This window comes from Anas acuta, chromosome 3 (assembly GCF_963932015.1).
Source record: "Anas acuta chromosome 3, bAnaAcu1.1, whole genome shotgun sequence".
Classification (NCBI taxonomy): domain Eukaryota; kingdom Metazoa; phylum Chordata; class Aves; order Anseriformes; family Anatidae; genus Anas; species Anas acuta.
The window spans coordinates 11,776,576-12,064,933 of record NC_088981.1 but is presented as its reverse complement, the minus strand read 5'-3'; the positions used below and the strand labels follow the sequence as shown (position 1 = coordinate 12,064,933).

Below are 288,358 nucleotides of genomic sequence, written 5' to 3'. Positions count from 1 at the left end.
CAGGATAAGGCCCCATAAAAAGACAAAAAGTAAGAACTCTTTGTTGACAAGGGAAGGAGGTTAATCTCTCATCCTTACAGACTGCACATCAAAGGGCTCTAAAGCTGCATGGGCTGTCTGTACACAGAGTCCGATACACATCTGTATTGGCAGGCATGTTTAGAAAAAAATGTTTTCATCAGCACTTTTTTCTCTAGGTGGCCTATTACGATATTCTAATCATAGTTTAAGATAAAATATTTACATAAAACACATCTCCAAGACTAAAGACTGGGATTCAGAAAGGCTAGGCTCTTTTCTACAAGGTAGCAAGTCCTCAGTTCAAAGAGATTAGACTTTAAATCAGGAAAAAAAACAACAACTAATTACATTAAAGGATTTTCTATTCTTTTAATTTCTCTACAACTAAGATATGGCAAACCATTATCTGAGTAGGATTTACTTTCATACCTTCAATTTGCCACAGTAAAACACGTTCATACGCATTTTATTAGCTCTGATGTAAAGGCAAAACTGTTAAAACGCCCCGGAGGAGGAATCCCCTAAGAACTTCCTCCCAAGGTGATAGTTACGGCCCCCATGCAGCAGGTTTTCAACACAGTCATCTTCGGGAGCTACAAATCCCAACAGGTTCTTTGGAAGAAAATTCCCGTTTGTCTGAAGCCTCTACAGAAACCTCTTTTGAGCTCAGTTGAGTTTTGCCACCCGTGGTAAAGGTGTCTTTCTAGTCATCAACCTCAGTTTGCCCTCGAACAGAGAGCACAGCTTGTAAGTCATGTGCAGGATGACTGCAGACGCACGTAAAAGCATTTTTCTTTCCTCTGGCATCTACAACCAGAAAAATCATCATGGAAGTGACAGCGTTCTGGGTTTGCAGTCGGTCTTAGCAACTTGTGCCAATAACTTACGGACTTCACAGCTTTGCTTTGCCCAGAACCACGTGAAGTTTTTCCTGTTTCCCCATACAGCCATGATTTTACACAAGCAGCTGCCTTATTTAGCCATATGAAGCATACTGAAAAAAAGAGGTAGGGGGCGAGACCTTGTTCTGCCTACGAAGAAGTTTCTCTGCCATTATTTTTCCTCCTTCTCACATACTCATTCTCTGAGTAAAGACACATTTCAACCATTTCAACTCTTCTCATTACTGATAACTAAATCTTTTTTTTTTCCTTTATAAAAAACAACACTATATTTTACCTTTTGTTTGACCTGTGTTGGCAGTTTCAATTTTAACTTTATGGTGTTTAAAATAAAGGCAGAGTAGGTTCGAACAAGTATTCCTAACAAAGCAGGCTTTCTTCAAAGTTTAAAAATCAACGGGTGGGAAACCACTGCCTTGGAAGTGCTTTAATAAAAGCAGACTCCAGCCCACCTCTTTCCTTAGCAATGCACCGATTCCCCATGTCGCACTAGGCTGAAATACAAGCTGCTTTGGCACGCCAGCAATGACACCGTCGTTTCATTCTGAATATGGCAACCAATGTGTTGCATAAACTGGCCGTAAAAGGGAAGCAAAATGCAGTACAAAGAAAAAAAGCTCAGCAAAACACTGAGAACACTTGTGTAGTTGAGAACTTAGGGTAACAAACTCTACCACTCCTGTTACGTGTACATTAGTAGTGGCACCCTATATAAAATATTGCTTAGGAATGTGCAATGCCTACCTACACAGCTTTAAGTTTCTGTAAATCTCAATGATATAATGTGAAATGGCAAATTAAAGAAAGAATTAGGACCAAATAAAATTGCGTTATCAAATAGTCCTATCCAAAAGTGAACAACTACATGGCCCGTTCTAATTAGGCCATGGTTAACAGCAGCTGAAAGTTAGCAGACTAAGGGAAATGAGACGATGACTTCTTTCCTTGGTAACATCTCTCTCTTCACTCTACAAACTTGGAGACTGGTACCTGCAGACCTCTCGTCTCTACTGGCTGTTATTCCAGCTCTGTGAGAAATAAAAGGCATTTTGTGAATTCTGTGCAACTTAGCTCGAGTCTAGAAACCAATGCGTAAGAGCAGCTGAAAGACTGGCTGGACTTGCACGGACTGCACTACAGGTGAGGATGGGAGCAGAGAAGATGGGTTTTATTCAGGTTCGTTACTTTTAAAGCAGGTTCATACAACCTGCTTTAAAAGTAACGTAAAGCAAAGCTCCACCCTCCCTTGCCACCAAATTTTCAACCATCTTCAATAACCATTTCTAAGATCCAAACTCATTTAAAGAACCCAAGTCTATTGTAGTCTATCATGCCGTATTTCAGAAATACTTGTACAGAGATCACAATGTATTAAAATGTTTTTCTTTCTGATAGTCTGTACAGCTAAACATGTACTTAAAAGCTCTAATTTACTACATGCATTTTGTAAAAAATGTGTTTTTTAGTGAGAAAAAGACAGTCTCATTAAGTACAATAACCTCATGTATGCAAATGCCACAGGCAAATTTGTCAGAAAGAAAATGCCTTGAAATGTAAGAAGTGACTAAAATGTCATTAAAACAATGGATTTTAAGAAATGGAAATGAGGAATGCAAAATTGTTCAATAACTAAGGAAAGCATCAGTGCAAAGAAAGTCTTAATGCATGCAGCCACAATAGGTTTTATTTGCTTGTTTCTCTGCTGGCAGAATTGTAATAATGTTGATGATGTTCAATATTATACATTTTTCTTCTGCGTATCATCTCTGGAAAACACAAGAAACTGCAGAGGATGAAACCAAGCTCCACTGCAAGCAACAGAAGTGTACCTTCCATTTAATGAAAACGATATTTCACTCCGAGCCGAAGCGATTTGTCCCGAGCGGCACACATTAGTGGCAGAGCTGCTGATTGTCCCTCGACTCCTCTGCTCCTTACTCACTCGGCTGCATCACTTAACTGCCCGTGTCCATACAGAGCACGTCGTGTGCGACACTACAGACTCGCCCTGCTATAATGTCAGCCATCCGTCCTCCTCTGAATTTCATGCTGTGCTCTATGTAATTAAGAAATGACCGTAGTGTTCAGATTTCAGGTGGGGAGGGAATCAATATGCTCTTCAAAGCATGCTGGACATCCTCTGGCCTATGTTCAGCTCTAATTGAGCATCTTTTCACAGATTTCCAATTTAAGCCTTCAGTTTTCTTCCAAGCATCCGTTTAACCCAACAGAGCATGGCCAAAGCTTCTGGGCAGCTCAGCAGGAAAAGAACTCGGTCATCCCACGTATCTGGTGGGAAAACACAGTGAAATCACACAAATACTGCTCCCCTGCCTTTTACCACCCACATCCACACCCAGTTGTCACTGCCCATTTTGCTAAGGCTTGGTCAATTTGCTTTTTATTGGGTACACATTACAGCCCAAATTCTGCTTGTGTTCATCTCCTGATAAGCAGCTCCATTCACTGTAAGGAATTACCAGTGATAGAAAGCAAGCCAAATTTGCTCCAGTTTCCTTAACTGGTTAGATTGAAACTAAGTTCCTGTATTCAAACATCCTTACTGATACAGTTCATCTAGAGAGCACCTTTTTTTTCTGTCAGCAACAGAAGCCTCCACTCCCTGCAGCATCTACATTATCAAATTTCTGATGTTCAGGAACTGCAAAGAGTGTCCACATTTCACCTTGTAGAGAAGGCAAATCACTGAATTAATAAAAAGATCTTAAGTACAGAACGCAAGAAACCATGCCTGTTCTTGACTGATTAAGCCCAGCAAAAACAACTAGGAAAAACTGCCAAGGAGATGACAAAACCTGGGCTATCTTCTTCTTGATTTCATTGGCACCGTGGCGATAGGAGCAAGTTCTCGTCTTCTCTAAAGACAGCCCAAGCTACACGCCAGTGCCTCGGAGAGCCAGACTTATTAAAGCCCACGCTGTCACCAGCCCCTGTAGCCACCACAAAATTAATATGCAAACTTCGGCTGAAAAGATTGTCACAGCTACTCCACCAGAGTTTGCATACAAGGAAAACAAGTGTTACAGAACAGGAAAATTACATTAACTGTGTTCTCAAATTGCCGCTCTGAGCGTTGCATACTAATGCATTAATACTTGTTTTTAAAACAAGCATCTGCTGTGGGAAGGAAGACTGGAAGAAAGCAGGAGAGCAGATGCCACCCAAAGCAACGCAACTGTCCAGGAGAGGGAAGAGTGCAGACCACCAGCGTCTGTGCACCCACTGCGAGGCAGGAAGCACATTCAAGAAGGGCCTCGCTGGGCCAAGCTCAAAGGGAAGACCTTTCACTTATGCTAAGTGACTGGAAAGAAAGGTTGGAAGACAAAGAGAATTGTTTCGGAGCCAGAACTGTGAGCAAGTATTTAAAATATAGATCAAAACCAACTCTTAACTTCGTAGCAGCCAACAGGTTTTGCCTATACGTGGAAAAAAGAAATTTCGCTTCTTCCCTTCTGGGAAGCTGATGGGATACCCGCAATCAGGCAGCAGCTGATACCGAAGCTGGGGCTGGAGGAATTCATGGGTGTTTTGAGGGCCTCCTGGTCTCTCTTCTCCATCCCACATCACCTGCTTGGCCTACTGCAGGCCTAGGCCCAAAATGAAAGCAGCAAACCAGCACAGAGGGTGCACAACGTTAAGCTGACACAAAGCTGCTGAGCTAACTGATGGCAAATATGACCTCACTAAAAGGTTTGATGGGAAATTGAAAAGGTAAATAATAATATTTCAAGGACTAGGCTTTTCACAAACACTGCACCAAGCTTCGGGAAGAGCATATGACGACAAGGCGGGGACTGAACAGAGCAGCAAAGTTACGTGTGTCTGTAACAAATAACGAAGTTATTCAGGAGGAGAATAGGTACATACAAAACAAAAAACAGCTTCTTTATTTTAATTATGTCCTGAATGCTCTCAAGTTCTCTGAGTAAAACGGTGCATTCGGCACTTCAGCATCACCACGCTTCACTCCTCCTAACATTTCCCTTAACTGCATTATTAGTTTTTGTGCCAAGACACATCCCAGCACTGCGTTGATACTTGACACCACCTCAATCAAGAAACAAAGTTCAGTTGGCAATATAAGGAGGGGAAAGCTATCTTATTTTCACACGAGAAGATTCTGTTTTATGCTGTAATTCTTTTAGAAACCTCATTTTTAAGTAGAGTGAAATTACAGAAGCAATAAAATAATTTACGCAGAACAGTGAGAAATTCCTGCACGCTGCCTTCCTGTCCTTAGGACAGCACTATAATTCAGCTGTGGTCCAAGAAAAAATGACCCGAGTCCATTCTATTATAACACTAAGTCTTAATAGATTTTTTTTTAAGTAATTTGACTAAGCGAAACAAGGGACTGAAAGACCCCAAGCGTGGCTAATTTGAATGATTCACATATACTTCTGCATATTATTTGAAGTACTAACATTTTACCTAAAAATAGGTTAAATTATGTTCCAGAATTCTGGGTCAAAACTGAAATTTGCTCATTTTCCCCTCTTGTAAGAACACAATGTAGCTCCTTCAATTTGACTCCAGAGTGGTAATTACTATGTACCAGACCCAAAAGCCTTGAGTCACTTCAAGGAGCAGGAGTGAGAATTCACCTGAAGCCTCAGAAAGAACTGCTCCAGCATGCCAAATTCCTTTACTGATATAGCACAAAAGAGCTTTTTTTAACTGACAAGGCGCCAGGTCAGTAAACTGCTAACGCAAATAGGGCTATTGTTGTGTAATGCCATTGGAGAGATGGGGGTAACTGAATGGGGAAGAGGAATGGAAGTTATAACTCCGCGCCAGTACTCCAGAGAATTTGCAGTAACACAAGTTATTTTTACATTATATGGAATCAACTGTTTTTCTTAGGGACAATTTCGTACAGAAATCCAGCAACAGAAAAGCCAGATCCATAATTACACCCTCAAAGAGAATGAATGCTTTGTAGCACAGAGACAGATGGCTTCATTTCATATTCTGCACTCCCCCTTTTTTAAAGTTCTGTTGTGATCTTATTGTATGGGTTTTTTAACTTGTTTGTTTGCATCTGTCGTCATATTTCGTGAGCTATGTGGCTGCTGAATAGAAAAAATGTGTAATTTTTGAGATGGAAGCAGATTTTGCCCATTTATCATAATAATTCTCTCAATTGGGAGATGGCAATTTTCTCATTAAGAAAAACTCACAGTATAACATGATTTTATTGCTCTGCAGTCAACAAAAGCAAAATGGAGCATTTTTTAAAATGAAATAATGCTTCTTGGATCACTAAAGGTCACTGCTACACGGGTAAACTACCTCTGAAATGTGATAGGTGGCCTTTAGCATCTGAATAAATATGTCCATGGTCACAGCTAATTGGAATAACCTGGTCTCAGCCCAATAAAACAACCTTTTACCACTAAGAGCTACAAGACCTACACTGAACATCAGATTAATATCTCCCATAATGGTCTTGTCATGTGTTTTACCTTTATTTGCTTTAAAATAAAATCACAAACACTGTTTTGTGCAAGCACTCCATTTATGCCATCGGTCTCCCTGTGCCCATGGGCCATTAAAGACTCCTATTAGATAAAAAGAATTAAATAAAAACACAAATTAAATACCAGGAGGAATTTTGCTATCAGTTTTGAGACAGAACAGTTTCTTTTAGAGAAGCCAGGACAGTTTTGTCTCTGCAAAGCACTCCCCGTTGCCTCTCTCCTGCCCTTGCACTGTCTATCGATACACGGCAAAACCCTGGTCATGCTTTGGGGATTTTGGGGGATGTAAAAAAGTATCAGGGTGGGGAGGAGCCACGGGCACGCATCCCTCCCTCCTCAGCACGGGCAGCTGGAGAGCCCGACAGCCTGGCATGGTTTGAGAGCAGTGATGCTACTCAGGTGTATGCAGAGTAACAAAAAACATCGTTGAGTGTCATGCAATGCAAGTATTTCCTTAGCAACTTGTAAGCAGCTTGTTTATGGCAAAGAAACCAAAAAACTTTGGATTTTAGAGCAAGTCCCACAGCACGGAGGTGCTCAGTTTATGCAGAGTACACTAACATCCAGGTTCTGTAATCTGCCTTTCAGCTAGCACAAGAAAAAGCAACTGAAAAGTTGATAAATTGTGTGCCTCTCTCTCCACCTATGTGTCCATAAAAAAATCTGTGCGTAGTGTAAAATTTCCAGCAATGCTGAAGTCCTACTTGAACAATTTTGTTTTTAATCTCTTTCCACCTTAGCCTCTCAAATTGAACAGAGGACATGTCAACTATCAGGCTTAATTTCTGTTCTCATTAGCCTCTACATTATGCAGATGTTAGGTCAGGAAGAACTGTATCAAATAACCAAAAATTAGTAATAATTAACCAATAGCAGTGCAGATTGCCCGAAGAGACCCATTCCTTCCAAGTGGTAAATTATTTTTTAATTATCCCATTGAGATGGAGACTTCTAATTGCAAATACTCAAAGCAAGCAAAAAGCATACACTGGGGAAACCCCAGATTATTAGTAACTGTGCAACCTTCTACATAGGCTTTGCAAGGAATAATAGATCCTTTTCAATTAAAAAAAAAAATAAAAAATCTCCTGGAACACTTTTTCATTGATGCAGATAAGCCTGAAATTGAAGTGCACAAGGAAGATAATGGAATTGACAATTCAATTTTTAATGTCCAAATAAACATTTTTTTCTTGAAGTCAACAAAATAAATTGAAACCAGAGCTATTTAGGAGGTGCAGATATAAGAAAATGAAATGGATTTTAAGCTGCAGACATCTTTTATTAGCTTAACAGTAGATGACATCAATATATACCTATTTATTTTGCATTCAAGAGGCACTTCATTTGCTCCAATACAATTTTACAGATCCAGAACCACTCCTGAGCTCCTTACGCCTCCTTCCCATTACAGGGAGAAATGGAGAAAATATTATTTAGGACCTGGGAACTTCCAGCCTCTTCCATCAGGTTAACAGCTCCTCACATACAAACGAAAGGAACTAAAAAAGCCCAAGTTATCACTAGATCTCCACAGCACCACAGCAATCAGCATTTTGAAAATAACATATTTGCTACAGCTACTGAGCACGGCAGCTTTAAATACAAACCTAAGAATGTTTTCCAGCAGTCAGCAAAGCCCAGTTTCGCTGTGTACTGCCGTCCCCTAACCTTGCCCAGCCCAAAGGACAAAACAATGGTGAAAAGCAGCTCCAACAAATACATTTTTTTTCTGGTTCAACCACAGAATCTGCACTCGACATCCTCCTCCCATGCCCTAGCAAGTCCTTAAAGCTGGTCTTGCAGGGGAGGATAGGATTTGGCCACCCTCTGCCTCCGAAACAAACCCCATTGCCTCTTTGGGGGGCATTCCTGCTACTGCCCCTTATATTGAACAAGAGCACAAGTGCATTGCTTAAGGCATTGCAGCTAATAGATGATCACTGATTCTCCCTAGGAATAATGTTCTCAGGTGGCCAAATATGAAATAACATTATACCTTTAGCATGTGAATTTCTGAGGCCAAAACACCCCGCAACAACAAGCATTTAAGGAAAATGTCGACTATAAAAACCTAATGGCTAATCTGTCACTTCAGCGTTTCATAATAAGCGTTATCAACCTCTCTCAGGATCTCAACAAGTGAGGTTAGCACTAATGTGGTTCAGCCACATACATTTCTATTAATACGGCTCATGCACACATTTTCTACCTAATCAGCCATCTGTCACCGACTGTACACTTTTCTCAAAGTTTGAAGGGTAAAGGAGAATATTATGCACTAGTTAAAGTTATAAAAAATAAAATAATAATTTCATTTCAGGACTGCATTTTTTTTCCAAACCCTGCGCTGCTGAAAGTTGGAAGCAGTACATAAGTGCATAAGGTGCACAGATTTCAGCTCTGTGGGTGCAAAATACAGTTTATAGGCCAAGTGAAAACTGTAGTCAGCATCCAGTGAAACGAGCTGCTGACCTTGCAAACAACCATACTGCAGAAGAGAAAAGTCAGGCACGTCTCCTGAGACACAGCCTTCAAGTGAGGTAGGGCATACAATAAATATATGAAGATTAACAGCCTTTGGGCTCCTGAAAATTTGGGACGACAACAGTTTCTTAAAGAGTGTTAGTAAGGCACAGAAAGCTTCTTGAATATTCAGCCTACTTTGTTATCACCTTCATTCACAGCATTTCAATTTCATGTACCAACCCAAGCTGAAATAGGTGAGAGTAAACCCTGCACCTCAAAGGTGAATTGGGATCTTTTGCTAAACCTGTAGACAACATTATCAAAGCTCACCTATTTTTGAGGTCCCAAATAGGCATGGAACTACAGCTGTTGCATCCATTCAAGCGACTCTTTAACCCCGAAGTTATTAAAAAAAAAAAAGCTAAAAATTATTTTAAATGTTCATGAATGAATTACCCTCCAAAAAAGAGCAATTATCCTTAGCAATATTTTCCTCGAAAGACTTGAATATGCAGATTCTTAACCATTTTCTCAGTGCTACCCTTATTTTTCAAGCCTTTATCCAGAAGAGAGAGGACGCCAGTGCAAGGAAGCCACTCTACTTTGACATTTCTCCCAGGCTCAGAGTGCTGCACTTGGGATGCTTAGATGCTGGCTGCCTTACCCCACTGTCGCTGGAGTGCTTATTTTCTCATTATGCCATTAGAGGAGAAAAAGCTATCAAGAGGCATAAGCCATGTCTATGATCCGACCTAAAACCACACAGACTGAAACATCTGTAATTAATTGGCTACTCAGTGTATTGTCCAACACATGAGCAGAAGACGACATGTTAATTGGAGAGGTCCTTTCAACTCCAATTTGTCCAGCTCCCGTGGTTAGAAAAGACTCCTGAGATCAGAGTAATTTTGTTTAATTGTCATTATTGTTATTCCAGTTCAAAAGTAGCCTCTAGAAGGCCTATGAAGGGAAAAGAAAATTTGATTTATTCACATCAGATTTTTCCCCTTTTATATAAGCTCTAATGCGTCTCATAATTAGGCACCGCTATTTAAGGGAAAATTAATGAAATAAGAACAGGCCTCTAGGTTTAAGAGTCTTTAAAGTATGTGTCAGTGGCTCAAAGTTTTTGGTCATATTAACATATTTAATTCAGAAAAGTGTGGCAGAAACTAGCTGGAAACACAAACGACCTCTCATTCTCCTTGAATATATCTGGTATCTTCAACATATCAATATACCCAATTACAAAATATGAACGTGATTTTTCTCCCCTTTCCCAAACATGAATTAGAAAGAAAAAAGCCAATGCCTACAGATCTGGGAGGGGGGAGGTTGTGTGTAGTGTTTTTTTCTTTTTCTTTCTTCTCTCTTTTAAAGGAGATAAATCATGTTATCTGTTGCCCTTTAGAATTTATCATTTTCTTTAAAACACAAACCTTTCTCTCCAAGTGCACAGGAGATAAAAATATGCATTTAAAGGGCCAAAGTCAGTGAACCCACTTCAAAACAGGAAAGGCTGTATTTATAGTTACAAGGAATACAATGTATTTACCAAGTTAAAAAAAAAAAAAAAAAAAGTTACTCTTTCCAGATTTTCAAAAAGTAAACAGAAATCTAATCAAAGACAATTATTCATCCTAGCATGTTAAGATTCAAGTATTCATTAATTTGTCTCTTGAGAGAGTTTAAATTTTTTGTTCATTTAATAAATCCTTTATACTTGCACTACAGTTATTCCTTGAATACAAAAATTATGTTATTAAGCATTTCTCACACTGCTTTGGAGAAGAAGACATATTATGGTATTGTTGCTCCACTAAATGTAACAAAATACATATTCTTTTTGAATAGGGACACTGTTGATCCGTAATTGCAAAGATGGCTAAGAGGCTGCCATTTCACCAAGAAATTTGCTAAACACACAATTATTTTAACAAGAATAGAATACTCTAATGCAAATATATGCAGCAGCCTCCGCTTGATAGAGAAGGGATTAAGTCCCTCAGAGAAGTCTTGTAATTTACTATTAGATTTGTGCCATTTGCATCATCACTGTGAAAACAGATGCCTTCCCCATTTGGAATTGCACTTTGACGTATTTATTTTCAAAAAGTAATAATGTTTTTCACCAATTAGTTTTCCCACTTTCTAGTGCTGCCCTACTTTTTACATTTCTGCTGCAATTTACCACTGAAGTAGAAAGTTAAGTCAAAGAGAAGAAATAGATTTCATCCTTCCTTCCTGTCTCAATGTATTAATTCTCCTTAATTTTCAGACCTTTTAAAATGGCTGCACTCCCTAATCAACTGATGTGAAGTGCAGCGAAAGCAAGCTGCCTTTCAAAAGTTGAAGAGCCAAGAGAAAAAAGATCTATCATAACAAAAACAAAGCGAAACCCAGCCATGAACACAATTTTAGGTGTCCACTACCATTTTTTCATTTCTCAGCTGATCAGAAAAAAATGGTGTAAAGCAAGATTTATGCTTCCTGTACGCTACAGTATCTTATCAATGGCATTCAAAGAGGTGGCCGTGGGATATTGAAGGCCTTCACATGCGTATCAGTCATTAAGATGGACAGCAAGCAGGAGGATGGAGCGCACAGTCAGTTTTCAGGGGCAAGACTGCTAGGGAAATGCCACATTCTTGAGCTGGGACCTGCCGTCTTCATCACTCACACACGACCTGGAGAGGGGGTAAAACAGGGATGTAACATGCTTCACTGATAGTTTCAAGGACTAGAAATCTTCCACCTGCAAAGAAGCAACTGTGAACAGAAAATCAAAGGTCTTATAGGTGGAACTGGCACAAAACAGACAGCAAGGGGACACTTTTTCCCATCTTTTCCAATGCAACAGTTGGGTAAAACCCAATGAAACTAGCAAGAAGCAAGTTCAGAAGAAACCAGTGTCTGCAGTTAAGCTGTAGTACAGTTTAAACAGGCACAAAAAGTGGCTGGATAAATTCACAGCAGAAAAAAAATGACAAATGCTAACAACAGAAAGACCACCTATGTTCAAGAAATCTGAGCCACAAGTCAAAGGAGGCTGAAAAAATACTCCACGGAAAATTTATTACTACATGCTTGCAGTGCAGCATCCTGCCGCAGTTAATCATACCCGGACCAGGGTAACCCCCCTCATGTCCTTATTAAAAACACAGACAACACTAAATTGAGCAAACACTGTGTCTCGAGGTAAGGGCTTGCCACCACAAAGTCAATCAGCAATTGAAATCAAGGCTGGCAGAATGAATCCACCCTCCAGGACACAACGGTCAAGGAAGGATGTGTGTTTGAACCTCTTAATTTCTTTTACACCTTCCCATATCATTTGACTTCTGTCTGAACAGTCAATTACTCTGGTTTATAGTGTAATAAAACCTGCCTTCCCCCCACCCCAATTTCTTTCGCTGGAGAGCTCTGCCCACCAGGACTACACCACTTCCCGAACTGATACGCCCATAACTTATTCAGTCAAAGACCAAACATTAATAGGGAATTTTAGATGCATCTGAACTTCCTTTAACAGGTTTTCAAGATGATGAAAATTAATATTAGTTACACCATTTCTGCTGAGTGCAACCAAGCATATCTCTCAGTATCGCTGTCTCCAAAAAGCTGAAAGATTCATTTCCATGAATGAAAAATTATGATAAGATGTTGCAAGGAAAATGAAAGAGGAAAAGGGAAAGAAACAACTTGAAAACTTAAATACATAAATCTACTCTAGCTCTGTGGGTAATTTCTATCCTATCTTGAAAGAAAAGAATGGCATTTTCCCTAACTTTTTTTAGTGTAGAAACCTGAAACTTACAGAACCTAGGAAAACAAAAATTGAAAATGCAGCTTTATTTAGTCCTTGGACAGAGCACACTGCTTTAAATCGTGGAAAGAAGGAAGTCCTAGAAAACATCTTCTGACCATCATTACATTTGCAGACCAATAAATAAGAGGTAGCATGTTTCTTCTTCTTAAGTCCTTGTTTTACTTTTATGCAAATCATCCAGATGCTACCTTCATACCCATTTGTAAAACGAGTCTTTATGGAAAAGCAGTTTTTATTTTGCAATTTTGAGATGGCTTGGAAAAAGCTTCACCTGACAAAGGGAGGGACTGAACAAGGTTTATCTTTTTGGTCATCAGTGACACCTTCATCAGGAGTCCTAAAGCTGTGCTTGTTTCCCCCCAGTGCACATGCTGCCAGAGAGGCTGGAGTCTGCTCCTGCTCTTCTTCACGTCTCTTCAGAAAAAAATCAGAGGAAGGAGCTTGCATGGAAAAGCAATCTAACATCACTCTTCTGTAAGATTATAGAGAAGTGGAGCAGAGCAGCAGGGAACCAGAGCAAGACAGCATTTGGAACTGGAAAATGGAAAGCACGATACATATGAGAGGATGCAAGCGTGCTCAAGTCTGATGAACACAGAGAGTGAAAGGAGCACAGATAATGGTAAGAGCAAAGACATATTTGGGGAAAGTCTTAGGATAGCTGAAGCATAAATTGCCAGATTGTAAAGAAACAAAGAATGAAAGGTCTGGTTAAAATAAATTGGCAAAAAAATTGAAGAAATGACAGACAAAGAAAGGCTGGGAAGGGGGAATAACTACACAGCAAGACCACAGAACTTAGAGACAAATGCCTTATTTATTACGACAGAAGAAGAGTTTATATATATATATATTGGATACAAAGATTTAAAAGTATGCTTGTTAATCAGCTCAGCTCAAACATTACTGCCAGAATTAGAACACGAAAGCAATGTCCTTGGACCAGAGACACAGCCCCAGAGCTCTGTTAGGGCACGGAGCCTTGCCCCAAACCGACAAGAGATGCTGCCCTGGCAAGCTACCTGACAACCCCAGGGCTCTTCACACCACCCAGCGTGTGACTAAAGCAAATTTAACAAAACAAGAAAAAATTTGAACAATAGTCTTTACAAGGAAGGGAGGGCAGAAAAAAGCAAGATTCTCAGGGAAAAAAGAAGGGGGGTGGGGGGGTGGGGGGAAGCAGCTAATTGTAAGAGTTGTTGTGAAACTCCAAAAGCAAGTTCTGTTTCAGACTGAAAGAAGATTGATGGTTTCAAGCCCCAGCCTGCACCGCGCTGTGCATCAGGCAGACGTGTGCGTGGGCTGCCTGCCTCCAGCACGCACCGCAGGAGGACGGCGATGACGGCGTCCTGCCCGCGTCCTGGCATCGGAGGGACGTAGGGCTTGCGTGCCCAGGGTCGGGGGGAAAACAGGACAAAATAAAAAACGATGGAGAGTCTAATGTTAAACCTAACCCCTTCCGTGAGCTTGAGGTTTGTTGTTTCTTCTGTTTGGTTCAGTTCTCCTTTTTTGTTGTTTCTTTTTAAAGATCTGTAGTGCCACAGAAGATTTACTTGAGTATAAATCACGAAAAACTGAGTGGCTTAGCCTGACTCCTACATTATGTTTTTGTCATCCAGAAGTGCTACAGGGAAGTCTCTTGAGAATTTTCATTAAAACTATTTCTTAATTCTTTACAAATCTCTAGAATACAGCTCTGCGAGGACATTTATTCTCTTAGGTGAAAAGGTTTAGTCTGGCTGCTGCTTATCTCCCAGCAAACACAGACTGCAAACGTTGCCAAAGTCCTGTGGATCGACTAGATTACATAGAAGGCTATAATTTAAAAACCATACAGCTAAAAGCACACAGGCATGCAGCCGCATTAAGAGGAGGGTCTGGGAAGGCTTGGGCTCTTTGGTCTGGAAAGGAGCAGGCCAAGGTGAGATGCAACCCAGGTTTGCAAAGAAGCACAAGCAGCAGAGAAACTGGATGCACAGCATGGTGTTAGAGTGCATTTAAAAGCTAGGACAAGAATAGTTCTGAACAGGTGAACTAATTCTTCGCCCTGGGAGCTTGTTGCCACATGGGTAGCAGCGGCAAACTGCAAGGTGGACCTGCAGAGGCCTGCTGCTGCTGGAGGAACCGTGGTGCACTTTCTCTCAGCCTCCTGAAAGGAGAACCAAGGAATCCAAGTTAAAGGCTTCTCCCACAACACTGGGGGAAAAGAAAAAGGCATCAGGGGTGTGGTTTGCACCTCTCCCTAGCACATCCAGAGCTCGTCATCAGCCGACGCTCAGGCGGGGAGGCCTGTGGCAGCCATACAGCCCACCATATGTCCCAAGAAACACCGACTTGGGGGAGAAACCGACCCAGCTTCACCACAGCATGCCACTGCTACTACGGTCAAGCCTCCTGGGTAAAGGGGTCCACACCAGTCATTTGGGAACACCAGGATTTAAGCTTAAATTCCTGTGCAGTGACAGAATTAGGTGACTCTGATTTGATGCAGAAATAAGATTTCCACCAGCGCTCCAGCTCTATAACATTGGTATTTCCTAGACATCGCATGGTAAACAAAGAAGCCGGGTTAACAGATGGGAGGGAATAAAATTGATGATCTTAGATCCAATTCCGCTAAATTGACAAGCCCATTTCTACAAACTAGATATTATATATATGATACAGAAAACAAATTAAGTATTTTAGTCCCTGGGCTACTTAACAGACAGAACTACCCAGAGAAATTAGACATACTGTTATCTTTGAATGCCTCAGGGAGCAAAAAAAAAATGCAAATTCATAAGCTTATTCATAACCTATTTTATAGCATTACAGTTACAAGACCTCAGATTTTTACAGTCTCAATCAGTACTACTCAGAAGTAATATATCAGCTTCAGAAGTCTGGTAAAGGAGTCAACTCATAAAGCAAGAGTTCCCATAACATATGAACATGTTGCAGCTGTTTTACATTCAGGGTTTTCCGTAATATTGTCAATTTTCCTCTGCTTTATGCCTTTCGCTTTTTTCCCCTCAGAAGAATAAAACTATCTCTAAAGCAAAAGAAAATAAATCATTCCTTAACTACCTCGAGAAATAAGTTGGCATTACTATGAAAGTCAAGCAAGCTTGAAGGATACAAGGTCTTGAGATATACAAATTGACATTGCTATGAAAAAAAAAAAAAAACACAACACATTCTCCTCAGAAATATCTGAGAATATTCATTGAAATTGTATGATATCAGAGAAAACAATCTGCTATACTAAGCACCAGAAAATTTGCTAAATGAATACAGAAAACATCTGACAAACTTTGTCCCGAGAAAGGGAAATAAGAAATTTTTATGCATGAATAGGACTGAGAACTGAGGCCACTGCCAATGCCATATCCCATATTCCTTATTTCAATTACAGAACATTGGAGACAAATGAGAAATTTTGATGAATGACAAAATGTATGAGTGGAAGAGCCTGGAAACCACAAGGATAGATCATGAGCTTCACAACATTAAGCTTTTTAAACATCATCTTCCTGCAAATACAAATCAAGAATTTATTAAATTTGTAATAACATTTTGTTTATTTTCATCCATGATGACTTTGTCAAGAAATCATTTGAACAAATATCAAACAATGCTGATGTTTGTTCTTTAATGTAGAACTAAGAACTATTGGTAATGTGAAATCCATTTTTTGTTGTTCTTGTTTTGTATAGTTTGGTGCTGTTTTTTTGTTTGTTTGGATGGTTTTGCATCTGCAAGAAGTCTGCATCACAGAAGACTTTGGAAGCCCCATCCTCTAAATTTATTCCAAGGTAAGAAGTGGCAGATAATGATCAATGCTACAGTTGTTCTTCATAATGCTCTTGAAAATGGCTGTATCAGGTGCACCCAGTGCATCACACAACACACTTGTGTAGACAAGGCAATCAATATGTGTCCAAGTTGACACAAGCCTTTGCATTCAGAAGTTCAGCTGCAACCAGGATCAAAAGGAGTAGAAAAAGAGAATTCAAATAGCACAGCAATCCATGACACTAAAATCAAGTTGGTAAATTTAATGCCTGAGGGAGCTATAATACTTTGCAGAACAGTAGCAAATGGTAACAGTTCTGATTGATAGAGAAATACTAGATCAGGCAAGCTGTTGCCAGTGTAACCTTTGGTATTAGGAAAAAGGAACGGTGAAATAATTCAGTTGTTTAAACACAGGTGTCTTGTGCCACTTGAGACACGTGGCCCGTCCTAACTCCCAGCTACTGCAAGCAGAAGGACATCGGTCTCCAGTAATTCCCTGCTACAGTCTCCCTGTCCCTCACAAACACCTTTGCCCACCCCATGGCATCTAAAATAGTACTTCAGTCAGGTGTCTAAGATCACAAGCATAGTTCCCCAGTGTCCAACAGCCCCAAGAACCACCCAGGCCATCAGTTCTTAATATTATAGTCTCTGGAGGAGATGCCAACAGGGTGCAACCCACCACAACAGTTCCTGGGATCTAGGGGAACAAGGCTCACTACAGCCACACGGTTATAGTTTGGAAGGTGTGCCACAACTGCAGCTCTTGGGGAAACATACACCAAGATACATCCCCAAGACCTCCAGGCACTCCCCTGGCAGTCAGTGAGGCAGCTGGAGACATGAAGCCCAGGTCATTTTAAGGGCAGAAGATATTCTGTTTGCAATTTCAAACTGTTTTTCCAGGGAAAGGGGCACTTGTGATCATGCTACCCTGTAGTAACTTTCAAACTTGTTAAGCAACTTCAGAGAGACAGAGATTAAAGGTATTTAGTTGTGTGTTTGGCAACAAATCAGTGAGTCGGCAAGGATTACAAAAATCTAGGTTAACATCTTGCCTGAAAAAACCACCACAGCTTTACAAAGCACCACACACTCACAGTGAGCCAGGGTACACAAGGCAGCCAGGAAAAAGAAAAAAAAAAAAAGTGGAAAAAAAAAAAAACAGGAAAAGGAGGAAGTTGTGGAGAAGAAGAGTGTAAAGGTGGTACTTGGGACCACAGGAAGGGAAAAACGCACTCTTGCATCTGGGTTCAAGAATGTACTTATCTTAATGCACATCTGTTTGGACACTTGAGAGAAAAATTGCTGGACATCATACACTTAAGAATTGGAAAACTGTTTTCATTCTTCCAACAATGCCTGGACTAAATCAGCCAAGACATAATTGTACTGAGTTTATGAAATAAAGGCATTAGGTTTATTCCTCTTAGTTGGTGCACACTGAAGGTGTCACAACTTGAGACTATTGATGGGACAGACAAAATCAGAATTCCAATCAAATTGCAGTGAATGTTAAAATAGTGCACGTTTCTAGGATGGTTTTAACATCAGGAGTTTAAACATCACTTTTGCAAGATAACTGATTTTCCTTCAACTTCTGAGCAGTCCCTACAGGCAGTGCTTCCTGCGTAAGAAGTCAAGAACAGCGCCATATGATAGGGTTACACATGGTTGCTGTGTGTTACTTGCAGGTAAGGAACGTGCTTCAGAGAATTTGTTAACTGAGACCAGTGACAGACACCACAGTAAAAAATACACTATTGTACACATTTTTTCGACAACGCTTGTTGCATAAGAAATATCAAGATGCTTCGCTTAATTGAGATTGCCAGCATGCATGTTCTCAGAGGGGAAGAGCTGCAAAGAGCTGCTGGTAATTTTGGTACCCTACAGATATAACAGGCAACAGCTTTGACTAGTCAACTGATTGTTATTTACTCAATTAATAAACCCTGAAACAGACTTCCACTGTGTGGAAGTCTACGAAAATTTTAACTTTTTGGAACAGAGGTAATTATTTACTTCAAAAAATACTACCATGTTTGTAAGAAGTGCTGATACACTTCTATCATAATTGCTAATTTGATGTGCAACAGAAGTTACATGTGATTAAAAAAAAAAAAAAGGTTACTGCTCTTCCAATGATGCAAGCTCTTGCACTAATTGGGTTTCCACAAGAAAATACCAATTACAGATTTTACAGTACCTTAAATATGGCTACTGACATCATGTAAACAATTCTCTGCAAGTCTGCTATTCTACTTTGTGCACTTTGTGCAAAAATGAATTCCAGTGAGTTACTACTTTCAACACTTTGTAGATTTTTAACTTTTTATGGCAAAAGTTACTAAAACATTGATTGATATAAACACCCATCATGCTACTTCTAGGTATTAAAACCACTGGTTTAACTTTCAAAAAGACACACATGCGTATGAATAATTAATTCTAAAATAAGCACTCCAAAAGCTGTCACTGGGGTGTCTGTCTTAGCTCACCTTTCCCCAGGAGCTTCATTCTGTTCTACTCATCTGTTTTCTGCTGCTATTTCATGCTAAATTCAGTATTTAAACATTATACTGCAAGCGTTACACTACCTTTTGCACAATGCATAAAATTGTTTTTTCTAAATCAATTTCTTTCAGAAAATAACATTCTATCATGTATTTTTCAATACAATACAGTAAGGTAATAATTTTATTATTGTCAAAGTATTTCCTATTGACTGACAATTTACATGAAATTTTATGCTGTTAAACTGCATCGAAGGCTGTTTTGGAAGTGTGAAGTTACAAACTGATACCATGCATCCCGACTTGCTTGCTCCAGACTTGACATTTCTTATCTTGTTTCGAAATACAGCATCCTACATTTTAATGTACTTTTGAAGAAGCTTGTTGCTTTTAATGCTCACAACATTTTGGAAGTAAGCTGAATGGAGCCATCATGGCACCATTACCAAGGGAAGCCAAACTCACTAGTCCAGCCACCAACATAGTCTGCTTTTAAGGCTCTGTTTTTATAGACCATTACAATTCTGCCTTTTTTCTTTTTTTTTTTTTTTTCTTTTTTTTTTTTTCCACATTCCCTATATGTGGAAAGGTACTTCAGGGCTTTGCTATTGCCTACCCTATGTAGGATTAATCTATCAAACTTTATGAACACCTGATTGAGTCTTCAGGGATTCTGATACAATCCCATTTCAGCTTCAGTAACCTCCCCGACCGCCCCCATAAAGACACCTAGTGCATTCAACCTGTCTCATACCTGTCTGCAAAAACAATACAAAACTTTGAGTTATGGCAACGTGCTTCTTAACAGAAAATGGCAAGTCAAACGTACCTGTAAAAGCATTTGTTATCATCACATAAAAACCGTGCCTCAAATGGTTTGGCCAAGGGATTTTAAATACTGCATAGTCACATCCCCTTCAAAGACAAACAAATGCTAATATTGTACCCATTTAAGCACAGGCATCAAATGGATTCCCTACAGGTTCCCAACATGTTCTTGAAAGAATTTGAAGGCTAGCAGGATATTTCACAGGGATCAGCATCACTCCGCCACGTGAAACATCCCTGCCTGAAAATGTCCTCACCAAGAGCTACCTTTGTGTGTTATTTCCACCAGTACTTCTTTGTTGCCATGAATCATCCTTTCTCTCCCTTACTATTTCTGCTCAATAGGATTTGTTGGAACTTCTCTTTGGCATCAAGATCTTTGGCTTCAAACAGTACCAGCTGCTTTTATGCTAAAACAATGACTACTTTTATATTTCTATTAATATACAAACTGAACATTTTCACAACAAATAACATGTAGTCACCAATGCCTCATGTTTCTCCCCCACCTTGTTCTTTCCTTAAAGGAAAAACACCCACTAATATTCCTTAATCAAAGTTTAAGCATTGGGTATCTGGGATGTTCCTCTCCTTTCCACTTTGCCCAGTCCCTGCTGGGGCCATTTATCTAATACCCACAAACCAACAGACTATAAATCACAACAAGCAAACAGGGTTTTCTAACACAAACTCTATTTGAAGAAGGTCCAGCAAAGAGGATTATTACTCTGATCCCATGGCTGGAGCTGTGCCACTGGGGGCATCAGAAAGAGTTCTCAGAAAAATGTGTTTTTATAGCCAAAAATACACAATACTTTGTCAAAAGTTAAAACCACAACAGTAACCCCTGAGAAGCTCCAGAAGCTCCTGATGATGGCTTCTGCTCATGTTCAGCAACAGGAAAGCTGTCTGCTCTGAAAACTGTTTACTAACTTTTCTGCTTACTTGGCAGCACCAGATCCATAACAAGAGAACTTGGTTTCATAACAGCACTGGGAAAGAAGATATCCAAACAAACCTGAATTCAATCTGTGAAAATTACCATGACCAAATAAAAAGCCACTGAGAGCAACAGAAGACAAAACAGGAGGTTAGAACAAATTCTAATTTCACATCTGTTACCAAACCCCATATAAATTACCAGCAGACACAGATGCATCTAATGGCAAAGTTTTTCCTCAGCAACACTGAAGCCCTAATTCCTGGTGCCTTGCAAATTCTTTTGCTTTGCAACACCGTGTTTGGTAGCTGTTGAAAGAGAGTAAGTTCGGGAGAAGGAGCAGGAGAAAAATGAGTCAAATTGGTTTTGAATATTTTGAATAAATGCCTACTCACGCATGAATTTGTTTAAAGCTTCTCCAAGCCTTCTCTGTCAGATTTTACTACCAGACTGAAAAGTTGGCCATGAGAAGGTACTGGCAGAAACCATCAGGACTAAGACCCCTGCGATACAGAGGAAAACATTTAACACCTGGAGCGAAGGCAAGCAGAGGCAAGGAAGACCATCTGCCTGCCATCCCACAGACGGTCCCTAAACTTGGATGTTTCACCACCACATCCCCATGCCAGAGCCCTGAACAAGTGGAAGAGCACTGCCAGCCAGCATTCAATAATACTGTTCCAGAAAAGAAGCTAAGGGGGCAGGAGGAAAGTACTCCCTCCAACCTGCTTCTGGTTTCTTTTGATCATCATTCGCAGTTCCAGGGTTTGGGCTTTTTTCCGTTCTTTAAACAAATGTTGTTTACACTGACTGCAATTCAACGAGCACATGGTAGGAGAAAAAAAAAATACAAACCACACTAGGAATCTCATGCTATTTTGCAACACTTTGGGAAAATATAAGTTACATGGAGCAGTCTTTTTTCTTATTCATGTTTGCAAAGTTAATTTTTTTCTACCTGGTAGTTGGCAGCCCTGATTCAATGATAACATAATCAAGAATCACAGGTGGATTTTAGCTGTTAAAAACAGCAATTAAGTCAAGGCTGCCAAATACCAGCAAACCTACATCTGGGTAAACCACTACAAACACGGTAAGAGAACAGAATCTGGTGCCAGTATTCACATTCGAGCAATAGATTATATGAACATACGTTCCAAATTGTGGTGAAAACACTTATTTTCTGACCTGTGTCAAGAAGTTGCGGCATACGAGAAGTTGTGGCAGATTAAGACCTCTCTGCCACATAGTACATTTTTTCACAGTGAAACGTGGAGTTGTCCACAAGCATTTTCAACAGGGTGCTACTGCATGAAGGTGAAGCTGGTGGGCAGTTAAGAAAGAAGCACAAACCAGCCCTGGACAAATACAAATGGTGCCCTAAATGGCAACCTTCCATTAGAGAAGAGTGGTTATAAAAGATCATAACATTGTCTGAAAATAGAAATACAAGCAAGAACACCAGAATTCGAAAAGACTGAAGCCAAATGATGGAAGTAAATGTAGAGAAGGAAAATAAGGTCGTATTCTCTCAGTATTTTAATCTTTAGAAAAATATATTTCCTTTATATCTATGACCAAAAAAAAAAAAAAGTTTTTTTTCTTGTATAAAACCAGAGAAACTAAAACATTAGTTATACTGGTGTAAATGCTTTCCTGTTCTGAACATTTCCTTACCCAGATTTTGGGCTATAAAAGCAGAGATACAGAATTTTATTGTTGTCTTTTCAAAAGTCACTGCAATCCAGTCATTCATGCTCTAATACATAAGAGGCACATGTTACTGCTCTACTGCTCTTTCCTATTAAAAAAAAAAAAAACCATGGAAAAAATGTCTCTTGCATTATTTCATTTGCATGGTAACGCTAAGCATGAAGCATTTTAATGGATGGAAAAACTTTGTACACCACCACTCACAGCACTAATATACATGAATTAAGCTAACTCAATGGTGGAAAAAAAAATTTTAAAGACCCACGAGAACTAGTAAGAGTTGAGGGTTTCAAAGTGAGACCACTGTCTGTTTTAAAGAGTGGCTCAAATATCAGCTCTCTTCATTTCACGTGAAATCATTAGAGGGGAGTGAAGTTAAAATGTCAGAACCTATTTCTGGCCAGGAGAAAAAAGAAAGGAATGTATCTTAAAAGCAACTGTGGGAAATTCAAATTAGTGAAAGTTCAAAATAAAAGTTTTCAGTCATGCGCAGTGCGTTTAACCCAGTACTTTAAAATGCAGTGTATCTGTTACTGTGACATTACACTACAGAAAGAAAATTCATTTAAACGCAAATCTTGCAAAAGTAAAGACGGCCACTTCTTAAAGGAAGTGTAGAGCCTAACACTTATTAACAAATACAAACCACATCAAACAACAGAAGCACTCATCTATCATCAACACTGAGCATCCTCAGCTGTTGCTTTACAGCTTCCAAAAAAAATTTAGCAATGAGAATGGCTGTAGCAATGCAAGTATGACAAGTTACAGTGCAGACTTGCCCACAGGTAGTACAAGCTAAATTACAGGAGCTGCTACAAGCTGAAAAGGCAATGGTAGGAAAAAATAAATAAATAAATAAAAATAAAGGTAAGGCACTAGGCACTTTACGTGAAACTTTAAACTTAAAACCACCACTGACGCCATACACTAATGTCACTCCAAAAAAAAAAAAAAAAAAAAGGGCATTTTTAAGTAACACAGAAGAAAAAATGATTAAAGTGGGCTTTGATGGTATTCACAGGCCTTATGAATTATATTATTTATACTTGGTATACTGCTACAGGAAAAAGATGACAAAGCAAAAAAAAAAACAGTTTACAACTGGGTTTAAGGAGGGCAGAAGAGAAGGTAAAAGGTACAGTGGGAGATGAATGGCAAATTCTGAAAAAAAACTACCAATGTAGGTCAGAAGAGATTAAGTGTACTTATCTTTTGAAGTATTACATAATGATTGAACCCATAATGGGTTTCTAAGTAAGGCTGCATGTCACTAATTTCACATTAATTCAAATTCAGGCTTTTAGCAAAAAACATACTAGGCTATTTGTTAGTACACACTATTCACTCATGTTTCAAAATGTGAGACTAACATTTATTTTTTTCTGTCATGCATGTACAGTTTACAATTCCACGGTAAATAGCCAAAAGTGTTTTCACTTAGCCACAAACCCAACCTCTCCTACAGCCATAGATTCAAGATGACACCTCACTGTGTTGACGAGGGGTTTCAACACTTCTGCAAGACGAGCAGGATGTCATTCACTTCCCAGGGTTACAATATTTATTCCATATGCTCAGAAAGAATAAAATTCAGAGCTGCATAGTCAATAGGCTTTGTACACTATAAACTAAACAGCATACATACACCAGAAGGGTCACATACAATTATCAGATTCATGCTGTGTATGCATTTCATCTATCAAGGCAGAAATACAGATTAGACTGCAATTATAGAAAAGCATACAGCATAAAATATTGGTGTTGCAAATGCTGGAATTCTCTTGACAGCAAACAAGTGCTAATTTTGACCTGCAACTTGACAAAACCACCAAAACCAAGCAGCTGCTGGACTGTTACAGTGCCAGGAAAACAGATGCATTCAATGCTTTTTTGTAACATTATGGCAAAAGCAGCATCACTTTGAATGACAGGAAACACCAGGTACCTATTCGCTAAGTATCCATCATTTATATTCTGCCAACTCTTCAAGACAGTGGGAGGAAAAAAAAAACAACTGCTGGTAAAATTAAGCCTTCTTCAGCTGATTAAAAAGGCAAGTATAATGGCCAACTTGCCCTTCGGCTTAACAGTTCTATCTCATTTCAGGAGCAGTATAGTTGGTACAAAAACTTACACCTAAAACATTTTCACTCAAAGCATGAAAAAGGAAACAATTTTTGCTGCTTTGTTTTATATTTCCAAGTGATATTAATCAGTCAGCATTCAAAAAGAACCCAGAGTTGGTCAAATTATGATTCTACATCCACTTATTTGGTGGCCTTTCTATCTGTAAGATATATTCTATGATGCATTTTAAATAACCTTTGCTGCTCTGCAAACTCTTTAATTTACAAGGAAGTAAAGAAAGCTGTTATTTCACTGCTGGGGGAGGGTTTGGGCCTTTTTTTTTTTTTTTTTTTTTTTTGAAAGATAAGAAGATCATTAAGCTAAATTTAAGAAGAAAACAAAAAAAAAGGCTTCTTAGAATCACGTGGAGGAGGTGAGGCAGCAGCAGCACCATGCAGGGCTGTGCTGCACAATGTGCACATCACCAGGACGGAGAGTCACGTGTTTGTCTCGAATGAGACAGCACAAGACACGTCAGCTAATGAAGACTTCCAGATTAAAACAAAACCCACAGAAGTCTCATGACCCCACTGACTCATGTCTTCCAAAATCCTGCTGTGTCATGCAGCTTTCCTGGCCACCAACAGTCACATCTCTGAGCACTCCCGGGCTCCCTCCCTGTCTGCTCAATCACGTCCGTGTGGCTTATCTGGAGACAGCCACTGGTACCCTCTGGACATCTGCAGAGTGTGCTGGGGAAGCAGCTCATTGAGGTGTCCCACTTCAAAGGCTGCCCACGTTCCTGAACAAGAACTCAGTTATCTCCATCTAAACAGGCTGTCTCATCCACTAAAACCAACGAGGTGGAAAGAAAAGTCTGAAACAGACAGTTGCAAACTTCCATTAAAGGTGATGAAGAAGTCAAATAAACCATGCTTAATAATAAAGAGAAAGGTCTAAATTAGCTATTTTGCTTAGGTTAAACACTTTCCATCTCTGTCTACTGAGAGTGGAGAAAAGTCGCTAGCTCCAAAGGAGAAGCTACCTCAGCTGAGAGACACCCATTGTGTGAAAGCTCAAATTGCCTGTGGGAGATGCTGCCTTGCTCCGCTACCTGCAGAATAAGCAGAGGGCCAAACTGAGGGGAATTTCCTCTGTAAAATTAGTCCACAGAAGAAATACATTACAACAGAAAGACTGTAGTTTGCCTTCCACTCATTAAAATAAAAGAGGAATTGAAAATGTGAGACTGGGAAGCGTTTCTTCCCTGCATGCACGCAGACAGCTGAAATTCAGCAACTACTTCTATTTTACGTCAACAAGGTTCTTCCTGGGAAGCAGAAGTGCTAGGTTAAGCGTAAACCAAGTGGAAAGAAAGTTGCACGCTCTCCTAATGCTACTTAGAACCAAAATGCCTTCAGATGACTTGCTGAACTATAACATTGTGCAATTACACGAGTATATTAAATCAGGGAACTACAAGCCCAGAGCATCTCGTAGAGGAAAAATCCATTCTGTTATTACTTGGTTAGTTATGGGATGGTGTAATTACCTTAGCTCATTAAACCTAAGACTATGAGTCCTGTGCATCCTGTTTAAACATCGTTGGTAATACTGCATATAATTTTCTTTCAAAACTGAAGTCATAAAAACAGGCTTTTACATCTTAGGCTGGAGTAACCCCATCCTGAAAAGAACAGGTCAACTTCATCAACCTCTTTTCTCCTCTACGCCTCTTCACCAATATTTACCCTTTACCTGCCCCTTTGCTTCTCCTTTCTCCCTTAGACACTTTGCCTCATCATACCCCCTTCACTTTTTTCCTTTTTTTAAACCCCATCCACTCCTTACACCAAGAGAAAAAGTAGCCAAAAATTACTCTTTGCTGTCATCATTCCATTCTCCCTCTACTTCAAAATTTCTCTGTGAAGATGCCTTCTCTCGGCAATTTAAAACCTGTTTTTGATAAAGGAGCTGCCTGCTACCTGCAGCTCCCTAGGGAATGTGTTTCGAAGCACTTTCTCCAACACCTGATCCTCCCACTTTTTATTTTTAAATAAAACCTTCTGCAGACAGCAGGGAAAATGCTTCGAGTTACAGGTCATGTATGTAGGGGAGAGAGACTGGGTTTACAACTACTACCAAGATACTCAGGGTGGAAGAAGCCTTCCCTTCCTGTTGAATATACATTAATTACTAGTCATAAATATTTTTTTCCAGGATTCCTAAGCAGAGAAAGTCCTGGTTACCACAGGACAACAGTCTCAGATTTCATGAGCAGGATTTCTACCAGTGATTTAAGGCGTCCCTGAAAGAACTGGGAAGTAACTAGTATGACTTCTAAAAAAAAAAAGAATTCAGAAAAGCTGTTAAGAGTTGCAAATGGGAATTGTTAGTTTATTAAAAATAAATAGCATCTTAGACATTAACAGTCTGTGTGTCCTATCATGCATAAAATTTCAATCCTGTTTTATTTGTGTCACAGTTATATGAATTGTTTACAATATTCACTGATTACAGTTATATTAGAAAACAATAAAACAAGGAGTATGAAAAACAAGTCCATTATTTAAACCTAATGTTTAATTTTGCTTTGCATCAATATTCAGCAATATCAATCGGGAGCAAATAGGTTTTTGGCATGCTATTTAAGTAGTAAGAACATAAAGAAACTTGATCAACAACAGGAAAGGCAACAGAAACTGAAGAATGAGGTGAATGCGTCAGAGTTATAAAGCATTTTTAAAGCATCATTAGATTTAGAAATGTATCAAAAATTACCTCCTCCCGAAAAATCTATAAAATTACACAATTGAAATTACAGAGCATAAGATTGCCTTGGGGGCTTGAGGGGGGGGATGGAACCTGAAACTTCTCTCTACAGTTCAGAAAAGGGACCCTTACAGAAGTGCACAGCTGTGTTCAAGTGAAAGAGATAGGAACTTCAACTTCTTGTATCAGCAACATCTGGCTTAAGGCAGGTACAAAGAGATTTACTTCCCAAGTGATCCATTAAAATCTCCAGATACGTTTAAGGCTTACGCTGTGGAATTACGGTAATGGGACTGTCCTGGGACGTCAGGACCCCAGATCACAAACATCTTTTGTTAAGAACGGCTGACAAGACTTGAATTTCTACTAAATACCAGCTTTCTACAAAAATATAGATAACTTACCTAAAATGTATGGACAAAAAAAAAAAAAAAAGTGTTTTTTTTTTTTTAATTGTATTAGCACATTCAATAGCATAAAATGCTTTGTTTGCCCCATTAGCACAGGGCTCAAGAGAGCATTTGCTACTGCTTTTTATGCTTGGACACAGCCATTTCCAAGTCCTGCTGGTTTTTGCTCTCTTCCAGGCTAACTAAATGACCAGCTCACACTGCCTCTAACACCAGAACCTTACAAGCACGCTAAGGTAAAAGCTTTCAGCAAAAGAAAACTCAGTAGTCACAGTTCTTGTTATCACTTGCATCCTATTAGAGTGCTGAAGATCAACTCTTCTATTTTATAGGCTGAGTCATGCTGTAATGCAGGAGCAAGTTTAGCTTTATTTAGGAACAGCTGACCAATCTGAAGGTCAACCACTGTTTGTGTCACTTTATTACAAGCTCTGTACTTTTGTCCACAAAAACGCTGCCAGTGTACAGTGGTGTTTACCCCTTGCCTAGAGACAATTGTGGGTTTGCTTTAAAAATCAGCGCATTACCACAGTACATAAAGTTTTTACATTTTTTATTCTTTTATATCTGTGTATATTTGTAAAAATGTGTGTGACCTGCCCAAACCTCAGAAGTGCCTGTGTTGATGTGAAAGGTAACGACTAAAAGAACATTTCTTTACTTCCACACAAACTTGCCATAAACGCTCCCCAGATGTTGCCTTCCTCATGAGCCTCTAAAGAGCTCTTCATTAAGAACTAAACATCTGGAAAAAGTTAAATCAGAGACAAGTAGTTAAGATGCTACATTAATTAAATTATCAGTTGATTACAAACCTCTCCCATAAATCGCTTCAGTGCTGCCCTGTCTGAAGGCACATTTCATTGAAGAAGCTGTTGACTTGCACGAAGCCCGGTCTGTTTTTTGCAAGGGATACTATTCCTGGTGACAACGTACAGAAGTTGAATTCATACATGTAGTTTTGCTTTATGGAGACGTGGCTAATAAACATCTCACTTGTTGAATCAAGGGAAAGCTCGATTGGATAGCAGGTTAATCAATGAATGAACGAACTACGAGTCTTGCATATGAACATCCTTCCTTGTAACAGCAGCAGTTCATCACAAATTTAATTCCATTAGGTAGTTCTGACTCCATTCCTGATCAGCGCTCCAAAATTCGAGGTGTGTGTGTTGAGTAACTTGCTTCGCAAGACAGGAGATGCAAATGCCCGAGCTGCCCTGGCTGCCCTGTGGCAGAGGCTGCAGGAGGTCGGGCCAGGCCTCAGCCCAGAGCTGGTGCAGGCGCCGCGCTGCATTTCCCTTCGCATTACTGAGCTCAGCTGTAAGACTGTTTTGCTCGGGAGAACACTCAAAGCCTTTCCTATTATGCAGCTGACATTTTTGCTCTCTCAAATTATTCCAATTTCCCAACGATAGCGGCTTCTTACAGGCACGCTCTTCAGCAGTGAGCAGACTTGCACCCTGGCTTCGTCACCGCGCCTTCATCCTCCTCCTCCTCCTCTCATCTGGGGATGCCTCTCCAGTCTGTCACCCAGACGGCTGCATATTTTAGGAACACAGCTACCACAAAGACTTCAAAACACTTGAATTTGAGATGCAGATAATTCAGAAGAACTCATCTACTTGTATGAAAACCTTAAAAGGCAAAGGCACAAGTAAAACCTGATAGAGGGAAGTTTAACCCAGCCAAGGCAGCAGACAGCTTCACCCTGTGGCTTAATACCAATGGAGACTGCAGGGTCTCAGCCAACAGCCTGCCAAAACACACCTGAAAGCCATGGGTTTTCTGCTGCCAGCTAACCAAATATTACTTGACATAAGTTTTCCAGGAGAATTAAGAAGAAACCGTCATCTTAGTCAAGCTAAAATGTTTGAGCAACCTCACTACATAACGCACTACAAGAAAAATTAATGTCAAAAAAGACCAGGGTCTATCACCATTCCCATCCGTCTTTTTTACACTACTATCTCAAACCAAAATTTAATTGTAAAAGGAATACTTCCTTTCAATTTGAGTTCCAGTGCAATGCTGGCTGTATATCAGTATCATTTCATAATTTCTACACTGAGAAAGAGACCAAAATAAAGAAAACTAGTTCTACAAACAATAAAGAAAACCTAGTCTGTGTACAGCTGTCAAGCAAGCTCAACAAAATGCTGCTGTAGTAAGATATTTATGTTTGAAACACCAACAGATACTTTCTTAATATGTTAAAAATAATAATAATAAAATTTGAATTTCTTCCCTAACACTAAGAGGGAAATTTTTAGGGTTGCTCAAGACAGGCACGTAGGAGCTTTGGGCTGTCAACACATCATAAAATCATTTCAACTAACAACACAGGGATTACTTGTTTTTTTCTGTTATTATTATTATTTACCAGCAATTTTAAACACTTTTAGAGAAGTGAAAACAAATACAATAAGGAAAAAGCAAGTGCTCTGTTTTACTGTAAGTGATAAAGCTTTTCAGTAGACTCACAAAGAAAAATAAGGATACCCATGTGGTGAAAAGCACAGAGAACACCAAACGAAGCATAACTCAGCATAACTCAGATCCCCAGATCCCATGTCTGCATTCAGAGCATGTACAATGCTTCAAGAGACTGGGACAAAACGTTACACGGAATTAAAAGCAATTAAGAAGAGACTGATACAAGGATAAGGTTCAAGGAGCAGTCATTATATCACAAATAAGTTTTAAAAGTTCTCCAATAAAATAATGGAGTTGGATGAATAAAAATGCATGCCATTTGTTTCCTTGCCTGTCAACTTCATTAGCAATTCAAACAAAATTATTTGTGCATATTCAAGTTTCTTACTTGCATTTCTGGCATAACTCATTACACGATTGGATTTGTTGGTAATTTTTTTCATTTTGAAGGAAAAACAATTTACTCAAAATATCTGGCAATGACATTCTACTGAGTAGAGGAGCATTACTGCGGTAAGCCAAGTAAAAATAGGAGTTTCCATGAGAGAGGTAACAGGAAATATTTGTGTAGCTTTTTACAGTGTCGTAACAAAAGCACTACCTGGTGCCACCCTTCTGTTAACACACGCTTTAGGCAGTATCTTGACATCCTGCTGAACTTCCTCATTTCAGTTCTACAAGAATTATCCTGCCTTTCTACAGATTCTGAAAAGGAAATCTTTGTAACACATTTGCTTTTTAATTGTTCAGACTTTTATAAGCTGTTGATTTCTGAATGTAAAAACCTAAGATTTGACCAAGAGAAGGCCAAGTATGTAACTCAAAGGGAAGCACCGGGCAGCTCTACCACAAAGAAAATTTACAAGAACTGTGGCAGATGCCTCTGCTACCACATTTCTCCTTGCTGCTGTTTCACTAACTTCTCCGTACCTACAGCCGACTTCTGCCTCCAGACCCCCGGCTGCCAGACATGCTTCCAGGGAATCCCCACCCATGGTGGCAGCCAGCAACACCGAGGAGTTGTTCCAAGGAGTTCTGCTGAAGATACCACCAAATAGAAGTTATAAAGGGCCTTTAAGAAAACCCAGGGAAGTACTATTTATGTATTTGTTTCAGTATGAAGTGATTGCAAGGAGGAAAGAAAGATGAGAAGCTTAACGCACACACGCACGCAAATGAACTGATGTGTGGACTGAAACTCCCCTGCCCTTCACTCTTCCTTTTTTTCCCCCATGCCCTGAAGAATAAGAACAGCAGGAACGGGGACACCCAAAGGAGCCTGCGAGGCCAGAAATCACGGGGAGCTGGGGTGGCAGGGGGGGCTGAACAAACACATTTTCTTACAAAATAAATAAGCATGCTACAGAGGCAAGTAAAGAGTAGATTAACAATACTCCACCAAAACATTTTTATTTAAAAAATCCAATTAGCCATGTATTAGCTCACGTGTCCTTGTTACCACAACAATATTTATAAAAGCTCTTAAAGTCTCTAATACCATTTAAGCATTTATTCTATAGTTTAAACTGAAGAATTAGCAAGAGCACAGGTTCCTCTGACTTGTGTACAGCACAATTCTGCTCCTGTGTTCGTGGCTGGGGAAGCAGGGAACAGTGACAATACTGTGCGTGCTGTCACAGCAATCAGCTCTTCCACTGCTGCAGGAAGCAGACCCTTGGTTTGACCAATCTTGGAAGAAAAACAAGTATAAAAGACATCTTTGAGCTGATAATACTGTTGTGCCAAGTCCCAAATCCAAAGAAATAATACATTTCCACGCATGCAACCGTGTGCAACTCCAGCAGGAAAAACATAGTCCATGTGAATGGAGGGAGTGAGGAAGAGATCAAACCTAAAGCCCACCAAGCCAATGGTTTTTATTATTTTTAGTATAGCGTCTTAACATTATTTCAGCTCTTGCAATCATTAAAACAATGCTGATAGGAATTCTGGTACAGTCTGCCATGTCAGTACATTAGCTGTTAAGGTTATGTATTTAAAGAGTTATTGGTTTAATTCAAACGCTTGCTTGCCATCTGCTACTTACTTGTTTTATGCATTTTAATTATTCTGGAGACTTTCAAGATCTCTACTTTTTAATAACCTTCTGTCACATTCTCAGTTATCAAAACACTCACAAAACAACTTAGATTTTGGGCAAACGTTACGTAAGCCACAGAGAGGGAGGATAATGCATCAGGTAACCGTACGGCTTCAGTATGAAGGCAGTACTGGCTATAGCCAGGAAAGCATTGCTCAGATGGTTAAAAACATTCCCTGTCTCCTCCCTTCCCATATTTTATTTTTCTTCCTTTTTTTTTTTTTCATCAGCAGTAAAGATATTACCATACTTCTGCCCTTATGTTCAGTTTTTTTCAGAAGCACCCAAGACTAGCTTCTCCTGACTTGTGCTTTCATAATCTGTTCTTAAACTGACAAAAGTTTATATAATGAAAAGATGAAATCCAAAGTAAAGTTACATAATTATAAAGATATAGACAGAACAGCTGAAGGGCGTAATATTAATAGCCAAAACCAGAGACCTCATCTGAGCTCTCCAGCAGTAATTGTTCAGGTTGAAAAAAAATATATTCCAACTTTTAGGAGGAACCACCAAAAACAACATAGATTACTTTGTGGTGCCACAAAAACTGCTTTAGTTTTTGGCAATACTGAAACGTCTTATGTGCTATGATAAAGTAACATCCATACGCAATATAACAGCAAATTTTGCACACTGAGGCAAAGGATGCACTTGCAAGGCCATCCTGTTCCACAGACAGCCCTTTCGGAAGGGCAGCTTTGGCAAACAGCAGTTCAGGCAAGATGCAGGCATTTGTGCAACCTAACTGAAGACAAATGGCAAGCCTGCACCATTCCCAATACTTTGCAACACTGTGTTTGTGTAGTTTATAAAGTGATCATTCATCATTTCCTATATACATAATAAAGACAATGATTATTGAATTATGGAGGAAAGCCACAAGCAAAAAGGTGGACAACAGTTGAGTCGTTATAAGAAGTATAGATTGCACATTCATATAGAGCATGACTGTGCAGGATAAACTTTTTTAAAAGCACTTTGTCTCTAGCTTCATCCATAATGCATCCAAAGACCTTTTTCAAAAAAAAAAAAAGAAAAAGAAAGCAAGGGTTACCTCTTAGCCAGCTGCATCTGCCTTAACCCCTAAAATATTTGAGAAAAAAAAGGACACGGAGGTACTCACTGTAAATTCATACCCTAAAGCAAAATTAGATGCTCTCTCCCACCAACCCCACAGCAACTGGAGGGAACCAGACTTCCCAGACTGAATTTGGGATTCTTGGATCCCTGCAGTTTTACAACCAAATGGTGCACTTAAAATAAGCATACCAAATGCAAAGGTCTCCATACATGGAAAAAAAAAAAAAAAAAAAAAAAAAAAAGATCCAAAAGTTTTACCAGAAGTAACTACAAGTGATTTCAAGCCTTTTCTTGACATCTAAGCCATGATGCACTCCCAGCAGAGCGAGGAGGCAGCTGATAATCAGAGAGCACCGAGATTTAAAACCAGGTTTGCTCCCATGCAGTACCCAATAGCATTTAAACTATCAATGCAACCAGCCTTTTTGGTGCCCACAAACTCCCCAAAGCAACACCACCACTCCCTCCCCTTCCCAGAGGGAGGCTGTGACCCCGCTCCACAAGCACCAGAAGGTGGAAGCTCTGCTTGGGCACTGCAAGGCAGCTTCTGCAAGCGTGCGCTGAGCCGTCCTGCTCCTGGGAGCAGCCTCCTCCTGCAGGGAAAAGCCGCCCTGGAGAGGAAAATCCAGATGGTTAAGGAAAGCAGTGTTTTTTTTCCACGGTTGTGACTGGCAATATTGTAAAAAACATGTCAAATACCACAGTATCCCCACATACTATGAGAGGAAGGAGGGAGGTGAAGGGAGGAATCCTGTTAGCTCCCGTAACCGTATCAGCCACTGATGGAACAAAGTATTTTGAAGCTATTAAACAACCTTTCCTGTAAGCAGAGTTGTAAGATGTATTTCAAAGACATTCCTGAGGCTGCTCAGAGGAGACCTGTACGACATCTTTTGCAGGTCCCCAGATGTAACTTCGCCAGTGTGCTGGAATAACAGCACGGCTTCAGAAAACCCGAACTGCCTCTCACCGCAGTACCTGGGGGTATGCGCTGCACAACGCACCCGAGCAGCAACTCGCTGCTTGCTCCTGTAAAGCAGTTTCACTGCAGGGAGAGGTCGCCAGCAGCAGCACCAGACGACTTCTGGTGCCGAAGGGGTGCAGGAGGCACCACGGGGATGTCACCACCCTCAGCATCTCGGGACAACCGGGGACAAAGCAGGGAAGCTTGTGATGCGCAACGAGGGCGTCTGCCCCCGGCTTTCATCACAAGTCAATGGGATCTCGGCCCTTGATTCTCATTACGGCTTTTGAAAATCTCCCCTTTGTCCTCCAGCTGCAGGCCACAGATGAAAGCAAAAACACATGTTCGAGGCTGGTGTAGAAAGCGTGAGTTGTGCTCCTGCCCTGGCTTTTGGCTCCAGTGTCCGTGCCACTCGTCAGCCTGCGGGCAGTGGTTGAACTGGGATGAGACTGGTGGCTGCAGTCGGTCGCTGCCTCAACAGCTGCACCCACAAAGCTTCGAGGGTCTTCTACCCACAGGCTGCCCATCATATGTTCAAGTTGTGAAACGAAACGTGAAAAGCATATTTGCTATTTACCAGTAATAAATAAAACTAAAAGCTACCTCAAAACTCTGCACTTTTTGGAGGTGAAATGCTCAGTACTTCCACTGAGGCACCCAACAACAAAAGCAAGCACCATGTACGCACCTATCATTTTGCCCAAAAAAAACTTCTGCCATGGGAGCACCAGAAGTTCAAGGATTTCACTCATTAATTGAAAGACCCCAGTTACTGTTCTGGCACCCTTTGAAGGCCTGCCTCCTTTATCCTCATTACCTAATCCTCAAATTCCAACAAAACAAAACAAAAACACATTGCAAAAAACAGCATGCAGTTTCTGCTTCAGAAGGCTATTGTTTCCTACCTGGCACTGGTAATCATCAAAAAACCTCAGCAAACCCCCAAACAAACAGGAAAGCTATTACAAGGTTTAGTGCCTTGGTAAACAGACATTCATATTCATTTTAATTGTTGCATGATAAACAATAAAGCCCTTCTGTTTTGGAAAGGAAGATTTAGTAGATTTTCCACCAAATTTCCGCTTTAAAAACAGGATTAAGTAACTGGTGGGCAGCAGAAACCAATCCCCAGAAGCATACTGAAAAACAAGTCATCCAGGACAGCGAAACAAGCTAATCCATGACTTCTTTGATTTGTTTGCTTGTTCAGGGGCTTGTGGGTTTTAGCGATTAACATAAGGTTTCTAGATATTGTTAGCAACTCGGAATGGGAAGCGCAGTTGGTCAGGGCATGGATTTTTAATCTGAATTTGCAAGAAATCTGGCAATCGGCTGCGAGCTTCACAACAAAATGCTCTAGTCTTAGCTGTGCTGTGTATGCTGAGACAACACTTTCTCCTGAGTACCTGGTACTTGATTAAAACGCTGTGTTAAAAAGGTACATCCACCTCCACGCTGTCTCCATTTTAGTGGTTGTTGCTTATTTATGCTCCCAAGCAAACCCCCAGCAGACAGCACAGTGAGGTCACTTACCAACTTGGATATTCCTGTGTCTAGGAACACAGCACCAGCCTCAGGTCACTGTTCTGTTTGGCTGAAACTACTGGGGTCCACGTATACAGCATACACACCATGCCATGACACCCCTGATAACTACATGGTGCTGAAATAATTGAACTGTCAGTCATCGCAAGGCAACTTGTGAACAGGAAAGGAAAAAATATTTAGAGAAGGTGGGATTAGCTTGTGACATTTATTCCTACAAGGAGAAGATGGCTCTAGACATCAGTGCTATTAGAAATACTGCAGCAGCATCTCCTCCGTGTTTTATGCAAATTTAAACTCATGCCTGGTGACAGAGGCAGAGAGGGGAAACGAACCTGTCCTGAGAAGCATGAGCAGTTTGCTTTTTAAGAGCGAGAGACACCTACTCCGAATTACTATTAAGAGGAAAAAATGCTGTACGGCGTAAGGCTAATAATGGTCTGTCTAGCCCAGTATTTCGCTCCCTGATGGGAGGGGACTATGCTCAGGGAGAACACATCAGTTGGGCAAGCGCCTTCCCTGTATCCCCCCGCATCCCTAACTGCTCCGTTAAGGATGTTAGTGTGTATCTATGTCCAGCCCTTTTACTACCCATTTATGGCCCGGTGACTGTGAATCTGTCTAATCACTTTTACAGCAAGAAGATTTAGGGGTTGGGAAGTTTAACATCCAGGTTAGCCCTGTTCTTCGGAGGGATGAAGGCAGGCAGCTCCCCTCGTGCTCCACGGGGAGTGAGACCACCAAAACAGAGCGGTTTGGTGGGAAGGTGGTCTGGGAATGGTGCAGCAATCATAGCAAACAGCTCTAAAAAGAATTAGGAGTTGGCATTTAAAGGCTGCTGGTCGATGCTGGAGGTGGAGGACAAGTCCCCCATCACCACGGGGCAGCACGTTATGGTCAAACTGTGCAGTTCTGCAAAGGCGAGGGAAGCTCTGAGCAAACACGAAGAAGGTGCCACAACTGAGCAGCAGGCAAATCTCTGAGCTGGGCAGCACATAAAAACAAATTTGTTACAAGCCCAATTAGACTGGACTTTAAGTGTTGCCTTTTCATTTTTTTAATTGTTGTTAAATACCTTTAAGACTCTTTTACTGAAGGATGAAGTAGAGCAATTGCGCTTCCTTGCTCCTCTCAAGTATAATTTTTCCCTTTTAAAAGATGGTTTAGTTCCTTTTTAACGTTGCACATTGGCCATTCTGGAGCAATCTCCGCGGACATGTTATAAACTGACGTTCTGGTCAGACTGGTTGCCTTCCGCATGGTTTGAGGCAACAAATTGCTAAACCCTGATTTAGCGAGCACCTGCTGTAACTAAGTTATCCGAGTCCCACAGGCTTTGTTAAGCTTGCTTTAGATGATTGCCATTGCAGTCCTGTCAAATAAGTGTCTTCTGCACAGTCACTGCTGAAAGCTTACAGCAAATAGTTACAGATGTGCTAGCTCTTCAACCACTACAATTCACAGGAAAGCCATGTTATTGCTTCACAATTATGCTCAAGCATTATTACTGAAATTATACATCGACGCTGCAAAGCCAAAGCAAGTCTTACACAACTTGTTTGATCTCTTATGTTTGGCATTTGCAATATATGAAAAATACCTTGGCAACACAGTTAATAGCTGTAAAAGCACCTCTCTGCAACCTGCAATATCCACCTAAGCTGTTTTACTTCCTAAGACGAAGAAGCAGAGCCAATTTAACTCAATACCTTCAACAAAATATCAGGATTGAGACATTCAAAGGCAGAGAAAGTTGACTGACATCCAACCCCAACTCACGCTTTCAGGCTCATCTCCCAAACGCTCTTCAGGATATTCATGCAAAGCAGGTATCACATAGTAAAAAATATGTGCAGCATACTTCAAAGTTGCTCAGGGCAGAAAAAACAAGGAGTAAAAAACCCCAAATGAATTTGCAAGGGCAAGTTATTAATTACCTGAATTGGAATTCAGCCAGTCAGGCCTGACATCTAAATTTTATGGTAAGTCTACAAAAGAGCTAGGTGAAACTTTAGATGTACAAGTTTACTGAAAAGTGGTATTTAAAAGTGAAATACATCCAGCATTTCAGCAAGGAGCTCTGCTTGATGTCAGCCTCTTTACTCCACATCTTCTCAGTTCTTTTTCCTCCCTATAACCAAACGTAGATAGTAAGACTTTAAATGAGGTTAAAAAAATTATGATCCAATTTTTTTTTTTTTTAGGGGAAGGGAAACAGATTGATAAGTAATACAAACAAATTTATTTTTAGATGGTTCCTCAGGAAAAAAAATCATTTATACACAGTTTTGCCCAGCTAGTGGCAAAACAACTAGTGCCTAAATTTTGCATTCAATTGATAAGAAAAGCTTTGAAGAATGACTGTTCAGCTATGTTTTTAAAAGCTTCTGTGTTTGAGTGTGTGCACACATGCACGTGAGCAGAGCAGTTTCCAAAAGTTCATGCTGTTTTCCATCACGCAGCAAGCCAGAAGCAGGAAGGTAAATGCAGCTATTTGGACACAGGAAAAGACATTTTCAAACCTCCCACCCTCAAGTTACAAAATGCAAGACTCCAAGAATTCAGTTGTTAACATTCCAGTATTAAACCCTAAGTATGTGCACCCGCTACACCCACCTCTGCATCAACACACGTAACAGAGAAGAAATTCCAACTCCTCTCCTTTTAACCACCTTGACTTTTTAAGCAACTTAATTCCCTATGCAGTTCCTAGTAAAAACCCTGCTGCTGACAGTAAGTATAGGCTCTCCATTCTTGAAAATGCTGTAAGCATGCTTTGAATGATTACATTCCAACATTTATATGAGGGAGGAAGATACTTAGTGTGGTTTGGAAGAAGAAGAAGAAAAGAAATTGAAAGTTTTGGGGTGGTTACACTGCTTAAAGGTAGCAAGCTCACAGCTGTCTTCAGGATCGATAGCTCATTCCACAGACTTTCAGAGATTAACCATTTTTTGGCATATGACATTTTAAAAATTGTTTTAGAGACTTAATATTCTATCAGACTTCACTCTCTAGGAAACTGTACTTGATCTCAACCTTGTAAAATGGATTTAAGCACAAGAATCACCCGAATCAGCTTTTCTGAAACCAAGTCTTAAAATAGCCTCCTGGTAAAGTTTCTTCATAAGAATTCCTCTCCACAAATAAAATAGAGTAACAAAGAGAAGGCAGGCATAGACAAAAAGACTAATGGGCAGAGCCAGGGAAGCGTTCAAAGGTGAGTCAGTTAGCTCCATATGATGACCAGGCTTTGCTAATTAACACACTAAGGTAGACATGCGCGGAGGTAAATGCACATTCTTGTTTTAGAAGGTTCTTGGGCTTCTTTTGAGTATGAAGTCAGCTGAAAACATGTAGCTGGTAGCGTTACTGATTGAGAAAAAAAAGACTCATTCACTTCAAGTAGCAGAGAAGCAACCTTTGACCACTGTAAGACCTGACAACTTTAATTAGTTTTAGCTTAAAACGGAACAAAATTTGGCTTTGGCATCTTTCCAAATAATTTTATCCCAGACTGCTCTCTGTTGCTAGTGGGGCATTGCAGTATAATTACTTTAATCTCTTCATAGGCATGTTCCATTTGCTAGCTTTCCAACAAAATTTACAACTTTAACATAAAGCTCAAAAAAAAGTTTCTCATGTTAGTGAAGCAAAAATTAATAAGCAGCATTTATCCCCTTTCCAACCTGAAAAGAGAATTTTTACTTTGCAAAGCTTTGGATGCTAAAGCTAGGATCATCACGTCCAGTTACAGACATGGGATAAAACAGCTCTATGCATCGCACCAACAAAGCAAAGCTGCTGGACCTGCTTGCAGGGGTGTTTTCTTCTTCGTTTTTTCCTTCCCCCCTACTTGTAGCTTGCACCGTTCTAGCCAAGAAAGTGACCATCTGGCAGAAATTCCAGACATATTAGCAGCCATAACTACTTCCAGATTAAACAGCGCTATCGTGTCGCTGTAAAACACGAACCCCACTTAGGGATTCTGCCTGCCTGACGTGGCCACTTTACTCATGTGCTCAACCGAGACAGAAAGGGGCTGGACAACCTGCTGTTGCCTAAGGTCAGAATTATCAGGGGGGCAGGAAAGGAGACACTTCAAAGTAATTATTTTTTTTTTCCTCCTAGCTGTACTAATCTAAGCCCCTACTCCCCAGAGTTTTTTGTTAAATTGCACAAGATCACCTGCCCACTTTGGAGAATGAGCTGTGGGATTAAGAGCAGAGCATGCAGCAGAGCATGCAGCTGCAAGTAACAACCAAGAGGCTGCCCTGGCCACAGCCTGATCCGCAGAAACCGCTGGTAATCCACTGTGTGCACAGGGGTCAGGGTGACTTCACACTTCTTTGGAGTGCCTTCCAGCACAGCATTAAACAACACACCCAAGCTCATTACCCCTTTCACTCCTTGCACAACGCGCGGGTACAGGAATATGTAGAGTTTTTTTCATCTGGATTTTGGTGTCAGAAGTTATTGCTTTGACCTGTAAACAAATACATATTGTCAATCTCACACTTAAAATAGAAGGTGCTTGGATCCATAATGGTCCTTCTTCCCTGTATGAAACCCCCCTGCTTTACGCCTGTCCCTAAGGAAACCACTGCCTGCGTGGCTGAGCCTTTATTCTTACAGCAGAAACTCACAGCACACTCGCCGAGGAGAACTGTCAGCTGCAAACTTCATCCATGAGAAGACATTATGGATTTCCCACTGTAGTTCAGACTGCAATTCTCATCAGACGATGAACTTAATTAAAATAAGACAGGACAGCAGAAGTAAAAAAAAAATCTTTTAATTACATTTTTTTTTACAGTTTTGGATTTGCCCTCAAGCTAGACATTCAAACCGCCTCAGCCTTTTCCAAAAATATTAAAAGAATTTAACCATAAGAGGTTTTCCTGACCAAGCAGAAAAGCATTAAATATCCAGAAAAATTACTACTTGCAATTTGTGCCTCTCTACCGAAGAACAACATGCAGGAACACTGAAAACAAACGCCGTATATTTTGAGAAGTTGAGCTAAGGCTTTTGGATCGAGCAAATTAAAACATCTGCAAGCACTGTGTTCACCACCTCTCTCCCACACACAGGCCCACATCTTCCTCCACGCACCCATCAGCACAAAGCTGGGAAGCCCAGCCCCGTGTTACTGCAGAGAGGCTCCACGAAATGCTGGTGATGCCAACTCAGCGTGGCAGCCCCGCGTTGGCTCCTTGCTTGGCCAAAGGAAGGCAGCCCCGCTGCAAAGCTTCGTGACATGATGCTCTCTCTCCTGGGGCACCCAGGTAGCGGGCTGACAAGCCGCCGGGTCATTATTCCTCGCAGGAGCAAGGCGCAGCACAAAGAAAATAGCAGGGGAACTCGCTCGAGTTGCCCAGGCGACAGCGAAGCAACGGGATGAAAAATGCAGGGTCGCCCAGCAGCAGCAGGGAGAGAGCCCGTGCCACACAGAGCCGGGCTCGCAGCACACTCTAGCGACCCAAAAATCTCCGCAGTAAATTCAGGGCTGTGCTCAAAGGGACTCGAGAGCAGAGGTTTGAACTCTGCGCCCATTTATAAATGTCTGATGCTTGTTAGGCGGCAAAAGAGCAGCCAAATGTCGGTCTGGGATCACCAACCTTTTGCTCCCAGTGTAATACAAAGGCGGTGATTTTTATACACTGAGCCATTTCTCGGGATCAGATATAAACACCGATAGTTAATCAATTATGAGTTACTGCTCTGTACTCTGTTTCCCTGGCTAACCATTGGCGTGCATCAGTCAGCTGCTCCGAGCCTGCCTGCAGAACCCCGGCCATGCTCACTGCACCAGGGCTTGAGCAGTGCTGCACCAGAAACCCTCATACAGACACCGTGCTCAGATCCTGGCACATGGGGGCATCTTCTCTCATTCCTGGGCTGCGAGTGTAGCCCAGATTATGTAACACAGCCAAACATCAGGGGGTTGGTTTGTTGGTTTTTTTTTGATACGCAGGTGGTTCAGTTGCACAAAGTGGGAATAAGTTACTGCTTAATCACTTCTTCACAATACCAAAAATAACCAAGAATCACATGCTGTTCCCCCCCCTCTTTTGCTGCATGCAAGCATTTTACAGTTGCCTTGCACATGCCATGAACAAAAACGTATTTATACACAGTTTCAAGCTGCACTGCTTTACTGCGGTTGGAAGGCTGAAAGAGTTCCCCAAGTAGCTGACTTCAGTCTTTATGTTTGTCCAGGACAATCTTGGGTTGGCAGTTTCCAAAGGAGCAGTTCACACATACAGACTGGTCCCTCTCATTCAAAGAAGTGTTAATTGCTTTTATTGCCCAGAAGCTCCCAAATTGCTAAATGATTACAGCCCTGACCCACACCACCCTGGTCAAACCACCACTTCCCATTCCCACTTGCATCCTTGGCACATCCAGGTGTTCTCATGAATTCAAAGCATACCTTTCTTAGAGCCCTTACCAAAAGAGCCTGACAATCAGTAGGCATTGTCTTAATCACTAACATTTGAGGCAGTGGAGTTTCAAGAAGAATTTGGGTTCATTCAGACCCAAACCACTAGCACTTTCTTCCGCCCATGGCCACCTGCATCTAAGTCCAGTTTCCTTACCCCAGTGTCTCCCCCTCTCCCCCTCTTCCTCCATGCTGTGTCCATATTTCTCCTTTTCTTGCTTCCATTTTTCCAATTGTGTTTTATTTCAAGAAGCTTCTACCAGCATTCTACCGTGTCTGGATGTTCTTCTCGCTCTTAGCAGGGGCATGAATTCTTGGGAAATCCAAAGCCATGCACACACACAGGCGAACATCACACTGTTCCTGATTTTCTTCCCTTAATGACTCTGCAGAACAGTTGCCATTACAGTAAGACACATGGAAGTGCATTTGGTACTCCTGGCAGTACTGCTTCAGTCAGGAATATATGTTCTGGAGAGTCTAAGTTTCAGATTGTTAAGAACATCATGACTACAGCAAGTACTTACAATGGATCATTGTACTTACTAATGAACAAAGCCTGTTGAAACACCAAACTACATGATTATTGCTTAATTTCTCGATGTGGATACACCTCATTGCCTCTCTGTACAGACTACACTTTGAAGCTGAAATAATGAACTACAGTGATTAGAGAGCAGCTCTTAAAAAGAACAAAAATTAGTGCCTTTTTATTAAATACTGGGAGAAAACTCCGATGAGAAAGAGTCTTTTTTGGCCCCCAGGAGTTGTATATGTTCTTAAATTCTATATGAACAATTCTACTAAAGCCAAAGTGAATATGCCTACACTAAAATTTAAAATTTAAGAACTCATGTAGCTTTCTTCAGGCTTAAGGCTTAAACTCAAATCCATTCAATCAATACAGCTACCTTATTTAAAACCCGTGTTTTCATAATGCTTGCAAACTATCTGATATGATGCAGGTATATTACATACAGTGCAGATATTAAACTTCAGAAGATTAATGCATTAGTACCAAAAAGAGTTAGTCATGCATTCTGAGAAGCAAACATTTTGGACAAAGGGGAAGGAAACTGCATCAGATGTACCAGATTTGGACTTCTGACTCTTAAGATAAAATAGTTTAGATATTTAGAGATTGAAATCCTACAGCCATTAACGTATCAGCTTCTCACAGCAAGGTTTCCAAAGGAGAAACTGAGCCTTATTTCTGTTTTATATGCATATTTTCTTTCTAATCTAATTCATAGATTCATTATAGGCACTCAAGGAGTACATTGCAAGTGAACAGAATTCACGATCGTAACTCAAAACTCTCCAGTCTTACTAATTATACCAGATTTATCTTTGGCATTTGTACAACACCAAATAACCTGCTGACAGTGCAGAATATTTACTTTGCTATTCTTGGAAAAAACACCTAAACTGCAGCTAAATAAAATAAACAAAAAAGAATGAGTGCAAATATACTTTAGCTGCCGTGGTACAGACATGAGAATGAAATCCTACACTAAAAAAAAAGTACACAAACATCAAGTAAAAGACCCCATGTCTGTAAAATGCAATAACTCCAAGCAAAAAAACATAAGCCAATTCATAAGCTGATTTCTCTACAACCAGCCAGAAGTTGTGCTTTTTACAGTTAAATCATCCTCTATTTCATCGGAGTAACGCCAAACTGATAACACTATTCAGGCAAGGACTGAAGAGAGATTAGTCCCAAGCTAGAACAGAAACATATTAACCAAGTTATCTGTTCAGTAAAACTATGCACAATAACTTGAACAAAAATCACACATTCTAAGCAGCATTTCCAGCAGTAGGAAACTAGCATTTGGCTGGGGAATTTCAAAAATAAAACCTTGATCCAGTCAGAAACCATGCTGGGCAAGAGAGAGTCTTGGTCTGCATAGATCCAAGGTGTTTGTCCCCTTTTCCTTTTGGCCTCAGCCCCCCAAGCCATCAAGCTCAGGGTCTTGAGGCCTTGTCCTTCCCCACTTCTGCAGCCCTGAGGTCAAGCTCAGGGCTCCCTGGATCCTTTCCTGCTGAAGGGGGATGCTTTCCCAGCCATGCACCAAGCTCATGCCTGCCTCGATTCCTCCTCCACTTAAAATAAAATAAAATAAAATGAAAATTACTTGAGGAGTAAGAAGTCCACTGAAGGTTTATCATCTTCCTACAAAGAAGAGAAACCTCATAAATGCTCCAAGCCAGGGACAGGGAATGATATGCTTCAGTTTTGGATTCAATCAAAGCAGAAGAGTTAACTTTTCACTCCATGTCCTGCCTGAAAGAGGCACATGTCCTAGCTTAGCTCCATCATGCCCGCAATAGCAAATTGACTTAATTGTCAGCAGGAGATTATGAAATATGAAGTGACTCCAGCAGTGCTCAGGGGAGTTCCCCAAGGCACAGTGTCTATAGCAAAGACAGAGGAGACATCCATTTCACTCTCACCCCCAGGCAAAGCAGATCAGCCTTTGATTTCTAAAAAGGCCAACACGAACAAAACTCAGCTTTCCTGAATGATTAGCACTGGTCTGAATAATAATAGTAATAATAAAATCTTTTAAATAAATGACTGCTGGTGCCCAGTGCTGCTGAGACCAAGGTTGAAGGTTGTGATTAGAGATGCTCATCTGCAATTATGAGGCTACATCTGGTAACAGATCACAGTGGCCTTTCTACGAGGGAGAAAAGCAGCAACATAGAACACACTCACTGTCACCTACCCTTCTCCCAGGACAGCTCCAAGTGCCATCAGCACAAGCTGCTCCACTAGGTGCTAGTGTTAGGGGGTGAGAGGGGAGAGGAAGGTGGCAGCAATAGTGCTGAGCTACACTTTCTGGCTCAAAACCTGTTTTGAGTCAGGTGATGCCAGCATGAAGAAAGAACAAAAAGCCAGATCTAACTAAAGCCCACGAGCACTTACAAGGAAGTAGGAACCTTAAAACTTGTGCTGTGTTTTTGACAGCAACATACAGACAAACGCTTCCATCTAAACACATCCCTTGTTCTGTCAGTGAATTCACTTGAATTCAGGAAACAGTTTTTACTTTAATTGAACCTATTGCTAGTGTTGGGACTAGTCTAACCTTGGGCTTTCAGCCTCTGAAGCAGTGAACTACTGACCTAAAGCTTTGGGCTCTAAGCCCTGCCACAACACCAAGTCTGGGCCATGGGAGCAGTTTCAGTTTCGCCAGAAAGGAGGTGCAAGGTGCAGAAGTTAGCAGTTATGGCCCAACAGTCCCACAGCTGATCATTCAGCTCTCTGAAAGGCTGGGTTGTGTCATCTAATAGCCAACAGCTATGGGGAGCTGGGCCAGGGCCAGAGGTGCTGGTAGCCAACACTCTGCTGGTGATACAAGGCCAAGGCCACTGGGCCTCCAGCCTTTGAGCTGCATCTATCCAAGGAGTGAAAGCAAAAATTAACTTCTCTACCCGTCCCAGGCCAGCCCACCTCCAGTGGGGATTCAGTTGCTTTATTTTGAAGTTAACAACCAACTTAAATTGAAAATTTTTCCATAACTCCAGAAATAAGTTGTGCATAAACTCTAGGTTTCTTCTACCCCTCCATTTTTAACGTGGTTTGGAGAGCTCTGTGGGTAAAATCCACTGTTTTTCACTGACAAGGCTATTCAGGAAGTCCCTATTAAAATTTTTTAGGTTCAGGAAGAACAGTATCAGTTCTTGGATTTGCAGAAGTTCAGAATTAGTCAAGTAGTGTCTTGGACCTTACTGCTTAACATAATCACTACAAACCAAGAAGATGAAAAGCCAACCAGTTTCTTTAAAACAGGCTATACCCCACAATTTTATTTTATTTTTTTTTAAGAAACGTAAAGGAAATAGGTTGCCAGTTATTACTACCTAACATGTTAAGTCATTGGAAAGACTTATTTTCCTCTATAACCTGATTTGATACAGTTGAAAGCAATAGCATATCTTTCTTAAATAAAAGCTATTTCACATGACACAAGAGTATAGCTCTCTTGAAGAAGCAATATGGTTCACACTTCAAATTTAAAAGCATTTCTCACGCTTTTAAAAGGAGATTTGGAATGCAAAAGATTCTAAATACAAATCCAATGCAGCTGACAACCATCTTTTTGAGGCAGCCTACAACTAGATACACCAGATATCAACTATTTCCATTTATTACTATATGGGATCCAACTTTAAAGCATAAAAGAAATCATGGAGGCATACTTAAGCAATTCATATTGTACACCAGATTAAAATTACTGCAGCGTAGGCACAGAAGTGACAGAAGAGAAAAAAAAAAAAGCAGTTAATCCTAAGAAGTTTTCTGAATCCATATTTTTCACAAACTTCAACTTCTCAAACACAATAGGCAGTAAGAGCCCTGGGCGTTGAGGCATCACCGCTGAAACCACCACAGAATAAGGGCCATTACAATGCAGTTCCTACAAGAGCCAAGTAATTTCTTCTTTATGAGACTGCCTGCCCTGCAGGACAGCTCAGAGAGCAGCCGGTACATAAAGGGGAAGGAGCGAAGCTCCAGCCACCAGGCCAGCACCGAGGGGACAATACCCAAAGGAGGAAAGAAGAGCACTATGTAGGTCCCCTCTCTCAGCCATTTGAGCACGTTGTACAAGTGACAATCTGGTCAGGAGATATTAAAACCATGTTCAAACATTCTTGTCACCTCAAAGCACAAACTTTACAGGAATCGGGGATGTACAGCAGCTGTGGTGGCTCACCACAGCACTGCTCAGAAGAAAGCAAAGGGCTTTACAGCATCTTCAATACTGCTATTAAAATAATCCCCGCAAACAACCTAACAACACAGCATATTTCACAACTCTCAACAACAGTGCACAGATGGACAGGTGCCTGAGCCCCTATTACTTGCACATGATGCAAACACTCACCAGCATACTGGAGCTAACAAGCAAATACCGCTTTTGCAAACCTCCACCACACTTTGATATATATATGTATACATTTGCCGGCAGGTACTAACTGCAGTGATTGTGACAATCAGGTCACACAAAGGGGTTTGGACTGGATTTGAAAGCCAAGCTGTACTCTTAACATCAATCTTGAACTGAGAGTACATTGAATTCTAAAAGAAACCAACTTCTGCATTTGCAACATCATGCAGAAGTCTCCTTTTGACAGAAAAAAGTCAATTTCTAACAGCCATAGGTCAAAACAAAGACTAACCCACAGAGTTAATATTGAGTCCATAATTATTTATGTAACAAGTAACTGAAGCTACGTTCAGTTCAATTTTTAGCGAGCAGCTATTCTGTTTTCCAGATACGGTAGAAAATAAACCTGAAGTTCAGTTGCTCTGATCAATGTATGCTTCCCACTATTCAATTTTTTTTTTTAAGTGCTTATATTTAATGGGATTAAGTTTTACATGGAAATACTAATTCCCATGCTAACAATACTGTATTACTTCGCTCAACGTGATCTCCGTCGGTGTAAGATCTGTACAAATCCAGAACTTAGTCCATCCCAATGAGTTTATAATTACGATATAAAAGGTAAGAAAGCGCAAACAGATGCATGTGGACAGAGAAGTATGAGGGGCCAATATTATCACAGCATGCATAATCTCAGCCCACCAGCTGACCACCTGCTATCAAGATTTTGTAGGTATTGCAGAGAGCAGACTCTTTAAAGAAGCCTTTTTGTCTCTGTTCTACCAGTTTTCAGTTGCTGGAAGGTTTTTTTTTTTTTTAATGCAAACTCTTGGAAAAAAAAAAATCACTATGCTGCATGCATATCTTAGCTCAGAGCACACTGCTACAACTATTGGCTTTAAAAAAATCCTTTGGATAATCCCCCACAAGCCCTGATTAAAAGTGGATTTAATATTATGAAACAAAGCATAATTATTCAAGATCTCAACTAGTTTCTTACACTTCCATCACACCACTAAGGAAGACATAGCTCCACTATCAGATACAGGACAGAACAGGTTGAAAGCAAGATCCTTCCTGAACAAATTCTTCTGTGAAATAAGAGATGCTTCAGGTTCTTCCAAAACACAGCTGTCTCACGTTCTCTTTCCAACACACGTAACAAAATGGAGCAGACACTGGCTAAGTGCAAGCCACATTGCTAGCCCATCCAACAAGCAGCCTAAGAATGCATGTATTTTGCTTCCTCTGCTTAAGTCATTACTGATTTTATGTCCAGGAAAATGAAGGTGTACAGGCAAGAAGTGGTTTCACAATCACAGTAGAGCTATTGCCACCTGCTGTCAGAAAGCAGTCATGGCACTCCTTGCACATCCCAGTTGCAAGACAGCCTTGAAAAAATCCAGCTTCACAGGTGCTTTGCTTTCTGTAGAAGGGACATACAGGAAATGTTCAGGGAAACCATGTCATGAAGGATCAATAATCACAGTGGTCTGGCATTTAGTAAAACCTATGTTACAGTCCTGGAACACAGGAAAAGTTCTACAAACAGGAGCAAGGATTATAATCACCACTCCCTCAAAGCATGGATGATAAAATAAAGCAGTGTCAGGAGACAGAGACCCTCCAAGACAAGATGATACAATGACAGGCCTGGCATTTTACACCATCACTTAAATAATGATCACAGCTAGAAATGTGGATCTCCAGCAGAGCCCTCACAGCTCTGTCCTACTCACAATACATACAGTCCCTGGTTTTAGTGATCAAAGTCTGCCCAGTGGCCAGGTACAAACCTGAGAAGTAAGGAGATGAGCTGAAATGAAGCCACACAGACAGCAATTTTCTGTGCTTAAAATTCAGTGAGTTGTTTCTAAACCTCACAAGTCACAAATGATGCTAGTCATGTCTTCTGCCACTCAATCTTTCTCTATTCCAGAACATGCCAAAAAAGTTACTTGATATATTTTGTGTTCATAAAGCACCTAGGAAGCTGGATTAGTTTTTGTTTGTTTGTTTTAATGCACAAAAACAGCAGCATGATTTATATAGACAATTCTTGTCCCAGGAAACCTAGAAGTACTAGACTGTAAGTGGGCTCAACAATGGATGCACAAAAAAATAAGGATATCAGGCTAGTCTCAGCAAACAAATAACATCTGAAAGCATCTACATTTGTTGAGACTACATCGTTAATTAAATAAATACATGCACCATAGGCCATCAGGTTAGATCAGGCTCCTACAAAGTCTCTTACCTTGCCCATTTCCTATTAGATTATCAGAAAACTATGAGGCTATTCTGAACCCAGTCAGAGGAGATGCTTGGCCACCTGGCTTTGTGCCAGGGTTTTAGATATTCTGTACCCTCACCTTATTCCACCCTAATTTCTAGGGCAGCATGGGGAGACTAACAACATGCAAAGTCAAATAGCATTGCTTTGAACCTCAACTTGCTTTGACAGAGCCCATGCTTCAGTCCACAATCTGTTAGTCGAAGGAGCCGCCTTATAATTAAGTGCCTTGTTTCAATGTGTTTCAATGGAAAATGTGTTTTCTTCTCTGCCTTTTTTTTTTTTTTTTTTTTTTTTTTTTAAAGTAACACTGGCATCCCACTGCTTGTTAAGATGCTGTCTGCAGCATCTGGCCATATGGCAGGCTGAGGGGCAAAGCTTTCCTCACAGGCTGCAGGCTTAGGCTTCAGATCTTCCTTACATCGCCTGACACCCTCAGCTCACAGGCACGAAGCATTCGGGAAGAATTATGCTCAGGCCCACATCTGAGCAATGGGTGCACCCACAAGGCTTCTCTGCTACATAAGCAATACCGTAACATTAAAGCTGGGATACTTTCAAAATATACTGTGGCTGTATTTGCTTCAGTGCCTATCTGAGTCTGTCTCCTCCATCTTAAGCCTTTGTCACATCCTTAGAGCAAAAGTTGTTTGACCAAGACAACAGCTAAAGTAATCCACCTGAATTAAATCACACCTCTAGATGTGCTTTTCTTTGGTTTCATTCTCTTGATCAACATCACTAAACACAAACTTTTAGTTTTCATCCAAATGAGCGTTACAGCAAAGAGAAGGACTACGCTAAAATCAGATGAGACAAAATAAAGCAGCCAAAAATTTTAAGCATGTCTACTACTTGCCAGACATATTTAACATATTTGCCACAGAAAGCGCTAATAAGCTTACTCACAGATGCCATGATGAAGAATGACCGGTTCCCCCAACAATTAATGTTGACTTTTTTGATAAATAAGTGGGAAATACATGTATAAATGAATCTGGGGTTATATATATATAAATATAATTGCACCAACTGTAAATTAACTTGAGCAACCTTTGATTAACACCTTGGCTTGCTCACGCTAAAGATAAAAACCAAATTAACAACAGTTTGTAGGCATTAATGGTACTGTTCCCAGAGGAAATTACAGCAGCACAAGTTCTATAGGCAGATGCCAGATGACTGATTTCAATACAAGTTTTCAGTTCCCCTACCTGCACACCCCAGGTGAAACTTTTCAAATGTGCTTAGAAAACATGCTACTAGACATCAGACTCAATGGGAAGCTCTCAGTGCAGGTAACCATTTCTGCATTTAGCTCAGATGAAAATTCAGTGCTGATAAACGCACACACCCCATGCAAAATCCTACAGCGAGCTTAAAGGTGGGTGGGGAAATCAGTGTACGTGCGATGCTAGTTCAGGGCCAGCTACCAACTCTAACCCCCTCATAATTTTCAGACAGGCCACTGCTGAAGTAATTTCTAACTTCAGAAGCTACAAGATGAACATTTTGTGTGATAAATTAAGTTGCCAAATGAAATGGATTAGCAATCAGCGAAATTGCCTGGTGTCAGATCTGTTCCAGATTAGAATTCATCCTTTTTCCCCACCTGTTCATTAAGCACCAAGTTCAAGGCAACTGCAGTGACTGATTGCACATTAACAAGCTGTTTATGTGGAAAGGCATAGTTCAGCCACTGTCTACACTTACACATTCGTTTGAGCATAACTCACTGGTAATGTATTCAGTTCACTGTTTCGATGCATAGTCCTACCTTGACACGTAATTTTGGACATGAGAAAAATGGGATGCCTCAAAATTAAACAGACTATGTATTTCTAGGTCAAAGGTGGGGGGGAAAGAGTCCAGAAGAAAATCCAGTTATGAAAATTAAGAAAAATACTACCTTTAAACACTTAAATGCGGTTTTGAAAGAAAAGCTTGAGGGAGGAAAGGCATATATGTATTTCAATAACAAGAATGAGACTTAAAATGAAACAAGAAATTTCCAGTTCTGTATGCTTCAAGTACTAGGACAGGGACACACAGCAAGACAAATGATGTAAACTAAAATTTAGGAGCATTTGAGACGATTGCAGTACTCAAGTATTGTTCACTAAAGGGAGCATCCTAGATGCTGTAACCGTAGGAACTGGCTAGTTGCTCATTTACAGATAACACTATAGACTTATTAACAGTAGGCATCAACTAGAATAGAATGATGATGTTCCTTTTTTCCTGTAGATCAAAGATTTCTCTTCTTAGGTATTTGTACAAAAGCATAGTACAAAGAATAGCTTTCAAAGCTAAGAAGTAGCGTTTCTTCCAGCATTCTGCAAGTCATCCATCCAGTCAAATAAAAGTAAAAAATCATCCGTTCCCCCCACCCCACAGAATTGTTGCCTCTTGATCTCGCTTTCAGTAAATACTAACTCACAAGCACACCAGTACATGTCACCTTATCTTAGAACTTGGCCGGTAAGATTCAACAGGTAGCAAGTGAATTAATACTTGGTCAGCAGCGATCAACTGCAATTTAAGTTATCTGACTACTTGGACACATACAATCACACCCACTTTCAAAACACAACCCCTGTATCTACTTCAAATTAAAAAGCTGCCACATGATATGTTATAAAGAGCAAAGCACCCTCCTCCCTCCCCCTGTATTAATTAATGGTAATTCATCATATACTCCATGTGTGTAGGAGCAGTAGGCAAGCAGACAGAAGGAAGCGATTTGTTCGGAGCCACAACTCAGGCCGTGCACCACCTATTATGGACTAAATTTTAATATCCAGCAGAAAGATTTGCTCCCTAAATCCACATTGTACTTTAGAGGTAGAAGCTCAAAAATGTTACAGTAGATTGAAGGTAGGGGTTGTTATTGCTCATTTATGGTGTCAATATTCCAACATTATCTGAAACTTTTTCCAGTATTATCTGGAACTTTTTTCCCCCCTCACACCACCCATTTGGTCCACAGAAATGCCTTCCATCAGAAACTGCCTTCAGAAAAAATAAAATGGGTTTAAAGAGGGAAGGGGCAGCGGGACCAAATAGCCCCTTTTCCCTTCCCCAAACACATGTATGCCCAGCTTGGAGTGGGAGTGTAATAACCAGCACACACAAAAAAGACTAGAAGACAAATGTTTATACAAATCTCAATAGAAGCCTTAAGAAAAGGAGGATAGGAAATTAACATAACTGGACACCCCAGGCAAAACATGAAGTTAAACTACTATCTGTCTGCATTACAATTGCTACCAAGAAAATTTTAAGGAATCATTCTCAAAGATGAGCACATTAATGGGGGTACATAACTGACACTGATTTTAGCAAAATGACACATCAGCTCCCATCATTTTCAGCTACCATCTCTGTCACTCTGCAGAAGCCAGAAAACAGATCCTCACCCTGGTGAGGAATGAATCGTTTCCAAATTGGGAACGTAGGGTTTAAGGACACTACAAAAGCAAGAAAAGTGAAGTATTTCCATTTCAAAGCTACTCCGCAACCAATTCCAACCTGCGATTCAAGGGAGGCCCATGAATAAAGACAACGTAAATATAAATCAAGAAAAGCATGCTAATATTTACTTACTGTAGAACAATAAGGAAGTCAGCAAAAGTACTCAAGGAAATGTCATTTTGAAATAATCAGGAAAAACATTAAGATTAAAACTTCAGAGGTCTTCCCAAAAGTGAGGAGAGGATTGTGTTACCACGCGGATGCTACTGCATAGTAGTGTAGAAAGTTTTTAATGCATCAGTTAACTAGAAGACTAATAGCAACTTGTATTTGCCAATAAAGTCTTTACTTTAAAATTTTTGAACCCCAACAAGTAACTGATGATTCTACATGTACTCCCATAACCCACTAGCATGTCTCCACGTGTGGAGTTGTGTACAGAGAAAATACAAAGCAACCCAAGAAACTAGGTATACCAACTTCCATGCTGCATAAGCAAACGTTTCTATGCTTTTTACAAAAGGCACGAGCCATCTCCATATAGCTTTTTATCATGGTAGGCAAAATACATCCCCAAGGCTGCATTGGCTACAGTTGATCTCCATACTTTATTCCATTACAGAGAATGCAGTAAGTTTCCTTCCAATAAATAATACCAAAAATTGGTTCTTACAAAAGAACCAGTACTCCAATTAACATGAAGAAATTAATTGCATATGCTTTTTTGTCACAAGATGCTGCAACACATTTCTTCACTTCAATCACGTACACAGGGCCACAGTCACTAAACTCGAAGTTTTAAAACGTTTAGCACTCTGTAGGTCATAACCAAAAATTCAAAAGACACAATCACCCTACAAGAAGTATTTTAACCACAGAAAACAGTAAGCCACTTCTCCTATCACCTTATTGTTAACAGTTTCACATCATCTACTCTACAAACAGCTTGATTTGAAACAAAAAGAAAAAAAAAAAGAATAATGTACTGCAGTAGTTTAGTATCGAAGTTCAGTTTTCTGCCACTATCAAGTGTGAAGTCCCAGCTATACAAGCTAAATCAAACAAAAGGATGATTTTTTTTCCCCTGGTGACCATGATATTCAAGTTTCAGAATAATCCTTTGCATAGCGAAGGTACAGACACAAAAGGATGAACAGACATAATAGAGAAACTCAGGAAAAAGTTTCCAACAGGTTTCCAAAGCACACAGCAATTTTATGCAGCTTTCCAGAGCTCACGCTCGCAACATAGATATCCCCGCAAGAAAGGATCTTCAAGCCGTACCAACATAAACCATTTGTCACCTACCTGCATTGACAATGGCATCGACCTCAAGCAACGTGATGTCGCCTCTGTACAGGGAGACCTTCTCGCTCAGACTTTTCTTCCCCTGCTGTTCTTCCTTCGCATTTTCACCTACGGGACAAGAAAGTAACAAAACCAGGTTACAAAAGCAGCTCTAAAATGACTACTTGTAAGTTGTGAGCAGGTCCCAGCATTTCCACTCACAGGACCGTGACATTTTGTAGTTTGGCCTCGTGAGGGCACCAGCAGCCCGCAGACTCCAGCAGCATCTCCCTGCAGCCTGCTTGTTTGCGGGTACAAAGCTACTGAAATACCTTCTGGTTAAAAAACAGCATGCACATACACATTTTTTTAGAGCTACTTCCATCAAATACTTTTCCTGGGTAGCTGCAAGGGTAGAAAATTACCGAAAAAAAAAAGAATTAGTTAAGATAATCCTCCCACTGCAGCAATAATATATCCAACCCAGAATTAATTTATCAGACCCAGAATTATTCAGGAGCTGGGTAACAGCACTGAGCAAGCAGCCTGCCAACAGCCCCACCACTGAGAACTAGTCCTGACACAGCAGGGAGAAGAAAAACCTAAACAAAAATGCCAGTGAATTTCAAATCCGAGCTTGGCCACTGTCAACTGCTTTACGGGAAGGGGGTGGAAGACTCCACATAAATCAGCTTTCAAATGGATTCCTTACTGAACGGTGTCGTATTAAGTCCCATATGCTGGTAAACTCATGATTTTGCATCACCAATTCACTTCCCTAGCATCATATTATCTGTAAAATTGTTCAGGTACCTCAAATACTTCCACACGCACTTATCAGCCAGTAAGCGTCTGCATTGCAAGACACCTAAGTCATTAGAAAAGAAGTAGGGAAAGAAGGAAAGATTGTGTTTGGTTTTGTTGTTTGTTTGTTTGTTTTAATTTAGTTCTTTACAGGTCTCAAGAAGCTCAAACTCATATATTGACCAGAAACAGAACTGAGCCTCTGAAGTGACAATGTAAGAAGAGAATAGCTTTCAATCCTCAAAGTAAGTATTTTCCTTTAAGCAAAACAAACTCAAGGGAAGATTTAGCAGGAGAGTAGAAGCAACGTAAACAAATCTGGCTCCAAATATTTCTGATCAACCTTCACTTTAATCAATTTCCATAAGTTAGAGTACATCTGCTCCAATCCGTCAGCATTATAAGCAACCACAAATAGAAATAAGTTGCATTTATTTTAGATATTGCTTCAACTTCAGCCCAAACAACTGCTCTCAGAAATCACCATTTATCTCAGCCTCTCCAAAATAATTAGTCTTACTCAATTCTGGCTTAGATCAGCTATCACATGCATAGTGTAAAGTCCATGTCACCTCCAGCAAAAAGATACATTGCCACTATGCCTTATATTTAGCATAAAGGTTGTTTTGTACTGAAGTGTGTATATTCATGAATTTTATTCCTATATTTGGCTCCTAAAGCTATTATTATTCCATTGCTACCCAGATCAGCCTCAGCATCTTAGATAGGACAAAAAGTAATCTCTACACAAGAGGTACCGCGTTTTTTATCCTATTAAAAATATTTTATTATCCTGAACTAACAAACATTACAGGGTTCCTCAGTTTTTCCACATAAGGTAAGCATTGCAGCTTGCTGTTGAGTCATATTAAAATAAAAATCAACCTCTGACTGATTTACACAGTGATTTATTATCTGCTTTCCTGTTAGCAAGGAAAGGATGTTCTGTTAGCAAGCAGGCCAGTTTTCCCCACCTTTCTCCAGTGAACGTCCTACTGGATCACTGCCAAATGTAACACACCCCAGCCATAATTTTCTCCCCTCCACCTTGTGCTGAAGTCCCATACCACAGGCTAAAATCACCAACACATTGAATTCTCCAAGTCAAACCATTTAAATTTAATTATCAAGTACATTTTGGATGTTAGGGTATTTATACCAATACCCTACACTAAAAACACAGAAAAATCACCTAGAAGAGCCTTGAAGAGAACAGGTAGCACAGAATATAGAAATAAATTCTCATTATTGCTAACCTCTGGGTGAGAGGCAGTGCAGAGATAGCCCTTACTTTAGGCAATCCACCAGCAAAGTCATCCAGCTCTGTCTGTAGGATGCCACACAACACCATCACTGCCTCCTGACCTGTCCTCTGCATACATCACAAATTCACCTGCAGTTCTCCCTGTTCATGAGTGCTGAACACATTTCAGCAAAACCACTTGCAAGAGTCCTTCCCCACAAAAAAAAAAGTTAGTAAATTCACTGCGTCATAAGCCAAAAAAAAAAAAAAACAAAAAAAAACTCAAAAACTAATGCTCCTAGATGATCTCCTACATCCTCTTCAGCAAGTCCCTTGTATGCCCCACAAGAACCACCCCCATCACTGCTGTTTTTAATACAACTCGGCAGTAAAAGCACATGCTGCCTGTACATCTTGGGCAAATTACCCTCATTTCTTCCCCCTCAAAAAAAAAAAAAAAAAAAAAAAAAAAAAAAAAAAAGCTGATTTAAGAGAGGATTTTGGCTTCAGCTATTTCATCCTGGTTGTTACAGAGAAGTGCTTAAGATTGATGGAAGCTTTGGAGAGCCAAGTCTCACCCACAGTCGAGAACACTCAAGTCTACTTATAAGCCCCTGATTAAGAAGTAACCCTGATGTAACACAAATAGTTGTAGGAGAGAACTGTTTTTCTTTTGCTGTCTGTTAGATCTCTGGGACTGGCATGCAGCATTTCCTAACAAAGTCCAACTGCTATCTTATTGGGGATATTTTCTTCTCCTGCTCAGTTCTGGCTTTGTCTCCGATCTCTTCCTCAACCACACACATTTTTATCTCCTCAAATTAAAAAAAAAAAAAAAAAAAAAAACTACACTCATTTACTGCAAAGTTTCCTTCCAAGGTAACGCTGTAATCTCAGATCTGTGACTAAGAATGATGCACTGTCGTCAAATATGCCTGAGCAACTCATATGCTGCAGGTATTGCACTGTAATTCATGGTACTGTAGCCCAGCAAGGACAAGCCAGCAAGCCCAGAGCACTGCATATTTCACAAAGGCCACACAGCACGCGTACATACTAATGCATTAATAAAAATCCTAGCAGTGACAGATTTACCTTGCACTTGTGGCATAATGGGAGTATTTCTTGCTCTATTAATGAAACAGCTGTACGTACATCCTCCTCAAGAAATAAATCCTCCAAAATGGTTGCTATGTAACACCAGTCCTCAATACGAGATACAGAAGAGGAATTTGCATTATCCCCACCTTGTGCTGATGCTCAAGATACCCAACTAGAAGACACAGCAGACAACAGCTGTGCCCACAACCCGAGAAACATCCCTGGGAAGTCTTTGGAGAGAAGAACACCTGCCTGTAAAGCAAATCAGAACTTCAAGTCTGACTCAACACTGCTTGTCCAGAATGCATCTTGAAGGGGCAGAACAGTTGAAAGGCCAGGACAACTCAGATTCATGTCCTGTGAAACAAATGAGCTACATCAAGTCTATTACAAAGTCCATCTCAGTTCTAGGTGGAGGTACCACTGATTCCAAGATCAGAAAATTTTGTGTTACTCTGAACATGAGAAGCTTTCAGGATGAAAAAAAGGAAACAGACTAAGACTGCATTTTCTGACCTCTACAGAAATCTCAGCATAGCCACAGAAAAATTTAAGAGGCACTACTAAAAGGTTTTCAAGACCACCCAGCTGAGCACTACAGGCTGTCTAGGAAGGATCTCTCTGCTGGAAGAACTGCTCCTGTCTCACCACAGCTGTCATTGCTCACAAGCAAGAACTGAACGTATACCAACCAAACAGCTTCACTAGAAGCCTGGATGCCTTCAGATCGCCAGTTTAAATCAAACCGTGGTTATTAAAACAGCTGCTAAAAAATAAAAACTCTTTAGCATGAGATACATCTTCTGCTTTATTTGGGCTTATGCGTGCCTGGTAAGACGGTATCTAGGGCTTTCCTTCCCTCCACATGGAGGCTCTGCAACCCACTTCTTATCCCATGTCAATCTTGCACTCAAAATTAAAAGAAGGTTTAACTGGGAGGTGCTCCTTAAATAGAAAACAAAACACACACACTGTGGTGAGCTGTAACAAAGCAGCAATAAACAGCATTAGTTTGGCCTTCTTGAGTTACCCCACTCCCACAATTCTGATACCTATTTTTTTCCTTAATCTCAGAACTTGTGCGAATAGCTATGCATGTTGTGTGGACAGATAGCAGTCATGACTACGATTGAACTCAAACTACAGTTGAAGTGCAATATTTCAAGCATTCCATGAAGATTATGTGATTGGGTCAGAAGCAAATAAAAAAAATAAAAGGAGATGAATTTTTCACAGAGCAGACAGCAGCAGTGGAGAAAGTTTCATCCAAAAGGAATCCCAGGGAGAGGAAAGCAAAAAGACAAGCTCATTCTCATTTAGGCCAAGTGCACTGAAAGTGACATCTTTGAAAATTATTGATGTCAGATTTATACTAAGCCTGGAAAAAGTTTACCTACAACCTGTGAAGTAGCACTGCATCCATCTGTAAGGAGAAGAATCAAACAGACACAATCCACAAATGTGTCTACTGTCAGAGCACTGGGAGAGCCAAAGTCAGAGAATATCCTGAGTTGGAAGGGACCCACAAGGACCATCAAGCTCCTGGCTCTGCACAGAATCACCCCAAACGCACGAGAGTGTTGTCCAAATGCTTCTTGAACACCAGTAGGTTCAGTGCTTTGACCACTACCCTCAGGAGCCTGTTCCAATCCTAACTTAAACAGGCAAGTATGGGTGATCTTGCCGTATATGATGAGATAGGAGAGCCTCCTTCCAACAGCAACGAGTTCTAAGAAAAAACACTGAAATTATTTATCCCACTCATTTTTTGTGAATGCCAGAAATAAACTTACATCAGAAGAAAGAAGAACTGAATAAACCCATAAAAAGAAACTTCATTCCGGAGTTTCACCCTATTAATTAGGGTGATACTACTTCTGGCATAGAAGACCTCCAAGGTGCAAACGACACGTGGCTAAGGAAAATGCAAGGAAATAGCACCAGACATTTGTCCCCTCGTTAGACACTTCCCAAGGTTTCTGGCATTGGTTGTTGAAACACGACACTGAACCAACCACACACATCTCTCATCTGACCGTTTGCTTACAACACAGCACTGATGTTTCTTCCTTTCCTCAAGAAAATTAAGTTAGCTTTTACAATGAGTCAGTCAATTCAGCTCGATCAAAAACTATCCTCACCTTGGTTTTGTGTTTAGCTGATGGAAAGCAAAGGGACATGTAACGCAATAGTGCACTGACTGATTTGTAACCCAATGAAATCCTATTAAAAAAGATGACATTTGTTTGAAGTCATACCCAAGTAAGGCTAACTTTTTGTCCAGTAATGCACATGCACTGCTGTATCAAGCTCTTATCTTGGCAGCTTTGCTTTCTATGTAACAGGATGGAAGAGGAAAGGAGGGAGAAGCCTTTATTACACCACTGCATGAACCCACACAACACCCACATCCACAAAACCACATGCAATTTGGCTTTCATGTCAGCAAAAGCATTGCTGAACTGAAAGTACACAGTAGGACCAGAAGAAGTCCATATCCTGCAGAGCAGAAAAGAGCTTACCAAGGAAGCTGGAGAAAGCAAACTGAGTGCTTACTGTTTTTCATAATACAACTAGGAAGGATTCAAATAAATCCAAAAGATTTAAAAGGCAAAGAAGGCAAAAAAAAACCCACAACACAAAAACAAACAAACACACACATCCCTTCCACCATATGCAATACTCTTCTACAAATTTAATAGTGAAGAGTTACAGAAAGCCCAACAGCAGCTGGACAAATCTGTATCATCAGATCCATCTGAAGACATCAAGCACAAGGATGCCGCTGTTAGATTAAGATACCCATTGCTACAGGCTGACGGAAGCTAAAACAGTATCCCTGAAAAGCATTTCCATCTGCTTTCTCAGCTTCTGCAGTCTCCTGTTGGCATCCTTAGCTGGCCAGCAGGCGCTGGGCTAATGCAAACCTTTGATACGATCCAGTAGTGGCACGCTTACATTTTTAATCCAAGGTGGACAAGGAAAAAGAGGGTCCCGACCAATACGATAAACAATGTTCATCTCATCTGATATCACAGAGTGGTTTTGTTTGCAAGGATGTTTCCAAGCACGCCAAGTAGTGTGTATTAAATAACCATGAGCTATTTGCTCTTACTTCTTTTAAACAAATTCCTCAAGTTGCAGCTCAACCACCTGTGCACAGCAATACTCTGCATAGTATTTCTACCTGTTATATCTCAGTGGTGCCAACTTTGATTTCAAAAAGCATTAGCTGTGAACAGACTGCACTAGCTTATCCTGAAGAGCTTTGTCAAGAAAAGCTTGCCAAGCAAAGCCCACCTGTTGTATCCCCATGCAAACATCTGGTGCCCTGTCCTCTCTCCACCCACCACCGATATTTTCCTTCTTCCATGCTCTTTCATTAAGAAATTGGTTTCCCTTTTTAGCTTCCTCACTGAGGTCACATCCTTTAGACCTTCAACTACACTCATGATGTCTCTGAGCTCTTTCTATCCACATCTGTCTCCAAACATGAAGTACACCGGCTCAGGCCCTAATGCCAGACAGAGCAAGTAGGCAGTCCTACCTCTCTGCTTTACGTGCAGCTCCCTCCAGCTTGCACTAAAAGACAAGGACAATCCCAGCACCCAGGTGCACCTTACACATCTGCAGAAAAAGCCATATCAGGTTTAGCAAAGAAGAACCATGCTTTGAACCAAAGCGAGCAGTGCTTCAGAGCTTGGAAGAAAAAGGACTTTATGAACAGCTCACTAGAGGGAGCCCCCATCAAAGGCACGAGCACGCTGGGATGACAACGTAGAAGCACACCACAGACCTAACACCTCTGTGAAACCAACCCAAACCAAGTCCCTGCTAAAATACCCAGTGTCCAAGAAACTTCCATCAAGAGTTTGTCCAGATTTCAGAAGGCACGTTAACCCCTCTGATCAGAAAACCACATTTTTCCCCCACTACATTATCTCCTTCAGTACAGAAACTGATACTTCAAAGTTTGCTTTTTTTTTTTTTTGCCCCCTTGTATTCTTCACCTGGTCTTTTGTCTTCTCAAGTACTCCCTCCCCACCCTTGTCTCAAAGACGTAATCAAGATTTAAATTCAAATTCCAAAGGATATCACAGGTAACCCGTGCTGACTAACACCTGATCTGCAATTTAGCAGAACAGGATTTTGACTTCTCATATGCTTTAAAGCGTCTTAATTTTTGAAACCATCTCAGACATCCAATTACAGGAATCCCTGCAGCAATACCAAAGAGCTTGCAACCAAAGGGAGGAGAAAAACCTGCAGCTGGAAGAGCTTCTGTTAAAAACACATTGTAATTTTTCAGCTCTGATAATGAAAGAGTACACACACAGTAGTAAAAAATAGTTATTAAAGACCCATAGTGTAAAGCAATACCTTTGGCAAAGAAAGCTCGTGGCATTCCTTGAGCAAAAGCAGATAGGAGAAGAAATCAAAGAAGGAACAAACGAAAAGGATTTACTGCGGCTAGACTCAAAAGCCTGCAGTGTTAAAATTAAATTTTGTTTAACAAATCCTATTTCTCAGTGTTTCCCTCTAGTTCATAAAAATATGAGCAACAAACTAAACTGCAAGCAACAAAGCTGAAAATGGGTGAGTTTCATCATTTATAGACAGCTATAGAATTCACTGCTGTAGGAAATAAATTATTTCCAATAAAACAAGAAAAATCTCTGCTATCTCATCCTTGCCACAACAGCTACTTATGGGAACACGTGTCCCCACAATGCTTTCTCCCACAGCAATCTGTAACAAGGCCAGCGAGCAGTGCTGGGTAAAGGCCCCAAGCAAGGGATGCAAGACCCAACATCGACCCCAGGCAAAGGCCAATACCTCCCCTCCTAGGAGAACCCAACAGAAGGCAGGATCAGGACACTGCTCTACTTTTCTTCGCATGGGCTGCTGAAGAAACAAAGGAGTAGAGCAAGTTGTAGCATCTAACCACCAGAAACAGTGCAGCAATCATCCTACTAAATATTCAGCATGTTGTCCTCACTGCTTCCAACCCCTCCTCCCCATGCTTTGTTTTACAAATGTCTTGTACAGATTAAAAATGACAAACTATCAGCAATTACTAACCCCACAGCTTTCCATTCCATTTGTTTCTGCATACGCTTACAGAGCTTTAGGAAAGCCAGATTGTAAGATCTGTTACATTACGTGCCTGCCTTCACTCCTACTAACAGTGGATGATTGTGCAGGACAGGCAATTGCTTATTTAAATCAAGATAAGCATTATTTCCACGTGTTTCATCATCACAGGAAAGCATTCACAGATGCAGTACTTGAGTTTTGTAGCACAGACTCGCTCTGCCACTTCTTGGACTTGAACACAAACAGAACCTGGGCACAGGGAGGGAACAGCTGCCATAGACAAATTGGTTTCTACCTAGCCAAAAACACAGCACTACATGCAAGTTAAAGGCACTCAGTGATGAACACCAACACCTTCTCTGATGGTACTCTGCCAATACGCTGTTTCAGCTAATTACAGAGTGGCATAATTGGATTAGCCAGGGATTGTAGTCAAGTATGAAGCCAGTGGGGCACACAGACACCACAAAACACAGAATGGATGAGGTTGGATGGGACCTCTAGAGATGTCCAGCCCAGCACATCCCGCTAAAAGCAGGGCCACCCACAGCAGGCTGCCCAGCAGCCTGGCCAGTTGGATTCGGAGCATCTCCGAGGATGGTGGTGGAGTCTCCATGAGTCTCCAATCTGTGCAACCTGCTGAAGGGTTCAAACATTCATAGGAAGCAAGTACTTTCTTATTTTCAAAGGATTTTCTCTTTCAAGTAGTGCCCATGGCTTCCTGTCCTGTCACGGCGCACTGCTGAGAAGGCCGGAGCTGCCTCCTGTCCCTTTTACACCCTCTTGTCATGTTTAGAAACACAAGATCCCACCCGGGACTTCTTTTCTATAAAGGAGAGACTGGGAGAGCTGGGATCTAGGCTGGAGAAGATATGCCCCAGACCTTACCCAGGAGTTACCCAGAAGTAACTCCTCTGATTCACGTTAATACACATTTATCAGCAGCCCACAAACAGGTTGATAATTAAGAGTCTCTACTTTTCAGCCATATTATGGAACTGGAAGACACTGAAGGCTATGTCACAGGTTAGAGACAGAGAGGGTTATACCATGAGAATTGACAAAGAAATCAATGTTCCTAACAATCCATGCAATAATGCTCATGCACAGTGCGTTTATTCTGGTGTTACAAAGGTCTTGTGTAGTCCTTGCAGCATTACATTCCTACATTTCCTCAGTCTACCCCCCCCCCCAAAAAAAAAAAAAAAAAAAATGGCAGAGGCAAAATTAGCCCACTGTCTGTGAGAAGACGAAGGTGAAAGCACAGAAAGGCTGGACCTTTTCATGAAGTTCCTGGGAAACTATGGAAGACTTCATATGCAATGCAGAAATACCGAAGAATGAAGTTTGGGAAAGCAGTGGTAACAGGGAGAACAAGAAAGGGAATACATACTCAGCCTGCATTTGTGATACGATCTGGTCTGCAGGGACGCACAGCTGTCAATTCATAAATCAAAGTCTCCTCACCTCACTGCCATGCACAGTGGCAGAGCAAAGACGCAACGTAAGGAGGCTGAGGCCCTAGGGTATTTCTGTGTTTACTTGGAGAGTCAGCATCCAGCTGCTATGCTTGCTTCTGTACCTTGAGGTTTCACTATTTCGGGGCCATAGGCATGGCTGCTGCTTTAGCCGAACCCCAGAAGGAGCTGTGCTTTACATATTTAAAGAAACTCACTCAGTAACTATCTTCTGTTGTCTTTTTTTCTTCTTCTTAATGTGAGGCTTCAGAGGGATTTGAGGCTTTGTGACAATGTATTGGACTAACAACACTGTTGGACAGAATATTTATTAAGTTCTTGCCCAAGCCTGATTACGAGTACCTGGATCTGAGGGATACCAAAACCTTAGATATACAGATCTTCAGTCCAACTCTCACTGCTGTTCTGTAGTAAGTACATTAAACAGTCACCTGAGGCCACACAGAGACACGAACTACACCATGACACTTCCAACCCAATCCCTACTTGATTGTCTTTACTGCAGAGAACTTGTAATTAACAACGACAATTCAGAGAGACAAAAAAACATGTACTTTTTCTGACTACTATTTATGGCATCAGAGAAATATGTTCATTCTTTTTTTAATAAAGCTGAAAGACTATGGGTGATGCTACTTCACTAGACTCCTTCGAAGACAAACCAGATCACCTTAACTGCAAGATCCATGTCTTGATAATACCTCAGAACTCATAACACTATTACTGGTATGCCCAAATCAGTCCAGTACTTCCCGAGATCACCTTCACCCCAAACTTACACTACCACAGTATTACTCCAGCCAATTTTAGAAACTGGCTGGAAAAAAGCAGTATGCGACCAGGTGTTACGTTTTCAGCAGCATTTGTTTTATTCACCTAGAAGTATAAACATTTTAGTAGGCGTACACAACACATGCGGCATCAAGCAGAATTAAAGTAAGCTTAAAGTGTGCAAATTCATTAGCTTTTTAAGCAGCCAATTTTTACTCTACATCCTCTGTCATATAAATTTCCTACACCATTGCTAAGCAACCATTTCTCTAGTTCAGCATTACACCTTCTGTAGTACTTACTGTGGAGCTTGGAAATAAGAAGTTACTACCAGCAAACTACGTAACTCCTGCAAACATTTCACGCCATCGGCATTCAGGAACATCTCTGCATGAGATATACTGACAACGCTGCTTAGAGATGGGAGAGGGACTTCAGTTTTCTAGTGCCAGGGGTACAGATAGGTATGTTTTTATGCAAATACAAAAAAATGTCTTTTGCATGAAGACCTTAGACTTGGGTCAGGCTTACCTTGCAGCATTTTCCCACCTGAGGGGAAAGACAAAAAAAAAAAAAAAAAAAAAAAAAGCAATTCACGATCCTAAGAAACAATATAACTTCAATCCAAACAGCAAGGTACGAAGTAAACCTTGTAAGTATTTCAAGAGGACTCTTCCCATACGCACTAGTACAGAGAACCATAGTTGCTTACTATAAGGTCCTCAGAAATAGGATGCAATACCAACTCAGTAACAGTTAGGAGCAATGTTTAGTACCATCTTATTCTGCAAATCCACATAAAATACAATTTTTTTTTTTTTTTTGGGGGGGGGGGGGGGGAGGAACACCTTAAAGCACTAGAATACTGTAGCATAAGTCCTTGCAGGCATAATTCAGTGACAACCGCCTTATTTTATCTGGATTTAGTTACCTGTAATGCACTTAAACTTAAAACTCTGTTGGCAAAAAAGTGGAAAAGAGATTGCCTCTGCTTCTTCAAACATAACTGATCCATACCCTCAGTGGCAGTTACCACGAAGTCTGGGGTTTTCTTTCAGTTAATTTAGATTAACTGTTCCAACAGAAGTACAGCAATACAACACATACTATGTTCATCCAAGAACTGAACCCTGCAGTGTCTTTTTCTAAGCAGTTCCTTTTTCAAAAAGAGTGACACTAAGCACGCAGAAATCAATCCAACCCAGGCTGAACTTGAACTAAATGCTTTTCAGGTGCTGCACAAATATGACAGGCAACTTTGAACACCTTTACAGAGTAACCATCAGTATAAAGGAGAGCATCCAAACGGCCCACATTCACATAAAAAAAGCCTATGTGAGAAAAGCCAGGGGCAGGTAAGTGTTTTGAAGTAAAACAAATGTGCCAACAGCTCTACTCTTTCTTCAGATCCGCATTATGGATGGACTCAGTCTTTTGGAGAGGTTCCTCTTGGTAAACTATACAACAGTCTTTACCAACTCAGTGCTTGATCATTAACTCCTCAAGATGCTACTCCTGCAAGGATATGTGTAGAGAACTACTTCAACTTGCAGAAATAAATGTGTTGGCTACATCAACATGATGCTGAGAGGTTTAATTTTGGAAGATGTGAGTTCTACAGCATCCTGTCCACAAGAACAACTGGAAACTTGGGTGAAGGCCCTTGGTCACACAAACTCCTATGTGCCCATTTAACACAAAACAGCTGCAAACCTTTGCTGTGCACAAACATGATGCTCAACTCCCTCCATTTATATAAGAAATATCTTAGTGAAATGGAGCCACAATTATAATTTCAATTGTTTTAAAACCGTGCAAAATAAAAGCTTAAATATAAACTGGATTGTTCAAGCCTACTCTCCAGCACAGGAAAACATTTCCTGCACCTTGTAGCAAACATCTGTATGCAGCCCTTTCCGCAGGGTAGATGAATTCTGTGCCAGCTGGATTTTCTGGTGGCACATCAGCTAGACGCCACCTCACAGAGAAAGCCTCGTACCACCTCACGTAGGAAGTACTACAACAACTTACTCAAAGGTTACTTGTCTGTTATAGACATTTCTCTGTGGTGAGCGAGTTGGCTCTACTGAACCGAGCAGTTCGGCTCTAGTGAACCAGAAAAGGGAAATCAAGCTTATCTGGTTTCCAGTGATTAGCTTTTTAACACACATGTAATCATGTGTCTAATTGTGCATGAAGCAAACGCAGCTATGCATGAAAGTTGGCTACTACCACTCAGAGAGCTCAATGAGCTTAAACTATCGGTGACACCACTACCTTATCAAGGGAGTGTAGCCACCACAAAGATATCCATGTGCTTTTAGATTTGCTGTGAGCCTCCCACGTCTGGAAAGCAGCAGCTGGCAGGCCTAGCCTGCGTGATCACTAATTGTTGTTAGCCCCAGGCAGCAAGTCCTACTTGAGGCAGTAGTTCAGCATCTTCACAGATGTCTGTCACAACTAAGCTGCAGTGAAGCAAGGCAAGCAACGCCAGCTCTCTTCTTCAGTAAAAAGAAGGTCCCAGTTTTCTGCAGGTGGACACCAGCCTGTATTTGAAAGTGAAGGTTATCTGGAAGTCATGTAACCAGTCAACACAGCACCAGGTCCACACTACTCAGCACTGACAAGGGTACAATTTAACAGCTTGATCTTGGCCTCAAGCTAATCAGAGACGCATGGTTTTTAGTCAGGCTGGCACATCAGCTCACATCTGTCTGCAAAAGACTGTGAGCACACATGCTACCATCTATCATAAGTCATAGATTAAGGTTTTAGCCAAACTACCCTACTGAGCAAAACTAGATGACTTACTGAAACTGTCTTCATAGAACAAGAAATTAATTTGGAGATCTGATCTTGCTAAAGGGAGCTCATCCATTACACAAAAACTGAAAGGAAAAATAAGTCCATCAGGGAAGAAAAACAAATACATAAACAGAAATTTCTGGAAATGGATACACATGACCGATTACTTTTCCGTCCACATACATCAAACAGCTACCTCATTCAAGAAGTTTCTATCCTTCTTTCCCCTTCAAGTCTTAAATTTGAGATAAGTCAGCCACAGAAAAACTCCAGGCTGGAACTAGGAAAACACCACTTACAGCCATTTCCAAGGAACACCACAAATCACGTTACACACAGCATCACTGCTGATAAAGCCACCCTTCCCTGCAATCCGAGCAGACCTACCTGCTGACAATGCATGGCATCATCTGGGCTTTGGCTCCAGCTAGTACTTCCTTAGGGACTTCTGTACTCAACTTCAGTACCCAGTGAAATTCAGGAGCTACAAAAAAGGACTGGTTCTCCTACCGCATGGGACAAAGGCTCGCAAATTATTAATCTAGTCAAGATACAGGTTAGGAGCACTTAAACATTAGGTATATCTTTACCAGGTGAAAAACACTTTTAACCTGACTGCACGCACCTCCGCTACTAGGACTCTTAAAAGCACAGTAATAGCTTGTGGAGCTTCAGTAAGGATTCTAATTTATTGCTGATAGCAGCATCCTTTCCTATAGTTAACTGTGGTTGGCCACATCAAAATGCAAGGGGTTCTCAGATGCATAAAAGGGCCATAAATGATAACTTCATCAAGGACATGTTCAGCTTAATGCTATGTGGATGTTAACTTGCTAAAAAAAAAAATAAATAAATCACAGAACAAGAGCTTACAAAGAAGTCATCATCTTAATCAAGGACAAGTGACTTATCTTGTTATAGAGAATTAACCACACTGAATTATGTGTTCTTTATTTATACAGACGTATATGTATATATATACTGAGCTGAATTCTTGCTTTTTAATAACCATCTCACTGAAAGCAAGATTTTTCTTTGAGGAGAACTGTAAAACAAATGTTATTTCTCTGGCAAGAAGTCCATCCTGTAAAGGTTATATACATGCTGCTCACCAAGAAGTTACACAGTCAATCAAATACACATTGGTTCTTTTTGTTCATCAGCTTACCTCCCCCCCAAACACACTACTTGAATTATCTAATAACGCCAGGGTTATCACCACATGAGTAGGAATACTTGCTAATAAAAGCAAACCAACTCCAAAAGGTAACTGTTTCTCAGCCTACTCTCAAATAAACTTGCTCCCAGAGATATTTTCCCATCTCCGTGCATTGCAAAGCCGTTTTTGGAAAAGAACACCTGAGGTGTACGCTTAGAAGAGCTAATCCAATATACAAAACATTAAAATAAAAACAAAGAAACAAAACAAGCAAATACAGCACTGAGCTTAAGTGAAGCTGAAATTCACATTTAAGACCACAACAGATGAACCTGAACTGTGACATGCAAGGTATTCCCATTTTATACACTAGCACAGCTGAAAAGTTCTTGTGCTACTAATTTAACCAAACAGAGCCAGCAGCAAAAGCACAATTTTCATTGACTGACAGACAGCAAGCATCACGCAGAGCTAAATGTCTCAATTTTCTTTCATCCTTGTCACTCAGGTAGAAATCTGTTTTAAAGACAGTTGTTCAAGTCACTAAAAGGAAGAAGATAATGCAAGCTGATGGACTTGCTTTGTTGGTAGTATGTGATCTTGGAAGCGTGGTTTTGCAGAGCTATTACAGACTGAGAGAACCCCATCATTAGCAAGTAACTTCTGAAAGTTTTAATGTTCTTGTAGAACGTAATTACTTCTTCTGTACGACCCACTAGAGGTAACAGCAGTTTAACAAGACCCTGTTTCTTACTTGTATGTTTCTGGCTGATTTTCACCTGTACCTGGGTAGCAGCTTACTTTCTGAAGTGGCTGTGTGTTGTGTTTTGCTTTTTTCTTTAAAAAGAAAAAAAAAAAGAGAGAGACGGGTAAAAGAACAATCACCACCTTGATTCATGGTTCCTGCAGGAGAGACACTCACATCACTAACAGGAGAAGCTCTGAAGCAGCCAGTATTATTGGTGGTTAGTTAACAATCTCAAGAAATGCTGGTCAATAAAGCTCAATATTATCATAAACTTTCTTTTTAGCATTAAGCACTGAGTGGCTTATACAGCTGATTTGTCTCTATACTTTTGTGTCAACCCAGTGACTATTCAGGTATCTACAGATTTCTAGTACAAAGATACTGGTATTAAACCCAAGCATTACTATTATACATAAAACCTTTGGCATTAAAGTAGATTATTTGAACACATTCAACCATATCATTTTCTAAAAGTAAGAGACTAAGAAAATTCAAAGGCAGCTAGAACATCTACGTATTTCAAAACTTGCTAAAACAAAAGAGACTGCAGACCCTTCATACCATTTAAATAAAAACAACTTAAGTCCCACAAGTTGCTGTATCCTTCCTTTTAAAGGAATCGAAAGTAGTTCTTACCACTAGCGAACACCTTTAAACCATCACCTGAATTTGCTGTTTTCTTTGTACCAACAAAACCTGAGAACTACGATAGCCCACAGCAGGATTATAAAATGTTGGAGTTAAATTTGAATTCTGTTGTTAGAATTACTACATTAATATAAAGCATTTATCTATTAGTGATAAACAAACGTCAACAGCAACACAACTCCCCAAACACTGATTTTTAGAAAAGCTTTCAAAAAGCTTTCAAAGAAAAGTTCTTTGAAAGAAGAAGCCTTTTCCCTAGTTTCCCTGCTGAAACCTAAAGACATCTTCATGAATAACTCTGTATTCAAGAAAAAGATAGTACTTTTAGCTCAAAAAAAAAATAATAATCACTAGTTATTCTTCTACATCGTTTCTTTATTCACCAAGCATAACAACACACAAATTACCATTTCTGTACAGGATAAGTGTCTAGTATAAGGTTGTATATATATAAAACAGCATTGAAACAGAAGTATAAAAAATCCAGTACTTCAGAAAAAAAGTCCATTATTTGTAAGTTGTCAGGAAGGACTTGTTCTTCAAAGTATGTAACCAAACAGATGAGAAGTGCCTGCCTTCAAGTACAGCCAAAGGATGAGGTATGGGAGAAAGGATGGGTTTCAGTGCTGACATACTACCTCTCCCTGTATGACAGGGTCGTTCTTAGTCCCTGCAGTGGACAGTTCCTCATATTCTCAGTGGTTAAAACAAAAGTTTTACTCCTGAGGAAGTTTTGACATAAAGAGATTAAGACATAAAGACATAAAGAGATTCTTTCCCTTACTACTATCTCCTCTGAGACTAAAAAGGACCGCTCCTAAATAACAGCAGCGCAAGGAGAATGGACAGTATTATGGTACTTGATCTCTGAGGTCCGCTTTCACAGTCTGGCAAGTTGTTTCTCAAACCCCAGGGATGCTGACACCATAGACCTCCCAGAAAAACACATGCCTGTGTCAGTTTGCTTCCCTCCGTTCACAGCAGTGGGCACCAAGCTCACGTGCTTCCATTCCACATCACTCCTTGCCCCACTCACAGCGAAAAGCATCAGAAGTATCGGCCAAATTCCATGCGAAAACACAAACCAATTTCAGCTCTTAAGGCACGTCAAGACCCACATCCATGTAAGATGACTTATAAAACTGCAGGATTTTGTTTCAGTTGCAAAGGAGTAAAACTGAGGCTGAACTATACACAGCTCCTTTCAACTTCATCATTCTCACACATTTGCTGCTGTAAAAAAAATAAATCACTAAAGACAAAGGAATTGTCAGTTGCCGTTGAGATTTCCCTTATTTCATTCCCCAGAATCCTTTGTTGTTACACATCCCACACTTGTTAAGATTTCCAGCCTTTTTATAACTCACTTTAAGATCAACTTGTTCAAAGCTTTACAGGTATGGTTTGCAATTTGGTTCCGAATACCACTTCACACCAGAGAGCGAAGGAGGAGCAGGGGAAGAAACTTCCCTCTACAACTAAGGTATATTCTCCAAACTTCCTGTTAAAGACCAGACAGAGGTATGAGAACGGTCAGAGGCTGGTTCCTTCCCAACAGGAAGCTTTTCAATCCTTTCAGCTTCAGCAGTTCCAAAGGCTTTAATAATGTCCTGTTAAACTTCCATAGCAGAGCGGGTGCCAAACTAATCTCATAACACCTTCCAGCAAGCCATTCACGTTTAAAAATTGGTACCATAAAGTCTTTGTATTGTTCACAAGATGGTTTTCCTAAGTCAGTACAAACATTTGTGTAGTACTGAATGCCTTTTGTTTCCAGCCTGGTGCATCTGTGGGCATTATGCCTGGCCCAGAGGCTCTCCCCTTCTCCTACAGCTTCTTACTCCAGCTGAAGATTGATCACACCTGCTTCCATTTATTTGTTCTTGGTTCCTTTCTTGACTTGTCCTCATCACTCTTCCTGAACAGCTACTCCACACTTTACTAATCAATCTGTCATTTATTCACAGTATACAGTGTTTGAAGTAAATGGTAGAAAGCTTTTTCCACATTCCTCATCAGTTGCTGTCTTGGCTTGTCAAGCGTACAGCTTTTTTTTTTCCTCCTTCAGACCTCTCTAGTTTGTCACTGCAAGAAGAAGTAGCCTTTCATTTGAAGAAAATAGCAGGATTTGAGCAGGGAATTCTCAAGTCATCACAGACTTCAGCACACCTGGAGCTTCATCCCTTCGTATACTCTTGATGCCTTCAGAGTGGAGTCAACATTTAAGGGAAACAAAAGTTTGAAACAGATGCGGTAACAGTTACACTAACACAGATTTCTTTTAATTGCACTGATCAGTTGAAATGTGAAATCATTTCCGTACGCTAACCTTCTACAAGGTCACTATTCCACATGGCTTATTTACAATAAATCTATCTAAGAAAATAGTAAACTAAGGATATTTTCTCCTGAATGTGCAGTCTAACAAAAGCCTTGAATAGCAGAGAAGAAAGTGTTTCTGAACAACTTCTGCCTTCCAGCATTTTTGCAGAGCACTGGGTACTAGCAGGGATTGCAAGAACATCTACAACGGAATAAATTCACTACTGCCATGATCCAATACCCACATATTAGACACTGACATTTTGCTTATGTGAGGTGTAACAGCAATCGCAACATAAATCCACACCTTGTCAGGTTCAGCAGGACATGTAGCAGGAGATTTGTGAATTTCAGCAGCTCATACTGAGTTTGAGAGTTGTCAGAATAAAAGCATAGCTCAGGCTAAGAAGGATAAAGAATTTCCCAGTTAAACTACATGACAGACTGCATATTCTCATATGTCAAAGACCTCCTAAACAAACTTTGGAGAAGTCAGGTAATCTTTTGATTATTATGCAGCCCTTGTTTTCTAGATGGACTAGCTTCTTTACAAGATATCAAAGACCTACTGTAATGGGAGAAAGAGGTCTGTGAGTACTGTTGTAATAAAGCTATGTCAGAGTTTAAAAGCTCAGCAACTTCTGATATATATTTTCACTTCAAAAGTCATTAAGGAGGCTTTTAGGAAGAGATGAAAGCATTATCTGCTTATGACATTGGTATCTGCAACTCTGTTAGCCCCTCGAGACTGTAAAGGAAGTACTACAATCTTACACTGAATATTATCATAAAGACTATGGTCAGCCATGGTCACAAGATCACCCTACACTCTTGTTCATACTAGTAAGTATTAGCCCCTAATGGTAACAAAAGGGCCAGAAACCTACTCCTGTATCTGCAGCAGTAAGAAAACTGCAATCGTGAGCACTTCACATTGCATACTTAGATTGCAAGAATCAAAATTAAGCCAAGTCAAGACACAGAAATAAAACAAAGGAAATCACACCAAAGAATTCCCTCCTATTCACACACACATGAATGAAGGAGAACTAGAAAAAGAATGAGGCACTGTAACAGAATTAAATTCTCATCCACCTAAACCTCAATTACTTGATCTATGTTATTAAATCAGACTCACATTTCTGGACAGCGTTCACTGCAAGTATTTGGACAACTCTACTGGCCATCCTGATAATGCTGCACACACTAAGAGAAGAGGGGTTCATGCATGCCAGGCTGGCGCACCTCAGCCCAAGCAAACATGTAGGATCATCAGGAACAAATGCTGTTTTCAGCTACCTACGAGAACACCACCATTTTGCCCAGATTCCCCACTCCATGATGCCTGCTAAATTTTAAAGACAAAAGAGCATTACGCATGGCTGATCACTGGAATATCTAGAAAATATCTTATCTAGAAACTAAGAACTGAGGCAGAGAATAACTAATTCGTATACTTAAGGCTATCAGTGTTGTTATGACTGTCTGCATGTACTTGCAAAATTAGTGGATGCCAGCAAGGCTTTAAGGTATTTTGGTGTTTTCCACCCCCCACCTCTCTCAATGAAGCACTCCTGCCCCCACATAGGGCTGCCACTTTTAGCAATAACAGGGTTTCTAAGTCCTGGCTCTCTTAACAGTAACTTCAGGCTAAGCAAGCAGAACAGTCTCTATTTAAAAAGACTCCCCCATTTTACTTACCATCACTTTCATTCTTACTTTTCATTTCTTCCATCCATGTTGGAATATCTTTCAATGCAACATACTCCCTCGAGTACTCTTTGCGTCTTTCCTCCAAGGTCATCTTCAGCAAACGCTCTGTTTAGGGGAAAGGGGAAAAAAAAAAAAAGTTTTGCAAGCTTTCATATATTCTTGTACATTGGCCAAGTAGTGACCAATTCCATGTCCTTGAAGCAATTAAATACAGTTTGAAAGAAACAAGCATGGGTGATTTGATGAGTTACAAATAATAGGAGCTGAACATAGTGCATTTAAACAACCGCCTGCACCTATTTCTGGATATCCCAGTTCAGCAAAAAAATGCCGCTTCACTGCTCTCTCAACTGTCCAGATTTCCTTCCCTCATCACTACAGCACCTCGTCTTCCAGTCACTTAAACTCAAGATCAGAGATCCAACAGCAGCTTCATTAAGTAGGGAATTGTTATTTTATAGAATTTCCAGGCATTATAATGCATTTATTAGGTTCTGTATTCATAAAACAGATGTAATTTAGAAAAACATCTTGAACATCAAAACTGATGCATTTATCTCCTGAAACAAGTTTATGTATGCCAGCAAAGAATGAAAGGAAGAATAGTACAAAATTAACAGAGTGCCAACATATTACAAAAAGAAGTCAGCAAAAGTCAAATCTTATGTCACTTTCTTGATGGTTGGAGTGATAAAAAGTAAGAGGCATTTTTGTTTGGTTGTTTTGTTCTGCGAACAATGCAACTTCCAGCATGCAAAATCTACTATCATTTGCTTAAAACACATCCAGTAGCATTTCATCCCGATTTGGGCCAAAATCAGCAGCTACAGAAAATACTAAGCTAACAGTTTGTTACCCAAGAAAAAGTACTACAAGTCTGTAAATGTGACTGCCAAACTGGTGGAACACAAGCCCGAGCACTAGGGAAGCCCACTGCCTTCCGCTGGCTGCCCAGGTAACTAAAGAGCAGCCCAGGACCAGCACGATTCAAGGACCATTTCAAGTGCTGTAAAGCAGAAGCTGGGTTTAAATTCAAGAGCTCAGGCTAAGGCTTATAGTTTTGTACTTGAACATCAGTATAACATGCTTGATTACCCCATGGAAGTACACATGGATTTTTTTTGTTTAGTTTTGTTTTTTAATCTGAGAAACAGTCACCATGTCTTTTTTTTTTTTTTTTTTTTAAAAAAAAGGCATTTAGCAAAAAGTACAACTGCTTGGGCTGTACAATTTTGACAGCTAGTGCCAACTTCACTTGTCTTCAGACTTGCCTATAAATGCAGTAGGTTCTGAGGTGAGGAAAAAACACCCCACTGGCCCTGACCCAGCACCAGATTCTCGTAGCTGCATTCTCTTCTCCTTCCCTACCCCATCAAGCAGGATGACTTCACTCAGAAGTGAAATACGCTTTTAATGCTCAGTGTTAGTTTTGTACAAAATGTGTCCTTGCATAAGGAATGAAAAGAACAGACCATGTCAAGGCTTCCATGAACTAATCAAGTTTCTGGGTGCATTTTACCAGTGGCACTGAACTACTATTACCATACTAATAGATTTTCTTGACACATTAATCAGGAATAAATACTCTTTGATGATCAAAAAGAGTTTAAGAGCTATGTGGGCAAGGAAGATCCATATTTTTTGCCTTTGGCATAAAGGACTAGATGGACCTAAAAAGAGATGCTAATATTCGGATCAAGTTGAAGGAACAGTAAATGAGTTCAACAAACTGCTTCTTAGGTCAAACCTTTCAAGAAAATAGCTTATTTTGCAAAAACCCTATTATAATGTAAGTTTCCTAATGATGCAGAGTATAGTCAGTACAGCCTAAAATACCAAAGGTAAGTTTTGAGCACAGACTCTTATCAAAAGATATATATTTTTTGATGTTTTTTGTCAACTGAAGAAGAAATTGTACTGTCAAAAACACCACTTCTCTCCCCTTATTAAGGCTGTGTATCTTAATTGGATAGTTACAAATATGAAAGTAAAATGTGATTAGAATCTTCATTATACATTATGGATACACACTTAACTCTAGTGCTTCATCTTCAAACATACAAGATACTTAATGTGCCTGTTAAAAGTACTACAGAAGACAAACATGAACACGAGACAAAGAGAGAGCACATTTGGGTGCATCAGGCTGGAGGGACCAACTAACACTGAAAGTTTGACTGCCTTTTGCTGAAGAAGTTTGAGGCAGCTCCCCACCTTCCAAAACACAATTCTAGAAGAAGGGTGTATGAAGCTTTGCCCTTCCAAGTCACTAGTGAGACTTTAAAGTGAGTTTAAATTGCACACAGACCTCCCAGAAGATGCTTCCAACATCTTTAGCTGCAAAGACTGTTTTCTGCATGTCACCTGTTGAAGTGCTTTGGAAGCTCATGGGCAGACCAGTCGCATACCATAAAGACTCCAAAATCAATGACAGTCCTGCTCCTACTGTTTCGCTGGACCACAGGAAAGATCTACCCTGTGAGAAATTGAACTAATCCTCAATTACTAAGAAGTAATTAAGGAAAGCAAGTGGGTTTGAACTTAGTATTTAGCAGTTTGCACTTTTTGAGAATAGGAACTTCTTTAAAACATAAAAGGTTCAAAATGATCACACCCAAAGCTTCAAGGGAAGAGCAGAATCAGCACGAGCAGTCAGCTTTGTGGGGAGCTGGAAGTATGCAGGAACAGCAGAGGCAGGCCTGGCATAAAATTTCTTTTCAAGGACAACCTGCATAGGAAGGAAAGTAGTTGTGCTTCTGTAGTTTTGCTCTCTAGTAAAGAGAATGCTCAGTAAGAATAATCACCCAGGGCTACAAGCTAAAGACCAGCATCAGCAGTAACGTGCCAGAGTTTCACACACACGCCTGAAAAACCCTGGGCCAACACCACAAACGTAATGCTGGGAAGCAGCTACTGGAGCAGAAGACTGGCAAATGCTGTTAATTCTCACTATGCACAGTGACACCAAGTTCTGGCTAGCTAGCGCTCAGAAACATGCTTCGCTGGCCAGAATAACTTCAGCAGCAGTCACGAGCTTCAGCTTGCGTTCACCAGTGTCACCCTGCTCAACAGATGGTGGTTATCGTGGCTCTGATGAGACCATCATCCTCACAGCACATCAAGATGAAGGCGTGCCTGCACCTCACCTGTTCCAACCCCTGTACTGCACCCTCCTCACCTAGGGTTTAGAGTCCACGTGCTGCAAACTTGCACAAACAACAAAGCTGGAAGCAACAGGGGAACAGTGGGAACTCCCACCAGGGCTGGCCAGGTGCCTTCCCCCAGCTGCCCCCTGCATAAAAGCATTTCCTTGGAAGGCAACAACAGGCAGCAGGAAGGGCTTCCACAGGTGAAGTTGCTTACAGCTGATGGCACACAAGCGACACCCGAGAAGATTTAACTCCATCTTCTCTGCTCTGGAAGAGAGAAACTTTCAAATCTGGCAGAAATTTGTTGTCTCACCTCGACTACAGGCACATTGCAAGCCAGCTCTGAAAGAAACACGGACACACGATGTAACTCCCTGCCTCAGGGGCGAGTTTGATGGAAGCAGCTAACCTACAGAGCGATCAGCCTGTTTGTGGCTCTCAGGTTTTCTCCTTCCATATGCCTACTGGATTTCTCCACAAAGAGGACGAAAGCTGTCCTTTGAACCGGTCGTCTGCCTTCCTGCCTTGAAATACACACGCAATCGTAGGGAACATAGGAGAAAAGAGAGAACTTGTAACAACCCCACTGGTGTGTTTCAGTTTTCCCTCCTCTCCCCCTTGTAGGTTTCTGGGTTATTTGTAAACACCCCCGGCAAGGTTTGTTTTCCTGAAGCCTCTTCCGATAGCCGATGTAAATATTTACACTCCTGCTGCGTGAATTTCTCCCGAAAGGGTCCCGCTGCTCTCCGGGTGACCACCACGGGGACACCAAGGTCAGCGGGAGGCGCCTGCCCCATGCTTGCAGGAGCCGGGCTGAGGGAGCCCGGGGGGAGAGGCAGGGGGGCAGGCTCCTTTTTTTTAGGGGGGGGGGGGCCCATTTCGCAGCGGCGTGCCAGAACCCGCAGGCTCCGCACCTCAAAGTAGCCCGGCGGAGCATCGCGTTGGGGCCAAAAATCCCGAAAAAATTTAAAAAATAAAAAATAAAAAACACACCATTTTCTCCCCCCTCCCCACACGAAGAGCACGGGTTAAAGCGGGACGGGCACCTTTGGAGCCCGGCCGGCTCCGGGTCCGGCTCCTGCCCTGCCAAAACCCCGGGGGGGGGGGGGGGTCCCGCAGAGCCCGGGGGGCGGCAGGGACCGGGGCAGGGACTCGGGGGGCGCCCCCCGGCCATGGGGGGAGGCGGAGGGGGGCGGCGGGGCCCGGCCCGTGGCGGCGGCAGTACCTTTCTCCTCCCGCCAGAGCTTTTTCCGCTTGTTGCCGGGGTACATGGCGCTGTGGCTGGCGGCGGCTTTGAGCTGCAGGTTCCCCAGGCTCACGGGGGGGGGTGGAGGGGACGCCGAGCTGCCCGCTGCTGCTGCCGCCCGCCGCCGCCACCACCACCACCACCAGCGCCGTGCAAACGTCGCTCCCCGGCTCCACAGGGTGCCTGGCGGCTGGGGCACGCCTCGCTCCAGCACGACACCCCCGCAGCGCCCGCCCCCCTTCCCACCGCCCGTTGGCTCCGCCAGCCGCCGCTCAGCAGCCCCCTCCTCCGCCCGCCGCCGCCGCCGCCGACACCGGACCGGGCACGGCGGGCGAGCCGGCCGGGAGGAGCCTGAAGCGGCGGTGCTCGCGTGGGGATGGGGACGGGGACGGGGATGGACGGGGACCAGGCGCCGCAGCCCGGGCCCTCTGTGTGTGCGGGGGGTGCTTGGTGCGACATTCACGGGCGAGGCGCCCCCGGTGCCCCCGGGGAGGGCGCTCGGGGCCCGGCGGCGCGGTGCCGGCCGGCCCGGGGCGGAGCAGCGCCCCCTCTGCTTCCGGGTTGCCGCCGGGGCCCGGAGCTCCGCCGGGTTGCTACGCGACGGCGTCCGGGCTGCGGCCTGCGGGGCCCCCGGGAGCCCAACCCGGCCCGGCCCGGCGGGGAGGAATGCATACGGGGGCTCGGAGGAGTCAGAGCCGGGAGAAAAAACACCCGCTGGGACGTGGGGAGATCAGTGCTGCGCGTGGTCCCGGCGCGCTGCGCTGTCCTTTCCAAAATTCCCCTGCACCGCCACTGACCCGCGCCTCGCACGGGTTCAGGTCCTCTCAGAAACTGCACAACCCTCGCCTCAGTCTGTGTGCTCTTTCACTTTCTGACCTCGCCTAGCTGGTACCTGCCAGGCTTGCTGATAGCGTTTAGGTTAATTTATTTATTTATTTATTTTCCATGTCTGCATAAACACAGAAACTTCTGCAGCCTGAATAAGTAAACATAGGGGAATAAGCAAACATAATAAGGAAACAAATGAGGCCTGCCAGCAGCCCTACAGATCCTGCTAGCCCACGCTACACCACACGTGGATGTACCGGCCCTAACTCACGCAGGCGAGAGGATGCAGCCCTGGGACAAAACAGGCACTGGCAGGTGCTTCAGAGCTTCACAGAAGGACGCGCACAAACTCATCAGTCTGCACCTCGTTTGAGCTAAATCGTATAGAAAGACTCACTCTGTCAGGAGCAGGCTTGTCTTTGGTGATAATGTTCTTGTAGTTGGCCTGTAACAAAGAAAGGTGAGGCACAACACAGCATTACTAAGGCTTTGTCCGTTTTCAGAAATACATTGAAAAAACACAAACTTTTCCAGGCATTATTCCTCATCACTTCACCAGCATGTGTTTTTTCTTAGTCAATAAACTACATATAAAATGCTCAATAAGCACAATTTAAAAAAAAAATAAAATATCAAGAAATCTGATACAAAACAACAAGAAATGATACTGTGAATTTGGAATCATCGTGTACAAGATACACAACATTGCCATTCTTAAAAGTGAAAGAGGCAACATCAGATAAAGCACGTCTATTGAGAAACTACCTAGAGATACCACACTCAGGGAACCATTGACATGTATAATTGACATGTATAGCTACCAAGTCTCAGTTTTCATGGTTAAGGCAAAATACCAGAAAAGACTGAATTATCCAGTAAAAAGTATGCTCTCAGTTTAACTGAAGGAATTTTTGAAGATTGGTAGAGGAAAAGATTGTTGTCTTTTCTCGGCGTTTTGAGATATTTTCTATCAGGTCATGTCAGGAAGGAGCTAATCCATCTTTGGTGAAATACTCCCTCTTTACAGAGAGTCTGTAACGATGTGCTGTAAAACAAACAGAAAACTGCAAAAATGCCCCCTCTCGCTGTGCGCTTTGGCTTGGAACTTAGAAGAAGTACAATTTAATTTAAATACTTTACATAAAATTAAATATTGCTTTTAGAGGTGATATATCTGAAGTATTTTTAAAAAAGGACCGAGCTTTTAAACTTTACATTTTCTTTTAAACTTTCCTTTTTAAAGCAGCATAAAGCAAAAATCTGTAAGAAGACATGATTCTAGCTTCATCAGTTACAGGAATACCTGCTATTTTATTAAGTTCTCCTTTCTGATGAACCAACAGCATCTGCAGTGTTGATGTTAATCTTAAGTCACTGTGCAGCTCCTCACAGCAGAATCCTTTGTCTTATCACACTTACTGGTGCGAGGGAACACTCAAAGTATGCCTTTTAACCAGTTCAAATCAGAATAAGCCTCCTCTTCACAAAGCATATTTCAATATTCAGATTAGATCAGCTCCTAAGGGTACATTACTATATCTTTACGTGATTTCTTCATTTTGGCCAGGTGATATGCTCTCGTAGCCCAAGCACAGTTTTCTCGACTTGATAATGAAAATGAGAGAAAAGCCAACAGATAAAGAGGCATAAAAGAGATCTTAGTTTAAATCATGTGTGTGTATATGGTGTACAGTAGATATTTGAACCCATATCCTAGATCACTGCCATATTTACCAAGCTACTGAATATTCTAAAGTCCTGTGGGATCTGTTCCACATTTTATAAATCAACGTTTATTGGACCAGAAGGGGAGAGAGAGAAAACTCGCTTCTCATCCAGGGCATTTGCATGCATTCTTCAGTTGCATTTGTAAAAGCAGCTAAAAAAGCCATCATTTTGGAAAATATATAAAGAAAATATATATCTTTATAAAAAAAAAAAAAAAAAAAAACAAAGCCTGATATTTGAGCCAGCACCAAAATAGAAGACCAGATGGTGGTGGGTATGCTCTGCTCCTGTACTTGGCCTAAGTCTTGTTCAGGCTTGAGAGCCATGGTAGGCCTCAATGTGATAGCTCCTTGAACCGGACAGCCCGTTAACAATGAGCAGGCAGCACTCGTTACCATGAAATCTCTCATGGGAAGTAATGAATCAAATCAGAGTCCAGAAAACAATCTGATAAGGAATCTGAGCTTGACTACAAGTCAATCACTTTATCTAATAAAGGTGGCGCCTCATCGCTTTCTTCTCTGTAATCAAAGGAAAATTCATCTCAACACCGTTCCTCTGTTATCTACAGATTGTGGCAAAGCCTGACGCTGCCTCGCTCCCCTTGACACCTGTGGTTTATGCAGGACAGGCACCGGACAGTCAGGCCTCCCCTCAGCTCAAACCTGGTCCCTGTGGTGAGACTCATTGATGAGGACGCATTGAAGTACAAAAGAGGGGGACTGTGCAACCTGATTCCCAAACAAACTGGCAAAACACCTGAGTCCTGGAAAATTACTCACCAAAACACAATGACCTTGCAATCCTATAAATAGTGATTCCAAGTAAGAACTCTTTGAGTGGCTTTGCCCTTGATCACCCCTCTGTGCTGGGATGTCTCTCAGGGTACCCCTGCGAGGAAGCACATCTCACAGCTGACACCTTCAGGAACAAGTTCATCCATGGACAAACTCCAATAAGGTAAGTAATTCACTCTAAAGGGGGATTTGGGAAGCACACGACTGGATATAGAAACCCCCCAGGAACCTGCAGCAAGCCTTGGGTGAACCTTGCCATTCACAAATCTTTAACTAAATTGCTGTTTTTATTGTAGCAAGTTCTTTAGATCTCTGCCTTAAATGACTAATACTTACATACAGATTAAGTATGGTTAAAATCATATAATCTTTTTATTTGCTATAAAGTCATATAATAAAAATCTTAATTGCTGCTACATTAGAGTTGTGTAAGATATAACTCCATGACACAGATAAAAGATGGGAGTAAAACTTCAACTTAAAAATAGAAGTGTTTAGATTTTCCAATTCTGGTAAGAAAAAACTTATTTTACTTTTTGTGTTTGTTTCTTCTCAATTGCTGTTGGTACAATTGGTTCCACCGGAGCAGGAAGAAATTCTGTCACTGACTTCAGCGTGAGCATGATTTGGTGTTCAGTTCTTATAGTGGTGATTCTGGATTCCAAAGATCACTGATCCTCCAGGTCAAGTGAAATTTTAAGTCATTTACCAGCTATCTTAGGTTAGGTCTTCCCTGCTGTTCCTGAATAGGAACAAAACGTTCAGCTTTGTAGATATGAAACATGAATAGCTCTTCCACAGCTGCCTGCAAGCATGCAATTCCCACAGCCAGAGCTAGAATAATATATGGGAAATGGGCTATTAGAAATGCAGTTTTGGGAGCACACCTAATTTCTTTATAAAGAAGGATGTTTTTCCTTGGTTGAGTACATGTAACGTTTGCCATGGGTGAATTTTAAAGGAAAAAAGGCACAAATATATCAGACTTTCTGTCTGACAAGTTTGTGGCTCTCAGTCAGCAGAGGGAAGAAAATATCCACATGACAAGAATAATAATCCTGCTCCCTGGATGCTGGCAGCAGTCTAACACACTGCAATGAAATCTAAGGAAAGCAGGGAACAAAACATAGGCTATGTCTTTTTCTTTCTGTAACAGGCTAGCTGGCACAGAAGCATAACATTAAATATATATAAATACATTTTATTTTCTTGCTCATAACATTGTTGATCAGAGTTTTAGCCTGAAGTATTAAGTTTGCCTGTTGTTACCACACAAGAAACATCTCCTAACAGGTAGCATCCTAGAAGTGGAGTGATGCTTAGACACAATGCTAATCTGTGTAACACACAATACAGTAATTAACTTCTGCCTCTAGGCAGACACTTAACTGTCTATGTAAGTGGATGAAATTGTGCAAGGACAACACTAGATTTGCAGCAACTATGTAGAGTGAGCATGAACAGAATTCACAGGAGATGCTGAAGGAGAGAAACTGAGGAAAATTCTACACAAAAACCAACAGCACAATGGCCAGGAACGTGAGAGCAGAACTGCTGGGGCTGAAGGATGGAAGTCAAGGATGGTGATCTTTCAGAGAAGCAGTCAGCGGTGGCAAATGTGGCAGGAAAATTTCACTAAAAAGCAGCATTTTAGTACTTAGATGAAAACCACTCAGGCTAAAAAACCTGATCTATTTTTTTTTGGAGAAGACTGTAGCGAGGTGTATACGCTGCCAGCTAAAGCAATACTTAGAAGGCCTAGACATGTTCTGTTGAAATAACGAGCATAAAAATGCATCTTTAGTATTAGACTAATGATTTGTGTGTTTTCGAGCATCCATGGCCCAGTGAACATTCTCTGTCATCCTATGCAGGAAGATGGGAAAAGCCCAGAAAAAGTGTTTAAAATATGTGTAGGCTGCACAGAATACAGGTTTCTACTGTGACCGTAAAATGAATGTTTGTTTAACACAAGGATAAAATAATGACGGGTTAGAGAGTTTCTGTTAGAGATATAATAGGAAATGTAAATTAGTAAGAAAATGAATAATACACTGTATAAGTAAATAAATGGATGAAAGAAAAGCTAGAACCGCACTGGAAACTGTTGGGTCATTCAGCACCTGTCTATAGCATTGTGATCGCTATCAACCACCCCAACCAACATAAAGGAAGCACCTCCACAGATCCCTCAGTGAGCCTGTAAGCGGGGTAAAAGTGAGCAGAGTTAGGTCTCTGGAGGAGGTGGGTTGTAGCTGCTGGAGGAGTAGTGGCTCCACGGAGGGTCAGTAGTGGCATCTGTGCCAATGGCACACTTGAAGAGGGGAAGGAGACGGCTAGTTTGAGCTGCAGATCTTAAAGGGGGAATGAAAATCATCACTTGAGAGGACAGGAATGGAAGTCCATCATTCCTGATCTTGGTCATCTGAAAAAAATATTTGAGAAAATCTATGCAGAAGAGAGGAGGACACTTCAACATGGCAAACTGATGCATCACAGCCCAGTCCTACATCAAGTCAGACGTGAGTGAATATCCACAAAGACAACATGATGCTGGGCCAGGGCCTATGTTTGTAGACTTTGCACTGAGGGCAACAAAACCGAGCAGTCTGGAGCTGCCCCATTAAACAGTTTAAAATATGCCTGTGAACTACTCAGTACTTGTAAAGTCAGTATGCTAATTTCAAAGGTTGTGTAACATGAGTTACGAAGAATAGATCTGAACTTCCTTATTCTTCAAAAAGCATGTTCATGCCTGTTTATAAATATAAGAAACCTCTTACATTTGCAGAAAATGCAAATGATATTTTAATAATAGGTGGTAATGATTGCACTGCCATGTTTTCCTCTTACTTTTCAGATTTTATACTTCTTTCTTTTGTAAAATCTAAACAACTGAATAATACAGAAATTGCAAACAGAAACGAGTCAAAGTACTTTTTTTTTCAGTGTAACTGAAACATGTTTCTATCTTGTTTAACACAAAATATTTGGGTTTCTCTTCTCACTCTTTCTTTTTAAACCTAGACACTGCCTTGGTTATGAATTCAAAGTTGAATGCTGGGGCGTGAAACAAAAAATTAAAGTGAATTCAGTAGTCCTCTACTTCATCAGTATTTACACTATTTAACTTTGAGTACAATGAAAAAGGTAAAGATGAAATAATGTTTTCTCAGAAAATCTTTCTGAATTTTCGTAATGTAAATGCTATTTTAATTAACTGATGACATTATTTTAAATGTGAATTTAAATTGAGATGATTTCCTCTGGTTCTATCCCACTGAAAAAAAAAAAAAAAGAGATCACAACTTTTCTGTTAGGAAAATTTCCTTCCTGATGTATGTACATTTTGAAATGTGTAATTTGAGTTGCTAGTAAACAAAAGTAATTTATTATTGCAATAACATAATAGAGCAATATAATATATAAAGTGGGTGTTTGACTGATTTATATTTAATAAAAACTATCTCGATAGTCATTATTTTCACTTATCAGAGCTTGTTTGTGTAGTAAGCTGTGTTAGCACAGTCTTGTTGATTTTGATTAAATCCTGTGCCAACACACGCTTCCACAGCAGGAAATTCTAATGCGAATTTACAGCCCGTGTACGTTAACCACCGAGTCTTTCCTCCTGTCCATTCGTATCACATAGTGAAACTGCTCTGAGTTCCTCTCGCGTGGCTTCCACAATATCATTGATAAAATGTCACCTTTCACTAGCACGTTCACTTTCAAATTCACTAGCATGCATTTGAAACAGAAAACGCACATCATTTCTCTTTTATCTGAGAGTCGCATCCCCCCTTATGAGCTTCCAAGCTACGAGCATACCTGGGTGAAGTTTCTGTTAATAAAATTATGCCCAGCGACAGGTAGAGAGAGAGTTAACTGATGATAAGCATTAGATAAATTGTTACCTGCAATTTCCCTGGTTTGTTGCCTTGGGCAAACAAGCTGAGGACGAGGCAAGCAACTACAGGCTCCCTTTGTCCAGCATCATGATTGGAGAGAAAAATGAAAGACAATATACTCATGGGTTTCTTACACCTTTTTGATTTTAATCTATTTTGCCAGGGAAATACATCTTGGTGTATCAACTACTGTGATAACTAAACTCTTCAAACAAAGAGGAAAAAAATGCTTCTGTACTGTTGATGTGCTTGTTTATATGATTTACTATAGGTACTATTTAACAAGTACTCAAAATTCATAGTAGTTCAGTTTAATATCTTTTATCCAGTGAAGGATATTTAGACCTGTATCTAGAAATGGCCATTCTTGATAGCAAAGGAAACATTAGACACTTAAAACAATTAGAGATAATCATTGAAATAATCTAATACAAACACATTAAGTGAATCTTCTGACCAGGAAGACTTATTTTCTAATATTGAGATATACAGTTATCTTTATTAGATTTATTAGAACATCACAAACACTTTTTGAAGAGAAATTTGTAGATCCTTTGAAGTCAAACCCATTTTAAGTCAACTATTTTGGTAAACTTTGTTCCAACACAGTAGTGCCCTAGCACAGTTCAGTCTTGTAATGTAAATGAGAGTGGAGCATGTTCCCAAAAATGACAGAAGACCCCAAACTTAATTACAGTTCAGAAAGATGAGGTGTGATTATATATGCCAGGCAAGAATGATCCATGTTTTAATTAGTCCAGTCATTGCTGTGTTGTAACTGAATTCTGCACTATAATAAAGATAACTGTTCCCCTAATTCACATCCTATGATCAAAACTCGCATATGCAAGGACAAAGGAGATGGAGCTTTTCAGAGGTTCCAAAGAAACTGAGAGACCTGATTATTTTTATGCACAGCAAAAGAGACCCCCAAAAAAATGGACAGGAATGTTCACCTTGTGCTCCTCTCTGGGATCAGCATTATAAGAAACATTAAAAAATACAAGGGAAAGAGAAACAGCTGTTGATCTGCACTGAAACCACCTCCTGCTCCTGGAAATGTTCCTGTTTCAGGAGGAAAAGAGGGAGAAAAGAGAAGTGTCCCACCGTGGAACCGACCAAATGGAGCAGGTAGCAGAATGCCAGACTGACACCTGGTCCCAGGCGGTCTGCAGAGGTTCAGATGTTTGCAGTTCTGATGGGGGAGCTCACACAAGCCTGTTCAGGCCTCTGCCAGTGGCCGCTGGAAACCGAACTACTGTTAAGTCTTAATTCTGTATCAGGACAAACTAAGATGCATCCCAGAAAGTATGCAATGAAGAGGAAAACTTTTAGGCAGGAAATCACTTCTCAGTATGCCACTCGAAAATGTGGAATTCCTGCTCAGCCTACAGTGCCCTCAGTAAAAAGTGGAAATTGAAAACACAAATAGATTGAAACAGTCAAAGTGACCTCAATACAGAAGAAGAAAATGCAGAGCTTAACCATGTGCTCAAACTTAAAGTACATAAAAGTAATTCTATTAACTTCAATAGGCTCTACTGACGTAACACATGTCTGCTGGGGACTTGACCTCTGCTGGCTATGTACAACCTTTGTGCAGTCAAGAGAGTCACATCATCTAGTGGCTTTGAAAGGACAGAAAATAATTAAATGCAATCAGATCTGGCAGAGGTATTATTCTGCAGTAGCAGTAGTTGGTAGTTGAAATGTTTCCTAATTATAAAATTCCTTACGTGAATATTGCTTCTTCTCTTTCTAGAGAAAACAACATCCTGGCAGTAGAAAGGTTTATGTAAGGTAACTATATGAAGGGGTAAAAAGATACTTTTTTTTTTTTTTTTTGCACTGATTCTTCCACTATTACGCACATGTCTACGTCTAGGCTTGATCTGTGTTTCAAGACTGCAAGGGGCAATAGGTAAGCGAGTAACCCCAGCAGGCTATGCCAAACCTCCAGTACCCAGCTGAGCAACTGGGACTAGTTGGGCTGGGGATTAATTGGTTGCTAAAAACAATAAAAGATGGGAACACTTTTAAAAGACATCTAACATGCTGGGTGTATAAAATTAGGCTGAAATGACATCATTAAAGAAAGCTTTCAAGTGTCAAAAATGAAAGAAGGTTTTATATTCTCCACTGAGGAATTCTAGATCTCACCAGAGGGGACATCCACTTTTATTATTCTGCTATTTTATCTGTTTTGTCTTTTACAAGAGCTTTGTAGCCAGACAGGAAAAAATAAAAAAATAAAAAATAAAAAAAAAGAGATAGAGCTGAGAGTTGAAAGAATGAGCACAGACAGGAGATAAAAGATGTAAGAATTGGAAAGACAAGTCAAAATTTTAAGATTATGTACAGTGCAAAGCTAATAAGAAATAGTTTTTGTTAAAAAAAAAAAAATAGGCTACCTTGAATGTAAATGGTATACATTTTACTCCTTTTAACAGACATCCTGCATCATCAAACTCAGTAAATTACATCACTAGAGCGTTTAATTCATCTGTAACAAGAAAAAATAATTATTTTTTCAACCGCTTGCTTTTCCACCTCCCTTGTTTGTTTTTCCTTCAAACAACGCCATCTAGCCACGGACATCCTCACCATTTCTGTTTGATTCTGTTGTTTTACTCTCACCAGTTCTATGCACCTTTTGTAGACTGGAGGGAAATCTCTTGTCAAGGCACACATCAGTTACAAAAGTACATCTGCTAATTAATAGGAGCGAGATAGCGCTTGTGATACACACAGAGTTACAGCTGGTAGGAAATTAAGGGAGCTGAGAGTCCCCATGGCTGGAGGCCCGTGGGGGGTCTCTAGTCCAAGTTCCTGCCCGAAGCAGGATGGCACTGGGTACACGCTGGGGTGCCGAGGGCTTTGCCAAGCTGTGTGCTCAAAACCTCTGGGGACGGGGATCCTAGAGCCTTTCTGAGCAACATGTCCCACCCTCTGCTGCATTTGCTGAAGTGTGTCAACACCCATCTTGCACTTTCACCTCTCCAGTTTAAAAAAAAAACAAACACATAACTTCTTGCTGATTGCAGGGTTTTCAGAACAATAATGGTATGGGTGTCTGTGTGTCTTTCAACTTTGTGGAAACAGTGGCACAGTTATTTTCCAGGTTATTTTTCTTTCTAATTTCATTTTACTCTTTTGGGTTCTCTTGCATTATCTTTGCTTCACCTAACTTTTCTTGTTGTTTATTGCTCATCTCTCCATTAGTTGTTCTCTGTATTTTTACCCCCTCTAAATACAACACATACTCTTCTTCCCTTTTTTACGATACTTCCAATTGCGTGAAAGCATATCTACCTTTTCCTTATATTTTTCTTTATCTTAATTCAATACAACCCATATCCGCTTTGCTACTCTCCTCTCAACTAAATTGTTCTAAATTATTTATTTGGTGTGAGAAGAGAACAATAGTGTAAATAACTGCTTTATCTAAGACCTGGATATCATAGCAGTTTGTGTGTACTTTTTTGGTTTAATTATGTTATATCACTTTGCAAAAAATTAGTTCATAATTTGGGAGTACAGATTTTATAGGAGATTCACAATGTTACTCAGCCTGAATGCTGCTAATTAATTGTCCTCCACGTCACTTGTATTTTATTGCTTTACTGTATAGCATGTTACTGTATCATCGATGTTATAGTATATGATGCAACAAGTGGGACATATATATATATATATATTCATTAGGAAACAAATTTCTGAATATTTTTGTTTATTTTTGCTAACTTATCTCTCACATTTTCATAATGGGCAATACAATTTACATTTGCAGATATATTCCATGCAAAAATGTTTTTACACATCTTCAGAGAACACAGTAAACACTGATAGCTACAAATCAAAGGAGTTTAATGTAATACCTGTGCATGATTTAACCCAGAGGTGACTTTCATTTCTGTAGTACTCATCACCTATAACTTTATTGTTTTACCTTGTTGCAATATTTTTGTCACTGGTGTATTAATGACTTGTGCTTTATGTGCCAAAATCAGTGTCAGTGTACATCCTTAGAGTAATCTATACTCCATGAGGATTTCCTGTGGGAAACTATTTTCGTTTTTGTTCTCTCCAGCAAGTTGGCCAATAACCATATTATGAGCTCCAGCCTGCTCTTATTGAACTTAACAGGAAAACTTTTTTTTTTTTAATATTTTGGCTGAGGGAGAGTTATTTATTGCATATACAGAATTTCATTTACTACAGCAAATCCAAGGCTTAGCTACTAACACTATGGGAGAAAGCAGAGAGTAAAAAATGCATCCCTCCTGCTCCGAGCTGGGTAGGGCCGTAATGACAGCCCCTGCTCATTCTCCTCTGAGGATCTCCATAATCTGGCAGCATTAGCACCGTGGCTCTACAGCACTGTCTCTCTCCTGGGCCATTTTCTAGCTCTGCGTTGATGCAGATGGCATTTGCGTTGGGTGTCCTGTTCCATGGGTCACCTACACGAGCTCAATAAAGGTCCTAATATCCTCTGCCATAAATCCCTCAGTGCTCACGTAGCACAGTTAGTCCTAACAGATAACCAAGTCTCCCCAACACCCATTCTGGTGCAAATGCAGACTTTCTACCTGCTCACGCGTAGCTGTCTAGAGGATAAATGGCTGGCTAACCAGAGAACACTACTTAATTTATGGTTATTCATGTAGGTGGTCACGGCTTCACTCTACATTCTCCCTTTTGTTATAGGTTGGAAAATGAATATAATCTTTTTCTCCTACAGTGATCCTTTCCTGGAAGTCCTTTTAAGAAGAGGTCTGTACTGTGCTCATTTGAATTTAATCTCATATTTTAATAAGTATCCCACAGGTTTATTAAGGTGTTAGAATTATCTTTAAAGAAAAAGAATGACATTATTAATAAGAAAATTAAGAAAATCTATCTTCCAAATATATTGTTTGGATAGAAACAAAACAGTTTTATAACAAAATGTACCCTGACTGATAACTTGTTTATTTTAAGCAGAAAGCATTTTTTTGGAAACCACAGAGAAAATAATGTTTCAAACCAAGGAAATGCATTTCAAAGTATAATTTATCAGGATGGAGGTTTAGTACTACCACCTCGGTCACAAACTGTGTCACATAGTTGTTTTCAGTGTGGATATTATCCCTCTGGTAATGAATTTGAAAAGAGTTGTCTTGAATACCTTTTTGTTTGTTTGTTTGTTTTTAATGCTAATATCCAGACTGCATCCACCCAGCTCTGTAAAGGTAGGGATGGGCAGCACTCCTCTACATTCACTCTGTTGAAGGAAGCTTTGGAGCTGGGCATTAAGCATCTACCTGGGAAGTAGTTTTCAGGAGGCTCAAGGCAGGCTGTGGTGATATCCAATAATACCCAAAGCAATGCTATGGAGGCCAGCAGGAGCTGAGAACATGGTTTAATTGTCCACTGGTGTGGTGTTAACGAGGCCAGCTGAACCTTGCTGGCAGGAGCAGCCACAAGAAACGAGGGTCAGCCACTGTGTGGATGCTGGGTTTCCCAGATGCAGGCGTCCTTCAGCATACAGTGTGGTTGGTATTTGATGGTACGAGCCACACGCAGAGCTTGCCAGGGCTAGAAGATTATGAAGCCATGGCCGTAATTATAGCCATTCTCTGGGACACGCTTTAAGGACTCATGCTTCTTGCTGGGCTTTGCCTTGAAGGAGTTCTGTGCCATCCAGACACAAGGTACTGGGGAAAATAGCTGTCAGTGGTCCATGGAGAGATCACATGGTAGCCCAACTCACAAATACAGTACCAGAATACTGAGAGGGGGCTGAAACACATCTCCGGAGGGTGGCTTCCACCATCAGTGGGATACGCTGCTTGGCATTTGGCCCCAGGACCCCGTGGCCACTGCCCCACAGAAACCACGCTCCTTCCCACAGCTGCACAGCTGGCTACACGTGGACTGTCACTGGTAGTTAGCTGAGCCATGAACATCTCTCATCTTCTGTCCATCTGCCTGAGAGTTAGCCACCAGTACACAGCTAGCCCATGCAATATGCTTGCACACAGAGCATCTGAAGTGGGTAGAAAAAATGAGAGCTAATTTTCAAATCCCAAAATGGCAAAAGAGTTTCTCATGGTAAGTGTTCCCTCATGATGGTTGATAACTGCAATTTTAAATAAAATTATTAAAAATCTGAGATAACAATATCATTATTATTGTGGTGAAATATATCATTATTGGGAAAAGCTTAAACAGCAAGAGCAGCTGTTATTTATAATAGCATATAATGTCAGTGTCTATTATCTTGCTGCTGATAGGGTAAGAAAATGAAATGTACTCCCAAAACTGATAAACCTGTCCAGATTCTTAAACTAGTAATCTAATGGAAGTAGAAATGCACCAAATACAGCTAGAGTTGTCCCAGAACGTGGGAATGCAACCACATTTTGAAAAGTGGTCATTCATTTTACATCTGTTCATTTTTAGTAACCAAATCAATATTCCATAGATGTGACTTGTGAAGATATCACTTACTAAATGTATTCAATTTGAAGTGTTAAATTGTAGCTGTGGTGTACGTAAAGAGTGCTTATCACATATCTGCTTCCAGGTATGAATTATTAAGCAGTGAATTTTGGAAATACCTCATTTTATGCCTAAATCAAGTTGCATTTCAATGCTTTTATTTGAAATAAGAAGCTGTACCAAAGAAGGGTCTTATCTGTGAATGGTATTATCACAGACTGCTCTCCGTAAGCTTTTTATTGATAATCTTTCTGCTAGAGATTTGCATGTATTTTAGGCTGAAGTTCTTTTGCTGCTGCAGAGAGTGTGGAGAAATAAATGTGTTTATCAGTACAACATCATTTGAAATCAGTGTGTATTTATTAAACAATTTAGTTCTTTGGACATTGCTCAAATTGCATTTAAAAACAATGTTAACTTTTCTGAGAGGTAAATAACGTGATAAACAAATACTTCATTCACCATGAAAGACTTCTGTAGATCATGAAATGGTAACAGCCTTTTGTGTATGAAATATGTATTCTAACATTGTCATTACAGGCTGCTTCACTAAAGGTAGCAGAACAGTTTTCATGGTGACTTTTGCTTTTGATGCTCATCTTATTTACTGATCATTTCCCGTATTTAAATTCACCCTAAAAAGTAAATAACAATATTAAAACAAAAATATTGTTTAATTGTAATAGATTTAAGAACATGTCAGAAACACCTTGAACATACCTTCTCAGACCTTGATAATGAACTGTGCCTTCTGACAATCTAATTGGAAAATGTATTCTCGGTGAGTTTTTTGTACAAGGAAAGCCAGCTATTTAGACCACAAAAAAAAAAAAAAAAAAAAAAAAAAAAAAAAAAAAAAAAAAAAAGTAAATTAGTAGTTCATGCCTTCCACCCATCTTTCTGCAAAACTTCAGTCTCTTCATGTTGCTCTAGTTGTACAAAATGGGGTAGAAATAGCCTCAGGGAAAAATTCAGGAGTAATGAGGTTACTTCAAGTAGAGCTGACAGAACAACTCTTTATCAGTCCCCCAACACTAAGCCATATCTAGATACAGCAGGTAAAATCCACATTAAACAAAAGATCAGCTACAATTTTACTTGTAGATAAATTGTATGTTCTACTTCCATTTTTCTGATTAAATGCACAACTTAAGATAGCATGAGAAGGTATGCACCGTAGCATTTGAGAATTAAAGATGCTAGATTAATGCTGGACTAAGAAATGCATGACTGTATCTGCCCTAGTAGAGTTTTGTAGCAAGTTTTAATAATTGTACCCTTTCTATAAAAACAATATCTGCCTAAATATAACATAGTTTATGTATGAAATATGGAATAACAGGATGTATTTCAGTTCACCCTGGCCAATTGATAGTGATATACATGCTAGATATATAATGGGACAAGGATAATTAATTGTAATATTGCCAAAAGGACACAATGCTTTTTCTGATAAATTCTTTACATCCTTCAAAAGGGTCACAGTCAGTATTTCAGCTTTAGGCTAGGTTATTGCCTAGAGCAAATGTGATTTTAATAAAGTTACACAAGCTATGGAAAAGGTGATCTAGAATGGTTACATGTTTAAAACGTGAAAAACGTTCCAGGAAAAAAAGCTACCGCACTTGAACTTCATGCAAATAAAGTCTTAACTGAATGTAAATGATGTACGTTCTTAAGTAAGAGTGCCAAGCTGAAAACAACGACTCATATTAATATTATAATACTAAGATAAGATAGTTTGATCTTAGTTTGATAGAAGTAATTTAAAAACTAGATTGGTATGGCCAGTAGAATACAAATCATGATAGAAGGAAATGAAACCCAGAAAATAGAAAAACTAGCAATAGTCATTTAGGGAAAAAATGAGTTTAAATCCAGAAAAAAAAAAAAAAAAAAAAAAAAAAAAAAAAAAGTTCTGCTTTTGAAACACCAATGAATCTTATTTTTATAACATTTTTGTACTAATTCTCCACTATTCTTCCAATTACAGACACAATGAGGCTGATGTAAAAGGGATTTTGCTAGTACAACTGACTTTACTTGATAAACAGTAACAGCAAATCTTGCTCAAATTTTCATTTACAGATATAATGCTGCCAGCAAACTGTTACATAGGTTTCATCCAGCCTCAAACCAGATCTGTCTCTACCTTTCTTTCCATGTTTAATCGGCCATCACCTGCTATATGCAGTTTCACATCACGCTATTCAAATGAAATACTGCAGTGATTCAGCAGTGATATTTTCCTGATTTTAAAGTTCGCATTAACTTGACAGTACAGTTTCTTTTTCTGGTATGATAGCCTAATATAAGTAAACTGAATAAAACTGTCAAAACTGCTCTGATCTTAGAGCCTGGTCGCATTTTCCTAGTATATTCCTGCATCTGAGCAGGAGCAGAGAGAAGTCTGAAGAGCTTTTTAGTCCCAAAGGGCAGCTGCTGCACATAAAAGTGCCAGCTGCTTTTCATGATGGTTCAATGCCACCCACGGTCATAAATGCTCTTTCAAAAGTGATGTCAAATTCCAATTGAAAAAGTAATGCTTTGAAAAGTAAAACTAAGATGGGATAAGGAAGTACCTGAATTCAAGAAGATGCGCTCCAAATTCTGATGAAGTGATAATGAGAAATGAAATTAGATTTCTTAGAAGAATTACAAGATTGTCCCTTTATGAAGGCTTCTATAAAGCAACCACTTGCAGAAGAAAAAGTAGATCAAGAATAGCTCCAAATGAGAATCAACAATGAGGAGCATTAACAAGATGTCCAGCAATAGCCATGGACAGTTTTAATTAATTTATTTGAATAATGAAAAAACAGCAAGTTTTTTTTCACAAATCGCAGATATATTTCATTAGTCCACTCAAACATGAGGAAGAAAAGCAGTATAGGGAAAAACAATATTTGAGTTCCTTGGCTTAAAAAAAAATAAAAAATGTTTCTGCAGGATAAAAGCTGAAGCGAGGTTTCTTCTTATAGGTCAAATCCCAACAACAATAAAACAAGGCATATAGCCACCTTCACTAGATCTGTATATATATCCCCAGGCCATCAGCAGAGGCTATACTGACATAGAGTGAATGAAGCCTGACATGACCTTTCAGCTGTGGGGGAGTTAGGTCAGGCCAATATGAAATGCAAACAGACAGACATTTAGAAAAATGTTTAAGTGATTGTGATGCCCATGGCACTTGCACTAAGTGAAACAAAAGTTTGAGAGAATTTGAGAATTTCAGTGGATGTTTTTGTGTTTTAATCAAGAATGTAAGACTCTTAAAGGTGTATAATGAAAAATGTCACCAAAGTGTTTGGATAAGATGGAACTACCATCCCTAAGAAAAACATCTTTCACACCATGCCTATCATACTTGTAGAGACTGATACAGTTTGGCAACAACAGACTAGACTTCAGGTAATGCATCCTAAAAAATGCCTACCTAAGAAATTGTAATTTACAGCCATGTGGTGGCTCAAAGTTCATATCTCTTCAGCGTTAGGTCAGAGACTCCAGACAGCACTGAAAAGCAAATATTGTTTTTAAGGAGAAGAAAACTGTGTGTACCAAAAGTAAGGTTACTGCTAGTATGCTATTTTGATGCTGTGTTCAGCAAAATTAATAATTGCCAAAGAAATGATGGACACTAGTCCAAAACAAACTCTTGCTCTGAAGTGAGGGCATTTTACATTAAACGTTTAGCTGAGCAGGCAACAGCAAAATGCTGTAGATTGCAAACATTAACCAGGAACACCTGGGCTGCAAGTCTGATTTGCTGTGGGTGAGCAGGGTTATGAACCTCCATAGTGGCACAGCTACCACGAAATGGAGACAGACTGCTCCAGACACCAGTCTCACCTGGGGCCTGGAATTTAGGTAGAGAGATAGTAACATTTCAAGACACATTACTAAGCAGTAAACCCCAACTAACCCCTCTCCTCAACGAAAGCCTCCCCTGCTACAAATTTGTTTGCATTAAATTTGGCGGATGTTATATTTGGAAAGAATCTACCAGATTTACTGACTTGTTGAGACACACTCTTTGGTTCCAGGTCTGTAAATTATAGAAATGTTAGAAATGTGTTGACTTGGTCAAAATATTTGTGGTGCATAAACGTAAGCAAATGCATTAGTCTGGAAAAAGAGCAGGATCTTGGAATGAGAACAATTCCAGAGGGAAAAATTAAAAAAAAAAAAAAATGCACAGATGCAAAATTACTGGTAGTAACAAATGGAAGACCTAAGTGTTTCCTGTTGGATGGTTCCTTTGTTTGCTTTTTGTTTTCTGAGGAATCTAACATACTAAATATCATCAAATATGAGATTTCATAGGTGACACTGGAGATCTCATTCCTGTTCTAACTGAATTCCTGTGCTAATAAAGCAGAATCTTTAAATACTTACTGAAATGTCTTCTGCCAAACAGTGAAAATGGGTCATTACTCGTGTTTATTAAAAGTCAATACAGGTATACATCTTCTTGATGATCACTCTATTTGCTGTTACCAATTATAACCTGTATTCTTTCAATCTAGAAAACCCAGATTCCTTCAGCTCATACCGTATGTGAACGTATTCATGCCATCTCAACAGTAGATAAGCGCAAACGTTTTATTTATGGGATGTCAGTCTTAACAAGTGCTGCAAATATGGCTCAGTATCTCGTACAGCACCATAACAAAGACTCTAATCTACACACTATATAACAAGAATAAAAGTAGAGAAGCAGGTGACATCTTATTTCAGTTATTATTGCTACTGGGAATGATGAACGATATATAGAAATATACATAAATGTATGTATGCATCAAAAATAAAAATGGTTTTGAACAAAATGTCACATAATTTCTTTTCCTCTTTACATCCAGGACACACTGAATGAAAGTCAAAGATTAAGACTGTAAGATATAACTCCTCTGCAAGTTGACAGCCTTAGCTGTAAGTACTTGTTTTCTCTCCATGCCATTTGTCTTCTGTAAAGCATGCTGGCAGTGTAAGACAATGGAATAGCAAAGATTTTTTGAAACAGATGTCTATGTTAATGATTGTGCTCTAAATTTTCTGAAGTTTCACATTCTTCTATGTTTACATGTTATATCGTGTCCTCTCCAGCTGTCCCTTTGTAGTTAATTCAATATTAATAAACAGCTTACTGGTACCAAAAAGAAGACTGTCACCATGGTAATCATAGTAAAAGGTCATTTCTATCTTGTTTCACACATATGGTATAAAAATTTTCATCATGCATGTACCAAAAACCTACAAGTTGCAAGTAAGGCACATACATAGATGGGAGCACCTCTTTGCCTGCAGATCAAGGGTGGAGGACCACATTGCACGCTCTCTTCTTCCTTATGGTTGCTGTAAAAGAGGATGATGAATCTGTCAGTAAATCAAAGTGTTACTCTTGACTTCCAAGTATTCACATTTTTGTCAAAAACTGTGATCTGCTTTCCCAGTTCAGCATGTTAACCCCATACAGGGTTAATTTTGAATTCATACTTCAAGGTACTTCCATATGGTAAAATGTTTGAGCATTTGCTTAGATTTTTAATTGAGTGGTGTTTTTTTTTTTTTGACTGCAGGCCCAATTCATCATAGTTTACTTAATTTGCATTTGGAAGTAGATTATGTATTTTACAGACAAGTTTTCAAAAACTACTTTACAACTGTAGACTGTGTCATGGTAAAAGCTGTGACTCAGTAGGGGAAAAGTGTGCAGTCAGCACATTGAAATGAAGAAATGGTCATGTATAGAGGAAAAACATGAGTTCTTGAACTCAGGTCACTATTCGATGTATTTTAACTGAAATACACAGACTTTAAACCTATACTGTGGTCAATAGTAATTTACAGTGCTGTACTATGTGTCAGATGGATTTGTGAGGCAAAGGAAATTTCTAAAGTAGTGCTTTTAGAGCACTGAACCATCTATGCCAAATCCTTTTTACAGCCAACTCAGTAATCAATTAAATATTTCTAATTATCACCAAAAATGTTATTAATTACAAGCTAGTCGTAATAAGAAGCTACATTTTTCATAGAAGCTCCAGGTGGGTGATGATATACTTTCTGAGGAGATGAAATGACAACGCATTCTTCTAAAGGCAAATTATTAAGCAAAGAGGGCCAGTTTGAACATTACGAAAAGTTAATTCAGTTTTCATATGTGACATTCCATTTTGAAGTGCTTCATCAGTTATACCAGCTCCAGAAGAGTTTGGTTTTCTTCATTGGAAAAAAATATAACAGATTTCTTTCTTACATTTCAGTTAACTGAGGTCCAAAGTAACACTTGTGCTGGGCTGGGAGTTGCATTTTTACTTCTTTTAACCTCCTTGTTCTTCAAGTAATAAGTAACATCTGTAAAACTCAATCTTGAAACCTCTACTAGAGCCAGACTGACTTGTGACAAGGCTTTGGAATTAGCTAAATCTATATAAAATCATCTGTTGCATTTAAATTGAGGCCCATCTGGAGCCGAATCTGTTGAGGGATGTGAAGTGTAAGACGACAGGCTTCCACAGCTATATCAGCAGTAAGAAGTCTAGGGAAAATATGGGTCTGCTGCTGAAAGGACATGGGACCTGGCGACAAAGAATAGAGAAAAGACCAAGGTGCTCAATGCCTTCTTCACCTCTATCTTTCCTGGTACAACTTTGCTTTGGGAAGCTCAGGAATAGCTGATGGAGGGCAGTAAAGAAATTCATACCAGACTCTTCGTAGTGGTATTCAGAGATAGGACAAGAGCCATATTAAAATACAGTCGAACTTGGCTGAGCATAAAAAAATGCTTATTTATGTGAGGGTGGTTGCACACTGGAGCAGGTTGCCCAGAGAGGTTGTGGAGGCTCCATTTTTGGAGATATTCAAAACCTGATGGGATGCAGTCCTGGGCAGCCTGCTCTGTGTGACCGTGCCTGAGCAATGTCATTGAACTGGGCAAATTCCAGAGGTCCAACCCAACTTCATCCATTCCATAATTCAACAATAACATTAACCAAAGAAAACCAATTACCTCTCTTACAAAGACAAAAGCCAGAATAATCTCTTATATAAATTAAAGTAAAGGGGCAGTCCCATGCCAGTGATGATAAAGGCATGCCTAACAAAAGCAGGTACCTCTACCATGATAATCATGGAGCCAAACAGAACACTGGCCATCATTCTACAGAATGGACAGTGTCTTTCATATGTAGTATTGTTTGCCCAAAGTATTAAAAGCATTTTTATAAACTTTTTTTGGATGAAACTTGTTAAATACATAATTTTTCTCCATTCTGGAAAAACGATGACTAAGAAGGGATATGACAAAGACCTACAAAATCATAAGTGGTGGAGGGAGACTGGATAGAGGTCAAGTATTCATTGCCTTTTCCAAAGCAAAAATTATGGGGGATCAAATTAAGTTATTATGTGCTGGTTGAAAACAGCAGGAGAATTTTCTTCATGTGAAGAGCAGATTTGAGGAAGTCCTTCCCAAAAGGTGCAGGGAGTGCTGAAAGTTTACAGCAGCACACAGAGAAACTAGACAACTTCAAAGAAAATAAAACCACTGAGGGTTATTAAATGCTCAGGTCAAGAAGTGTCTGAGCTTCCCAGCAGCTGGAGGCTAAAAAGTATCCTATAAGCTTACTCTAGTTTTAGTCTTTCAGAAACATTCTCATTTGGCCACTGTTCCTTTGAGGCTCCTGTTAAGGAGAAGCAGAAGCCTGCTTGTGCTAAGACTGGAATGTCCCTCCTACAAAAGGCAAGAGGAAAGGAAATGGTAGGAAACGTTTACAAGAGATATGAAGCAGAAAAGGTGGAGGAAAAAAATCAAAAAGTGAGAAAAAAAGTAAAAACCCAACACACACAAAAAAAGTTGAGTTTGTGGACACAATGGAATTGTAAGGGACTACACAATGTCAGGTGTGAACTGTATGACCATTGTCAAATGCCATGAATATATCACATTTACTGTAAAACAGTTTGTACTAAGGAGTTTTAAATTGGAAGGAAGAATTTTTTTTTTTTTTTTTTTTGGTGAGGATGTTGAGACACCAAAACAGGTTGCCCAAAGATGTTGTAGATGGCTTATCACTGGAAGTGTTCAAGGCCAGGTAGGACAGCCTTTGAGCAACCTGATCTGGTGTCCCTGCTCACGGGAAGGGGGTTAAACCAGATGATTTTTAAAGGTCCCTTCTGCCCCAAACCATTCTATGGTTTCTTTTTGTTTTTTATGTGTTTTTTTTTTTTTTTTTTTTTTTTTTTTAGTCTATTCTATTATTGCAATAAGATGTTACTCTGTACAATTATATTAACATGACTGCACCAACGGTAAGTAATGCTATAATTTGTATCATACCAATGCATTACTGGGACAAATCAAGCAGTTCTGTAGAAACTGTAAGGCATTATGTAAGAGATGTAATATATTGAAATAAAGCTTTTAATATCAATGACAGTCAATTGGATGTAAAATAGCATTTTTTTATATAAAGACTGAAGCTTAGCTACAAACGATAACCAGATCCACCTGATAAAATGCAGCAATGAGCTTTAATAGAGTTTTTTAAGTACTAATCTTTGATATAAAGATGTGCTTAAATTAGTTGTGGGTTTTAACGTAAAAGAAAGACAGAAAGAAAAATATAAGATAATAATGTTTATCCTTAAAAGCACACACAAAATTAGCTGAAAATCCCACGTAGACTTTAAAGATGAAGGAAGGTAGATTGAGAAGGAAGGAGGCTCTTCATAACAAGGCAGCAGTTTGTGCTTCTCTAGCAGTTGTTCACAGCAGAAACATCTACTAAACAATTCAGGAACTAACCTGAAGTAGCACGCCCTCATTCCTCTTTATTATGGAATAAATAAACAAGTTTCCTGTGCTCAGTAAGAAAACAAGGCACTTGGCATTGAAAGACTTTAGTAGCTAAACCACCTTCCTGCAAAGAGCTGCTGCCTGATGCACAGCACTCTACCGAGACAGTACCCCTTGCTGTAGCACGCTACAAGAAGGAGAATACACCTGTACTTTCTTTTTTTGCAGTACTATTGCCTATGTCACCTTTGTTAAGTAATAACAATGCTGAACAAATTTCATTTGAGTTAGTGACAAACATTTGAAACCAGCAATTTCAGGGCATGTATTTTTCCTTTCTAAGTACTTCTCTATTTATTCCCCAGAAATTCCCAAGCACAAAGGTGCAAAGCGGCTGTGTAGCACACACGCAGATGCACACACACGCATATATGCTTTGTGCCTCTTCTTTTTGTTTATTAAAGGGAAACTCCATGGAGCTGCAAGGCCTCCAAAATCACTTTCTACTCAGAAAGCAGGCCTCAGTTCTTTCCAACCAGAAGAACTGCTAGTAATCACTTTTAAGTATAGCAGGGGGAAATTTCATTTTTCTCCCCTCTTTAGCTTAATCCTCTTGCATAACTTCCTTTATACCACAGATCTTATCTATGTAGGTGCTTTGTTCTTACCGCATGCTATCCTCCCTTTGCACAGGTGCAAGGATTGGTCTGGATGGAGGAACTGATCTCAGTTATCAGTAACCTGACAGTCTTTTACTGTCCCTCCATCTGGTGGCTTCCTTCAGGAAGTCTTCAGGTTTCTGCAGCTTTCAGCATAAATCTAACGCTGGCTTTAATAAATGCAAAGGGCTTCAGGTGCCCAGTCTCTCACCAGAGGCTTTAGGTAAGCCTGAAAGAGATATTTTATCTTTTTAAGTTAGCTTCAAGTTCCTTTTTTTTTCTTTTTTTTTTTCCTTTAATGTTATTAACACTAACCTGACGTTAACATTAATACTACTAAGTAATAGTCACATTAAATTCAAACTACTGCTCTGAGAGCATGGGAGGAAAAACAAAACTTGAAAGATCTCTGTAAACAAAGTTATTTTCTAGTTAGCTTGCAGACAGTGGAAAGAATAGCTATTGGTGTTCCGATGGGTGCCCCTACACCCTCTACGACTACTCCTAGAGGCCTTGAGAAACATTCAAATTAAATAAGTAAATTTGAATCCAACAATTCTGAATTAGGGCGTACCAGTGCCAACAAAACAACAGTCATGGGAAATTTGAAGGCAATAAAAAAATTGTAGCTCCTGATTTACTCTTCAGTTGTGGTGGCTTTCTGCATGCAAAGTCATTGCAGCTGTGCTGCTACATGACAATGTGGTGAAAAAGGATTTCATAAAAGCCAAGCTAGAAGTACTATTTTAAATTTTCTTTTTAAGTGTATAAAGCTTTAATTAGCACTGCTCAGCTGGAAAGCTTATAAATATTTGAACAGCAGTAAGATGTAGTTTACTTTTACTTATAACTTAACATAAATTGGGGTCTCGTAATTATCAAAACAGCAGTATCCTCTCTGAGATCGTGTTAAGAGGATCATGTTTCCTGATCAGTGTTGGGAATAACTAATTTTAATGAGAGCCATTGAACCTTTATAATGCACCTCCTTTTTATTCTTTAAAAGGATTGCTAATGTTCAGAGCTCTGTTCGTAATGGAATAGGCTGTTCCATATCACTTTTTGTGACGAGTAATAGAATTCTGTTTTATTCGGTTGATCCAAAGGTAATTGGCAATGTTTAACTAAATATTAAATATGATTCCCCAAGAAGGTTTTAAATCTGAATTTTGAGTAACTGTGTAATGTGAGAGTTGTTTTGAACAGTTTATTTCAGATGTTGGTACACTACCAGTGAAAACTATATTTAACTGTCAAAGCTACACCTTTGTCTATAAACGTTAGCAGGATCCACATGTTTTCCTGTAGGAAAAAGAATAGCTATAATTAAAAAAAAAAAAAAAAAAAAAGAAAAAAAAAGTTATCACAGTGGTTTCTTTCCAATTTGCTCAAGTTTCTTACATGCCAGATATCACTAAGAAGAATTTTGGTCTGAGTAAAACTCCTTTGTGACTACGTATGCACTAACCACATGGGTGATAGGGATTCCTTTAAAAATAGCCTGCTATTCCCAGTAGCTGTTTTCTCTCGACTCATACAAGTTTCATTTCCCATTACAGCTCTCTATCATTTAGCATACCTTTACCTCCAGAGCCTGCCAACATTATCACCGTTAACTCCTCCCCACTGGGGATCTCATTATGAAAAGAAATCAGGTGCCCAAATTCTATTAGTTTCATTCATAATTAATAGTGGATGAGATCCTCAGCCTTGTATGCCTGTTAACAGCCTCCTGGATGTTTCCCACTGACAATTTTGTACAGGATAATATTTAGTTCAGCAGAACAGAAAGTATTTTAATTATACTATCTCTGATTTCAAGTACAGGAGGATCTCCAGCTGCCAGAGCTTTACTTGTATAAGCATTCTTCTTTGGTGCAAGATAAAGTAAAAATAAACTAAATTTAACAGAATTCCCATCACTCAAGAGGATATTTTATTTGACCCTTCTCTGTTCTCATTAGGTCTCAGTATTCCTCTTCACAAGGTTTCTGCATTTTGGCTGCATGAATTTCCTTCTGAAGAACACTTTTTTATTTGCTTGAGATCCCATGGCAACCATGGCAACAACAGGATGAGCAGACAGGGTTTCCAGTTCAAACTAGATACCAAACACAGTCTCAGATTTGTTACACATCTGGAGAGTATACATTTGAAACAAATGCTTTACGTGGAGATGCTGCGCCCTACACAGGACAACTTCCAACTTCTATTGAGGTGAAACATCTGTTTTTCAAAATATTTCTCACAAGAATATTTATGAAATTCCAGAAGGATCCAGTAGGAGTTCACTGAGATTTCACATCATTAGACGAAAGCAGTCAATATTACAATAAGTTCATTATAGACATGAGCATAATTGAAATATTACAGATACCTCCCCCCCCACCTTCTATAACATCCTCACATACTCAACATCACAGTGAAATTGAAGTTCAGTAATTATAAATCCACTCCAAATGCTCAGCTAGAACAGAATTTTTCTATTTCTAAGAAAGGATCATTGTTGAAATAAAAACGAGTAGATGGGAACTGTAAGTAACTTGATAACACTAGAAGCCCTTCAAAACAGCAGGTAAATGTCCTGCTACAAGTTGTTCACATATCTTGAATAAATTGACAGGATCCTGAATGAAAGTAATACTGTAGCACAAAGAGAAACCATTTACTTGTTTTGGCAGCTAGTGTTTTGCTTCTGACTACAGTAGCTCCGTAAGTTTTAGCTAAGCTTGCTACACGTGGTGTGTTTCTCCTTGTTTGTTCGAAATACACGTTCTCCTGTTGGGAAACCAGAAAGCAAAGGCATACATGATATGCTGCAACTTGTTGCCATCCTCCTAGGTTTAGGATGCAGGGTCTTCCAGAGGAATCATCTGTGCTGTGGTTGTATAGAGTGCAAGCACTCTCGTTAGGATTCAAACATATTCCTCAAGGCTACAACTGGGTGAAGAGTCCTGGGAGCAGTGTCCTGAGTGTTCAGTACAAGTCCCAGTCTCTTAATGCTTATTTTGCTGTAACTGCTGGCACTGCCACATACTCCCCTTCATATTGCATCCACATTCTACATGAATTGTACTTCAGTCACAAATTTCTGTATCGTGCAGAATTACTGATTTAATGCCAGCATGTTGGAAGCACACGTTTCACATCAGTAGCTCCTATCTAGGCCTCCATTCCAAAACCACCACTTCCTAGATGGTGCAAGACAGAATTTAATGTACGATACAGAGACCAAAACTGTGGACAGAACCCTTCCTTGGAGCAGGCATGGCTCGTCTAATTTGCTGAAGAGCTGTCACTCTTGAATTTGGCTCCTACTGCTTAAATGTGACTCTAGATGTGATCATCACTCTAGATGTGATTCCCTTTGGAATCTTATTCAGGATGGATCAAATTAAATTTTTTCCAGTTTGTTTAATTTCTGTCACTGTCACCATGGCAATAAGCTCTGCAGGAATTAACAGAATCACTTGAAATATATTCAATAGATAGTCACCCCATATCCATTTTCATGTGTGACGTCCTTCAGATGATAGCTCAGAATACTGTTAATGCTGAGGTCCAACAGACTTCTGTAAATACTTAAACTGCATTGATCCATCTACTAACAGCATCGGAAGGCATTTGCTACCATTTGAAGTATATTATTTCACTTCTTTTGGACCAGTTCCAAAGTTTAGCACTGCATATGGACAAGTCCCATAGCTTCCTATTTATTTATTTAAGAGGAGAATTAAATCGGAAAAGTAGTGCATTATCCGCGGTTATTAGCAATGCACTTCTGCTGAAAAGGTTTTAAGGATTTATTCAGCACTATCGGTAGTAATTTCATAGACTGCTTCTCCATTATATGTTCTTTGCATTATTGTACAGTGGTTTTTTTTTTTCCTTTTTTTTTTTTTTTTTATTCTGTAATACTATTGTGCTGTTTGCATTCTCTTCAGTAGGTGACTGTATGTGATGAATTTTAAGTATAAAATTATTCAAGGGATGTATACATACCTTGCTGTATTTGGCATGAAAAATAAGGAACAGAGTTTGCAAACAAGAAAATAAATAAGCTAGATATATCAGAAACAATACAGGGCGAAAAACATTATTTAATCACAGGCAGTAAGACATCATTATCTTGGAGTTGAGGTTGCTAAGCAACATAACTGGTACAAAAGCTACATAGCAAACACGTTTCTGTTAATGAATCATAAGTTTGGTAGTGTCCAAAGTAATGTAGATTAAACTGATAACATTATATTTCATGTGCTCCCTTATCTGTACAAACCAGAAAAGTCATAGTAAAAATGTTATCTCATTGCCCATTTTTCATTATTTTTTAATTTTGTTCAACCATTTATCACTGTACAATAAAATGGTATTGAAAATATAGTTCTGAAGACAATACATAATGGATAGTAGTATAAATTTCAAGTGAGAACATAATTTTCAAAACACATTTTCACTTTGTACACATACTGTGGAAAAATGCCTTACCTGAAGACCTCATGTGCTCTCCTTACTTCATAAAAATGCCTTGGCTGTGGAATTTAAAGCCCTACTAGGGATTTTGGTCTCTAGGACTAAATCCTACTTTTCATTCCAAGTTTATCAATTTGCCCTAGAGACATAAAAATCACTCCAGAAACCATTATCAAAAAGACAAAACAAGTAGATTATAACTCTCCTTCAAACATTTTGTAGATACACTGAATTTTACAGAACATCCCAGTACTTACAAACTGTATTCCAGGTATTTACTAAATAAGTACCCTGATGTGAAGGGAGGCTAAACACACCAACATGGTGACTACAGAAGTTTGTCATGTAGCTGTTATTTACAGTAAAATATATCAGGATGTGTGAATCACAGAAAAGAAGTGGGAAACAAAATAAACTACACACAATTTTCATTTTTTCCAGGAGAGGCAAAAACTAAAATCTTCATTCTCATTAAAACAGAATCTTATGATTTCAGAAACTATTTCTACAGCTTTCCTCAGCTTTGTGTGTATCCTTGCACTTAAAGTTTGTACAAAGCTGATGCTGGCGGAACGTATCAGTCTTGGGCCTTACCACTACCATCACCAGCTCTCTGAAACCCCCCCAGCAGCCACATCCTCACCACAATTTCTTTTAATTTCTTTTATTTATTTATTTATTTATTGGCCTTGCAAAGCTTTATAAAAGCTCAGTAACGGTGTTTTATCAGTGCTTTTCTTGAGCTTGGCCTGCTGGTCTGAGGGCAATAGCTTTGGGCCTACCATCTTTTGAAAATAATTCAATGCGCCACATACAATCACATGGACCCGTGAGCCCGATTTGTTAAAGGAACTAAACATATGGTTCAGTACATGCGTGTTACATGTCCTTGGCTTCATTGCTGAAGTGAAACCCTACAGAAGATAACCCCATAAATTTAAAGTTGAGATAAAATTGAATCTAAATAAAAACCACAGAAGCAATTTTACCACTCAGAGTTCATGCTGAACTAGATGGCTAAGCAGCTGGGCCAGAAATAGGCCTGCTGCCTCTTAGAGAGGCATCTCAGTTATACATGCTATGTATAGGTTTAATCCTCATCCAGGGTTTAATCAAAGATGATAAAATTTATTAGTGAATGACCTTGTATTTTATGGTGTGAATCAAGACTAGCCTTACCTGATAAAAGATGTAGTAGAATATAATGCCAAACTGTATGTTTCTTGAGTTCACTTTCAGACAAAAACTGAATTTATACATTTTCTTGATGTATATGAAATCAGCTTTAGATTATTATTTATCTTTATTTCATTTTTTAAGGAAGGAGATCTGTAAGTGCCAGATGATCATCTTTTAGTTGGATTTATTGAGTGGGTCAGAACAGAAGTTTGCACACAGTCAGTATGCAGCCTTGTTTATTTGAAATAAAGCTGCAGCCTAACAAAAGAAAGAAAAAAAATCTGTTAAAAGTTTTGTTTAACAAGATTCACAGTATCTACAGCAATTAGTTTCTAATAATAACAAATCATTTGATTTTCTCCCCCTTCCCTCCATCTTCCACTACATTTTTTCTCATGTAATTATGCGTGCTTGATGGGCTGCAGTTGGATGCAACCTTTTGTTGTACCATGTGCCCTTCCTTCTTCTGTTTCTTACCTGCAGATTGTATTCAAGGTTATTCTCAGTGGTTGGGGTCTTTCAGTCTTAACTAAAAGAGGTTACCATTACTTTTAAGCTGCAAATGGTGTAACTCTGAAGATTCTTGGATTTGTTGATTTTGTTGAAGAATTGTTGATTTTGTGTTTTTCCTTTGGATCATTGTTGGCTTGTACATATCCCAAGGGCATTCCAATACTCGTTCTAAATTCTTGAGTATTTTTCCTCAGCTGGTCCACTGACCAAAAGCATTGCAGCAAGACAGGAAAAAAAAAATACATTAAATATCCAGTTAAAGATTTCTGCTGACTTCAGTAAACATTAGATCATCAATCCATCAAACAGGGTTGATTAACGCGTTCCAGTGAGAACAGATTTCATTAGCAAAGCTTACAGAAAGAAAACATTCATTCCTGTTTCTCTAAGCTACCTATTAATGGTTGGAGCACAAAGTTTCAGCACCTTGGCAGTGATCTTTTCTGTTGGTTACCAGCACATGACCTTGACCAAAGGAAAGTCAATGTTTTTGGTTATTATACTAATTTCTTATATAGGAACCCCAGCAGAGGTCAAGTAACTAACTGTCCAGCGAGCATGTGGTGTCTTTACAAACCATAAAACTGAATATAATTCTTTTGCATCTTAGCTGAACGTCTAAGCAAACAGATTAGATTTCTCCTTGCAGGAACAAATTTCTTTGATGGATATAAGCTCTCTGGCTTCTTTAACCTATCCAGCATGCAAATTTGAATAACTTGTTATGCCAGGTTGTGTTCTTAGGCAGCTTGCACTTCCAGATTTCTTTGGCTTAAGTTTACCTTTAATCAGATGACAATGATTTAAATGCCCAAATTTCTTCTTCTTTTACTCCTGAGCTCAGAAGGAAAGACTATCAATCTCCTGTGGCATTACTCACATAAATCTAGGAAGTTATGTTAATTTGGACTAAGAACTTTCCAAACCCATGTGTAGATATCATTTGAGTTAATAGCTATACTTTCTTCTACTGATTTTTTTTTTCCTTTTTCAGTAACATTTATCAAAACTACTTACAACCAACCTCATTGTTCCACCTTATTTAAGAGCTATTTAATATAATGGCTCTCTTGCTTTCCTCTCTATATTATCAGGGAAGAGAAGGAAGCCCATGGAAAAAAGAAAAAAAAAAAAAAAAAAAAAAGGAGAGGAAAAAAAAATAGAACCATCATTTTGATAGCTCTGCAATAATGAATAGTTATTGCAGCCACTAAACTACTTAGGTAAATGACCCATCTAGCGATTACCCGTCAGCTTCATCTCTGGAGCTGATTGAACCTGTGATCCCTGTGTGGTCTCCTCAAGGGCATCTTTTTAATTTTCAGGCATAAGCAGTTATCTTCCTCTGATCAGAACCTGTTCCTTTTCTTCCTGAGCAGGGTATTGTCCTGAAGCCTCCCTGTAATTCCTGGTGGTTGTTTTCCACTGTTCTGAGTGCAGTTCAACACCCTCAAAGCTCCCTTCCCTCAGAGGGGATGACAAAAGTAGCTGATCGCTGCCTTGCTTTTGAAATAACCAGTTCAGGACAAAAGCGCTAGGGAAAAAAGAGATAAGTAACAGTAAATCGTTTGCATACATGCTAATCAAATCAAGGTTTGCACCACCTTTGCCTACACTTAGATTGAGCAAGAATTCCTTTTTCTAAGTGAGGGCTTACTTTCCACACATTTTGCCCTTCTTTTTGCCTTCTTAAAATGGAAGAAAGGAGTATTCAAGGCTGGACTGAGTCCACTGAGTACTTTGGCAGGATCTCTGCTCTTCCCCAGGAAGTCTGTATTTCAAAGGAGTGGGATACAAAGCCTGGCACAGTTCGGTACCTACCCTGTGACTGAGGAGCTGATGCACGCTGCCTTGGATGACATCAGTTGGCGAGAAGAAAAAGCACCTGTTAGTCCACTGCCATTCGCCTCCTTTCCTTGTCCCTGTGAGCCAGACCTGCTCATTCCACTCTCTGTGCATCAGACTCTTTTTGCCAATAAAATGGTTTCACTCACCCAAATTTCATGTGATGTAGTCCACAGATGGACACCTGGGGTGTCCACCTCTCTTAGGTCCATTCTGCCAGAGTTCTGTCAATGATTGTCTTTTCCCATTTCACTATGGAAATCGTTGCACAGATTAGGGATTTGCATTAGCTCATAACTCTATTTTCTACAACAAATCTTGTAGCCAGGAACTAGAAAGCTTGTATAACAATATTTCCCTGTCCTTCAGCTGCTCCACACTCCTGTAACATCTCACATGGCAATGCTTCTTTTGAAACTTCTGCCTGGCAGCCTGCTCCAGTCTCCCACAGAGAACCTGAAAAATACCATTCTTTTCCTGCAATTCTTTTGAGACATTTACTGTTGTATTACAGTAGGCAAGATTATAAAGAAACAAAATGCCATGACCAAGGATTTCTGTACTAGGTAACAATTTAAGCTGCAGTTATATAGTAGGAAATTGTTATGATAGCAGTTTATTGCAGCTTTGCAAGAAACTGTGTGCCAGGTTGCAGTCATTTTTTAGAAATGGTCACTCTTAACCATGAAGCTTCCCTTGCCTTGGACAAATCTATCAAGCGATTCAGCATGTTTTTCCTTTATACTGAACTAGCATTTCATAGCTTTAACTGTAGAAGACTGTAATTTGCTTTTCCTTCCTCATTTTCATACTGTAGCATCTTCTTTCAAAATGTATATTTGTGGTGTTTATTTTTTTTGTGTGTGTGTGTGTTTTTTTGTTTGTTTGTTTGTTTTGTTTGTTTGTTTGTTTTTCCTCTGAACCTTCCCACCTGTGCAGGATGGTTGGCTGCAAATTGTACATGAATTATGCACTTATCTTTCCCCTTCATCCCTTTTAAAGGCACTGAAGAATTGTTGTTTTCCTTAATAATACTTATATATTTATATTTATGCAAATATATATATTTAATAAAAACAAATCAAGTCAAAATAAAATCTCTCTGAGAATACTGTACATGTGGTACAGTACGTTTCCCTCAGGTGCACGGAAAGAGCTTTGCTCTAATAGCTGTGGGAGCTGCTGTAGATTTTTATCTTTCTAATCTCATAATCATCATTAATGTTTTTAAATTCCAGATGGTAGCAACAAAAAACCTGGAATAGGGAGCAAAAAAAGACATACCAGTTTCCATTAGAAGTTTGATTTGTGGGTTCCCAGCCTTTATAATTATGTGCTTATGTGCATTTCTAAGCCATTGCCACCAGTTTTCTGGACTGTACCCAATTCTTGGTAGTCTGCACTGGAAAAAATGCCAATGTTTTTGAGATCTCAAAAGCATTTTTATTCTAGATTAGATCCAACATCTTTGCGCCCCCCCCCCCCCACACTGCAAAAAGAGATGAAGAGATGACTTGCACTGAGCTTGGACTTCACCACCCAATTAATTCTCTTCCCATTCTTCACCAGAATCCCAAAATTGTGCCTAAGAAATCCTTGCCAAGTGAAATAGGTATGCTTTTTCCTGAAATATGTTTCTGGTTTGATCATATTCTAAATAATAATAAGAAGAAGAATTGCAAAGTTTACCACCAGCTGTAGTTTGATACATTTTTTGTCATTGTAGAATTACATCCCAAATTTCAGCAGTCCACTAGTGCTTTAAGGCAAGAAGTGAATCTGACTCTAGAAACTGGCAGCTTTAACGTCTTCACATGATTATACTTACACCCTGTTTAGTCTTGTAAAGCATGAGAGAACTACATTTAAGATTTCACAGAAATTAAGCTCAGCCAGCAGAGCCGTAGCTCATGAGACCTGTACTGCTTCACTGACATAAGCAAAATCTGCTCAGCCAGTTGAGTTCTGAGTCCTGCAAATACTTCTTTTATTTACAACTAACTGTAACCTACATCAACTGCAAGAGTAGGTGTTAGGTTTTATCGTACAATTTGAAAACATACTATTGTGATTTATTTAAGAGAGCTGACTAAGCTTCTTGTGGGACATAGTGACGAGCTCCATTCTGCAAGCAGCAGGTGGGTAGAGGTAGGAGCAACGTTAACCCCGATAGTGAGCTGTTAACTAGCAGCTTTCCTGATTCACAGGATTATACTGTACTTAGGGTACAACATGGCCACATGGCTTTATAAAGTCACACGTTCTTAATTTTAACTTTCTGTTTTTGTTTCCAAAGTATTGTGAGTTTCATAAGAAACTGCGTATGTTATATAGCTGGAACAAGGTTTTACCATTTGAAGTTAAAATTAGCAATTTGAAGTTTCTCCTACTATTAATGTGTGTTTTCTCAGAAGATGATTTTGTCATTAATGCAAAAGCAGTAGAATGTCAAGTTTACATGAGTAATTTTTAAAATGAAAATACCGTATTTTGCCAACTCGCAGTCCTGAAATAGTCACATTAGTGTAGCAACAATAAGTGCAGAGCTTAGAGAAACACACTAAATTTCACTAAGTTTTGGTAAATACAATTTATTTCTCACCTCTTGTTGGCCTTGTATCTGCACATGAAGGGCAAACGTGATAAATTCCAGTGTAAGCCCTTGCATTGACTTTTATTCCAACTTTTAATTCTTATGTTTTGCCTTGCAGAGGGCAAACTGGAGTCTCTGCTTCTCTCATTCTCCAATCCAGCTCCTGTCAAGCCATTAGCGAAACAACTGATATGATGATTTGTTAGAGGCTTTTTGACTGCTTCTCACATTTCACCAATACGCTTCTCTAGGCAAGACCATGAGGCAAGTCAGTTGTTCTGAATCATGCTAAAACAATAGTAGTAGAGCCAAGGCATTTCTTAACTATAAAACCTATCTACCTACCCTCTGCCATCCCCCCAAAACAATCCACCTTGTGCTGACTTGTTCAGGAATTTTGCTGTTTGACTTTATTAAGGAGTGATCTTACACTTAGATACTGTTCTTGCTTTTTTGAGCAGTCCAATAATTACTAAAAGGAGAAAAGAAGAGCATTGGAAATTGTGTATTTTTTTCCCAGTTAGCTAAACAAGTTTATACACAGTTTCATTAATTATGTTTAACATAAGCTGGATGGTTTGAGATCTTTGTTTTACCATATACTGCTATTTCATCTCAACTTTAGGTCTTACAGTTCACAAGCAACTGCTGTTAGGTTAAAAAAGATCAAAGATCTTTAAAAAATGTTAAAATTGAACCTCTAACCACAAAACAATGTCTTGGACAACAGAAAGGAGGAAGGTTTGGGGACAATTTCAAATATTTGCTAAATTGCTTTACTCAGAGGAGTAAGGCAAAAAAGGAACATCACGAAAGGAAACAGTGGTTTGGGTATTTATGTGGATGTGTTTTAGCCCCCCGCTCTAACAGTTTTTCCTAAATGTTGCTGAAGATAGTCACTGTCATAAACAAAGTGCCTTTGATGCTTAATATACAACTCATTAGGGCCTGTGGTGTGGTTACAGGAAAAAAAATAGAAATCAAGGGTTCACTGTTGTCCACACTTACCTGCTTTGGCTTACATTGTGGATTATTTTTGGTGTATACTAACTAGACTAGTTTCTGCTGAAACCATTAATGTGCGTTTAGTTCACAGAGTAAGATAATAATTCGTTAGATGTAAATTCCTCTCCCCTCCAAAATGCATATCTAATGAGTACTCCAGTGAGTCTGCAACATCACCTGCTTGTTTTTGTGATCCTCATCCACTGATTCACCCATTTTGCTAAGACAGGCACAGCCTACAGAACTAAGGAGCTCACAGAAGATCAGACTTAATTTTAAGACTTTTCAGAGTGTGATTTAGGTCTTCTACTTCTTTTCATTGTGCCCTGAAAAACATAACACCAATCCAGATCCTAAGAGCTGCTAATAGCATCATAGTTATAAAACAGAACTATGACATAGAAGCCTCAAATCTGGAATCAAAGTAGGCTCTAGATCTCCAGATAAAAGGGGACTGAGGCCACCAGAGAGAGTGAAAGGTGGTTAAACCACAACAGGGAGAAAGTTCCTTCTCACTTCAGCACTGTAGGAAAAGCAATTAAATCAGAAAGTGAGTCTCTTCTCTTTCTGTCCCTACTGTCAAAACAGAAGATGGAACAACTTCTGACTTACTAGGTCAGCATAGTCTTCAAGGCTTTGCAAAATAATGAAGATGAGAGTACTTTCTTAAGCCTAAGGCTTGCCCCCTCAAAAAGATAAATATAAGTCACACACACACAAATGTATGTATCGATTACATTTGATATTTCACTGAGCACTTCTGGAGACACTGTCATCAACTGAGGCAGAACAGGGAATATATTGTGTTAATAATTAGTGTTAAAAAACACTAATGGATATTTTCACATAAAGTCATGCATCTTCCATATATGCCAATTCACTTCAAGACGCATTTCAAGTTACAGGTTTGTATGATTCTAGTAGAGTTAACCTGACCTTGTTCTTTAGAGAAAAGTCTTTTGAGGTGAAATATGTGACTGTTCTCATATGACCTCAAGTCAGCCACTTTCCACCTCCCACATAAACTATGGCCATGTCCCTGTTACAAATTACTCTGCTGAGTGGGAATGCTCATGCATTAACCACTTTCCACAGGAATTTACAAACTCAAAACCTAATCAGGGAAACACATTTTGGGTGTTTCAACAATTTTAAACAAAGTTAAAACATATGACATATCAAGCTTGTTTCAGCTTGGGGTGGTAGAAGATATTTTTCTTATTTTTTTTTTCTTTCCTTTTTTTTTTTTTTTTTTTAAGAAAGTGTTTACAATTTCATAAAGACAGCTAAAAGAGGATATGCTAATTCTATGGCATTTGGGAAATGGTATGTATTATTTTAAGGCTAATTTGATAAATTGTTGTAATTAAGGTCTTCATAATGGCTAGCTCTAATGCAGTTGCTCAGGTAAACAAGAGTAGTATGATGCCTGCCCTTTGTTCTTTTAAAGAAAAAGCTGTAGCTTGACTCAGACACTGGTAACAGAATGGGCTGATTGCTCCTGCATCACACCATGTAGGTTGGAAAATGTTCAAAAGAGTAAAGGGCAGAGTTTAGCAGAACAGAGACAGCATGCATGCATAATGGAAATTATTTGTTTTCTTATGTATGCAGTAGTATACAAGCCTTCTTCTCACCTCTATGTACCAAGGGAAACAGAATTTGGCTCTTAGAAATAATGTAATTAGTGACTCAGTTTGAAAGCAGATAAATTAGAGTTAATGATAAAAAGAAAGAAATATCTCTAGGATACAGACTAACAACATTCACTTAGTTTATGCTTAAATAATACCTGAAGTAAACTTGGAGAAATGCTGTGTATTTGCCTACTTAACTCCAAAGACAAAGAACCAAGATACACTACACATTTTGGTTGCTCTGTGAAGACCACTGAGCTTACATGCCAGCTCTGGATCAGACGTTTTGCTGCCCTGTACTACCTTAAAGTCAGTAAAGGGAGAAAGGTGCCTTCAAAAGCGTGCAGGTCTTAGGTGGGGATCAAACCCTTAGTGCAGATGATTCCCCTTTTATTTCTATAGAGAATTTTAATTCTTGAACTTAATTTTGTGATTGATATTAAATGGGTTTGTGGTGGTTCCGCTCGAGTGGGCAGCCGACCTCCACCACAACCACTCTCTCACTCCCCCTCCTCATAGAGGTACGGGGAGAAAATACGATGAAAAGGGCTCAAAGGTTGAGATAAGGACAAGGAGATCACACAATAATTATTGTAACGGGCAAAACAGACTCGGCATAAGGAGATAGTAAGATTTATTGCCTATTACTAACAAACTAGAGAAGTGAGAAACAAAGGAAAGAAACCAAAAGCACCTCCCCCCCCCCCCCCTTCACCCTCTTCCACCTCCTCTCCCTGAGCGGCGCAGGGGAACGGGGGAATGGGGGTTACGGTCAGTCTATAGCGCTTCTTCTTTGCCGCTCCTTCTCGGTCACTCTCGTCCCCTGTGCTGTGGGGTCCCACCCACGGGACATAGTCCTTGATGAACTGATCCGGCGTGGGCTTCCCACAGGCAGCAGCTCTTCTGAACTGCTCCAGATATGGGTCCGTACCACGGGGTCCATCCCTCAGGAGCAAACTGCTCCAACCTGGGTCCCCCACGGGCAGCAGCTCCTGCCAGGTCACCTGCTCCTGCATGGCACCTGCAAGGCTGTTCCTCACTCCCTTCACTCTCCCAGCTGCTGTGTGGTGCAGCGTTTTTTCCCTTGTCTTAAATATGCTCTCACAGAGGCGCAAAACAACATCGCTTATTTGCTCGGCTCTGGTCAGCAGTGGGGCCCTTCCCAAACATGGGGCAGCTTCTAGATCCTTCTCACAGAAACCACCCCTATGGCCCCTGCTACCAAAACCTTGCCACGTAAACCCACTACAGGGTTGAATTTAAACTTGGGACTCTGAAAGTTCATATGAGGAAAGGTTTGGGTCCACAATGCTCATCTTGACCAAATTCTAGAACATGAAAGAGAATTCTCATTAGTCATCCATAGTGTAAACAGAAATTTTTATTTAGTCACTACATAAAACTAAAAGATTATGAAACTAACACATAATCCCTCATTAGATTCACACTTTTTTTCACTATTGTTTGAGCAGTAGAGAATATTGCTCAATATTTTGAGCACAATATAGATTGCTGGTGTCCAGACAACCCATATCCAACAGAAACTTTTGAAGGAAGTCATTATTATCCAGGTACTGAATGGATGAACTAGGTAGAAAAAGAATTCTCTCTAAATGGAATTCAAGTGGGAAAGAACAGAACGCTTCATCTGTGATATTTATGACTTTACTATCACATCTATAAGGAGAAGATACACTTTTCATATTGACTAGATATTTCTGGAAGAACACGTTGCTGTCAGAGTAGCGCTCCTGCCTTTAAGAATTTAAGAATGACAGCTGAAAAGGTGTCATATTTCTTATGTTTTTAATATAATATTACAATATTGTATTTGATTTGTACTTAATTACAGGAGGAAAGCAATAATCTATTTATTGAAATAAAAGTTAAATATAGAAGAAAGGGGTAATATAAAGTATAATAAAATTCTGCAGCTGCTTATATTTAGGGAAATAATAAATTCTAGCCAAGAAGTTGAAGAATTGAAAGAGGAAGCAAATTCTCATTGCATGCCTGAAGATTGAAGGGCTATTCACCAGGGTACTAATAATCTTCAGAGCCAATAGCTCAAGATCTCATTAAACCATAGAATAGATTATGCATATTAAAACACTAAGGTCAGGCTGATTGCTCAGATGTGCTGCAGACATGTAAAATCGCACTTAGTTCTACTGCTAGCTATTTGTCCAACTTTACCAAAGTGTTTTTGAACTGCAAAACCGGTCTAAGAAATTCTGTACTATGTATTTTATTTCCCAAATTGGTGAAATCGATTCACATTTGGTTTGATACTACAAACTGCAGTTATTCTGTCTTCAAAGGATTAGTTATTGCTTCAGTTCAGAAAATATGATGCACTATAAAGCCTTAAGCCTATTAAGAACAACAGAGAGATAGTAGGGTTTCACATCCTTTGGTTGTACAACCGTGATTCTCATTTACATAATCATCACACATGAATATGCTCTACAAAAAAGTCATCAACTGTGTTCAATCCGTATAACTAGTTACTAAAGCTGTAAAAGAAATGTTGTCTTTAGCTAAATTAATCTACTCCAGAAAAATAAAAATGTCATCTTGTTCACTCATGAAAAATGTGAAAGAAATTAAGTACCGAAATTGATATAAACAGGTGAAAATATGTTCTTTGTTAAATATATAGTACTTAGTTTAATTAAATACTACATCAAGAATAAACAGTTCTAGAGACATTCACTTGATTCTTCATCCAGAAGTGTTAAAATACAATTCGATCACCATCCAGTCCTGGTAAGTTTCTTTTTGTTTTTTGACAGTGAAAGCTTACTGTCTCATATAGCAATCCATACCAAACTCAACACCTAGAAGCTCAAGATTTTAGGGTTAAGATAAGGTCCAATTTTTAAAAAAAGGTACAAATAATTAACCATTGCCAATAAGGTCTGTGGTAGGTTCACTGGCACTCAAGCTCTACAGATCAGGATTAAATGTCTTATGGATCCTTTACTGAAGTCATTCAGGCTCGCTCAGTGTTACGAAAGGTGCCCCTGTGAGGTGACAGCACTCTAAGCACAGAACTCTTTACCAGTCAACAGGAGAAGCTCCAAGATATTTTCAAGCCTTCAAAAACAAACGGTTTGCATCTTATGAAGCTGCCAACATGAAGCAAATAAATATCCTTAAGTACTTCCTCACCTGTATCTTTAAATCAGCTTGTAATATTAACTTTGATTGCTGGACTTACCTTTTCCATCTAGATAGCAAAACGTTTACTTTCAGAACAGAAACATGTTCTCATATGACCAATAAAAACAGTCAGCTTTGCTGTTGATGACATTCCTGTGGCTGTCCTTACCTTTTAACCATTTATATGACATTTCTTCATTTTTATTCCCTTATTGGCAAAGCAAGCAATTACTGGGCTGGGCTTGGGAAGGGGGAAGAGTGTAGGAAAGAAAAGAAAACCTTGCAGACCAGCAGCATGGAAAAAGAACCATGCAGGAAGACTAGGAAGGACAGACTTGCTAGGTCTCACAGCAGCTGCCATTGCAGCACCTGACTTCTCATCTGCAATGGCTGCAGCCCTGCTCTGTCTCAGCTGGGTAAAAGCAGCCACAGGAGCTGCTTTTCATCTCCTCTGGCAAAATAAATTCATTCTTCCCCTCACTTCTTGGGCATTAAAACTCAGGCTTGTTCATAGTGCTGAAAAATACTGGACTGACTCTGAATTTCTCTTACAGTGTAGGCAGCCTACACCACTCTCCAAGCTGACTCTTGTTTCACTTTCAGTCTCTCATCTTCTCCACCAAACCAGTTCCAGAGAACCTCTCTCCAAAACTTTGATTTCAGTGCCTTGCACAGCAAAGTTATTCCTGTTGCTCCACTAGTTCTAATGGCTTTGAATATACAGCATACTTCTCCCTTTCCTGCTCTGAAACTTGACTTATCAAAGTGACCAGAAAGATGCTGACAGACTCCAGATCTCATCTTCATTGTGTCCTTTATGTTCTCAGTGGCTTTGCTTATCAGTCTTTATAATGTCAAAGAAAGGACAAGTAGTAACTCCTCCCTCTACAACTTCATCTCATTGCATAAGCTGATAAAAGACACGTCTCATTTTCCTGCAGCCTTGAGGGAAGCTCTGTGCCTGTTGTCGCTCTCACCTAGGTGACATCATATATTCTCAGTATTTCCAAAAGTCATTTGTGTCCTTAAGTGATCTAAATCTCTTCTTACTGCTGGCTGTACTCCCAGATCCCAATCTTAGCAGTAGAATTGAAGGTGTGCCTCGTCACCTCTAGCTAGCTATCAAAAATATTTTTTTTCAACTTTGTTAGATCTTTTTCTCTTCCATCAAACTTTCTCTTTTGTTCCATTATCAGGATACTCGAGCCTATTTCTCCTCTCGCTACGCTACTGCTGAGGGGATGCCTCTTTTCCTTTCACATTGTTCTCTAAATCCTTTTTCCTCTTTCTCTGATCCTGAAACCATAGTGGATACTTTTGACATTACCCTTTTTCCTGCTTGTCACTCTGCTTTCTTTGGTTTGTTAGCAATACTGCTGCTAAATACCCCTCTCAGCACTTGGTTTTGTCATTCCTTTATCTTCCATATCAGATCCAGGCTTTTCATTTTCAGCTTCAGAACTCGACACCCCTTACCTGTACTTACATCTGAGGCTTCAGTTTAGCTGGTGGTGTTGTCTGAGTTCTCCACTCCAAATGCCCTGTTTCTGAGTCCTTTTCAGAGCATCATTACTTTGACACTTTTATTTTGTTCTTCTGCTTGGAAAAACCTCTACATATTTCAGGTTAAAAAAAAAAAATCTATTATTTCTTCACTCATACACTGTTTCTTTTCTGCCAAGTTCTAAGTAGTTATGCATGTGCAATGCCATAAAAGCAAAACTTTCGCTAGCATAGCTCCAAACATTATTAGTTCAATAGTATTTTATTTTTGCTAACAAGAAGTAAAAATGCTACCTCAAGTCATGTCCCAAAACAAAGGCTTTGCACTCCAAAGTCCCTCTACTTGCAGGCTGAACACACGACTAAGAAATCTGCTGCTCAGAACTGACACTTTCCCTCAATCTGGGGAGAAAAACAGAAACTTAAGCCACTTTGTGTGCCTTGCACTTCAATGCCTGATCAACAACAAGGGGCAGACAGAAACTGTAAGACTGTCTAATTCTTTGTACCTCCTCCCCATCCTTTGATGCACACTGATCAGGAGCTTGCTGCCTTAAACTGGGCCTTCCAGCCGTGTAACTCTCTGGGACTGTTCTGAAGAGTGATACTTAAACAGAGGCCATAAATGCCAGCTTCACTGTCTGTAGCTATACACTTTAGTCCCTTTGAGTAGCTCATGGCAATAATCACCAGCTTTAAAACCCAGCAGCAAAGTAATTCAGCAATGACAAATGCAGATGGCAATAACTCAGTAATCTGGAGGCCACTGCTCCAGAGCTGCTCCACTCACAGACTCGTGTGACCCACTGTCAGATTTTACATGTGACTGTTTATCTAATTTCTGCACAAGGAATCAAAAAGCTGAGCCCAAGCCAGGCTACAAGACTTATTTTCCTGTCATATCACATTCCAATTTTGTACGCGTGCATCTTTAACTCTTTTTTTTTTTTTTCTTGTCAATATCCATTCATTTTTAATTTAAAAACAAACAAAAACAGTTTACATGCTACCAATTATGAAACTTCTGTTTTGTTCTTAGGTCTGACTGTTATAGAAAATACTGAAGAAAAAAACATCCACAGACTTTTATTTTTCAGTGAATTTGCTTTAGTCATAGTGGGGCACTTCTTGCCCTTGCTTTCTGAGAGTGCTCAGACAATTGAGTTTTCCTGACATAAATGCCTATAGAGAGAAAATGAATGTCAAGGTCTTAAACCAAAGCATTTGTGGCAACCTGACTTATCATTCAATCCAGAAATGATGTGCACTCTGGTTTGTTTCTTTCCATTTACTAAATGACATTGTGATTTATGATTGAGTACCTCTAAGCAACACAGTTTGAAAATTAAAAACGACCAGAGAGTTGACTACACTATGTAAAGGTAGGGCGTCAAGAGGTGAAATGGAAAAATACACATATGACAATTGGAAGTATTCAGATTAAAGAAAAACCATTGCTTTTTACTGATTTTTTAAAATTCATATCTGCTAATACATTTAAAGTCTTTGTTGGTATGTTTGAATATGAACTTCAATAAACAAGTTGTGAGACATTTTTCTTTCCTTAGTTTCATTCTAGTTCTTGGTAAAAGAGGCAGGTCTTGAAGGTTATCACACACATTCCTCTTCCATGGCTGTACGTTTTCAAGTTACATTTTACCTTTCATTACAGACTTCATTCTCCTATGGTCAATTCATACTGCAAAGTTGAGTAAAACTTACAAGCAAAGGGATTTTCATACTTTTATAGCAAAATTACGCCTTTTTGTGTTTTGAGAAAAAGGTTAAATATAAGCAGTCAGCAACATCCAGTTAGCTGTATTCCTCAGAGCTGGACAAACTGCCAGGTCATGTAATGCAAGTGATAATAACTGAAACTACAGACATATCACATTGTATTTCCTGCAAAATACATTATCAAAAAGAAAAGAGATGTTTTACTAAAATACAAACCTTATGTGGTCAATTAAATATTGTTTTCAATGTCCTTATTACTGCTCTATTCTCTTCTCGGGTGTACCTTTTAGTAAAAATATTGTCAGTTAATTGCATTGTCAAAAATAGCATTGTATTGAAGAATAATGTTATTTATGAAGTATGGTCAGAAAGTCTGTTCCATAAGAACACTGCTGAAAATAGGATTAATAGAAAAACACAATGAAATCAGTTTTTATGTAGGACTGGGCTAGCTCTTTAGAGTAATGCCTGCTTGCAAAGGAGAGGGAAATCAGAAGCCCATCATGAAAACATACCTTGAAATACTTGGTTCTATTCTGCAAGCCTTATGTGTTTGCTTATGTTGTATTAAGTATGTATTCTCATGGTCCATAATTGTTACTACTTTAGTTACAGCAAGTAACTGCAACTTTGCTATGCCCATCTCAGTTATTTTTACTGTATGAGAGTATGGTCACAAAGAACTTCCCATTATCTTTGGATCACATCAGCTAGGAATCCTGTAAAGCCCCATGCTGGGACACATCCAGCAGAGTGCACAACTACTGGCACACACGTACAGCAGCAGCTGCCTGAATCTTGGTTTGAGAATCCCTGTATCAGCAGTGGGACTCCAGCACTCCCTTCCTCTATCAGTAGGGTATTAACATGCTTTTTTTTTTTTTTTTTTTTTTTTTTTAAGTCTTTGATCTCTGTGCATATGCTACATTTAGAAAAAAATGATGCAAGTTATGAGGCTGCACATATAGAGTTGGCCTTACACTAGTTACATCCTGACATGTATTTGAAGTTGAATCCACAGTCATAATACTCTCCAGTAGAAAGAAAAAAAAGCCACCCTAATGCTAACCCAGACAAATAATGATTGTTTTTCTTGAAGGAATGGTGAACATCCCTCTCAGGTCTACTGCCATCCCTGTTTGAGCCAATACTTTAAGAACTCCTCGTACTGAACAGATTTGATTGGCATTTTACAGTAAGGCATTTTGTCAAGAAGGCATCCAATGGGAGCAAGCTACTCTACAGAATCTAACACAGCTTACCACGTTTCTGCTAGTATGTTCAAAGTCCACAGAACAAGAAATTGCCCATTAAATTTATAGACCAATTTTATGCTAACTGTACTCATTACAGTCTGTGAGGAAACTAGGTAATTGGGTTGTTATACTTCTATCTTTAGAAATAAATTAGAATTACTGCTTATTTAGAATAATTTAAAATGTCTGACTGTGCCTGTTCTAAGCATCCATTAACAAATGCTGGCTTTTATTTGACTTCCCACTGCATTAAACAGGCCATTTCTGTATACAAGACAAAGCAGCTAATCAACTGAAGGTTGAAAATAAATATGCAGGAAGCAGGCACACAAACCGAAGTGTTAAAATACATTTGTCTTATGCCAAGATTCATTTGTAAATTCATCTCAAGTGCTATACTAAGTCACACTGATGTGTTTTCAAGATGGTTAACTGCTAGAACACAAACAATATTTAAAGTACAGTTAAATGGAGGGAGTTATTTAGCAATACTCACAAACAGAAACTCAAAAGATAGGCCTACAAAAACATTGCTATGCTGCAGCCTTCAGTACTGTGACATCTAACTCTTAGATCCTTTTATAGCCAGGGGACTCTGACTTACATGTAAAATGATGCACAGTCTCTATGTGGCTGTTCGGAGACTCAGGAAAGCTAATATAATGAAGCCAAGCTGCCCAGTAGTCAATACTGGAGTAATTTTGTCTGTGTCAAGTTATACTAACTCACTGCAGGGAGCTGCAGGAAAACACTTCCTCACACTTACGAGCCCTTTGGGTTCATGAACCTGAATCCTTTCCCGAAGTGGAACAACTAAGTTTACTCCAAACACATTTATAGGGCCAATAAATAATCATACCATTACCTTTTAATTCAGTACCTCTGAGATCTCTAAACACAGAGTTACAGAAGCTGCAAATTAAAGCCTACCCTCTCAATAAGGGATAATTTAACTCCCAGCTACCAAAAAGTAGCAGCCACCAGGCTGTAACAGTCCTGAATAGATACCCAATCTATACAGTTTTTAAATTTCCACTTTGCATACAATAAAAATTCACTGAGCCAGGAGGGAGGGAAAAAACAAACGAAACCCTGTAAGCTACGCTTTGGAAAGCTCACCTATAAATAAAACAACAGATGTTTCAGTTTGTTTTGTGAAAGGTTGCAATCGAAGATCAGTCACCCATGCAACAAACAAGTGCTCTGACTCTGTTGACTGAACAGCGGTGTGACAGCACCTCAGAGCCCCCTGAGAGTGCCTTCTAAGCTAACTCCTGTAGGCAAAATCATCTAAGGAATGCTCTGTTCAAGATCCGACTAACAAAACCTCCTGGCACTAGCTCATCTCTGCTATTTTTTGGAATTCCAGAAAGAACTACAGGTAACTGCAGAAATCCAAAGGCAAAAATTAGGCGTGGATGGGATGTTATGCAAACTCATGTTTCACGGATATTAAGCTATGACTTCAGTTTACAGTCTGACCCTGGTTACTTATCAAGTTCAGCACTAGTTCATCAGCTAAATGTTGCTACAGCCTTTGCCTCCAAGCTACTATATTACTCCTGAAAGATCATACAATCTCTGGATGAGTCAGGAAATGTACTGACTGGGAAACATGATAATCATGTCTAAAGTGGTACTTCATGGGAATTACATTTTTAATTACAAAAGTGAAAACAGCTCTGATACTAGGAAGTAACTTGAGAAGCCTTGTATCAAATGTTTGTAGTTCTGCATCAAATTAAAGCAGTGAATAATTCCAGAAATTTAATAAACCAATGAATTCTCTACAAAAAAAAAAAAAAAAAAAAAAAAAAAAGATAAGAGAAGACACAGAAGAAAAAAAAGGGAGAGTTAACCACATCCCTGAAGTAGATGCTGGAAGGAAGGGATGCACCTGCTAGACATCTAGATGCTAAAGCATTACGTACTTTGTAGAGACGAGATGGTGGAGCTAAAGAAGGGGTGTTACAGCCATCCACAAACTAGCAGCTTAGTTCTGGGAGAATACAGAGTCCGGCAATTCAAGTATCCAAATTCCTGTAATTTGAAGTTAATTAAATCTAATATACATCTAATATGTATTATCTGTTACTCATTAGATTCCAATAAATTGTTAATTTTTGATATTTCCACAGAATAAATCATTTCTCAATATTAGGGCACTTCACATTACAAGTGAGTTTAAGATTAGAGTTCTGATCCATTTAAATTAATGCCTGTACTAATTAACCCCCACACACCTTTTCTTAGGTTGTACGTTTGGCTAAAAGCTGAGCTTTCCTGTAGTTTTGTCATCTATGAAACTATAAGTTATATTTGACTAGAAGTATGAAAATTTTCATATATACGTTTATTCACAAGGTTCATTTTTTTCCTTGTTTTCCTAGTGTACTCACACAAACTCTGGGTGTAATATTACAAGAATAAGCCCAGGATCAGAAGTCACACAGTGTGCAGATCTCAACCTCCAAGTTGCACTTCTACTTGTATGTAATATAAGGAATTCCTACAAAACTCAGAACAAATACACAAACTAGATGGAATTCATTGGTATGGTAAAAATGAAGCCTTCTTACCATGACAAGACAGCCATATCATGATACTTCCTGGCCTATCATGCACAATTTGAGGCCAAATAAGATTCTCCAATATTAATTCCCAGTGCTTCAATGGAAACATTTTTCCAAGAAGGACTTATTTTCTCTCTTATTTTATCCATGTGCCTTGCATCCCAAGAAACAGCTTGAAATTGTGGGGGAAATCCACAGGGCCTCCTCCTGGCCAAAAAGCCTGGATCACAACAGCTGCTAATACAGAAACGCGAGTTCAGCACATGTGTGAACACAACACCCAAACCTGAGAGGGTGTTTGCTCAAAACCTGCCCAGGTTTCAAACAAAGGCCGCCATCAACTGGGTTAAACAGCAACCAGTTACCAGGAGACTTTGGGTGGAAAGAAGAGTCAACTTAAAAACAAGAGCCAAAAGCACTAAAATCTGTAATTGTGCAAAAAAAGGGAAGCAGTTGGCGCAGACAGGGGAATATGCCTTCCCAGGAGGGTGAGCACATCACTGCAAACTTGTAGGAGACTGCTCTAGAAGGGTGTATTAGGTATCTGAAGGTGTTTACTAACATTTTGTAAGGCTCCGGGATGGCCATTTATCTGCTATATTGCTGGTATTAATCCTGCATATACAGTTCACTGACAGTTAATTACAAGCTATTAATAAATCAACAAACCACTTTGATCCTAGCTTGATTTAAGACATGAGTCATTTTCCTCTACTACAAGCATATGCACTTTTCAGTGTTTTCTACTTCACACTGCTATGCATGCAGCCTTTGTCTAAAACACAACTTTTAATTTTTAATTTTTATTATTTTTTTCCTCTCCTTCACCTGAGGGCACTTAAGAATGCAGGAAATCAACTGGCTCTCTACATAGGTCAAATTTGCTTCGGTGCTCAGACTGCTTCCAATCAAACCGCTAGAGTGACTGTACTTCCCCAAATCAACAGCTCCCTAATCTCGCCCAAAATAGAATGCCTTTGAAAAGTGGAGATTCAGTTACTGGGTTTGACAAATGCTACCTTTCCTAATGTAGTTTCTTGAACAAGATGTTCTAATAAGCTTAAAACACTAGATCAGGTCTTTGCATTAGTATATTCCATTGAAAAAACATCTGAAAGACGGATGTGCCACCCCAACTGAAAAAAGTTTAGTTTTAGTTCACTTCTAGAAAACATTGAAAAGGTTTGTTTTGTTTTGTTTGTTTTGTTTTTAAGCAGATTTAAAAAGTTAAACTACTTTGTAAGGCTACCTTTTGAACTTCTGCTGAAGTATTTTTTATAAATTAGAGGTAATTATTTATTTTTATAAATTAGAGGTAGTCAAGGATCCTTTCCCATGTTTTAAATTCAAATTCTGAGTCATTTGAAAGCATAGGAACTGCAAAATCTAATGCTTAGGATACAAAATGTAGGGCTTTATTATCATCCCCTGTACCCTAAGTAGCCTTGGATAAAACTGCACATTGACAGACCTTGTCATCAAAGACCCTGAAGGAGCAGGATCCTTGATGATCACTGTCTCTGACTCTCAGATATTATAACATCAGGATCACTGACGTTGACCTTCAGGTACTAATGTTCATTAAGTGTAAATGTCCTTCTAAGCTTTTTTCTTTCTTTTTTTTTTTTTTTTTTAATTAACTTTTGATTTGCACTCTGAACTTTTGATTGGTCAAAAGGATTATTTTCCTGAATTAATTTTCATTTCTACTTCAGAAGAAAAACATTCCATATCATGTGCAGATTTTTAAAACTACCTAGCTTATAAGAGACATTATGTCACCTTAGCAACTGCTTTTTAGAAGTTACTTATTCTGCAAAAGCTGGTTTTTAATATGCAGAGTTCAAAATAGTCTAGACTAACAACTAATAATAACATTCATCTTCATTATAATTTCAGAAACCACTAGTCTTAAATCTAAAAAAGAGAATCAAAATATAAGATCCTTACATGAAAAAACTTCTGCTCACAATAAACTAACTTTTTTTCAAAGGTATTCATAAGTGCCATACAAAGAAAACGACTACTGGGAACCAGAAAAAAAGTAATTCCAAGAAGAAATGCTACCAAATAATTGCAGTCAAAGTCTAGTTCACAGGAAGTTCCAGCTGAGTTTGAGAGGGCACTTCTTTACTCTGAGGGTGACAGAGCACTGGCACAGGTTGCCCAGAAAAGTTGTGGAGACTCCTCTGGAGATATTCAAAACCCGCCTGGATGTCATCCTGCACGATGTGCTCTGGGTGATCCTGCTGGGCAGGGGGGTTGGACTGGATGATCTTCAGAGGGCCCTTCCAACCTTGGCCATTCCGCAATTCTATAAGTTAAGTAATAATAGGGGATTTTATTTTTATTTTTTTTTTGAAACTTAGCAAGCAGAAAGACTTACTCGTGTCAGAAGCAGCACCTCAGTGTAGTATTTTATTTATTTAAATATGTATAAGGTTGTATCTTTGCACATTCATACCTCACTGCTGGTAACATTATGCAAATGTTTATTCCCAATTTAACACAGGCATTCCCATCTTATTTTACATGAAAGTCACAACCTGTTCTGCATTGTTATTTAAAGTTGGGAAGTGGCATCCATGCTGCTCTCTGACCATTTTTTCCATTGAATTTTGCTCAGCTGGAGCAAGCATTACAGATTACCTCATATGCCAATACACTAGGTGGTCAATCCTCAGGCTCTCCTCAACTTCTGTGGGCCACTGACTTGTTATTTCCCTAATATACCACTTGAAAAAAACTCAAGAAATAAAAAACCTAGCGCAGAGTGAAAACCTGAACATTCATGACCTTCATATAGCATGGCAATGCATTTCAAAGTTTTCTTTGTCAAACACACAAAAGGTTGTTTATCAAACATCATCAGTCAGGGAAACAAACACCTTACCTGTCATGCTCCCTAATTCCCAATTAACATTGCTCCAAGTAATTTCTCTATTACTCACCACTTCTTCTATTCTGAGCCCTTTTCCAAGTCAACCAAGTACTTACACTGTGTTCTTCCAACTGCTAAAGAACTGCTAAGAATAGTTTCCTTCCATTTCTCTCTATCCAGAAGATACCTTCTCCCATTACCAAATCACATTCATACCTACTTTGCTGTTTACATATTCCACCCCTGGAACACGGAATCAAAGAACTGGAAATCCTTCCCTCTCTTCCTGAGTGCTTCACACAAGCACAGTAGGAGCACATCTCCAATTAACATTTACCCAGCACATTCCACCTCCTCATTCCCTTAACAGATCTGAGTCACAGCCACCAGCTGAAGTGACTGGAAATTAACCTGCTGAAGCAAAAATGCATAAAGTTGCAGTCATTTGACACAGCTCCATAGAAGCCTACATTTAGGAAACTTGTGAGTTCCCCTTGAAATAAGTGAACTTTATTTAAAACAGGACTTGTAAACTGAGGCAGTATCTTGTATTGAGGCCACTGAAAGACTCTGAGAGAACCAGAAGCTGTTGGTGTGACAAGTTCTTCCTTTAGATTTTAGTCTTTATTTTAAGGGCAATAAAGGTTATAAAACCATTTCCCATCCATCTCTGTTTGCCCAGGAGCATTACTGTTCTCTAACAAAAATGGAAGATGAGCTCCTTCCCCTTGAAAAATTATGGATTAGGCTTGTCAGAACTAATGGATGATTCTTTCCCTCTTTATCAGGGTGGTTTGTGCTTTCTCTGCCCATTTCTTACTCAGATAAAATAAGCCCCCACAGTAGGCTCTTAAATTAGTCTTCTAGCCAGCTGAATACCGCATTAATAGTTTCTAAACAGCATTTCTGCAATTTGGAAAATTGAATACTGGTTAAGCAGTAGGTGGTAACTTTAATATCTGCATTAGTTTTGAATCATAACTCAAAAATCATTGACAGAATATTAAGGCTTCTGCCTACTTTGTGTATTTGGACTGTGCCACATTCTGTCACACTCCACCTGCTGGATAATCTTATTACAGCAGGCCTAGAGAAGCTTTATTTTACACCAGTGTTGGTACACCTACTACATACAATGATAGAACTGCTTGAACAATATGCTTGATTATATACTTGCCATGCTTTTCCATTCTACTGTTCTCTATCAATATTATGATCAAGTGAAATCATTGGGTGAGCTATTGTTTCTAAACAACTCAGGTTAATGGGCCATATTAATTAAGATCAATTTCTGCTAATAGATACTTATGGGAAAAGTCATAGTCCCATGCAACAGCTAAAGGGGGAAAAACTTTTCAGTCTCTAAAGGTAGAAAAGCAGAAAATAACAGGCAAATGTGATTTTAAACTAATATTTAGATAAAGTGCCACCTCTAATTTGTCAAATGCTGTGATGTGTATGTGTAAAAATACCTTGCAACTCAAAAAACAAAAAAAAAAAAACAAAAAACAAAAACAAAACAAAACAGCAAAAATTCCAGAGAATGCCAATGGTAAGCTAATTGGTTTGAAGCGTGCAAGTCCACGTGTGTGCTAGTTGACTTTTCTGCTAGCTACTCCTTTCAGTAAACTTAGTCTAATCAGGATACAGTCTGCTCAAGCTAGAATTAAACATACAGCCTTCTTTATAGCTAAGCTCTCCCACTTATTTCAGAAACAATTATTTCTGTCTTTGCAAGTGGAGAGAGAAGTAATTGAATGTGCGTGACACAGGTGAAAGGTAGCAAATGAAGATATTTTTACAGTGCAGCACTTACTCAATTACTTTCTTTTACGCAAGTCAAACATTCAAATTTCAAACGATACTGACAGTAACTTTGAAGCCTTAATTTCCATTCCAGCCCACAAAAAAAACATGTTAGGTTAGGTCTGCGTATTTGGTGATAATATCTTTTATAGTATGCCTCATATATACATTTGTCACCAAATATTATTATTCTTTATGATCCACCATCCTTTAGGAATAATTTGAAAACAATGCAGGGTGATGTACACTTCAGACTTGCAACTCATACCAGGAGCAGTCTTTGCTATTGAAATACTCAAAGAGACATTACATCTCAGAACAGTCATTTAATCAAATTGAGCACTTAGAATACTACTCAAATATTTATCTAGAAAAAAAATGAATGCTATTTTACACAGCTGATGTTGTAGCATAGGCACTAAAAAATCCCCTGCTGCCTGCAGATTGCTATCATTTCAAAATGTCTTTAAGTACAAGTGGAGACTAAACACACTGAGTTTTATAGGAACTTCAAAACAACTTTATTTTTCATGAAGAACTATTTTTTTTCTCTCGTAAGAAGTCCATCTATTTTTGCCAGATCTCCAAGTGAAACTGTTGCAGAACCTCTCTGGGCAGGTTTTGCCTAAGAGTAAAAAAAAAACAATAGAAAAAAATCAGTGCTTTTTTTAAACAAAAAAAAGTTATTTCACAAAAACCCTTTAAAATACCAGCCATTTCAAAATGTACCTTCAAAGAGAAAATTGTTTGGCTTCACATTACCTGTGATTCATGGAATTTCCAGCCAATCATGTAGAAGATCTGAAATGTTGCAGGTACTGTGCCATCGCTATTTCCATACATTTCTGCCAGGACAGGAAGGGAGAAAGTGGGAAGGTGTACAGAACATCAGTTTTAAGAAACAATCAGTTCCCAAAACATCAGAACCAAGTGTGACTTATTCATCACAGTGACCCTCAGTGAAAGATTTGGGACAATAAAAATATCCCTTACTGGTGTATCAATATAGTTCAGATCCTGTCATTATAATTAAGGTTAAAAATACCTGTACTAAAATAGTATTTTTTTTCTATTCCAAAATGGTTTTATTTTACATAGAGGTCGGAGAAAAGACATGGAAAATACATTCTTAAAGTCATTTCAGGTGAACTCACCTATTAAATACTTACCTCGGTATATTGCTGCAGCTGCCAGCATCGTATCCCTGTGAAGCAGAGGTTTTCTGTTCCAAGAGCAATTACTCTCTCCCATACCTAAAAATATGTTTCAGCTTTAAGGAAAAGAAGATACAGCATATATCATGAGTTAAGTGTCATGCACTAATGGCAGGTTTTTATTACACCAGAGTAAGTACAGAATCCTCTGAATCTCACTGTAAGAGTACAACCTACAGCAGCGAAGTTTCTTACCTGTACAGATCCAAGCCTCTTAATGCCCATGCTTTGCAATTTACTGTTTGTATTGCTAGGAATGATTTCAGATTATTACCTTCCAGCCAGAGTGTTCAACATTTAGATTTTCTAATAATTTTTTTTTTACCCACCAAGTACAAAGTGTTTGTTCAGACACAACTCGTATTTTTATCATCAAAACTAAATACCCCCAGAAGATTTTTAGTAAGAAAAAATCATAAACCTAATCTTAGATAATTTTCCTTAATCACTTACTGTATCTGAATGCTTCTGCAGGGAATTAAAGTTCTATTTTCATTAAGGTATTGACTCTACACAACAGCAGATGACCTGAAATAAGAAGATGCCCTGAATTGCTCCATAAGTAACTACTGACTGCATACCAACAACTACTTTGCAATTCACGACAAATGAACACCAACTCAATTGTTAAGCACCACTTTTTTTGCGTGTGTTTTCCTCATACTCTAGCGTGAGGGTCTGTTCTCACTCCAAAACGGTGTCCTGAACATCCTGTTACTTAGGCAGGCTCACAGGGAAAAAAAAAAAAGACATTAAAAGTCATTATGTTGGATATATGCTTCTGTCTTCCTCTCAGGGCTTTCCAGCAGTTTACACTGAGGAGGCTTACAAAGACCAAGAGAAAAAGAGCAACAGAAAATTTACAGAAGGCCACAAGTACAAATTTTTGACTTTTGCTTCCCAAAAAAAGTCTACTGATGGGCTTACGTTTCTGACTCACTAGGTATCAGGAAAAAAAAGTAATGCTTTCACTATTACAGTACATTTTATTTGAAGTTAAAAAACATGCTGAAACTCTTGTGCATTGGTATTGCTGATACAGAAAATGTTTATATTTCCAAAGTATATACTTGCCTTGCAAGTCTTCCATTATCTCAAACAACCCTGGGTAGTTTACTTGAATTTCATCAGTATCCTGAAATAATTCAGAATCTTAATTGTAGAGCATATCAACTTAAAAACAAAGCACTATGTCAACTTTCTGTTCAAACAGAACCATGTATGTCTCAGAAAAATATACTCCCTCAACACTGATGAAGAACTTTGTCTAGTAGCTCAAATGTAATCAAGTTTTAATTGAAGTGCCGTTATTTTCTTCTTTTTAGAAGAAACAGCAAGAGTATTTTTTCAAGTAGGTCTAACATTCTGTGACACATCTCTCTACAACGACCATGCAAATTCTACTGGGCCACTAGCCAAAGATACTCTTCCGTGGGTTTTAAAAATCACAGTACAGCCAAGAACAGATTTAGTTCAGGCTATTTCAGAAACTTACTTAGCAAAGTGCACTACATGCAGAAATAAGGAAGTACCACATTAGTAATGTACTCTTGGAAGTAGCATTTCTCATACACCAGTTCTGATGTTCCACGTTGTTCTGATTTTTATTTATTTTTTTAATAATTACCACAGTCAGAGTGTTAAAGCCAGTTCTTGACAGGAGATGTCCTAAATCTGATACAGCAGTGAACGGTGATACATGAGGAGAAAAACCCCCTTCTCTCTCTAATTCTGCTAGCTGCAAAGAGCAGCGAAGCTCATAGAGAGTGTCTCCCCCAAACATCGAACCGATAAATACTCCATCTGGCTTAAGAACTTGGTGAATCTACAACAGAAGAAAAATTATATTATTTCTTTTATTTTTATTAATATTGCGCAACTAAGACATTCTTAGCTTTTTTTTTTTTTTAAATGAACTTAGAAGTAATCATTGTAGTATCTTTAACAGATTTTTATTATTGACTATTCCACTAGGCAAGATGCACCACCAAAGCTTTTGGTAACACTGCAAGATATATGATCTGTTCTCAGAAGAGACTATTTGTTCTTAAGAAAGAGAATCACTGGAAATTACATTCACAACTAGGAAACACAAAATACACTATTTCAGATTTTCAATTTTTCAAATTTCCAGATAAAATAATGTATTTCTTTCCAAGCTTGGTTTATTATTTATTTAAAACAAATACTGTGTGCATTATAATTCTTATTTTTACTATTCCATAATAGGGTACTCCTATTTGTATGAACATGTGATAGGATATGGTATGTTTGAAATAAAGGAAAAAACGCCAAACTGGAAAAGATGTTCTTCACTCCTGTGCCAAAGCCAGGAGATTTAAAAAAAAAAATAAAAAATTCATCTGCAAAAAGGAGCTTAGGTAACCCCCAAATCAGAGTTTTTTCAACAACGTTTGTGGTTTTTCCTACAAATATTTGCTTCACATAAGAATCAGAAAGCTTTTATCTGGTTAAAGTTGTAATTCAAAAAGATAGCTGAGGCAAATATTGAACACAAATTCCATAAACCAGGTTTGGACTAGTTTTATTTAGAAAACATTTAGAAAGCTATTAAGTGCGACTGACAGTGAAATCAGTAACACTGACTTAGTTTACATTAGTTACCATGATCTCAGCTGTTAAAACTATAAAATATTATACAAATGTGTTGTTTTGTAGTTATTTGTCCTAAATTGCTTTGAGACAATAAATTAATAGAAGTATCAACTGGTACTCCTCAAACTGCCAGAAATACTGCAAAAAATACCCAACTAATGAGCTATTCATGTGCCTATTTTTTTTAAAGAACAAGAAATATATAGAGCTCTGAATGGAAGTAACGGTAAGTGTTGTTTTTCATTTGAAAATAGTTGCACTAAAAACCAGTTTCTTACCTCTCTAAAAGCCTTAGGAAGGTCATTCACCCAGTGTAAACTGAAATACCAGAAAGATTTGCAGAATAAATAAAGTTTGGGGAAAGGCAAAAGAACGTATATGCTAAGTATGTTTCAAAAGTCAAATCAACAAACAAGTTTTTAAGCTGCAGAAGTTTGGAAACACTGGCTAAAAATGTAGAGAAAAATCAAAAAAGGAGAAGGTATGTGTGCCTTGAGGGAAATAAATGTTAAGAACCATCAGGCCACCACGTTTTCATACTGTATGGTCACATTGACCATGCAAACACATTTCATACAGCACGACTTACATCTTTATCTAAAAAAAAAAAAAAAGTGTCAATAAACGATTAACACATACCTCAAGCTGCTAACAACAAGATCAAATGTATCTTCTTTGAAAGGAAGGAATTCCTCATCAGCTACAACGTTGATCGTAGGTACTTCAGATTCTACAGCATTTTTCTAATGTTGGGTTATAATAAAAACATCATCAGAAATGTATTCCTTCTGCTTTTCGGCATTATGGAATTAAATACATTAACACTCAGAAAGCCACTTACAAAAACATTCTCTGCCATATCAACTTGAACAAGTTTTTCAACAATTTCCTGAAATAAAATAAGAAACTATGTCATCCATTTGAGTTGTTTTATAAATTGACAATAGTTATTTTTGAACACTTGCATGTATAAGAAATTTCTAACAATTAAACTTTTCATAAAGTTGAAGGTATTTTTCTCCCCTAGCACGATACTTACTGATTGCTGCATGGGAGAATAGTCAAGGTAGAAGTAATAACAACCTTGAGGTTCAGTCAGATATAAACCACGAAACAGCAGACAATGAGGTACATTTACACATTCCATGGTTTATGAAGGATAAACTGTTCTCCATTTACAAATCTCCATACTGATAGTTCTTGTTCAAAGTCAAGTGTGTGCAACAAAGACCAACCGAAAAATATGCATCTCCCAACTGAGGACTGAAGGTTAACTACTCCACAACAGTAGCTTCCCTTGCACTATTATTTGTCTAATCTTCAAATCTAGAGTGCAAGTCTTATGAGGAGAGGCTGAGGGAGCTGGGGGTGTTTAGCCTGAAGAGAAGGAGGCTCAGGGGAAGCCTTATTGTACTTCACAGTTACCTTAAAGGTGTTTGCAACGGGGTGGGGATTGGGCTCTTCTTCCAAGCATCAAGTAAGGTGAGGGGAAACGGCCTCAAGTTGCGCCGGGGGAGGAGTGGGTTAGATAGTAGGAGAAATTTCCTTACTGAAGGGGTTGTGTGGGATTGGAACAGGCTACCTAGGGAAGCGGTCAAGCCACCATCCCTGGAGGTCTTCAAGAAATGTGTAGATGTGGAGCTCAGTAGTATAGTTTAATGGTGGACTTGTCAGTACTAGGTTAAAACATAGAATATCCCAAGTTGGAAGGGTCCCATAAGGATTATCGAGTCCAACTCCTGGTACCACATAGGTCTACCCGAAAGATTAGACCATGTGGCTAAGTGCACAGTCCAATCCCTTCTTAAATTCAGGCAGGTTTGGTGCCGTGACTGCTTCCCTGGGGAGCCTGTTCCAGTGTGCAACCACCCTCTCGGGGAAGAGCCTCTTCCTGATGTCCAACCTAAACTTCCCCTGCCTCAGCTTGACACCGTTTCCTCGGGTCCCAACTGGTGATTACAGAGAACAGGTCACCTGCCTCTCCCTGCCCCTCGTGAGGAAGCTGTAGACTGCGATGAGGTCCCCCCTCAGCCTCCTCTTCTCCAGGCTGAACAGGCCCAGTGCCCTCAGCCGCTCCTCACACGGCTTCCCCTCTGGGCCCTTCACCATCCTGGTCGCCCTCCTCTGGACAATCACCTCCCTTGACCTACTAGCGATGCCGTGCTTGATGCACCCCAGGACACGGTTGGCCCTCCTGGCTGACAGGGCACACTGCTGGCTCATACTCAACTTGCTGTCAACCACGACCCCCAGATCCCTCTCTTCTAGGCTGCTCTCCCCTGTTTCATTGCCCAGTCTGTATGTATGGCCAGGGCTGCCCCGTCCCAGGTGCAGGACCCGGCACTTGCTCTTGTTAAATTTCATGTGGTTGGTGATCGCCCAGCTATCCGATCTGCCCAGATCTCTCTGCAGGAGAGGCTGCACTAGTTGATTTCAGAGGGCTTTTCCAACCTGGATGCCTCTATGATGAAGAGTCTGTCAAAGACACACGTTTGGACTGTAGATACATGTACAAGGTAATAAATAAAGGAATTTCCTCGTTAGCATTCAGAGGGTTATTTTATCTTACAATAGCGCCCTAATAGAAAACAGACGGGTGAACACGCGCTTATTTTAGACATTTTGAAGCAAGACACGCCAGTACCTTGGTTAAATGCTGCGCTATGTAACCTCTCCCAGAGCCCAGGTCCAAGGCGAGAGGGAAGGTCCTGGGGGACAGGCGGGACACGCTTTAACGCCGCGCTCCCCCCAGCCCCGCTCCGAGCACGCCCCCAGCCGCCGGGCAGCGAGACCCACCTGGGGATGTCCAGCAGCCTGTCGGCCACCCTGCCGCCGACCTGTGGGGACAGCCGGCTGTGGGTCAGCGCCGCCGGGGGCACGGTGCCACCATCCCCATCCCCGTCCCTATCCCCATCCCCACCCCACCTCCTCCCGCAGGTACTCGCACTGCGCCCGCTGCGCCTGCACCGCCGCCCAGTTCTTCTGCTTCCGCTTCAGCCGCCGATCGAAGGGGCTCAGCACGCCCGGAGGGGGAGAGGAGGAGGAGGAGGAGGAGGAGGAGGAGGCAGCAGCGGCGGCCGGCGGCGCCCACAGCCGGCGGCACCCCCCGCCCCACCTGACAGCCCCCGACCGCCACAGCGAGCCCGCCGCCGCCGCCATGATGCGCGCCGCGCACCCGCCTTCTCCTCCCCCGCCCCGCCCCTCCCCGAGCATGCGCCCCGCCGCCATTTTGCGCCATTGGCTGCGAGCGGGCTGAGCCGCCGCGGCCGCCGTAGCCGTGGGGGCAGCGAGGGGTGCGCTGAGGTGAGGTGCTGCCGGCCGGTGCGGGCCGTTTAACGGCTGTAACTGGTCCTCTCTGGGTTTTAACGGTCGTTACCGAGCGGTGGGCGTGGGGTAGCAGTAGGGTCTGTTGTCCGGGGGGCGGTCTGAGCTCGCTGTGGGTCCCTCTCACACCGCCGCGTCCAGGGCTTGAGAGCGCATGGCTTAGGGAAGCGTTTTAGGTCGAGGTTGCAAACTTGACTTTATTCTTTATCTTTTTGCGGCTGTGCATCTACAATTATACTTTTTCTTTCACATTCCAGTTATCCAAGCCTTGATTGACGTCCAAAATGGCATCCCAAAAAGAAATCCTGAGCGATGAGCGGTTCAGCCGTGTCACCAGGGATCCCAGGTTCTGGGAGATGCCAGAAAAAGATCGCAAAATCAAGATCGACAAGCGCTTCCGATCGATGTTCCACGACAAGAGGTTCAAGCTCAAGTGTGCTGTGGATAAAAGAGGGCGCCCTATTAACTATACCTCTGTGGAGAACCTGAAGAAGTTTTATGCCCTATCAGAGTCTGACTCTGAACTTTCAGAAGGTGATAGTGAAGTATGCACAGAGAAGAAAAAAAAGAAGAAAAAAGCTAAGCCGAAAGAAGTAGATTGTGTAAAACCACTTGCTGATGGTCACCCTAGGAAAGAGAGTAAGCTAAGCAAACAAGGGGCTGACCAAACGGGTGAAGTAGTGTCAAAACTGAATGATCAAAGTGAGGGGCAGAAAGTTGCATCGAGGACCAAGTTGAAAAAGGACTCTAAGAAAAGTGTAATGGAAATTGATGGGTGTCAGGGAAACAAGGACCTCTCGCCCCCCGGGGAAAACAAGCGAAGAAATGAATCAGGGGGAAGATTGGTTTCGGTTCAAAACAAGCAAAAGCCTTTGCAGTCAAGTAGTGCTAAATCAGATAAAGCTCCTAGGAAGGATCATTCCCTAGGAGGAAAAACAAAAGAATCAGGTAAGTTGTTAAAGCAACGGGTAAATTCACCTATATTTATGTGTGTGTTGTTGCAGTTGTTTTATCCATATAATATTTTTTTCCCCACAATATCAGCCATAAAATAATTGACTCAGGTTGCTGAAGAATCAGAGTGTCCTTCTGTAACATCGTGGACAATGTTGTCTTTTCCTTTGATGGAGCTGAAATAGTTTGTTAGGATAGTTAGAAAAGTAAAGTGTATAGTTGTGTGTACATTCGTGTATTTGCCAAAATGAACGTTGAATATAAGGTCTGATGCCATGAGAACTTAATATCAGCAGTTAAGTGAAAGCATAAGAAGAGCAGCATAAGCCCTGAGTAGAAGAGGGAATTAGAGAGAACAGGTGACTTGAACAACTGTTTATACTATCTCTGTGCGTATAGCCTGCATTATTAAAACCCAACTTTTAATCTGTTTATTCTGTATATAATTAAAATAAAATAACACTATTCTTACTAGTTTGCTAATACAGCTGTAGGACTGAAGAGCAACAAATTAGACAAACTGAAGAGGCAATACTGATGATTTGTTGTTTGTACTTCCATGATACAACTTGTTCTTGTGTTATGTACTAAAAGAGGTTTTTTAACTCCTTACTAAGTAAACCTTTGTTTTTTCCTCTTTGTAAAAGATCATATGTAGTTGAAGCATAAAAATAAGTATTGTTTATATTTTAGGGACTGTGCACAGAGACACCTATGATGAAAGTGATGTCAGTGAAAGCCAATTAGAGGAAGAAACTTCTGAGAGAGAAAACTCTGAGTGTGCAGAAACAGAAGAAGAGGAGTCAGAAGACGATGGGGAAACGGGCGAAGAAGATAGTGATTCAGAAGACGATGAAAGTGATATGGGGCCTGATCTAGCTAGAGGTATAGGGAACATTGAAACAAGCTCAGAGGATGAAGGGGATTTAGATGACCTATTTCCAAAGGAGCCTGAGATTGAGCATTCATGGGGTGAGCTGGATAAAGATGCCCCTCGTGGAGAGGAGGTAAAACTACATCTGTATGTGGAAATTTGCTATGTGATTACGTCAAAGGTGTATGTTGTTACGAGTTGATTGTGGATCCTTATCTATATAACTGTTTGTGAAAGTATTTTTCATAGTGTTTTTTCAGCATTTCTCATTACAAAATGCAAGCCATCATGAAATTGGCTGAGGATAAGAGACCTTGGGCATTCTCTCCTGTGTTCCTCTGCATCTAAGCAGAGGCTTATCTATGAAAATGTTATCTGCAAATGAAAGAACAATGGAATTGAGCTTTTTAAGAAATTCTGGAGTTTTAATAATACTGCTGATGTTGATTACTTATTTGTTTCCACTTTTCTAATTTGATTTTTTTTTTTTAATTCATGCTTGACGAAGTTAACTTACTAGACAATGAAACAGGACTTTAAAACTGAACACAATTATTGTATACAAAATCATAGTAGTGTGGTGATTTTGTAGCACTGATATTTACTGCTGTTGTGACTAACCATGTGATGATAACTCAGTCCTAAGTGCTGATGTTATAAATGCAGTCCCAATTTTGTGGTTGGTGCAGTCCAGTGCACCAGTTGCTCAGTTGCTGCTTTACCATTTGTTCACCATTTGTGTCTTTTTATCTGCTCAGTTGATTGCTGTTTCTGGCTTTTGCTAGTTTAAGAAATACTGAGCATTGGGGAAAATACTACTTTTATGTTTTCTGCAGTTTGTTGCTGACTTAATTTAATTTTATTTTTTTTTAAGGAAGTTACTAGAGGATTGTGTATTCCACAAAGCAGACGGGAATTAAACTTACAAATTTTGTCCTTTTTTTTTTTTTTCTCCCATTCAGATTACGAGCAGACTGGCAGTTTGTAACATGGATTGGGATAGGCTGAAGGCTAAGGATTTGCTGGCTTTATTTAATTCTTTTGTACCCAAAGGAGGGACTATACTTCATGTTAAGGTAAGACGTGATCGGGTCCAAAGAAGACGTGTTAAGGTAAGACGTGATTCGGGTCCAAAGAAGGGCGACGAAGCTGGTGAGGGGCCTGGAGAGCAAGTCCTATGAGGAGCGGCTGAAGGAGCTGGGCTTGTTCAGCCTAGAGAAGAGGAGGCTCAGGGGTGACCTTATTGCTCTGTATAAGTACATTAAAGGAGGCTGTAGCGAGGTGGGGGTTGGCCTGTTCTCCCATGTGCCTGGTGACAGGACGAGGGGGAATGGGCTAAAGTTACGCCAGGGGAGTTTTAGGTTAGATGTTAGGAAGAATTTCTTTACTGAAAGGGTTGTTAGGTACTGGAACGGGCTGCCCAGGGAGGTGGTGGAGTCACCATCCCTGGAAGTCTTCAAAAGACGTTTAGATGTAGAGCTTAGGGATATGGTTTAGTGGGGACTGTTAGTGTTAGGTCAGAGGTTGGACTCGATGATCTTGAGGTCTCTTCCAACCTAGAAAATTCTGTGATTCTGTGATTCTGTGATTTCTAAAAGAGGTAGTGACTTTTACTGGAAAGAGGGGGGAAAGTCTGCAAAGAGAGAGAGTTCCGTGGAAGAACCAAAAGAGAAATCAACTCCAAGTGCAATTTTGCTGAGTTCAGTGGTGAAATTCTCCAAGTCTTGTAGACTACATCTCTGTAGCTAGTTTGTTTTTCCACTAACCAATGGGGTAGATAACTCAATCTTAAAGCTGGCAGTTTCCAAGTGCTTTACAGTCACTGTTGCTATTTCAGAGGTCATCAATTTTGAGTTGTTATAAACTGGTTAAATTCTGATAGTTAAGTCCTATTTTTCCATTTTTAGTATCTGTGTCCAGCAGAAGTTTTTTGAGAAGCGTTATTACTGCAATCCTTTTTGAAATGGGCCGCATTGTCAGGGCTTCTGTTCTTCGTCTGTCTGAAAGCATTCTCATTTTTAAACCTGTTTATTCCGCAGTCTTTTCTGTAAGTTAACAGTAAGAGGGTGTTAAACTGTGGAATTGATGGCTTTATTTTTCTTCTGCTAAAACCAGTGAACTCTAAAAGGCTTGGTGAGATTGTTTTCTTAATTGGTACGTGTTATGCTGCTGCAGTTAAAATTTATTTTTCTGTTGTATTTGTAGATTTATCCTTCAGAGTTTGGAAAAGAGAGATTGAAAGAGGAAGAACAACAAGGACCTGCAGAACTATTAGATCTTCCAGAGAATACCACAGAAAAAGACGGGTATTAACTTAGTCTTCAAATGAGAGATAGAAGCCTTAATTCCTACTGTAAAGCCTGGTTAGCTGCTTTTTGCAGAGTTTCATTTGTGGGAGTTTCCTGTGGACAAATTTATTTTATACCTTTTTTTGAGAGAGATTTTAGAACTGACTCTTGTTCGCTGTCAGTGCGTTGAATAGAAGCATTATGATAAAACTTGAGAAAATTTTCATATGGATAAGTGACTTGAAATTTTTTATTGCGTAGCTTGTTGCAGTAATAAATGGAATGAATGTGTGGAGAGCTTAAGATGTTTTACTCAGCAAATTGCCTTTCATACAACAAACTCCATTTGTTTACTGTCAAAACTTTTATCTGCGTAACCAACAGGGACCATAACTTAGCCCAAGAATTCCCAGGTTGAGACTTCCTGCATGCCACCTGCAGCGGCCATGGCTTACTAGGCTGAGCTCATCAGGCCTACCGTTGTCCAGGCTTCTTCAGGCATGTCTCTTTTTGTTTTGTTCCGCTCCTCTCTTGTTCTGCTTGAAAGTCTTGTCTGTATGGAACTGGAGAGGTTTTGGTTTAATATTTTTCCAGATTTTCCAGATGTTTGGCAACCTGTGTGGAGCCCGTTTTGTATAATATATCCCACTGGACTGCCCTATATTTGGAAAATTTGGATGCTTCTAAAACAGTGTAAATTTCTTTGCGGAAAGTCTCTGGTGCATCAGGGAATTGTATAATGAACTTAAAGCGTGTGCTGAAGTCAGCTTCACCCTGTGCTTCAAGGTGCACCGTAAAGTATTGGGTTTACTGCTCAGTGGGCTCCAGATGCTCAAATATAATGAATGGAAATCCAGATATCTCAGACACGTCTGTGATACCTCTGCACAAACCCTTTACAGTCACAGGCCAGGACCTCAGCCCTGTGATCTGTCTCCATTTTTCCACCAATTCATCTACTTGCAAGCTTCTCTTTTACTCATTTTAACTTTCGATTCATCTTCTGTGATGACAGCACCACCTGTGCTACCAAAGTTAGTATCCTGATTCCTGTTCTCAACCATATCACTTTCTTATTCATTACTCCAATATTGTCTCTCTCAAGCATGAGGATCTGAAATCCTGTCCTCTTACAGTCTTGTGGTTTTAGTTAATGTTCTTAACATGTAACTTTACTTCTGTATGAAAATGGTTTTCATCAGCCTTGCAAGGAGCCAGGATTTCAGGTGCCAGCTCAGCTAAATAAGTGCAGACACCTGGACAGGAAAGATTAAATGGTACTACTTGGGGCATGCAAAGATGCTACCCTGTGTGTCCTGTGCAGAGACGCTAACCTCATGATGCCTGTAGGAGGCAGAGCTGGATAGATTTGCTGCTGCATAAGGTCTTCAAGTGATTTGAATGCTGCTAGTAATTTAGAAGTCGGGAATTTCACGACTCTAGTCCTAGCATGTTAGCTCATCTTGTGGAAAATACCATTATAAAAGCACTGAGTGAAACACCACCTCCTTTAATCAAACTATGAATTATTTTTTTGAGTAAAGCTGAATGGGTGTTTATAAAACTTCAAACTAACATATAATCTTAATAAAAGATGAGGAGTGTGTTTGAATGGTGTATGTGTTTAAGTTGATTATGTTGTTTCTTACTTTTGCAGGCTTTGCAGGGAAAAATTAAGGGAGTATCAGTTTAAACGACTGAAGTACTTCTATGCAGTTGTAGAATGTGACTCTCCAGAAACAGCCAACAAAATTTACGAGGAATGCGATGGGTTGGAATTTGAAAGTAGCTGCTCTTTTATTGACCTGAGGTAAATTCAGTGCTGACTGTCTTACCTATGTATCCTGGGTGGGGAGGGGGGTCAATAAATTTAAAACCAATTTTAAATAATCTCAACTAAACAATATTGTCATTGTAACCAAAATGAGATTTATTTTTTTTAAATTAGGCAATCGATACATTGTTAAGGTGTGGAATTCTTTTTGTTTGTTTGTTTTCCCTTTAGCTGGAAAGTTTCATTTAAAAAAAAAAAGATGATTTTTTTTTTTTTTGAAAATTGCAAGTTTGAGAGGAGCTCTGAATAGAGAGATTATTCTTGGGTAAAATGTTCTGTTTTCATCTTCAACCTTTTGGTAACATTCAAGTTGTTGAGAAAACGGGACAACATACAGCTGCTCTCGTGCTTTTTCAGGGTTGCTTACAACAGGGCAAGAATGTTGTCCTGAAGCTGCAATAGATTACTATGCTAGTTCCTGTGAATAAGCTGGAAGCTCTAATATTTCAAAAGTCACGTTTGGGAAGAAGAATTTTAAGTTCTAGTGGTGCTTTATTGTTAGTATTTCCTTTTGTTACCAAAAAGTCTTCTGGTCTGAGCAGAAGTGAGGTTACTAAATCATGGTAAGTTTGGACAGAAGCTGGCTTTGTCTGCTGGAACCCACATTAATGGGCACCCTTGGAAATTGGTGAAAGATAACTTTTTTGTTTTGAATCATTGTCTAGAAGAGTTTAATTCATTATCCTTTGAATCATTCTGGAGGAGACCAACTCTGCCAAATAAACACGCAATTTTTCTTGCTTCTAAACACAGGAAGATAATGTTTTACAGCAGGCAGCTGTATGAAATTCTCCAATGCTTTTCCTAATCTTCCACTTTATTAAATTTTAGTGTTGAATAGTATTCATCATATTACATTTGTAGTGATTAAAAATAAAAACTCAATTTCATATGTAGTGCACAAAGGTTTTTATTTAATCTAACTTCCGCTGGATACCAGACCTGTCTCTAAATTTTTTCCTACTAATTATAATGTTAATGATGTACCAGACATCCTTAAAATGTTTTGATTTTTTTAAATTCATCTGATTTAAAATTGTATTTTACTTTTTTCTTCCTCATTTTTAATATTAGAAAGCTTCCTATAAAGCAAATACTTAAAACATAATTCCTTGAAAACTAAAAATCACCCCCAAAACAAACAAACAAAATACCACCCCAACTTTGCCTACTACCAAACTGCAAGTTGTTCAGTTTACTTCCCCAGCATGGTGGTGGTAAAGACTGAAAATCCGTGGAATAGCTGTGCAAAAGCCAGACAGTTAATGTGTGTGTGTGGTATTTGTGTATTGCTTTGGTTTCCTTCTCAGGCTTACTGGCTATATTTTAGCAAATTATTTTGTGCTGACGTACCATATTTGTGAAAAGCTTAAGACTGCTTGTACTATGAAATTTCCCAGTATATTTGAATAATAACCTGCTTTATCTGCCTGTAAGATTTATTCCAGATGATGTTACATTTGATGATAAGCCAAAAGATGTAGCCTCAGAAGTGAATGTATCTGTATATAAGCCAAAGTACTTCACATCTGCTGCTATGGGAACATCAAAGGTATCTTTACAATGCTTTCATAATGTTTTTCTAATTTGTTTAGTTTTATTGTCAGATTTTAAATTATATGTAAGTGGTAGGGAAGAGCTTCCTGCTTGTCTTAAGCATTTCAAAATAGAGACATCCAGCATGTTACAAGATGCAGGCATGTTACAGAGCTGCACGTTGTGACCCAATGTATAAGCTTTAATTTTATTGTATGAGGGGCTCGGCTTTTCTGTTAGAAATTGAATACTCCATTTTGACCTCATAATACCCCTCTTACAAGTTGCGCATGGACTAAACTTTGTTATCCACAATTAAATCTTCTAATGTGCTGAAAATGGATGTTTGGGTGTAGTTCAAGAGGCTTTTTGGTGGCAGTGTCAGGCTTAAACAGTTGCTTCCCTTCCTTGTAGCAATCCATTTCTACTGTCTTATGTGACAGCCAGAATGTTCATCTGGCCATGAAATGAACCGGATTGGAGAAGTGATTAGTTGAGAACTAAGTAATTTCTGCAGGATCATTTTTCAGTCATGTGTTTCATCTTCTTATTTGAGGGCGCAGTTGCGCAAACACTTTATTGTCCCTATTGCAATCCATGCCTGATTCCAGGAATGAGTTCGTGCTGGAGGAAGAGAGGAAAGAAGTTGGAGGCTGCTGCTTCAATACTGGTATCTGCTGCCACAAAGGAAACTTGGCTGACAGAGATCTTGGGTGGTGTGACCTGATGTTACAGAACCCTTGAATGCAATGGGAGACTTCTTTACTCTTTCATGTAGTTAAAGCTCCTTGAAACTACCATTGCTGAAGAATTTCAAAGAAGTTATAATGAAATGTATTATAATAAATTATTATTATAGGTAATTGTTCTGTAGTAACATAACTAATAGGTTTACATTTTTTAAGTAGAAGGTAGCGATTTTTTTCTTTAAAAAAACTGTCTTGACATGTTTAATGTTAGTGCTTCAGCTTCTAGAAGTGGCTTTCTTATTTTTAAGGTAGATGTAACATGGGATGAAACAGATCACGAGCGAGTAATGTCACTTAGCAGAACTTTTAAAAAAGAGGAGCTCCTTGATATGGATTTTCAAGCTTACTTGGCTTCATCTAGTGAAGAAGAGGAAGAACAGCAGCAAGGTACCTACATAAACATTGTTCACAAAGTCAGTAGCTACATTTAATTAACTCATGTTCAAAATTCTGTGTAAATTCCATAACATCAGAAAATGCTTTGAATGTCTCCTTTTACAGGGACTCATTATACTCTGTACTACTTATACTCTTTATAGAGAAGGTGTGGTCAAGTTCTACTCTAAAAATAACCTATCTTTGCTCCAGACCTAAACATATCTGAAAATGGTGTATACTTACTTTTCTGTATATGTGACCTAAAGGTAGAGGGACCTGGGCGGTGAGCACATTTGTATCTTTGATTCACGCATTTCAATTAGGAGATAAATGGATTGATGATAGAATGCTGACAGATAATGCAAAACTTGAAAAATTCTGTAAGTCTTTGAGTTAGGCCTGATAACACGGCAGCTGTAGAGTTCCTCTGATTTACTGGGACTTGACATTCCTTTTTCCTTGCCCCTTTATTTCTTCTTGTTCTTTGTTTTTCTGTTTTGTTTTTGTTTTTATTTGAGTTAAATAGTGACTGCAAAAACAAACTTCTCCAGCGTTTTCTGTCCATAGTAAGAAAACACATGTTCAAATTTCTAAAATTTCTCTTAAAGCCACAGCTGAAATTCATTATACAGACCTGATTCTGATTTTCCAAATAAATAACATCACCATTATGACCTCAAAATGGCCAAATTCTTTGTTGAAGACAAAGGAAACACTTTTTGCAATGGAATTTGTGAAGTATATTAGCTGATTTAGGAGTTACAGATTATTCAGAGCATTGATAAATGAGACAGTTTGATACTCATATTTAAACCTTGCTTTCAAAGAGCTTCCTGTTTCTCACTTGTCATGCAAAATATCTTTACCTAGTGTAATTAATGTTTAATTAAGTCAAATATAATGGTTATAAATGGAGTTTTTCAAATAGAAACATCATAGTTCATCTTCTTTTTTGCTAATATTGATAATACTGTTAAAGAGAAGAGACTTTTCATTGTACATTTGACTGACTTTTCTAGAGACTGGTAGCTATCAGGTTCATTCAGTTCTGAATAAAAATAAACTTTTTTTCTGTAGAGTTTGAGTAACACTGACTTAATTATTAAAACAAACAAACAAAAAAACATCCAATGGTGAGCGATCAGGAGTTTCCCTAATGATTTAGTCTCGAAGTGGCTGTTTTATGATTAGTAGCTTGGGCCTCTAAGTACAACATCTTTTTCTTTCTTTTTTTCTCCTACCTCTCTATTTTTCAGGGTAATGTAATACTTCAACTGGAAAATTCTATTTACGGTATTTAGCATATAATACTGTATAGTAATAGTAATGTAGTATAGTATTATATATGTAGTGATTTGGCATCCTTATGACCCTCTGTGTATGTACTAAAGTCTCTGCAGGGCAAGGACACACTGAAGAAGCTGTCCTTAGGCTGGGCTTGCTGGGATACCCTAGACAGGACGTGGAACCTGTTCCAGACTTTAGAGGGCCCTGGGGAAGATGTAGATTGTACAAAGGTCCTTAGGCGCAGCAGTAGCTCTTCTTGGGTAATCAGAGTGTGAATGACAGTAGAGAAAAAAAATGTGGTATGAGACTTCTGGTACTCCGAAGTCTTACATTATGGGGGGGAAGGTAAGTTACAGAATGTGTTCAAGGGAACCTTATGAAAGACTGGAGTAGCAGCAAGACTGAAGTAGCAGCAAATTTTAATTGCTTTTGGATTCCTGTTGCTTCTTAAAAATAAGAAGAGAATGTCATGTAACTTTTAAAGTCTTCTGCATATAGTGCAAATTCCTCAAGTACTTTACTTGTTTTCACTCTAAAAATCAGTCTACTCTTAATTGGTCATATATATAGCCTAAATTACAAGGAAAAGAACATATCATTAAGCCTTAATCAAGTCTTTCAAACAGATGTTAAAATGGGTTTATACAGCATTAAAGTAGGTTGTTGTAATCAGATGTGTTTGAAGTGTGCAAAAGAGCATGACAGATTTTTCTGGTTATGGAGTTGGGAAATCTGCTGGCAGCATACTTGACTTGGCAATATCTTGGCAGGATAAGTGTCCATTTGTTTCTCATATTACATAAAAATATGTTTATAAGCTGCACCTCCATGACCTTAATTTTCTCTAGTAATGGTTAGTAAAATGCATTAATAGGAGCAGTAGCTACAGAGAAAAGTATTTCATTTTTTTGAGTTCAGGTTTTCAAGGCTACTGCTGCGTTAAAAGAACAGCGTCTGTTACAGCATGGTGATAGAATCTGGAAGTGAGCAACACTGAAGAAATTTTAAGTAAACTTCTGTTTCTGGAAGGGAGAGAGATCGACCTAGAGTTATGTTATCACACTAACACATTTGAGACCTCAAATTGTGTAATTCCTAATAATGGTTTTGAGAAATAAGTTGTTATTAGAGGAGTGGTGTTGCTATGTCTGTAACGTGTTCCTGACATTTTATCCGTTGAGTTACTAGATACAAAGCAGGATTTTGTCCAGCAGAATTATGTGGCACTATGCACAAAAGGGAAAAATAGGTAAGGACTGTGATAAGAAGGAAGAAATGTTCTGGCAATCTAATTTATTTATTTGTATGCTTTATTTATAAACAGCTTTAGTTGCCCTGGTCCATTTCGTTTTTATTACATTTCTTAAGTTAAAAATGTCTGTTACCAATGTTGTTGTGATACAACAGATTTGTAATGTCAAGTATTTCAATTTCATGGACTTGGTATATAGTAGCTTGTGGGCACAAAGCATCTCCTTTACATTGCTTCTGAACTCTGTTGCTTGGATGCATTTGTTGTGGTTAGTAAAACTTTGTGGCGTGCATCAAATTCAAGCCCGTAACTGCTATTCTGATTGTGAGCACCAATGATTTAGTTTATGGCATTTTAAACGACGCTTCAAATTAAGCAGCATGGTGTTGATGCCTAAGATTTTGTGCTGTTTTTTCTTTTTTTCTTTGCAATAAAAAGATCATATTTGCCGTGCTGCTTTGCTCTGCCACGCAGAGTACCCGAAGAGACTATATGACATCACGCTTGAACTGGGGTGGTTTTGAATAGTTGTTCTTGACGGGGTGTTATGTGCAGGGAGTTCTGTAGAGAGCCCTGCTCTGCACAGCAGGAGTCTGAGCAAGGAGTTCTGCTGCCTTTGTGGAGTCTTGTGTTAGAAGCTGTGTACGACAGGAGGCTTTTCTGCTGCAGCACCAATGCTGGAGATGCACACGTGAGGAAAGAAAATGTAATCCTCGGAAGGAGGATTTGCGAGGTGGAGATTCACTCATTTAATTGTGCTGCTGATGTAGTTTTTAGTGATTAATGGTAAATAAGATCAGTACACTTAATAAATATTTTACGTTTTTAAATCTATTTTGCTCATTAGCTTAGTTATGTTAAATGGATCTTTAATATTTTATCATATGACAGTACATATGGTGTCTTACATATGAATACTGTTCGTTTTTATGCTTGCTAGGACTGTTACAGAAGGCTAATAACTGGAAGATGATAAAACATGCAGCTTTTTAAGATTGTCGCTGAATTCAATGGGTATTTATAAAATGCATTGCACACAATGTGATTTGGGTTGGCTTCTCTCCCTTACTACTCTGTAGATGCTGAGGCATTATTGCTGCTTCAATGGTAATGAGGATCTGACTTCTTAAAATATTCCTGTTGGGTTAGTTTTGGCATGTTGCTAAAATAATTCCTAAGGACATAAGCCAGAGAGAGGAGTTACCAGTTAATGACTTAGCCAAGCCCAGATGGAATTTCTTGGGATAAAATAGAAGCACCACAACCTGATGGTTTCTTTTTATGAAACACCTGAAGCTTGGTATGACTTGCTGGTTGGGGGTTTTTCTAAGGCGTATTTGTAGGAGCGCGTTTTGTGTGTGTATTTTTTATTAAAAAAAAAAAAAAAGATGGATTAAGTTCTAGGAAACCCCAGAACAAAGGTCAACTTGGCTTTCCTTCTGAAAAATTCATGTAACCTCTTGGAGTTGTTCAGCGGCTTAGAATTAAAGGATATCTCTGTGTGTGCTTGTGCAGGCTAGGATGTCCCTGCTCAGAAGTGGCTAGATGGGAACCCAGTCTGACTTGTATTTTATATACTTGTATTTTATATTCCTAATTTCATCTGCTTTTACGTTCTTTCATTCACAGGCTAAGTTGTTTTTTTTCTAGATTGTATTTCTATTACAATGTAACTGTTAGTGCACCAGACCTGTTTGTTTTGGCCGTGTTTTTTATTCAAAAAGTCTTTAAAAAACATATTGGCAGAAAACATTACTGCCTTAATATCCATCAGAAAGTGGTTCCTCATGTTGTGCAACACAGTGTGATGCTTGAAAGCTAGCAGCAAGGTTACTTGAACTCCGAACAAACTTTGAGAACATATTCAGTTAATTTTCCTTTCCTTTCTTGCAGCTGTTTTCAAAGTTCTTTATTTGCTTATAGAATGAAAAAGCTCTGAGGAGTTTTTTGAAGGCAATGTTAACATTTGTTTTAAAGCTATTGGTTTTGACAAAAGAAATTCAACTTGTATCAAAACTGGAAAGTGTGACAATGTGTCACCGTTTAAATTTCTCCTGGCAAAATTAGCAAATAATACAAATGAGTCACCCCTTCGTTACCCCATTTCAAGGGAGCATTTCTTAGCCAAAGGATCTCTTCAGTTCCCATCCAGGATAGCTTTGCTTACCGTTTCTTATGACATCAGGAAGAAAAAAAAAGACAGTCACTTATTTTTTTTCTCACTCTTAAGAGCTGAATGCATTTTTGCTTGCTGTGTGAGCAGATGCTTTTGTCTTAGGAGTTCTCTGCTACTGATGAGGAAAGTGGAAAAGCAGCTGCAGTTAATTGAACAGTCAAAATTTCCAATCCTAGCCAACAACAAGCATTTTAAGGTTATGGGATGAAAAAGAACAACAGTATCAGAAAAAGTAAAAAGGAGCCCCAAAGCTAGATTTCTACTGTTCAAGGAGCTGCAGCATCTTTAAAGCTTAAAAAGCCTGTTCTCTTTGAAATGCTTCTTGAAAGCTTATTGCAGGTCACATTGTAATTGTGTTTTCCTTAGCAAAAATAGCCAAAACTGCTTCCATCTTGCTTTTTATCTTTAGTGACATGTTGAATTAATAAAAAGGCTTGAGTAATTTGTTAAAATTTCAAGATGCTTTGCACAACTTTTTTTTTTTTAGGTTTAGGTTTTTTGATGTTATTACTGTGCTGCCAGGGACATTAGGGACTCCAAGAGTTGTAAAACACAGTAAAGGATGCTGTGTTCTGTCAGTGGTTTCCTTTGTTGGACCAACTCTTTGCCTTTTCAGATATTCTTTTATTTTATTTTTTTGTGAAGCAGGGGAGTTCTAGAACTGGTTACTTTTTCTGGGAATAATATATGAAAATACTTTATTTTGTTATAAATGATTTAATGTTCCTTAGGTGTGTTCCTTGAATGTAAATGGATCACTTTGAGGTTGTCTTCCATAGCTTCTCTTTTGTCTTTCTAGGCGATGATGTAGATCACGAAATGGAAGATGATAAACCCAGGAAAAGCCAAAAAGATGATGAGGAACAAATTGCCAAGTACAGAGAACTTCTGCAAAGTATCCAAGTAAAAGAGAAAAAGCAAGAGGAAAAGGGTATAGAAATGGAGATTAAATGGGTTCCAGGTAGGCTTTAACTTTTTTCTTTTACAGACTTGGGCAGTATGCAGTATTGGCCTGTTAATGGGGATACGATGTAAGGTGTATGATTTATAGTAGTAGAAACTGACTTTTTTCCCATAAATTGAAATCCTAGTGGAATACAATGGAGGAAATAGAAGAAATAATGACTGAACTCAGTTCCTCAGCTGTAAGATTCTCTGTGTAGCTTATTTACTTGCCAGTTTTTCTTGTGCTTGCTTTTTCATTCATCGCTTTATAGATTTTATTTGAGTAGAATTCATGTTTGCAATAGAGTCATAAAACATACCTACACTTCTAAAAATGAAACAATATGATTTGGAAACATAGCATGAAATTGGAGGAGAGTGGTTTTAAAATCTTGCTTGCTTAATGCGAAAGGTTTGGGGGAGCAGAAAAGGGAGAAGTCTGATCTTCCAGTGAGACAGCTCTGTGGGAAGGAAAGCTACCAGGAAAGCAAGCTTAGGGGATACTTAGTGATGTATAGATAACTTTACCATATAGAATCCCAGCAGATCGCTTCTTGAGATCTGAAAACTATTGTCTGTTCTTTTCCTTTGGAATGAAAACGCATTGAGACACTTAGGTTTTGTTTACGAGCATGCTCCTTCCATGAGAAGTAATGAGCCAGTTGAACAAGACACTACATCCAAAAAAGGGATGCTTTCTTCTGTAGCCTTTCTTCCTTCATCCTGGCCACAAGCTTGTTCTGACAGCATGTACCAGCCCTAGAACTTGATAGATTTATTTGCAAGTTAATTTAATTTGCTAAAATGGCAGAGCTGCTCTGGAAAAAAAGGAAGTGAATCTATACTGCTGAGTTAAAGAGTCCAGCGTTTGGTGAAGGCTCAGAGGGTTGAATGGTGAAAGTGTAACATGCCCCTTCTAGGGGCAACAGTTGTTGTATTGGCTCAGTACACGTAGGACTGCAGTCTATACAAGAACACGATCTGATCTGTTACTGTACATATAAGACCAGAGCCGTGCTAGAACTCATCCCCATCCTAACTGATGTGTTAATTCCATCTCGAAGTGCATATCTGACTTGCACTATTGTTACTTTGAATTCACGTGGGTGACTCGTGTTGAGTATGTATGTTCCCTTTTAATATCTTGTTCTGGTGTGGGCCAACTCATTGAAATCAAAGATACAACGTGCTTTATGGGACAAGTGCTTACTGACAAGGCTGTAGGGATGTTTTACTTCATCTGTCCACAGTGTGTCAGTATTTGCATTTCTGGAGTTGCTTGGTTAGTATCTTTTTTGATTGTATCACTGAGCATTCAAGGCAGCTGAGTTTTCATACATAGGTAAACTGAAGTTTTTTATTTTTATTTATTTTTTAAGATGGTGCTGAAGTTAGGGATCTAGAGCAAACCATCCATTGCAGGAAATGAAAAGAGACTGCAGGAAACTTAGTGGCATGGGGAGAGCAACAAGTTTGCTGAAGGGTGTAGTTTCATCAGCTGCACCTTGCATGTTGCAAGAAAATTTGTACTGATGTTTGGGAACATAATACAGATAGAATCAAATTCCCCAATAGAGTGGCTCCCTCATTTATTTTTTAATGAACTGGACTTAGAAAATTGGCATTGTTCCGTGTCTCATCTAGTCCAACCCCTTCATTATCGCACCTTGTGGAGCTCCTAGGACTCCTCCTACACTTTCCTCTCCCTAGAAGAAGGGATGGAGAGGAATGGTGGTAACACCCAGCATTCCTCATCCTTCCTGTTATTCTGTCAGGCTACATGCTTTGTAAAATCAAAACAGACAGCAAAGATACATCCTGGTAGATACGGCCTTGTTTAGAGTCAGTAGGATGCCTGGGTGCTGTTTCAGATGGGTTTGTATCATGATGGATTAAGCACACGTGTGTGCACGATGAAGCTTACGTTAGGAATTCACAGTGTTTGATGTCAATTTTGCAACTTTGATTTTATAGCATGTATTAGCTTTTTCTTCATTTCTTCCTCTTGTATTATACTCTGGAGTATTTTCCAAGATCAGAGGTTCTGGATGTCGTGGAAGCATTCGCTTGCCTTTTTAAGTGAAACTCCAAAAACTATGGGTAAAACTGATGGTGCTGGCTGTATTCTGAGGGCTAATAGCTAGTAATGGTATTTTGACTGACCTCATGAAGGTTAGTAGTTTGTTTCTTTATTTCGTATTACAAGAGCATTCAGGCTTTGGAAACCTGAATTGAGTTTGTGATATTGTTACTCAGCTCCCTTGCCTACCAACTCTTGAGTTTGTCAGTCTGCTTTTAAAATCCTATTCATGTCCTAACTCCCCTTTTTTATTTTTCATTAAGTGGATGGCTTCTTTCTGAAATAAGCCTTAAAAGCAAAGAAGAGTGTCTTCACTTTGTTTACTGTTCTAATATGTGGCAATGTGTAGCCTTTGTAGACTTGAGACAGCATTTGGAGAGAAGGTCCTGCACACCTGAAAGGGGGTGGCGCTCAGAGTGAAATGCAGTTGCTGCATCATTTATAGCTCTGGCAAATACACACAATTGAGGCTACGATTTCTTATGGGAGAGAAGTATGTTAGTTATTACCCTTTCCTTGAACTAATGTGCATATTGAAATTCTCAAAGAACTAATTATGTTCCATTTGGAGTGTTCTGGGAATTTAAAAATCGTTTGTTATCATCTCTTAAGACTCCTTAGGTCTTTTAGAACCAACTTTCGTCTTGAAATGCTTTTATTATCAAACTCTGCCTCAATCTGATGGACTTACTGCAAGGTCATTTTCCTGCCCAAATATTTAATATAGAGAGAACTACAACAGTTAAATCTACAACTTTCTTCAATTGAAAGGCAGATCTGAATTAATTTAAAAATTTGAGTTTTGGCACAAATATTTACACATGGTTATAGAAAGCATACTTTGTGAATGATTCAGTTATTCTTGAATCATAATAGTTTTAATAAACCACAGTGCCAGCAAAAACAAATTAGATGTAGTTCCAACTTTCTTTGGTCTGTTTCTTTTAGGCACAAAATCAATGTTATATTTAAGCATCCATCTGTTTTCTTAATCATAGCTGATCTGAGCAACAATTACTATGCATTCTTATCCAGCTCCCCAAACTCTCCTTAGAAGGTGAAGAGGGAGAAGACCATAATCCCTGTTCTTGATGCTATTCGGCCAGTTTCTCATACAGCTTTTTTATTGGACTTAAATTCTTCCTTTGGGAAGAATGAGATGTAAATATGTAGCTGAGCTTTAAGGAAACCTTGAAATTTGTTTTCATCAGAAGTAGACCAGCAGGCAGTCAGATGCCTTATAGTGCATGGTGGCCCCCAACTGTATGTTGTTACAGATTATGTGGGGCAAGAAAATGACAGAATTGAATCAAAATCTGTCTCAATCTAGATCGCTGCTTCTGGTAGAGATAGAGAGATAAATGATAAGGAATCCTACCTCACGCAGCACAAAGAAGTGTGTGCTCAGTGCTGTGGTTCTTCACACTTGACATTTTAGCATCTAAGGGTTTTTTGGTGTGTGTGTGTGTTTGTTTTTTAAGGGAGTAGTGCTGTGTTAGGAAAACTGTCTTGACCCAAGATGTGTTATATTTGTGGCAAACAAATTGTAATGTTATCAGAGTCCTTCTGCTGGCCATTCTTTGATCTAACTGCAACAAGGTGTGTGTATCAGTTCTTTTGTTATTTTTGTTTGGGGGGAGTAGGTGAGGTAGTACATGTAAGTTCATCTTACTCATAGATTTACTGAGAAGCATCTCTCTAGCTTTTAGTAACTGTGACAGTTGCAAGCAGTTAGATTGCCTAAAGTTTTTCATTGTTTAGAGAAGCAAAACTTCTGTTTCAGCCTTCTTCCCTCAGTAATGTGAGAAGCAGTACTTAAGCTGATAATGTTGTATGGGGTTTTTCACGCTTCTAATCCCCTAGTTCAAGTATGATTTGGTTGCATGCTAATATATATTAACTTTACACCTTCTTTTCATGGCCCTTATTTGTAAAAATTAAATATGACTAGTGATTCAGTTATTTAAAAATAGAAACAGGGAGGAGCAGGTAAAACTTAATTTAACTTTTTGTATGGCCAGTTAATAAGTCTACCTAAAGCAGATGACTTCTTTCCAGTTCTGCAATCAAGCCTTTTGACCACTTAAATACACTCTTATTCTCGGGAAGCGGTCTGGACAGTAGTTTGTAAGCCACTCTAATCTGTGGAGAAACTCTAAGGCCTTTCATGAGACTGCCAAATACCACAAGAAAGGGTTGTATTTTCCTCCAAGTCCTTCTGTGCCAGATGGATCAAATGATGCCATGTTCTAGGCAAATAAATCAGCAATCTTGTAACCTCCTCTGAGATTTTTTTTTAATCCCCCCCCACCCCACACATACACCCTCCTTCTGGAGATGTGATATATATTTCTTAATCCAGTCTTTAGAGAGAATCTGCAAGGTTGCTACCTGACCAGTAACTCTTTTTTCTCCAAAACCTGCTGAAAAATAATCCCAAGTAATAGTAGTTCAGTTTCTAGGAAGCATTATGACTGCCCTTTCCTAGACTTCAGAGACAAAACCATGTATTGTTGGAAGTGACTAAATTACAGCCCTGGCTGTGTGAGGGTTTCTTAGTGGCACATTTCTGGTGAACCTGTACAGCACACTTTCCTTTACTTTTTTGTGGCTTTGTATTTGTTTGCTGGTTCAGTAACCAGTTTCTGTGGCGGCACTGGCTTGCCTCTTACTGTTAATTCTGGCTTCTTTCTAGCATATTAGAAGACTGTTTTACGTGGTGTTTCTTTCTTCCTTCTTTTCTTCCTATAAAGCATGGCTTAATACATTTTTAGACCTTGTCCACACTTCGTGTTTCAGACATGCTGTAACTAGCTTTCTAGCCTTGGAATTATTTTTGGAGAGCAGGCAAGTGCAAGAAGAGAAATTAGTGTTTGCAGCTTGTTGGAAAAATGTTGTGCCTGCTTTTCTAGGGACAGGTAGGGCTGTCCATGAAGGCTGCCCATTTATTTATTTTTTGCCATTATGCCATCTGTTTTCAGTTCCTTCTTACTGAGAAGAGCTGGAAGGGTTGATGAGGAGCAGACAAAGGTCAAATGAGAAATCTGGGAGCTGGGAGAAAATACAGTCTGGGACACCTGGAGAGGTCCACATGACTTGAGCGATAAAGCTAGTATGAGAAATGGGAGATTAGAATTAGAGAGGTGGGCAGCAATAGAAGGGAAGGGATGCTCTTCAGCATCCCTGATGGTTGGAACAAGGAGGATTGGGGAAGAGATAGCAAGGGTCAGACCTGGAGGTGGGAAGAGTAGAAACATGATCCCTACATGTTCCGAGATCTAACAGTCATGTCCAAAAGGAGGATGTTAACTACTGAATATCGGACTCTTTTGTTAGGGAAGGCTTTCTTAAAAAAAAAAAAAAAAAAAAAAAAAAGCGTGTAGTAAATGAATGAAGGACTTGCAAGTAGGAGCAAATCTTTCATTGCTTGGGCTACTACTTCTTTTCATGGAAGCAGATTCTGCCTTTTTGCCACTGAATTCTGCTTCAGTGTGTTGCAAGGCAAGTTGTTTAATCTCTTTCCATCATGAGGTTTTCTTTTTGTAGGTGCCCATCAAGGTCAGTATTTATTCAGATTATAAAGGCAGCTGTAAAATGGGGACACTGTGGTTAGTGGATTCCTTTTTTAGGGTGACGTTTTTGCACTATTGAATACTGTAATGATGGACGTTGTAGAAAGCTCCATTCTGTTTCTAGAGTTCAATTATTTTTGGTAATTTGGCCATATGCTAGTATGTTCAGTAACTTACCTATACGTTGTACAGTGACACAAAATATTGAGGCGTGTTAATTACCTGTGTATCAAACAGGGTTAAGAGTGGGCAAAGGTAAAACGTGATCACACAATGAGAAGCTTTATCAATGCATATTGGCAAGAGAGCTGTATTAAAGTTCAAGGCGTAGTGGTGCAAATTCAGGTGCTCAGCCTCAACACAACGGCAGCTGGTATTGTTTCATTTGAGTTAATACAGCTTGAAATGGTACCTGGTGATACTAGAGGACATTCTTTTAAATGTTTTTCTGTTGATTCAAGGCTGATCTCTTTCAAGCAGTCTATAATCTTTTAAATTAAGTCCCTTAATTTCTTTCCAATGGTAGCTTTTTTTAAAAAAAAAAAAAAACATCTGTAATTTACCCTAAACATTGAATCTGAATCTAGCTTTCCTGTCGTACAAGAGGTGTACTATTTCTTAATTTAGGGTAGCTTTAGTCATTAAAGCAGACTGGTACTACATAGCTTTAAAAATAGTTTTGTGAAATAAAACTCTTATCTGTTAAAAGGAAAACAGACTTCTTAGTTAAGAGCTATTAGGTAGATTGTGCAATGTATGCATAATACTCAATCAGGATTTCATGGCATTACTTATTTCTACTTTTGTGGATTAGAAAACATTTTGTTCTCTGTGAACTTACATACAAGAGACAATGCTCTGTTTTTTGTTTTTATTTTTTGTATTTAACAAGGTGCAATTTTCTATTTGAAGTGTCTTGGGCAAAATAAAAAGTAGGAAACAGCAATCCAAGTTGAGAAAGATCTTGCTTTTCTGCATGACTTAAACAACTGAAAAATCCTAACCTTTGCAATTATGAATATGCTTCCCTCTACTCCTTTGTTAGTTGGAATTAAACCCAAGATGCAGGTTTTCATATTTGTTTTGTTATCCTGAGGGTACAACAGAATTAAGACTAGATTACTTGAAAACATCTTGCCTTGAATGACTTGGCACGTATCACATTGTGATATTAGTACATAATGCAAGAAATTATTTGTTTTATTATTTCTGTTCTTCCATGCTTCCTAGCTGCAGATTTATTTTGACTTCAAACATGGTGAAAATAATTTTTTTCTCTCTTACAATGGTGGATGAAGATGATGAAGACACTGCAGCATTGCCTTAGTAAGGGAGCTACATAACAACTTTATTACGTCAGTGGGGGCATACTGATACAGCAACAACCATCAAATATTTTTGGGTGAAACAGGAAACAGAGAGCACAAGCTACAGGTTCAAGCCAGCTGTGATATGGCCCTGTAGTGATTTAATATTTCACAAGCTTTGTCAGCTCAATCTTTGTTTTCCTGTGGACAAAAAATGGGAATGACTGGACTGGATTTGAAGTGTTTTTGTGAAGCTTAACTAATAATAGTAAGGTACATTAAATTTAAGGGTGCTCTGTTATTACTGCATTATTATGTTACTCTCAGCCTTAAAGTGGTAGACTTCATAGACTGTGCAGTCTACTGTCTGAACAGGTGACGTTTTTGAGGAACAGTAAGGATGCTGGGAATAAAATATTGCACACACAACCTCATCATCTCACTCCTGTATGAGTTGTTACTGGAAAGATGTTATATTTGGAAAAACAAAACCTATAAACCAATCGTATTTATGGAGATGTTGCTCCAAGCGATACTTGTTCTCATTGACTTGTGGAAGGAAAAACTAGGTTTTTCCTTTGCAAAAGAAAAGCAGTTGGTTAAGGAAAAGTTCAAATTGATCCAATTTCTTTAACCTCCTATTTATTTATTTATTTTTACTAGGCCTCAAAGAAAATGCTGAAGAAATGGTCAAAAATAGGTTGGAAGGAAAGGATAACCTAACTCCATGGCAAAAATACCTAGAGAAGAAGAAAGAAAAAAGAAACCTTAAAAAGAAGAGAAAGGTAATGTCTGCTCTGAGTTGCAAAAGGAGATGCTCCTTCCTTTTCTTAAGTTGCTGTTCTAGTTTTAGATAAATGGGGGGGTACTTTTGTTTTATGGCAGGAGTGCAGTATTGTTTTATGGCTCAAATGTGCAGCGGTTGCTCATTTGGAAAGTCTTAATTCTAATCAGATCTACAGAGCTGAAGGACGTCAGGCTAATACTGATCATATATAATGTTCTTACAAAAAAAGTGATTTATCTGTTTGTTCTTTTTTAAGTTATGCATCTTCTGAATACATTAGGAAGGGTCTTTTTGATATGGTATGCTTTTGGTGCAAAGTTGGAATGCATGATAGCTGTAGTTTTGAACCGTACAGACTCTTGTCAGAGCTGTAGCAGCCAAGAACTAATAGCTATGAAGAATCATTCAACTTTCAAACTACAAAAGCAAATCTAGTAAATTTTTTGTTGTATGGATAGCAAAGTTGTTCTATAAAAATGCAAAGATTTCTGTTGCTTCATTTTCTTCCACACGGAAAGTAATTGTGAAGTAACTGACTCCTGTGGCAGAGATGTGCAGGAATAGGCAGATAAATGAAACTCTTGCTTGTATACTAAGGAAAAAAACATGCAGTATATAGAATCTAGCTTCTGTATAATCTTAATTACTTTGCATACGGTTCATGTTGCAGAATAAGGTTTATAAGTGTAACCCGTAACTAGAGGTATCCTGTCCATTCTAGTTCAGGCTTAGCTGGCATTTCATGAATAACTTCTTTAATCATACAGAAGATGAGTGCTCTGAACTAAATTGCACTGTTAGGTAGTAGAGCAACTTTTGATAGTGTAATATTCTTGTTTGGCCTGATAAATTAGGTCAAGGAGTGAGGTGTATCACTGAATTCTTCCAGTAACAGAAATTGCTGTTCTAAATCCAAATTTGACCCTTCTGATTTTTTGAAGCATAAAGTGAAGCCCTTTACTCAAGCTTTTCCCCAAGGTAGAGTCCTTGTGGAACATAAGGACACACCAGTCCCATGATGCCATGTCAGATGTATGTTGTGGGGTTTTTTTGCACGCTATATTCTGTCTGTCAGAAGCAGTGTCTGGCAAAGAGCACATGAATAGAGCAAGTGACGGAATTACATTTTCCTAGAGTACCATAGTGGTTTTTGATTCTCTGACTTCCTGGGTAGGAAGAGTTTTCGCTTCAAGAACATGACAAGTTGTGTTTTGTTTTTTAATTGCACTTTTGAAGTAACAAAGAACAGAATAGTAGTACACTACTTGATGTAGTAAGGATTTAATTTTTTTCTGAGTAGGAGTTAAGAGCAATCAGGTAACAATTATGTACCTAGAACTACAGCTTATGCACATATTTGCTAGTATGATTAGCTACTGCATTGCTGTCTGTGATAAGCTTATAGAGTTCCTCGGAAAATGTAAGTTGCCCTTTTTTGGGTAAAAACAAAAGCTTGCAATCTGTAATACAGGTTTTAAATAGATTGTTCTTAACTAGCAATTTCTAGTGGGTTCTAGTTTCGTGATGGTTCAGCATGTAATGCTTTGGTTTTCACATTCATAGTTTCTGACAGAAGGAACATTTATTCCAGTGAAACTTTTGTAGTTTATATGTTGGTTGAAATAATGTTTCTGCTTTGTTGCAGGCTACTGCTGAGAAAGAAATGAGTGAAGATGAAATTCCATCTGATGTTGATCTCAATGATCCATATTTTGCTGAAGAGCTTGGGAAAACAGGTGAGTCAAAATAAGTGCTCTTTCTTTAAATAACGAGCTTTAGAAACAAAGGCTAGTGTAAATGCAGAGACGGCATGTTCAGAATGGAAAAAACTGTGTGTCACTTGCCTATAATTGCAGGCAGGATTCCTGATAAAATGATGCATACTGTAATATACATAATGGCAATGCAAAGTTTCTCCCAGCTGTAATCAGAAACTGTCACTTAGCCAATTACTGGGGATGGCTGTTGAGAACAAGCAAACAGTCTACTCCCCTAAAAATTCTGGAGGGAAAAAAGTCTTGGTTGCCTTGGAAGCCTTTTTCCGGACAGATTATATGGTCCCTTTGATGGTTGGGTCAGTTATATAAATGACAGAAACATCTGATATGTTATAAAATAAATAAATAAATAAATCTGTCTCTCATAAGAAAGTAATGTTGTTTTCTCTCAGTCTGATGTATGTTCTTACTTGTGTACTCTGGCTATGTAGCAAACCAAACGGTGAAATAATAAACTGGATACCTCTATGACTTTTATTTGTGGACAGCTTAAAGAGTTATCTACAGTATGAAAATATATTAATTATTTCTCTGAGAATAAATCTTTAGTATACGTAGCCTTTCTAGATAGAAAATGGAGAACTGTTCAAGCTTTCGGAATTGTAATGATCTAATGCTAAACAGATAGCAGACTTCCCATATGTGTTTTAATCTAGGAATTTGGTTTAGCATTATTATATGGGCACAAAGACAATAGTAAGATGTTTTGAAGTGTAATATTTTGGGAGTTAACTTGTCCAGTTCAGATTTTTGGGATGCTGCTTTCTCAAGTTTTTGGTCTGGTGTTGAAATTAGCTTTTGCTGTGACGACAAATTTATTTGAAGTATGATTTTGGTGGCTAAAATTTTAAGGTGAGGATAATCAAGAAGTGCAAGTTGAAGGCTCTGGAGAGCCAAAGCCTAAGAGTGATTCATACGGTTGCATATTAAGAGGGCAAGGGGATGAGGTGTTAGCAACAGAATTACGAATACCACAACCCAAAACTATACTACTTCTAATTTGACATCAAACACCATAGGCTTATGTCCTGATGGTTAGAAGCTTGTGTTAGGAGAAAGTAAATAATTCAAAAACAAAAGCTGGACTTTTCTTAATGTACTTATGTGAATGTCTTAATAATCTGAAGTACAAAACAGCGAGTTGTATTCATGTTTCATAGAAAGTATCAGCTTAATTTAAGGAAGGCGTAATGCAGTGCTGTTTTCTGCCAGACTTCTGTGATGAGTGGTGTGTAGGCTACTTTTCAGAACTTGTTGGAAAGATGATATTTCTTCCAATACTCTTTCTATTTTTGTTTTTTTTTTTTTTAATAGCAAGACTATGTGGCTATTCTCATACTAATATTTGATGTTTCAATGTTGTATGCAAGATCTCTGAAGATGTTTTTCTGCATCATGTAAGGCGTTGCTTGTGTTGTGGAGGGACTCAGCAGAGAATGACTGTGTATTGATGATTGAACCTTCTCATCCATAATAAAGAGAATAGGTTTTACTCTGCTTGGAGCCCTTGGGGATATCAGAACAGACATAAAGGTTGTGCAAGTGAAACTTCAGTCTGCAAGATTATTGATAATCTATTGAGAAAGAGGAGAAAAACATAACGTGGCTAACTCTGGAGAAGTTTCAAAGGGAGAATAGTGGTTGACTACAAGCCAGCTGACATTTTATTGTTACACAGCTCAACTTTGTCAGGCTTTACCCAAGTTTGCTAAGAATGGTCTCTGTAAAATAGCTGGGATTCTTTTTAAGCACAGCTTGCTTACCTGATTGAGGAAAATGAGTTAAAGCCTGGTTCAGAGAAGATTTTATCGGCGACAGTTTCATAACTAGGATACAATCATTCAACTTAATGTTGTCTGTAACTCTACATAAGCCTTCCACAATTCCCCTGAAAGATGGAATTTGCTCCCTTAAACTGCCTGTCATATGATACTAAATCATACTGGAGAAGTGTATGACATCACATATTACAGACTCAGGTGAACCAGAGCAAAAAATGAGGATGTAGTAGTGCTGTTAGTGTTTTGCAGTGGTATATTCGCTCCCATACTGGTTTGACTTCTTGATTGTAAACATTCAAGGGTTTTGCATTATTTCGTTTTTGATGAGGTGGGGTAGTTTAAAGGAAGCAAGACTATAAGAAGGTGTTAGACAAAGAGCCTCAGTTTTTCATATTATGTTTAAGCACCAGTGCTAGGAAAGGAAGACTGGAAGTTATGTAAAGTCTACTCAAGTGTGTGTTTGTCAGGTTACTCTTAGTTCTGTGAAGTACTGTAAGTATATGAACCTTGATGTCTGTATTTCAGAAGCTCGTTTCTGGTTTGGTATTGTTAAGGGAAATAAAAAGCACTTGTCACTTTTGATTTATATGAATACACGTGTTGTTGAAAAAAGTGTTGTAAATCTGTCAATTGGCTCGGCCAATTTCAGTCTCAGTGTGTCTGCTTCTGTGGGCTCACCTGAAACTAAATGGTATTTTTCTTGTTTCAGCCTAAGCTGGGGAAGGGAATAGCTGAACGGTGTAATTGCTTATTAGCATAATAGTTTCCAACTCAGGATATTATATGATGTATGTGCAGAAGAAGATGGGGATGGACTTCCAGAGTGTATGTGGGTAGATGGACTATGTCAGGACTATTGTAAAAAGAAAGAAAATGGCACATCTGTGACTTACGAAACCCAACTGTTTTCACTGTGATGCAGTAGTTTTAGTGCTGAGAGAGACTGCAGCTCTAGCTGCATAAGATCGCAGCAAGAAATTAATGGATTTTAGTTTTTATTTTTATTCTACCTCCTTCCTCTGTGCAAAAAAGCTTAGTTTGATACTGTCTCCTGATTTCACCCCGGTCTGCAGCATCATGAGTCTTTGAAGCCTGAAGCGTAAGCTATCCTCACTTTAGTGGTTCTTCACACAGTGAAAGATGGGGGAAGATATTTTGAGGGCACTTCTTAGAGGTGTAGGAAAGGCTTTAAGAGACTTAGATTTAACTTTCAGAATAATTGTCATCAGTTTGCACATCTGGTGCTCTGTTTACTTTGCTCTAGTTTAGTCAGTTCTGGAAAGATAGAGAAGACTTGCAAGTTGTTGAAACCTTACATAAGACAGGTATTTCTTCCCTTCATACATTAAAATAAATTGCTTAAGTTAGGTAACAATATTATATCTGAGTCTGATTTTCCTGCATACTTTTTGGAACTGCTAGAACAACAATTCAGCTTGTGAGATAATGACACTGCATCTGGATAGTTAACTTTTTTTGGTGGTAGTAGTTTCTTCCAGAAATCCATTTCGAGCTTGGAATCTATTTAGAAAGAGTCAAGAGAGTAGTCAAGGGAGGAAAAAATGTTCTTCAAGAAATGCATCCTGTTCCAGAGTATACTTAGTGATACAACTTGACATTTTTCTGGCATGATTGTATTTCTAGTCTGACTACAAATCTGGCTTAACAAAATGGAGCCAAAATCTTCCTTAAAAGTACCCCCAGTGGACTGTAATAAATTGCCTGGGAATGAAATTCCAAGCTCAAAGGTCAGAGTATGTGTTTCAGGTCAAAACCTTCCTCTTTTCCTGCTTCTCCTTGATCCAGTTCTATGGGTGTTCCAAAGAGAATACATTTAATTTCATAGGGTTCATGAAAACAGACCTGTTCATAAACGTTACGTTTGACTCATGCTTTATGCTGTTACTACTCATGTTGTCTCTAATTAGCACTATGCATATAACATTAAGGGTAAGAGTAAGAAAGCTTTATCTGAAGAATATTCAGTCTGAACAGTCAATCATATTTTTATCCCCATGGATGAAAATAGGTCTTCTTTACCCTAATGCTTAACGGCAAGATATGATGTTTTAGGCTTACAAATAAATTCTAAAAATGTGTTTTTTGTTTGACTGATGTTTTATCTTACTCAGCTGGCAGGCTTGTATTCTGGATACGGAGAAGAGGTGCACATTTGCTTTTTATTCTAAAGTATTTACTACATTCTCTAAGTAGAAAGAATGAACAATTTGAAAACTGTAGTATACTTCAGTTAGACTTAGGAGTCTAAAATAATTTTGTTTTAAAATACTGTGGGAGTAGAGTTGGTATGCTTGCCTGCACTGTTGTGATCCTCTCTACTGCTCTATAAAAAAAAAAATAGAGTAGAATCTATTTAAATATTGTTTCCTCTATGAACTATGCAAATATTCAGTAGATTTTTATTGCTTTAAGTCTAGCTAATTTTTCATTGTTTTTTGGCATCTAATGTTGAAGAAAGAAAGAAAATGAGGTGTACTTTATGGTCCTGTTGATAGGTAAATTATGGTCTCATGCAAAAGCTTGAATAAATGTATGCATGGCCTGTTTTTGCACTTAGGTTCAAAGAAGAAGGAAGAGTCAGCTGAAAGTGACCATGAAGATGAAGATGAAGCTGAAGTTGAAAAGCAGAAGGTAAAGTGGCTTAAAACATTGAGAATTATAGATGTTGCATTGCCTGAATTCTGCAAATACTTGGAGATGTGCTTGTGAGTGGAACTATTAAGTCCCTTAGGATAACAATAGAATAAAGCTGTATAATTTGACTAGTGAGAGCTTTTGGAATAAATCACCAAAGGAAATCGGTAGTTGGCCCTGAAGATTATACCAGGATATCTTTATGGAAAACTGTAGTTGAACACCAGATCAACAGTTTAGTAACCCTAAAATGTAAATGGGCATGGAAAGAAGGCTGGATGGTTAATCTAGCTTTAAAGCTGTCTCAGCATGTTTGTCCTGTTGGCTTGTAACCTTCAAGACTGAATTGTTTGCTATTGCTTATTTGTTTTTTTTTATTCATTCTCAGAATTTATTACATTTATGAAGTTTGTGAATGTCAATTATTTTGTGATTTAAATACCTGTAAAAAATGATACTTGTTCTTTTGATGTTAGGGTATATAGTTCTCAAATTACGTTATTAGTACATATTAGAAAGTTGAAATGTGTATCTGCAGTTTTTTAAAAAAAAAAACAATAATTTGCATTATTTACATATTTTGAGGTGCAATAATGTTATGCTTGATATAATACTGTTTTAACAACCCTATTTCAATTTGTGTATAGAATCATAGACTTCACTAACATAGTTGCTGTATATTTTCATAGAAAACTCCATTTCATTGTGTACATCAACTCTTATTTTCCAACAGGCTGAAATGGCTCTACTTATGATGGATGATGAAGACGATGGCAGAAAGCATTTTAATTATAAGCAGATTGTAGAACAGCAGAACTTGAGCAAGAAGAAAAAGAAACTCTTAATGAAAAAGAAAGAGTTATTAGAAGATGACTTCCAGGTAATGGTGTATGCTTGATTTTTGAAGATTAACTAGAATAACTTAGATGCAAATTGTTGGTATCAGTTCTTTTTGGGATAAACTTAGTGGTTCCATATCCTTCTCTCTTGTTTCTAGGTGAAGGAGAAGCAGCTCTGTCTACCTTTTTTAGGGTTTTACAGGCTGTTTTAGAAAACAAACAAAAATATCTTGACACGAGGTTGAAGGGGGGGGGGGGTACATTCTAACTTTGTGTGAGGTAACAGGGCAATACATAAGACCTTCTACAACTCAATGAGTAAATACTCACAGGTACATTTTGTTCTAATAATTTTCCACCGTGTCTTTGATTCTGGTCAATTGTTCTTGACTATAGACTCTTCCTTGGTTTGCTGATTGATGCTTATACAGAATTTGTACAAGTATTCACTCACCTGGTTTACCAATATGATCTTCTGGTACTCTATACTCACTGAAAACTTGCAACCTGAGCAGTTCCTGGCATGATGAACCATTTCATATGCTCAATAAGCAGCTCATATTGTATTTAGAAACATTGCTATTATGGGTAAAGCTTACTTAAAATATTTTTTTTTTCTGCTTCAGGTCAATGTTGCTGACACAAGGTTCCAAGCAATGTTTACTTCCCCCTTATTTAATGTGGATCCTTCAGATCCAAATTTCAAGAAGACAAAAGCAGTAGAAAAGATCTTAGAAGAGAAAGCTCGCCGAAGAGAACAAGAGCAGCAAGGTCTTAAGGAGACAAACAAGGAGCAGGAGAGCAAGACGGCAAAGAAAGAGGTTGCAAAGAAATCTACAGATCCTGCTTTATCAATGCTAATAAAGTCAGTCAAAACCAAAACGGAACAGTTTCAGGCAAGAAAAAAGCAGAAAATTAAATAACTGAACTTCATTTATACTCAGACTTCACTTTTGTTGATGTTCTTCTGACAACATCTGTTGACATTTCTACAGCTTGGTCTAATTCCTGTTCACCTAAAATTTCCAGAAAGATCATTTAACTTCAGTGACAGTTCCAAAGTAACTAGAATAATGATAACCCTTTCTTTCTGCCCCCAAAATGGTTTTGCTCTGTTGTTGGAAAAACTACACCTTGAAAACCTAGGGAATTAATGGTTTCGGATCTATTTGCTTCATATCATGCAGTCTCTGAACAGAAGTGTTGATGATGGCTACAAAAAGTAGCCATAGTTATGGTTATATTAAAACAAAACAAAAAAAAACACTTCTGCAGAGGGTTTAGAGCTGAGACTGAGTCTTAATGTTTTTAATTCTGCAGAAGTCTATAAATATCTGATTTAGAAAGGTAGTAATATAACTAAACACTGAAGAAATTTTGTATACAGGTCTATTGTATACGTTTAATTGTTTACATATATGCTACCTAATTAATTTCTACTCCAAATAATTGAAGAGTTCATGGATTTTATAAGGGCTAATTAATGGGAAAAAATTGCTATTTAGAAGAATTTCTTTAATATATATTAGAAATAGACATTTAAAACTTGCCCAAATGAGTTTTTGGGCACTTAGCTCTGTTTTCTTTTTCTACGCTTAAATAAAACTGTGTTTAAAATTAAACTTTCTCTTCCTAATTTTGCATTCCCATTAATGTAGTTCCTATTGAAACACTGTGAGACTTGGTATGTGTGTTGTTTGTTTGTTTTTTTTAAAGTCAATTTTAGAAACCCTGCTGTTGGTCCTTGTTGCTATCGGTGTCAGTGATGAAGATGTCAACAGTGCAGGGAAGCTAAATACAGGAAGTAGAAAATACTGTTTCTTCCTAGTCCTTTCAATTAACTGTCCTATCAATTAATTAGTCTTAAGGTGTTTTTTGAAGTGTTTGCTATGTCAACTGTAGTAGAAATACAATATTGTACCAAAAAAGGCTGAGAATATTAGAATCATGGAGCTGATAGGTAATTCATAATCATGAAGAAGAATGGTTACTTTTTAAGTCATCATTAATTTGAACAAAGCACTGTTAAAGCAGAGGTTAGAAACTTCAGATACTCAGAACTAGTGCTTACATAAATATGTCTTATTAAGTGAAGGAGATTAGAGTCAGATTTAGCAGAGGAGGCTGTATACCTAATGGCAAAAATGGACAAAATTCGGTAAGAGAATATCCAAGTACACGTGGAGATACAAAGTACTCTTGGGGAAAAAAAAAAAAAGGTATTGATGTGCCTGAAGAATGCTTGTTGATGTGCCTGAAGAATGCTTGCAAACCTAGAACACTAAAAGTGTTGTTCTCTGTAAACAGGTGAACATCTTCGCATTCACTTTTGAATAGCTAACATAAAAAAGCTAAGGAAATAATACAGTATCTTTTGTGCATAACTTTGATCCAGCTTCTGTGACTTCTTGGCCTTTCAAGCAAGATGAGAGGACCCATCAGGCGCGTTTGGTAGTTTGGAACTGACAGAGTGTAATGGAGAACAAGGAAAACCTATCCTGCTGGAAACAGTGAGAAGCTTGAGTATTGGTATACAGCAGAGAAGAGCATAATAATATTCAGGAAGACTTAAGTTCACAAAGAAAAGGGAAGAAAGATACTTTGGGAAACAGAATTTTCCACTAAGGGAAGTGTTTTGGTATCTCGATCAAAGAGTCAGTGGTTACTCTTCTAAGAAAACGTGTCATACAGGAGTGATACAAGTGTACGCATATGCATCTGGTAGTGTGGATAAGGAAACAAGCTTCTGTCATAGAAGACTGTATTCATTTTGCAGTTAAATTTACAGTGGTCATGTCTCATTTTGAATTCATTGCAATTCATTACCCCTGTTGGTATAAACCAAAAACAAGAAAAAAGGATGGTTTTGACCATCTCATCCTTTAAGAACATTAAAATAGCACCTTGGAGTTCTAAACTGAACTTTAAACTATGATGGCCTTTTCAGTAAGTGGCATGTAACCAGCAACAGTGATGATTAGCATTACAAAATGGGGCTGTTAAAGTGAGACAAGACTCACTTTTCTAGTAACTTAGGCAGGTTTGGTATAAAGTAGTTTGTCTCCAAGTTGGCAGCCATTAGAGCTCACACTAGTGTTTAAGCCAGACACTTAAAGATCCAATATGAGTGGAAATTAAAAAAAAAAAAAGGTGATTTATTTGAAAACTGAGGAAAATCAGACAACCAAAGATGAAGAGTCACGTATATTTTCTATTTTTCCTTCCTTCTAGAAATTAAACATGTTATTGCCAATTAATAGCAATAGTTGGCTTTTTGTTCTTTTCTTACTTTGGTAGTGTCCAAAGATAACAGTAAGTTGTGTTGTGACATTTGAAATCCAAAGCAGATGAAACACTAGTGTCTCTAAAAATAGTCTTATGAAATTGTTACATGTATTTAAAACTACCAGAGTAATTAGTTTGTTTTTCACTTGTTATAAATCAGGAGTTGAATTCCTGTACCTTAGTTTTCTAACTATGGTAAGAACAACAAAAGTAGTAGCTCTGGCAAAGTAGTTTTCATTAGTCATTTTCATAAAATACTTTGAGAAGATAAATTTCTTGCATTTAAAAGGCTGCAACTTAACACACACAGGACCATTCTGAAAAAGCAAGAAAAGTTGTCAGAAAAGCCTGTTGTATTGTTTATCTTTTCTGTACTTGATGTAGTGTTACAAATGGGAATGTTTTTGTCTGGGCTCTGAATTCAATCTCGATAAATGTCACTTAAGGTCATTATTGCTTTATATCCTCTTCATTAGCATATGAGTAATGTGTACTCAGGACTGTTCCAGCTTTGTGTTTCAGCCTTGTGAGACTCTGCAAGTTTTAAACAACTTTGTTTCTAGCCTCCAGTGACTGCACTGGCAAACCTTGTTCCTGTCCCATTCTTGAAGAGACGCATCATCCAAAGGCTGGTTGCCACGTCTTCCTGGGCAAATGCTCCTGGGCTGTGTCCCACACACTCTGTGGCGCTGCACAGCTTCATGGCTTTGCACTGCAGTTCTACCCATTGCACTCAGTCCTTCCTCTGTTTCTGTTTCTGGGGCAAGGGAGAGGGGAAGGACAATTGAGGCAAATACGGTTTGTATTGACTTCTGACAGCATGAGTCAAAGATTGACGTTTTAAGTCTAAGCTATAACAGAAAAACTATTGCGGTCTGCAGCGTGTGTGGCTGAACCACTGCTCGAGTGAGTTGGTGGTTTGTTCATGGAAAATAGAAGTTTTAACAGAACTGGTTACCAAAATGACTAAGAATAGCAAAGTGACTGTTTCAGGATGGCTGTGATTTCTATGGGTTAAAATCATGCAACTAAGATTGATTTTATGAGGAGACCAAATTCCTAAGCGTAAGCTTTTTACCTTCCTCATTTACCCAATTTACCCATCTGCTTTTCTCCTTAGGTTAATGCCAGGGCAACCAAAGAATGGACTGGGAGCTTGAGCTGCCCCAAGAACTGGTGCCTTGCTCTCAAGCAGGATTTTTTTGCTGGGTAGCACAGCCCGAGCTGTCGGTCTCTTTCCTTAAAGAATTCTATAGAAGTGAAAACTGAGCAGGACCAACAACCAGCAGGGAGAGAGCCTAGGAAGATGTGAGGTGATGAATTAGGTGTCTGGTTTTGCCCAGGGGTAGCTCTGCAAGGTGTCCTGGCAGCTGGAGTTGGGAAAGAAGGTCAGTAAGGTCAGTAATTACCAAACCAACTATGAGTTACACTTTTTTTTTTTTTTCCCCTGTCCCAAATACGTAGTTGTTGATGAGAAGCTTCCATGTCTGTTCAACAGCTTGCAGGTTAAAGGTAAAATATTCCTCATTTGCTCATTTGGTGGATTTTAGAATTCTATGACGGTAAAAAAAAAAAAAAAAAAAAAAAAAAAAAAAAAAAAAAAGACATGAATGCTTAGGAACCAAAGCCATGTCACGGAGAAAACCAAGCATGGAGCTTGTGAAATCAGCTATGGCATTTGGTTTTGGTTATTGCAAATGCATTCTTTTCTTTGAGCTGTGGTCTGACAAGAAAATGCCATGCAGGGAAGCATTTATGCTATATTTTGGTGTCCAGATGCTCATCTTTTCCAAAATATCTGTTTTGTTACACTTTTTAATTTCATTTTAATTTCATTTTATCCTAATGGAACAACAACAACAAAGAGCAGTACCAAGTAGAATGATTCAGAAGAAGCGTAAACTTATTAGTAAATTTAAAGCTACCTGGCTTTCTTGAGAGGCCAAAGACGTACATTTGGCACCAAAACTTGTTGCTTTCGTAAGTAATGATGCATTCATCACAGATTGGCTGCCTTACTTTGCTGTAAGCCAAATTTTTTGAAAAGGTAAGAAGTACAATAGATGGAAGAGAGGTAACAGCAATGAACTTATATGCATGTATTTAAAAAAAAAAAAAAAGCTATAGTAGTGTAAATTCTACCCTGAAATAAACTTGCATAGATTCTTTTATCAATCTGACTTCATCTGTCAGCAAATTCACATTTTGGAGCTCATGAACTAGACTAAGGGATAAGAATGGAATTTTCTTCCACAATTTACATCCCGAGGATGAGAACTTCTATAGAGATTGATTCTGCCAATTATTATTAAGGCTTTTATAGTGAACTTAAGCATCTTGAACTCTTTGTTGCAGTTGGATCAGTACCATAGAATCTGAACGGGAGGATGTTGTGAAGACTCCTACTGAAACTGTATCACACCTTGAATGCAGTAAAACAACCTTGGTTTGGGCTAAATCATTACCCATGGAGAGCTGCAGAAAAGCCACCATGCAGGTCAAAACCTCTAAAAATAATGAGATGGTAAAACCTATGGAGAAAATCTAGTCCAATTTACTTAGTCACCAGCTTGGCCTGTTTTGCCCAAGTGTGGACTTGTAAATGAATGTATGAAAATCCACACTGTTTTGTGTGGGCATGAAGTGAAATGATAGGCAACTCTGAAAACCACTGTTCTGAGTCCTGGCTTACTGCTTTCCCATAATGGATGATGGGGAGATGACTGTCCTGCTGCATTAGCCAGTACATATCCTGTGCACATCTAACTTGGCTTCTTTATTTAAGGAATAAAGGCAAAATCTTTTGGGGATTTTCTACTAGTGGTTGTTCTGGCAACGGCTAATGAATTCATATTTGAAGCTTCATTTCTCAGAAGTCCTGTGTCTTACAACTTGGCCTTCACCTAGATGCGACTGTGAAAGCTGGCTGAGAGAAGAACACAATCACAGAGTTAGAATTTCTGGAGATGCTATGGAACGAGTGTTGGAAATAACTGTGTGTGGGTGTTGAACGGGCAGGAGTATGTGGAATGCTATTTAGACAGGTCCAGGATGCTGGAGTATTTTCCTTATGTAAACTGGCTTATTATCTGGAAAAAACATTATTTTACTGGCTGGAAGTCAAAGAAGAGGCCTCTTCATTTGCAGAGGAAACAACAAGCATGCCTGGAAAAGACCACAGGCTTATTTATGCTACCTGCAAAGATCAGACAGTCTTTGAGGGGGATTAATAAGTTAGTATCTGAGCAGATTGATTCCTGTCTTTATAATTGCCTTCAGATACTGTATTTTTTTTTTTTTGCATGTGGTCATTCAACTAACAATTTCTGTTGATACTTGATGTTTTCAGCTTATTTTTCTGTTGATTGTAGAAATGAGTTGCGAAGTTCATGAACTAAATTGGAATGGTCAATACAGGACCACTTTTGTTTCTGCTTTTTTGTTGTTGGTAGTGGTGTTTTCTTTTTAATGGCTGCTTCCCAGATGAATTATTGGTTAAATGGTTCAAGTTGTCTTAAATGGATTATATGATGTGGCCCTCTCATCTGGGTCAAAGGGGATACAAGAAGGATGCGAGTCTTCTCCTCTTGTAGTCCCTTTTTTTTCCAGCTCCTCTGTCCTTTAACAGGCTTCCAAAAGCATTATAAGCTCCCAAAATGAAGTTTCAGCTTTTTGTTGCCTGGAAGATTCCCTTTCGTAGAGTAGGGAGGGATAAAAGTAAGTTTAAGTCAGGGTGTCTCTATCTAAAGCAGGTCTCCTCTTGGCCCCCAAAAGAGAAGAATAAAAAAAAAAAAAAAAAAAAAGGCAAGAGAAGTCTTAGGAAATAAATGTGAACTGTGCTGAACTTGGCTTTCTTGTCTGTGCCAGTTAAGCATTGTACTTGAGGGCCACAACTTAGCGTCTTGTGATCTTCCTGGTTTAAAATCAACAGTCATGGCTAGGTGGTAGCTATCAGAGGTATCACCTGTTTTTTTCTTTGTACTTTGTGTCACTGTGAGAAGCTAGTATGATGAATGTATATTGTCACATACCTGGGCCTGATTTGATAGAACCTCATGGAAATTCCCAGCTACATTGTGTTTTTGTAGGAATGCACTTGTACTGGCGTGAATGCCAGTGAGTCTGCCTTGCTGCAAACACATTTAAATTCTTATTGAGCCCATGGGATCACCCCCTTCGGTATTTGCTCCAAGTAGGAAGGCTCTGCAGGAGGATCTGGATGGGCTGGACCGATGGGCTGAGGTTGACTGTATGAAGTTCAACAAGGCCAAGTGCCGGGTCCTGCACCTGGGGCGCAATAACCCCAAGCAGAGCTACAGGCTGGGAGATGAGTGGTTGGAGAGCTGCCAGGCAGAGAAGGACCTGGGAGTGATGGTGGACAGTCGGCTGAATATGAGCCAGCAGTGTGCTCAGGTGGCCAAGAAGGCCAACGGCATCCTGGCTTGCATCAGAAACAGTGTGACCAGCAGGGTTAGGGAGGTGATTGTCCCCCTGTATTCAGCTCTGGTGAGGCCACACCTTGAGTACTGCATTCAGTTTTGGGCCCCTCGCTACAAGAAGGACATCGAGGTGCTTGAGCGGGTCCAGAGAAGGGCGACGAAGCTGGTGAGGGGCCTGGAGTCCTACGAGGAGCGGCTGAGGGAGCTGGGCTTGTTCAGCCTGGAGAAGAGGAGGCTCAGGGGTGACCTTATTGCTCTCTACAGGTACCTTAAAGGAGGCTGTAGTGAGGTGGGGGTTGGCCTGTTCTCCCACGTGCCTGGTGACAGGACGAGGGGGAACGGGATGAAGTTGCGCCAGGGGAGTTTTAGGTTGGATGTTAGGAAGAACTTCTTTACTGAAAGGGTTGTTAGGCACTGGAACAGGCTGCCCAGGGAAGTGGTGGAGTCACCATCCCTGGAGGTCCTTAAAAGACATTTAGATGTAGAGCTCAGGGGTATGGTTTAGTGGAGGACTTGTTAGTGTTAGGTCAGAGGTTGGACTCGATGATCTTGGAGGTCTCTTCCAATCTAGATGATTCTGTGAAAAATAAGTACCCACTCTTCAAGCTTCTATTCAGGGAATGCAGGTTACATCTCAGGACGTAACTTAACTGAAATGAAACTGATGGTGAGGGATATCTTGCACAAAGCAAGTGCATGTTGACTTCCATCCCTACTGCTAAATATGTTTGGATTTTACCTAACCAATTTATATACACAGATGTATAGATAAAAGTCTGTATTGCATTACTTAAGTAACCTCAATAACGTTTTGATATTGCTGTACAGATAACTTCTAACTGAAGGATGAAATAGTGTTTTCAATCTCTTTAAAATACCGGGCCCCCCTCCCGGGCCATCAATTTTGGTTTCAAAGGCCGAGGTAGCATTTCCTACGATTGTTTTATTGTTCAAACATCTCATTCTTTTTAATCTGTTTCTCTCTGACCCTCTTTTTACCCTTATTGACAGACAAATTCTTCTCTGATCTTCTCACATTTGTTTGTCTCTCACCTCTTGTTTTTTTCCCTACACCTTCTCTTTTTCTCCTCCAGCTCTCTGGTCTCTGCTTTGTTGTTTTGCCCATATTGTCTCGTACTGTTCCCCAACTTTAAAGTCTTTTTATTATTTCTGATCTGATCTTCACTGACTTTGATCTTCTCTCACCTTCTCTTTGTACCAATTCAATGCTCCTTTAAAAAAAAAAAAAAAAAATACTAAAGCAGAACAAATATGAAGAGATATTGTGTTCTTCTGGTGCTTGCTGTCTCTTGGGCCACCTTGGGCCTTCTTCTTTTTGTAGCATTGGCCTGGCCTCTCTGACATCTCTTCTTGGGTCTCTTTAAACCCAGGAAATACGTCGAGCCCTTCACTTCGGCACACAGACCAGCATTTGTTACTAAACCATTCTTCTGAATACTTTCTAAATGTGTAACATAATGTCTATTATGTTCCTGCCATTGATGGACCTCCTTCTTGGCCTTCTCCCAGACCTGTATTTTTTGACATGCATTTCTATGGCCGCCTTTCAATTATTCAAGCCTCTGCTTTTTTTTCTGGTGGTCTTTTTCCACATGTCATCTGACATGTCCATTTTTATCTTGGACCTTCTTTTTTGCATTCAGATTGACACTGTTTACTACGTTGTCCTCTTACCTGCTTTTTGAACGTGTTGTCAAACGTTATTCCTATCATCTTGCCCTTTCTCACTTCTTACAACTTTTCACACCTCACACATTTGCAATGTTTTTTCTTTGTGCAGGACCTTGTCTTTCTGGGGCCGAGCTTCTCTTCTGGCCTTTCTGAGCCTCGTCTGACAACTTACTTTGGCCATGTTTTTCAGCTTCTCCTGTACCTGTTTTTTGACATTCTCTTTCTCTGGGACCTTCTGTTTTCACTTGCCTGCCCCCCTAACCATCTCTTCGTCCCTCTGACCTTCTCTAACCACCTTTCACCCTAGCTAGTGTGGTTTTGATTGTGTTATCTTCCTTGAATTTTGCTTTTCATCCTCATTATCATTTGATTTCCTTGTAATTGTTGTTTTCCGTAGTTTATCTGCTTTCTTACAAATCTCCCTTCCCTTCTTTGTTCTTGTGTGTTCTTTATTTGTTCTAAATCCTGAAATGGTCTTGTGGTGTCTTGCCTTTTGCTTCATTTATAAACTAAATGTTTGTGTACTGCTGTTTTTATTTGAGAAAAGGTTGCTTATGTGCTGTGGATTGTTTGGCTGTAGAGAAAAATAACCCTTCCTGATTCAAAGTCTAAGATGATTTTAACAGAGCTTCGGATACACATGCTGCAATCATACCGGTCAGCACATTGAATTATTTTCACATGAGAGTAATAGAATGCTTAATAAAATGCCCTAAGTCATTTGCAGTTCTTATTTAAAAAAAAAAAAAAGTCGCTATTCCAACTACATATTTTTCTGTACTTTTAGAAATGAATGCAATACTGCCTGCTAGCATCCTCTTCTATGAAGTAGGGTTTTTGCAGCTAATGAGGTCGTGAATGGCTTCTGTGTTGCACAAGTGTGATTGCTTTTTGCCTATGTGTTGCATAGATTTGATGGATACGAATTAAGGAGATATTGAACAGTGAGGGTCAAAAAAAGTGCTTGCACTGCATGAGATAATCCACAAAACTCATCCTTAGGCACGTTAAGTCTATATACCAAGGTCAAATATCTGTGAAGCATTCTTTATTTCTTTTTCAGAGGTCTGTAAGTGAGGGAGTGATGACTGAGAATAGATAGAGTTGTGGCAGAATTGCACAAACTTACAGTGCTACCTCGGGACTCCTGAAGTGTAGGTTGGTTTCTTGGCTTTTGCTTAAGCTCTCCAGGGAAATTATGTTATATTATTTGATACTCTTTTCTGCATGCTTTTCCAACTTTTAAGTGTCTCTTCGTCTTATGTTTTTAGTGTTTTTTAGTCTTTATGCATTATGACAAGCTTTCTTTCCACATTGCCAAAAAAAAAAAAAAGTACCCGTAACAATGTATATAGTTCATTGGGCACTGGCCCTGACATGTAAGTAGTCTTGAAGGCTACTGTTAGAAAATGCCCTTGTCATGCTAGTTAAATGCTACTGCTTGTTTTTTTACTTGGATAAGAAGCTACAAAAAAGATGAAAAAAATAGGAAGGGGAATGACTAACTTTATTTTAGAAATCTGAGAGACAAAACCTTAGCTGCCTCACTTATTTACTTTACATTGACAGAAGAAAAAAAAAAAAAGCAGTTTTGTTTTGTGGTGATACAAATCAATTCTTTTCACTCTGTGTTATGTGTTTTTTTTACACAAGAAGTTTTTCAACTGTAATATACATATTGGAAATGACATGCAAAACCAATATGCTTTAAGCTCCCAGTTGTCTCCTGTTCATTTGGTAAAGCTGTGTTATAATGGAAAAAATAGCGTGGTTGATCTGGATCTGCATTTTTCTTAGTCTTGGTAGTAAGTATTTGATGTGTTGGCAATATAGTGAACTGCACATCCTGTGTTGAGAAAGAACTGAGCATTTACAGAATGGGTCTGCATTTTTTTTGGGGGGGGGGGGATGGTATTATTATTATTATTTATTATTTGTTTTGGTTTTGATCTTGTTCCATTTTGGAGCCATGTGAAAGTATCCTTCTTTCTCCTGGTGAATTCTGAGATCAGTGATAAGAGTTTTATAGAACTATGAATCAGATTGTTGGTGAGTAAATTGGCCAAATTCCACAGAAATTAAGGGAGCTATGCCAGAATACAATACCAGGCAGTCTGCAATCCAAAAGCATTTCTGTTAAATGAATGGATCCACTGTTCCCTGCAAGAGACTATCAAAACTGAGTGGAAAATGTGTTACCCTTATAGGAACATTCAAGTATGCCTTCTGCCTCTTAGGATATGACTGGCTGTTGCTGCAGCTTTGCATGAGCCTGGGAAGGGATGGTTCCTCTGACTTTAGAGTGCACTAGGAAGAAGCTTGTGGTTGGATGAAGAAGTGACTAGAGCTGATGGTGCTGTTTCAGAGCAAGTCTGAGTTACCTTTTTTGTTTTTTATTTTTTTCTTGAGGACTGTTCATTTCATTATCTCCCCAGTTATGTGAGTCCCAGCCAGTTTTTTCCACCCCTTTTGCAGCTTTTTGCCTATGATTTGTGATAGACCTGTTGCTTTTGGCCTGTTCAACTGGTTGATATTGTTGCTGCCAGTTCTTATTTACAGTTTGGTAGTGTCAAACAGCAGAATTTAGTTCAGATAGATCAAAAGGCCTGCTGAGTTTGAATTTATTTAAAGGGAAGAAAAAAGTAAAAATATATAAGATACAAAAGGAGGAAGGCTTACTTGTTTACAGTTACAGCAAAGCTTAAACTTTATTGCAAATGTTTTCCCTTGCCCTAGAAAGAGAGAGGCTGTTGAGGATACAGTCAGAAGAAGTAGTAGGAATGTGGCTTTCTTAAAAACATCCCGTCTTAAATTTGCTAGGTGAGATTGGCTTTGAGCTATGAGCAAATTCTACTTGGCTGTTGCAGAATAACGGGAAGTGTGTTTGTAATGTCTTTTAATGCAGTCCAGCTTAATTACAGAGAACGTGACTGAAAAAATATTTTTGGTTGGTAACAGAAACAACTGGCTCAGTGCTGAATTGTGGCTAAGATGGGAGAACAAGATGTGGTAATATTTCCTGGTTTTATCTTAGAGATGGGTGAGTGGTGTCCTTACTTATACAAACACACAAGTATCCAGTCAGATGAAGAACCAGTTACAAGTATAAACTGTGCTTAGTTAAATGTCCATGAACTCCTTTATTTGGCTGCTGTCTTCTCTAAATCAGGCTTTTTGTATCATCTCTCAGTCTATTTTCAGTTTTTCTCTCTGATATTCTAAGCAAAAACTTCCTTTCTGATGGTGTAATCTCTAGTTGTCTTTTCCGTGTGTTGCTCTGATCGTCTTTAAGTGGTATGTGTCCCCACACAGGTGGACTAAAGCTCAAGTATCACCTGTTTGGAATTTGCTCTTCTTTCTTGGGAAGCAGCTGTGGCTTTACTCCTGGATGCTCCATTTAGATTTACGACAAAGATACCAAGAGTTTCATGATGGTATTTGCCAAAGTGTTATTTAAAAACAAACAAACCATGAGGTATCAAGAGAGAACTGAAATGAAGTCACATGCTGTTCTGTAGACAGTTCTTGCAGGTCAGGCAGTATCTTCCTCTAAACACATAAATGCATTGCCTTGTCAAACCAGAGTAGAGTGCAGCACTCCAAACAGAAGTTGCCTTAACAAGGTAATAATATCAATGTATATTACAATTCAGTGCTCAGTTTTGTTTGCTAGAAATAAGTGAAATGAATACATTATGTGTAAATTTAAATTCCTGGGTCAAGTGCAAGTTCTTGACTCTCCTGGCCAGGAATGGTGAGATAAGCAAATCTGGACTTTCGAGGTGTAGAAATCAGGAAAACACTCAAACACTCAGACCTCAAACACTGCATCTTTGCTGTTTGATTGAGACTTTTCAATACCTAGAGATCAACACTATCATCTGTAACTTAATATACTTATTTAGTGGCAAATCTTGTTGTGCACTGTAGAATTGCCATGCACAGTAGTATCAGTAAGTAGAAAGGTCGTGCTTTTTCATGCTATCATTTGTGAGGTAGTGAAGGATGAGAGAGAGAAAAGAAATTGTGCACTAGTAATGTGTTCCCTTAAGTTGTGCTTAAACATTACCTAACAAGTGGGAATACTTAACTTCAAATACCACTTTAAGAGGAAAAGAGCAGTATATTAACAATCTAATAACACTCATAGAATCACAGAATAGTTTGAAGGGACTTTAAAGATCATGTAAGTCCAGCCCCCCTGCCATGGGCAGGGACACCTCCCACCAGACCAGGTTGCCAAAGCCCCATCCAGCCTGGCCTTGAGCACCTCCAGGGATGGGGCATCCACAGCTTCTCTGGGCAACCTGTGCCAGTGCCTCACCACCCTCTGAGTGAAGAATTTCTTCCTTATACCTACACTAAGTTTACCCTCTTTTAGTTGAAAGCCATTACTTCTTGTCCTATCTCTATACTCCCTGACAAAGAGTCTCTCCCCACCTTTCCTGTACGCCCCTTTAGGTACTGAAAAGCTGCTATAAGGTCTCCCCGAAGCCTTCTCTTCTCCATGGTGAACAATCCCAACTCCCTCAGCCTGTCTTGGTATGAGGTGCTCCAGCCCCTTGATCATCTTTGTGGTCCTCCTCTGGACTTGTTCTAATAGGTCCATGCCCTTCTTGTGCTGGGGGCCCCTGAGCTGAACACAGGGCTCCAGGTGGGGTCTCACGAGAGCAGAGCAGAGAGGGAGAATCACCTCCCTCAGCCTGCTGGCCGTGCTGCTTTAGGTGCAGACCAGGATATGGGTGGCTTTCTGGGCTGCAAGCACACATTGTCAGCTGATGTTGAGCTCTTGTCAACCAACGCCCCCAGGTCCTTCTCAGGGCTGCTCAATCCATTCTCTGCCCAGCCTGTATTTGTAGTTGGGATTGCCCTGGCCCAGATGCAGGACTTTGTACTTGGCCTTGTTGAACCTCCTGACGGTTGCACAGGCCCGCTTCTCCAACCTGTCGAGGTCCTTCTGGATGGCAGCCCTTCCCTCCAGCGTGTTGATCATATCAAGCATATGTAGGGGAGAGAATACAGTGAAATGATCAGGCCCAGCCAGCACGGGTTCACGAAAGGCAGGTCGTGTTTGTCCAACCTCATCTCCTGCGACTGTCTGACCAGACTGGTAGATGAGGGAAGGGCTGTTGATGTAGACTACTTAGACTTCAGCAAAACTTTTGACACAGTCTCCTGTAGTATTCTCCTGGGGAAAGTGGCTACCTGTGGCCTGGACGGGTACACTTTTTGGGTAAAGAATTGGCTGGAGGGCTGTGCCCAGCGGGTAGTGGTTAATGGAGTTAAGTGCAGCCGGTGTCCTGTTACAAGCGGTGTCCCCCAGGGGTCGGTACTGGGGTCCATCTTGTTTAGTATCTTTATTGATATAAAAAGATTGATATCAAAGAGCAGTCAGGCACTGGAATGGCCTGCCCAGGGAGGTGGTGGTGTCACCATCCCTTCCAGAGTTCAAGAAACACCAGGATGAGGTGCTACAAGATGCAATTTAGTGTCTTAGTGGGTAGTATGGGTGATAGGAGGGCAGTTGGACTAGATGATCTTGTAGGTCCTTTCCAACCTTGTGTTTCTATGATTCTATGATTTTGTTTGTTGCATATCTTTCTTATAACTCCCCTTACTTCCTCCTTACATGTAACATTAATTATTTTTGGCATGAGTTAATGACTTGGGCTTGGCACTTTTTTTTTCTCCTTTTGATGCTGTTTTCAATATGTTTTATTTTGCCTTCAGTGTGCTCTTTTCTGTTGTTGGGGGAGCGGGGGGGGGAAAGGGGTGGCAATGAGGTTAGGTTTGTAAATGTGATACCAGGCTGCAAGCACCTCTTGGTGTGACTTAATATATTCCTATTGGAAGAGTGAGCAATAGGTTTGTGGTTTACTTGTCAACAGGTCCAGAAAAGTATGTCTTGGTACTGTGCTTAATAAAAAGCTATCTTTAATAATAATAATAATAAAAAAAAGCTAAATACTCTTAAAACAAATTGTTTCCCTTATTTTATTTTCAACAGTTTTTTAAAAGAACAAAATAAATAATAATAATAATAAAAAAGCGTCAATGTCTATTTTATTTGAGGGATCTGAAATACATTTGCTAATCCATAACCAGAGTCTGCTCAGACTTGCCAGCAGCACAAGGGAAACTGATGAGAGGAGTTGAGGAAAATGCATCAATCAACTCTGTAATGTGTGTGCTAGGAAATCTAATTATCTGATTATTGCTGTAGCACTTCAAAAGTGGGGCAGCAAGTCATAGTGACTAAGTGATTAGTGAGTCCTGGAAAGGAAAAGGTGAGAAGTGTTATGTTCAAGCTGAGTGCTGTCAGCATATAGTGTCTTTTTGCCTCTGCTTTCTTTTCTCACAGTGTGGAATTGGGGATTAGTACAAAACTAATTCACTTCTCATGCACATAGTGTGGTCAGCCATGCAGAAGCACTGGTACAGTGAACATATAACAAAATCCAAAGCGGTGGACAGACATCGTAGAGCCTGGCAGAGGGCCAATGCTGGGTGAAGAGCTGTCCTTCACACTATTTTCCTCCAGCATTAAGTCACAAGTACCTTTCTATCTTTACTACATAGCTATTGAAAAGGTTTTTTTTTTTTTTTTTTTTTTTTCTTTCCTTGTAAGCTGCTGGTGGCCCAGAAAACAGTGAGGAAGAATGAGTCCTAATGTATTCTAACTGAGCAGTGAATCTGGGAAGTTGAGGAGAAGGAAGATTTTGTGTTTGTGTGGTACATTCCTTTAACAGAAACCTGGTAAATGAATAAAAACTCTGAAATTAAAAATTGGAATTGGGGAGCGGGGGATCCTTGTGTACAGGGGCGTGCTTCATGGCAAGGCAGTATGCTGGAACCAGGTCAGAGAAGATTGCGTCGAAGGATGCCTGGATGTAGGCAAGGAGAAGCAGAGGAGAGTAAAAAAGGCGACTCTGGGTGCAAGTTCTTATAAGTTTTCAATGAAAACTGATGGACTATTGCCAAGTCAGGAAGGAAGAGTTCATTTATATATACACATATATATACACACACATATATATATATATATGTATATATATACATGTATATATAATATCCATTCTTTTTCCTATTTTTTAGTAAGGTTTTTGTAGCAGCATGGAGAGGATGGAACTGCAGGGCTGCCCTGTGCTGGATGCAGCCAATTCTACAATGGACCCACCACTGGACATAGATGAACCTGAACCCATCAGTGAAGCTGGTGCAGCCTCAATGAAAACATGCATAAGAAAGGGTAGAAGAAGCTGAGAAAGAGGAACAACATGGCGGTAACTGTAGTAGGAGGAACTTTGGTGGAGTGGTAACATCCCTGATGTGTTTGCAACTTATGAATAACCCTCATTGTTGGGAGATGTCTGGAAGGAAGTTGAACAGGGGAAAGGGGAAAAGTTTTTTTTTTTTTTTTAATAAGTGCTGTCTTTGTTTTGTAATACCAGAATCAGTAAATAAATGGTTTTTAGTTGGAATTCAGAGAAGTTCCCCAAGTCTAGATTTACAGTCCTACGATGAAGATGAGGATTTTTTTTTTCAGATCAGATAAATGGGGATAAACGGACATGGGGGGGGATAAGTGATGTGGTGTACAGCTGGCTGAAATTAATGTCTGAGGAAGCATGAGGGAAACGCGATTTCATCGTAGCCTTCATTCCTGGGAAGGTACTTCTAGAAAATGATGCTGGGCCAGGTGCTGAGTCTCCTTTAGAGCAAAAGGGGTAGAAGCAAATGGGAACTGAACACTCCTGTCACAGAAAAGGCTCTGAGAACTAAATGAGGTCCTTCCGGGCAGCCTCAAGTGGGATGGGAAATTATCTGACAGAAAAATCACGAAAACGCATTTTATTTTATTTTTTTTGCATTTTATTTTATCCCTGTCAGAAAGCAGAGCTCGTGCTTCCCACTCCGAGGAAGGCAGCAGCTCCCTCACAGCCCCGCTCCCTGTGCGAAACCCCTCATAGACAGCTCCAGTTTTATGCTCGCTTTTGCTGAAGGGCCTCTCCAAGGTAGGAGAGAGAAGGAAGCCTGGCCTGAGGCTGTCCCCCGTCCCCGTCCCCCTCAGGGCCGCCCCCGGCCGCCATTTCCTCGCGGGCGGCGCCGCGGGCACAGGGGCCTCCCCCCCAGCCCCTCCGCGGCCGCCATTTTCCCTTCGCCCCTCCCCGAGCCCCTTTTATAGCAGCCCCCGCGCCACCATTGGCTCCTTCCCTTCAGCAGGGCGGGCCTTTCCCCTTTCCCGACCAATCGGCCGCGCCCTCCCCCTCCCGACGCCGCTTCCGGTCGCGTGGCCGGGCGCGCCCAATGGGCGGCCGGCGGGGGGGGGGTGGGGGCGGGACGCCTCATCCTCACCGAGGCAACGGCGCGGCCGGGCGGTTCCGGGGGCGCGCGGGGCCGGCGGAGGGCGGCGGCGGCGGCGGCGGCGGCGGCGGGTGAGTGCTCGGCGCCCGGCCCCACCCCCCCGCCGCGCCCCGCCCCTTCCCGCCCCCCCCCCCGGCCGGCCGTTAACGGCCGCGCGCTGCCGGGCGGCGGGGGGCGGGGCGCGGAGCTCCCCCCGGTGACGTCACCCCCGGGGCGGTGGCGGAGGCCCCGCCCCCTCCGGGCGTTGCCATGGCGACGGCAGCGCTGAGGCGGCCCCTCAGGAGGGCCGGGGGGGGGGAGGGGGGGTGCGGGATTTCCGTGGTGTTTTTTTCGCAATAAAAGTTGTTTTCCTGCCTTATTTCCGTGCGTCTCTGTGGCTCCTCGTTGCTCGCTGCGTGCTCGGGGCTGTCTCTCCACGCACCGCTCCTGCCCTGCGTCCCCCAGCCCCCTGTCAGTAAACGCAAAGCCCCGAAACACCACAAGCTCCCCCCCCAAAAAAAAACAAAAGCTCCCAAAACGAAAAGCCCCAAAACGCCACAAGCTGCCCCAAAACGAGCCCTCCGCATGGCCGGGGCTCAGACGGAGCCACCCCCGCGTGCGCCTCCCCCTCCCCTCAGGCTCGGGCCGCGGCGGGTGCCTGCCCCCGGGGCTGGGGCTGGGGCTGGCGCTGGGGCTGGCTTGTTTTTTTTCTAGGATTTCCCCGCTTGTCGCCTTTTAAATGCAGTAAGTACGTGGGGCTGCTTCGCTGGGGCTGTCCTGGCGTGTGTCCTTCAGCAGGGCCGTTTCTGTAGCTGCGTGGTGAGGAGGAGTGGGATCAGGGCTATCCAGGGTAGGAGAGGTGAAGCTCTGCAGGCAGCTGGGGAGGGAAAGGCAGGCTGAAGTGGAAGCAGCAAGTTTGGGAATGGCCCTTGAAGAAGGGTGTGGAAGGGAAGGGACTGGGCAAAAATTAACGTGGAAGGATGTTAATGAGATGAGTTTAACGTGCGTTGTCTTTTTAGCTTACTGTGCAAACCATACAGCTGCCTCGCTCGTAAAAATCACCACATCCTCAAACCCGAGTGCGTGTCAAGGCCTAATTAGGATTTTCAGTCTGGAGCTATACTGTTATTTAGGCTTTAAATAGCATCTGTATCCTCATTTTTAAAACCAATTTCTCTCCCATCTTTATTACCGTGCCTACCACCATACTATTTTTCTTCTATTTCTGCAGGAATACGCGGTCCATACTTGCTCCTCTATCATACTTCAGTCTTTGTAGTGCCCCTGTTAGGTGTGTGCTGTACACACCTTAGTGAGGTGCAGGGAAGTGGAGTCTGTGGCAGACAGGCTGTGTTTCGGGTCACCTCCCATATCAATGGCTGCTGGAGCTCTCTTGCTTCTCACTAGCCAAAAAGGAAGTAAATTGTAGTGGTTGTGACGTTGACTTGAGCTCTGAATTCTGTACGTGAGACTTGCGGTTGGATGTAGTTTATAAAAGGTTTTACTCTCTGTAGAATCTGTGTGTTGTAGAGGTAATTAATTTTGTATGAATAAATCTATTTATATTCACATAAGTAAACATAATTATTTGTACTATGTGTGTTTATAACTATATGAAGATACATATATGTATTTAGCACCTAAGGGGGAAATGAGTGGAAAGAAGTAGCTTCCTAGAAAGCTGTGCTAATTTTCAATGTTGCAAGATGGCTTTGGTAAACCAGTAACTCTGTTCTGTGCCAGCTCAGAGTGTTGACAAACAACGTTTGCATTGTTATGGTTGTTTAAGCGGAGTAGTATTTAATTCCTGGAGTGAGCTGTATAGCACTTGCAAAATTTGTGGTTTAAATCCTACATATTAAATATCCTTTATTTCACTTATTAGTGTTTTTAGGTTACAAGTAGTCCCTTTAGGGGTGATAGACGTCAGGCTGGAATATCTTGATGCATTATCGGAGGTCTTCATCCATGCATTACAGCGACATGCTTCTTGTTCACTTCCTGAATTAATCCGACACATAGAACGTGCTTTCAGTTTACCAGCTGAACTAGAGGAGTGATAGTGTCGTTATTTGTCTGTAGATAAGAGAAGCAGTAAATACAGCACATTTATTTTCTGACTCTTGAGGAATACAATACGTTTTTCTGTACTATCATTTGGGAGCTTTTACTTTGTATTCTAGAAAATAGTGTCAGTTTTTCCATGAACTTTCTATACACATAAAATTCTATAAACATGTTAAGGGTTAAGATCCAAAAGCTAGCTAAAAGAACGGGTTTACTAAATTATTTGACTTTGACTTAAGTGTATTGTGGTTCGTTAATAATCATGGTAGCTGTTCTTTTTCTCTAAGCAAACTTTCCTTTACTGTCTTGGGCTTATTTGGTATTATTTTTAGAAATACTTTGCAATTAAAAAAATATTCCTTTTTTCTCTTTCCCCTGTAAATTAATGGAGAACAATAAGGGGAGGACGTAGAAGGCTATGGAAGACTAGGAATGAGTTCATTATAGGATCTTAAACAGCTTTTTCTTTCAAAAGAAAGAAAAAAGATAAGGCATTATTTTTATTCAGATGCTGCAATTCTGTGGAGAACATGTTAATAATTTCTGATAGGCTTGAATTTGTGTTAATGTATGGTTTCTACATCACCTATGTAAAATATCAACACAAAATCATGCAGGCAGCTGCCAGCACGTGATTTCAGGATAGGAGGTTATGCATGTATCAGTACATACCATCTTTTAGCTTTTGCTAACATTGTTATAATGATGCTTAGGACTTTTCACATGAGAAGAGGATGTCACTTTTAAGAGGCCAAGGTTATAACTGTGAAGCATCATTGTGTTTAAAACTAGTTAGGCATGCTGGGTGGAGAAATACGGTGTGTAATGTTGAATAAAAGAAGACCGTGGAAAGCAGCTTTCTCAGTCGTGTGCAAGCCTTAGATCAGCAGTTCCCTAGAACAACTGGCTAGGTTATTAGGTTCATGTCTCTTAAGGGGAGCCTAAAGACTGATTCCAACTTGCAACATGGACTTTTCCAGCTGAGTAGGTTATCTTAAGTCATGCTGATACTGCTAGCTAGGAAAGAGGCAGAACTTAGAAGCCCTTCTTTCAACAGGTGCTCTCGCCTTGTTTCAAACATGTCTTCCAAAAATTCTTTCTGATGTTGATATATATGAAATATGTCTGTTGGAAATCCGTATCTAACATTTGCATGTGATTTGGTTTTAGGATGATTCCTCTCCAGAATTTATTTTTGAATGGAAGCATGCTCTTTTCCAATAGAAGATGGTGATCCTAACGTATGATCATGGAGAAGGGGATAAGTTCGATAGAAGTGTTACCTTCCAAATCATCTCAGGTTACAGCTGTAAAAGTGGTGGTCAAAGAGCCCGAAACAAAGCAAACCCAAAGAGGGAAACGAGTGGGATTTGTGCTTGTTCATGCAGGTAAGCCACAGAAGCATAACAGCTGGAATGGAAATAGTGTGTATACAGACTAAATATCAACTGAAGTTTTATATTGGCTGTGGTCTGCTAGTATGTTAATGAAACATTTAATGAAATGATGTAAACTTTGGATGTAGATGTGTGAGTGGAGAGTTTGTGTGGAAGTTGCATTGGCTGGAGAATCTTGGGAGCTGGTGCTAAAAATGTAATTTTTGGTGTTCTGAATGGGGTGTGTGTGTGTATACGTATTTGTATATATAATTATATGCATTTGCTCTTTGTCAAAAAAATCCTTAAATTTCACAGTTGTAAAACATCAAATTCTTCGGTTACATCTGCTAATAGGGAACCCTGCAAAATGTGAGAGGTCTATTCCAGTCTGTTTCTTTACCCTACAGAAGGATCAAATAGAGCTCTTTCATTACTGACAATTTTTTGTCTAGCTTGTCCTTTAGCATGTCTAGTTAAGACTTTCTGAAACCTTCGGCAATGTGTTGCAGTATTTGACTCTTTTTATACTTTGAAGGTTTTCTCCAAGTCTGTTTTTTTATTGTGTTCTTTTTTAAGTGAATTGTTATTTATTCTTTCCACATGTAACAAAGAGGTCTTCTACTCAGATGTGATATAAAAATGATGTACTATGTGTCTCTTGTTCATAAATAATTTTTAATAGGTTCCTTTTAAATACCGTAAGTCTTGAAAATATGAATAACATTTACATCTGGATATACATTTGTTTTTAGCTGCTGAAATTCTTCAGGCAAAACCCAAAAAGTCTCCATGGTGTTTATTCTCGGTTGATATCGGAAGACCCTGGTATTTTATTTAAAGAGCAGATTGAATTGATCAATACCTTACTCTTTGCTGGGTTATTTTACTATTTAAAATTCCATTTTTTTTCTTTGCTAAAAGTGTTAAAACTGATTTTATTAGAGTTTATCAAGGCTGGCATTCCTAAAGGTGAGGAAAGGGAAGTTGAAATCAATACAAACGTGTTTGTCAAGTTAAAAAAAAAAAAAAAAAAAAAAAAGGAAACTAAAGGTCAGTGTGCTCATCTTGTCTGCTGTTTTTCTGGTACTGTATTGAATCAAATAGTGGACACTGATAAATTTCCCAGGTATGGAAATAGGGGACAGTGCCTAAAACCAGGGCAAAATGGGTAGGTGCAACAGGATAGGCATAGAGACTGAAAATGAGAAAAAGACGAAAAAGTGATCCATCCTTATTTCAGGGACATCTTCTGGTTCTAAAACTGGAGTAATGAGCTCTAAGAGTGTAGCATAAATATGAGAAAATAAACAAAATAGTAATTGGCCAACTTACAAATCAGCAGGAAAAGGAAAATTGGAGTTGGACTTTTTTTTTTTCCCCATACGGATGGAGGTTAAATGAAATAGCAATGCTGGAAATCCTTCATGAATGAACAAAACTGGAGTCACTTCAGGAGTGTTTATAGGAACAGATTATATGACACTGAGATCTACACCTGTATGCTCTGTACTCTGTAAGTGTATTTGGATGGCATAAAGTTGTCAACCACTGATACAAAAAAGAAATGCTAATGTAATCCAGACACCTTCTGTTTGCCTGTGTCGTAATTCTTGCTTTGAGCTATAGGCAGTAGTTTGCTAAGTAGTATAATCTCTTTTTCTTTTGTCTAATTGTAGGTGCAGGTTATCATTCTGAATCCAAAGCTAAAGAGTATAAGCATGTGTGCAAAAGAGCCTGCCAGAAGGTATGTCTTACCATCTCCACAGTCTTGTACTGGGTGTGTAAGAAATATACAGGGAACACTGTCCCTTTGCTGTAAATAGGCATGTCGTAGTTTAGCTACTCATGAACGTGTGCGTTGCTAGAGGAAAAAATGGAGCAGCAACAGTTAACATGATGGCTGTACAGAGTCACTACAGTGCTTGGCCCCAAGGTGCAGCAAGTTTGGTATTTTGGTGGTGGCAAATAAAAGACATCAAAGGAATGACGGAGAACAAACAGGTAAGCTCGCAGTAGTGCCTTCACAGGATATTCTTACAGTTTCTGCACTGCTTCTGTGGTTCTGGGATTACCTGAGGTGAACATGGTGCCTGGATCTTTCTTTCATTAATATCCACTCTTTTGGGAGTTTATTTAAGCCCAAGCATCCAGATTACTCCATAAATATAGGGATTTCTAGAATTCCTTTCTTCTTGATAGCTCTTAAATTTTTAATAAGAGGAGAGGTAGAAACAACAATAAACAAAAAACAACCAACCAAAAAAAAATCCTTTTCCCAGAGTTAGAAAGGAAGAAATGGCACAATTCACATTCCTATGGAAGTATGTATAAAAATATATACTTATTATTTTTATCTACCTTGAAAACTTGGCTTTGGAGCTGGCAAGTCTTGTACATGAAGTATTGAATAAGAAGCTGGAATACCGATCTCCAAAATTCATAATGCCTTTTGCTTTCTCCACGGAGATGGAGCTGAGGAGCCTGGCAGGCTTTTTGGAAGTGTTTCAGAGCTGGAATCTAATAATTAATTAACACTTCATCTTTACAGCTCTGTTGCTCAGTCCTAATACAAATCTAATTTTTTAATGAGAAGCCTCAAAAAACATCCAAACTTAACACCAGCTTCATTAAAGTTTTACATTAACCCTGATGATAGTAATTTCTCAGCTAATTATGTGTGGAAAAGAGGTTGTTTACTGTTGAATTTGTCTAATTGGAGACTCTGTTTGTTTCCTTAAGCTAGGTAGCCAACATAAATAAGAAATAAATATGAAGAGCAAACATAAATATAATGCTCTACATAAATATGAAGAGCAAACAGTCATGGGTTTGTTTTGCTGCTTAAGATACAGCCATAGCTGTTTTCTGGAGGTTACCTGAGGGAATAGGATGAGATATGTTAGTGTTAGGCTCTAGAACTCTCCTTGTGCGTGTGCATGCATATAACATCTGAAGATAACTTTATCATATATGATTTGTTTATATGAGTTGTCTTTTAGATGAGTTCATTTGTTGATAATGTTCAATTTCATGATCATTGCCATGAATGGTACTAGGGATTGTTGTTAAATCTTGCAAAGAAATTAGAAACTTCTTGACTGAAACATTGTGTTTGAGGAAGTCAGGTATGAGAATTTGTTTTGCTACAAATTTGAGCTTGCAGGAACCTGCTACTAAATGCAGTGGTGGAATGTCTGAGGAGTAAAAAGCCATCAGATCTGCCCTCACATGGTGCATGGCCGTGATTTCCAGCGTATTTGTTTTCTGTCTTCTTACATCTTGAAGTCATTTGGTGAAGATTCTCTTTTGTACAGGAATAGGAAAATGTGGCACTTAGTGATAAAATATTAGAATTCCCTAATCATCAACTGAAAATTCTGTTTTACAGGCAATTGAAAAGCTACAGGCTGGCGCTCTTGCAACAGATGCAGTGACTGCAGCACTTATAGAATTAGAGGTAAGAATTTTTGACAACTAAAATATATCTCAGGCACATTGTCACATTTTTCTGTAGGAAGGTACTAATTCAAGGGGGGAAGGTACCCCCCCCTTGAATCTACTGAGATTTTCCTTTTTGTGTCTTAAATTTAGTTATCTGTGCAGATAGGGAAGCTATACTAATTTTATCTTGCCTTTTCGTTCTTTTTTGGAATAAATGTGTTTAAAGACTTCTAAAACTGCCAAGTGAATAAAAGTTCTGTACTTGGTTCAAATTGGTTGTTATCTCAGGTATGTTTTATCAGATAGTCTTTAACAGTAAAATTTAAACAAACAAACAAAAATGGTTAAAGATTTATCCAACCCTTTTTAGGGAAGTTCTGACTTACAGGTGGGCTGCACTGGCTCTACTTATTAGGTGGGGAAAAATCATGCTACTGGTAACATTGGCTAACCAGATGTCCTTGAATAAGTTCTCTCTCTCTCTCTTTTTTTTTTTTGCATTAGTATCTCAGTTATGTTTCGTTTCTTCAAATTATAGTCCAAAGAATTTAGATGTAGTTAGTCCTTAATAACTGTATTAATGCTCTCAGGTAGCAATTATATTGATGTAACTGTCTCTGATGTGCTTCCTGGATTGTGTTATTCATATCTTTTTCACTCCTTCAGGATAATATTGCGGAAGTGATTGTATAAATTAAAGTTGCTAGTCTCTGTCCAATTAAACGACTATTAGAAAATGAAGTAGGAATTTTAAGTTCTCATTTGTTCCACATCATACTTGAGCTATGCACTTGAATTAATGTAATTCATGAAGGCTTTTTTCCTTATATTTTCACTTTTTTTCCTCTATGATCTCTGTCCGATAGGACAGGAGAATAGAAGCAGTCTGTTTGGCAAAATGCAGCTTTTTGTAAAATTATCTTTTTTTTCCTGATTTTTATGACCAGCTGTATATAGAAGGGTAGGACAAGTAATGCTTTTATTCAAAATGGATTTTTTATATAAGATACAAAGAATCAATAATTATAAGGAGATGAGCAGCTGTTTGTAAGGCATCTGGAAGAGTCTCTTTTTGGAATGGTGGGATTTTACAGCATCTGACTTTAGTGAAAGGTCCCTGTGAAAAAAGGAAAAGGGGAGTAAAGCTAAAAGAATTTCTGGGATATAAATGAGGAAGTTTAATATTAATGATTGTCCCAGGTTCACTTACCCTCATGGCAGTAATTGTTTCATCCTCTCCAACTTTAGTAGTAAAAAAAAGGAAGCTGATGTAAGTGTTCTGCTGTAAAAATAACGTCCTGGTTTGGGAATGTATTGCCATGTTTGAGAGGAGTAGCAGTGGATTTGCTCACACACATGTTTAGGAAGTATTAATTAACATATGTGGTAGGGCTAGCATAAGGCAGGCAGTGTGTACCTCCATATGCATTAGGCATGCTGACTAGGTGCCAAGGCTTCAGTCATACTTTTAACTTGGTGAACTTTTTGACTTTGAAGAGTACTCCAGGTCTCCACCGAACTGTTCAAATAGGCTTTCATGTGCTATCTTACACATTAAAATAGATCTAGGTGAGAATAAAAGATAAATTCTCTGTAGAGGAATTATTTATGATGCACATCTATAAGCTAACTGAATCTGCTGTTTTTCTACAAGATTGTTTTGTGATCCAGTTCCCTCCTTATTGGAAGAAAAATTTCATATTTTGTGTTGTGATTTGTATCGTGTTCCTGAACTAAGTAGAAGAAAACATATTTTAAGAAGCTTAAGTTAAAAGCTATGTATCTCCTTGCAGCTGTGCCCGGGGTTATTATTTTCTGTTTTTGATATCCCTAAGAAAATCTTTTGCTGTAATAGATTTAAATATTCTGAAGTGACATCTTACAGATGTCACGGCTTTAAGATGAAATTAAAACATATTTAGGGAATTAATCTGATCAGCGATCTTTTTCTTCTTTTCTGTCCTGCTACTGCTCTGGTGATGCCTACCATCATTCTACTTCCTGTTTTTGTAATTGTATTAGGTAGTATTTTTATGTGTACTGTTGTACAAAACCTGTTTATTTATTTATTTATTCATGTTTTTAAGATTAATTATTATTTTTTTTCAGGCTATTCTTCCACTGTTCTCAACGTAATTATTGGCTTTCATTTACTCATTAAGTGATCTGTATAACTTAATTGTGCATCATTCTCTTTTTTTACTGTGATAAAGAATATTGGGTTTGGGATTTGGGCTTCTTTTAAACTTTACAGCTATGCATTTACATTGAGGAAGAATCAAAGGTATACTCAGAACATAAAATGGCGTGTTTCGCAGTGGCAATTTTTTGGAACTGGTATGAGAAATTCCAAAGTGTTAGATGGTGTGCTTTGAAAATGTTGAAAGGTTTGTGTCCACTCATATCTCATGGTGAACACCACCTCCAGGGATGTCCATCTTTTCTCTAGCTGAGTCTTCTGTTTTACTTCCAGTTCTTTTCCTATTCCTGTCTGGAAAACAGAAACTGCATGTGGCAAACCAACAAAGCAAACAGAGAAAATTTTCTCTTTCGTTATAAGACTTTATAGGTAGAAATGTAGGTTTGTATGTTGACTGTCTCTCTTGTGAGATATCACTACTCTTGTTTATGCAGAAAAAATATTGACATTTTCATCAAGTACTTTTAGCATTTCAAATTGGGAAGTACATAGTAAAAATCTGTATAAAAACTGTTTTGTTTGTTTGCATCTGCCACTGCAATATAGATTAAGGTAATGAACAACAATATTTTGTATTACACGATAACAGATTCCATTGTGGAATACTGTTTCAAACTTCTTTATATTTTGGTTGCTGTAGAACACATTACAGTGAGTTTATCTGAAATATTTAATCTCTTTTACAGTTCTGTAGAGTTTTTAATGCTGTATTCCAAAAATCTGTAGTCTTTGCAAGACACACAAATCTTTTCATGGAAGTGTCACAAAAGATTAATTTTTTTTCCCCTCAGTTCCGCTCAATTACACAACTCCTATTACACAGAATTTCAGCTAATCCAAGAGGCATCACTTCAAAGACTTGTTGAGGCGCAAGACTTGCTCTTGATCTTTTATGAGCAAGCTGACAGTTTGCTTGTGGTATGCTGTCTGTTTTTTGTTTTATTTTTGCAGGCTCCAAATGGAGAATGAACAGCCTTTTTTTGTTGGACTTTGAATCTCAAATGAAATAGTGGATAGATTAACATATAATGCTAATAGTTTTTTGAGGAAAGGTAGATTACTTTTACAAAACAACAACACCTGACCCAGAATACTGTTGAAATAACTGCACTGGTCTTCATAAGCATCAGCTGTATTTCATAAGTTGATTAAAGGCAGTTAACGTTTTCCAGTTTGTGAACTCTGTCATTGCAGAGAAACAAATGAACAGGTTACATTTTCAGCTTTTGGTAATAAAATGGATATGGACAAGGTGCTTCATAAAACTCATCATTTACACTGTATTCTTCTACAAAGACATGAGCCCAGAATCATTTATTTTTGCAATCTTGCTATCAGCCACCATATGAAGTCTGAACTTGCCTTGGAAAACAAAGGGATTTGGGCAGGTTTTTTTTTTTCCTTATGAAACTTTCAGTTTTCAACAAAACCACATGCTGATTGAATTTATGGCTGGCTGGAGAAGTGATGTGCAATTTCAAGCTTAGAGTATAGAGCACTTCAGAGGGTCTACTACTCAAATATCAGAGATGAGAGTGTAAGTTTGTTGTAGAGGATGATGAAGATACTAAAATTTCTCTAAGTGTAGTCTCAGTTTGTTAATATTATGTTTACATTGCGTGTTTCTTTCGTTTGACTTCTGTGGAATATTATTTATGAACATCATTTAAATTGGAAATTAATGTGATTGATGGGAAGTGGATGTCACATTTTGCTTTTGATCTCCTTGCTACTAAAATTCCTGTATCTACTTTGCTTGTTTTTTAGCCTCAATTCAAAGGAACACAAAGCAAAATTTTGCATTGAAGTAGTTTACTTCTTGTTGAATTGTGGTTGGTTTTTAAACATGATTTATTAATTTTATAGTAAATAAGATTTTGGAATACAGAATCATAGTCCCAAGGATATATTTTTAAAGCTGAAAGGACGATGCCAGCAGCACTGTTGGGGTAAGGCAGTCGCCATAGATGAACATTAAATGGATAATGAACTGCAAGTTGTTAATTCTAGTTAAAAGCATTGCTGTGATGTTTTGCAGCAGAGTGACTAACAGTAATCTGTGACAAAAGTGTTCTTTAAGAACATCTTAGCTGATTTAGTTGAAAGGGACCTAAATCATCCTTGTAGACTGACTTCTTGTCACTGAATTCCCACAGAAAAATGAATTTTAAAATTGCAGTGTGTAGAAAGAAATGGCTGTAGACTTTGAAATCCTTTTCAAAGTTGCAAATAAACCTTGGCCTAAACTGTAGCAAAGATGAATGTAATGCTCTTTAATACATGTCAAAATAGAACATTTTAACTATTTGCCTAGATGTAATTCTGGACTATTAGAGTTGAGTAACATCTTCAAGCATTCCAACTTTGACCACAGCTAGAAACTTCAGCATGCCTGTGATTGCTGCCAGAACATTTTCAAATACATCTTGAAATAAAAAGGAGTCTACAAATGAAAATGATACCCTTGGTAGCTTGAGTTTTTACAAGATGGGCTAACTTTGGAAAATTAAATTCTTGTTCCACATCTTAAAGCTTTGTATTATCTCTTTACTACGGTTTCAAGTTTTAAGTTAGAGATACTTCAGTGATGGTGTAATTGCTGTAGTCTAGTGTTTTTCACAAATTCGAAAGCTTTTGTTTTATTAAAATGCTTTGAATAGACACTTGTTTGTCTTCTCTTGTGTTTACTTTTGTGTAGTGGTAGGGCTTGCTGTTAGCTTGCAAAAGCTCATGCTGTTTTGCTTGCTTATCTGATCTTTTTCTGACAGCTTAGAGATATAAAGCCAGATCTCTGCGTGTGTTTTTTAAATACAAGTAAATACCTGAATATGCCTACTGGTACAACTTTCTTTTCCTTCTTTTCCTCCCTCCCCCAGTTGGGTACAGCTTGGGGAATCACTTCTTGCAGTTCTGCAGAAGCTCAGTTTATTTTTTGCCTTTTGAAAGCATGCACACTTGTTTTAATAATGTTTCCACATTCCTCAAAGGCTGTGCATTTTCATTTTAAAGCGCTTCTTAATTTTCCTAGATTGTATTCCAAAATTTGTTTATCAGAGTCTTGAAATCTTTTGGTCAAACTTTGCAGAGATTCGTGTGTTCCAAAAAGAGGTGTATTAACGTGTGGTATTTCATGTCCTTGTCTATTCATAGATGTGGGTGTGAATATCTGTTTCCATTTGTTATAAAGGTTTTTCCCTGCCTCATTTCAAAGGCTTTACATCTCATCTCATCTAATTTCAAAGACACTCTGGTAGGTGTCAGAGATTCTGTGCTGTTCACACCCAGTTCCTGCGCTGTCTAAAGCTGTTATCAGATCAGCTTTTAGGTTTGTGAAGCTAGAGAGACCACCTTTCTCGTGGCAATTCTGAGACTGCATCTTAACTGAGTGCTGTCTCATTGTAAAGCTCCACAGAAATTCTGAGCAGGCCCTTGGAATTTGCTCTTCATTTCTTTTTTTACTGGAGAAGTTGCTCAGGTTGTGAGTGAGTGTACTGGTAAGACTCCTTAGTTCTGAAATGAAAGTTGTGCCATCAAAGAGGCACCTTCTGTTTTGTTGGTTTAGATACATACTATGTGGTAAGTAGGGTGACATTCTCATAAATATTTTGTGGTATTCAGAGAGGAGAAACAGGCAGCATTTGCTTTGTCTTGAGATCCTCTCATAAGTCATCTCTTGGTGCATCCTCGATGTTGTGCCAGTGAAGGTGTTACTCCAAAGCACTTCTTGATTTTTAGAAATAAACTGAACTAGTGCTACTATGTAGCCTTTTTTTTTTTTTTTTGTATTATTATTACTGTTTTCCTTAAACTCTCTTAGTTATTACATGTATCAGATAGTAGGGAGCTTTGTATCTTTTTGTATCTTGCAGGCAGAAGGATTCTAGACAGAGTAACCAGGATTTCTGTTCTGATAGGTCCTCCCTGCTCCCTTTATGTGGCCCTGACATCCACTTTTAAGGTAACAGCTGTCTTTGCTTTGTGGCTGTGACAGATCTATAGAACACAAAATTCTTGCTCTTTGCTAATGTTTTTGAGTATAATGTACTGAGCAAATGTTTTTGGAACAGAGCCTTAGAAATTAGTCTCAGACTTGCAGATCTCTGTGCTCCGATTACCCGAGAACAAGGAACTTGGAGAGCTCTAGGAGTAAGCACAGTTCATCCTAATGCATTCCTGTTTTTCCTTTGTCCTCCAGGAATTTTTCGCCGTTTGCATTCAGATTCCTTCTGTCACTTCTGTGCTCCTTTTGTTCTAAAACTTCACTGGCTTAATTTTCTTCATAGTTGCAGTCTGGCAAGCAATACAGTTGGCTAAGCCCGCTCCTTCTCGGCAATCTTCCCCCTTTACAAGGCCATCATCTTGGTAGCCTTCCACCCTTTCCCCTTTCTAGGGAAAGTTATTCACTGTGCGCTGAGCTGCAAGTGTTTCAACTTCTCATCCACTTTACCTCTTTTCTGTGATGCGTATCTGTCAAAATGAACAACACAATGAACGGACACAATGAATTTGAAGATTTGGTATGGCATGAGATAAAGTGGGATAGGATAAAAATTTGTGCTACTTCTTGGATGCGGAAGAAAGCCAGAAAATAAAGATGAGTGATGTAGAATTAACACAACAGAGAGATTACTGTCTGTTTACTGATTGATCATGTATTAATGATTCTCCACTGTTACCTTTAAGCATAAAACTCCAGCAAGACTGCATTTTGATAACTGTTTCCAGCCCTAGTGTGCTAAATACCTTATCTCTGTAAATTAGAATCAGTACCTTGCAAAACAGGTTTTGTATTTGCTCATTACTGTTCATCTGAAAGTTAACAAAAGAGTACTGACTGGCTGCAAAGGTTTTTTTCATTTCTGTTCTCCCTCTTTCTTTAGTTTCCTTGCATTCATTGCAAACTAGCGTGTGCAAAATAGAGCCAATTCTCTTAACATTTAAGACAGAACTTTGTTTCCAATAGATGTGTTTCCTGATTCTGCATATATTATGTGTATTTGTAACATTACGGCCATCTAATTTCTATGATATATTTACATACGGTCTAGACAAGCGTTTTATTTCTTACGTGAGGTTGTTATGCTATTGTAATAAAAACAGATATAAAACTCTAAAAGCGTGCAGCATCTCTAAAATGTTACTGTTTGAATGTTCTGGCCTGTTTTCTTTCTTAAGTCACAGTCTTATCATCTTAAGGAAATATACAGTTCTGTTTTGCTGCTCCGCCATACTTGAGGGTTTCCGAAGTAGGCTGTGGTCTCTGTGGAAGAGATTTTGACTCATCTTGTAAAGCTTTTGCTTGCATATAAATGATTATCTAAATTTGTCGTGTGGTTATTATTTCTAATAGCACATTATTACACTTGAGATGTATCACACTGAAGAGGGTGTAAGGTATCTATGGTAGTAATTTGAAGTGACCAGTGCAAATTGCTCTTTTTGGTTGTTGTGGTGGATTGAAATACTGCAATAAGAAATTGTGCTGTACAAAGACCGGTGTCACCACATTCGTTATGCAAAGGTCTTGATGTAGTCTGTTATGGATGTGGCCTTACCGTGTTTTATTCTTATTTTTAGGATTCTCCTTTTACAAATGCAGGAATGGGGTCTAACCTAAACCTTCTGGGTGAGATAGAATGTGATGCCAGTATAATGGATGGAAAGTCATTAAATTTTGGAGCTGTTGGAGCACTGAGTGGTATGTTACTTATGTATTGTAAAGCTAACTACTGATTTATGTGCAAAGATCAATCTTGTTCTTTTTTGTTATGTTTCTGGAGGGGGGTGGCATTATAAAATACTTCCCTGTTTAATAAGTTCTTTCCCTTTAAGGGGAGAAGGAGGCATTCCCGCACACTGAAATGCTGCTTTGTGTTGTTGCAGTGTGTTGTCTTGTTATTTCACTGATAATCCTTTGATGCAGAATGATCATGTGAGAAAGTATTCACCAATGCGGTTAAATTTGCTCAGATGGCTTTGGAGAATGAACCCTTATGATATGATAACTTCATATGAAATTGCAATTATCCATCTTTCTATCTACATATTTTTTTTTTTTTTTAAAAGAATACTAGCATTTAAATTCTACTCACTTTATATTTGTTTTTGTTATCTGCCACTTTGGGGAACTTACTGTTACATAATTCAGTCATAAGGTTACCTGATAGTTGATAGTTAGTCTGTTAGTTAAACTGGTCGAATTAGGATACCAAGGAACTGAGATTTCCTTTACAGTGTCAGAAAGCTACATAGATTGCTCAGCTCAAAACTGAAGCTTATTGTTTATTCTCGAGAATGGGTTTAGCTAATCATCTGTCAAGCTATTTGCCTGTGACATAAAATTTCTGTTTAATATGGATTTTTTTTCATTATAATTTTTCTCACATGAATAGTTACATTTTTATTATTTGTTTTGTGAAACTATTGTGAGGTTTGATGAATATGCATACAGGATTTATTTAATCTGAGAAATAATGTGTTTTTCTTCTCCTTTTTGCCTAGCTTTACCTTTTATTACAAAACAAATATACAGTCCCAAATAGGGATTGCTGAGCTCTTGCCCTAAGTATGTTCAACAGCCTTAACTGTTACCATTGAATAACTTTTCTGACAATGTTTCAAGCTTTGTTCTTTATCCTAGAACAGTTCTGAACTGTGGTAATAACTTCCTCATGTAGATATAAATCTAAAATAAATAGTGAAATGAAGTGTTTCAGGGCTTGCTTGTTACAAAAAATACCCTTCAAACCATGGCAAAGGAGAAAATGAAGGAGTGAGAAAAAGCTAAACCTGAATCCTATAATCCCTGTTCTGGCCAGGTAGATCCAAATAAAAGCTTTTTCTGTCTTGAAAAATTAATAGTCATAAAATGTCTTTGGCCTGTAGAATACCACTGAGTTAATTTTGAGACTTCTGTGGTAGGCAGTCACTCCTAATATTTCAGTATGCTTCTTTCTTTAAAAAACAAAACAAAATTAATTAAATTAGTTAATTAAAAGGCCTTGCCATCACTGATAGGATATGTGAAGGAAAAACTGATAAAAAGTGTTATTAAATCAAAACATAGCACCCTGAGGTATCTCTTATTGAATTGCCAAAGCCTTGGAAATTAAAGGAAGCTGACTTCCATTGCCAAAATGAACATTAAAATGCAATGTGGAAAAATATTTTAATGTTCTGTTCCTCTTTTTTTTTTTTTTTTTTTTTTTTTTGCTAATTTTTCTTTTCAGGGATCAAGAATCCGGTTTCAGTTGCAAATAGGTTGTTGTGTGAAGGGCAGAAGGGAAAACTCTCTGCTGGCAGAATTCCACCTTGGTAATTGCTTTGTTCTGCTTGTCTTTATTTTCGTCTTATGTCTCTACTGCATGTGATATTTGAAGGCTATATCTTATCCAAAGAAGGCTGATGCTGCTTTACATACCAGCTAGAGTGTGCTTTTTAAAAGAAGCTAAGTTTTGTTCTCTGATCTTGAAACATCTTGTGCACTTGATGCAGCTGCGTGTAGAAGTATTGTGGATAGATGGGGATGTCAGGTTGTGATAATTTCTGTCTGTGTTATTATTTCCAAATTTATGTCATACTGAATTCTTATGGTTTTTACTATATAATTTTGAAAAATCTGTGAATGCATCAAAATTAAAGTGAAATTCTACTACCTTTACCTCTGCTTACCTTAAAAAACAAGCAAGAACACAAAGCTTTTAAAAAGTATGTACAAGAATCCTGCTTCATTGACTATGTGGCTTTATTTTGTAGCTAAAACATGAAAATTTCCAGTGTTTACTTGGAAGTTGTTTTAAACATGGTTTCAATAGTATTTACAGCACCAATGAAAACATGCTTTATTGATATCGGTATAATACCTGTATGAAAGAGGAAACTATTAAGCACATGACAACTTTGAATATTACTGGAAAGAATCCAAGAATTGTTTTGGAATTGATTGATTTTAAAAGCATCTTATTTTCATCAGCAGTTTAAATTGACAAGGAGCTTGAACTCAAAGTGGTTACCTCAGTTATCATACTCACTGCAAAAAAATTGCTACCATTTGCTCACTGACTGCAATATTGGCAGATGTATTAAATCAGCACTTATGTTGTTTGAAATTCCTGTATTCAGATTTACAGATTTTACTTTCCTTACTGTGTTATTCTTCCTCTAAAACTATCCAAATAGACAGTCTCTATCTGATAGTACACCATTCCAGTTTAAACAGTGAGGAAAACTACTATTTCAGTGTTCTGTAATGCTGCAAAGGTAGGTCACAGATTGGAAACAGGCATTCCAAAACCAGCCCATCAACAAGCAGATGTTGCATTTAAAATTGTTTTCTTTACTAAAAATAAAAGAAAGAGTGATTGTAGTTAGCGAGAACTTCTTTTTTTGGAGGAGTTAACTAAGGTTCAATTTCAGTTGCTGCAAGTAGCTTATTTCTTGAGATTTCAGGAGAAAGCCAACATTTAGATAAAATATATTAAAAGGGGGTGTCAAATGGGGTGGTTGTTGGTTTTGTTTATTTATTTGTTTATTTTCAGGACAGGGGAGTTTTGTGGTCTCCTACAGGAGCAAGCACTTGTGATTTAGTTTTGTCTCTACCATCACAGTATTTTCTCTAATTGTGGCAAGGAAGAGTACCTGGGATAGTCTGTATCCTATTTCAGCATGTTTTCTGTAACTTCATGACCTAGTTTATGTCACAATAATTTTAAAAATAACTGAATGGAAAAGAAGCTGTATCTGCTTGTCCTCAAAAGACAAGACTAAAATTTTCCAACACTGTGCAAGGTCTTGACTAACAAACGATGTAAAAGACAAGGGAGCTCAAATTGTCAAGGTGAGAAGTGAACTGTTTTCAGAGCCAACACATTCAGCTTATTGTGCAAATGCTTTGGATTTTATTTACCTATACATATTTCGATTTTTCCTTCCCCTTTCTGAATTTTGAGTATGGATTTTATTAGAAAAAACCTAGTCACCTTGGGAACAATCCGTAGTAGTGCAACACAGTAGCTTGCTTTGGTAGATGCTCCTGTATGTGCAGGGTGTCCTGAGTTTGGAGTGGAGCTAATGATCGTGGTAGGTGATGACTGTTGACAATTTCATGCCTTGCCTTTCTGGCAGGGCTTGGCGTAACACGTTCTTGTTCCAGGAGTGAAACATATTCCAGCACAAGCTGGGAAAATATGTTGTCAAGTAGCAAGAGAACAGCTGTATTTTTGGCGTTCTTCCCAAGTGTTAGGCTTTCAGTAACAGATTTTTATTTGTGAAGATACACAAGTTTCATCTTGTTTCTTGTGGGCAAATAGTGTGTTGGAGAGTCTCAGATAATGCATAGCCTAAGAACCTATCTTGTTAAAGAAACCTGGTGGCAGAGACAGCTTCTATAGCATGAACTAAGCTAGCTTCTTGTTTTCTGGCCAGGATGTTTGGCACAGGACCACATGAGAGAAATTCAGGAACTGTGAGATCAGTAGAAGTGGCATTATGGAGGGAGAGGCTTGTCTGTAAGAGAGGCAGTTAGTTTGGCCTGTTTACCACTGTTCTGCACCCATTTGTACCGTGACATTTCAAAATGGCACATTTCTAATTTGCTGTAGAAGAAATTCTAATGAGTGTGAATTTCTTTATTTGGAGATGGTAAGTTTATTGGGGAGGAGCGATCAAGTGTCCTGACTGGTACATGTATGCAGTTTGCTGGGAATTGCTCTGAGGTCTGGTCATTCTTGAACAATATCTTGTTGTTGAGTTCAAAACACAGAATCCCACTATCCAAATTAAAATTTAAAAAGTTTCTAGTAGAGAATCCCTGCATGGATGAGTGTATTTGTTAAAGCTGTTCTAAGGTCCTTACACCTTCTCTCATAGTTTATTCAGCTTGTTGTTGGCAGAATGTTCTCTATCTGTGATGCAATGATAGAATATACCGAACTCTTCTATGTTACATATTATCCTATAAGACGTTCCTAATTGTTGTATAACTTTACAAAAGAAAGAACAATTATAGTTGCACAATTGCACATTGGGTGGATCACTGAGAGTCATCTTTGGTCCCAGAATAATGGATTAGACATTTTGTACTAATAGCTTTTAAGGTTTTTTTTTGATTGTTTTTTTTTTTTTTTTTTTTTTTTCTATTTCATATGCTGAAATGAGGGATACCTGATCTTCCTAAGAGAAAAAAAGCTTATTTACATCTTTTACTATTTCCTTTATATATGTAAGGATTGTAAGATGGTACAAATAGACCTAAATGTCTCCTTTTTTTTTTTAACAATTCTTTTGTATTATTGATTTCAAAGTTCATATTTCCATCCATTTTTCAGTATTAATAATAATCTATATGGGAAGAAGGACTTCCCCCCTCTCCCCCCTCTGGACATGCAGGATTTTGCAGTTCTCACTCCTGGGATGCACGGTGCTATAGACAGGATATGTATGTTGGGTAACTTGCAGGGCAGTGCATAGTCAAGAATGTGCATAGATTGATGACTCACCACCTTTTATCTCTGTTCTTGATGTCATCTCAATAATTTCTTCAGTGCAAGAGTGATTTCAGAGTGATTGCTGCATTTTAAAATAAGCATTACAAAATTTGTTACATTCAGGATCACCTTGACCATCTGTCATGAACCTAACCCTCTTCTGCCACTTCTGTTCATCTCCATGTAGCCTGTCTCCATACAGCCCATATTAAATGGTCCTGTTTGGAGCAACCAGCGCCAGTTCTTGTGAAAATTTGCCTAAAAGGACCATTTTAAGGGTCCTTTGCCTGCATTTTCACTTACTGTGTTGTAGTTTCCCTGGAATTGGAAAGCACCTCTAAACATGGACTTGGTGCTGGGAGGACTTGTTCATCTTCTGTGTGTTTGGAGCCTGTACCAGCTGCAGAGCACTCTTCATTTGATACATTTGCAAGAAAGATCTTTTTATCTTGTTTGTGTAGAACCAGCTTTCAGAGTAGCAGAGCACAAACTCTCATTCAGCCTTTTTTGTTTGTTTGTTTTCCCTTTTGGGAAAAAAATGTATTTTAAACTAGCCTAAAGGCTTTTGAGACTCAGCAGAGGTTTGGCTGCTTTCTGTAGCCCACTGGCTTTGTTCCCTGTTTTCCCTCTTCCTCAGTTAATCATGCTTGGTGGGAGCTGTCTAGGGTTCGTTTTGCTTTTATGCCAGCTTAAGCTATAGCCCTGTTCATGCTTGCCTGCTGCAGCTCTTCTACATAGGTATATGGATGTGTCTTACGGCACCCGAAGTAGTTTGCTAAGTGCCTGCTGGTTCCCACCTTCCCACCTCCCTGTGAGCTGAACCAGATCACAGCAACTTGCTTTTTGGGGTGGTGTGAAGACTATTTAGTCTTGTTTAGATTTACAATTATTTGGCTACCTGCAGAACTGAGTTCATGCTGTATGTCTGTAGGATTTGCTAACTAGCTACCTCGGTATCAGTTTAGAGGAGGGAGTACAGGTGGTATGGATAACAAAACACTGAGATCTTGATTTTTTGGCAAACTGATGATTGCAACTCCTCTGTGATTACGTTGTCCTTTCAGGACATCTGAAGTGAAAAATTAAAACAAACAAACAAAACCACTAACTATTCTTTGGGACCAGAACAGGAAAATGGTTTGCCTGTGTCCACCTTGTAACCAGGGAGATGACTTCAGGAATTAAGGACACAAGCGGGAGCAAAATAAAAGTCACGTTACTTAAGTTTTGAACAACTTAGTACTTCTTGAACATTCTTGGGGGCTTTATTTTTCTTGCTTTGTAAATACTAGTGACTGTTTTTGTGTCTTTAAGTATAAAACAAGCAAGCAATTGTGAGATGTCAGGAAAATGTAGCATTTCTGACTGATCTGTGCTATTCAGGTTATCATCTGTATGACTCCTAATATCTGATCTTGGTATTTTTTGCAACTACCCTTCCTCTATTTTATTCAACAGGAAGCGATTACTCACTTCCTGACAATGTATAGTTGAAAGAAAGCTTCCTTTAGTCAGTGGAGGATACTACTTACTTCAGTTTGGCTACAGTTTGCATTTCTCTCTTATGTTAATATGAGTGACAGGTCGTTTCTTGATCACTAGCTTACCTAAAAGGAGACACTTGAGTTCTCCCAAAGTACCCGGTACCTTACTCTACAGTATCTTGCAACATGAAAAAATATTTATCTGGAGCTACACTAACAATGGTAAGAAATACATGTTTAACAATTCAAATTCTTATCTAGAGAAACTTTTTTTTTTGACACTTAGGTAAGGAAAGACTGAACTTGTAATGGTTGTGTCATAGAGAAGATGGAAAGTACCACTGCAAAATACTACATCCCGAAAGCTGCAGGTGTCAGATATAATAATATCAAGAAAATTTGCAGCAGTAGTAATGCCAATAAATTTTCTTTATCAATAACGTTCTCAGGAATTGATAGTATTATGTGGCCAGGGGGACTTTTGAGTAGCTAAAATAATTTTTTTAACCTCATATTCATAATCCTGATATTTCAATAAAGCTTTTTGAAATTACTCGAAGTCCTTAGTCTTTGCTTCTTATGCCCATTAGGCAGTTGTGGTATTCTAATTTCAAAAGGGAAATAGGAAGCAGTGACTGGAAACAGGTGTCCTTTCCTATGTTGCTGCTGTTGCTGTTTTTCAACGGCTTCCTGAAAATGTGTAATCTTCAACTACCACATTCCCTTTTTCAGGGAATCAGATTAATTTATCTAAGGGGAAGTGGTATAGATAATTGAGATGACTTTTTTTTTTTGTTTTGTTTTCCTAAAATGTACATGTCTGTGTATAACTCTTGCCATCTTTCATTATCATTGCAGTAAGTGCTGTCTCACTGCTTTAAAATGTTCGGTACTGACTACAAAAAAAAACAACTTCCCAATTGTTTTTTGCCCCACGATTATATTAAATACTTAACGGACTTGTCTCATTTGCAAATGCTTGATAAAACACCATGAGATAGACCTCTGTCTTTCTAAATAAAACTTATTTTTAGCTTGTATCGTGCATCCCAAAATAATTCTTGATATTCCAGTAGCACTGACTAACTTCACTGGAAATGTCGTACCATTCTTGTGTCATTCATCCCATGTTGTTAGTCTTCAGGATCTGACTTAGCTGTTATAGAGAGCAAGCCTATGGACAGCGTTGTGCTGTTTTAGCTGCAATTAAGAGCTGGTGCTATTTGGTAATTCATTTAAAATTTAATAGCACTTTTTTTTATTCAATAGTAAACTTAATGTCAGAGCTGCATAGTCTTTTAATGAAACTACCTAAGGTTGCCAACTGCTTATAGCTGACTCTTCTGTGAAATGCAGACAGCTTACAATTTTTAAATGACCAAACCAAATAGCAAAAATAATTGCAAGAAAAGGGGGATTTGTTATATGGTTTTGTTTAAACTCCCTCTTCTGTGTCTCCTAGCTTTTTAGTTGGTGAAGGAGCTTTCAGATGGGCAGTTGATCACGGGATACCAGCATGTCCTCCAGGTATCATGGCTACAAGTGAGTAAACTGGTGGTATGAGTAGGAAGAACAGGACAGAATAATTTAAAATAGTGCCTCATACGTTGAGGTATACATCATGTCGCTGTTCTTAACATTCAACTAGCTTACGGTATTATGGTGTATAAGGATGGTAAAATTTAATCATTTTATATTAAGTATCTAAATAGCAAAAAGTAAGAACTGTTACTTCAGCTGCATTGTAGTAACATGTAATTCAAATGAATTTGTGATTCTAGGATTAAATATAACAAAGGACTTTTTTTGAATTATTACTTTTTAACCAAAATATAGACTCAAACAGCTCAAGTTGTAATCCATCTTGGATCCAAAAAGCACCAACTATGCACGTATCTAAATAGGCTCAGATTCTGTAATTACATCCAGCTCTGATTCTTTGTCCAGGATTGTGTGGTATAAACAGGCCATTATTATTATTTATTTTTTCAAACTTAGCTAGTCTTTTCTTCATCTAATATGGTGGAATGATCCAATCCAGCATGACTCAAAATATACTGTATGCTACGAGTTGCCAGGTTTCTTATAAAAGCCTTCTTTTTTCTTAAAATAAACAAAGTGCTTGGGGTATATTGATACACCATGTGCAAACTAGGCTAAAAATTTGTGCATGTACCCATGGAAAGAAGGATGTAGTTCCCCTTCCTTTTCTTTCTCAGTCCACAACCTTTTGGCAAGTGCCCTTACCATTATTTTGTAGCTTGCTATTGTGGCGAGAACATGCCTAATACTTCCTATTTTTCCCATGCAGGAAAAAAGTCAGAGTTCATTACCAAGAAGACAGACAATTATACATTTTTTTATTTTATTTTATTTTATTACAGTTTAAAAGATTACTGCATGGAATATGTGAGTAGTCCTGAAATCAGAAATTGAAAACCAGGGCTGCTATTAAGGCTTTTATTGGATGTACTTCTAAATGTAGATAAACATCCAGAAGTTGCCGTTCAGAGTTGCTAATACTCAGCGCTCAAATGTAACCCCTGAAGCAGTAGTAAAGTTACACTCAATCATACCAATTTTCATACATATTCATGATGCATTTCATTTTGAACAAAAAATTTTGATTTCTATTCTCACATGACTTAAACTTTATCTATCTGCTGTCCAGAACAGTATTTGCAGAACAACTTTTGGGCTCAGTTAAGCAAAACAGCTTTATTTATGTGAATTTAGAAAAGGGGAAATACTCTTAAAGGATTTTTTTTTCAGATGTATTTGCTGTGTATGTGTAGGAGATCCTCCAGAAGGAGAGTTTCTTGGCTAGGTCTGTTTGAATGCACAAACGTTTACCCTGTTTCTAGTACCACTGCCTTTCTGTTGTGACAGAGATTATCAGTTTCTAACGTTAATTTCCAAATGTTCTTTTATTTGCTAAAATGGTCAGAGCAAATTTATATATGAAGGCTTAAAAATAAGGATGACCACTGCTCCTTTGGTTTACATAACACAGACTGAATTTACACTGGAGACATACCAGATGAATAATCTCAGTTGATGTATTTTCCACAAACTAGCTCCAAAACATTAGTGATTTCTTTTTGTCTCTTCAGCACACTTAGAATATAGCTATTTGGCAAAACAATTTCCATTAAAACAATTAGCAGGATTGTGAAGTTAATCCCATTGCAAAGCCAATGCGGAAATGTCGTGCAATGTCAATGAATAAAGTATTGGTATCAAATATTGGTATTGAAGTAGTCAACCACTTCCCCCTCCCACCCGCAGACGTACACCCCACTTCCACCCAGGTTTGTGTGCAGTGAAGTACCCATATATATGATTATATGCTTGAGTCACTGCACAGGATGGACCTGATGCAGGAACGAGCTGATGCTGTGAGGCAGGCTGTGACTGTTAGGACTTGCATGCAGACTATCAGAGAATCATAGGATATCTGGCACTGGAAAAGACCCGCAAGGATCAGCGAGTGCAACTCCTGGCTGTGCAAAGGTTTTGCTCGAATGACTTCAGTTTAGGGTACTTGAAGGGTATGCTGGAAAAAAAACAGTGGCAGAGATACTTTGTAATAATGAGCAATTAACTTAGACCGAATTCTTCACATATGTTCTCTAATTCTGTTGCTTTTCCATAGCTTAAATTATAGTCCATAGCCAACCCAATTTACAGAATGGAGGTGTTTGACGATTATAGCCTTGAGCTTCAGATTCCCTCTCAAAAAAAGATGAGATGAATGTGTCCACTATTTAAATAACTAAAATGGATATATAAGAAAGAAAAAAAAAAACTGCCTGAGCAACTTAAACATTGTCATTTTCCTGAGAACTGGAGTACACTTTATTGTGCAGTGATTACACTAGCTTGTACATTTGATTTTTCTTTAAAAAATGAAAAGGGCAAAACTAAATAAATATATGAAAAATCACTTCCAGAAAATAATATGTTGATTTCCTTAACAGTCCTTAGAAAAGTTACTCTCTAAAGTTGTCGGCTTCTGGTTAGCGAAGCTGGAAGGTAACCACTAACACCTTGAGTGTTACATGCAGTTGTTGTAACTGAAAGCAATTGGAAACTGTCTCATGGGTAACATGCAAGAAAGCCAAAATTGTTTGTTTTTTTTCCAGTGTTATTAGTGAATTCAGAAATTGCAATGAAAGAGAAAGCTGTTTCCAAGTAACCACAAAGGATCTCATTTGAAGTGAGCTTTTGGACTACATAATGCAAGGAATTTCAAAAATTGGGAGAGGTTTTGATTATGCTTGCTATGTAGAGTTTTTGTGGAGAGTAAGGGGGTAAATTAACTTGAAATGATCTAACTGTTGGGTAGCCGTGTAAAGTGCAGAACCAAAATAATTGCCAAATGTCAGGGAAAATATGCCAGTAACTTAATTACAAACAAACAATAACAACAACAAAACACCAAAAAGAGCCCCACCAAGGCTCTAACTCAAACCGTAGACATATACTTGCAACAAGCATCAACAAGGAGAACTAGGTGCATATGTTCTGGCTTCTTGGTGCTGCACATGGAAAAAATATTCTTGGAGAACACATTATTCACTCTTCCTTTTCCTGGACCTGAGAAGGCAAGAGGAATGTTATACTTGCTATGAGGCTTTGGGATTGTGTGGCTGGTTTTATAGTGATGGAGCTCTCTGTATGATCAGTTACAAAGAAAGTTGCATGATCAGCTTTGTGGTCACACTCCATAATTCTCTGAGAACTTCCAAAGCATTTGAGCACCAAACTGAAATGATGTTTTAAACCATGATCTTTTTTGAACTACATTAAGGTTATGTCAAGGCTCACCTGCTTTGTCTTCTTCGGTTTGCCAAGTGTGCAAGGAAATGGGATTTCTACTGTATGTAGAAATCCGGTGGCTTCCAGTGGAGTGAGTGTTTTTTCTTTTATTAAAAAAAAATCAAAAAAGAAAAAAAAAAAAACTGAAATGCAATCTGCTTGCATTGCCTACAGACTGCAAAAAAGCTGAATTTAATAATTCCTGCCCATACAAACTTATGCTAGCACTTCGTTACCCTGTGTAAGAGAGACTGCTCTGAAAGTGTGATCAAAATGTTGAGTGTAATTACAGTTTAGAAATTCTAATTGACTGTATCATGCAACCTCTCATGAATGTTGAAAGTATACTTTACTCTAAATTGGCAACGTAAATATGAAATACAGCTTCAACTGCCAATATATCTCTGCTTGCACTACTGATAACCAAACCACTTTTATCTCTGTTTTTCAGTCCAGCCTACAGTAGATGCAAAACAGTTGATTTGACAAGGATAATGTGGTACAAGACAGCATCTTACAATTATGCATCTTTGATGGGTGATGCCATCAGCCCTGGCTGGGTGGGAATGTGTTACGACGTATGTAATGTGAAGGTGGATCTACTTTGTACAACTGTGTTTGAAAGGGGGAGTTCAATTTCTAGCAGCCTAGAAACTGGCACGAAATTGGATATCGGAGTTACCAGCCTTAAGGCCTTTTATTTGTGAGACGGTAGTTATGGCACTTCATTTAAAATCCGACCAAGGTATCACAAAGGGGCTTTAAATGAGAACGTCAGTTTTATATCTGAAGCTGTGGTAGACCTAACCTAGTATTTGCTGCCGAAACAAATCAGAATTACTGCACAGCTAATGCTGCTGAGCATTGTCTTCCTACTTGACATAACATGGGGCTGCTTAAGTATACAGTCTTTAAAGAGAAGGGGAAGTACACTCGTGCAGTGTGCTTGTACCTCTAACTCTAATGGTGTGGAAGGGACCATAAGCACTTCAGTAAATTGTATTCCTTAAGAGCAGGAGCACCTACATCAGAAACTGGAAACCAAGTGTAGCTAGAATTGATGCTTGAAAAAAAAGGAATGAGCAGAGTGAATGTTTACCTCCTTTTCCCTACCCCATTTGCTGCCCTAGACAATAAGCTCCTGAGTTAGGACTGATTCTTGCATACCTAGAGGTGATCGATGCTATTTTATGCCCTTGAGCCCACATTAGTTTCTTGCATCAGTAAAGACCTTTACAGCTCAACTATGGTTTGTTTGAATAACTACCTCTTTTTCATTATTTTGAGATCTGCTGAATAAAATCTGCTGGTTTATCATCAGTCACTGACTCAGAATCCTTCTTCAGTTCTTCTGCCCTGTGCTTACCTTGACTAGCTTAGCATCATCAGCTTGTATCATTGTTTTGGTACTGCTATGCGTTGCTTTGGCATTCCAGTTATAACAGGCCATTTACTCTGGCTTTGTTTTCTCTTACTTTAACCATAATAACATTCTTTATTATCCATGTAAGGATATTCCATTTTACCTTACGACTGCTTTGTTCCTTTAATGAAGGAGAGACGTTTCTAGGTGCCATGCAGGTGGTGGTACTTCTAGTGCCACCATATGCCTCCCTGTGCATCAGTACTGCCAATATTTGGCCTGTCTCTTTTCTAACCCCCCTCACACCTCCTCATTTTTTCTTCCACTTCACTGTTATTACAGTTAGAAAAATGTTTGTTGTATTGCTGGGACTGTGCTAGAAGGTTCTGTGATTTGGTTCTTCGGTTTTAGGGTGAGAACGAAAGAGATCTGGAGAGAAACTCAGGGGTTTGGGGGATTTTACTAGGTAGCTTGCTTACCTGCTCTGTGTAGGGGACTTTCTGAGTTCATATCTTAAACCAAGTTCATATCTTGGTTTAAGAAACTAAGAATTATCTTTCAGAAGATGCTTCTCTTTAATAGTAAGAGCTGCTACTTCTGTTCTATAATATGCAAATTAAATGGGCCTGGTAAATGCAAGTTTCATTTGCACAAAAAAATAAAAAAAAAAGTGGTGTGAAGGCTCTCTGGATTTGGATTTGGACATAATATTACAGATCCACTTGCAGTTCTGAAAGTGCCACCTCTTTGCAGGCTGTAAGTTAGCCCGGAAAAATCTGGTGCCGAAACACCCAGAAGATATTTTGAGTGAAGATCTTCCAGGGGGCAGGAAAAGCTGCCTGATGAAGAGGAAGGGGTTTCTTCCAGGGTGTAGTAAGAAATTCTATATTCAGCAATAGTTTACCCTGAGTCCTTGCCATGAAGGACAGATCTGTATGGTAGTGCTATGAAAAAATAGGTTGATTCTTTTGTACGCTTCTGATGCTGAGTATTTTTTTTTCCCTTTCATGTTGCTGTCTGTCAAAGTATGGCGACATGGGAAGTAGTGCTAGTAGTCTTTGATCTCAACAGAAGCATAAGTGGTGTTAATTTGTCATTTAAAATGGCTTTGTTAAAACGAAGTTTATTTTCATCTGTCTTTATTTGTGCCATTTATTTTAGCAACTGCTCAACAGAATTCCTTGTTGGATCATTTTAATTCCTGTGGGTTAACTAATTTGCTAGTATATTCCTTTTTAATTTTCTTCTCTCCAATAGTTGCATTCTCTTTTAATACGGAGTAAAAAGATAAAATGCAGAAAATTCCTTTGGGTTCTTTCAGTTGACTATAAGAACTGCCTGCCAGGGGGTGCTATACGATTGGGCAGAGCTCTGTGCTCCAGCTGTACTCTGTACTCCAAAGGCTTAAGAAGAGTTTTAGTTTTCTTAGTATTTTCAATTTATTGTTTGCTTTTAAACAGGCTTGCTGAATGCTCATAGCTTGCATAATGTTTTGTTGCATAACAATTTGTAATGACTGTAATAGAAACGGTAGAGTTTGTGTTCCTGGCTTTCTGTTCCACCACTGTAAATACAAAGGTATTGTCCTGACCTTGACTTCTGATTTAATGATGCTAGAAGTCTGTATCTGTTACTTGATTTTGAAAACTTTAATTATCCACTTAAATATCTTGTGAGTTTTTAGCCTACCCTCAAAGTACTAACGTGAATTGGTATGGCTTATAAAAGTAAGGAAATTTTATGGAAATGTGGACTTCTTATTAAAAAATTTTTGCATTACCTTTGAGCAAGAAATGTTAGTGTACTATAATAAACAGCTGGTCAGCTGCAGGCCTGTTTAAAGTACACAGACCTAGAAATAACAAGTAGATATGTATCAATTTTACCATTCTAAAAAAAAAAAAAAAAAAAAAAGTTTTACATTTTGTTCAGCATATACAATTCAGTAGTTTGAAGGAGTCCATGAACAGGACAACTGTAACTTTCTCTCTTTAATAATATTTTCTCTTACCTATGTTCTTTGGTCCATTTCCACCATTTCTTACAGGCTGTGAAAGATGACTCAGGAGAAGTTCTGTCTAGTGTCTGTGAATAGGACGCCTAAGGCCATCAGTAATGCTACTGGAAAATTATCAGAGGTCTAGGAGTTAGAGAAGACTGTAAAACAGTAACTCAGGAACTTTTTATAAATTTATAAAAAAATTTATAAAATTTTGCTTTTGTTTTAAGTTCAATAACTCCTATTCTGTTTGCTGGTTCATTCTAGATGGTTTAAGGTCCACAAGCTTACACGGCTGTGATCACCTTGTACCGTTCTTTCATTATGAACCCTATGATTCAAAGCTAGTAATCCAGATTTGTCTTTTCTTGAATCTAACACTGGAAAAAACACCATTTTAAGATTCATGGACTTAGATTTTTTTTGTGCTGCTATAGAAATCAGATTGTGGACTTCGTCTGTATCCAAATGATCTCAGTTTCTTGGTGTTCGTTCCAGCTGGTGCTTACAACTGCTGTCACTGAGAATTTGTCAATGTGCATGTGTACACGTGCCTCAGTACAGCCACGTGCCTGCGTGCACGTACAGCAGTAGTTTCCAACAGGTCAGTTTCCTCCAAGGTCAGTCTCAAGGAGAATATCCCTTGGACAGACAAAATGTCAGGTCGGCTTGAATCCTACCCTTGGGGAGATGAAACTGGGAAGGGCCTGTAAATATGTTGCTAAAACTTTTTGTCATCAGAGTTGATTTTGAAGAGCTTTATCAAAGGAGGAGAGCATGCAGCATGCAAAATTGATGCATATACAAATGGAAATACAGAAAATTGTTTTTGAAGTTGTTCTGTTTTATGAATCAGAAAAGTCAAGTAGGGTAACGAGGGTTGCAGGAGACAGGTGTGTGCAAGGTGACTAGAAGAGAGGATTGCTGCCCTGGAATCATTTTGGGAGCACGTGACCAAAAAAGACTTAACAGAAGTGGTATTAGGGGGCTAATTGGATGCTATAAGTAAGCCTGGTGTAGTGTTTGCAGTGCAGAACAGCACAGTGTAACCTCTGAGTGCTAAGGGTTTAGTTCAGTGGTCAGGAGGAATTATCACGGAAGAGCGGTGTGGAACGGGGAATACAGTTGTGTTTCATTTAATCGGTTGCTGTATCATTATATAGTAAACTGTTAAGATTTTGGGTAAAATATTTACTTGTATATAGTATAACATAGTACCAGGAATTGTGGGAATGATCAAAGATCCAGAGCGCCAACAGGGTTAGTACAAGAGATGAAAAAATGACGTGGAATTTTTATGGCAGACAAGTGTCACACACATGACATCTCTGAACCGACTCAGACCAATGTTCTCTTTCTTTTTGTTCCACTGACCTGCTTACTGCGGGTTACTTTCTCATCTATTTCCATAAAATGGTAATAATGATGTAAAAACCCTATTAAAAAATGTATTAATGGCCTGGCCATGGTCATACACATGTAAGATGAAGAGCCTGTGCTGATGAATTATGTAATGAAGATTTTGTGGTTCTTTCTCATCCATGTGCCCAGTAATACTGGAACCTTTTCAAACTGGGAAAACCTGTAATGTTCTCACTTTGAGTGAGGTGTTCCTGTGAGATTTTTCTTCCACATTTATAGGTAATAAATAAGCACATATTCTGACACCACCTCTGCCAATACCGACCACTCATGCAGGTGAGGGGTGTTGAGTAGGTTCTGCTTCTACCTGTTCTGTGCTCAGCCACTCAACCTACTCTGCAGGAAAACCCTCTGTGCTTGTTTCAGCTTCCACAACTCTGCTGTGACTACGTATTCTACCCAGTGCTTCCACCACTGACCACGAATAGACCCAAAATGTAGGGCTTTTAGGTACAGAGTGCACATGGAGAGTTCCTGTTGGTACCTTGTGGGGTTGAAGGGAGAACGTGGAGGACTGGTAAGATGTTTTCAGGCCCTCGAAGGTGATTTGTTCTTAAAGGTACCCCATGCTGCATTGCAGGGGCTTGTGACAAGTGCCATAAATGTGAGAAACTGAAGTCCTGAGCTTTTAATAATGTTTTGGTTCTGCTATGCTTTTGTTGTCAGTCATTACACGTCTTTCATCTGGATGAGGCCTGAGTATGACATTTAAACGCTCACAATCATTTTGTAAAGCTGTGGGTTTTTTTGTTCTTTTTTCTCTTGTCTCCCACCAGCTCTGAAGTAGTTTTATTTATGACAGTATGTACATAAACGAGAAGGCAAAACAGAAGGGCTGGTTATATTCTGTGGCTTCTGAGATGCAATTCTTTTAAGATTGAATGTACATACTATTACTGGGTAGTAATTGTCAAGGATTTTATCTCGAGGCACGTATTTGATTTTCATCTAAGCTTTGAAATTCTTGAGTAAATCAAAGGATGCTGTACTAAATACCTTTCCATATATTCCAGCAATACCTCTGGACTGTGCTACAGCAATTTTTCAAACTAAAATCCCGTCTGTTCCCTTACTATCCTTTTCCTAGCTTCCTCCCCTTTCCCAGTCAATAAGCTCTATCTCTTGCTTCCCCTTTTCCTTGGCCCAGGTGCAACATCAGGCTGATGTAGCTATATTGCATTTGTTTTAGGAAAACATACCTGTCTTCAACACTGTGTTGTCCTTTTCCTCTTCTCAAGCTTGGAATATGCTATCTTGTTGGAGAAGGTGAGAGTGTTTTTTGTACTGTCATTTAGGACAAATGAAGTTTGTTTGTATCCTTGCACAGCAGAGTTGAGTTTTTGTTTTGCCTTAGATGTAATTTGAATTATGAACCTGCTCTGTGTTTAGGTGTTTCCCTTCTGTGTACAGTGCTTATTTTCAAAATAATTTTCCAGTGGGCTTTACTTCATCTTGTATGTGCATTATTAAACGAGTACACTTTAATTCTGCATTTTTTTAGTTCATGAAATGTTTTCTTGAACCAAAACTTCGCAGTATGTTCTTTGACAAGGATGACGAACTTACAGAATATTTTCAGGAAAAAAAATATTTTTTCTTTCATTTAGCATGAAGCTCACTTGTATTTTCTAGTTTCCTTTGTCACCTGTAGAACAAGATAAAGCAACCAAGTTAACTGCCCAGTTAAATAGCATTCCTAGTGGTTTTACCTAGCTAGGTTCCTGGAAAGCAGGAGTAAAATGGGGGCAGGCGGCCTTTTATCTGTTATTAGCTGTTATTTCCTTATTATGGAAAAAATCAAACTTAAGATTCCAGACATTTTATTTTTAATTGGTTATCTGCAGTTGGGCAAAAATCTGTGTCAGAGGAAGAAAGGGAAATGGCTAGGTTTTGTTTTACTAACTCGTCAATTATTTCGTGATTCTTGGGTCAATTTGGAGGCATTTTTGGAGGCATTTATCCTGCCTAGAGGAATCACTGATAATAGTTATTTCCCATAAATAATGAAAGGCAATTATTATCAGTCTTTGCTAAAGCAACATTGTCCTAATAACTACTCTAAAGTTGAGTGGTGGAAGAAGCTGGGAAAGTTTGTGTATTTTTTCTAGAAAAACACTATGCTAGCTTCCTTATCATAGGCCATGCTGTGTTTGTCATTTAAGTGTCATAGTAGTTATGGTGGTGTCTGCTGTACAGGGAGAGGATGAAAGAGGAATGACATAAATTAGGATATGGGAATCATTGAAGATACCCAAAATTTGACTGCATAAGTTCCTGTGCAGCACTTTTGCACTGGGCTTGCTTTTACTAGGAGGTTGGAGTACATGACCTCCTGACGTACCTTCCAACCTATGTCATTCAATGGTACTAGAAAACTGTCTTCTCCATCTGTCTGCTTGACATCTGACATAGATTAAGCTACACAACAAAATAAGTGCCACACCATCTCCTGGGGTTCTAGAGACCTGCTCATCCAGAAGAAGAGTCTTTGTTGGAGCAGACCACCACTGCTCCCCCATGAGATCAGCAAAGTAAAAAAGCAGTGGAGAGAAAATGCACAAGTCTTTACCCCAGCATACAGTTAAAAGGCAGTTGAGCTACCCGTGAACTGAAAGTATTTGACACCTCAGGATGCAAAATTATTGCTTTGTATGAGAGTCATTCGTTCTATAAACATGGACAAAGTGGTACATTGCTAGCCCAATTTCCTACTTAATTTTCCTTATCAACTAGTAAAATATGTAATTCTTCTTCTGTATATATCCTTGCTTACTGCTACCACTTTGAATTAATAGTGCTAATGAGATACTGTGATCAGTGATGTCCTTCAAAGCAAATCCTCATTTTTTTATTGTTTTGAAAAGATAATATCTTAAAGCAGAAGGTAAAATATGAAAATTGTTTAATTGCTTAGCTAGAGACTGAGGACTTGAATGGATGGAATGTATCTATTCAACTTGGCGAATGTCATTTGTAGTGGAAGAAGAGGCTGGATGAGTAGCAACCAAGGTATAGTTGGAGTGATGATGCTGAGAGGCCATATAACAGCACCCTGGAAAGCTGGCAGATCAGCTAGGAACTAGCCCCTGTGTTCCCAGTTTTGCTGCGATCCTTGAGCATATGTTCAAACTGGAAAGCATGCAAATATTGCAGAAGACTTCAGAATACCACTCACATTCAGTTCTGGAGTACAAGGAAAACATGTTCAGGTTTTCATGTATGGGCTTGTGTTGTACCCTCATATTTGTCTTTCTTCTCTGGTTACACAGCTTTTTTCTGAATTGGTAGGAGCCAATGGCAGCAGTAGATAACAGGCTCAGGCATATATATCCCCATGTAATAGCTACTTTTTGTGAATACCAAGGCCAGGCACCACTCTTCCTCGCTCATATAAAGGCTCTGCTCATAGATATTTGCTGTACTTGTTGAAGTTCTGTCAACTTGCAAATTTTCCTGTGTATAAGTCCTGCTAAAAAGTGTTCTGGCTTGGTTTATTTGGGGATACTTTGGTTTAACAAATTCTGTTCTTCATCTGTGGTTAGTTTGTTTACTCTCCCTGAATTAATATTATCAAGTGTTTGGTTTTTACCTCTTGGACCTCATTTCCAATGTTAAAAAAGTATTGACCAAAGTAGCTGCATCTATCAGCTCTGTATGGTAGGAAGAGTTCCTTTCGTGGTGATGGCAGATGAATACATGCTTACAGTTTTAAGAAACTGGTATGTGTTATTTTTTTTGGAGAGAAATTCCATTTTTCTCATTATTTTTAGGTTATATACTTGAATAATTGTGTCAGGCTAAGGTTGTTTTTTGTGGACTTCAAACAGGTTTAAAGGAGAGTTCGCTAGATGATTTTGGTATCTGGGTAGGAAGCTTCAAAGAAGTAAAATGCTCAATGTCTGTACTGTGTGAGAGCTGTAAATGAAAGCGTTGTTTACTTCTGGCTCTGCAGTATTGATTTTATTCATTGCCTATTCTTGCAGCTGTTCTGGTCTTCTGAATAACAGGGATGTAGCTGTATTATGAATTTCATTTAAAATGACATTTTAAAAAATTATAGTTTATAGTTTAAATAGGAAACCTGTGCTTTTTACCTTCCACTGAGTTAGTGACCTACCTGTGTATACCTCTGCCCTCCAAATAACTTATATTCCCTGTCTGAACAAGTGACAAAAGACATTGTTCTCCCCTCTTTTCTCTACATTTCAATGGAAATGTTAAGTCAATATGTAGATAATAATAAGTCATAACTGATTTGAAGTAAATTTGTCAATATCTGCATGGACTGAAACTTGTAAAATGGCAACTTGTCATTTTGGACTCTTCAGCATAACATTTTTAAAATATTTTTTTATTGCACTTTAGGAAACACTTAGATTCTGAATGTGGGACTTAGAAGTGGAAAATACATGTTTGTCTTTTCAAGACCTAGGTGGTCTTTATACTGTGTTGGATTATGGAACATAAAAATAGTGCTTGATTATCGTGTGGCTTTAAATATATGGGTAAACATACAGATATTCAATTAAGGTAATAAAGTAGTAGCCTAATTTTACGGATATCAGAATGAGCTCACATGGTATCTATTTACTTGTCAGCAGTCAAAAACAATAATTTTAATGCAAGCCATTTATTCCATTCTCTTCTGTGTAGTGCTGCTACTTTGCCAAACAGAGTGATATTTAGACCGACATAGCTTCCATATGTGTTCTGCAACTTGTTTCTACTAGTTATTTTACCCATCACTGTTGCTGAACAATAGTAGAACTTTTTTCGTTTAGGAAAAGTTGTAAACATCTTGTACTGGAACTTAAATACTTTTGTTGTAGGCTTTTTTTATTGATGCTTTTTGCTGAGAGTGTGGGGAAAGAGACCTCCAAAATGTAAACTTATCAGTATTTGTTTAAGTTAAGTAAGTTTTATTTAGTTAAATGGTTTTGAAATATTTTTATAGGGTTTAGTTTAGCAGCTTTTAAGAGGAACAAGAGGAAGCTGGAGTTGGCCGAAAAGGTGGAAACAGATCTCATTCAACTTAAGAAAAGAAGACAATCAAATGAAAAGGTTAGTTTGTGTTTCAAATTTTATTGTGTCATTGTAAGCTTACAGCTGATGGCTAATAAATTTTGTGTTGTACGTATGATCAGACTAATGTAGCCTCAAAAGATTCTTCTCCTTGGCCACCCATATGTTTGGATGATATAATGATAACAGTGCAAATTAAAACTTTCTGCCTTGCTATTTGGAAGCCAAGCTCTCACTTTGGATTTGTCTATGCTATGGAAAATGTATTTTGCCTATTTTGAAGTGGAAATATGACAAACGTAAACACAAACGGATAATTATTTCCTGAAACATTTTCTTTAGCTTGGGATCTCTGTCAGTGTTTCCCACTTTTTAAATGTTTCCTGAGTGCACTGCGTTATGGAGCTGGAATTGGTGAAATTTGAAATATCAGGTAGGTAAACATGTGCATCTGTGCATGCATCTAGCATTGACCTGGCCCCTATTACTTGTACTACAAAACTATTAGGACTCCCTCTGTTTCCCTCACTCTGTTAGTTTAAACTTAAAGCCTTTGTTATCGTTTGAAAACGTTGATCACGGTATTTGTGCTTACTGTTAAATTTTAGCTAAATAAATTAAACCCTTGTGCTTTATGTGGGGCCTGTGGCCATTTGGGTTGGCTGCTTCTTTTTGCTTTGGTAACCTGACTGACCACTGCATTATTTAGTTGCATATGTTGTTATAAATAATATACAAATCCTAGAGAGTTGGACTACAGAGAATGCAACTTTTTTTTTTGCCATGCAAATGCAAACCAGTGATAAATTCAGCATTTTTCTTCTTGGTTCTCAGATCAGGACTTTTCTGTATCAGGGTGCTAATTTTCAATATTCAGGGAGGTAAGACCTGTAAAGAAAGTAAGGCTAGAGGAGGGAGAAAGTTATTTACTGGCTTTGGAACTTTTCCTGTTCACGTGACTTCATGCATTTCCTTGTGAAACTTCCATTTCCTAATGGTGTTAAAATGTAACTGAGGGAGGAGGGGTCTCTGTGTAGTATTGGAGTTCATGTAATAAGGGGCAAGTCAATGCTTGAAACATATGCCAATGCATGAGCTTACCGACCTGCAATTTGAAATTTCAAGGGCTCCAGAGTCATGTGCAGCACTTGTGGGAGACCCTGAAAGGCCAGTGATGGTAGGTAAAGGAGGTGATCAAATAGAGCTCTACTCACCGGTAAGTAATGCAGTAAAGTAACACAGTGGTTTTGTCCACATTCTGGGTGCATCTTGTCCACGGAGGGGGGGTAAAGACCAAACTATGCTGACAGAGTGGACTGCTTGTCCTACTGCACAGAGCATAGGATAAATGCAGTTTTAACTCCTCAAAATGAAATAGAAATGAAAAATTCTGTGAGAGCAAATTTTACAAGAACAGTAGAATAGTTCTTGCTAGGCTGTTAGAAAGGGACTGTTTATCAAGGATGAGGCACGTGAACTGTGATCTCCAAACTCATATTGTCAAAGCCGAGCTCTCATAAAATCTTAAAAATATGTTTTATAGCTACTTAAATACATGAATACTTAAAAGTGACCATTCTCGTTAAGGTTAAGTTTTAATTGTTAAATACTCATTTTATTTTTGTATTTATTGTGCTTCTCTGGAGCTGGGGACCTGTCCCTGTAAGCAAGAGTTGGTAGCTGTTTTTTTTCTTTGTCTACTTTCAGTCTCTTACCTGCTTCATGTGCCGCAGTATTGCACAGTTGTTATAAACCCTGGTCATTTTTCATCTCTGAAATTTGAGAAGTCAGAAGAAGAGCAAGGTAGAAAGGATGTTAACAAATTTAAATCTGAATGGAAAACATAACTGAAAGGATTAAGTAAAGATATAGTATCGCTGATCAAGAAAGACAGGTCAAAATTAACTGGAAGCTTAAGCTGTTAAGTTTAAATTTAACCAGCTAAAAATGTACAGTTCTGAAAATGTAGCTTTTGATAAAAAAAAATTAAATATTCTAATCTGTAAAAGAATGAGAAGCTGTTAAAATGTAATAAAATTCCATGGGAAAACTAAATACAAACTACATAACAGATTATTTTTAAATTGTGGTACTACATTGTTAAAACTCCCAAACTGTTTTTGAAATTGACTTGTTAATATAAATTATTAGCTTAAGTTAAATATGGAATTTGTTAACAGATATGGCCAAGTAATAATAAAGTTTCCTCAAGAACTTGAAAAATTTTGAAGTCTAAGGTGTTAAATTTATGAATTAAATACATAAAAACCTACGGGCAAGCAAGCTGGATCGCTTATAGTCCGTCTTGGACCCATATGGAATTTGGACTTATTTTAGAGTTTTAACAGTCTGTTAAGTTTGCCTGCTTTAAAATATATATATATAACATATATATATATATATATATGTATAAAATATATATATAAAACATATATAATGTGTCCATGTGTATCTATCTATCTATATATATTTAAACTTTGTGAATTGTAGCATTTAACATATTTCTGGTGATTGTCTTGGTATCAACTTGACAGGATCCTGAATCTTTCAATGTTCATATGGTTTGTAGAGCTGAAACGTGTCATTGAAAGTCTTTAAGGCTGAAGTGTAGACATTCATGGTGTCACAAGTGTGTAAAGTCAATAGTGTTGAAATGGGAACAAATGTAGAGATAAATCTAGAATAGATTCAATCATGTATTTTCCCACTGGATGTGGAATAGAACTGGTCCACGCTGGTTTTGAGTTTGCTGAGTAAAGGTAAAAGTAACAGCAGCAGTGATTCTTTTTCTAATCACAGTCTACACCCCAGCCCCTACTTCTGTTCTGTGAAGCAGAATGCAGATTTGCTTTGTATTACTGATACAAATTTCCTTCAGAAGGCTGAGGGGGGGGTTGCGGCATGTTAAAAAAGGCATTTCCCTTAAAAAAATAAAAAATTCCAGCCTCCTAAGTTTCCCTATCTTAAAATAAAATCAACCCAAACAAGCAAACTATACCGCTGTATTGCCAGCAAATACTGATATGAAATAGATCTTCTTATAAAGAAAATAATTTTTAAAGAAAATAATGCTGAAGAAAGTTTTCATGAGACATATTTGTAAATGCTTGCGGGTTTTTGATTAAAATATCTCTGAAAAAAATGTGGAAGGCAAATATGCAAGTAAGAGCTAGATCTGAAGTTAGATGACAGATTGAGCAATAAGATGCTGCAAAAAAAAGGCTGCAAGCATTTTTTCTTTGCTGTCAGATGATATGGAAAACATACTGGTCTATTCTGAGCCTCATCTATCTAACGTGTATTTCTGTTCGTTATGGGAACCCCAAGTCTTTGATTTAACATGAATTAAGGTTATACAGGTGGCCTTTATTCTGGCATTTCCTAACTTTGATGGGCTTGATTTTCACATCTGTAGTTGTCTATCCATCTATTTTTTGTTGTGGGTATAATTTCCTTTGATAAAAGTGGGGGCAAGGGATAGACAACAAAACCTGCATCCTATTAGTATTTCTTCTCTGTATGGAAATCATAGAACCATAGAAGTTTGGAAGAACTTTATCCAGTCTCATCTTGAAAATCTCCACGGACTGGGAGTCTGCACCTCCAGTGAGCAGCCTGCTCCACTGTTCAGTATCTTTGCAATCCACTGAGTAGTGTTCTAATTGGGTTAATAATATCTGAATTAGGATCTGTAATTTTTCACCTCTTCTTCTCTTTTCAGTTATTCTGCTTTACTTTTAGGGCATGCGTCTGTTTTAATATTGAATATGGCCAGCTCCTGCGTGCACAACTTGTTCAGGTGTGTAGTTCAAGAGAGGAAGCTTACTGTTGTCCTGGGTTAAAGCTGAGGATGACACTCCTGCTTAGGGGTTCCAGTTGTACGAAACATACTGTAGAACACTAGTATTGCATTATATGTATTTCATTTCAAGACTGGTACAATAGTAACTCAATTAGAGTATTTCAGTTGGAAGGGACCTCCAGAGATGATTTAGTCCAGCTGCCTGACCACTTCAGGGCTGACCAAAACTTAAGCATATCGTTAAAGGCATTGTCCGAATGTCTCTTGAACACTGACGGGCTTGGGGCATCAACCACCTCTCTAGGAAGCCTGTCCCAGTGTTTCAGCATGCTCAGAGTAAAGAAATTGTTCCTAATAGCTAGTTTGAAGGTGTTATATCTATGCAAAATGTGGCCAGAGTATCACGAGCATGAGTCTCATAGGAATTCTGCTTGATAAGTGACTCTGTTTGCCCAAGTAAATTTTCATTGATGATGGGAGCTGGATGATCTGAAGTTGAATAATTGGATATAGATTTTTTTAGCTTGCTTTTTCGCCTGGGTTCTAGTCCAGAAAAAAACATGTTTATATGAAAAAAATATAGCTTAACAGAGTTTATTTGCTTGAATGAGTTTTATTTTTACTTTATTTTTTAAAGCAGGTTGATTTCTAGAGAGGAAAGATCGATCAGTTCATGGGTTGAGGGCTTGTGCAGAAGCAGTGTTCATCTTCGGTGTGTGTGATGGATGATGTATCAGTGTTGTTTATTCATTTTATGCATACTGTATGCTGTGTTCTATTAAAAGTGTGCAGCTGGGCACGAAGTCAGAGTGCCTTGCAATGGGTTGGGCAGAGAGGGGAATCTATGGGAAGCTTAGGCAGAGGGGAAAACTGCTCTTTCTGATAGAGTGACTGAGGAGTGTGTTAAGGAAACAGGGGAAGGAAGGGGAGATTGGAGGGTGAGAGGTGAGAGCTGAAGTGTTTGTGAGACAGTAGGCAGAGAGCTTGCATCAGGAATAGATGCTGAAAGACCCCCACTTTTAGGGGAGGAAATGTGCCTTGGAAGTGATGGAAGTAAGGAGATGTTTTGAGCAATCCAGAGGGAGTGGAGGGTAATTTGTTTCAACCAGGATGCCACTGGAGATTGCTAAAGTAAGAATAAACATGGCAGAAAGAATCTCTTTGGGGGGGGGGGAATTTCCTGTCTTGCTCAGAATATTTGAATTTTCTCTTTATGTGGTAAATTGCCGCTTGTGAATTCTGTTTTCTTTTGATTTGGTTGTGTGTGTGTGTCTTTTTTAAAATCGTATATAGTTTTAAAGATCAGAAGTCTCTGAAAATGCCACCTCAAAGCTTTTGGGAGAGGTCTTTTGATATAGTATCTTTGGAATGAATTCCTGATTCTCTTCGTAGTGGACAAGTGTGCATCACTAGCATAAAGGGATTTTTGGTGCTTTTGTGAATAAAGGCAGGTAATCTAAGCATTGGATGAGTTGTGAGATACATATTTCCTTCTTGTTTCCAGAGAAGCTTTCTTCAGGTCTTGTCTGAGGCAAGAGAACATTTTGGGAAGATTCATGGCAGCACCACCAGTACAATATGCATGATAACAAATCAGTTTTGTCGATGGTTCTGCCACTTGGTTCTGTGCACGTTAGTTTGCACACTCCTAAAAAGCATAACCTGACTTTAATTTGCTATTTTAGTAGTTATTTCTGTTTGTGTATGCTGCAGGAGAACGACTCAGGAACATTGGATACAGTTGGTGCAGTTGTTGTTGACCAAGAAGGAAATGTCGCTGCTGCTGTCTCCAGTGGAGGTTTAGCACTGAAGCATCCTGGAAGAGTCGGTCAGGTGATAATACGTTTTCACTTGGGAATGCCTGTTCAGTAGAGCTGTGGTAGCAAACTGATGTTCTCCCTCCCTTTCCCATTAAACTCTGAAGGTATTATCACTACCTTGGAATGTAAGTTTTGTTTTTAGTGTCCTGCATCAGTGTTATAAGACATTGATAGGTAAGAACTTTTTCTTTAGTTACCTTTTGCCAGAGCTCTTAATATTTAATTTTCAGCCTTAAATACCTCTTGCTTACTACAAGTACTCTCTTAAATACTTGAAGTGTTTTTAAATAGGATTTTTATCAATATTTAGGGAAGTTGTCCTAGCTATTCAATTTTTAAATAATCTTATGAATTGGTAGAAGTGACAATGGTATTAAAAGAACAAATCATTTATAGGCATTCTTTATTGTTATTAAACAAGGGAGTTTTGAAATGCATCAGAAATAATGCCATACTCTGCTGTAGAGGTGTATTTTTGGTGTACTTTTGCCACTGTCATCTGTCTCTTTCAAAACATATTAAAGATTTCCTTTTGGAATAGGAGAATGAAAGGGACTTTATATGAAAGGGAACATTTGGCATTATTTTGTTTTGATATTTATACTTAATTTTTTCTAAGGTTAGGTTAGAATACTATACCTCTGGAGATAATCACTCAGTTCTGAAAAGTGGTACTGGAAAATACACCAAAGTGGATTGGAATTTTTATTTTGATTGTTACGATTTTCTGATGTGTTGTATTAATACTTGGATTTTTCTCAGGTTTCTTTTTTTGTCCTTTCTGTTGGTTTGTTTTTTAAGGGATTGAAACAACCCAATAGCTTGGGTATTTAAATTTATGAAAGCTGTGTTTCTTTCCACAGGCAGCTCTTTATGGCTGTGGCTGCTGGGCTGAAAATACAGGAGCTCATACACCTTACTCCACTGCTGTGAGTACTTCAGGTATTTGCTACTTTTATAAATATTTCAAAATGTTGCTATCTCTATGTAATTTGTTTACAAATCCAAAAGAGTTTTAATATAAATGACGAATTAAAATATTATCATTATTTCCATAATGCATTCTATATTTGTATCACTGTATTTATACACACACACACACACACACACACACACATATATACGCTAGTATTGTCTTTAAATCCATAAATTAATCCACTTGAACTTTTATTGCACTGAAAGGATGTATTCTATCTGTTATGTATTAATAAATCTATTGTCCTGTAAAGAACTGTTTTTAGAAGTCTAATACTGTTTTAAACAAAATGCATCTCTAACTGTAAGCCTTCTGTAGAGGACTAAGGGAATTTGAAGGTCCTTAACATAAGAGGGTACCTGGCATACAAAAATGCTACAAATTGCACTTTTCCCTCCAAAAGGGTTACATATTATTTTAAGGGAATATTTAAGTCATTTTGTTTTTCACAAAGCTCTCGTTTCCTCTTAAATGGAAGAGGAAAAGGCAAAAACAAATGACTAGAGCGTATGTCTTGGAAAACATTTATTCAGAAATTGTGACTGTAACATCAGAAAAACTTCCATTTGGAAATCTCAGGGTCCTGGACACACAAAAGTATTTTGTTCATATTATGCCTTCCAGTCTGCTGTCACACTGAGCTGTTCTATTGGCTGGAATGCTGAGCACTGGAGACAACAATTGTAAAAACAAGTTTAACAACGGATCTACTAAATTTATCAGGACAGGAGGAATAGTAACAAAAGAAAAATAACAAAAGAGTAGATAATTAGGGTAATAGCTCATAACACTACGTAAGACTGGAGAATGTAACCCAAGATACTTCTGACGTGTCAGGAACAGACATTGAAAAGATAATTGTGTTGTATTAAATACCAGGTAAATATTTAGAACACAAAAGTTTTAAGATGAAGTTATGCAGGAGTTGCAAGTAAAATTAAAAAAATAAAATAAAAAGTAAAAGCTGTTGTAAGAACTGAATTTCATCTTACGATTGATCCTGGTTGTATGAGCAGTATTAAACAGAAAAAGTACTTGTCAGGATGCAAAATCTACGATACTAAATGCAGAAGTGTTGGAAGACATCTCTGTGCAAGAAACACCATATTGATTTTAGTTTAAAAAAATGCCTACTTGTGTAAGCAAATATATTTAAATATTGTAGAGTTGGTGACCATAGTAAGTGGTGAGCATAAGGCCAATATTGGAGATTGTGGAAAAGCTGAGAAGGACACCTTTATTGAATTTTTTAAAACTGCTCTTTACAAAGTCAGCTGGATTCGAAGTCTGTATAAGTACAGACAAACAGCCAGATATATTTAAAGGAGATTGACTGGGTTTAATGATGGCCTTAAACAGAAGTCTCCTTTCTTTTATGCTGGTACTAATTTTATATAATGGTAAATACTTTAATGTTACACTATTTATAACCCGCACACACACACACACATATATAAATGTATTTCTTTGGTTCACGTCTTCTAGCTTCCATCGTGTTATATTAATACCAATTGCAGTTAATTGAAATAGACTGCTGGCGGTCTATGAAGCATGGCCATCTGTTTATTCGGTGATTTGAAATTCAGACTAGTGGTGTTTAATTAAACTCTTGTTTCTGGCTTTCCTTTAAAGTTTGTGTGTGTGAGAGAGAGAGCAAGAGAAAGAGCGGAAGATAGAAATGTTTACAGGAAGTGCGAACTCCTCTGTAATCAATACCATTCTTTTTTCCATTTTCAGAAGCTCATAATGTTTTATCTTGTAAACAAATTTGTTTTCTAGATAGCCAGAGATTATTTCTCAGTGATAGCTAGGGATAAAAATTTGAGCCTTGAGAGGTTGTTGAATCGGCCTTTATATTCAATGTTGAGAAGGGATATTTTTTGGCATTGGCTTTTTCCAAGCAATTTTTAAGAGTCAGTGTTTGTAAAATATTTTAAGATCCATGTCTTTGGATTTTGGAGGCTGTGATAAGAAAAAGATTGAACAAGGTGGGGAAAATCTCAGGAGTAGGGAAAGCAGTCTGGAATAGTAATTCAAAGTATACAGAATACAAACACTTGTATGTCACAATCCATTCAGAATTGGCAGGAACATAGGAATGGACATACTGGGTCAAACTAGAGCTCCAGACAGTTTGGTGTCCAGTTTTGAACAGAGGGTGGTTGCAGGTCTGCAAGGAAATGTACTGGACTAGGACTGGCACCTCCACTCTGTTTTGTAACCTTCTAGTGATCTGCGACATTGGGGCTTTACAAGCTGGAGATACCTTTCATTTCTATAGGTCAAATGACTTGCTAAAGATTTCTTACTTGTGTTTGGAAGCTCAGTCATTTAATCCTTGATGGGAATGTTTTTCTTACTGTGACGACTGAACTGTGTAGAAGCTTTCTTGGAAAAAGAAATGTCAGTTCAAATGCCACAGTTAATAATTCAGTTGTTTATGTACTTGGATTTTTATTAATTTTGTTCTAAAATCCTTCTTTCGAAGCTTCAGCTTGAGACATATCTTTCACTGCTTTTCTCATAAAAGGGAAGAAAGGGGTTGCCATAAGACTACTTCATTAAAAGTACTTCCAAATTCATGTAGCTTTTTTTAATGGACATGTATTTTTTGAAGACATGCTTTTACATCTTGATTGTCTGTTGGCCCTGTGGATGCTGGCTGGCTTCCTGCTTTTGATGTGTTCAAAAGGGATTTAGTATTAGTTGTTATGCATTTAGCAAGTTGTTTCTCAAATATTATTTGGGCCATTTTTATCATGATTTTACATTGGATGTGCCAAAGATGGTGGTTCTGAACTTGTTTGGGCATGACTTCAACTTGTTGAACGGTATTTTCTTACCTCTAACACTCTCTTGGCCTTGTTTAGTCTTTTGGCTTTATTTTTTTTTTTTTTTTTTGACTTTTCAAAAGATACTTCATGGTTTATAATACACAGGATATTGTAAAACTCATATTGTATGGATATAGTTTAACAGGGGGTGGAACAACTGAAAACAAAAGATGATGACAGGAATGGGGAGACTTTGGGATTTAGGAATGAATGACTTTGAATGTAAAGGGCCTTGAATTCAAGGTCTGTTTTGTAGCTGTTAGTCTGAAACTCAATTTCTATGTTAAACAAGTACTATCTTTCTGAGTTCTGCATCATTTTTTGGGAAGACATTTTAAAGCAGGAACTTTAAATTATGTTACAATTTTATTTTTTTTTCTGAAAAAAAAAAACAAACAACAACAATGAAGAAAACATGGTTTAGGGACTTCTGGTAGCTTAAGGATAAATATTATAGGAATGCTGTAAGTATCTCAAAACCAGTATTAAAATTCAAGAAATTCAGAGAATGTTGCTGTTACAGACATAGCTAAGATACCTGTGCAACCTTAACTGTGGCACCTAACAACAGAATGCAAGAGCCATTCCATGCAAGAATGATGGATTGAGTGAAAGCATGCTAAATAAGATAGGCATTGCCAATGGCCTTTATTTAGCATAAAGATAAGTAGAAGCTAAACCCTTTTTTGGTTTGGAGTGGTATAAAACCACAGTTTTTGCCTTTAAGAGCTCACATGTGCATTTGTGCCTGTGCACACACAGACATGCACACACTTGTATGTGCACACACAGAACAGCCTCCCCTTTTAAGCACCCAGCCACTCCAAAAGCCAAAGGCACACTCTGAAGGTCACTTGAAACTCTTTAATAAATATTTTTTGTTGGTATATGAATATAAACACAGGAAGATGGGTATTACTTGGCAGGAAAATATTCGTGAACAAAATCCGACCACAGGAGAAACAATTGTCTGCATTTTGGCTGTACTTTAAGAAAACATTTCCTATTTTTTCCTGAACGCAATATGAATTAAAGACATTGTGCATATTTTTGTCATTCAAAATAATATCAAGTGTGACTTCAATCTCTCCCAGCTGGGACATCCATGATGATTGTGGATATTGGTCTACTAACTGTGCCAAGAAGAGGTAGGTTGTGTTTTTCCTGGGAGATAAGTTGGAAAGTAATAATTCTTTTTTGGAGATACAGAGCCTTAGATATAAAATCTACAGTAACAGCTAATGGAGGAGGCTTTGAAAACACAAATGTAAGTGGAATTTTTGAGTGGAAATAAAGAAATGGAGAATTATGAATAGCATTATTTTTTAACATCTTTACAACAGCAGCTAGTAGAAATCATCCCTACCCATTCTTCATGCGTGGCTGGTGTGCTTTGTGTGCATGGAGCAGCCAATGAAATCAGCAAGCCAAGCCCTTTGGTACTTCATTTCTGAAGATAGACTGAAGGTCTTGGTTATTAAGAAAATGCAGAAATTCTGTAACACAAAGCTGAAAAGTCTCTGACATTTAGGAGAATCCATTTGAGGAGCATGTTTGATACATGAATGTTGAAGAATTCTAAGGAGAATTTAAATGGGATCTTATTATGGTTTATAATCCTAAAGAAAGAGGAGAGTAGAATTTTTAATTATATTGAATTATTTCAGAAGAAGTAAGCATATTAATGAATATAATTGGATTGAGCCCGAAGTTACATTTTATTGAGAAAGTAGCAGGGATGTCAGGTTTCTGGACCCAAACTGAGATGCAGGTGAGGATTAGTCTGGTAGAAGTTCTCATAGACACTGAGAGTGGCCTCTGTGCTCATAAATGCATTTTAGGGATTATGTTAAGATACTTCAAAAGGTGATTTGGATATATTTTTCTTTCGATGCATCATTCAGTAAAGTGAAAAATAGCACTTTTTATATTGTGAAGTATTACAGAACTGCTTAGGTAGGAAGGAACCTGAGATCATGTAGTCCAGCCCCTGCTGAAGCAGGGTCAGCTGGAAAAGGTTGCCAGGACTGGTGTCCAGTTGGGTTTTTACTATATCCACAGAGATCGCAAAGCTCTCTGGGCAACCTGCTGTAGTGTTTGACCACCCTCATAAAGATTTTACTTGTGTTCAGATTGAATTTCATGTCTCTTAATTTGTGGCCGTTGCTTCTTGTCCTGTCATTGGGCTCCCCTGAGACAAGTCTGGCTCACTCACCTTCATTCCCTCCCATCAGATTGATATCCGTACGGATTGATAAAACAAGAAATTAGGAGAGTTGTTTCACAGTGGGTTGAGTTGGCTGGTGTGTGTACCTTTGCCAGCCCTAACAGCCATGGGGCCATGTAATGATGTAAAGCTGATCCTTTTCCCTAAGTTTTGGGTTTGGCTTGGTTTTCGAGAATACAATTCAAGATTGTGAAATTGCTCTTGGATACATTGAATTTACTTGACAAATAAGTTCATCAGTTGTGGCCTCCCAAACCTCTGTTCATACAAGTTAGAGCTGCCCATGTTCTCTTCTTTTCAAAATTATCATCAGTGAGAAATGAGCATATTCACTCTTCCTTCCACTGTCTCTTCCTGCTCAAACTTTTATTTTTGTTCAGTTTTGTTCTCCTTTCAAGTCCATCGTATACCTTATGGATGATTCTGCTGGAGAACAGAGCAAGTAATGTGGAATGGGCAATACCTCCTGTGCAGAGTAGGTGGCTTGTGCTTGGTAAATCAGTTGTTGAGCTATGCCATAGCCAGCATCTTTCTTTCTGCTTATGGAAGTTGCTGAACCATAGATTGTTACTTGAAACCTCATTTTCAACAGGAACCATAGATTTATCTGCAAATGTGTGGAGGAAATGCCTCTCACAGAAGCTTTAATACCCATAAATTGACTTGTGATGTTTGGTTTTGAGGTACCATGCATTGAGGGCAGGAGTGGCTGCCAGTACTTGGGCAGGTGCGGTCAGTCTGCCTGACCTGTGCCCTCCTTTGGCCAAAGGCCCGCAGTAATTTCACGGGCAAATCTTGGATCTTGCGTGGGTTGTTTAAGCTACATCGTGTGAGATAGTGATTGTGGTATAGCTAATCCCTTTGTAGAGAGATGTATTGTCTCTCAAAATCAGTCTGCTCTTGTAAGGTTTGGGGAATAATAGGTAATTTAATGCATCGCAGATGAAGCAGCTGCGTATGGAGAAGAGTTATGTCATTGTGCCAGTTGAACAGAGGGCTGCAGAAGAAGGGTCTGTCTCCAGACAGATCAGCATTTACCTCTGAAGTCAATGCTTCTGTCAAGAGTTCAGACTTTGTCTCCAGATGCCTTTTGGAGGCTTCAGTGCTGTAGCATGTGGTGTCTGAACTGACGTACTATCACCGTGAGGCCGTGTGAAGAGGGAGGAAGCAACAGGCAGAGATGATTTGTGGAAGTGGTAGCGCTACAAGGCAGTCAACGAAACACGCTACCACGGTGCTCAAAGCTGAGGGAGTTGTCCAGTCCAGGAAATAATCAGAATGCTTCATTGAATGACCTTTAGAAAGGTGTTTTTTTTTTTCTTTTTAATTTTTTGAAACGGAACTGGATGGATTCAACAGCCATAGGGTGCTTATTGCCCTTTGAAATTTTAACTGGACTTAATGTAATAATATATCTTAAGAATGAAGTTGCACTGCCTTTGGAAAAGTAGTATTCTCCTGCAGAAGGCCCACTGCTCACAGAGCAGCGTGTTAATAACCTGGGGCAGCAGCCAGGCAGGCAGCACAGCACTGCCTCCTCTGAAAAGTGTCAGTCCTGGTCTGCCTGCCGTGCCTGGCCCAAATGGCATGACCTGGATGCAAAGATAGAAAATTAAATCGAGACCACATCCACCTGAATTCTGTTTTTGTCTTAAGCATTTTTCTGTCATCGGGAGCAAATGATCATACGTGTTTAGGTAGCTAATGACTTTAGAAGCTATTGACTCGCTTCTCTCCTTGGAAGTTTTACCTGACCAAAGGTTTGTTGTTTGGTGTAGTATTTTCACAAAGAGGTCAGTAACAACAAACCTTCTGATGAAGGCCTAGGCAAAAATGAGTTTGTGTCTTTCCTTTTCAGTTTTACTGAATTTCATCTTTCAAAATATACTAAATGTAAAATAAAACATAAAATGTGCATCCAGTTTAATGGAACTACATTTTTTCTTCATTCTGTTTTCTCTTTGGCAGTCGTCTGAAATGCTTGTTCATAATAATTGAAACAAGCAGTTTATTAATACCTGAAGATATCTGGCACTTTCCAGAAAAATTTTCATTGAAAGTGAAGTATTCATGAATTTTGCAAGAATTTTGCAACTTTTAACTACTTAGTCTTTTTTTTTAATTATTCTTTTTTTCCTTTTTTTTCTATCTGTAAATTTGTAGAATCAGTTGCTCTTTGGAGTGATTTTTAGTTTTAGTTTTAGTGTGTGTTTGTTTTTTTTTCCTCATGCTAAAAAATTAAAGATGAATGATAGAGCTCCTTAGAAAATAAATGTTAAATAAAGTTTGTCCCAATGTTAGATATTTCTTGTTGTCTTTGAAACTTAACCACGGTTTCTGTTACAACCTTTTGGGAAAATTCAGTGTGCATCTTCTTAGTAAGTATTTCCTAGTTTTGAAGTTAAATCACCCAAGAGTTTTCTGTCTACATGAACGTGCTCCATTGATCCCTCTAGGATCAATGCTTCAGTAATTGTATGGCATTTTGCTTGCAGGTGTTCTTCCTGGCAGCAGGTAAGTGAGTTAAAAAAATTTCTCTTGCTAGTATGAAGGCAAGATGCAGCAGCTGACACAAGTGCAAAAAGCTAAAAATTAAGAGGTTTTAATTTAGTACTGTAGTGCATTATGCTAGACTGTAGCATTTTCTGTCTTTTCAGAATTAGTTTAGAATCCGAAATGTTCTTGAATTTTTATTTTAATAGGTAACTAACTGTACCAGTATCTTGCAAGCCAAGTAATTTACTTTACTGTATCTTATTTTTTAACATCATTGCCTTGTAAGTTTTTAGTCATATCTTTCTAGAGATGCTGTTAATAGACCAGAGGTTGCTATAATACAGGTTTCGCTGTGTTTCCATTAGACATTACTAAGAAACTACTTCAGGAAATAAAGCAGGAGTGGTAATTTGTAACTTGTGAACTGATACTTGTTTTTTTGGCACTACTAAAAATAATAACATCAAAACTGAAACAACTTGACAGGGCCAGGTTCAGTCTCTGCTTTATGAAATAGATAATAAAATACAGATAACCTGTAATTTCTATCTTTAACTTCTGAAAAGGGAAGAGTCATATTTTGGCAGTGGAGTAAACCAGATTAATTTTTCCATTCTTAGGTGAATATGAGTAATGCAAGTTTCCATTTTGTGCTCCTTTAAAACAAGCTCCAACACTTTGCGTTGAGGTACTGTACATTTCAATCGCCAGACGGGCTCAGGCAGCTTGTCAAAGCTACATAAGCTCTCTGCTTATGGCTTGCAGAAAGAAAGCTAGATTTTCATTTCTCCTTCCATTCAACAGGAGTCTCTTTCATGTCTGAAAATTGAAAACGCGTGTTTTTCAGTGTGGTGCATGGATGTGTATGTGCCCTCTGGCACACCTGTTTCTAATTTCCTGACTTGAAAGCATCTCCCATCAAAAGAAGCAGAAAAACAATTTCTTTCTGACACGCTGCTCGGAGGCCTTTGCTTTGCAGAAGGCCTTCCTTTCGTTTGCCATCTTGGTTCCATTGGTAGGACATTATAAGATGCAGAGCACGCTTTGTATGGGATGTTCAGCTTATAGTGTGCTGGGTTCTTTCCCCTCTTGTTGTGGTTATTTTAAGCATTGAAATCTACTTGAGAAGTCCCTATGTTGAGAAAAAAAAAATAGAAAGAAAAAAAAAAAACATAATAATTTAATCCATTATTTCTTACATGAAGCACAAATTAAGAACCAAAGTCTACAACAAGTTTACATTTGTATAACCTACGAATTAGCTGGAGCACTAGTTACTGTTTGGTACAAAAGGTTAGCCATGCTCCTTTAACTGTTATAGCTCAGATTTCTAACCTTTTCTTCAAGATAATACTCAATAGTATGTCATTTAATAGCTGAAAATCAAAGATACTGACAACCTTAAAAGTTAGTAATTTGGTTGTTGTGATTTTTTTGTAGGCTAGCTAGTAAATTACTACAGAATAGAGCAATTAACTGTTGAAGATCATTAGGAATTGTAAGCTCTACCTTTCATGTTACTGACTTGTTTGTTTTCTCGGTTCAGAAACTGACACATTCACAAACAAACCTGGATTGTGTCCGCAGCTGCTGTGCTGCAGTATGTACCTATCCAGCAGTATGTTGTTGAATTACACTGGGATAGTTCACTGACAAGCTAAACAGAATGAAACATTCAAAAAGACTTACAGCTGAAAAACCATTAAATGCATGCAGCTAAATAGTAATTGAAGTGTAAAAGCCTTAGCTTGGCTCTAACACGTGATGACTCGTAATTATACTACTAATACACCCAGAAAACCTAATTTTGCTAAGCTTTGCTCATTAATAATATGACCTGGCGTATCACTGACAAAACATTAGAATTGTGAATCAAGGTATATATTTCTATGTACCTTTATGGACTATAATAAAAAAAAAAAAAACTTAAATCTTTAAATGGGTCAATAAGGTGTGCCATTCACATTTATGCCTGCTAAGGTATGCAATCCTAATATATCATAGAATCATAGAATATCCTGAGTTGGAAGGGACCCTTAAGGATCATCAAGTCCAACTGTTGACACCGCACAGGTCTACCCAAAAGTTCAGACCATGTGACTAAGCGCACAGTCCAATCTCTTCTTAAATTCAGTCAGGCTCGGTGCAGTGACCACTTCCCTGGGGAGCCTGTTCCAGTGTGCAACCACCCTCTCTGTGAAGAACCCCCTCCTGATGTCAAGCCTAAATTTCCCCTGCCTCAGCTTAACCCCGTTCCCGCGGGTCCTGTCGCTGGTGTTAATGGAGAAAAGGTCTCCTGCCTCTCGACACCCCCTTACAAGGAAGTTGTAGACTGCAATGAGGTCTCCCCTCAGCCTCCTCTTCTCCAGGCTGAACAGGCCCAGTGCCCTCAGCCGTTCCTCGTACGTCTTCCCCTCCAGGCCTTTCACCATCTTCGTAGCCCTCCTCTGGACACTCTCCAACAGTTTCATGTCCTTTTTATACTGTGGTGCCCAGAACTGCACACAGTACTCGAGGTGAGGCCGCATCAGCGCAGAGTAGAGCGGGACAATCACCTCCCTTGACCTACTAGCGATGCCGTGCTTGATGCACCCCAGGACACGGTTGGCCCTCCTGGCTGCCAGGGCACACTGCTGGCTCATATTCAACTTGCTGTCTACCACGACCCCCAGACCCCCATATTTCTTGTCTTGTGCATATATTGACATTCTGTAACAAAGACATCCTGTGCTGTGCAGAGAGAATATCTGCCTGCTGTTAGAATTACAGATGACAATGGAAAAATTATTGTCATGTGTCAGCACACTGACAGCTTGCCATGATTGGTTCCTGTCTTTCATTCCCCTGCAAAATGGCATGCATCGCACTTGCAGGACAGCACTGTACAACGTAACAGGTACTTCTGGTTTGCTTGATCTGTGATTCACTGATCAGCAACATCTGGTGCATGGGGCAGGGAGTGCAGGAAGGACCATCTTGCTGTGCTCAGAGCTTGAAAAATGCATCTTGGGGGCTCTGTGTTTTTCTGTGCTATTTTTGGCTGACGTAGTAACTGGAGAGAACTACTGATATATACATAAATGTTAAGTTATAACAGACGAAAGAGAACACTATGGGAAACAAAGGAGGCTGTGGATTCTCAGATTGTTCTTGTGGAGACCTTGTATGACTCAACGAGGGGCATCTGAGTAGGAAAAGTGGTATTCTCAGAAACTGCACGTGTAAATACTCACAGAGGAGGGAAGTCATATTTCATTGTTGGTTAGCTTTACAGTTTGAAAGAAACACTGCATTAGAAACTGTTCTCTGATGTGATCCAAGATGACCTGTATTTCTGAAAGTCAGTTCTGATGCTTTTTGTATGGTCTCCGGGGCTAAAGCGGTTTTCAGACACGGCTGAAAACTTCTGAACTTTGCATTAAAAAGGTGTAACTTGATCAGTTAGGTTTCGACAGGTTTTATTTATTTATTTATTTGAGACTCTGTATCTCCTCAAGCCATTTGGTTTAAGTGTGAAATAAAAGCTAGGACTGTTGTGCCCTATACTTCCTTGCTTCCCTTGTCATAGGAGCCTGTTCCTGCTATGTGCCTTTTGAGCCTTGAGGAATCTGGTTTTTGAGCATACTTACTTCCCCTTGATGTAGGAGGCTAGAAAATTGCATAAAAATACCAATCTTTATCTGCCTTTTGATTTATTTATTCCTCAAAATAGAATATCCATTGCTTCTGCAACCACAGACAAAAAGGCCACATGGTGCTTGCACAGTATTACTGTTCGGAAAATACTTTGCTTACTATATGAAACAGTTCCTACACTTAGAAGCACTAAGTTAACCCAGTACATTTTTCCAGATAGCTATCTCCATTTGACTCACTCTTTCATGAAGGCTTATGGAAGCTTTGGTCTTGCTGGAGAGCGTTTGTCTCTGAGATATCGTGAGCTTCTGGTTACCAAAGAAGTCATCATCTTAACTGGGAGAGGATAATAAAATGATTCAGACTCTGTTTACAGGAAAGTTACTAAAACAAGCGTACTTCAACTTTAATGTAGAATTGAAAATTCATCACAGCAAGTTTCCTGTTGGTTTGATTTCAGTATTGTTTAGTGAAAATCTGTGAAGTGTAATAAGACATATTAAACATAACGTGAGATAGTTAAGCAAGGGAACCAGACCAAAGTTTTCACTAGCTCATGCATGATTTGGAAATGCGTTGTGGTAGCTCTGACTTGTTGCTGTCTTGGTTCATGTTAATAAAACTTTTTCACGAGTTGGCTAATGCTAGTGGTTAGTTTACAAATGAATGAAACTATAAATTTGAACCCACAACTTTATATTGTATGTTATAAATCAGGTTTAGATTACTGTAGTTCTGTATGCATTTATTTTGCGTCTAGTCCTGGTATTGTCAGCACTATTTTCCAGGTTTGAGACAGTGGAGACGTACAGGTGTGATAAACCCTCAGACAGTGCACGACCTAGTATTTGATTCTACTTGAGATAATATAAAATACCATTCTATTGGAATAATTATAATTAATTTTTCCCAGTCTCTATCTGGTCGAGGCATGTGAAACACTACATAGTTATTTTCTTGTTCAAAAATAGATGTTCCTAGTTGAAAAACTGAAGGAACAAATTTCTCTTTTAAAAAAGGGTGGCGGGGGGATTGTTTTCATTAGTTATCTGTCCCTGCAGATTGCTGGCGTGTGATGTGCTGAAAGATTTTTACGTAAGCTGCCAGCAGCGGTCTGTAAGTTTACTGCCTTGTAGGTTGATATAAATATGACAAAAAGAAATCAGTTTGTCTGTGGGGATGTAGAGATGTGTGATGTGTTAGTAGAATTGCAAGGCTGCTTTCCTTGTGGTTGTTCCTGGATCACATCAGTGGGCTGCAGCTGTTCTTAACCTATATTAAGTTTTGTGTCTCTTCATTATTTTTTTTTGTAGAAGACTCAATGTTATGGGAATTCTTCAATAAAGTGATTCTCTTGGGGGAAAATAAGATAATACATCATGCTAAAAAATAGCTATTGTCTTTTTGATGCCAATTTAGGAATTACTTAAATTCTGAAGTAGTAACATCTGGCTTTATTACAACTTGGAGATGCATAGGCTCATTCTTATTTTTGTTTCTCATTTGCTTGATTCAATTGTAAGCCCCATGCTTCTTACCTCATGTAGTGTATTAAATTTATCTTTAAAGTTGTTAACAGGTTTTGTTCAAGAAAAAGTTGACTTGCTAAGTTTTTGCTGTAGCATATTCTTATTTAGTCCTATTCATTACAACTGAATTTCATAATCATTACATTTTTGTTGTTTAAAAACAAATGAGGTCCAATTTGTGATCTATGGGCAAAATGCATCTTGCAGTTTTTGCATGTTCTTTATGCATTACTTTGTCTTGAATGAATAAGTATGAGATAACTCTCAATTGTATTGTGGTCGAAAGGTTTCCAGCGTGGAAGTAATGAGGCAAGGAACAGACAGACCTTCCTGTAAGCAACTGCTGAAGGATGCTGTATTGTGTGATCCTCTTGAAGATAATGTCCTAACCAGGACACTTTTCTCAGTAACTTGAGAGTTTGGCAGTGTCTGTGAAAACACTTTTTTCTTGTGCTCTCAAGAATGGCCTCCCTTTTGCTGTGTTATTGTACTATTTTAGGTCTTTAAGTTTCCTCTAAATTTATACCTGGCTTTTACTCAATCAGTTTGCAATACAAAGCTTTTATTTTTTTTTGGCCTTTCCATTATGCCAGTCATGTGTAGACGCAATGCCAGAGTGCCCCACTTCAAACAATTCAGTTTAAGTGAATTGTATCAATCAGGAGATACTGCCCATTTGAAGGAGCACGTAACTGAAGACTGAAGTGTAGGTTTGATGATGGAAGATTGTAAGATTTTGGGACACAATTCTTCTGCTATCTGATCCTGGGCTTATTCTCAGATTTCTAATGCTTACCTAGTGCTCCGGGGAGGGGGAGAGGGGGTTGGTTGTTCTTTTTTTAACTTGGAAATGACAGTGAAGGAGTAAATTTTTGTTCTGTTTTCTGATATATTAGCAGTTTTTGAGAAACGGTGCTTGAAAACTCATTTTGTCATGAAGGGGAAGGGTATAATTGTGTGACGAGTAATCGGAAAGAAAGATTCTTGGAGAAGGTCGCTGTGGTAATTGGGACTCAAAGCGGTGGCAAGAACAAGAAGCAAGTCAGCGAGCAGCTCCAAGGCACGGCGCTAGCCCTGCCTGTGTGTGTTCGTGCAGCCGTGTGCCCACGCCAGCCAGTGCTCCCAACGCAGAGCTTTGGGAAGCACGGAGATGAGGCACGCAGCAGGCCGCACTGCAGCCAGTGTGGGTTGGATTTAGTTATTCTTTCTTTGTGCCAGATCTAGGCTGGCTTCATCCAGAGTCACTCAGTTTCCTATGTTCTGGGCTTGTTCATGCTTCCAGAAAAGGGAATGTTATCCGTGGAGACTGAGCTGCCTTTGTCTGAAGCCAGCTTAGGCCTCATGTCTTACCAGCTCCAGCTCTCTGCCGTGAGAAAGCAGTTAGGTGCTTTCCAGCCCTAAATCGCCTCTGGAAGCTGCAGGGGTGTATTTAAGTAGCTCTGCACCTAAGCTAGTAAGTCCAACTGGATTATAGCTGATTGTTGTATGGAGCCAGCACAGTGCTTGCAACCTTGTGGTTAATGAGAAATTAGCTAGAAACATATAAGGATATTTGGGAATTGACTTCATTCGGCTTCTCTCTATATATTCTGGTGTCCAATGAGGTTTTAGGCCCTGGTACGCTCTGAAGTTGCAGGTCTGATCAAATTGCAGTCACCTAAATGTGGATGATTAAAACCATTGTTGTGTCACAGCTGTTAAATTAGTTGTGGCTTTCCTTTTTTCCTCACTGGATTACACTGCTGAGCTAAACTGGTGCTAGGTACGACCTCTTCTAGCTGGTTCATCTGCTTCCTTGGCACCAAGGGAAAAAATGTCAACAAATGGGAGGCACAGCAGCAGAATGACTTTCTTATGTATCTAGGAGGTATCACCAATGTGTTTTCCTATCCAAGAATACTTTTATCCAATTATTATGTACTGCACTCTTTGACCACAGCTCTATGTCCCAAAGAACGTTACAGGAATGGAAAAGAGGATGGCAGAAAAGCAGCGGGTGTGAAAGCGTTCCTACAGAGTAGCACTAATGGCCAATTCATCTCCCTTGTTGGCAAGTTTCATACAGAAAGTACTGAGGCAGTAAACGGTTGCTGGCTGGCGTTTTTTAGTTTCTTAAAGACAAGCCTTTGACAGTTATGGTAATTTTTATTCATAGTCCCATAAGCAGACACCATGTCAAAGTAACATAGTTGTAGGTAAACTCACTTATTCCTTTGTTGACAAAAGGCTGAATCAGATGGACTACATCATGCAGAGGAATTAACTGTGGCATTCAGCAAAGATGATTTTGGTTTAAAGATGTCATCTTTGTAAGATTAAACTGTTAAAAATATTTGTTGTATATAATGAGCTGTATCCAAGTATTCCTGTGAGAATGACTAGTAGGTGAATTGAGAGAGAATTGCAGGATCTGGATAATGATGACAAGTCAGAGACAATCTTACTGTTTATTCTCTCTTTATTTAACCCTCTTTGGTCTATGACTTTGTGCAGTAAAAATTTCAGTAAGGTTGTGAGAGAAACTGCAGGCATAATTGAACTTTCTGGTGACTCAGTGTCATCCTTTTAAAAAATAATAATTAAAAAAGTGTTGAATATTCTCACATGCAGCTTTTTTTTTTTTTGTCTGTGGTGTTAATGGCAGAGTACTTTCATAGCGCTACCTATATTTTGACTATTCCTGATCTTTATATTTCCTTAGGTTGTGGAGAGCACCTTGTCCGAACCATACTGGCCAGAGAATGTTCGTGTGCTTTGCAAACAGAAGATGCCCACCAAGCTCTCCTTGAGACTATGCAAAACAAGTTCATTGGTAAGTATCTGGTGCTAATTGCCTAAGCATTTCATAGCATTGTTTAAAATACAATTAACCCTATTAAACTTAAGATGCTTATTTTTACAATTGCTGTTGAAACCCTGTGTTGCAGTTGGCTTCAAATTTAGTGTTGTATTACATCTAAAGAATGTTAAATCAAACTACAGAGGAAAAAATCTAAAGGAAAACCCTTGGAAATATCTCAATTGATATGTGAGTCATAGAATACCCGGAGAGGTTTGAAGGAAGAATTTCCTGCCTGAATCATTGGCTGTAGCATACAATTGCATGCTTTAGAATTGGTGGTTTAGCAGCATTTATAAAAATTATTCATCTCATTAACCCTTTTAAATATAGCAGACCTCAAAACCACTGCCTTTTCTAATTTAATTTCTTGGACAGACAGCTTCTGGTTTGCTATTTACATTATGAAATTGATTTATTGAAAAAGTGATGTAGACTACATTCAAGACTACTGGGGGGTAAACACATTTTTTTCTTTATATGAGAGGATTAAGTATATGTGAATGCAGATCTTGTTTTCTTCCGTCACGTTATAACCAAAATATGAACGTGAAGCTTTAAAATATCTATATGAGCTTGAACTTATGAAGATAGCATAGACTTTAATGGGAATTCTGGCATACATGTTGATTTGCATTGTCTTTATACACCTTGAAATTTTTGAAGCTTTAGTATCTACAGTTTTGACTTCCAAAATTTCTTCTGCAAAACATAGCACTTCTCATGCACTGCGTTGTAAACTTTTTTTTTTATGGTATTTTAATTAGAACAAAGAGTGACATACAGATACCTCTTTGGGACCCAGGAACTATTGCCCCTGGTCTCAGTAAGAATTGTATTACAATTCCATTATTTCTGTTGATAACGTGGAATCCTTATTGAATTCTGCTTCTGACAGCATAACATTTGACTTTTTGAGGAGAAGCTACCTCCATATTAGAAGACTTCACTTAATAATATACTGCTGTGTTGCAGTCAATTCTAGATGCTATAAAAATGCAGAACAGAATAATCCTAGTATTTTCCCCAAAGAGATTATAACTGAAGCAGAACAAATGTAACTTTTTGTATTAAATTATTTATTCCAGTGCACAAAGTCAGGGATTTAATTATCCAAGAAGTCTTTAGGAAGCATGCATGTGATAGCATCACTAATTTGTAATGTCACTCTGCAGGTTCTGTATGAAGTGACCTAACTTCAGGAAAATCAGGTCTTCGGTCTCCCTACTTTCTAAAATTATTGTGCAGTTTGTTGTGGGAATACCAAAAGAAAACACAAATAGTATATATCCTTGTTTGATTTCATGTTAACACACACAGATGCATGTACACACTCAACAGCTACTACCAGAATAGTTCTTTAATAGTACTTCACAGAAACTGGCTGATAAAAGATAATAATAATAAAAAAAAAGTTCAGGAAATTTTTAGTTGAGGTACTTGCTAACAAAAGTGCAGTTCTCTTACTGTTTGTCCTGGTAAAGGTATTTTAATGTGATCAACCAGCTTCTTTAACTCTTCTTTTGTTCCCTTTGGTTTCGGTATATTTTGCCACCAGTTTGCATAGCAGATGTTTTTGTTTTAAATGTTAACTGGCTACTATGTGATATATGAATTGTTTTCTTTGCTGAAAATGTTTGTATTGGACTTAAAAGCATATTAAATATAGCTAAGTTTTTTATTATACCTGAGACTATAAATTACAGAGAAAGAGGAGCTGGACAGACAGAGATACCAGGCTAACAGTGTGATATCTTACTGCCTTGGGAAAACAGACTAAAAACAACAGAACAGGGGAAAGTGAAAAGTATGAAAGGCAGTATCAAATTCATGCTTTTCTTGGCAAACTTGAAAAAAAAGTTTTGTAGTTCCTTTTTGTAATTTCATACCTTAATTAGTGATAGGTCTTACTTGTATTTTCAGAAACTTATCACTGCAAGTTTTTGTTATCCAACAGCAGGGATGTGTATTACCTTCTCATCGGTGCTTTGGGGAAGCATTAAAGTGAAACTTTTTTTTTAAAAAAAAAAAAAAAGAAAAAAAAAAGGGATGCAGCCGTCTTTTTGTGTAAGTGAAGTGCTTCTGTGCCTTGATTACAAAGGGTAAAAAGTAGTTTGTCCTCAGCTCTCCTATGAATGAAGAGGCCGAGAAAACCTCCAAGTCCAGATACATCTTGTTGTTTACATGTAACATCGTACCAAGTTTGTAGCCAGTAGTGGAATTTTGAGGAACTTGGCAGTTCTGAAGATGGAATGCAAAGTTACGTCTTGCTAATATAATGTAAGAGCTGAAAAAATGCACTGTATGTCAAACTTTAGGTTTGTACGAAATAGGGTGGTTGTATTTTCTATTTATTTCTGTAAATTTTCATAGAGGTTAATGTGTTATTCGTTATCTCAAGATGCATGGTATGATGCAGGATTTCTTACCACTGTAAAACAATAGGTTGAAACAGCTTAATAGCCTACTTGCTAATGGCTTGGATTCTTTCCTTGATAGTCTTTCTTAAAGTCCTATTTTGTGGTCATGTCAAACTTTTGCCAGAATTACAATGAACCAAGGCCAAAAAAAATTAATAGCTTTAACAAAGCAGAGCTGGAATGTTTTGTCAAAAGTCAAAATGTATGTTACTTGTATTGGAGGGAGGAACAGCTGATTTTGGCAGTTGCCATCAGATTGGTGCTTCCTGTTTACAGAACTCTTCAAATCTCCACAGAGCCCTGGGAATTGTTCCAGCAAGGGAATGCCTGGCTTAAACAGTGAGTGCTGTTTAAACAGCAGGTGATGAACAAACTAATGGCAGATGTGCTTCTCTCATCCTTGCTCAGAGCCAGCTAAGTTTGGATAATGCACAATTGATGGTTGAGCTGGAGGTGGGATAAATTGAATTTCAACTTTCTGTAAGTTGACTGGGCTTGATATCTACTGTAGAAGAATGCTAAAGGCTTGGTTCGCCGTCGAAGAATGGTGTTCTGTAAACACAAATACCTTCCATACAGAAGAACAGAGGATTTTGTTACTCATCATTCCTTTCAAATGTGGCCAAGTTTGTGGAATGTAGACTTAGAGTAAATGTTTGTGTCATCTCACTGGCGGGAAATCCAGGCTTTTAACAATGGCAGTGTTACGAATTCTGCTTCAAAGTTTCTTATAAACTATTAGAAAATAACGAGCTGAAAGACATAGGTGGAATCTGATATTTGTTCTTTCCTTAGCAGAAAAGTGTTCATCTGTTCTTGAATCTTTAAGCTGTACTTCCATCCATAAATGAGCAATGTCTGCAAAAAGGTTTTAACAGAATGATAACACCGCAACTTTATCTTTTAGAAATTTTTTGCTGAATACCTCTCTTGGGGAAGGAGTTTGGACAGTTAGGAATCACAGAGCATAAATTTCTCCATGATGAGCTGTACTTGTTGGTGGAAAAAAGCCTCCTGCCACAGTTGCCAGTGACTGTTGTTACACAGGGTTATTTTTGCTATATACTGAGATGCTGCATCACTCGAAGCTTTGTAGTATCCCTTGGGGTTTGATAGCAGAGGAAGCATGCTATGGAAGCGTTATTATGCCTTCTCCACGATGCTGAGAAGAGAATGAAGTGATCCTGAAGTTTCGTGTAAAATGTTTCATCCACTGCAAGTTTGAGATTTCAGAAGTTTGTATGGGATAGTAGGACAGGTCTCTCTCTGTCCTACCTCTCTCTGTACAAAAACAAACAATAAAAAAACACCTGAAAAACTAACATGACACAGTGATGTTACACAAGGGTTTGTCCAGGCCCAGGTTGCGCTTCTCCTTATCAAGGAGATTTTTTCAATTTATCAATTGAGATTTTTTCGGACAGTTGTATCCTCAGTTATTTAATTTCTAAAACTTTTACTTGTGAAGTGTGAAGGTACAGGTCCTTTTTCCTTGCAGCTTCTTTAAAAATTCCAAACAGAAGTTTTAAACAACTTACTTATCATAAAATATGAAAATCTCTGCTTTCAAACAGCTTGTGCTTAAACATTGTACAAATAATAGTGCATGAAATTAAAAGCAGGTTTCATTTAGTGCTAAAGTATTCCTCTAATGTTTATTTAAATTGTTAGCTTGAAGGTTAGTATGATACATAGCAGAAGCAGAGTGGTGAACAGCTTTGTTTTAAAGGCGTGCTGTACAAATGCTGACAAAGTGCAGTGCCGTAGGTGAACTATGGACTGTTGGCCTGAGAAAATCTGAATTTCACTCACGTTATAGCACAAGATGCAGAAGTGTTTAGCTGGGGGATGCTGTGGCGCTTAATTTGTTACCCCGCGCCACGGCCAGCTTTTAGACCAAAGTTCTGAAGGCTTTGAAAGCTGATGTAAACAGTCAAGCTGGTAATGGTTTCTCTGCTGTGTAAGAGTATGAATGTCAGACATCTGATGAACAGCTGGTTAGTCCTTCAGCTGGTAAAGTGTAAATAAAACACTTCTTCTACTGTTAAGAAGATCTGTGCTAGACTGGATCTGTCCAGTAGCTACAAATGGGGAAAAAAGCACGGGATCAGAAATGCTCATATTGATCGTATGCTTTGGAGTAAGTCCTCTTCATCTTGGGAGCAGATTAATTTACAGGAGACGCAGAAGAAAAAATGTCCTTTATTTATAGCTGTAGTTCCTCCAGAACAACGCTGAATGTTGAGGCCAGTATTTAACACTTGTGAAATCTCTGTGCTCTGTCCCTGTTGGAGGCTGAAATGGTCTCGGTGTTCAGCTATGGTTGTTCTTGCAGAACTTGAAGGGATCAGTGAATGGTGGAGCTGCTGTGAAGATCTGTTTGCTTATTTTAAAGAGACCGTTATTGCAGATTAATAAGGTACAAAATATATAAATAAAAACTTGGTAATGCTTTCCATCTGTTAAATAGCATGAACAGACTAGTTGAGCTTTGAAAGAGGGAAACACGTTTTGTAAGACAATCTTCTGATCGGGGGAGGTGAGATTTAAACCCAAAATATCGAGGGATGTTCTTTGTTTGGTTTTCTACACCTTCTCTCTGGTGTGGCAAGTCAGCGCTAACATTATTAGTTGACACTGTACTTCCAGTTTTGCTTTGGATTTTTCTTACCAAGTTCTTCCATGTTATGCTAGTGTAAATGGGAAGGAACAATGAGTTTCATGAGACTTAAACTGGTATTGTTAAAAGCCCTGGGTTTTTATAGCTTTGTCATTAGCAAGCTATTAGATCAAAGACAGCAATTACACTTGATTGCAATAAAAAAACAAGAATTGACTAGTGGGCATGTTTTATTTTATTTTTACAGAATTTTTAGTTTTATAGCAAGATCTATCACTCTTTTAAGAGTACAGAGAGAGCAAAATGATGTAGAAGCCTGGGAGCCAGATTACTTTTTTCTTCTAATATGAAACCTTTATGGCTTTAATAATATGTATTGAAGTTCTTTATTTGCAAATATTCTCTTTTTACTTAAATATAATTTAATACAATGTATATGAAAAATACCATTACCTATAGTGTTGTTTTTATGTCTGCACTATTCTTTCTTTTTCTCAATGGCTTGGCTTTTAACAGAGTGATTTTTAGAACTGAATTAATGAAATATGTTCCTAATGTTTGAAGTCATAGTATTTTTGAGAATAATCAAATCGCTTTATGTGAACATTGCATGGGTTCTATTTAGAAATAAAATATAATACTATTTTTCTATTTACAAATAAAGTACAATGCTATTTTTGTGCCAGTGTATTCAGAAACTCATTAATGGATGCACATCATTCAGCTGTCTAGAATCTTGCTTAATTAGACCTAGTCATTTGCCCTGTACGGCTGTGTTAAAGTACACCCTTTAGTGCAATCCCCAGTAAAATGTGTGCCCATCCAGAAAAATCTTTGTTTTAAAAAATATTAAATATATTTGAATTCTTTCAAAACAAATGCTCTAATTGGAAAATAATGCATTCTCTGTTTTAAAGAACGTACTGTTTGGTGTACATTTTATTTGGCTTAGAGACTGATTTTAAGGGAGGAGTAACAGTCTCACTGAACTTATTGTTGTGTAGAAAGATGTAATATTACTATAGGCAACTGATTTTACTGCCACTTTTTAGAAGCTGATTCCCCACAACTTAATAGAGTAAATTGGAGGTGCATTCTGTATTGTTGCTGGTTTTGCACTGAGATGGTTTAGCTGAAGTTGTGGATGAAATCAGTTGGAATGGATGAAGGAGCAGTCACACAATTCATTTCTGATGACTGTGGAAAGCAACCTCCAGCAGAAGTGGTGTGTGTGGGGAGATTGTGAACCATCGTGATGGTTTTACAAGTGACTATGTGTTTGTGTCTTCGTTTATTATTTGTGTTTGGAGGTGAGAAGAAGGGTTGTGTTCTTGTTTCAGATGTTTTTTCTTATTTCCAGAAGGATGTTCGGTCTGCAGTTTATCATAAAATGGTGTTGAAGAATAGAAATTGGCTCTGGTTTATGCTTAAAGAAAAGAGAGAGGAGAGAGAAGTTTTCAGTAACTCATCTGAAAACACTAAATCACAGTAATTTATTGATTTGAAACTCTGTTTTGGCTCAATTTCTATTGCTACAGCTCTGTATGATGGCTAGCTGCAACAAGAAAATCAATGTAATCTCATTTTCATTGTTGTGCAGTAGTATATTGGTCAACGTGCTGCAAATGAGGATAGCCTGTAGGTTCTGGGGTTATCTTAGATTTTGTGCACTGCTGGAGAAGTAATAGTGTGTCTCCATCTGTGGGAAGAAGATAACGCTTCCCATCTTCTTTGCTTTGCACAGCACAAACTTTTAAAACATTCCCTGTTTTAATACTGTGTTCAAATTGCCGATGACTGGTCACTCTAAGCCAGTGACTTTTACTCATCTCTGTACCAACCCAGTACTGTGGTTTTGTTTACTCCTTACCAAGTTAGTGCAGGAAGACCTGGTCTCTTGGCATGCTGTTCACTGCAGTAGCCAACTTGTGTCTTTGCTCCAATTTTGCTATTCTTAAACAAGCCACCTTCCTGCTCATCTGATGTGTTTTTATGAGAACTAAAGTTAAAACTGTACTTGATCACACTTTTATCTCACACACAGCTATTGAATTAATCCTTTTTTAAAAATATCTGAAATGACAATAGAGTGGCAGTTTGCTTCAGAAAATGCTAAATTAATACATTTAATTTTATAAATGTTGAGTGTTTAGCATGGAATTCATAGCTTTTGAATCTTGTGAACTGGTAATGAAGCTTCCATGGTAGATAGTCACTAAAGGATGTAAGTTGGTTTGGAGAAACACTTGTTTATATATTTAAGGCAGTACGACAGGGAAAATGTATAAAGTAAAAAAGGAGATATGCACTTGCAGAGCTGGGATTTTCATGACTGTAGTTCTGCATGTATAGGTAGAGCATTTCTCTGGATGAAATTGTAGGCCTACATATTTGTCTCGTGTGCTTAAAGCTCCAGTTCCAAATTATTTTTAAATCCTGTTTTAAAAAAAATCATAAAACACATGCTTTGAGTACTTTTCTCATTCTGCACTCCACTGAAGAAAATAAATTAACACAGCTTAGGGAAAACAAAACAAACAAACAAACAAACAAAAAACCTTCTAGTTGCAATGACTTTGACCATAGCATGCCTTATAGCCCAAATAACTTAAGCAATTGAGTATAAGTTTAGGTCTGCAACCCAAGTTCAGGTTAGGACATTATATTCGAAGCAGACAATTTTCTTAAGTAAAGATTAAAGGACACGTCTCCTATGAAGAAAATTGCTTATCTGCTTCATTTACTTGAAGAAATCAAAACACATACTTAACCAGCATTTGGTTAATGCAATGAAAGTATGTAAAATATAAAATACATTTGATGTCTTGGAAATTGTAGAACAAAAGATTTTGATTTGAGTGGTAAAACTCTTCACAACTTCTTAAGTCTTGTATTTTAGTCAACCGTGTTTTCCTGTTTTATTATCTATTGTAGTATGATTGGCTGCATTCCTGGTTCACAGCGATGTGGCTGCAGTTGACGAGCAATGCCATAGCACATAGCAATAATTCTCATAGTGTTGGGTCAGATAAGACGTACCTGTTTATTAAGCATAGTACTTTTGTTATCTTCCTGCAATTTGGACATCTGTTGTAATGACCATCTTGTATCACTTCCGAATAAGGCTTCTCCTCTTGAGAATGAATGTGGTAAGACTTAAAGTTTTCCCTACAGAAAAGCTTGAAGTTGGTTCATATTGTTTTTGACAATTTGCATTAATGGAGTAATTAGAATCATAGGAATAGCTGTGGGCAAATTGAAGGGGGCTGATGAGTAGATGTGCTCTGAAGTTCTTGTGGCCAGCAAAGCCTTTTACAGTGTCTGTACATTACCGTAGTATACTAATTCATGTAAAAGAAAATAATTGAAAAGAAATATATGAAATACTTGTTGCAATTGTATATTCAAGTTTAAATTGCAATTTATTACAAATGTGTGACTATGGTCTACTTGGGCTTAAGTGCAAGAACTTGGTTAATTTTATGGCTCAAGGCATTTTAAATTGTATATAAATCATGCCATTCTTTTCACATTTAAAACTATAGGAATCTCATTTCAAATTAATAACCAAAAAAAGAATACTTAGACTTGATTCAGCTAACTTTAAAAGTTTTCCAGCTTCCGATAGAAGTTTTTTTTCTAGCATATGTCTTAAATTAACAATAGAAAAGCCACTTTAAAAAGTAGGAGATTTTTTGGCTTTTCTGCTAATATCTGTAAAACAGCAAGAAAGACCATCTATAGCAGCTTGATCATGTCTTTCTACAAAGTGCTTTAAATTGGGAAGAATGAATACATTCTAAAAGTGACCCAGATTGGCTTGATTTTTTACTTATGTGGCCATCTGTATATTAATTACACTACAGAGGGAACTAAATATTGAGACGAGACATGATTTTTTTTTTTTTTATCTTGACACTCAATTTTTCTTTATTATATCTTCTTTGCTCCAAGAACAAATGGTTTTGTACTCAAATATAATTTCCAATTTTTATTTATTCAGTGTAGTTCTTTTTTGCCTTTTTGATTACTGGTTAATTGTGCCATGATTCATTTTCTTGGAATCACTGTATTTCTCCACAAGTTATTTAAAAAAACAGAAGTTTGAATATATAAAGCAAAATTCAAAGTGCTAGTAACTGTTTTTGAGAATTGTAGTTTGAATCTGGAATGGTACTGAAGACACACAAAGCATGTAAGAAACGAATCGTAGTGTCTGTATGTTCACTAGAATCTGAGAGAAGGACTTCTGGTCGTTGACAAGCAGTCAACTTCCCAGACATAACTTTTGAGACGTGAAACCTTGTTTGTGTCTTTGCCTGCTACGGGTGAGGACCTCGGGGGGCGTCTGTGGTTTTGACAGCGACACCTTAAAAGCCTACAATTTGCTGTCACAAATACATTTCTAAAGATCATTAATGAATAATACCACTGAGAATTAAAAACGAAAGAGGATAAAGAGAATAGGAATAGAGAAATTAAACAAGTTTCGGAGATATTCATCAAAATTAATAGGTTTCAAAAGCTCAACAGCTGAGCTTAATTTCTAGTTCTGCTAAGTGTATCTCAGACTGTTGAATCACTATTTTTTCCTATGCAAAAAAAGTTTCTTTGCTCTTCAGCTGTCTGTGCAACGGCAAAATACAGTGAAAAATTGTGATCCATATTATATTGATTTGCCTGAAGAACAATGTTCATGCAGTTTATCTAATGTCAGTTTTGGCAGGGGGCTTCAGGGAGGCTTACTAGGTCTTATAGAACAGTCTGAAGTTGGAGTGTTCCATGACTTAGGCTGACCATCTTTTGCTGTCTTCTCTTCTGTGAGTAGTATTTGATCTGCTATTAATGTAATGAAAACTTGTGACTCGTGATAATATCACACTGTGTTCTAAATTTCAAGTTTGAGATGTTTAGATATCTATTGCTTATAGGTAAAAAAAAAAAAAAAAAAAAAAAAGCAGAAGCACAAGAAGGTAGTGGCATAGAAAGTTTTTCTAATTCAGAGTTTTGGGTTATTTCCTTCCAAAGATAAGAAAGGGTGTAAAGTGCTTGGGAAGTGGTGAGCATAGTTAATCACTACTTATGCTTTAAGTACTTTTCTCTTGCTTGAGTCTGGTGTTTTCCGTTCTGGTTTGAATAATGAATTTTCAAGCTTCCATTTTAAAACCGCCATGGGAATTTTCAGTGTTATCTTTGCCATTAATCCAGTACAAGACCAAGCTTTCATGAGCCATCAAATCTTTTTAGAAAGCTACTCATTAGAAACGCTAGAAAAATTAAACTGATGCTTTTGTAAAAGCACTGTATGACCTGACAGTGTTTTCAACCCTTACTGATAAAATTAAAGAGGAACGTCAAATAACAAAATATCCAAGAAACTAATCCTACTGCAAATAATTCTCCACAACAATTTTGCCCAGGCTCACCTTTTCTAGCCAATGAAGATGGTGTACTTGGAGGTGTGATAGTTCTTCGGTCTTGCAGGTGTTCAGCAGAGACTGAATCGTCACAGGAAAAGCCAACTTTACTAGGTAAGAAATTTTACTCATTTTTACTTTAGGTTGGTGCTAACTCAAGGTAATAGCTGAAATAAAAATTATTGTTTGCCATAGTTTAAAAGCCACAAGTTAATACAGTTACAAAAGGTAATGTGTGTGTTAATTCAACGTTATTCTTGTATTATGCCTTGCTGGTTTGTGTTACAAGACTTCATGTACACGAGATACTGAGTACTACTTTGTCACTCAACTTGAGCCTGATTGTATCACTCCCCAGAAAATAGCTTTTTAATGTTATATTTTTGGAGTTATTACTTGAATAGCGTGTCTTTTTGAAGAAGACTATTAAATAGCATTTAACAATTATCCTACTATTGTATTTCAACTATTTGAAAGCCAAGATGGTCTCATGCTGACTCCTGAAGCAGGACATGGAGTTGCTAAAAATAGAAAGAATGTTGCAAGTTTGATTTACAATTTTTAAATTTAAGAATGGAATAATTGTGACATTATTGATCTAGTGGAAAATATCCCAGCACATAAATTCTACCACTAAAAAGGAGTTAAGAAAATGAAAATACAAGTCTGATTAAACAAGAACAAATAAGATCAGCTTAGCCATGAATTTCTTATGTATGGAAATGAGAGTAATGTTTTCTATTTATTTAATATTTGACTTACATGTAAGAAAACATGTTCCTATTAAAGAAGATTTTCCTCAAAAATTTACAAAGAAAATTCCCCATGATTGTAAATAAAGACTTGATTGTTCTTTTTCTTTCCACTGAAATAAGTTTCTTGCAGCACAGTTTATTCTAAACATGTTTTTTCTTCAGTGCAGAAATTTTCTGCCTTATAATATATGTTGAGTTAATCTGTAATTGAGCATGTGTAGCATATGTGTTGTTTGGACTGAAGATAAGTTGTGTGATACTGAACAGTTTGGTGTATAGAATAAAAAAATCGTTTGTCTCTATTACAGGGATGATCTTTTTATATTTTTGAAACTATTGAAACAATTTGCAAGAAAGTGATTTATTAAATAGTTGAAAATGTTGGAAATGTCCTCAGAGCAAGTATGTAATTTAGGATTTTTATTGTAGTTCCATTACTTTTATTAGTTAGCAATAATCACATTGCATGCTAGTATATGGTATTTTTGGTGGACAATGTAGAAGGAAAAAAATTCTTAAAAAAATAAATAAATAAAATGCCTAGAGTTATCAAAGGCAAAGAAGTATTTTGAGGGTATTTGACCTGAACTGTTACTCAACTTCTCAAAATTAAAAGATAAAATAAATTTTGTCTGAAAAAAAATGCTTTTATCGGCTGTTGAACCATTGGGGTGTTAGGGAGGGGTAGGCGTCATCAAACGCAGTTACATTGCACTGAATATGTGTCACTGCAAGGTTTTGGCTAGCCTTTGGCAATATCAGTCACAAATCTAGTACAGGGGAGCAAATCGCATACCTAAATGAAGTTCATTTTTCTTTTATGGTGATATCTGCACATCTGTCAGAATCTTCCAGTCTGCTGGGATTGTCCAAACTTTGATCTTCTGCTGAGGGTTAATTGCTATGCAAGGAAAAATGGTTCAAAGGATAAGCATGCTCGGCATGCTATGACCTTCGTCAATCATATTAAAGGACCGTGAGGAATAGCAACGAAGGAGCTTTAAAAATCATTTAATCATGCTTTTTACAGTATGTGAAAGTCTTTCAGTAATAAAATACGTGAAAAAAGCTTTTCATGGTATCATATTTAATTCTTGTAAGACTACTCTTGTAATCCAAGAGAAAAATTTTTACTTCAGTGCGATTTTTAACTCCTTACAGTATATACCCTAAATTCTGATTAACTTTCTTTCCCTCATCCAAATTATGGACTTCATGACAGGAAAGAAAAATGTCTGTGAATAAAGCAAGAAAAATACTTGGTGGCAATTTATAGAACTCTGTTAGATGAGAACTAATACGAATAATGTGTTCTTTGTCTGAACTTTGTAGGAGTGCATGTATGCATCAGGGAATTAAAGATCACTGCACAGGGCTGTTTAAGACTGATAAATCAGACCACTTTTAAATTTCAGAACAACACATTGCTTGATTAACATGCTGTAAGGGTACACGTTACCAGAGTTTAGTTTTCGAAATCACTATTGCTACAAACGCAGAACTGTTTGTAACATTTGTATTCTACATTAGCTGTGAGTACATGGTACCACGGAGCTGATGCTGCATATAGCTGGTGCTGGAGGTCAAGGTGATCAGATTTGAAAGTGCATAGATGTGGAGGCCAGGAACAAAACAGGCTGATTTCTTCTCTTCTTTCTTCTCTTACCTTTGGTGTTTCATGCTCCTTACTCTCTCCCCAAAGCGAAGGGGTGATAGTATCTGCTCTTGATATCATTCGGTATACTTTCAGGATCAGGTCTTGCTCTGCGTTTGCGAGGCATCTTTCTTGCTTATTGTGCAGGATTATTCTGGTTCCATCCAACGTCTCTCCTGCTGCTTCTGCAGGATTATTTCTCTTTCACCAGGCATCTTTGTATGTCTTCAGTTCTGTCTTGCAGAGTTTACTAATTCTGCATGCTTTCCTGTATCCACTGTACCACAAATCTCTGTTTACCCCTTGGTGTTTGCATGTATTTATGCTAATTTCTGTGAAAAAATGCTTGATACAGGTTATTTTTGGATAGTCTTACAATTCTACAGAATCCTTGTACACCATCTGAGCTTACACTGTTGTAGAGGGCTTGTGACTGAGTTCAAGGCAAGCAAATGCAGTTTATATCTGCTTCTACTTTATGGGTGGAACCAGCCTCTGCTTTAGAAGTTAATCGTATCTTTTAACTTCATTCACAACTTTTATATTTCTCATCTTGGAGGCTTCTTATTGTTGAAGTAACTTTCTCATCCTGGGTATTAGTTCTGCAGTGTGTGGCTACAAATAGGACAGGAGAATCTTGTTTGGTTGGTAGCTGTTTCTTTTGAGATTAAATTATTCTGGTAAGTAGTTTTTATTCTTCGAGTTTTGTAAGACCCTGTTCATTTCTTTCTCCTTTCTCAGTCTTTATTTTAAGCTAAGTTTTTTTTTCTCAAGATTCCAGTCTTGTTAAATTACATCTTATATTTTTTAAAAAATGCATTTTTATGACTTCTTGCATTTTCCTTTATAGTGGAATTTCTGTGGAGCCATACAACAGAGAGCATGTGTGTAGGATATATGTCTGCACAGGATGGCAAAGCTAAGGTAAGCCATGAGGAATAGGTTGTAATACAGTAGAATGGGTGCAGAAGTTAAGGAGAATTTAAATAACGAAATACATAAAAATTCTATCTTGAAGAGAAGGGAAAAAGTAACAGGTGCAGAAGAAATTAAATGTATTTATTGATTGGGCCTTTCCGATTCCCCTTCCTTAATTGCAGCAGTTAAGAAACCTATGCTAACATATGTATTATGTCAGGAAAAGGTGTCACAAACATATTGTCATTCCTTCTGCTGTCGGTAATAGTATTTGAATAATTTTATCCAGCTTCATTCAGTTACACTCTTTATCTAGGGCGGTACACTGTTTTTCTGTGGGTGTTTCTTCCTTCAGATAACAGAATTGCAACATCATCAAAGAAGAAGGGAGAGGATATAAAACAACCTTGGAGCTAGTTCCTAGAACAGCCTCTGTTATATACAATCTGGATGTTAACATCCGTGTTTTCAGTTTCTTGGGGACTATTTACTTTTTTTTTTTTGAATGAGAGAAATAATATATTAAAACTGAGTTTAGCAATGGGAACTAGGAAAGTCTTTAATGTCAAATAGTAGAGGTTAACCAAGAAGGATGAGAGCCACCTATGCTTAGGCAAATACAGTACTGAAGGGAGAAGGCAGCTACTGTGATGGAGGGAGAGGACTATAAAAACAAAATCTTTCTCTGTCTTTTTTTTGGGGGGGGAGGGGGAATGGGGAGGCATGCGGGGAAAGGAAGCTGTATTTCATTTGTGAGAGAAATATATAAAAAAAAATACAAAAGAAGGAAATTGACATCAGATAATTTTACACACCAAAAGTGGTGTAACATGCTGGTTGTAGCATTGGGAACAGATGTGTTACTTTGAGGAGAAAAATGTATAGAAAAAAAAATACAAAAATGCCCTAGAAGGAGAAGGAGATAAAAAGCTGTTGAAGGTAATGCTGGTAGAGGTGTTAAAGTACTCTCTTTCATAGCATATGTCAAGTTCCTTCCATCTGCGTATGGAACAGGACATGTTTTTACTTGTTTTCTTAATATATATTTTAGATTTTCTTGGAAAAGAATCTAAACTCAAACTAAAAGCTCAGACTGAACTAAGTAAAGCTCATTCAAGCTCAGCTGTGGATGTGCTAGTATTCATCGGTTAATGCAGAAGTCACGGTATGGAGTTCACAGTGAAGGAAGGAGGATTTCTAGAATGCACAGTATTAAATTATTACAGTGTGCACACCTGCTTCTTGCTTACATTATAATGCTCCAAAGCTGTGTCCAAGGAAATACTGTTTCTTCCTGGTAGTGTCTGTCTAATTAATGAATAAATGCTAAATATGAAATCTGTCTGGTAATGAGTACTAGCATGACAGTGCCATGCCCAGAGATGTTTTCCTACTCACAGTTGCAACATTTGACATCTGGTGTGCATTGTTTTCATACTGCTGGTAAATTCTCCAGCTGGTAATCTTGATTGCGCTGACAGACACAGCTGCTCCTCTTGGTTCACTTTTAAATTATGTTTTTGACCTTCATTGAAGAGTTAATCCCCCTCCCTTTCTTCCTCCTTTGAGTCTGTGGCCACAAATGCTTTCCAGAGAAAAACCACAAATGCTTTTGCTGCTGACTTCTATTGATCAAAAAGAGTCTTCTGTCATAAAAGCTGGAATTTTATTCTGCTACAACTAGGGCTAAGTTATAGATGGAAAACTGGGCTTGAAATAGAACACAATGTATTGTAAGTTTAAAAAAAAATAAATCTTTTTTATTTTCTTTAATAGAATAACTGTTTTGGAACAGTTCATTTTGAGTGCTTGCCATTAAAAAAATAAGGGTAGAAGAATTCATAAAAGTATAAAATATCACTTGTTTATGAGTACCATAACAAAATCATCAGGCTGCAGCTTGTAGGGAAGCATGTTGCTTTCCTGTTTATCTAGGGGGGGAAAGAGCTTCAGTTCTTGTTTCTTTCATCAGTTTAGGACTCAAGTTTTATTCTTAAACCAAGGGATTGTCACAGTGGCTGATTTTGGGTTGTTTCAATTTAATGAACATGAAAGCAGATATTGTCACAGCAAGGCTTTTAGAAAGTGAGAAGGTTTTTAAGTGTCTAGTGTTATGAATTAGACTACTATCAGAATCATAATTATATAACTGGCTATGTACTTAAGGAAAAAAAAGGTCCTGCTGTATAGTCTTGGTGTGTTTCTTTGTGCACTGGAGGCTAATGTGTTTCATAATAGTATCTAGAAAATGGTCATTGTGAATTTGATGCTAAGAGGTAGCAGAGGCCTTTCTTACAAGGCAAGACACTGTACTCTGACCAGCTGGATACCAGCTCACCTACAGAAACTGGTACACTTGAAAGGCAGAAACATACTCAACCAGTTAACTATCAACAAGTCCCTAAAAGAAAAGTGAGGCAGGAAAGCGGGATCAGAGGCTTGAAACGTTTTGTATGTCCTGACCTGCTGGTGCCTCTGGCTTTTAGCGCTGTGAGCTCTCCAAGTACTGATCTGGAGGCAGCCTTGCAACAGGAGTTTATTTCCTTCCGATTTAGGAACGGCTGGGCTTTGCAGCCAGCCGCTCACCTCCAAACAAGACTGCTTGTATGCTCACGTGCCAGCCTGAATGCATGAAGTGGCTGAGCCTGCAAGATCTGTAGAACAGTTTTGCACTGACTAATACTTGTTCGATTTAAAGCATGCTTTGCGGAAAGGTGTCTGGTCCTTTTTGTTGGAAACCAGTTTTCTGGAGAAGTCATTGCTTCCTGATGAAACGCTGGTTTAAAATTTGGTTGAAATTTAACAATAGTGTGAAGGCTTGCCAGGTGAGCTAAGTTCACACCTGACTGCTGATGCACTCATCTCTGGTTGTGTCCTCTGTTAGTTGACTTTAGCTCTCCCTCAGAGTGAAAGTATTTCAGCTCCTCCAGCACTGACAGCAGCAGTAATGTCATCTTTGCTACCTGCAGAGTAGCTGCATCTGACCTCCTTCTGGTCCCTGGAACCCTTACATCACTGCCGCAAGTAGCTCATCAAAGCACATCCTTGCTGGTTCAACATTGTACTCTGTTTTGTCATCCCTCTCAGCACTAGCAGCTTCATAATCATTCAGCCCCATTGTTTGTCATACACTGGATGTGGAAGGAAACAAACTTTGACTTTTTAAAGTATACTTCTTGGAACTAACCTATACCACCTATTGCTACAACTTAGGCAGGGACTCTCAGCTTCAATGAGCTTAAGTGATGGATATATTCTATTTTAGCAGTTGCCACTGCATTTGAGATGTAAATGGAGAACAGGAAGGAAAGGAGGTTTGTGGATAATTACAAATTACTTGACTCCTCTAAGCTGCTGCAGTCTTTGTATCTTATTCTTTGTCTGCTTTGATCCTAGAACGCTGCAAAGGATAAGTTCTTCAGTCTCAAGTGACAATACAACATTTGCCAGCAACATAAGCACACATATAAACTGCATCTCTTGAAGATTCTGGTTTTGGGCAGGCAGTATTTCTTTTGTATAACACCGTATATTTTTGCATAATCAAACAGGAGTCCTTGTAGCCCTGGCAGGGTCTGCAGTGTATTTGCACACATGGGGCCCACAGCATTTTGTGCCCACAAAGTAGAAGTGGGTGGCATGTGCCACAGGACTTCTTTTTTTCCTGGATACCCCAAATTTCTTATATTATCTTAGTGATTTAGAACAGTTGGTGGTGGATGATATTTTTGCTTGAAAATAGGGACTTCCTCACTGTGTTTTCAGTAGTGTTTCGAGACCAGGTGCTTTCTTTCAAGTGAAAATTCCAATCTCAATACCAATAATATGCAATTCTGGTGCTATGTTATCCATAAGTATTTGAAATAATTTGTCAGCTCAGTATGGTTCTTAGTAGGGATATGATGAGTTAATATGTGATCTATGTAAAATTGTCACTTACTTCTGCAATTATTGCAAATACTGCAATGCTTTTGAGATATTGTTGTAGTTCAACTTTTTACATTTCAGTATTTCTAATAGCTAGATGAGCTAGACAACTAGTTTCTAAAAATCTAGCTGTAATATTGAATGTAGTCCAGATTCAGTTGCCAATTTAAATCTTTCTTTGGCACATATTCAGTTCATGAATTAGTAAGCTGTATGTTGTAGCAGGTTTTAATGTTGCAAAACTATGTATGCCATTCTTTCCATTTTCTAATGAACCAAATTCAAGTTGCTTTGCAAAATGGGGGGAACCATAGAGGAGAGTGTTGTGTGTTGCTGTGTTTGGAAACACACATTAGCAGCAACTGAAGTCTACACCAAATGTGGTTGTAATATGTAAACAGAAACTTTATCTTTGACAGCTAATTTCATGTTCCAGTATGAAGAAACATAGTGGATGGGGAGACCATTTCCAATTCAATCTTCTTGTTGAGATTAAGCATTATAATCAGATTTATTTGACTTTGCTAACACTGTAAAATTTAGCAAAAATTACTTCCCTCTATGGTGTTAAATTAATATTTATGACAAACACCAATTGTAGTGATTGTTGTCAAGTTTTCTGATGATAAGCTGTGTTTTATGTGTGAATAAAAGGTTTGTGAAAGCCTTTTGTGAGGAGAAGGGCAGCTATCCAGTGCTCATTGGGTGAAGAAATACATCTTGGAAGAATCCAAATATTAATTTGAAAATTAGTGGAAAAATTTAACAAACCTGTTTAGTTAACAGAAATACTAAGGCAAATAATTTAGTCATTCATTTCAGGCTACAGAGACAGTCTTTTAACTTCATGAGACAGGAAAAGTATATGTCACTGTTATCCTTTTTTTTTTCTTTAATCTGCACTCTTGTCTGGGGACTAGGGAATCATTCAGAAACTTTTACTTGAAAATAACTCTGCATACAGTAGAGCATCCAGTTCTCTCATAAAAATAAGGTATTTATACTTGTTGGAAATAACCTTCAGTGCTGAGATACCAGTTAAAATATTTGGCTTACAGAGCTTCACGGAAATTACGGACTTTGAGATGGGAAGATAAGTTCAATTTATTGGGTTGAGTTCTTACATAAAGCCAGAAGTTCTGGAACTTTCCTCAGATTTGGCTGTTATATCGCAGAGCAGAGGAGATTATGTATCCAGGTATGCAAATATAAATATAATGACCTGACTTAGCACCTGCAATTCAGAATAGTAAAGATCATGTCTTAAAATACACATGTACATGTATGGCAGTATTCTAAATACCCGTTCAATTGTCTGGAGAGGTGAGCTGAACAGATGATGGGTTGGTACATAGCTTTAGATGAAACGTGTATGAATGATATGAAGAGTTTAAAATACTTTAGTTTTCATCTTTCTGAAAATTTCATTTGTTTCTAATGCATTATACTAAACTTTTTAGATGCACCAATTGTGTATATTAATGTATTTAACCCACAGAATGAATTTGAGCTTGGAAAACTGTTAGCTTCCTAAGAAACCTGTGTGTAGGACCATTACAACGGGTGCCTGAGAGCCAGAAGCACGCCATCAGTATGACTGTCTTGCCCACAGGGACAGTCCTTCTGGAGCACACCCCCCATCCCATTATTTTTTTTTCTGCCAAGAGAGAGCTGTGTGTGGGATATTGTGATAGCAGCAGGTGCCAGTGTTTTTCAGGGCATCCTCTCAGGAGATGGAGCAGCAGAGGATGGCTATTGCCACCAGAATGGGCTATTACTGCCTAGAGAAGAGATCAAGAGTGGGTGCAGATGGTTTTCATGGTGGAAGTGCATACCCAGCTAGAAAGCTTGTAGACATCTGAGTAATTCTGAGTTTCTAACAGATATATGGGTTTGGTACTCCTTTTGTTTAAGGAGTAAGGTGGTAGAAAGCAATTTAATTAAGTACATGATGTCCTCAGTCTCTGTTTCATTATATTTCATCTCAGTAGTGTAATGAATGGAAAAAGTTTGTTTTATACATTATTCTGTCCAAAGCACATCCTGAGCATGTAATAAGAAGGCTAAACACATGAAGTACTCCCTTGACTTGCTTAAGAACTGAATGTGCTGCCATCTGGTAGTTGTGCTCTGTTCTCTTGGCAGTATTTGATTGACTTCAGTTTTCTCATGCAGTGCTGTCTGTCTTTTGGCTTAGGCATTATATTAATTCTACACTGTATCTACGCTTTTAATGAAAAAAATGAAGCTGTTGTGACAAACTCCTACTTTTATGTGAATAAAAGGAGGAGACTAGCTCTTTAAAGTCTAAAAAAAAATAAGTTTTTGATATTAGTTGGCCCTAAGTTGTTTCAGAAACTTTATCTGAGAGACATGAAGTAAAGAAAGTCTTGGCACAACTTTTAGTATTCAAAAAATATACTAAAAATATGTAACAACAACAACAACAACAACAACAAACTCAAATGTTTTTGATGAAAAGATGAAATCCCTGTTGCAGTTAACACTTGTTCCAGGGCAGGGTGACCAATTAGTTTTGGACTTGCAGGGCAGTGGGAAGCTTTCCAGTGCAGATCAAAAGGGACTGAGAGACAGTAAGTTTTGACTGTGTCTGGGGTTGTGGGAGTTAGTTGCTCCTTGGCTTTGGTTTAGTTAGGAGGGAAAGAGGGATTAATTTTTGTTTTGTTATGTTTTTGATGACAAGTACACACAGAGCAAGAACCAGTGTCTGAAGGCTGGTTAGCTTGGTTGTGCTGTATAGGTGGGGGGAAAACGGCAAAATCAGGTACTTCATCTAACATTTGTTTATTTTCATTTTTAATAGTGGGCATGAGTATTTCCCCCCCCTAAGCTACAGACAAAGATCTGTATCAAAGATGATGTGGTTTCTTAGTCCATTCTGTCAGAATCTGTGTTTCTACTAGGTGTCACCAACCTCACTTTTTGCTAGGAAAACAAAGAAACTCAAAATATTCTCAGGGACAGTAAAATTTCTATTTATAGAACTAAAGATCTGCATACCCCTGTCATTCTTGACTTACCTTTCCTTAGCATACTGTTTCCTCAAGGAGAAACTTCAATGAAGCTTAGTGGAGGATTAATTCCTTCTTTTTTTTTTTTTCTTTTCCTATTTGTATATTCCCAGGTGCAATTTCCCCTAGACGTAGGTTCATTCAATTTTTAAAGCTGATGGGCTATTCAAATTTAAAAATTTAAAAGCTTTCCAGTGTTTTTGGTTTTTATATATTTTTCAATCTAAATCCAATCCACTGTACACTCTGGACTTAATATAAAATATGATGTTGAGGCATAAAAATGTAGCAAACAGTACATATAAGTTCTGTGGTTGCATTTTGAAAATCTTAAACATTCTTTGATGTTTCTTTTTATTTACTAGAATTCATTCTTATGGCTAGGAACAAGGGAGATAGAGTTGTAAGAAATCACTTGGGAGTTTATCTGAGGTTGTCCCGATATGGCAATACTACCCTTTGATATTACTTATTAGTAAACATATTTTAAATACTCTCATATCTGTGTGGATTTTGTTCTACCTAAGGCAGACATTGGTGGAAGTAAGAAGCAGTAGTCAGTGTAAGACAGCATCTTTATTTGCTTCGTTGTACAAAGTGCAAATAAACAGGAGTCAAGTAAAGGATTTAAGAAAGGTTTTGTTAGTATGTGGTTTGGGTGTTTCTGTAAATGGAAATGTACGTGTGCTGGTAAGTAGTGTTGTTTTTTGTTGTTTTGGTTTTCTCCTTTTTTATGGAAAACTTGTTCTTCTTTGTATACAAAATGTAGTGTTTTTTTTTTTTTTTAATAGGAAATGTGTTTTGGACAGCTATTTTAGCATAGCTACTTGATGATGTATTGACAGATATTAAATATCTGTTTATCCTCTCTTGGTCTTTGTTCCTTCCCTTGCTCAAGATCTTACTAGGATATTATACTCAGCTAACTTTTGAGTAGCATGATCTGTAAATTCCAGGCGGATTCAATGAAGTCTCACATTTTGCTCCTGCAGTTATGTAAGTGCATGCTAGGCATTTAACTTTGGGTTGTGGGTTAAATCAAGCCTGTGCAAAAGATTAATTCATAATTTCAGTGAGAAATCTAATTTAAACAAATAAAGTCGGTTATATTTGTAAGGAAAAAAAATGATTATAAGATTCATAATAATCATGATAGTGCTAATACTTCTTACATTTTCATTATAAGTCCTTATGTCTTTTGGCATCATCTTCAGGCCTCCAAGCTTTTTATTGGTGTGTTGCTATGGTCTGCTTATAAATCTGACTGATCACTGTGTAAATATTCTCATTTACAAATGATGCTTGATTTAGACTGGCCCACAGGTTTGCTTTGATCTTAGTATCTCACTTTAGTATCTCAGAGGCATTCTTCCACTGAGGAAAGATTGGTACAGTGCCCTTCCAACAACGTTGTTTGTACACTGTCCTCCTATCCCACTGTTCAGTCACAAAACTTCACAGACCTGGAAAAATGTCTCGGATCTTTTGCTCTTGAAATCAAAAATACCCTTTTTTCTTTTTTTTCATCTTTCTCTCTCTGTCTCTCTCTGTCTCTCTCTGTCTCTCTCTGTCTCTCTCTCCTTTTAAACTTAGGAAATAGCCTCTTAAAAAAAAAATTGTCAATAACATTTGGGGGAAACTAAGAGATTTGAAAGGAATCTTTTCTTCTTGAAGTGGTAAATCACGGTCATAACCAAAATTGTTCAGAAAGTAGGAAGATGTTCATATATCAAGCAGGAAGGCCAGAGATCAAAGTTTTAGCAGTAAAATGAAAACGTTTAAATGTTTTTAATTAAATCTCATTCTGTAATTTAACTGAAAACAAGACCACCTAAGAGCAGACACGAGGATACCCTTATCAAGAAAGGAATTGAAAGAAGCTGCTTCTGAAATACAAAAAGTCTCTGTGATGCAATGAATTGTGGTTACAGCCTCAAAAAACTTCCCGTTGAATTGGTGGAAGTTACTCTTAGGGAACTTTTACATCATAGAACCATGGAATAGTTTGGAAGGAATCCTTAAAGGTCATCTAGTCCAACCCCTGGCAACCCATTGCCTCACTGCGAGTTATACATTTTGCAGCACTTCAGTCTTTTAAATGGGATAATGTACACACAAAAACATAAAGATGTAGTTGGCTGCACCTAAAGGAAGCTGTAATTTCTCATGCCAGCAATTTCATTGTTGAGAGCTTGATATCATAGTAGGAGTCATTTGATAATTGTTTAAGCAATAAGTTGTTTGGGCTTTAACAAATCACTTGATGAAAGGTGTTACTCGCGAGGGGAATGAAGTTTTTCTGCTTTGGTGGGAGGGGTGGCTAGGGAGTAGCTCTAGCTGATGACACTTTCTGCCTCAAGCCCAGGGAAATGCTGTTATCAGCGCCACTGCATTTTAGACTTCCACTAAGGCTCTTTGTAGTGTTTTACCGGAATCCACTCAGCAGCTCTGAAACCTGGAAACAGCAAAGTCTGTAGAAACATGCTGCTGACTCTTTGCTGGTTTGGATACACACTGGTTTAGCCCTTGGCTCTATATGAAAGACATCAATATATCTGAAAATGACTCTGCTGTAGCTCAAAATCAACAGTGTAAATGGAAATAGAAGCAGTTTCCACAGTCCAAAAACATGCACAGGAAAAAAAGATTGTCGTCATTACTTTTAAGAATAAATCAAAATATCTTTTAATAGGTGAATACTTTTGCCCATCACTAATAAGATGTACCACAGAATAGAAAGGATTTTTAACAGATTTTTAGTGTCACTGAATTACAGCAGTGTTGTAAGCTAAATTGCTATATGCACATGCATGTATGCCCGGTTTTTTGCTGAAATATTACAGAACCATCTAAAGAACTGCTTTTAAAACTTAAAACTTCTCCATAGAAAGATGTTTGTTGACAGAGGCACATTGCTCTTTGTGTCCTTTTATTTGACAATGGACAACAAACACTCTAGAGGAGGCTTTTGTGTTTGTTTGTTTGTGTTTTAGGGGGACCAGTAGGTATTTTATACAGAGATATTTTTTTTTGTCGTTTTCATCATTGCACTTGGCTTATGCTCTAAGGTGCAAGTGTATCTCTGTCAAATATTTTATTGTGTCTTGGGCTTCTGTAAAGCATATTTCTGTATGCAGTACTAAATTTCTTTGAATCTTCATAAGGAATAAGCTAATAAACCATGGAAGACCACAGTTATTTTTCTTTTCTTTTTATGATGAATTATCTTTTCTTCTATTCTCAGTGGACTGGGGTATCCAGTTTACCTTTTCTACACATCTGTCATGGTCCTTCTCTTCATGTGTTAAACATTAGCACAAACAAAATAAAAAAGAATCTAAGTTGTTTATAACTTTTGAAGTTGCTTTGTAATTCGCCCTTCAGACTGCAGTAATTAAACAGATTAATTGTTTGATATTTACAAGCTTGCTCTGTGTCCTGTATAACTTTGCCTCTCTTCCTATTTGATAACACTCTCTTGGCTTTTCCACAGACTCACATTTCAAGACTTCCTCCTGGAGCCGTGGCAGGACAGTCCGTGGCAATAGAAGGAGGGGTTTGCCGACTGGAGAGTCCAGAAAGCTAAACAGCTGATTCCTCACTTCATTGCAAAGAATGTGAATGACTTTTTGTACAATAAGGTTTTTTTTTTGTGTTTTAACAGATGTTGGAAATTCTACTCCTGTTTTATACCACGTATTGCAACCATGTGCACCATAACTTGAGACAAGTGCTGCTGTAGTTTATGTTCTCACTCTGTGAATGGGGGTGTGTGCATGTTCATTTTTTCCCTAATAAAATAGGAGCTCTTCCCAGTTGTACAAAGATTATGTATGATTAATGATTGTGTTTTCATTGTTTTATGTTTGAAAAATATCTGAAAGTTCAAAAAAAAAATTAATTTAAAGATGTGGTCACAATTGTCATTCATGTTCTAAATTTAAAAGTAACAGGCCTTTGAAGTGGCTGTATAATTATGCAAAAATGATTATGGTTTCTAAGTTTCTCAGTGGTTTAAGGAAATCCAGTGATGGTTTAAACATGGGTTGTTTTTTTCCTCCCCAATAAGGAGGAATTTTTTTGTCAAAGAGTGGTTTCAGTGAAACAAACTAAAGCAGAATTAAAGCTAAATTTGTTTTAAATAATCTTATAGGTCATATCTCTGTTCCCAAACTAAGATGTTAATAGCTTCAAGCTGTATGTATTACAAAAAGCTATATAAAGATAATGTATCGTAATGCAGTCTTTATGTATAATGGAATATTACAATGTAAATAAGAAAACAAAGTTTATGGAAAGATTCAATATTATTCTTCGCTTCTGTTTTAAATCTATTTTTGAGAGAGGTACAGAAATGAACATATTACTGGATGCGAAGTGCAATGTGTATTGAATGGATGTTGGGAGGTCTGATACTAGCTTTCTTATTGATAAAGCAACTTCCTAAAGTCCAGCCACAGCATGGGTATTTATATAACTGTGTGTAATTTGTATGTACTGTGCATAAATTTACTGTAATTCTTTTTTATACCTTCAACAAAACTGCAGTATAAAACAATGTAATCCTTGTCTGCCTCGTGAAGCATTGGCAGCTGAACTGTCTTTTGTCACCAGTTCTGATACGTTAGCCAGACGCCTGAGTCCTAAAAGTGAGTTCTGACATACAATCTTCCATTCAGTACTTTTTTCTTCACAGCACTGGCAGCAATAGAATACTTTTGTAATTAATTCATTGTCCTGATAAGTATGCCAAAGAGAAACTAAATTAGTTCATCTTTTTCCCTGGTGGATATTTGATAATTCTGTTTTCAGAAATAGTGGATGAATAGATATTCAGACTGTATTTGCTTAATCGGGCATTGTACTTGCCTCTTTTGTAATGTTGTGCCTGCCCATAACAGACATACTTGACTGATTAAATGGTTACATTGATTGTAGTACCAATCTTTCATGGATAAAAATCTTAATAAATTTTTTTTAATACCCGGAGTTCATTTTCACTTTTATGTTAAATAATACATTGAGGTACTGTCATTTTTTGCATTTCTTTCTTTATTATTTTTTATTTTTATTGTGACGTCGATGTCATTCTGTAGTTGAAGATATTTCTATAAATTCCTGCAAAAAATATGAAGCAGGCTTTTCAGGTTGCAAAAACAAAAAGTGGAATGTACATCAGTCTGCATCTCAGAGGATATACTTATTCTAGTCTGATGAAGTGAAGTAGAGCTACACTGATTTGCACTAGCAGAGACTGTGGCAGTGAAGGGTACAACACTTCAGAAATGTTCTAACAAAGAAGCTGAGTTGTCAGAGACAGTAACATTTCTCTAAAATACAACAGTAAGTGACTGTATGGGTGCTGTACTATGTAGTGAGTGAAAGACATAAATAATTCTTATGGGTTTGCAAGTACCCAAATTTGAAAACAACATTTTCTTTGGAAAAGTATTTGGAAAAGTAACAGTGTTAACCTTCCATTCAAAAAACATGCTTTTCAGTGTTGCCTTCATAGAAACATTTGTATAAATTCACTCTTTCATGGAATAAGCATGGCAAAGGGCTTGTAAAATGGCAGGTTCTTTCTTCCACTCACTTCCTTAATTTCTCTCTATGGAGATCTGTATTCCAGCTTATGATTTTTTCCCATATGCTGTCTCAAAATCTTATTTTTGTGTGTGTGTATATACATACGTGTATATACAAATCATAACCCAAGTGTCAAATGACATGTTTTGCTTCTCCTTTGCTTCCATGTGTAAGTAGTACTCCAATCAATTACTTCATAAGTAGTATTTGTCAAAAAAGTCATGTTTCTTCATGAAGCTATTGTAGGAATTATTGTTTGAACTTGGACAGTGTCTCTTTTCATTATCCAACTTTTCCCCATTCAGTCTGAATATAGGAAAAAGGAAAAAAAAAAAAAGTTATCCTGAGAATCACAAGCAAGGTATGGAGTACAAACCAGGTACAGAGTTGACTTTCTACCTAAGGTACTCATAAGAAGCAAACTGTTAGCACGTTTGCATTTCTGTATCAATAATCATGAAGCCTGGCAGGAGCACAACTTCCTATCATCCTACTCCCACTTAAGCCAATGAAAGATCTTACACAGCTTTAATTGCGGGTCTAATTCTGCTGCTAGGTCTATTTTGGACTTGAAAAGGGCTTATGAAAAATAAGTGGTGAAGACGACAGATACACTTTGCAATGAAGTGATCTGTTTGCGATGAGTAACCATTGCCACTGGCATAAGCAGATACAGTCCAAGAATAAATTATACAGTTGACAGCAATAGCTTGCTAAAATTATAAAGGAAGGGTAACCAAATGAAATGCATATAAATACAAACAATTTGAATACTGATTTTTTTATACTCAAACACACAATTACATGTCCTAGGTTATTTTGTAGCAGACAGGTTGGTGCCAGTGTAGTCAATCATCTACCATAAGAAATTTCACTGCTAGAAGCTTGTAATAGCCTCTCAAAGTAAAGTTCAGAGGTGATTTGAATTCCATGTTGTGTATTCTGTAGGTACAAAGACTTTGCTTCTCTGCTTGTGAATTAATCTATGGAAAGGGCATGAAATTCAGGTGATTTGAATGGGAAGGAAGAGGGAGCCTGACTTTCTGAAGCTGCAGCCATTCTCCATGCAAAAGTTAACATAGTACATTTTGTGGAAGAAAGAGAAGAAGGCCTAAGAGGAAGCAAAGCGGGTAAAAAACAAACAAACAAACAAAAAAAACAAAACAGGGGCATTAGCAAGGCTATGATAACTGCCATTGTTAACTAAAATTCAGGTTAATAGCAGAAGCCCAAACTATTGATTATTATGGTATTACAGTTGAAACTGGTGCAACATTTCACAGAGGACAGTCTTTACAGCTCCGTTTTGAGCAGAATGATACAGAATTAAAGACAGGAAGTTATGGAGCATGTATCTACACATTTGAGAAAATGAAAACTTCTCATTCCACCATAATTCCTAGTAAGCCTATAGCTTTTTTTGTTTTGTTTTGTTTTTGTTTTTTTTCTGTTTTTGTTTTTTTTTTTCCTTTTTTTTTCTTTTCAGAAAGCAGTGTGGGAGGATTAGTCCTGTGCTTGACCATTCACTCCATTACAAGATAGCACAGAGATTAGGAGGACTTTTTTTTTTCGTTTTAAGGTCTTATAATGATGCAGCATTCATCTTCTACATAACCTAGGCAATAAATCCTCATAATAATGATTAGGATCACTTAATGGTGGTTAGAACACAATAAATGGCTGTGTTGTTATACGCACTCCTGTGAACTCAAACCAAATGAAACTTTAGTGAACACATGAGCAACAGCTGCCATGAGACCTGCTTTCCTATGGCTTTGTGTCTTAACCACAATACCCTCAGTTGCCTCAAAAGTCTCGCGTGTTGCCGATGCAATGCACTTATTTTATTTCCTATGCCCTACGCTGCTTCAGTACTGTAAGGTATCTCTTGCAAGGTAATATCCTGCTCTTCTTCCCACGTTCCCCATCCCAGTACTGAATTTTCAGCTACACCGTCTCCTCTGTCTCCACATACTGCAGTATCTTTAGCTAACCCTCATGTTCCTGGTGTTTGTACACATCTGCTGCACAGGAGGCAGCACATGTGTGTAGACACAGGGTAGGTGTCTCTTATACCTTGGCTGCTGGTCTCAAGGGTTGCCTGTAACCCCTAGGCACTCCCATGGGCAACGACTATCTGTCAGATAAGTGGTCCTCTTCAGATTTGTAGAAATTGGCTAATGGTGGCAGGAATTACTGAAACAGAACAGACAGCATGAGTGTGTAAGCTTGGTTTCCTTAGGATCCAGTGTAAAAATATGAAGCAGCTTCTTTGCCTTATTTCTTAAACAGCGTTTGAGAAGCTTGAGAACAAACCAACTTGCACCAAGAGCTATATTCACCAGCCTATCAAGGGTAGTTTAGGGATGTACATGAGTCAAAGCTGTCAGGCTCCAACTAGCCTGGGGAGCAAACAGCTGTGATGTTATGGTATCAGTGTTCATCCCGGAGTTCGTATAAACCTGCCAAGGACTGTGGGTGACATGTTCTTGCCTGGTTAACCTCTGCTATGCTCTGCACTTTCAGGCACTTGTGGTTTGTTCCTGTGCACACTGTGCAGGTGTGTGTCAGCCAGGCATGCAGGGGGACTAGCAGAGCAGGAGCCCTGCTGCTTACCTCACCATCCCATTTGGAGTCTATCAATCAGCCGCAATATATTGTAGTCGATATTTAGGTTAATGTTGCTTAATGGACTATGCCTTGTTACGTTGACGTAAATATCCACATATGAATACAGAAAGAGAACACCTAAACTCATCTTTCTAAAATAAAAAAAATCTTCCAAAGTTGTTAAAGTGCAATTTTCAGAAAGTACTACATGAAGGCGAATGTTTGAAGTGAGATCGTGTCCCCAGTGAAGTCACTAGGAGCTCAGCCATCAGCTTCAGCAGAGCCAGGACATCTCTCTTTGAAGTCTTTCTCTTAGAGGAGTCAAACATTACGAGTCCCTTAATGTCAACACTGGCGACTTCTGAAACGAGATTGAGCAAGATGTTTTGATGACTGATGCTTATTTTTTGGATTATCTGAGAGTATCAGTTGGTTGTGCAGGGATTGAGAAGTCAGATGGAAGAATCAAAATGGAGACTCTCCTGTGCAAATAATTTGATGAAAGCAGACTATGACTTTGCTCCAAAAGGAGCTCTTCTCTAGCCAAGGACTTTCAGTGCTTTTTAAAATTTAAATAATTTTTCTAAAGGTGGTAATTTCTACAGCTCTTGTTTCCCTGCGGATGCATGTATGGAAATTGGATGGAATACACTGTGTGCTGCAGTACAAACATTAGCAGGGATTTGCGTTTGGCATGATACAGCCTAGCAGTGGAAAAAACACTGTGTTCAGGGTTGTGTATCAATAAATCACAACACCAGCCTGAATTGTAAAGTCTTCCGTGTGTACTGCACAGAAATAGAAATGCTGTTAAATGTGTCTTTAAAATGGTTTCCCTAAAATGTGTGTTGTATCCCTCAGCCAATACAGCTGCACGTTATGGTGCCGTACTGCAAGTCTCCAGACCACGCTGCCCATGGACCGGAGGAGATTCAACTCAGAGTTGAGTTTTACAATTTGAACATGGTGCTTCATTACTTCTCATGGCTAAAAGTAAGCTCTCTTGTCATGTGTCGGCATTGAGGTGCTGCAGCGGGGGAGCTGCGGGGCCTCTGTGAGGGAGCCGGGGCTGCCCCACGCTGCTTCCAGAAAGTTCTGGAGGCTCCTCAGAGGCACCTGAGGGGAAAAGGGCTGGAAGAAAGGGCAGTGTGGTGCTGGGCAGCAAGGGTGAGAGGAAAAGGGTGAGGAACAGCCCTGAGGGGAGAGGAGGAGGAGGAGGAGGTGCTCCAGGCATGGGGCAGGCATTGCCTGGCAGCCTGTGGACAGACTAGAGATACAGTTTTTTAAATTTGTGTTCCTTTCACACTATCCAAACTTATTTTAATTGGAAATAATAAATTAAACTACTTTTCCCCAAGTTAAGCCTGCTTTGCCAGTGATGGTGCTTGGGAAGTGATCTCCCCCTCTTGATTTCATCTTAATTTCTGTCCATGTTGAGGAGGGGGAGTAAGAGACCGGCTGGCAGCCAGCCGGGACCTGTGCACCAAAGGGATGAATTACGGTTGCACCTAGAAATTCCTTCAAATCTTAAAGTGCCATTTTGCAGATGATAAGCTTTTTCTTGTGATAGGTGAAAAGCTTTTTCTTTTGGGTCAGTGAACTGAATTTTGTGCCCTGCAGCTGCAGGATCGTTAGGTGTAATGTAAAGGAACCACGGGAGCACAGGGATGCAAGAGGGATGGAGGGGATGGGATATCCCCTTTTGGCTGATGTTAAATCAGATTAGGTGTAGCATGAAACTGCCCCTTCATTGCTCTCACTGTGATCATTCTTTTTGTTTGATACTGTTCTTATTCTGCTCCAGTCCATCTCAGGAACTACTGCCACAACGTATCATAGATTTTGTTGGGAAAAAAAAAAATGACATGTTTATAAAAATCATGTTCTTTCTCTAATTTTGCAGGAATCAAGACTAGTTAAGTGCAATTCTCAATTTGATGAAGAAATGGTTTCTAAAATTTGGAAGCCAGTCCTTTTGAAAGGCGGTGAACTCCTCTGGGGAGATAAGAGTGTGCCAAGTCTTGAGGTAATTAACAGTCAGCGTTGTGACATGATGGCCTTTGAAATTAATACCGTGTGTTTGAGGAGGGAAGGGAGATGGTTTCAAAGCCCATGTTTGTTGTATTAATGTGTCATGTAATTTCTATGAAAGAAAATTAGCAAACCAAAAGACAAACAATGCCAGGCACAGCAGAAAATGTGTTATGATACATGATTTGAAAAATGTTACAAGTTGAGAGCTGCAAACCAGTTCATTTCTTAGGGAAAAGGACAAATGAATAGAAAAAATACCATTTTGAGTGCATGCTTTACACATCGCAGAACAGTTATTCTCAGGTAAGTTTCAAGAACCTTGACCAACATCAGGGAGTTGCCGCAATTAGAAGAGAACTCAAAAGTAAGGAAACTCCCTCTATAAATGGTAAACAAAACCCCAGGATGAAGTTCACTATTAAAAATGGTATGCACGGGATAGAAATCATCCAAACTGTCTTTTTTTTTTGGCCAAATTGTGACTCAGAGTTATAAGTTCAGGTATGAGCTAATGCTGTTTTCTTCCTTCTTTTTATTTGTTTTGTTTTCAGTTTTTAAACTAAGATGCCTTTCCTTGTTTTGCTAGAATAAAATCATTTTTACTTTAACTATCTCTGAAGTCATGAAAGCTCATTTAAAATGAAGATGCTTCTACTTCCGTAGAAACGACAAACCTGGATAAGGGTGTCTGTACAGACTAATCCTGCAGAGATGTGGCACCCAAATGTGTTCAGGTGTCTGAAGAAATGGGGTGGGTTTTGAGCACTAAAGTAGCCTCTGTTCTTCATCAACCCAGTTCAAACTCTAGTCCTTTGCTGGTGTATTTTCAGTGCTCTACCCTGCTCTGTGGCCTTAACTGCACCTGTAACTATTAGGATTCACCTATGGCACTTCCAGAGTCCAGCTGTAAACCCTGTCTTTTGTGAACCTTTGCCTCATCAGCAGAAAATTTGTGTTAATCAGACCATGAGAACTATGGGTGGCCATGTAAGAATCACCATAAGCCTTTCATCCATATTCATGTGAGATAAGCCTCCTGTCAAATACAAACCATGTACAACCTGATTATCCGAAAACTCAGCTCAGTGTCATATGTTCTCCGAGTCTGCCTGTAACTCTGCTTTCACAGAATCACAGAATCACAGAATTTCTTATGCCCAGGGCATCTCATTCTTCCCTCTTGCCATTTGTCCCTACTTTTGGTGATTTTTTGCTTCACCAGACCAGCAGTGGTCTTAGTTCTGCAATCTGCTTCACCAGGAATAACATCAAACATAACATTGCATGACTATCCTTGGATGGTCCTCTTCTGTTTCACAGCAATATGTAAGCAATATGTTTCTGTGGATAGCGGGAACCTCTCAAGTCCTGCTGTCCTTGCAGTACCTGTCAAGGGCTTCATTCTTCTGTTCCTGATTTTTTGTAAACTTAGAGTCAAATTTAACCCTACACACAACTGCATTAGAATGAGCCACAGGAATATTAGGTGGTCTCATAAATGACACACATGAAGAGGTAAAAGGCTCGCTTTTGACTGATCCCTGCCCTGAGGATATGTCATAATTTCTTCAGAGTGTTTCCTGAATGTGAGAGCATGATGGTCCGCAGGCCTGCTACTAGGAGTGCTAACGCCTGTTTCTACTGCTGTGATGCTGTTGCTTGTCCTAGCACTGAAGTACTGTCAAGAGCCTAATAGAATGATTCGGTGCCTGAGGAAACCCTTGAATCCACCATTTTAAGTGTCAAAGAGTATTCTCCATACACTACATTTTAATGTTTTAAGTTTTATTTTTTCTTCTTTTTTTTTTTTTTTTTTTTTTCCTTCTTAACAATAACAGTGGCCAGGCAGGCTAGTAAGTGCGATTACCTATTCATTTAGAAGTTTGCAGGTTGATAGGTGCAGGTTTTCAGGCCGTCATGGTCCTGTAAATAAGGTTTTTATGTGAACATGCTGTCTTTATGTACATCCATCTTTATGTCCTGTTCTCTCCCCTCTTCTCTGTTCCCCTTTCTTCTCTCTTCCCCCAGTGGCATCACTTGGCTCAGTTCAATACTATTAACAGAGGGTAAATAATTAAATTTCCCCAGTTAAATGAATATATGTGGCCAGACAGAAGAACTACATTAAGTCCCTGAATTGAGAGGAGATTGATGAGTCTCTTGGGGATCTTGGGCATCTTTATTCACAATTAAGAACTTGTCAGGTTGTTTCAGAAGTTTATTTATATTTTATCCACTTTATTTTCCTTTTTTATTTTTCAGATTGTTTTCAAAACTGGTAAAAAGTCAACTCCACAATATCATAGTGCAAGGTTTACATTGAACGTCACCTGAAGAAGCCAGTGCATCCCTAGAGGCTACTGGCATCAGGGGAACTGGTGATAATGATGCAGGAGCCGTATCTGCTTCCTGGGCTGATGGAGTTTATTTTTTCTGCTCTGCAAATTCTCCATGAAAGATGTCCGTCCACTGCCACATATGGAGTCCTTTTGCTAAGAACAATACGGTGTTCAGGTAATTTTGCCATGAGAAATCCTGTATCCATTGTATAAAAGTAGATACACTGGCTTTTGGCATATAACAAAAATCTTTCCTGTGGCTGGAAAGAAGACCCCTGTCTAGTAACAAATCATTTCTCTCCCCCCCACCCCACCCCAAAGGAAAAAATAAAAAAAAAGGCAAAAGTCTTTCAAATGAGAGCTGACATTTCCTCATCATTCTGTTTTCTGGTTATTTATATTTCACTGGCAAACAGGCTGCATGGCTTGTTCTTTGTGCTAAAGATACCAAGGACATTTTATTGTGGCCTGTCTTGCCAGGAATAAAGTGCAATAACACTTTCCAGTGGATCTTTCCTCCCAGTTTGCTCCCTAGAGAAACAATGCAGCTCCCAGAATCACTGGCCATACAAACACATTACAAATACAAGAAAGGTCACCTGCTCTTTGCTGTTTCCTTTTTCCTGTCCTCCTGGTAGCACATAACACATCCCTGGTTGCTGGTGAGCCATGGAGGTTTCAGCCTTTTGATTTGAGGCTCTGTGAGGGATGATGCGAGTCCAGCACAGGTTTGTGACGCTCCATATGGTGGTGCTCTAAGTTGTGCTTGGTGTGGAGGACTGGGGAGCCCCAGGATGTCCTTGCTGGATGTGCAGGAAGGGCTTAGGAGATTTGCTGTCATGCTTAAACATGCCCCATGTTGAGCATGTTACGAACTAGTGTAGTTGGGAAGTGTCACAGGCACGTATGGGTTGTCCTCAGTGTGAAAGTCCTGAGCCAGTGCTGCACTGAGATCTGTGTAACCACAGGCTGTGAGGCTCCATCCTTCTGCTTGGTGGGGTGTGATGAGCCCTTCCTCTCTTCTGGGACAGAACATACTCACACGCAGAGTTGGAGAAATCCTGGGGTTTCCCCGTCCTGGGCTATAGCTTTGTTGACAGACTTATTTTTCACTTTCACAAAGTAAATGGAGTATATCTCCTGCTTGGCGATGATTCATCTCTCATTATGTTTAATAATTAGAACTCCATGCTTGTCTGCTGCTTCCCCTGTGCTCTGCCAAAACGAGTGGTCTCTGCTCTGAACAGCTCCATCTGTTGGCATTGCATTGCCATATCAAACACTATCAAAAAAAAAAAAAAAAGTTTTTTTTAAAAATCCCCCCCACCAACAACCCAGCAGCAAGAAGATGGAGCGTTTCTGCTTGGGCTGTGAAGAGATATGATGGGCACAGGTCCTGGTGCACCAGCAGCCTGCATCTGAAACCCGCTGGGTAAAATCCTTGCAGTCCTTGGCTTCTTCACCGTTCTCCCAAACCAGGAGGGTTTGCACCGTGTGTTTGCAGATCTGGGCAGAGGTGAGGAAGGAGATGCTCGGCGCCTCGTGTCCTCAGCCCCTCGCTTTCCGTCTGGCAGCTGGGCTGGCAGCCAGCAGCAGCCTGCAAAGGGAGAGCGTGGGGCGAGGTGAGCAGCAGGGCTGGAGGGGGCTGCAGGTGGCAGGGAGCTGGGCGTGCGGGGCTTGCTATGTCAGACCTGGCCACAGGGGGGTACCACAGGCAGGGACACAGCCACTGGGACACGGTTTCAGTACCCGAGCTGCCACATGCGGACACAAAAGCTGTGCTAGTTTAGGGAGGTTAAATTCAACACAACCTTCTTTCTGTTGTTAAGGACCTAGAGCCCAATGCCAAGCACCCGTAAATTCAGTTACCTCCCTGGTGGCTGTGTGTGTCCAGGCTCAAATCTGTAGCTGTGTTTGAGCAGCTGCATAGCTTGCACTGGGCATGAATACGGCTGGCATCAACAGAGGCAGCTTCAGGTGCTTGTAATTGTCCAAAGCTGGAGCCATTTAAAAATTAAGATTACAAACATGCTCACAAGCAAATAGTTTCTCCTTGTATGGTTTATGTAAGTTTCTGCTTCAAAGAAATAATTACCTGCCTTCTTGAAAACGTTGTCTTCTTTCATTTGCCTTCTTGAAAACGTTTCGTTATTCCAGCTGCTTTCAGTGTATAGGTATGAACAAGTTTACGGAGTATGTAGTGCTTTGCATCAAGTTTAGGATATTTTCACTATTGACACTTCTTATATGTGGCCTGGTCCTATGGTCCTAAAACAAGAATGAGGCTGTATTCATTGTACATGTTCATTTGTGTGTTGTTGTTGTTGTTTTAATATCTTCTTCTTTAAGGGACATTAGATGTTCAGAGTATCAGAAAGTGATATTTTTATGATTAGAGTAAATATTCTGATTTTTATTTTTTTTGACAGATTTTTTTTTCCTCCATAGAAGGGCAAATAAATCTGCCAGCTAGATAAGTACAAACATTTTGTTTCTCATGCTACCACATGTAGCATGCAATATCATCTGGGCTCATTTGTGAAGGAACAGGTCTAGTTACACAGATGAAAAATTATACTTAAAAGGAAAAAACAAACCAAAACTGTGCAGTTTGTTTGCCTATCTCCAGTTGTGATTGTCCTTCGGAGACTGAAGCCTGGCCCAGAGCTGACATAATGCAAGATAGATTGCTTCCATGGAACAAAAAACAAAAGTCACTCTTCTGTCTCCACTCCCAGTTTTGAGTTTAACTTCTTAGCTAGTGAGCCTGCTCTAAGGAACCTGCTTTGGCAGGGGGGTTGGACCCAATGATCTTTTGAGGTCCCTTCCAACCCCTTCAATTCTGTGATTCTGTGTGTGATTGTGTGTGACTTCAGCGGGAGTTTGCATTGGACTATGTGATGTTGCAAAACTATAAATGCCTCTCAGAAAGGCTTAAGTCTAACTTATTCATGATACAGGCTTTAAAATGGAAAAAGTGGGCTATGAACAATGTGGCAATCACTTTGGATTTCCAGACTTCTCTGCCTTGAAACGGAAACACCTCTGGGCATGCTGCTACTGCTCTCCAGCAAGGTTTTGGTTGCCTTTGCTCGGGTTTGGGCAAGGCCATCCTGGGAGGAGCAGCAGCCCTCAGTAGACATATGCTGGCCAAGGCATCGACATAGTGTGGGCACTGGGACCCACCCTGCAGCTTCAGCAAGATGTTGGCTGTGTTGGAGTTTGGAGAACTCTGTTCTGGAGAGTTTGGAGAAGAGCAGTATCCCCTGCTTGGCAGATGGGAGGTAGAGATCTGGATTGCTTAGCTTACCCAGACCAATTTGCAGCAGTCTTGAGACGTCTTCATAGTTTGAAGAAAAAACCCTACCATGGCTTGGGAAGTGTGAGCGAGTCTGACTCCGGTTATGGAAAAGCTACTAGGCGGAAGTACGAAAAGCTTGCTGGTAAATCATTTACAAGAAAATACCTTGCTCAGCATGGGGTTTGCAATGAGGGGGTCATATTTAATGACCTGCTTCAAATGTTATTATAAATCATTACTTCCTCACCAGCTAAATCATGGCTGGCTCATACTCTGTATGCTCTCCTGTAGAAGTGCCACTAACTTGTGAACATGTTGGAGTTCAGAGACACTTGGCCCCGCAGGATGGAGGAAAGGGCAGGAGCACGAGGGGCCATCAGGCATCCCAGAGGCGATGCCCATCCCTCCCTCAGCGGTGCAGCTCCTGTGTTTTCATAGCGCCGGCCACCTCTGCCAGACACAAGACCTTTGGGAGCTTTTTGACAAGATGCTAAAACTGGAGTAACCTGAATGAAAGCATGTCCCCGGTGCAGAAGCAAGAATGGTTTTCAGGAGGATAAAGAGGGCAAGTGTTTAGCTTTGGTTGAATGATGCCTTCGAGTTATGCAGGGAAACTTCTTCCAAGCTGCGTAATAAACCTCACGTCTGCTTGGGACAGTCAGCAGGGCTTCATAATAAACTGCTCCAGAGCCCGCCCAGGCAAAACCTCCAAATCCTCTTTGGGTTATGCACAATCTGCAACAGTTAGAGGAGCATGAGACATGGCAGCCCATGGGTACACAGGATTCCAGCCAGTGGGATGGCTGGGTATGGGGGAGAAACTCCCCACTGAAAATAAACATCTCACCTCTGAAAGGCAACAGACCATGCAAACACGAGGGAGTACAAGTCCCACGTCCAGTTCTTGATGGAGGATCCACTTCCTGCTGGAAGGAGTCTATGGGCTGCTTTCACTTATTTGTTTTACACTGAAAAGTGGGGAAGAAAAACCACAGGGCAGTCTGTAGAGGCACTAACTTCTTGGAAAAGTGCACAGCAGTGGGGATGTCAACAGACAGTTGGTAGCTTCCCACTTCTTTCTACCTTTATATCATGCCTTAAAGAAAATCCCTGTGTATTGCATATTCTCTGTCCTTACGCCTATACGAGAATCACAGTCAGCAGTTCTGTAGGTCATTTGGAGAGATTTTATCAATAGGATAAGAATATGCAAGTGGAAGCAGCATTTCTTTTGATGGATATGTTTAATGTAATAGTACTTTTACACTTGAAAAAAATGAGAGGAAAGCTTTAATGCCTCTTCAGTCCATAGAGAGCACAAAAAAAAATCAAAGTCAAAGCCTATTTAAGATCTTAGTCTTTCTTAACAGAGCAGCCTTAGCCAAGAAGATAAAATAGGGCTTCTAATCTGGCTTCAAAGTAATTGAAAAACAAGTTCAGATTTGGGGTGAAGGTAGAATAAGGAGATGGGGAATCTAGCATGAATGGGAAAATGAAATCTTTGGCAGTGTCACAACTACCATAAATAGAGCTGTTACAGGACCCAGAGACCAGCAAGGGACATACCCTGGCTGGGCTGTCCTATTCCCCACGCAGAAACCAAGGGTGGTGTTTGCCAAGTCCATGTACATCAGTGGTATGTACTTTCCTCAGCACACAACATCTCTCTCTCTCTCTCTCTCTCTCTCTTTTTTTTTTTCCCCTCCCTTTTGTGTATGAGTAAGATTTTAATCTTAGAAAAAATTCTGGTAGTCTTTTGTGGGCAGTTTGGAAGAGGGGAGATGAGGGATAGTTGAGTATTTTTGTTTCTGTTCACAAATGCAGGGGAGTTTGTCTGGGTTCAGCTGGTGAGGCCACAGTTGGGCAGGTGTCACAAGTCTGGTTTGCATTTAACTTTCCAGGGCTTTATTGAGAAGAGGATGTCTGAAGTCACCATGTGTGGGCAGGCACAGAGCTCTTACGATTTAAACAGGTACAATTCACACAGGTCTGCCTGCCTTCACCTCCTCCTCCACACCACACTGGACCCACTTGTGTGCCTATTGCTCCAATGCCTCCAGAAAGCAGCTTTGCAGCCCCTGCTCCCTTCCCTTGGCTGTGGTCAGACAGGAAGGCTCTCAGATACAGCTCCTATCATGACATGGTTCTGTGCAAGCAAAAAATGTTAAAAAATAGGTGACTGTCTTTCTTTGCTTATGCATTTTGCAGTTCTGCAAAGGCCAGCATCTGCCTGCATAATAGAGGAGTCTCACTAACATGAGTAATTTATATGAAGGCATTCACACATTTGCTTCATGTTGCACTTCTTGGCTACTACTGCAAGAGACTTTTCTAAAATGATGATCTTTTGATGGGTTTGACCATGGTAGGACAGGTACCTGAACTGGCCTCACTAGTCCAGACAGGGACCCAAGGCACCTGTGCTGAGTTATTACCAATCTTTGGTGCAAAAGCACAGAGAAAATAGCACAGGGTTTCTTTTGACACTGAGCAATGCTGGAGTCCGAAAGATATCCCTGACTGCTCTGCTTGTTCGTTTGTTCAACACTCGTGCACCCCTGTTTACTTACTGACACAAGAGACTTTGGCTCATTTGGCAACCTCTAATGACAGCCTAAGGTTCACTACCCTGTACTAATTGTGCAGGGTTAAAGATACATTTATTTTTTTTTTTTCCAAATGAGGAGCAGCAGTAAGTGAATGCAAGGAATGATTCTCCACAGCATGTTTGTTTTGTCCCACACCTTTGTTTTGGAAACTGCTGTTTTCATAGAAAATGACTACAAAGCTGGGTAAGACTAACTCAACTCTTTCTAAGTATGTTTTCTGGGGATTATCATGCTGGCTGAAAAACAGGCCACTTCTCACAGCCAAAGATGTGAACTCAAAATGAGGTCATGAAACTTTGATTACAAGATGCGCAGAGGCCTTTCAATTAAGATTGGCCACACTGCCGTAGGATGGTTATTACTGGTCAGACACTTCCTGAAATGCTCAACAACTCCCATAGAGCGGTGTCAGGAGCTAAAATTACCAACATTTCTGTGGGGTTTTTAAAAGCCCTTCCTATTCAGTTCCACCAGCCACTGTATCAGCGGTGGTCAATATTTTCCCCTACACTGGTACATGAGGAAATAACCAGAATACTGAACGAGCTGTTTATAAAGACATATTGCAATGCGCACTCATCTGCTTCCAATGAGAGGATCTGGCCACCAGCAAAACCATGCAGGGTGAGAGGAGAAAATGGCTTTGTGTTTAATTTTGCACTTCAGTTCGATCCTCAGTTCCACACAGGACACTCTGAGGACCCTTGGCAAGCACCCCTAGTGAACGGCGATAGGAAAGTACAAGGGTGAGTGGGCTACAATAGCATCATTTTCTAGTCAGCCTTTCGTCAGGAATCCAAAAGAAGAATCCAAAAACTCTGCTCCTGGCATAATTCGTGTGGGACAGAAATGCAGCCTTTCCCTGCCATGACCCTAAGCCAATGCCATTTCCAAGCACAGGCCTTGGCGGTGGCCTCTCCTGCTTGGGGCATGTTCCTGGCAGCAGAGGAGGAGGGGAAAAGGGCCAAGTGCTCTGAAGTGTCCCATACCTCCCGTCCCTGTTGTGAGGCATTTGGCCTCACACTGTCCCAGCATTCGAGCTTCAGATGCATTTGTGCAAGCAAGGCTTTCCTTGGTTGCTCTTGCCTGACTGCTGAGGTCGGAAGGGTGGATGGTGCTGTGCAGCACGTTACAGGGTAGCTGTTCACAGTGGGCATTTGCCACTTCCATGCACAAGGAAAAGCTCTGTGGTTCAACAGAGGGTTCTGTGTGCCCCTCACTTCAATTCCCCTGTAAGTACATAGTATGATTTGTACTTGCTGTGGACCTGCAGGGCTGCAGAAAGATTAATTGTGCTCTCACATGTTAGCTGATGCCTGTTCTATCAGTATGGTGGTCTTGTAACACTTCTAAAATACTTGGGAAGGTTTTTTTAATGGAAGTAAATATTGACCTTCAGTGGAAATAGACAGCCCTTTGTTTCGTCTGAAATCAAAAGTCCTCTGCAATGCTAAGCAAATGGTGTAGTTGAACTCTTCTCCATGGTTGTCTAAGACAGTCATGTAGTGTTGAATCACTAAATAGTTGGATAGTTCATATCCATCTTTAAAAGTAGCTTGCTTACACATTCAGGTATGAATTAGTCAAACCAGCCTGAAATTGCTGCTGTGCTGATAGAGAAGTAGTGTCAGGCCCTGGCAGTGGCTGGGACCTCTCTAGCTGGGGATTCGGCTAGTGAGGGCCCTGCTGGGCTCTCGTGTTTATGCACACTCAGATTTATCAAAGAACAAATAAAAGCGCCGTTTGGCCTCCAGCATGTTCTGTTGCTTGCTATGCAGTTGTGTTTGGGTTTAGGTTTGGGTTGAAAAACCACACAGAGCAATTTGCTCTCTCACTGAAGAAAAATATCTCCTCCAACCCCAGATGTACGCGTGCCAAAGTTAACCTGAAATGGGTTTACAGTGGCTTTGTGGGCCATGGTATCTTCTCGTGAGGAGATGGAGAAGCATGGATGGTTGCTGAGCTTTGCTGCAGGAGCTAGCTGTGTGCAGTAGAAAGTTGTGTCATCTCTGGAGGTCAATAACAAGGAACGCTGCTTTTTGGGATCTAAGGCAGGTGGCAGGCTCTTCCCCAGCATCCTGCTGCCCCACCTCATCATTGGCATGTGACTGGGTGAGGTGTGGCAATCCCATTGTTTCCTGGGGGCACCACGCAGCCACAGTGGCACACCAGAGCAGTTGTGACCAAAGACCCAAACTAGGCACCTCTCTCACGCTGCACTCTTCTGCAGCTTGGACATGGGGCTTTTCATGTCCTAGCACAGTGCGAGCAGAAGCTAATTACTATTCTGTGAGGCAAATAAGCATGTATGCACACATGTAAATTATATGGTGAACCAGATGCTTTCTCCAGACAGTTTTCTGAAAATGACTTCATATAGGAAAGTTGCATTTTTCACGTCTGGCTCTTGAACATTGTTTTTCAGTTACATGGTACTTTCTGTAATTAGCAACGAAAATTCAGGCACAAGAATATAGTGTGTGTTTGTTCCGTGAAGCTGGGACCAGTTTGATATTTTGTGAAAAAATGAAAAGCTCATTTAATACCAGTCCAGCTATTTATACCTCTTGCACAAACTTAAACATAACAAAAAATGCAACATAACTCATGAAGCAAAGGAGCGTCTTTGCCAAGTGCAATATTTGTATTTGGAAACATGGTCTATATTGTATGAAGCAGTAGCCTTCTAACTGCCTCCAAGGTTTCTTTTGGCTGATGTTTATCCAAACAGTCTTGCTCTTCATTCATTTTAATGGCTGAGAGGGAGCTGAGTGTTTTTGCGCTGACAGACTGGCACAGCTCAGCCTCCGCTTTTTCGGCTGGCGCCGAATGCCCTCCTCCGCTCGCCTGAGCGCAGCAAGCCTCACGGCATGCCAACCGTGGGCCGAGGTGCGCAGCCCTGATGCACAAGTGCCTGCCTGTTCTGCCACTTCTCAATCATGCCCCCGAATTTTGTGCGCTGACGTCTCAGTCCTGCCTTTGGTTTTGCCCTGCATGTCCTGTGGGTCTGGCACGATGGAAGCAGAATGGTCACAGTACTAGTTTGAGGAAGGGAATGCCCTTTGCTGTCATATCCGTGTGCAACCTGAGCAAAGCCGCTGGGCACGGGAAAGGCGCCTGCACTGGTGCCATCAGGGAGGGGAAGAATTTGGAAAGTTTGGAAGCTTGGAAAGTTTGCAACTGGGAAATGTCCATGGGTGCCTGCTCTGGAAACAGTAGCGGTCAGCTAGAAGGGGGGAGACACGTCAGCCTTGCCTTTTAGCTGCCTGATGTGGTAAAAGGCAGGCACTTACTTCATATGTGAGGCTGGTGTCTTGGTCACTTTCTTCCTCTCTAGAAAAGGTTAGCAAATATTCCCAGTTCTTTCTCTTCTCCCCCCTCCCCCCCCCCCCCCCCGAACTCTTTTTAAAATAATAATAATTAATAACCAAATACAGTAGCTGTATTGTCTGGACTACAGGGATGCATTTAAGCTTTATCACTGTGGGAAACTTAATTCTTTTAGGTGCTTAATTTCATGTGTAGACCTTAAAAGGTAAGCTTAACATATTGCAGGGCAAGAACTATCAAATCCTTGTCCTGAAGAGCTGGAGATGTCAGGATGTGTTTCAAGGGGTCTCTTCAACACAAAATAACTAAGCTTTTGCAAATGGTACTATTAGGAATAAGGTACAACTGCGAGACAAAGCAGTGGGAGCAAGAAGCAGGAAAGACACGAGTCATTCAAATACGAGTCAAAGAGGTTTAATAATAATGGGAACTTCGGAAGAAACAGGGACTAAGCTACATTTCTCTACTTTCCCCACCTGCCAGTTACATAGCACAGTGCCATGGGCTTCACTGATCCCAACACTATCACAGCAGCCATTTCTTCATGCGGATGAGTTGTTCCTGAAAAATGCAGCTGGCACAGACCACTCTTATTTTTCACACAAGGAATGCAGGTCTTCCTGTTCCACATATTTTTCTTCAATGATTGTAGTTATTGTTGTCACTGCGAGGAAAATCCTCTGTCTGTCTGCTAAAATACTTGAGAGGGGGGAGATAAAGCATGAAATCTTTTTGTTGTGGCTAAGGATTTCCTCTGCAAGCTTCCACTTCAGTGATTCACTGCTCTTTTCCAAAAGAAATGCAAAGCCAGGATGGGCATTATGACTTGTAGTTCCTGGCTAGTGTATCTCACATGTTCGCTGGCACTGATGAAGGTGCCGTAGGCTGGTGTTCATGGCCAAGCAGGTACCACCACCTCCTTTTTCTGCTCTGGGCTTAGGGCCGTGCCATCATGCAGCCTCGGGAGAGCTTCTTGGGGTCAAGGGGGCACCTCCAGGTACAGGGGATCTTTTCTGCTGTCCCCTTCAGTGCTCACATGGCATCACCTCATGGATTCTCAGGCACCACCTGGCCATCTCGCCTTAGAAGTCACCTGCTGGTCCGTATCACAGCGTGGAGCCTGCTTTTGTAATTTTTTAGTGCAACAGAACTATACAGTTAATGGAGTCTTAATAAATTCTGGCAGGGCTGAAGCAAAAAAACAGAGGCAAGTGTTCTGATTTTTCTCTAAAGTTAGAGCTATTGTTCATCTGGGCAACTTTTGTGCATGAAATGAAGGCAGAGATCTGTGTTTTGGGGGAGAGCCACACTGTGGATAAGTGCAAAGGAATTCTGCCACGGCTTTGCCATGAATTATATGTTGTCTGAAGGATTTAACAATATCACAGAGTTCATCAAGAACAGGAACACTCATTTTCCTATCTTTTTCTGCCAGCAAAATGAACAAGCGATTTAGCTTCCTTAAAGAAAATCCATCCGGTAGCTGTGCCAGCTCTGTCTTCCTCATGTTCGTGTGCATTTGCTTTGTTCCTGAGTCCCAGATGGATTTCTGAAAATGGCACAGGGTTGCCAAAATGCATCTGAAGACACATATCATCAGTATGCACAAATTGTGAAGAATGCAGCCCCTGGAGCGATGTGTGATTTCATCAAAAGTGACTTTCCAGCTACGCTGAAACCTTTCATGTCTCTTGTGCAATCTGCAATGCTAAAGCAAACAATTTGAGTGCCAGATTGTCATAAGTATCTGAATACTTCAGCTTATTAAAGGGCCACAATCTTATCAAATCAGAGAAAATATGAAATCTCAAAACAGATCAAGCTGCTGTAAATACAGCTAGGTAGATACAATCAATTTCTCTCCCCTCAAAAAAAAAAAAAAATATATCAACACACTTCTTAACCTATCAAATATTTTTAATTAAAGCACCAAGGTGCAGTTGCCAAACTTTTGGGTTTCTGTAGCCCTTGGGCAACATTCTCTGCTTGTGCACTGTGGTGCTTCTGGTGGCGTTGGTGGAGCTTGTGTCTCACCTGGGAAATAGCAAAGAGATTTTGGATTTTTGATGGAACTGTAGAGTGTTATTACCTAATTTTTGTTTGGATATGGCAGCCTATAAAAAATAGATTCTGATAATAATAAAACAGAAAACGTGGATACTGTAATTAAGGAAAGTTTTCAAAAGGGTACGGTGGCATTTGGGAGATGCACTCGGTGGTACACACTGAAACTGAAACAAGTGCCAGGAGTTTGTTGGGGTGGGCGTGCCTGGGGACAATCATGCAGGTGTAACCTTGCAGAGGTTCAGGCACCAGATTTCATGGAAAATAAGGGAGAAGAGAACAGCTAACAACCTCCGGCTGTGTGGGTGCAAGGAGAAAGGGAAGGTGTTGCTTTCTGTGTCCATTAGCCATGGAAAAGGGTGCTCAGCCTTTGAAGCAGAAAGGGAGGAGGCTCATGCAAAAACCTGCCAGTGAGGAAGGCAGTTTGCTCAGGTGTGGAGCAAAACTTCCATCAGCAGAAGCTTTTCAAAATATGTGGAACAAATCCCTGCCAGAAACACTGTGCTTGACGTGCTTTAAGGCAAGATGAGGGACTGGACTGCCTCATGAGGGCTGCTGCAGCCTGATTTTCCTCTCATTAGCAGCGCTGCTGAGGCCACCGACTGCTATAGCTGTGCCTTCTGTGGCATCTAAATGTGGACGACGTGTCAGCGGAGGGGTTTTGGATATGGTGCCTGCATTTTTTCCCCCCTCTCCTTTTCCAGGCTTTGGGAACAAATCTCAAATGCTCATCAAGTTTCAAGACAACAAATTAAAGTAGGTCACATCATAACTTAGCCAGCTGATTTATTTTAAAAGAGTAAACGCGTGATGAATTCCATACAGTCTGATGTCTCTTTCAGAAAAGGCACCATCTCCTCCTCAACTCAATTTACGGTGTTACAAGGTCGGTATTTTCATGGCATTTTTCTTCAGCTTAAAAAAGAGGTTTTTATGAAGAGCCTTTGGTTGCTTTCTTCTATGTTTTCCTTTTTTAAACAAATTAGGGAGGTTTTTGTGTTCAAAGGCAGTGCTTATATTCTGCTGGAAACTTTTTTTTTTTTTCCTTGCTGAGGATTTCAGCTGGATCAGCTTCCTGAATTGAATGGCTGAATTAACACCAGGGTGAAGGCGAGGACTGGCAGGAGCAAGGCAGTGAGCACATCTGGCTGGAGGCAGGGGGTAAGAGACAGCCTGGGTGAGGAGAACAAAGCAGCTATGACCCCTGGGTGCTTTTCTGAGGGTCTACCTTTGCCACCAAAGGAACTGACAGCTTTTGGGTAGAAAATTGTGAGCAGTGGCAACATAAAGGCCCCAGAACTGATTGTAATCCGTAGCTTTTGTTTTCCTTCCAGACCCCATCGGGCTTTGGGCAGGTCCACCTCTGGGGTCGAGATCTCTCCGCCATCTCGGTAGCAGAACCTGCAGGTTTTTTCTCCCTTTCTCCTCTCCTCTGGTGCTCCTCAGCAGGCCGCCTTTTTTTTCCCCTAAGCAAAAGCCTTGCTCATGCCTGATGCGGAAGAGAGGCAGGATCCAGCCCTGGAAAAAGGCTGCCAGCTCACTTGTTGCTCCTGTGGCTGGGCAGGTGTTTCGTTCTGGCAAAGGCTTTGCAATCTGATGAGCAGGGGAAAGGGACAGAAAAGTGCCATCATAAGCCAGGGCGTGCTGCGTGTATGTTTTGCAGCCCACAGTCAGTGCTGTTTGCAGTCTGCTAGTGAAGGCACCCTGTGCCAGCAGCTTCCCCTTTTTCTCTTGTATCCTTTAGACAGGGTTGGGGATGTGGGCAGTGGGAAGGAAGGCAGGTTGGGACCTGATGGGGCCAGCAAGGCTGGGGGAGAGAGCACTGTGTCCGAGGCAGGTGGACAGACTCGCTGCTGCCTTTTCTTGGCCACATCCTGGCTAGCGATGGAGGGAGCTTTGCAGCTGGTGCTGCACGGGAGGTTGTCCCTGCTGATGTGTCCATACCTGCTGTTTGTCTGGTTGCTTTGTGTTTGG

The 288,358-nt window shown here is 39.0% G+C and overlaps 4 protein-coding genes and 1 long non-coding RNA gene across 21 annotated transcripts in view; 3 read left to right on the top strand and 2 right to left on the bottom strand.

Moving 5' to 3' along the window:
- MACROD2 (mono-ADP ribosylhydrolase 2) overlaps positions 1–78,828 on the bottom strand; it is an 854,218-nt gene extending 775,390 nt beyond the window's left edge. The window contains exons 1-3 of one of the 3 annotated variants that reach the window (XM_068675719.1): positions 78,544–78,828; positions 74,158–74,274; positions 54,302–54,409 (exon numbers count right to left, since the gene is read on the bottom strand). In XM_068675719.1, coding sequence (XP_068531820.1) covers positions 54,302–54,409; positions 74,158–74,274; positions 78,544–78,589 — 271 coding nt within the window. In that variant the 5' untranslated portion in view covers positions 78,590–78,828. Of the gene's footprint in view, positions 1–54,301; positions 54,410–74,157; positions 74,275–77,347; positions 77,489–78,543 lie in introns of those variants that run through there. The other 2 variants (XM_068675720.1, XM_068675721.1) reach the window with 2 other exon arrangements.
- LOC137853401 (uncharacterized) lies at positions 77,971–98,342 on the top strand. 2 transcript variants are annotated; one of them, XR_011094487.1, is made up of 3 exons: positions 77,971–78,091; positions 81,692–82,080; positions 97,177–98,342. It is a non-coding gene; the product is annotated as an uncharacterized lncRNA (long non-coding RNA). The 2 variants fall into 2 exon arrangements; XR_011094486.1 differs by lacking the exon at positions 97,177–98,342 and adding an exon at positions 82,507–84,844.
- Positions 98,343–130,436: 32,094 nt separating this feature from the next.
- On the bottom strand, positions 130,437–137,012 carry NDUFAF5 (NADH:ubiquinone oxidoreductase complex assembly factor 5). Of its 5 annotated transcripts, none has more exons than XM_068675714.1 (11): positions 136,695–137,012; positions 136,566–136,606; positions 136,414–136,477; positions 134,611–134,658; positions 134,409–134,512; positions 134,048–134,087; positions 132,781–132,978; positions 132,228–132,288; positions 131,109–131,192; positions 130,702–130,784; positions 130,437–130,564 (listed from the first exon to the last, which is right to left on the bottom strand). In XM_068675714.1, exons 1-11 carry the CDS (start codon positions 136,995–136,997, stop codon positions 130,478–130,480), a joined length of 1,113 nt encoding a protein of 370 aa, XP_068531815.1. In that variant the 5' UTR covers positions 136,998–137,012; the 3' UTR covers positions 130,437–130,477. The 5 variants fall into 5 exon arrangements, 3 of the variants coding, with proteins under 3 accessions (XP_068531815.1, XP_068531817.1, XP_068531816.1); XR_011094485.1 differs by lacking the exon at positions 130,437–130,564 and adding an exon at positions 131,607–131,681 and having other exon boundaries at positions 130,728–130,784; XR_011094484.1 differs by lacking the exon at positions 130,437–130,564 and having other exon boundaries at positions 130,736–130,784; positions 131,109–131,681.
- On the top strand, positions 136,965–167,787 carry ESF1 (ESF1 nucleolar pre-rRNA processing protein homolog). 2 transcript variants are annotated; one of them, XM_068675712.1, is made up of 14 exons: positions 136,965–137,072; positions 137,351–138,041; positions 138,741–139,054; positions 139,884–139,997; positions 141,127–141,227; positions 142,867–143,019; positions 144,481–144,595; positions 145,577–145,715; positions 151,221–151,382; positions 158,989–159,110; positions 160,758–160,848; positions 165,250–165,323; positions 166,060–166,206; positions 166,792–167,787. In XM_068675712.1, exons 2-14 carry the CDS (start codon positions 137,378–137,380, stop codon positions 167,086–167,088), a joined length of 2,493 nt encoding a protein of 830 aa, XP_068531813.1. In that variant the 5' UTR covers positions 136,965–137,072; positions 137,351–137,377; the 3' UTR covers positions 167,089–167,787. The 2 variants fall into 2 exon arrangements, with proteins under 2 accessions (XP_068531813.1, XP_068531814.1); XM_068675713.1 differs by lacking the exon at positions 136,965–137,072 and adding an exon at positions 137,127–137,151.
- Positions 167,788–184,254: 16,467 nt separating this feature from the next.
- TASP1 (taspase 1) lies at positions 184,255–267,487 on the top strand. Of its 9 annotated transcripts, none has more exons than XM_068675705.1 (14): positions 184,269–184,668; positions 187,162–187,379; positions 189,047–189,114; positions 190,759–190,827; positions 198,589–198,709; positions 200,241–200,325; positions 215,774–215,850; positions 219,539–219,645; positions 225,122–225,241; positions 226,092–226,170; positions 241,628–241,738; positions 252,226–252,336; positions 255,482–255,555; positions 266,002–267,487. In XM_068675705.1, the coding sequence occupies exons 2-14, from the start codon at positions 187,235–187,237 to the stop codon at positions 266,092–266,094; spliced, it is 1,260 nt and encodes a 419-aa protein (XP_068531806.1). In that variant the 5' UTR covers positions 184,269–184,668; positions 187,162–187,234; the 3' UTR covers positions 266,095–267,487. The 9 variants fall into 9 exon arrangements, 8 of the variants coding, with proteins under 8 accessions (XP_068531810.1, XP_068531806.1, XP_068531811.1 ...); XR_011094483.1 differs by lacking the exon at positions 215,774–215,850 and adding an exon at positions 206,442–206,521 and having other exon boundaries at positions 184,271–184,668; positions 252,290–252,336; positions 266,002–266,065; XM_068675706.1 differs by lacking the exon at positions 215,774–215,850 and adding an exon at positions 206,442–206,506 and having other exon boundaries at positions 184,278–184,668.
- The last annotated feature ends 20,871 nt before the right edge of the window (positions 267,488–288,358 follow it).

What these genes read in the sequence shown, in the direction of transcription:
- NDUFAF5 (XM_068675714.1), bottom strand. Translation starts at nt 136,997, where the DNA reads ATGGCGGCGGGGCGCATGCTCGGGGAGGGGCGGGGCGGGGGAGGAGAA. An exon ending in ATATGGCAGAGAATGTTTTT is followed by an intron (nt 134,513 to 134,610) that starts GTAAGTGGCTTT and finishes ACCCAACATTAG; the next exon opens with AAAAATGCTGTAGAATCTGA. An exon ending in GATAATGGAAGACTTGCAAG is followed by an intron (nt 131,193 to 132,227) that starts GCAAGTATATAC and finishes ACATATTTTTAG; the next exon opens with GTATGGGAGAGAGTAATTGC.
- ESF1 (XM_068675712.1), top strand. Translation starts at nt 137,378, where the DNA reads ATGGCATCCCAAAAAGAAATCCTGAGCGATGAGCGGTTCAGCCGTGTC. An exon ending in ATGCCCCTCGTGGAGAGGAG is followed by an intron (nt 139,055 to 139,883) that starts GTAAAACTACAT and finishes TCTCCCATTCAG; the next exon opens with ATTACGAGCAGACTGGCAGT. An exon ending in GGACTATACTTCATGTTAAG is followed by an intron (nt 139,998 to 141,126) that starts GTAAGACGTGAT and finishes TTGTATTTGTAG; the next exon opens with ATTTATCCTTCAGAGTTTGG.
- TASP1 (XM_068675704.1), top strand. Translation starts at nt 187,235, where the DNA reads ATGATCATGGAGAAGGGGATAAGTTCGATAGAAGTGTTACCTTCCAAA. An exon ending in AGCTGTTGGAGCACTGAGTG is followed by an intron (nt 198,710 to 200,240) that starts GTATGTTACTTA and finishes TTTTCTTTTCAG; the next exon opens with GGATCAAGAATCCGGTTTCA. An exon ending in GCTGGCAGAATTCCACCTTG is followed by an intron (nt 200,326 to 206,441) that starts GTAATTGCTTTG and finishes TGTGTCTCCTAG; the next exon opens with CTTTTTAGTTGGTGAAGGAG.